The following is a 288,358-nucleotide window of genomic DNA, read 5'->3' as shown; positions in this document are numbered from 1 at the left end:
CATTCAAACAGCAGAAAATGGGACCAGAGTGATAGTACAGCAGATAAGGTGCTTGCCTTGTGTGCTGCTGACTGGGTCCAAGCCCCAGCACCCTGTATGGTCCCTTGAGCCTGGCAGGACTGAGTCCTGAGCACAGAAATGAGGGTAAGCCTGGACACTGGCAGGTGTAACCCCCAAACAAAACAAACATGCAAAAAAAAAAACAACAACAACAGAAAGAGATGCTGTTAGCTTTTTCTAAAACTAATTAAAATTTTAAGTTAGTTGTTATATGAGATTGGAGTTTCTGTTCCCATTCAAAAATTGGTTTGAATCCTTTTAAGGATGATGGGAATGTGATTCAAGTGATAGAATACATGCATTGATGCTTGGAGTATGCAAGGCCTTGAATTTGATCTTCAGCACTGCATAGCATCCCTCCCCCTTAAGCATCAGGTACAGAGTCCCATCCCAGCCCTTCTTGGAGTAGTCCTGCCGAAAGAATCCATAAAGCAGATTTAACAGTCTGATTCTCCTAACTTACCTTGATTATTTGTGCTTTATATTAATATCATGGGGTTGCCACAAAAATCACTCAACTGAACTGAAGAAACGAATTAATTAAGATTCATAACAGAGAACTAAGAGCAAATCAACCAGCAACCAGCATCCCTCATGAAAGGCAACATTTTGGGGAGCATATAAAAAATCCTTTGTTCAAGGCCCAATAAGTGTTCCCATGCCAGAGAATTAAAAACACAATTCTTTTTTTAGACTTACCATCTCCTTAAGCAAATGACATACACAGAATAGATTTTAAACCCTATTTCCATTCCAGAGAGCTTGACAACAGGAATGGTCTGCATGGGTTACTTCTTGTAGCACTGTAGCACTGTTCATCGATTTGCTTGAGCAGGCACCAATAACGGCACCATAACGTCTCCATTGTGAGACTTGTTATTACTGTTTTTGGCATATCAAATACACCATGGGTAGCTTGCTGGGCTCTGCCATGTGAGCGGGATACTCTCAGTAGCTTGCTGAGCATTCCAAGAGGGACAGAGGAATTGAACCTGAGTTGGCTGTGTGCAAGGCAAACGCCCTACCCGCTGTGCTATCGCTCCAGTCCAGGTTACTTCTTATGTTTACTGTATCTAAAATATTTAAATCAAGGATCTTTAAAATTATTTTTTCTTTAAATCTTTGTTTTAAAATTTATTGTAAAGAATAACAATAAAATACAATCATTTTTGTGGAGGCAACCTCTTTCATAATATTTGAATCTTTTAAAAAATAGTTTTCATTTTGTTTTGGTTTGAAGGCCACACACAACACTGTTCAGGGCTTTCTCCTAGCTCCATGCTCAGGAATCACTCCTGGCCATTCTGGGAACAATATTCTGTGCCAGGGATTGAACTGAAATAGGCCATGTACTAGAAAAGTGCCTAACCCTCTGCACTTGCTCTCCAGGACCTGTTTAGTTTATTTATCATGTTTTAAGATGTTGGGTTAGGTAGGACGTTCTTTTGTTATAAATGAGAGAAAACCTATTAGAACTGTCTTAAACTCTAAAGGAAATGTACTGGATCTTGTAGCCAAACACTACAAATGGTTGGCTTCAGACAAGGCCTATTTGATTGTCTAAATGGTGTCAAGGATTCAGTTTCTTTTTGTGTTACCTTCCTTTGAATTCAGATTCTTCAGAAGTGGCATCCAAGTGACTCTAGACCTTCTTATTATGGTAGTAAAATGCCTGCAACAGTCTGTAACCAATATTCTAAAGTCACAGAGTAAAAAGAAAGGAGATGTGTCTCTTTTCCTATATCTCAGATAATGGGAATTACTCAGTGTCACTGGTCTCTTTGGTTCCTACATTCAATCCTGTGCCAGGATTGGTTTTATATAAAGCCTGAATTTTACTATATTCTAGCCTCTAATTCCAGTTTTTAATTTGTAATAGTTAACCTCATGATTTTGGATTCTAGTCCCTTAAAAGTAGCAACTGTCACTTCTAAATCCCTTCCTCTATTTCAAAACACACAACAGCGAGGGTTCAATAATGGCAATGGGTAGCAAAATGTGATTATAAATCATTTAAAAATAAACTATATGAAAAAGTTTTTTAGAGACATTTGTAAAAAATAAAATTAGAATCACATAATTAGGATGATCTTCACGTCTATCCAGATCCTCTTTTCAACCTCTCGACCATATCAGAGTCCCAAAAGGTCTTCTTTCACAGACTACCTCAAATAGCCTCTTTCCTTTCCTTTCACCTCCATTTGGGCTTACCCCATGGACATCAACAGCAGGTGAAAGAGAGATTAGAGCATTTATTCCTTGGCATATTTTCCAGCCAGTCTCTGCCTTAAGAAGGTCACATCAATCAACAGCTATAGCTGAGCCTCTCTCTCAAGCTCTGGCCACCCGTTTCTTTTAGGATTCCCTGATAATTTTTGTTGGTTTTCTTTATCCCCACCCATGCCTTTGTAAATGGTCCTTTATTAAAAGCTCCTCAATTACCTTGTTCAAGTGCTTCATTTGTGTCCTGTCAGGATCCCCACAGACTCTGTAAGATAACCCAACTCAAACTGGTTTAAATAATCGGTTGAATTTATTGAATTACATTACTGCCAATATAGTTTGGCTTCACACCAGTGCAGTGACAGGAATAATGGTGTCAATGCTATTGTAAATGGAAGGGACTTTATTAACCAGATTTTGATCTAGATTTTAATCCAATTAAACATATTTGTAACGAGATGAGCTCCATTGTTTGCTCTATTTTGCTATTAAGCGTTCAAAGGCCAATGATGTAACTCAGCGATACTGTGCTTGCTGCTTTGCGTGTGTGAGTGCCTGGGAAGGAGGGAAGAGGAAAAAGAAGAGGAGGAGTGGGAAGAAGAAGAAGGAGGGGAGAGTGGGAGGAGAAAAAAAGTTGTTGACTGGCCTAGCTGTTTCTGAACCCTATCTTAGCACTCTGTAAACATTGGAGACAAACAAACAAACGAAAACTTTCAGCAGTCCAAAGTAAAAGTTGCCTTCATATGAAAATATGGAACCTAATGAGAAAATAAGCCATTGGTTCAGGATTTTATGCCTTTACAAATCATTACCATCAACTTTGCTTTTATTCCTCACAGGATAGGGCACAGTCGGAACAGAGTGCATGTTTGGTAAGTTGGCAAATGATGGAAAGTCCAAATTAGTCTTAATGTGATGCTGGAGGTGAAGCTATTTCTCTGTTTCTAAATGCCAGTTGTCTTGTTCTTATAACTAGGATATTGGAAAGACCAAGAAACACTAAGAAAGATCAAGGCCACTACAAGTAAATGATTGATAGCAACATACACCAGATTTTTTTTTTCCAGTGAAAAGACAAGCTGTGTATACAGTATTTCAAATAGCTCTATAACGTCACAGCTAAAGAACAAGATAACAAAGTCTGCTTAACAGGTTCTCTTTGTTTCAAATACTTTGTTTTTCTCGGTAACAATGAACAATCACAGCATTAAATGGAAATACTTGTGTAAGATTTAATTTAATAGGTAGCTGACCTCTGGGGAAAAAAACCTTTTATTATGTTTAAATTAGAAGGGCTAGGGACTGGAGCTATAGTACAGCGGGTAGGGCATTTGCCTTGCACACGGCCCACCTGCATTTGATTCCCAGCATCCCATTTGGTCCCCCAAGCACCACCAGGAGTAATTCCTGAGTGCGAAGCCAGGCGTAACCACTATGCATGCATTACTGGGTGTGATCCAAAAAGCAAGAAAAAAATTAGAAGGGATGGGGGGGTTAGCTTTGGATACCCAGCTTGGCCCTGTGCTCTTCTGGCAGGGGACAGACCACATGTTGTGTCAGAGGCTAAGCTGGGGTCAGCCTTGTACCAAAGCAAGTGCCTTAACCATTATACTATGTCTCTAGCTCCCTGGAAGAAATCTTAAAACATGCTTGACTCATTTATTTTTTCTCTAGGTTACCAATGACTGTGGGCTTTTCCCTCAAGTATTACCAGGCTGATAGTCTCTCTTACTTAGTATGGACAGGTAACAGGTATGATCAACAAGGAAGTCATACACTCATGAGAATTAGTACAAAGTACTTGCTCTCCAAGAGGTAGCGGGTAAGATAAGGTGAAGCCACATGAATACAGGACCGGCCAATTACCTGACAGCTGTGTTCTTGCCTAGCCATGGCTTTTAGAAACTCGAGACCCCAAGGACACTTTAATCTCCAGCTCAGAAACACCTAAGCACAGCCCACTTTCTACAGAGCTTATATAACCTGTTTTGTGGCATTTTTATATTAAAAACTTTTTCTCAAGACCTATAAGCTTGCACAGTTGAGCTGGATTTGATCTGCAAAACCCCGTAAGGTCCCTCAATCCCTGCCAGAAGTGATTTCTGAACAGAGCCAGGAGTAAGGCCTCAACACCACTGGATGCATTCCCCACCCTCATCCCTATCCCCCAAAAGCCCCAAAGTTTCCTCTCATATAAAAGGGAATGAATGCTTTTATGCAGAAGGTAGAGATTCAACAAACAATAAACTAGACCAAAATAAAACAGAATGGGAGGGAGGGAAGAAGAGACTTCCACCCATGATCATGATTAACATTTTGATTTATATTGAAAGTCCACTCTCTCTTTTCCTTATTTGGAATCTTGTTATAGTCCTTTGACAGTCTTTACACGAGGTTCATTTTATTCAGCTTTCAATATGCTCAGGACCAAACCCAGTGCCGCAGCAATAGATACCCAGTGGCGGAAAGAAGCACTTAATGTCCAGCCCATTCTCACTTGCTGCCAGAGATAAAACAGCACTACTGCACCGGCCCTCAGTCCCTTCCTGTGTCTGCCCAAGCAACATCCAGCACAAAGAATTGCAAACCATAATGCCCCAAAGTAGAGGGAGTATAGGGGAAACTGTCTGCCATAAGGAGCAGGAGCAGGGGTGGGATGGGGGGAGTGCGGGGACATTGCTGGTGGAAAATGAGCACTGCTGGAGGAATGGGTATCTGATCATTGTGTGACTGAAGCTCAAACTTGAAAGCTTTGTAACTGTATCTTGTTATCCTGGTTTCTAAGAACCCAAAGTCTTGCAAGAGGAAATCCAGCCAACATAATATTTGTTCACGCAAATGCTTTCTTCAGCTAAATTGGGAAAAGTCAAAGCGTGAAAAACAACAAAGAAAAGCAGAAAGTAATAAAACCTCCCTGCACATGTGGCATTCATTAGTTTTCTGCTGATTGTTGTCCTCTGTCTGAAGTTCCCTTCCTAGTTTCATGCCTTTGACACTTTTGTGTCTTTTCCAAATCATCCTCCTACCCCACTTCCAAGTTACATGCAGAGGAGTTCTGTTGGGAGCAGGAACTTAATTTCAGCGACAGAAGCCCTAGTAACAAGAAAATTGTAAGTAACTCAAGTGCATGGGTGGGAGAGGCAAGAATGCTGTCCGCCTGTTCCCCTCCTGGAGTTCAGTGCTGTTTGGACTCCCACTGCAGTTCCTGAGGACCTCTAAGAAATGAGATGTTTCCAACAAGAGCTGCTTACAAGGAGGTCTCCTTCCTGCCTGGTGTCTCTTCACTCTGCCTGAGCATAGGCGGTTAACAGAGCAGGGGGTGGGGAAGAGGGGGGAGGGGTGGGGTGCAGACTTGGAAATACCTGTCCCTGGATGCTGTCCTATCAAGTGCACGGAGGCTTTGGAAATCACCACCGTGCGCTTCTGCTTGTTTGGGGGTTTTATTTTTTTCCAAATTATCATTCAGAATAGATTTATTCTTTCCCAGTATGGGTGATGCATCCAATTCTTTTTTATTTCCTCTTATATTGGGCTGGTTTCCCGCTTTGCTTATAATACCACGATGCTGGTGTGAGGGGTTGCCTGTGGTCTTTGGTTCATAGAGCCCTTGCTGACCCAGCTGATCACCAAATGGGAGATGGATTTGGCACGTGGGCCCTCTTGTTCCTGCCCTGATGGGAGCGCCCGCTCTGTCTTTGCCAGGAAAGCAGCTCTCTGTCTTCACACCCAGTCACTGCCGCTGTGATCACTACTACTTCTTTTGCTTTTAATTTTCTCTTACTGTTTATTGATCGATTATTTCTTTGGGAGGAAGAGTTGAGCAATGCCCAGCAATACTCAGGAGCTGTTCCTAGCTCTGTGCTGGTTGGTGCTGAGGGACCAGGCAGTGCCAGGCTTCCCACGTGCAAAGCAAGCCTCGCCCCTTTACACTCTCCCTTGGGCCTTATTTATTTCTGCTGTGCCCGCTATAAAACCCAGCTCTCAGCATTCAAGACCATTTCTTTTGCGTTTAAATTTTAATTTTTACTGCAAGCTACCTGTGGCATATTCGGTATGCCAAGAACAGTAACAATAAGTCTCACAATGGAGACGTTACTGGTGCCTGCTTGAGCAAATCGGTGAACAAGGGATGACAGTGCTACTGTAAAGTAAAATAGTGCACATAATCACATGACTCAAGAAAGTTTACGGTAAATGCCCTTGTTTCAGTATGTTCCTTTACCCTTTAATTGCCTCCTGTGGCAAGAGAACTATGCATATATTCTTATACCCTATTTTTATGCAAATCTTGGGGATATTTTAATTATGTAATGTAACATTACATTGTTGCTTGCAGTAAGCAAATACCTGTTCCTCAACTGTTCATCCCAAAACAACTTTCTCAAATTTTTCACCAATTGCTAATTTTAATAACTGAAAAAGCAACAGTATAGTTTTAATTTTTATTATTATTATTTTTTTTTGCTTTTTTGGTCACACCTGGCGATGCACAGGGGTTACTCCTGGCTCTGCACTCAGGAGTTAATCCTGGCGGTATTCAGAGGACCTTATGGGATGCTGGGAATCGAACCCCAGTCAGTTGCATGCAAGGCAAACACCCTACCCACTGTTCTATTGCTCCAGCCCCCAAGTTTTTATTTTTAATATTTTTCAGTGTAAAGTAACAAAGATGCCTGTTGGGGCTATCTGTCGATTTTTATGCTCCGAGAGAGGAGTGAACTAGCTTCCTTTCTCAGGCCGGCTCTGGCAAGGCCTGGGCTCCTGATTTCTCCTGGTGCAAGTCCTTGAACCAATGGGCATGCAGCTCCCCTCTCACGTGATCTGTGGCTTTCTAACTGGCTTAGACATAAATCTGCACACTTCAACAGGGCCTGCAATACTCTCCCTATGACAGAGCTCTCTCCTTGGCCCCTCAGGGCATTTGCAGGGAGAGTAGCATCCACTCTAGATGAAGCCTGAGGGCCCAAGTGCTGGAGCCCGTTCCAGATGGGTATCTGAGAAACTTGAATAAACAGGGCCATCTAGCAAGAGCTGAGACCTTCAGCCCAGGACACCACCAGAAAGGCGCCTCCCACAGAGGGGAAATCTGCAGACCAAGCAACCTGGCCTTTCCTTCCACCTCCTCATCTACTGCTTATCTGTCTGCAAATTCCCAGCAGGAGTCCCGAGGACCACTGATGTAGTCTCCAAGATCACAAGGTAATAAAAAAAAAAACAAAACCATCTGGAACAGCAAACCAAAGATACCCAGAATGCCCAAAAAAATGCCAAATCCCATGATTCTTTGGAATTTGTTCTCTTTGAATTAAGAGTCTTCACTCTGCTTCTTGGGTTTTCCAGTCTCCTGGAACAAAGAGGCTAATGACTGCTTTCAGTCCCATCATCCATGCCAATACCACATGTAAAAATTTTCTGGTACAGTGGCCATCACTGCATTTGAGCTACTTAATAATTTTAATTTTTAATAGCACCCGTCTATTTATTTTTTATTTTTCCCTTTATTTAAACAATATGGTTTACAAAGTTGTTCATGATGCATTTGTTACAAACATTCAATATTCCAACACCAGTCCCATCACCTACTTCCCTCCCTACTGTCCCCGTTTCCCTACCACCACACAATCCTGCTCTTTAGCAGGCACAAAGTGATTTATTTTCTATTGTTCTTGCAACTAAATGGCTAATGGAATTACAAAAAAAATAGTTCAAAGAAAATTTTTGAAAATTGTTATATCTCACCATGGAGACATTAAGTCCTTGTCTGAGAATTTATAAGCTGTTGTTGCTAGTTGAGTCTTCTGTGTTAAAGTTTTTGTTTTCTGAACTAGTTGACTTCTATGTTACTTTCTCATCTAATTTGCTGTGTTCCTGCAGGGATGTCAATATTATCGAGCTTGGAGGTGTCACATTCTAGAAACTCCAGAATATTTAACTGGGCAATGAGCTTAGATAGTGGAGGTTGTGAGGTGTGGATGTGGCTGAGGGGTCTTCAAGAAGTGGGGGGTTGGGGAGAAGCTGCCTGCCCGCTCACTGAGAAGACCCTAGAGTTCTCAGCCTAGAGGCTGGTGTACCTGAAATTTTGGGCAGTTTGACAGCTCTACAGAGACATTGTGAGGCATTGGTAGCTGTGGTGGTGTGAGTGCAGCTGCTGGGGCTTCAGCAGGGCAGGGACCGGGTCTGCCCTTCCTAAGGAGGGTGCCCCAGAGTTCTCAACTGAGGGACTGGTGTACTCATGAACTTTTGCAGCTAGTTGATCACTTCCAAGATTTAACCATGAGTCTACTAAAGCTGGGCTGATAAATGAGCTTACATGGTGGCGGTTGTAGGCTGTGGGGAGCTACTTAATTTTATTTTTAACTTCATCATCCTATTGTAAGAATCTATCTAAAGAATATAAAATCTGATTTTAAAAGCTACATGTACAATAACTAAAATATGAGATCAACCTAGGTATACAACAATAGAAGGGTGAATTATGAAGATGTGGTATATATATATATGTAATATATATAATGGAATACTGGGCTAGAGCTATAGCACAGCAGGTAGGTTGTTTGCCTTGCACACAGCTAACCTGGGTTCGATTCCTCTGCCCTCTCGGAGAGCCTGGCAAGCTACCGAGAGCATCCCACCTGCATGGCAGAGTCTGGCAAGCTACCCGTCGCGTATTCAATATGCCAAAAACGGTAACAACAAGTCTCACAATGGAGACACTACTAGTGCCCGCTTGAGCAAATCGATGAGCAACGGGATGACAGTGATACAGTGAATGGAATACTATCAAGCTATAAGGAACAATGGCACCATACAATTCACTGCAATTTGGATGAAACTGAATGATACTATGCTCAGGGAAGTAAATCAGAAGAAGGACAAATACAGGGTAATCTCTTTTATCTGTGGTATATAGAATAACTGGATGAAAGAATGAAATTTCTTAAAGGAAGAGATGCCTCAGTCACCCTTGACCCTGAAGTATAGGAAGGAAAAGCACAGAAAAGGAAAGAAATTAAGGTGGGAAATAAGAAGAATCAGATGAAAAGTAATGGGGAATAGAAATCAAGGGCCTGGGGTTGGAGCAATAGCACAGCAGGTTGGATGTTTGTCTTGCACGCAGCCGACCCAGGTTCGATTCCCAACATCCCACATGGTCCCCCGAGCACCACCAGGAGTAATTCCTGAGTGCAAAGCCAGTAGTAACACCTGTGCATCACCGGGTGTGACCCAAAAAGAAAAATAAAAGCAAGGGCCTCAAGTATACCAATGGCATAGAAGAGTGTTACGCTATACATCTAAAACAGAGTCAATATTGAAAACATGAGATCCAAATTACAGCAGCAAAAATTTAAAATGTGCTTGTCCAAGTGTTGGGCTTGGATTGTGCATGGTGGTGGTGGCAGGAGAGAATCTGGGGATGCCAGTGGATAAATTACACTGCTGATAGAATTGGTGCTAGCATATTGAATAACTAAAACTCAACTCTGAATAGCTTTGTGAGTCACAGCACTTCAATAAAATTTTTTAAGGATATGTGCACACTTGTGTTCATTATAGTGCCATTTACAACAGTCAAGATCTGGAAACAATCCAAGTTCCCAAAAGCAGATGAGTACATAAAGAAGTTGTATCTATATATACAATGGAATACTACTCAGCTATTAAGATAGAATGAAGTCTATTGCTTGCAACATGGATAGAATTGGGGGACACAATGTAAAGTAAAAAGTCAAAAAAAGAAAAACAACGATCATCTGATCTCATTTATATGTGAGGTATAGTGAAATGAACAAGATAGATTAAACAAATTCATGCACTTAGACAGCAGAACTGAGGTTGCCAGAGTGGGGAGAAGGGAGGATAAAGAGGAAAGGGTCCAGTGAATTATACGGGGCATAGTGGTGCTCTGATAGTCTAGAGCTACAACTAACATCACTGCACTAGATACCCCTAGCTGAGCTAGGGGTAGTTGGGACTGAAATGTTATCTTTAAGGCCAGAGGTCCAAATCGATGTTTCAAAGTTCAAAGGATAATGTTCCACAGTATTCACTTCAACGTGGATAAAACTGGAAGATATGCGCAGTGAAGAAAGACAAATACAGGATAATCTCATTGGTCTGTGATATATAGAATAACGGAATTTTTAAAATGCAATTTCTTAAAGGGGTCACGTGATGCAAGATTGTGAAGGGGTTCAGAATAGGTCTCCCCAGGATGTTCAGAAATGAGCCCTCCCAACACATGCCACTCATGTATGTGAGCGAGTTCAAACTGAGATCACAGCAAGTTTTTATTCTCCCTTAGTCACCTAGAGAAATAAAAGTGAGTGTCTGTTATTAAGAGAGAGTTAGGAGTATTTCCAGAAGTCATTTTTATACCTGAATAATCTAGTCAGAGAGCAGGGTATGCACTTATTACTGAACACACTCTACCTTTCACCAAATAAATTGCCCTTTTTTTACTTGAAACTTTAGGCCCCCAGACCATTCCTTAGCTAGGGGAGCCATATGTACTTCATTTTACCTTTGTACCCTAGAATCCTCTGGTAGCCGGTTGAGGGCCCAGGAAAGCTTTTGACCCAAAGCCTGCTACTGAATGGTAAATTCAAGGGCTAGATAGTCAATAAAATAAGGACAATATTTGGGTCCCACCCTGACCATTTTCTTGTGCTTCTTTTTTCCTTTTTCTTTTTTTTTTTTTTTTTTGCTTTTTGGGTCACACACACCAAGCAAAAGACCAAAGCTCTGCATCCCTAACAGTGCCTCTCAGAAGTATGCAGGCTCAGGACACTGCTGGGGAGAGGGGAGCTTGACAGAAGGAACTGTGCTAAACCAGGTGGTGCCAAGACAAACAGAAGTGCTGAGTGACTTCCCCCTCATTTTATTTTATTTTTAAATTTTATTTTATTTTTTATAAAGTTGTTCGCGATGATTTATTACATTCAATATTCCAACATCAATCCCACCACCATTACCCTTTCCCAGCACCATTATTTCCAATTTTACCAACCACCACCCAAGCCTGCCCCAACAGTAGGCCCTAAATAACTTATTTTATATTGCTTGTTATGAATAAGTTGCTAGAAATGATCAAAAAAGATTTACTTAGAAGAAAGTGTGTGAAGATTGTTGTATCTCACCCTGGAGCCATTAAGCCCTTATATAAGAGATTACTAACATGTTGTTTCAGGTTCAGCTTTGTGTGTTAATGTTTTCTTAATCATGATTGGTTGCCTTCTAATTTACATGCCATCCAATGTGGTGTGCTAATCCTGGTATATCAGTGGTGTAGAGTTTGAGATGTCACTCCAGAAATTCTGAAATTTTGAATTGGGTAATATAGCTGGAGTTAAATTTTTAACTGGAAGGTGACTTTGGGGTCTGGAAGCATCTCTGCAGCTTATTGCTCTCTTTTAAGATTTATTTGTGAGTCTCTGGATCATGGCCAGTTAATGAGCTTATATGGCATCAGAGGCAGTTCATAGGAATGACTGCCAGACTCTCTGAAGAACAGGGAGATTGGGGAAGGTCACCCATCCCTGACTCTGTGAGAGCCTGGAGATTTTGGTCACAAAACCTTTATGCCTGAGTTTTTCAGCAGATTCATTCCTGGATGGGGCTTGTCCTGCTTACCGACACATGCTTACCATCCTGCTCAGGGATCACTCCTGGTAGGTGCTGGGGATTAAACTCAGGTCAGCCACAAACAAGGCAAGTGTCTTGCCTGCTGTACTCTCCAGTCCATTATTTGTTATTTTTCCCCCATGCCAGTGAAGTTGAATCTCCAAATATCTCCAATGTGGAGGTCATGCAGTGTATCACTGCAGCTTTCTCCTATAGATCTTTGCCAGGGACCAGTCCTGGTTAACAGTGATGAGGCAGAGACACACTGTAGATTTAAAAACAAGATAGAAATACAAGAAAAAGCATGTGACTAGCAACTAACAGGTTGGTGGACCAAAAGCCCCAGCTGTCCTTCACTTTCAATATTTATTGTTTTGATTCAAGGACCTTTACAGCAGGGCTGGAGCGATAGCACAGCGGGTAAGGCGTTTGCCTTGCATGTGGCTGACCCGGGTTTGATTCCCAGCATCCCATATGGTCCTCTGAGCACCGCCAGAGGTAATTCCTGAGTGAATGAGACAGGAGTAACCCCTGTGCATTGCCGAGTGTGACCAAGAAAGAAAGAAAGAAAGATAGGAAGGAAGGAAGGAAGGAAGGAAGGAAGGAAGGAAGGAAGGAAGGAAGGAAGGAAGGAAGGAAGGAAGGAAGGAAGGAAGGAAGGAAGGAAGGAAGGAAGAGAGGAAGGAAGGAAGGAAGGAAGGAAGGAAGGAAGGAAGGAAGGAAGGAAGGAAGGAAGGAAGGAAGGAAGGAAGGAAGGAAGGAAGGAAAAGAAAGACAGAAAGAAAGACAAAAAGACAGAAAGAAAGAGAGAAAGACAGAAAGAAAGAAAGAGAGAAAGAAAAAAGGAAAAAAAGAAAGGGAGAAAGAAAAAGAAAGACAGAAAGAAAGACAGAAAGAAAGAAAGACAGAAAGAAAGACAGAAAGAAAGAAAGAAAGAAAGAAAGAAAGAAAGAAAGAAAGAAAGAAAGAAAGAAAGAAAGAAAGAAAGAAAGAAAGAAAGAAAGAAAGAAAGAAAGAAAGAAACCTCACAGGGAGGAGAACAACATTCTTTGTTCATAGTGCCTAACTAATTTAATCTAACAATCTAATGGGGATAAAAACTATTTGCATATCGGAGGGTGTATTGGGGCAAACATCTTTGTTGTGGACTAGTCTAAAGGGATTATTCCTTGGGGGGAAAACAGTTAAGCAGTTACAGGACGCTGGTTTACAACAGCCCCTCAGAAGAGGGTTTCTTCCTTTGTTCTAGGGAAGTGTATGCTTATTTCACCATGAGATTGCACTTAACTGAATTTTGTTATTTCCAAACCCATTTTAGCTGGTGAAATAACTGGTCCCTTATTTTCTTCTTTGTTTACTTGAGTTTTTTTTTTTGGGGGGAGGCATACCCAGCAATGCTCAGGAATTACTCCTGGCTCTGCACTCAGAAATCACTACTAGCAGTGCTCATGCAGCCAAATAAGATGCTGGGGAATCAAACCCTGGGTCAGCTACATCCAAAGCAAGTGTCTTATCAGCTGTAATATCGCACCAGTCCCAGGTCTCTTATTTCCTAACCCATAAGATTTTCTGGTGTACCGTTCTTTCATTTCAGAGAAATTTGTGTTATTGAACTAGTACTTGAAGTACACAATATCCAAAAAGTTGCTAAGGCTAATGTTCAAATTGTTCCCTTCATCCCCATATGAGGTCCAGATCTGGAAGGTGATTGCCAGGTGAGCCTCTATTTTTTGTTCTTGCCATCCTTGGCTTTTCTTCCATCGTCATAGATGCTGTTTGCATAGAAAACAAATTCTAGATGGGCTAATATTATGTTGAACTGTATTTTTTTTATCTAAAATGTCTCATTTGGGAAATTTAGCATTGTTAAATTCTGTATTCCCTCCCAAATGTCTGAGGTTGAAAAAGTGGGTTTTCTCAGATGGAGGGTGGGCGGTTCTCAGATGGAGCAGGTATCCCAGCTACGCCCTCTCCAAATGAAACCCGGGAGGCCACGGACTTCCAGAAGAAAAGCACAGGTATGCAGGTTCAGGGACTAAGACTCCAGGCCACATGGCGGCAGCAGAGGAGGCCCTCCCTTCCCTCCTTCCCACCCACTTGGGGTCCCGGCTGTCACGCCCTGGAGCTGCCTCCAGACACCATCTCAGCACATCAACAGCCTTGATCCAGAGACTCCCAGATGAATCTCAAAATAGATCAGCTCCCTACAGTGATGTCTCTGGACCCCAACCACTTACAATTTTAGAATTCCAGAAGTGCATGGCCAACCTCTCATGATATTCATAATAGGCAATAGAAAATAAATTATCTAGCATCTGTCCCTGGCAGGCCGGTTTGAATAGTGATGGGAAAATTCGAAATAATGGTTGTGGGAAGGTGTAATGGTGGTGGGATTGGTGTTGAAATATTACACGTAACCAATTAATGTGAACAACCTTATGAAAATAAAATTAAAAATAAAACAAAAAATAATAAAAGAAAGAATGGATTTTCAAATGTCCTTGTTTTTATGTAAGACTATACCTAAGGGAACCTGACAGAGGAAATTATCAGCCTCTTTTCTTGCACAGAGAAGTGTTTCTTCAACTTATAAATAATCTTGTATATAATAAAAACCTTTGAATATACTGAGAACTTACTTCTCAGTATAATTTGGTCTGCTTTTTAAGTAAATTCCTTCCATTTATCAATGTTTCAGATCCAGAACCATGTCATTTACAACACTCTTTAGTCACTCCATGAACACCTATTTACTCTGAGTCAGGCACCGTACTAGACATTGAGAACATGGATAAGACATAATATCCAACTTGAAAATTTCATAGTCTGTTAGAAAGTAAAACAACAAATTACCACGTAAATTAAAATGCTAGAACTGTGATTGTACAAAATGTAAGAGCCCATGACAAGGAACAATTGTGCCTTCTGAGGAGAGAATTCAGGACAGGTTTCACAGAAGAGGTAACATGTTATCTGATTGATACAGGATAAAGTAGAAATGGGAAAATAGGAAATGTGGGCATGAAAAGGCCTGTGGTGGTATGGAGGAGGAGGAGAAGTATGGACTGACAGTGCTAAGGATAAGCAAAAAAGGGAGAAGTTGAATACAGCCAACTGGCACATAGTAGAAAAGCTGAAGTTTTTATTTTTCAGACTCCCCCAGGAGAATATGGAGAATATTAGGAGAACACAAGTGAAGAGGGGCCATCTCCCTGCCTCTCTCATGGAGACATAGGCCTGGTTCCTATATTCATCTTGAATATGAGCATTAAGAGGCAGTTGTGGCAGTGCTGGTACTAACTTATGATCCTCGCTTCCCGAGAAATGGAGCCCCACTAGCCCAGTGTTTGAATTCAGTGTTGTGACCTAAGAACTGGTCAGTGCTACAGGATTCTGGCTATCATTCAGAAAAGCCAAAAATTTGAAGTTGCTCCTCCAACTTTTTCATGATTTGGAAATACGTAACTCCCCTAATTAAATTTTTGTCTTACGAAAATGCCTAAATTAATTTCTTTTATTCTGCATTGAATTCCAAATAGAGTAAAGATAGATGAGTACCTTGTGTGTGAATGAGATCGGTACCATTAATGTTTCTGTTTAAAATGACAAAGCACTTACCATTTCAGTTTGAAAAAACAAAGTGAAGGGCCAGAGAGATAGGGCAAGTAGTAAGGCACTTGCCTTACATGTGGCTGATTCGGGTTCAATTTCCCATACCACATATGATGCCCAAGCACCACCAGGGCTGATCCCTGAGTATAAAACCAGAAACAAGCCCTGAGCACTGCCAGGTGTGGCCCATAAACAAACAAAAAAGATTTTTATATGTTTTTAGCCTTTAGCAGAGAGTCTTTTGCCCGCACGCCTGGCTGTCTTCCCCGGGGCCCCTGGGGGGGAGGGGATGGGCTCCAGCTTCCCTCCCCACCCCGAGCAGAGCTCCCAGCGGCCGAAGACCACTGAAACCTAGCCACAGCCATGCTCAAGGTCCCTCTCCACATGTTCGGACAAGCCTCATGCATGAAGGTACCGGCAGAGGAAACCAGGTGTGTGTAATCCCATCAATGGCCAATATCCAGAGACTTAAAAGCAAGCTCCCAGATGTCTTATAACCTACTTCTCCCTCTGGGAGAAACTAGCAAGCTACTGAGAGTTTCCTGCCCACTTGGGATAGCCTTGCAAGCTTCCCATGGTGTATTCATATGCTAAAGCCAGTAACAAGCTGGATCTCATTCCCCTGACCCTGAAAGAGCCTCCAATATGGCATCATTGGGAAGACCGAGTGGAGAGAGGCTTCTAAAATTCCAGGGATAGGACGAATGGAGAGGTTACTGAGCCCGCTCAAGAAATTGAAAATCAACAGGATTTCATGATTCGTGATTTGTGATTTTAGCCTTATACTAGCATCCTAAAAATTGATTGTACTTTTCAAGCAGATCATTATTGCTTGATTTTTGATGCTATGTACTCAATTATTTTATTTGTACTCTTTCTTGAGTGATAATCTGGAAAATCAATTTATTTAAAAATATTCAACCAGTGGAAATTACCACAAAGGTGTGGGGTGTAGAGGGTTGTTAAGAGAGCGGAGGGTCCATTATCACAATATTAGTTTGAAATGATCACTCTGGACAAGAACTGAGTGTTGAAAGTAGGTAAAGGGATATACATGACAACCTTTTAACATTTGTATTGCAAACCACAATGCCTAAAATGAGAGAAAGAGAAATAAGAGAGAGAGAAGAGAGAGGTGTCTGCCACAGAGACAGGTGGGAATGGGGGGTGGTTGCTGGGTGGGGGAAAACTGGGGACACAGGTGCTGGGAAATTACATTGGTGGAGGGATGGGTGTTGGAATGTAGTATGATTGAATCCCAATCATGAACAGGTCTGTAATGCTCTATCTCATGGTGATTCAATAAAATTTAAAATATATATATATACATATATATATATCAAACCAGAACTGGAAGAATGGTGCAGTAGCTCAGAGTGTCTGCCTTGTAAAGCACCACAACTAAAGGGATGCATAAACCTCAAAGAGAAGCACAATCAAGTGTGCAAGAACTGCATCCTGATGCACAACACTCGCTAAGCATCATGGCTAAAACTATGTGACCTATAGCAAGAATCACAGTCAGACATCACAGCAATATGGGAAAGGGGGGACAGGAAATAAAAATTAAATTTAAAAAGAAATATTCAAGGGCAGAAAGAAAGAACCCAAACAAGTTCAAATAAAATTAGACTTACTGTATTTGTTATAAAATATACTAAATTCATTTTTCATAGTGGTGAGAGTTTTGCCTTCCATTCCACCCTTGCCCCTTCTCTTCCTTCTACTGATGTTGTTGTGATGCCTGTGTTTGTTGTGGTGACTGAGGCTTGCTCTGGACATGGTTGCAGTCATTGCACATTTGGTGTGATACTCACTGGGGGTCATGTTCTTGAGTTGTGGGACTAAGCAATTGTTCACTCATGAGTTTCTTGGGGTGTTGCACCCCTGATCAGAGTTCTTGTCCGTCTTTTTAGTTGTGGTGCCTGCACACACTTAGATATGGTGCAGTCAGAAATTTCTTGAGGATTCTAGGATCATGCGCAGTGCACACATGCAGGATTGGGGGTTGAACTGGACACTTCATGCCTGCAATACTCAAACTTTAGTTACTGAGCTATCTCTTGGTTTCCTTTGGATACAGCTTTATGAATTTGTTAATTATATATCATAGATATTTTTTTCTTTTTTTGGGTCACACCCGGAGATGCTCAGGAGTTACTCCTGGCTCATGCACTCAGGAATTACTCCTAGTGGTGCTCAGGGGACCACATGGGATGCTGGGAATCAAACCTGGCTCGGCCGCATGCAAGGCAAATGCCCTACCCACTGTGCTATCGCTCCAGTCCCCAATAATAGATAGTTTTATAAAAGCCATACCCCAAATAACCTGGTCATTGTTTACTATACTTCTCTAAATTTTTTCCTTTCAATTTAGTCAAAAACATACAGCTATAAAGTGTATGTAGAGAAAGTCTTATTTAAAACAACTAATTGAATATCACTTTTCAGTTTGCAAAGTCTGATCTTAGTGGGAATACATTTTTCTCTACTATTTCATTCCACGTGAATAATAGCAAACCTAGAAAATTGAATTTTTCAAGTTTTCATATATTTGTCAGTTCTTTAGTGAGGAGAACCAGACTGCAGAATCTTTTGTTTACCAGAGCATAGTAATAAGTTTTTTAAAAAATTTATATTCCCATTTAAAAAAGCACAGTCTCTTGTCCCATGCCTGGCTGTCTTCACTGGGGCCCCTTGGAGGGGGCAGGCTGAGTTTTCCTCCCCACCCCGAGCAAAGCCTCGAAGCCAATGACCTCCGAAACCCAGCCACAGCCATGCTCAAGGCCCCTCTCCACATGTCTGGACGAGCCTCACGCATGAAGGAATGGGCAGAGGAACCCAGGTGTGCGGGATCCAGGGCTGAGATCTCCAAGGCTGCTCGGATCGGGACTGGGCCTCTTCCACCCAGATCCCCCATTTTCCAGTAGCTAGGCAGTCACACCCACAAAATGCCCCTGGCAATGTGTAATCCCAACATCCAGAGACTATAAAACCAAGCTCCCGGAAGCAACATCTAATAGTCTGGTTCTCCCTCTTGGAGAACCTGGCAAGCTACTGAAGTTTCCTGCCTGTACAGGAGATCCTGGCAAGCTCCCCATGGCGTATGCAAATGCCAAATACAGTAACAATGATGGGTCTCATTCCCCTGACCCTGAAGAGCCTTTAGTGAGGCATCATTTGGAAGGACAAGTAAAGAGAAGCTGCTAAAATCTCAGGGCTAGGATGAATGGAGACGTTACTGGGCCCACTCAAGCAAATCATTGATCAATGGGATGACAGTGATACAGTGATTTTTAAAAAGCAAAGAACTCAATTTCTTTATTCTATAAAACAAGAATTCTGAGTGTCAGAGGGAGAGACCAAAGTGACAGAGACCAGGACACACAAATGAACCTCGGACCCGAGCAACTTGCTACAGAGATGGCCCTGGACATTGCAATAGGCCTTTTCTGCTGGGCTACTCCAGACAGGGGCAGGTGCCCTCTAGGAGCCCGGGTGGCCGCCATTATCTGGAAGTCAGTGACAAGCTTCAGGTACGAGTGACGATGGTGGCAAATGCCAGGCCTCACGGGACAGTGGAGGAGTGGGCCTTTCCCCTTCCCCCCACCTCCCAGCCCCGATGGGACTCTGAGATGACATTATATTGTATCCATAACAAGCAGTACAAAACACATTGTCTAGCATTGCCTTTTCAGCAGGTGTGAGTGGTGGTGGGACTGCTCTCAAAATATAGAAGATAACTAAAGTAGAGAAAGAGAGTATTGTGCAAATTGTCTGCCACACAGGCAGGGGGTGGTGTGGAATGTTGGTGGGGGGGTGGATACTGGGGATTTTGGTGGTGAAAAAATGAGCACTGGTGAAGGAATGGGTGTTTGATGACTCTATGATCAAAGCTCAAACATGAAAGTTTTGTTACTGTACCTCACGGTGAATCGATAATAATAATAATAATAATAATAATAATAATAATAATAATAATAAAGTGACAGAGACCAGACAAGAAGGGAAGTGCTGCTTTGATAAAAGAAGGGGTGCTCCTCATGTGGGAAAGAGTAGTCAAATGATAAATGGGAGTTTGAAAATTCAGAAAACCATGTGAGAAGTGGCTAGGAGAAGCTCACCACCACTCGTAAAATTATAACTGGCATGCCAGAAGTATATATTTACATAAATGTTATGCATATAAAGTTATTGTTATATAGGCACAAAATGGAAACGGATCCAAATTTGACACTTAGATTGTATGTGTAAGAACTCATCGTTTTCAATATTGCATTGAACTGAAGAGCAAAGGAAAAGAGCAAGGAAGTAAAAGATGGTCTGGAATGTAAAGAGGGGAGGGTGGGAAGAAAGGTTAAGGAAACGCCTGCTATAATAGTTCAAGTATTTAATGATTTTCCCAAAGCCATTGCATTAGGGATGATAAAGAAGAGAAGGATTCCAAACATCTCAGCTGTAAACTTAATAAGATTAATGACTGATGGCAGCGCTACATGGTTGAGATACCTCCAACATATTTCTAGCATGAGAAGCTGAACAATGATGTTGTTATTAAGTTTAAAATACTTTAGAAGGGGCAGGTTTAGTAGGGAAAATAGTGACTTTAGTTGAACACTCAAGTGTAATTGTCTAAATAATGGCTGGAAATAAAAATTGTGCTGATATTTTGGAAATTAACTGCTAGTATGAGTGAGAATTCCCCAAATGCTTAGAGAAGGGGAAAATATGAACATGAAAGCATGGTAGGTGGAAATATTTAAGAAAGCAGGTTTAAGAAGTGACAGGAGGGGGAAAAAGAAGTGACAGGAGGGGGCTAGAGCAATAGCACAGCGGGGAGGACATTTGCACATGGCCGACCCAGGTTCGATTCCCAGCATCCCATACAATCCCCTGAGCACCACCAGGAATGATTCCTGAGTGCAGAGCAAGGAGTAACCCCTGTGCATCTTAACAAAACAAACAAAAAAAGAAGTGACAGGAGAACAGTAGTGGAGGGTCTTAGGCTCTCTGGTGTGATGAAGGTGCAGTAAGTTTGTCCATCAAACCCATACATGTTAATGCTATTGTAATAAAAATTGAACTTTATAAAAGCAGGAGTCAAAGAGAAATCAGAACAAAGAACATGGTATCACCAATGTCAGAGGAGAATAAGTGAATAGTGAATTCTGAGCTAGAGTGATAATATGACAATTCTTGCCTTACATGTGTCAGACCCACTTCCATCCCTGAGTATTGCTGGGTATATAATATACTAGGGCTTGGAATCAAGTTACTTGGCCTACCCACTTGAAGGAGGATTGTCTGGCGGCCCTTTGAATGACCCACCTCTGAAGAATCATTGATTTGTCAAAGACTAAGATGCCTAAATGTTGACTGAAGAGAAATGAGTAGATTTGATGACTTATTACTGAGGTAGAGGGGGCAACCAAAATGTTGTAGTCTAGGAGAAAGTCAGTAAGAATATAAGAACAATAAATTATAGTGGTTTGTCACAGAGTTTTTATTCCCGGTCATGGACCTAATCTAGCATTTTGTATGTAGTAGGTACTTGGTGTCTGCTACATGCAAGGATCTTCTCACTTTAGTCAAGAGAGCACAGCATTGGCCTTTCACATAACTAACCCGCCCAGCACCACTTACAGTCTCCCAGCACTGCTAGATGTGGTCCTGGAGCACAGAGTCAAGAGTAAGCCCCACGAACAGCCAAATATGCACCCCACCACCCACAGAAAAAAAAAAGAAAAGAAAAGGAAAGAAAAAGGAGGAGGATGTTTTCACTAATTGAACAGCTCAAAATAAACAATCCAGTGTTCTTGAAAGAAAACAGTGTAAAACAAGTGCATCTCTACTTGGGGTGGAAAGATTGAAAGGAAATAAAGACATTCCATGTCCTTTACTATGTTTTGGGCTAATTGGTAAGAATAATCTCTTTCCTAGCCCCTTCCTGACCACACGCACCCTATTTATAAATTATGGGGTAAAAGAAACTAAAGCCTTGCTGATTTTGTCCTCTGTGGGTAGAACAGAAAAGTCCTCCAAATACTTAGCTATCTTTATAAAAGATTAGGTACCAGTATGCCATAATTTATCTTAATTACATTCTAATTACTATTAGGTTATATATGGGAACTTGAAGAATTTTTTAACGTACAATAGATATCAACCTAACCTCAAGCAAAAAATAGCTATTACATATAAAGCATGATCTTAATTTGAGAAAGAGGTATGTGCACAAACACACATACAAAATTGAAATAAATATTAGAAGTATAATTAAGATGGTAACTGCTCTCGGGGTGGTAGAAATACATATTTTTTCATCCTTCGTCTTTTATTTATTTCCCCAATTTTCTACAGTTTTAAGTGCTTTAAAGTCTCCACGAAGTCATCTTTCTCTTCCAGTTACGCTAGCAACTTAAGTTGACCTTTTTTTCTCCCCATCTAGTGGGTCTAAACTAACAGAAGTGGTAATTCACTGGACTTGGAAGTTCCCACCTTTTTAGGATACACATATTTCTCTTGCTAAGCTTATTAGTTGCTCCTCTTTGGATTCCGACCCTCGGAGCCTGGAGATGCGCCCGCACCCCCGAGTTTTAAGGGGCCTCTAGAGCCCTGCACACGGCGTGGGAACGGGGGTTTGTGAGATCTCGGCTCCAGGGTCAACAAGATAAATTCTCCCTGCGCGTCCGTGGCCGGGTTTTCCCATCTTTGCAATGGGGTCATCGAATCCCAGCTATTGGGAGGCGTGGGCAGGGCCGGGCGGGAAACGTCTAGAATCCCGCAGGTCCCCGGAACCCTCTCGGGGAAGGCCCCACGACGCCCCGACGCTGCGGGGCGGGGCCCGGGAATCTGCATTTCCGCAGCTGCCCAGGTGCCTCAGGTGCTCGGTCGGCCGGAAGACGCAGCTCGCCGCCAGCCCCGCGGGTGTCGGGTCCCGCCTCTCGGCGCGTCCCGCCCGCGGCCGGCCCGGCCACGCGCGCGGTCCCCGCCCGGGCGCCGGCGCAGGTTACATAACGGGCCCCCGCCGCGCGCTCTCGCGAGGTTTCCCCGCCCCCTCCCGTCCACGTCAGAGCGAGCCGGGCTGAGCGGCCAACATGGCGGAGCGCAGGCGACACAAGAAGCGGATCCAGGTAGCCGAGCCGAGCCCCGGGGTAGGGGACTGCGGGGCCGGCGGGGCTGGCGGGGGCCGGGCCGTCCCCGCGGGGGGCCAGGCGGCTCGGGGGCTGCGTGGCGGCGAGGCCGGGAGGCGGCGGGGGGGGGGGGGCGGGCGCGGGGCGGCCGGGGCTGCGGCGGGGACGCGGCGGGGGCGGCCGGGCGGCCGGAAGGTGGAGGCGCCCACTCGGAACGCGGGGGTCCCGGTGCCGGGCGGGCGCGGGCTCTCTGCCCCCCAGGCCCCCCTGCGCCGCCGCGGAGCGGGCCCCGACTCCGGCCTCTGCGGCGGGGGCGGCCGCGCTTTGTGCCCCTCGGGCCGCCCGGGAGCGGGGCCGCCCCGGGGGCCGGGGCCGGGCAGCCCCTCGGGCCGCCCGGGAGCGGGGCCGCCCCGGGGGCCGGGGCCGGGCAGCCCCCCGCGCCGACCCCGCCAGCCCGGCGCCCCTCGCGGCCCTCCCCCCAGCTGGGACTGACTTCGCGGCCGACGGAGGCGGGCCGGGCTCGCCTTCCGGGACTCCGGGTAAATAAACACGAGCCCGGCCGGGCCGCGACGCTCTGGTCGCGCCCAGGAGTCGGTCCCGTGCCATTGTGTCATCCCCGTAACCTACTTAGCAGCCCTCCCGCCTTCGCGCGCCTGGCGTCTCCGGGCGCTCTCGGCCCTGGGACCCTGTCGTCCTCTGGCGCGGAGAGCGCTTCGGTGCCGCTCCTGGGAAACCCGGGCCTCGGCCGCCCGGCCTAGGACCCTTCACACGTCTGCGAGCATCGGGAACGTGTTGTGGTTACCGGAGCCCACGGTGGCTTTGTTTCTTACTATCTCATTGCTTACAAGTGACTTACTGTAACGTTTTAGGCCTACGTTAGAAACAAAACAAAACAAAGGCCATCACTTAATTGGCTTTCCCCCACAGGTGATTTGAGCTATGCAAAACCCAAAGTTTTTCTGAAAATTTTGAAAAACTACGAGGGGAAATTCTAAGTAGGAATGCTTAGTTAACGATACACAGCAGGGTAATAGAGACAGACGCCCCAGTGTTCAGACAGGGCAGAAAACCCGGGCGTAAGGTCATTTGGGAAGAAGTTTCAGTGATGCTATTCCCAGTCTAAGATTTAATGTTACTGACCGGGGATGGATATGTAAGCCTTTTATTTAAGAATTTTTTTTGAGAGGCTGGAGCAATAGCACAGCGGGTAGGGCGTTTGCCTTGCTCGCGGCCAACCTGGGTTCGATTCCCAACATCACATATGGTCCCCTGAGCACCGCCAGAGGTAATTCCTGAGTGCAGAGCCAGGAGTGACCCCTGTTCCTCGATGGGTGTGACCCAAAAGGAAAAAAGAAAAAGAATTTATTGAACATATGGTCCCCTCACTCAGCAGTGTCCTGGAGCTCCAGAGCCTGGGTAAGCTCTAAGCCCCTGGGCGTGATTCCACTCTCCCCCACCCCTTTAGCCTTGAAATTGTCAAATTTGTACTTAATTGTGCTCATACTTACAATGTTTTTTGATTCTTAAATACACATGTTTTTCCCCTCTTCCAACTGTTCCTTATAATTGTAAAGGTCAGCATAATTCACCTTTTGAGTTGCTGCTTTTCTTTTCATTATGATCTTAAACAGAAAGTTAGATTAAGATAGATGTACACTGTATAGTAGTTGTGATTGGGAACTAAGACTTCTGATAAATACTTCCTGTGTGTACTCCGTTTCACTAATTATTAGTTTTGTAACTTTGGACAAGTTACTTTTTGCCACAATTTCTGAATTTAAAAGGGGATGTTTACCCCCAAACAACCACAAAACAGCAATTGGGAGTTGTAGGTTTGCAAAATACAGGTGAGTCAGCCAGCCCCAACTTCTTATTAAGGTTATTAAAACAGTGCTTGGCACCAAATTCCTTCCTTTTCCTGGTTCTCAAGGATGAAGGATTTTGGATTTTTTTTTTTTTTGGCTGTAACGTGCTGAAGAAAAAAATAATTGCTGTCTATTCAGTAAATAAGCTTGTAAATTCTCTCAGGTGTAGTTATTTTTGAGTCTCAGATAAATGTGGATTTGGTAGCTTAAAAAAATCACCTTGGTGCTATTAAAAAAAGTAATTCTTATTTTCTCCATTTTCAGTGGTTTTTACATAGAATTGAATGTTGAGATTTTGGGAGTACTAGCTGGAGTACTGCAATACATTCTCAACCAAAATACATAATATCTTACTAAATTTATTTTTTAAATTATCTTAAGGAAATTTGTAGTGCCCACTCCTGGGATTCGAAACTATAATATTGGCACTACTTTAGACAAAAAAAAAAGATCAAATGTAGTGACAGGAGTTCAGAGTTTAAATTACAGAAGTTTTCTATTGTAATACTTCTGGGCAAAAAACTCTTACTATTAACCAAGTTTCCTGTTATTTGTTACTTGATGTTTCATGTTTCTGAAAGGTTTTTATGTTTAATAGATTAAATTCCCTTGAACTATAATTTGTACTTGAGGAAAATGCCTGATACAAACAAGTGCAGGATTTTTAAAAATAGCTAATTCATTTGCTTTTTTTTTTTTTTTTAGGATAGCATAATTTCAGGCTCTAGTATACCATCAAAGCTGAGAACAGGAGGACTGTTTTGTCACTGTTTTCTTTTTGAACTCCCTTTACTGGTCACTGAAAACCAAAAGTGAGCTACGTGTTCATTGACATATTGAAAAATTTTGATGATTAACATTCTCAGCTGAGAGTAATCTCAATCCAAATCAGCAAAATGTGAAAAGAAGTAATTTTAAGTTATTTATGACACAGTAATAAATAAGTTTCCAACACGGTCCAGTGAATACATGTGAATGTGTGAAGGTTAACAAGGGCCAGTTTACCAGAAAGGATGGTTTAGAATCCTGGTCTTAAGCAGTCTTTTCAGATAATAGGGTTTGTTTGGATTCTTTTCTTACAACTGACAGTTCTTAGGTGAAAAAGTGATAGCCTCATTGCCTGTATAAGTACAGTATTATACCTCAGTATTCCACTATCATCCCCACATCCCATGGTTCCTTTAGGTTTTATAGCAACAGTATTACTCCCAGTCCAATCCCCAGCACCACCTGGCCCATAGTAGTGCTGTGTATAGTCTGGTCACCCCCAAGAACCACCTTACGTGTTAAGAGCTGCCCATCTTCCCCTGAATACCTCTGGGTCCAGTCGGCACTATTGGACTCTACATTGAGGCATTAGACCCACACAGCCAGGCTATGAGAAGTGACTCTGGATCTTCGAGCACACCTAGAACGGGCTCTGTAAAATACATATTAATAGTTGTAAAACTTGTGGATCTAAACTATCACACTCATTTTCAGAGACTTGAGTCTTAAGAAAGTATCACTGTATCGCTGGCATCCTGTTGCTCATCAATTTGCTCGAGTGGGCACCAGTAACATCTTCATTGTGAGACTTGTTACTGTTTTTGGCATATCGAATACGCCAGGGGTAGCTTGCCAGGCTCTGCCGTGCGGGCGAGATACTTTTGGTAGCTTGCTGGGTTCTCCTAGAGGGGCGAGGAATCAAACCAAGGTTGGCCCCATGCAGGGCAAATGCCCTACCCGCTTTGCTACTCAAGAAAATTAAGCCCGTTTTTGACCTAATTCCTGAGTGCAGAGCTAGGAGTAACCCCTGAGCATCGCTGGGTGTGACCCTAAAACCAAAAAACAACAACAAAAAACCTTTAATCTTTAAAGTTTTTATATTAAGTGAAGATTTAATATGTTTTGGCCCTGCCAAAGAGAGATTAGGCTGGAAGTGTGGCTCAGCAGTATATAGTATTTGTCTTCCTAGTGTGTGGGTTGGGGAGCCTGGGGCAGGGAGAGGGAGGTAAGAGAAATGCAAAGAATCATTCCTTAAGTATTCAGTTTATGTGTAAACAGTTGAGATTTAGGGCATTTAAAATGCTTATGCTTGGAATTTTCATAATCTGTATCCTAGATAATTTTATTGCACTCATCTGTCTTCCTGGCAGTGAAATCCTGACAATGGGGCTATATGTTTAACAGGAAATAAAGAGGTGATTTGGAACTGTACAGTCTGACTCTGAAGAAAAGCAAAGGAACCCAGGAAACCCATTCTAAACCTGAAAGCTCCCATCAAAAACTTTATTGGAAGATATACGATAAAGTATAAAGTAAAACAGGGAGCAAGATAGGAAAAGCTATAGGTCAGATACAGAGTCCTGTAAAACTTTCTTGGCAACATGCTATGTAATTTAACAATCTAGTTTATTTATTTGTTTACTTATAATTTATTATTTCTGCATCTTGATGCAATTCTATTTGTATGTTTTTTGTTTTTTTTTTTTTTGCTTTTTGGGTCACACCCGGCGATGCACAGGGGTTACTCCTGGCTCTGCACTCAGGAATTACCCCTGGCCGTGCTCAGGGAACCATATGGGATGCTGGGATTTGAACCCGGGTCGGCCGCGTGCAAGGCAAACGCCCTACCCGCTGTGCTATCTCTCCAGCCCCCTGTATGCATTTTTGTAAGTAAATTACAGTGTTTATATAAAGGTGCAAATTCCTTTTCACCCTTTACTTTTTTTTTTGATTATTCAACTTATTTGATGAAATAATAAGCTTATTTCTGTTGAGATTCGTTTTAAATCTTCAGGAGTTGTCTTTAAGATGGCTTCCTAACTGAATTTAATTTTTTTCAAGAAGATTATCTTAAGTACTGTCCAAAATAATATTTAGTTAGAAATAGTAAGCCTTCTTTTCTTCGCCCCCTCCTTTTTTTTCCTTTTTGGGTCACACCTGGCGATGCACAGGGGTTACTCCTGGCTCTGCACTCAGAAATTACTCCTGTCGGTGCTCGGGGTCTATCATATGGGATGCTGGAGATCGAACCCAGGTCGGCAGCGTGCAAGGCAAACGCCCTACCCTCTGTGCTATCGCTCCAGCTCCCTAAGCCTTATTTTCTTGTAGTATTTTGAATATTCTAAAAGCAGAGGTTTTCACCTTTTTTTCACACCTGATGATCAGACCAGCAATTCTAAACCACTATTCCAACTAAATATGGTGTTGAATAGTTTTAAAAGTTTTCTACCAGAACAATTTATATAGTTTTTTATTTAAATTGAGTTGTGATTTTTATTATTATTGTTAAATTGTGGTTGTGAGTTGCTGCAGCCAGCATATTAGTTTTCAATTGCAAAGGTAGTAATTTAGCTTCAAAATTTATTGGTTCTGACTTCCTCATTCTGAAACATTTGACGTAGTTCAGTGAACCGTAAAGTTTTCTTCATATGAGGAATTTGATGATTTTTCTTGAAAGTGAGTGGTAACTACTCCCATTTTTGTTCAAAGGTTCTAGGAAAAGTATTAATATACTCTAAATATTTGTTAACATCAAAAGGAATAAAGAGGGTGTAGACTATAGTTCAATGTATAAACAGGAAAAGGGTAAGACTTTACTTGTTAGGCTGCAGCAGGCAAACAATGAAAATGAAGACTTTATGGCAGGATTTTTTATATAACCAACTTCTATGGTTCTGTTCTTCTGTTACTCTTCTGTTTTTTTTCTGATGTCAAAGCTCCAGCAGGTGGCACAAATTATAAAAATTTCCATTAGAAATAACCTAAACTACATACCATATATGCCTTAATATTTCCTAATTTCAACAAAGGGAAAAAAACTTTAAAAAATTTTTTTTAATATGTTGTAGAGTATATCGGATTCCCTATTGTGCAATAGAACTTTTCAATTTCTTATTCTAATGTCAGATTTTACATTTGATTCCTTTATCAGTACTGGGACATTTATGTCCAAATGTTAATGGTTTGAGAGTTAGTATGAGTGTAAGTCATGTCGATTGTCTCTCTCTCCCCCCCCCCACTGCCCCCAGAATCACTGTTCTTTCAAAAGTCTTTCTGTTACTGAAAAACTTATCAGCTGATCACATTCAGAGTGTGACATCTTTTACTTAGTCACTTTACTCATGCTTTATCATTGACTTCTAATTCCTCTACATTTGAAGCATTTCAGATATACAGATTATTCCCATTCCTGATTCAGTGTCATCCGTTACCCTATATCATGCCTTCCTGGATACCACTGTAGTCTTCTAACTAGTTTCTTGGCCTTATATAGTTCCCCCCGCCCAATTTATTCTGTTACACATCATCAAAGTAGTGTGTCACAGTATCACTCTGTCACTGTCATCCCATTGCTCATCAATTTGCTCGAGTGGGCATCAGTAATGTCTCCATTGTGAGACTTGGTGTTAACAGGTTTTTTTTTTTTTTTTGGCATATCGAATGCAACACAGGTAGCCTGCCAGGCACCACCATGAGGGCGAGATGCTCTTGGTAGCTTGCCAGGCTGTCCGAGAGAGGGGGAGGAATTGAACCTGGCTCAGCTGCATGCAAGGCAGACGCCTTGAAAAACTTAATTGTCTTTTTTGATAGTGATAGTCTCTTGAAATTTTAAATTTTTTCAACAATTTGTTGAAAAGCTGGAATTTTCCAAAGTACTTAAAAACTGTTAGTACTAGTCTACATAAACGTTTAAGCTCCTAATATTTCTTAACTTTACCCTTTTTTGGGGGGGTTGGGGGGGTGCGGTGCTCATGCCTGGTGATGCTCAGAGGTTACTTCTGGCTCTGCATTCAGGAATCACTCCTGACTGTACTCAGGGGACCATATGAGATGCTGGTGACTAAACCCAAGTCATTCGCATGTGAGGCAAACACCCTACCCACTGTACTATCGCCTTGCCTCCCTCCCTCCCTTCCTCCCTTCCTTCCTTCCACAAACATTTCACCCTGCATTGTGCAGGACTTATTTCTGTCTCTGAGCTCAGGATTCACTCCTGGCAGGACTCAGGGAACCATATGAGGTGCTGGGGATCGAATCTGGGTCAGCCATATGTAAGGGAGGCTCTAATAACTTTTCTACTGTAGCCATATTTCGTGTTTATTTCAGCTTGTATCTAAAAGTTGTTTGTCTTTCAAAATCCCCAAGAGGTTTTTTTTTTTAATAATTGCTACCATCTACATAGATAATTCTGTTCCTTTGTGTATGACTAAAATAGTTTCCTACTACTAATTAACAGTTGCTGTTTTAAATAGTTCCTAACAACCAGAAAAGTGGGTATTATACCTTTTAAAAAATTGGCATTAGTGATAACACTCAGAGATATTATGGGGTAAATAAGTATAGAGCCAGAGAGATAGCACAGGTATTGGGGCAGTTGCCTGACATCTGCCAACCCAGGTTTGATCCCTAAGTACTGTTAGGGTATCACTCATACGCTCAGAACCAGAACCTCAGACTGTGACCCAACACTGCTTCAAAACAAAAAATAGCAGTATATACTTGGGAAATTTGTTATTTAGTCTTCTTCCCTTTACTTAGCTAGTTTATTTGTTTGGGGGCCACACTGGCATTGCTCAGGGGTTCATCTGCAGTGAAGAATTATCCCTGGTGGTGCTGGGAGATCATTTGGGATCCTTGTGCAAGGCAAATTCCCAATGATGTCTGCTATTTCTCTGGTCCTTATTAATCAATTTTAATCAGTAGTAACAGGCTAATTAGATAATCTTCAAATTGACAATAGCTACATAAAATAAAGGGGAAAATGAGCATTTTATAAAATCATTTTCATAAGCCAATTACAATATTTTATTGTTTCCAACTCTGTAGTATTAACTTTTATAGCTACCACATATATATGATATTATCCCTTATAGGGCTGGAACGATAGCAGAGCAGATAGGGCGTTTGCCTTGCACGCAGCTAACGCAGGTTCAATTCCTCCACCCCTCTCGGAGAGCCTGGCAGGCTACCGAGAGTATCTCCCCCGCACAGCAAAACCTGGCAAGCTACCCGTGGCGTATTTGATATGCCAAAAACAGTAACAAGTCTCACAATGGAGACATTACTGGTGCCTGCTAGAGCAAATCGATGAGCAACGGGGTGACAGTGATACAGTGATAATACTAGATGTTGGGCTGGAGCGATAGCACAGCGGGTAGGGCATTTGCCTTGCATACAGCTGACCAGGGTTCGATTCTGCCCCTCTCGGAGACCCCGGCAAACTACTGAGAGTATCTTGCCCACACAGCAGAGCCTGGCTAGATACCCATGCCGTATTCAATATGCTGAAACAGTAAAACAAGTCTCACAATGGAGATGTTAGATGTTACTGGTGCCCGCTCGAGCAAATTGATGAGCAACAGGATAACAGTGATGCAGTGATGACAATAATACTAGATGTTAATGTGATTTTAATATCAAGATAGGACCAAGAAGGTTGCCCAAAGCACTCCACATCAGGACCCATGACCTAGAATGGACAAACAGGGTGAGAGACTGTCTGAGTTCATCATATTGACCAAGATCATCCATGGAAACTTGCAGTTCCAGAAGGCCGAATCTAAACACGACATGGGAGTCTCCCTGTGGACAGTTCCACAACGAAATTGACCACATTATATTCAATCGACGGTTTTGCCTGACCGATGTCGCTGTTGTCCCAAAATTCCAAACAGGATCAGACCACCATCTCCTTTGTGCAAAATTCTACTTCACAGAGTAGGGAGAAAGGGCTGCAAAGTTTAAGAAGAGAACTACCAGAACGACCACCAACTGGGAGCTCTTTGACACTATTGCGGCAATATGGGAAGATGACAACATCGACTAGGAATCTTATCTACTGGTTCAGCACCTCCATGATTGTGTGAGGAACGCCTTGAGAGAGAAAGCCACAAAAAGATGCCTGTCTTCGGAAACTCTTGAGCTCATTCACCGTGGCCTGGTGTGAGCCTCAGGCAATCACAAGCCAATGTCTGAGCTCACAAAGCTGTGTGGAGAAGCGATAAAGGAAGACCTCAAAGAGAGAAGAGCAGCAGTGTTGGCCAATATGGCATGAGCCAGGAAAAGTATTTGCAGGACCTGCCTGTCCTTCACCAACTATAAGACCAAGATGACTGCCCTCTGACGTCCTGATGGATCTATCACATCTTCCAGAAGGGCGATGGAAAAGGTCATCCACGACTTCTACTTGGATCTCTTTGATAGCCACGTCTACCTGCCCACATACCAAATTCTGCAGGATGAATATGTCGTTCCCAACGTTCTCCCTTCCAAAATCCGACACGCCATTTCGTCGGTAAAGAAGATACAGCACCCGGTCCAGACAATACCTGAACACCTGAAGAATCTGCCGCCAGTACTCGTCAATGCACTTGCATGGCTCTTGACACGCTATTGTCTGAATGCAAGGTTCCGTCCCAATGGAAAACCAGCAGGACTGTTCCATTGTACAAGAAGGGAGACATCCATGACAACGGCAACTATCACCCAATCTGCCTATTGTCGTCGTCTACAGGTTACTCGAGTCATCCTGAATAGGATTGGCTGAACATGACGAAGGACAACCATGCGAGCAAGCCGGGTTTCGGAAAGCAGCACAACCGACCATGTCCACACGGTGATCAAGCTCATTGAGGTTTTTCGAGAGTTCAAGATGCTGCTCTAACATTCATTGATTTAAAGAAGCCCTTTGATTCTGTTGAGACTGAAGCGGTCATTGAAGCCCTAGCCTAAAACGGGACATTCAGACTCAGTACATCAGGATCCTCCGTGAGCTGTATTACAGATTCACCACCAGGATCTCACCATTCAACAAGGAAGTGATCATCGATATAAAGAGAGGGGTTCAGCAGGATGACACCATTTCACCAAAAGTCTTAAGTGCCACCCTTGAAAATGTCATGCGACAATTGGAATAGGAAGGATTGGGAGTGAAGATAGATGGTTGGCAACTACACCACCTCCACTTCGCTGATGACATCGTTCTAATAACACTAAACATGAGCCAAACAGCATGAATGCTAGCCGACTTTGACCATATGTATGGAAAGGTCGCACTACAGCTGAATCTCACGAAGACTTGTTCGTGAGAAACAGACTAGTTCCTGACATTCCATTTGCTCTCAACAGAATGAACATCTCTGAATGCAGCAGTTATGTGTACCTAGGTCAAGAACTCAGCATGATGAGCAATCTGGCACCTGAGCTGCGCAGGAAGCAGAGAGCAGCATGGAACGCCTTCAAGAGTGTCAGAGAAGTTGTTAAGAGGACAAAGAACCTCCGGTTCTGGGCACATCTTTTGGACTCCACTTTTCTAATGTACGCCTCAGAGACCTGGGCCCTACAAAAACAGGGTAAGAATGCTATTCGAGTCTTCCAAAGAGGAATCAAAAGAGCTGTGCTTGGAATTTTACTCAAGTGAGAGAAGGAATCCGGAATTCCAACCTCCCATTGATGATCGAGAATCAGGGATGCTGTCTCATTTGCCAAGGCATCAAAAATCACATGAGCCGGACACATAATTAGATTTGGAGACAACCACTGACAAGAGCTGTTACCGACTGGATTCCATGGGACCTCAAAAGAATGCCTGGCTGCCCATCTATGAGATGGTCAGACTTTTTCGTCAAGACCCTGAACGAAAGGTTTGAGGTTCTTCGTGTTCCTGCAGTGAGCAGATACCATTGGGCTACACTAGCACGTGACAGGGGCGAATGGAGACGTTACCAGTGTCCGCTCAAGAAAATTTATGAGCAACAGGATGACAAGTGATACAAGTGAACGTGATTTTAAAAATACTGAAATATAGAATGCTTTTTACTCAAAATAGTTGGGTTAGCCCATTGGAGAGTCAGGTATGGGCCAGCAGTGACGAGACGCAGGGCCTAATGGGATAGGGTTAGAGCAGTTGCTTCTCCCCCACCCCAACAAGACCTGGAGATGCTGCCTACAGACAGCCCTGCCGCCTGCTTCCTAAGCTCCTTTATGGTCCTGATCCCAGAGACACACAGACGAATCTCGGAATCCAGTGGCTTTTGGCAGAAGTCTCTCCAGACTTAATTATTAATCACGGCTGTGCGACATCATATGCTCTTCATGATCAGCAATGGAAAACAAATTGTCTAATGTTGCCTTTTCGGCAGGTCTGAGCGTTGCGGGAAAACTCCAAGTAATAATGGTGGGTCTGGTGTTGAAATATTGAATGTAATCAAAGTAGAGAGAGAGTAATGTGGATTATTCAGGGTACATAGTTCTGGCTGCTATTGAAGACATTTATGAATCTGTTTTCTATTTAATTTGACATTTGGACACTTATTGGCAACCTCTTCATATAGATTGATTACTGCTTTATGGCTTACTAAGAGACGAGGCCAAAAGTGAGGGTAAATGGTAGCAAGTTGTTACTGTATTGGAAAAGCAACTCAATAAATGCTTTATATAGCTTAGACCATGAGGCAACAGGGATTGGTCCTATCAACTTTTATTTCAAAAGCATAAAAATTTTTTTTTAATTGTTGCATGAATGTTCGTGCAATCGGAGGTGCTGAGATAGGAACGCGGAAGAAATGCATTGATTGGAGGACTAAGGCTCGCTCTGGCTCTTAGCAAAGGCAGAGGGCCTCGTGGACCTCCTTTTATTGATCATGGTACCCCTAAAGGGCACAGCACAGTGATGTCACCAAAGGCATCAAAAAATGTTACAGGAAGAACATTGAGGCAACATTATTTCCTTGTATGAGCAGGCCAGTAATCTAGGCCTCCCGATAGAAGATGCAAAACCAAAACTGAAACCTTCCTTGGGCTAAAAGCACTTGGATTTACATCTCAAAGACAAAGCTGGGCCCTGCACCTGAAATCTACAATTTATAATATCAAAGGTCAGGCCTGACTAACACCATCTACATGTCAAAGACCAGCCAGGCTTCTGTGAGAGAAGGAAAAACTGCTCTTTTCAGTATGCTGAAATTATTTTTCTGAAGGCAGCTTGAAGGGGGAAAATGTTCAGCTTCATCCAAACCAGTCAGGACACACGAGAAGTCTCGCCCATTTTCATGGGTCCCTATGTTCCTGTCCATAGTACGGTGCAATATACATGGGCTCACCCTGATAGCTCAGTCCAGCCCCAACAAATTTTTTTTTTTTAATTCTATTCTCTTTTGGTCTGCTCCAGAGAAAGCTCTAAAGACCTAAGATTGAAGTAAAATAATGTGTAGGGGGAAAAAAAAATCTTGAAATTACACTTCAGTGTATGAACACTTCAACTAAATGATCACATTAATATTTTTACTTTGCAGGAAGTTGGTGAACCATCTAAAGAAGAGAAAGCTGTGGCCAAGTATCTTCGATTTAACTGTCCAACAAAGTCCACCAATATGATGGGTCACCGGGTTGATTATTTTATTGGTAAAATGATCAGTAAAATTATTAGTGTACATATCTTATGATAGTACCTAAAATTTAAGTTGTATAAACGTTTAAAAAGTCATTTCCAATGTGATTGAGGAAGCTGCATGAGGGATATATAGCGATTATCCTATTCTTTTATGCTTATGTTCAGTTGTTAATAACAAAAGGATGAAGGTGTTTCATAATGACTTTGTTAGGAATTTTAAAGACTTTTCAGCGTGATACTACCTCATTCACATAGTATATGTACATAAAGATAATCTTTTTGGGGACCAGAGAGATGGTACAGTGAATAGAGCATTTGCCTTGTATGTGTCTAACCCAGGTTCAATCCCCAGCACCCCATCTGGTCTCCTGAGCTGACTGATGAGTGATCCCTGAGCTCAGAATAAGGAGTAAGCCCTGAGCACCACTAGGTGTAACTCAAAAAATAAAACATAAATAAAGATAATCTTTCTGTAAAACTGGAGTAAAATTCAATATGAAACAAATTTGTTGGAACCAACTAAGGCACTGTGGTTCTTTAAATAATCCAGTCTTAACATACACAAAATCATCTATATCTCCAAAGTTTATATATGGTGATTAATACTGCCTATCTCATCAATTAAGATTGAATTGGCATTAGAAAATAAATTTTTCTCTTCTCTATTGTGTTGTGATTTTTTATTTTGACATTTATTAAAAGTTTAGAAAATACAGATAAGTTCTTTTCTTCAGATGTGATGTATTTAGCTCCTTCTGGTGAGAATAGTAGAATGTGCACTATGCTTACTCAGTGGGTTACCAAAAAAATTTTTTTGTGGGGATTCATAGATGCCAGGCACGAACCATCTTATATGGGCAAAGCATGTGCTCTCATTCAGCTTCGTCCTTAGCCCTGGATCCAGTAAAATGTGTTGACAGAAATTTCTGTTACCTTTATGTGAAGGAAGAGTTTAGGGTTATGTTACTACATTTAATTGTGATCACTTGACAAGAGTGATACTTTGTATTGTTTAGAGCACTTTTTCTATTTGTCTCACTAGAATAAATGTTTTTTAATGTAATTTAGTTCTTAGATTTATATCATAGACTTAAGTTTATGTTGAACTTGTTTTTTTCATGCCAAATACTGAAACTTGTTTTGTAAGGTAATACATGTGTATGGGGCTGGAGCGATAGCACAGCGGGTAGGGCATTTGCCTTGCACGCGTCCGACCCGGGTTCAATTCCCAGCATCCTATATGGTCTCCTGAGCACCACCAGGAGTAATTCCTGAGTAGCATGAGCCAGGACTAACCCCCGTGCCTCGATGGGTGTGACCCAAAAAGAAAAAAAAAAGATACAACATGTGTATAGATAGATATAAATCCCATGTATACTAAACTTAAAATAATACATTTCTTCTTTAGCTTCAAAAGCAGTGGATTGCCTTTTGGATTCAAAGTGGGCAAAAGCCAAGAAAGGAGAGGAAGCTTTATTTACAACAAGGGAGTCTGTGGTTGACTACTGCAACAGGTAGAGTTTATTTCTTAGTGAAGAGCAATGTTAACAATTTTAAAATATTCTCCATAGTTCTGAACTTCTTACCTACTTTTGTCATTAAATGTAGTAATATATCATAGCTCAAATATAGCTTTTATATACAACCTAATGTTTTCAGTATCTCTGGAAATATGTTTATTTGGTATTAGAGTATCATATTTTTATATCTTTTGTTTTCTATTAAGACATTTCCCAGGCTGGCCAAAGAGTCAACAGTAACAAACATTTAATAGACCCTGTAGTGAACAGAGAGTTCATTCTTACACAAGTAACTGGGTAGTCTTTCCAAAGCTTTGTCTTTTCCTAGAGGCATTTTATTTGTTTGTTTACTGCCTTTGTGCCGAGCTTTAAGCCACCCACACTTCCCTATATTTTTGGTGGTTGCTAATATCAAGGTAACTGCAGTGTCTCTCTTTGATTCCAAGTTGAAGTGTGGACAGTTTAGTAATATATTCATATTTTTTAATAGATGTTTCATCTTTGGGAAAAAATGGTGGGTGATGAACAAAAATTATTTTCCACTTGGAAAGAAGTATAATTTTTTCCCTATCTTTTGATTTACTCATTTAGTAAGATGTTTGGTAAATCTGACTTTGTTTTTAACTAAATTTGGATTTTGTGACACTAAGTTTATCTTTGGTCAGAATTTCACATTTTGGATGGTTTTATGTTTGATGGGAACATACACTTAGCATTTGCTAACATATTGTTTAATGGGATTTAAAATATTTAACCACGTTTGGCGCTGGAGCCATAGCACAGCGGGTAGGGCGTTTGCCTTGCACGCGGCCGACCCGGGTTCGAATCCCAGCATCCCGTATGGTCCCCTGAGCACTGCCAGAAGTAATTCCTGAGTGTAGAACCAGGAGTAACCCCTGTGCATCGCCGGGTGTGACCCAAAAAGCAAAAAAATAAAATAAAATATTTAACCACGTGAAATCTCTTTCATGAACTAATTAGAAACTAATAGTTTTCTAATACTGTAAAGATGTTTTATTTATTATTTTTTTTGTCGTCCAAAATTAGTGTTCCTAACTTACAGAACCAGTGCGGATTTCATTATTGGGATAGATAGTACAGGATTGCCTTTCGTGACCTACTCTTGTGCAAATCTCTAGCACCACATACAGTCTCCCCAAGGGCTTACTCCTGAGCACAGAGCTCAGGAGTAGCCTTTGAGCAATGCTGTTGTGGCCTAACGCTCCCTTCCTCCTCCCCCCAAAACAGAAAATTTCATTATTGGGCAAGGATGACTAAATAGTGATAAAGTAAATATTGCCTTTATAACTATTTGTGATTTTATAGCTTCAGAATATAAATTCCCCTACGTTGCACAAAAAGAAATTTTTTTAAAGTATGGTATAAAAAGAGATGCTATAAATGCAAGGTCACTTGCATTTGTGATAAGTGGCAGAGCTGTCATTCTCCTTGATCTTCAGAACCAACCTTTGTAACTCAGTTCTAAACTACTGCATTGTACTCTCTCATCCAACAAAGAGATATTTGTTTAGAATTCATTGCATTCAATTTAGCAAAAGAAAATCTATCAAGATGCTTAAATATTAAATCTCTGAGCCCAAATCTCTGAGGAAAGCAGCCAGCATTAGTCCACGTATCTTTGTCTTTTAAGAGCCTCAACATCTTATTATATGAAAAGTCCCTAAGACCTAATCATATGGGATTTTCTAGAGGTACTCTGTTCGTTTGCTTGTGTCCCTTGAACTGAAATAAAGAAGCATGACTATCAGTTCATATAAATTCTAATACAGCCTTGAAAGCCTCATAATAACCAACCTTCATGGTTTCCTGTCTGATCAGAGACAAAAATCACAAAGGGACACTGATGCAGTCTCATTTTCTGAAGTTGCTATGTGGGCTTGAGAAAGAAACAGAAAAGATAAAGAGGAAAGTGTAGAGAGACATACAAAACAATATTTTCTAACATGCTCTCTGCCTTTTTATGATCTGTTTTAAAGCGTAAGCTCTCCCTTCCTTAATCTAGTACTACCCTGATTCTCCATGTGACTTTGTATCTTCGACCTCTCATCCAATAAAGTCCTTTCTCACTTTCATACTTGTGCCATGCTCTCTAACGTTTCTTTGATCCTAATCTATAGCTGTCACCAAATGGTTCTCCTCCCGACTGCCTGTCAATAATACGAATATCCCGTAATGCCCATTGCTACCGTTCTCCAGGCCTGCCAGCCACATTAATCTTCGTGACCAAGTTCTACAGAATTTGTAAAGGGCTGCAGCCAGTAGTGCTAAGGGTTTATTCGTAGTTCTGCTTGTCCTCAGTGATTACTCCTGGCGGTGCTTGGGGGACCATAGGGCATGGCACAGATGAAACCTGGGTCGCCCATATGCAAGGCAAGCACCCTACTTGCTGTAATATCTTTCTTGCCCAGAATTGTTAAAGGTTTATCACACAGTTTAGTCATTAGCTGTTTTAGAATTGCCATATAAAGATTTTTTAAGTTTATTGTCAACTATGCCTGAGGAGAATCATAGGTTTTTTAAATTTTTTCTAACTTGACAGCTATTAGCAATATGTGGTCATTTAGAAGCCATTTAATATCTATTTAAAACTGCCTTTAATCCATTATTTATTCAAACAAAAAAGATAACAAATACCTATTGTATGCCAGTTTCCAGAAATAGGAAGATGACAACATGATCCCCAGAGCACAAGTTCTAGACGGTAAACAGAAGAATATAATTATATAAGAATATAATTCATAGCTAATTACAATGCACTGTTTTCCATAAGTAGCACAGAAATGAGGGAGCTTGAAGAATGGCTTCACAGAAAAATGCCTTAATCGTATTTTGAAACATAAATAGATAATTCGCAAACAAGACATTTCATTTTGGCAAATGGCACAGAACATACTGAGATATGAAAGTATGAGTAGTTCAATTGAAATGTTGGAAAGCTTTTTATGATTTGAACATATGATATAGTTAAATGGAAGGTCTGATTTTATTTTAATAGTAAATTACATTTCACTTATCAAGGTAATTGCAGTCAAGGCCAATCAAGGCCTAACAGATTGTATTTTTTACTAAATGTAATACTGTAATAGAATGATTTATGAAACTAAATGTGTGTTTCATAACTATTAAGTGAAAATCAAGACTTTACTGTAGCAATTATGATCACATAGAGCACAGATATCCCAGGTACCATGCTAAATAATCTACATGATTCTCTTTTGGAATCAACTCCTATGATATATAGAGAGAGATAAATAATTTTAAAATAAACTAAAAATAACTAATCTGGCAACACAAAGTTAGAGAGATGGTGTTTAAACCCTTCTGCCTGAACAGGAACTTTGCAACACCAGTTTGATTGGTTAATAATCTACTTGCAGGCCAGAAATAAAGTACAACGGTTAGGATACTGGCCTTGTACGACGCTGATTCAGGTTTGATTCTCTGACATCCCAGGTGGTTCCCCTGAGCACCACCTGGAGTGACTCCTGAGCACAGGGCCAGGAAAGCAATGCCAAGTGTGGCCCCCCAAAAATAAAAAGATATTTTTAAAATTAAAAAAGAAATATCTACTTTCCTTTCATGAGGTTGGAGCTATTGTACAGGAAGGATGACAGAGTAGCTGGGCCTGCAGCATCTGTGTCCTCGACTCATCTGTTTTCTTCTAAAGTTTTATGAGTTGTTTTTTTTTTTATGTTTATTAGGAACGGTTTTCTTTATATATAGCCTTGAGAAAACTTTGAAAATGATTCAGAAGAAAATCTAGATTACTGATAATATTGCCTCTGAGATACCAACACTATTTGAGAATATAGCAGGTCTTTTAGTTCTGTTTTATTTTGGTGCCATATCTTGGTGATGCTCAGGGTTTACTCCTGGCAGAGCTCTGGGGATCAAATGGAGTGTTGGAGATCAAACTTGGGTCAGCCCTGTGCAAGATACATGCCCTACGTGCTCCGCTTCCACTCTGGCCCCAAGAGTATAACACATCTGAGTAAGATTTCTTTAAATCATTGATGAGGGAAATAAAAGACCAGCCTATATGGAATGGAATGAAATGCTGTTTTCCTTACACTGTATTATCCTTAAAGTTGCCCTTTTTGTGAGGACTTTAATGTATAAGCTTCAAATATTTGTGTATGTGCATGTACTCTTAACATGGAAATCTGTCATGTGAACTGTTACGATAAAATACTTGTTTTTCAGTGAACATATAACATGTAGGGTATTTTCTATTACGCTTTAAGTGATAATGTTCCTCATAGAAAATCTGGAAAGAATCTTGTGTACAAATGTAAAATCAGAATTTTTGCGAGACATTAGGAAGTAGAATAAACATAAAAAGTTTCCTATCATACTCAAATATTCACCACAGCTCTTTACATGTCACTTTATACTCATTGTTAGGGGTTTTATTTCAGATTTTTATTCACATGTATATGCACATGGCAGGTATTGATGGTAGAATCCTTTGGTGCATTTGAGTAGCCCAGTGAATGCTAAACATAACAAATACAAGTAGGGGCCTGTAAAGTAATGCAAGGGTAAAGCTTTGGTCCCCAGCTCAGCATATTGTCTCATGAGCACTGTGGGTGTGGCCCAGAAATTTAAAAAGAAAACACTTTTGAACAAGTAGAATAGGGCGAATGAGGAGACCCAAAGTTAGTTTTATGGAGTTTTTTTTATGGGGTGGACCTATTTGTGCATCAGGAAAGTACCATACCAGACAGATGAAAACACTTGCTTGAGAGGGCACAGTGTACTCACCAAAAGTAAATAGCTGTTGGGCAGAAAGGAGAATATTGTTAACAAGTGGTATGATGTATTGGAGCAGGCACCAGTAAAGGTAGACATCTGGATAATCACGGTGAACAGTCGTAGATGGTGCCAGTGAGACCTGTCTTCAAGGTTGTGATTTGATAATCAGACATAATCAAGGCAGGAACGAAGAAAGAATAAGGAATTCTGGCACTGGAGCATAAGATTTGAAAATTTCAGATGATAAAGGTAAGGTCAATCCACTTTCATGATAGGGTTTTATAATTGGAAAGAACTACCATCAAAAATGACTTAACTTGGGGCTGGAGTGATAGCATAGCGGGTTTGCCTTGCACAAGGCCGACCTGGGTTCGATTCCAAGCATCCCATATGGTCCCCTGAGCACCACCAGAAGCAATTCCTGAGTGCATGAGCCAGGAGTAACCCTTGTGCATCACCGGGTATGACCCAAAAAATAAAAGATAATAATAATAATAATAATAATAATAGTAATAATAATAATAATAATGACTTAAATTTTGGGTCAGTTGAGCTCAACAGATAAATGAGTAAAGCAAGGATTTCATTTAGTTTAGAACCTAGTAAAGGGCCAAACAGACATCATAGAAATTGTGTATTAGAAAATAAATACTTTGGTTAGAATAATAAAAGGCAGTTAGAATGGGTTTTGGTGCTTTAAAAAATTTTTTGGTGAGGTTTGCCCGTGTGGTGCTCAGGGGCCTTTCAGCCATCCCAGTGGCACCAATGGGCATAAAGGAGAGCTACATGGGAAGGCCTGAGGGTTCTGGGGTTCCTGTGACCCCAGTGGTGCTCAGAGCCTCCGGGCCCTAGGTACCATGCAGTGCTGGAGAGCAGACCAGAGTTGATTACATGGAATATATGCCCATCTTAATCCTTGAGCTATTTCTAGGGCCCTGGGTTTATTTTAAATGAGTTATGTATAGAAATTAACATTTGCAGGAAGGCAGTGAGAGAGTGAATCCAAATGACAGATTTAAGGGTTAGGACTGGTTAATAAAGACGCAGCTGCTTGATAGAGGGAAGAATGATATCTTGAAAGGGGTAAAATAAGTGTATAGTTTCACCATAATGTACGTGTTTCAGTTTGGTATTTTGAGAGTTTTCAGTTGCAGAGTATGTAAATCTTACCTTAGCATATTTAAGTATTTGCTGTTCTATTATAGTGGCTGGCTAAATAGCAAAGAACGTGGGGGAGAAAAAAAAGTAAGAAAAAGAGCCACAGATAGGATTTAGATCAGTTAAAGCAGCTATTTGGGGGCAGGGTGTGGGTGGTTGTAGAGGCCTGCACGCCCCCCAGTGCTCAGGTTTCCTCTTGGGAGGCTAAGAGGGCTTGTGCAGTGCAGCCGGCTCTGGGCAAGGCAGGTGCCTAACCCACTGTAGCACCGCTCCAGCCCCCCACTTGCATTTTTTAATCTTAACGTTTCTTAAATTATGTTTGTTTTTACTTCTCTGTTCCTGAATTTGGAACTTAACATTAAGTAACACATCTTGATTACTCTCACTAAAACTAGAGATGGATATGTACAAACCTGTATTTCTTATACCTAAGCTGTCATTTAAAAATTAAGATTAGGTGACATCTTTTATATAATCAAAATGGTTGAATTATTTTTTTTTATTAGAGGTGGTATTATTTTTTTTGTGAAGTTCCTAGTTTTAATTTCTATTGGGACTTAACAATTCAGGCCTTTGTTCACTTTTATCAGATCATTATTTTTTAACATTTTAGTCTTTATCTGCATAATAATGGGAAATGTAATGTCACACTTTTTTTTTAAGGCTATTAAAGAAACAGTTTTTTCACCGGGCACTGAAAGTAATGAAACTGAAGTATGACAAAGACATAAAAAAAGAAAAGGAAAAAGGAAAAACTGAAAGTGGAAAAGAAGAAGATAAAAAGAACAAGAAAGAAAACCTAAAGGATGAAAAGACAAAAAAAGAAAAAGAGAAAAAAAAAGATGGTGAAAAGGAAGACTCCAAAAAGGTGATTTAAACTAAAAATTGTTGCGTGCACATGGCTACAGCTGGCATATAAACAATTATAATAACAAAAAAATCACCTAAGATTACCATATTAGTACTCTTATAAATACCATGGTTGAGAATTTTTGTCTCAAATAATGAATCATTTTTTCCTATATGGATGTCCTATTTCTTTTTAACTTGGTTATTTTTTTCTGCCTTCCATTCAACTTGGAATTTAATAGGAAGAAACTCCAGGAACTCCCAAAAAGAAAGAAACTAAGAAAAAATTCAAACTTGAACCACATGATGATCAAGTTTTTCTGGATGGAAATGAGGTGAGAATACCTAGCCTATAATTAGAAGTCCAGTTTTTCTATAGTTTCGTAGAATTATCTTTGACGCCTTAACCAAAAAAGGAAGTCATTTCAGTTTAACAGTATAATAATGAATCTACTCGATTGATTGATTGATTGGTTGGTTGGTTGGTTGATTGATTTAGGGGCTTTTTGGGTCACACCTTGCAGTGGTGCACAGGGATTACTCCTGGCTCTGCAGTCAGGAATCACTCCTGGCAGTACTCAGGATCCATATGGCATTCTGGTGATCGAACCCTGGTCAGCCAAATGCAAGGCAAATGCCCTACCCACTGTAATATTGTCCAATAAATCTACTCCTTTTAAAATACAGATTTCTCTGAATTTAGAATTATGCAGCATTTAATTAAAATTGGGTTATAGAGATAGTGCTGGTGGTAAGGCCTTGCATGCAGCAACTTTGGTTCAGATTTCCTAGCAGCATGTATGATCTCTGAGCACTGCCAGGAATGATCCTGAGCACCAGTCCAGGATTAGTCCCTGAGTACTGCCAAGTACCCTAAAACAAAATTAGTCAAAATTAGTTTCTGCTGGTATGAGTGATTTTAAAAAATCAAATAGGGAATTACAAAATAGATTTTTCTTTTTAATCAGTTATATCTGAGGGTGAATTGTATAGATACAGTAGCTTCCTGGTGGATTCTGCAGCAGTTAGGATTACTGCATAGTCCCAGATGACTGAGGGTCTTATATTTGCAGCCCAAAGAAGCAAGGGATTGAGGGATTTGTCTCCTCTTAAGAACACCTGCCAAGAAGAGGCACTTTCATTTTTTCTTGGATTCTATTGGCCTGAACCTAGCAATGAAGTGGCCGTGCCTGGCTGCAAAAAGTCTTAGGAAAAAATGTGTCTTAATTCTGGTAATATTTGCCTTCTAAAATTTGGAATTTCCCTTACTATCAGAAAAAAAGGTGGAGAGGTTATGGAAGATAGAGCTACTAGTTTCTGCCTCTTATACTAAAGGTAGTCAGGCACATTATGAGCTCATATTTTTCTATTTTTGTTTTATTCAAGGAGGTAAGTTTTGTGTCTCTTGAAGTGGAAGGTAGGCTGCTTTAAAATTCAGTCATTTAGAGTCATAAAGAGAGGGATAGACATAAAAAGATTGCACTCATCTGTGGAATATAAAGTAACAGAATGGGAGACTAACACCCAGGAATAGTAGAGATAAGTACCAGGAGGTTTACCCCATGGCTTGGAAGCCGGCCTCACATGCTGGGGGAAAAGATAGCTCAGATAGAGAAGGGAACACCAAGTAAAGGGTGTTTGGAGGACCTGCTCGGATTAGGAGATGCGTGCCGTATGTAGACTATAGACTGAGATAGCTCAGTGGGCTGGAAGAAAAAGTATGCTTTTTCTAAAGGATCTGATTTCTAGAATAAATGTGCAGAGTGGGAGAGACCTGTCTTCCACTAGTTGAGAGAGAATCAAATCAAAAAGACAAAAAGTTCTGATCAAAATATAACCAGGACATGGTACTAAAGAGAAAAAAGGACTTTTATGAATAATGCTTACGCAGAACTTAGATTGAATGAATGATGAAGTAAAATTCTCTTGTGTAAAGTAAATTAAACTTTAAAGTAGTAGTCCCCAAGTCCTGGGCAGACCCTCCATGAGGGAATACACTTTGGAATTATTGTGAAGTCATAAAATCTTTATGTTCACCTTAGCATAATCTTTTATCATGATTTTTTTGTGTTTCATCAGAGGAAAAGAACAGGGTTGCCTGATCTTTTTTTTTTTTTTTTTTTTTTTGCTTTTTGGGTCACACCCGGCGATGCACAGGGGTCATTCCTGGCTCATGCACTCAGGAATCACCCCTGGCGGTGCTCAGGGGACCATATGGGATGCTGGGATTCGAACCCGGGTCGGCCGCGTACAAGGCAAACGCCCTACCCGCTGTGCTATCACTCCAGCCCCGGTTGCCTGATCTTTTAATTGCACCTGACTCTGTTGTAATGGTGCTTTTATCCTAAACTGTACATCTGGCTGTACCTGCATTTCTTTTAGATGCAAGAAGTTTGTACAGTTAGTTGCTGTTCATTTAGGTGAGTAGTTTCCCATCATTGGTGAGATTACAGTTTGAACAAGTTCTTAAATTCATGAAAGTACATAGAAATCATTTAGCTTAAAAAAAAGTTTTTATCTAGATGAATACCAAGAGATCTGAAGAAAAGATGTTTGAAATTTGTTACCTTAGGAAATAGTTCTTATGTTAACATGTTGAATAGAACTATGGTAGAAGATCTAAAATGTACTAAGCTTATGTTTCTAATGTGACTTTAAACATTTCATCAGTGGGGTTTATTGATTCTTCTAGGTGTTTGTGTGGATTTATGACCCAGTCCACTTTAAAACATTTGTCATGGGATTAATTCTTGGTAAGTACAATCTGGAAAATTTAGAAAGGCAAGTAAAAAGCAAAGCCTACAAAGAAAAAATGATGGTGGGTATTTTTTAAAAGCATTCTTTTAATTAAGTTAGAAGGTGATAAATTGGGAAATGTTTGTAACACATTAAAAGGGAAGGGTCTATGAGATTAGCAAGTTGGTTGAAAATGATTAAGACGAATCACCCAATTTCTTGTAAAGGAATATGTAGCACTGCACTGTAGCACTGTTGTCCTGTTGTTCATTGATTTGCTTGAGCGGGCACCAATAACGTCTCCATTGTGAGATTTGTTACTATTTTTGGCATGTCATACACCACGGGTAGCTTGCCAGGCTCTGCCGTGTGGGCGGGATACTCTTGGTAGCTTGCTGGGCTCTCTGAGAGGGACAGAGGAATCCAACCCGGGTCAGCTGTGTGCAAGGTAAATGCCCTACCTGCTGTGCAATCACTCCAGTAAAGGAATATAGTGACCAATAATTAAGAATAGTGCTTGATCATGCTTAAAACACAAATTAAAGCAACTGTGAATAAGAGGATTACAAAGTTTGATAACCACCCAGTCTTAATTAAGGTCAGTTTGGCAATTTTTCTCATGTTTTAAATGTAAATACTCACCCATCTAATAATCTTGAGAAATCTGTCATAACTCATTACTACATTTCTTAATACAGAAAGTATCTGTTTGGGATTGGGCATTACTTAACAATTCTAGCCCAAGCCTTTAATCTGTCTTTAGAATGGTAATCTTTCAAATGTTAATTGTCTGTACCTGACATTTCGCACTTCAAGGAATTGGAGTTTATGTTATAATCACATTTTGTGCAAATATATTCCCATATTGGTGTTAATATATATCCATATATTTATGTATAACAAAATAAAATTTTAAACAATTCAGGTTCCTCAGAAGGAAAAATACAGTAAAACTACACATTACAACACAAGAATACCTTGTAATTTTAAAAAATGCCCTAAGATATACTGATGGAAAGAAATCTAGAACAGATTGATTTTTTTTAATCATGAAAGGAAGAATATTCTAAATTTATATAGAAAAATTAGTTTTAGTTAAGTGTAGGAATTTTTTGAAATTACAAATGAAACGTTAATTTCTGGAGACTGGATCAAGAATTGGGTGACGACTTTGATTTATATATATTTAAATTTTATTACGGATATGTATTATTAAAATTCAAGACAGAAGAAATAGGACAGAGGATAGTCTCAGAAAGAGTGTGGAAATATAAATAATAGCAGTGAAATAAAAAGACTTCATCATTATATTATAAAATCACATTCAAAATAACTTTAGAGAAGCTCACTGATGATATGTGTGATAATTGGAATGATCTATGCATGAAAAATATGATGAACAGTTATTGTAAGTCCTGATACCTTAATAGAAATGGTTAAAAATAATTAAGTATGACTATATTTAGTATAACTGTGTTATTATATATCTAATAATAAGGTCAGGTGATGAAATGACTCATCAGGCTAATGGTGGGAGGCCCAGGTTCTATCCCTGGTACTGCATGGTCCCTGAGAATTGCCTCATGGGAGCACAGTTGAGTGTGGCCCAAAAAGTAGACTTCAATTAAACCCAAGCCATTTGGCTTACAGCTGGTTATCACTTACAGTTCACTAGTTAGTCTGCTAAATATACATGTTTTTATTTCATCCTCATAACAACCTGTTAAAAATAGGAAAAATAGGAATGGTGAAGCCAAAAGCTAGTACAGGTAATACATTGCTTGCTTGCATGCATCCAGCCCAGGCCAATCCCTAGCACACCATAGGGTCCCCCAGTTCCTCCAAGAGTGATCCCTTGAGCACAGAGCCAGGAGTAAGCCCTGTGTAGTGCTGGGAGTGTCCCCTCAAAAAAAAAAAGTTGGGATGTGCATTTATATAACCTGAACCTCAGAAAAGCTACTTACAGTGGCAAATAGGTATTACAGCGATGAGAGCACCTGCCTGGTGTGCACCCTAACTAGGGTTGACCCCTGGCTCCACACGGTTCCCTGAACATTGCTGGGTGCAGCCTTGGAGGCCCCCAGCACTGGCCGGGTGGCCTGGGGGTCCCTGGCACTGGGGCCAACACAGCATTCCGTCCCCGAGCTCTTGTGCTGAACCAGGATCTGCTTGGCAGGCTGGTATCACTGTGGCCCCTCTCTGGAGCCCACTGATCACCACTGGGGAGCCCCTCCCCAAAAAGGTTATTTACATCATTTTCCTGGGTTACTTTGCTATAAATGATAGCACTTGAATTTGAATCCTGATCTTTCTTACACTGGAGACATAATAGAGTTCTAATTTCTCTGGATCGGTCTATACCCAGAAAAAACTAAGATGTTTAGATACAGAGCCTTACCACCATCTACAGTCAATTACTTCAGGGTATGTATGTCACAGGTTCACCCCAGAATCAGAATCTCCAAGGAGGGTTCCTTCTTTTTTTTTGTTTTGCTTTTTGAGTCTCACCTGCTGATGCACAGGGGTAACTTCTAGCTTTGCACTCAGGAGTTACTCCTGGTGGTGCTCAGGGGACCATATGAGATGCTGGGGATCAAACCTAGGTTGGCCGAGTGCAAGGCAAATGCCCTACCCGTGTGCTATTGCTCCAGACCCGAGGATTCCTTAAAATCGTTTTGTTGTTGTTACATTATAACCCCAGCAAGCACTACAGCCAGAGAGACAGTGCTTAGTGCCAGGGCTGGAAGCATGTGGCAGTCTTCCCTCGAGAGCACCACAGTAAAGTGCAGGCACAGCAGCCAGACGTGCAACCTCTAGTGAGCAGTGAGCACCACCACCAGGTGTGAGCACTGTGGCCAGAGGAGCACAAACCCCAGTCCTTGGAGTAACAGAAGAGAAGGGAGAGGAGGGAAACAATGAGTAAAAAGGTAGAATTTGCTTGAAAATGCAAGCAGTTGATAATTTCATGAGCTAACCCAATTGCATTTTGTGAGGTTATACCTTTTTTAAAAATTATATGTGAGATACGCTAGAAAAGTTCTACTTGAGCAATAATTAGCCTTAGGTTGAACAATTTGAAAGCTGATGATTATTTTTTACCTATTAAAAATGGCAGTACCTCACGGTGATTCACTAATAAAAATTTAAAAAGAAATTTTTTAATGGCAGTTTTGTATGTTAGTGTTTCAGTTTGATTGATGAGATACATTCACTGTTATTGCAACCAAGCCATTTGAAATGTCGTGTTATCTCTAATTTTTTTGTTTTTTGTTCCAGTAATTGCAGTAATAGCAGCTACCCTCTTCCCCCTTTGGCCAGCAGAGATGAGAGTAGGTGTTTATTACCTCAGTGTAGGTGCGGGCTGTTTTGTAGCCAGCATTCTTCTCCTTGCTATTGGTGAGTATTGTTATTAGTAAAACTTACTTCCGTAAGACAAATAACTGAGCAGTTTGTATTGCTGTCTGAAATTTTAGTAAAGCATATTAGCAAAATTAAGGTAGCCAATCATGACCTACTTTTAAATCTGGGTTGGGTCATATTGTGAAACTAACTCAAACTTGAAGTAATGTATATGTGCTTGATTAGATTTGATCTGTTGAGAAGAAAGGGGTTAATATATGTTTATTTGCAAATAGATACACTTTACAGCATATTTAAAATCTTACCAAAAGAATTTTAATATTTTGACAGTGGTTAAGCATGTATTAGACATTTAATAAAACATTTTTATAATTTCAGGCATTAAATATTCTAATTCTGTTTATTCAATAAGTGATTCTAAACAATAAATGTTTTTTAAATTTATTATTAAATCACCATGAACAATGAAGTTATTTATGATTTTCAGTGGTACAGTGTTTGAGCACCAATCCCTTCACTGATGTTCATTTTCCTCCCTCAGTATCTTTAGTTTCTCATCCCGCCCTGCGCTCCCCCCCTCCCCTCCCCGTATCTGCAGGCACTTTTCCTCTCCATCATTGTCCCTTCCAAAACTAGTGTCAAACTTCCAACTGAAGACTTATTCTCTTACTCTTCATTTCTGCCTCTGGGCATTTTTAAATCCCCTACTAAGTTTTTTATATCCCACACATGAGAGAGATCACTCTGTGTCCCTCTCCTTCTGATTAACTTTACTCAGCATGATACTTTGTAGATCTACCCACATATCAGCAAATTTCATGACTTCATCTTTTCTTATTCCATTATGTATGGGAACCATAGCTTCTTTATCCAGTCATCTTATCTTGTCAAGTGGGTTGTTTTCAGATTTGGACTATTATGAATAGTGCTGCAATGAACGTAGAGCGGATGGCTTAGCGCATTGTGCTCTTGGCCTGCTGGTATTATAGTTCTAGGAATGGAATTTCTGGATCATATGGAATATCAATTCTTGGTTTTTTGAGGAATGTCCAAGTTGTCTTCTAAAAGGGCTGGGCCAGTTGACATTCCCACCAGCACCTTTTACCCCACATCCATGCCAACATTGGTTGTTGTTGCCAGTCTCTGTGGCATGAGATAGTTCATTGTTTTGATTTGCTTTCCTTGATGATTAGTAACATAGAGCGTTCTTACATATGCTTGGCCATTTGTATTTCTTCTTTGAAGAAGTTCTGCTCATCTTTTGATGTGGCTGGGTATTTTTCTCTTGTAAAGTTCTACCAGTGCTTATATATCTTGGATATTAACCGTTTATGGAATGAGTGGTAGACAAATAATTTCTCCCAGTCTTTGAGCTGTCTTTGTATTCTGGTCATCATGTATTTTGAGGTGCAGAAGCTTTTTTTTTTTTTTTTAATTTTATTTTATCACCATGTGGAAAGTTACAAAGTTCTCAGGTTTGTGTCTCAGTTATACCGTATTCAAACACCATCCCTTCACCAGTGCCCATATTCCACCACCAAAATCCCTGATATACCCCCCGCCCCCCACCCCAACTGTATAACTGATGAATGTCACTTCATTTTCTCTTCACCTTGATTACATTCCATATTTCAACACAAAACTCACTATTGTTGTGGGAGTTATACCCCCAAACAAGATAATCCTATTAAGGAAGCATTTGATAATTAGTTTTCCATTAAAAGATTGTATGTTTTCAGGTTTTAGAAAAGGTCTAATGCGGCCGCCCGGCTCGGATGTGTCCCAGTCCCGAATCCCGGAGCTGTGTTAGTTGCTGCTCAGTGTCGCCAGGGCTCCATCTGGAGAAGGTGTTGTGGCTGCACCTCCTCCTTTCGGCTCCCCGGTGTTGTTGGACCCAATTCGGGTCCGGAGTATTTTCTGGGCCGAGTTGCTCACCAGAATGCCTGGCCGCTTCTCTGTTGATTGTGGCAAGATGGCGCCGAGGGTGGGTTGAGGGCGTGACTTCCGGCGGCCGGGACCTCTTGGAGTTCGGGCTGGCACCGCCCCACTCCAGTAGGTGCAGAAGCTTCTTAATGTTGTCTCATTTGTTCATCATTGCTTCCATTTGCTTGATTGTGTTTTATCCTTAAAGGTGCCTCTAGCTTTAGTGTCATGGAGAGTTCTTCCTATGTTTCCCTCTGTGTACCTTATGGATTCTGGTCTGATAGTGAATTCTGTTTTGATTAGACTTTGGAGCTCAGTGTTAAAAGTCTGAGTTCAGGTTTCACATGTGGCTGACAAGTTTTTCCCAGCATCACTTGACGAGATTTTCCTTGCAACACTTTGTATTTTTTGCTTCTTTATCGAAAATTAACTGACTGTATGCCTGAGGGTCTGTTCTTACTCCAGTACAACATTGTTTTAATTACTACCACTTTGTATTACAGCTCAAAGTTGGGGGCCAGAGTGACTATACCGTTAGTAGAGCACTTGCCTTGCACATGGGCACATGGTTTCAGTCCTTGGCATCCCATATGGTTCCCTGAGCACCATCAGGAGTGACTGATCCCTGAAATTAGGGCCAGGAGTAAGCCCTGATTACAGGGTGTGGTCCAAAAACAATCAATTTTTAAAAAATATTTCTGATTGAGGTCTTTCATAGTTAGAAGTAAAACTATAAATGTAGTCTAATTTTTAAAAGGAATTTGGGGGCTGAAGAGTACAGGAATTAAGGTGCTTGCCTTATTTACCCAGCACCCCATTTGATCCCCTGAGCCCACCAGGATTGTTCCCTGAACCAGAGGCAGCAGTAATCCCCTGGGCACCACTGGGTGTGGTCCCCAAACAAAACAAAAACAGGAAATTAAAAGCAAGTGAACAGTACTTGGAAAATGCATTAATACATTAGTAAACAAAATCAAAACACTTTAGTTATTTTTACTTATCAGGAAGATTTTTTTTTTATGTGCTCACTCTGAGGGTTTTACTGAATAAAGATACTTAAATGTGAATATTAGTGATGGTTTTGAATGATTTTAATGCTCCCTTATGCTTGTCTATATATTTTTCACAATAACCAAGCTATTAGGAAGAAAAGTCAGCAAATACTTTTCTTAAAATTCTAATCTTTGGAGATATTTCTATGGGCATGTCTCATTTAATTTTTTACTTTGGAAAACAAATTTTTCTTAGTTTATCTGAAACAAGTGCTTTTTAAAAATGTATGTGTACACATTTTTTAATGTATGTGTAATTCCTGGATCCATGTCAGTAAGTTGTGATTATTGTTCCTAAGAAATTCCCCTGCTTTTCCAGAGAGACAGTAATAGTTCTATATAAAAATAAAGAAATTTTTATTTAGGGCAGATAATGCCCTAATAACTAATGTGCTAAAGGACATGATTTGAGTAGGCTAATCTGAATTTATTGCACATTGTCCTGAGGCTCTATGATAAGTAGATTCCTATGTTTATAATAGATAGCTTTAAACAGTCTGCTGCAGCATGCACCCTGACCTTGGCCGTCAGAGTGTCTAGTTTGTGTCACCATCCCCAGGTCAGGAATTCATCTTACATTTTCTTTCAGCTCATCTGGGATTGGAACCTTCTTTTCTTCTGTGATATGTGAAACCTTTTCTATCTACTTGTGCTTTTTCCTTCCTCTAACTTTGTCCCCTTAATAAAATCCCCTAATGCTGCTGTATGTAACTCAGTATTTTTGTAAACAAGAAATAATATATAATACTTAATGTATATAATTTACATGTATAAATTACATAACATGATATTATGTAGAATCATTTTGGTATCTCCTTGGTCTCAATCCTCTGGAAATTTTTGGCAAAACAGAACTTCTGGTGAACAGAATTCCTGCACTTGTTTATCTTTTCTTCAAACCAGTATCCACACCTGCTTTATGTGCGGGAGGCCCGTATTCTATCCTTGGTAATATGTGCTTTCCTACCATGCCCAGGAACAACACCCACCACCCTCAAGTCCTGAGCTGAGCGTAGCCCCCAAGCTCAGCTAACTGTGGGCCCCAAACAAGAGCAGAGAACCCGTGTGTGTGAAACTTAGGGAGAAAGCTCCAAGTAGTGACACAGGCCTGCGTGTTCGGGCTCTGAGTTTGACTTCCCCACCCTCTGCTTGCCAGTAATTGTGGAAGCCCGCTACTTAATACAGTGTTTCTTCATGTTAAATATGCTGTGGATTTAAGTAAATGTTGGCTTAGATAATCTTGTGAGCTAAATCAAAAAAGAAAATATTTTGTTTTTATTTTTGTTTTTGTCTGTACCCAGTGATACTCAAGGGTCACTGCTAGCTCTGCATTCAGGGATCACTCCTGACAGAATTCAGGGGATGGAACCCATGTTGACTGTGTGCACGGCAAACACCCAACCCCCTGTACTATCTGTCCGGCCCCTTGTTTCACCATTTTTTTCTGTTAGAAAATACAGTTTGTGTTTTTATCTGTAGTCTACTTATAAATTGAATACTTCCTTTACTTTCTCTGAAGTATTATATATTGGTTAAGTGATTATTTGGTTCCACATTGGTTCAGTATTATTAATATTGCCATTTATATTGCCATCTTAATATTGCCATCTTTCTAGTTTCACTTTACATTCAAAAACAGTGTGATAGTGTCAGAAGTGGTCTAGTTTTCCGTATGGTAAGAATTTAGATTTCATTGTGCCAGTTTTGTATTTTTTTCCTTGAATTTGCTGCAGAATTTCATGTTAAGAGCTATCTTAAAAACTTGTAGAATCTACCATAGCATCATCATAATTCTATTTGAAGAAAAAAGTTTGTATCCTTATAAAAAAATTGCTCCATGGGCCAAGGACCTAGCTAACTTATAGAGCACTTGCCTTGTATGTGAGACTTTGGGTTTAGTCTCTGACAACAAAAAGTAAGATAGATTGGTTCATTCTTTAGTCAGTTGAATTTATTATTAAATCCTAATTTTAAACATTTGCCTTTTCTGTTTATAGTAGTAATGACAATTGTGTACAATCTATTGGGGTATTTTTTTGAAGATAGTAATTGTTACTTTGTAAAAGTTGTAACTATAATATTTTCCTCTCATTGATCCAAAACAAACTAACGGAAAAAATATAGATGAGCTTTTTTTTCAGGTCTCAGGTGAAAATAGTGATATAATTGTCTATAAAGGGAAAAAAAACTTGTTATAAAGACCATAACCTTCACAGCCATCATGGCATTAAAAGAAAAAAGGCATTTATCTATATATAAACAATAAGAGAAAAAAAGTATGAATACTGGGGCTTGTGATAGCTCAAAAAAATCTCAATTTTTCTTTATTTAACCAAAAGTTCAATGTATTAACTCTCAAAGATTAACTTCAAGAAATCATTAAGCAATTTGGTTTGCAGTAGCATTATGTAATTCTCAGATACTGAGAGAGAATTGATCCTTAACAGAAATTATATAATTAGCAAAATTTTGACGTAGAAAAATGTTTTCTTACTGTTCAGAATTTTTTTTTTTGCTCAGAAGACTTAATTCTTTTAGATATATCAGCCATTACACTGTAGTGCCTAGAGAATTATTCTTATTTTCATTTATTTTAAAATAAAAAATGATAAATTTTACATAGGTACCTTTATATATGATAATGATCCTATGCAAAATTATGTTTGTATTTTATCAATATGATCATTAAAAGCTTTGTAATATTTTTTTGTGGTGGAATTGCCTTAAAAAAGCAAAAGTGTCATGATTTTTTTTGTCTTTTTTTTATTACGTTTATTTGGGAAGTGTCAGACTCCCAGAGCCGAGCCTGATGATATTAGGGCCTGCTCTGTGGGCTTGACAGTCCGCCAGTGTGATGTTGCTCAGGTCTGACGGTGTCAAGCCAGAGGGGGAGAGCATGGAGTGGAGGGTCTCTGGCTTGGGACTTCTGCATTCGAAGAGCGGCTGCAGCCCAGCGAGCTGTCTTCCCCTCCCACACTCTCAGAGGTTTCTGAGGCCACCCATCATCTCTTATGCATATTTATTTCCTTATACCATGACCTCATATGTACTTAAATGTTCAAGTATCTTATTGAGCCTTAACCATAATGCATAATTTCTTAAGTATGAATTAAATCATAGTATATTTCAGTTGTGAGTAATGTGCAAATAATAATTTTACACGTTTAGTAGTATTTCCTATTGAGTCAGTGCTGGATTTAATTCACCTTGAGACATTTCCCCCACAGCTCGTTGCATTCTGTTCCTCATCATTTGGCTCATAACTGGAGGAAGGCACCACTTTTGGTTCTTACCAAACCTGACTGCTGACGTGGGCTTCATTGACTCCTTCAGGCCTCTGTACACACATGAATATAAAGGACCAAAAGCAGACTTAAAGAAAGATGAGAAATCTGAAACCAAAAAGCAGAAGTCTGACAGCGAGGAAAAGTCAGACAGTGAGAAGAAGGAGGAGGAGGAGAGCAAAGTGGGAGCAGGGAACCATGGAACAGAAGGCCCGGGTGGAGAACGGCATTCCGACACTGACAGTGACAGAAGAGAAGACGACCGGTCCCAGCACAGTAGTGGAAATGGGAATGATTTTGAGATGATCACAAAGGAGGAACTGGAACAGCAGACAGATGGGGATTGTGAAGAGGAAGAAGAAGACAATGAGGGAGAAACAATTAAATCTTCACATGAAAAGTTATAATCTGATTAATTTTGGGACTAAATAAGTGCAAGAGGTTGGATTTTCTATGTTGGCTGGTTATCATAATTACATGACATTTGTAGCATTCTTTAAATTCATTTACTGAAATATATTTGACAGCCAAGCAGATACATTGAATTTTTCATTTCATAGAAAACTGTTATGGTACAGTTTAAAGCCATCTATCAGTTTTACCCATTTGATGATTTTGCAATAAGTAGGTTTTATTCATTTTGATAGTTATCAAAGATGCACTTTCCATAGTGACATTTAGATTAATGGCATTTTGGACAGTTGTACTGTTAGAATAAACAAAAGGGATTAAAAAAAAAACCAACATTTTAGACTATGCATAGTTAGATAACCATTTCACAGTTTCTTTAAGATGAAATGCTTAAACTTGCTGTTTTGGATAGTAAAGCTTTTCTTGATTATAACATTATACCAAGAAATTTCTAAGATTCTGAGTTAGCTGGGTTCAGAAGCATTTTATGGAAATAAGCCAACTAGAATAATGCAGTAGCACTTTTAGTTTAGCTACAAATTTTCCTTTTCCAACTTAGGAAATCCAAACTGATTTGTACATCTAGTTCAGAAACAGGCGGTCATCCCCAACAGGAAAGCAATAGCATTGGCTGGAAGGCGATGACTTCTTCCCTCTTCCTTATTCCTTGTCGTAAAGTAAAAATGTATTCTGTACATAATTTACAAATAAACATTTTATTTTAATTGTTACTTATTATTTAGACATTTTCTCAACATTTAAATTTGTAAAATTAAGTCCTGTAAGGGTATGTTTTTAGAGAAATGAAAGTTTCAATAACCCACAGAACATCTGTGATCTTTCTACAGCAGCTTCAGTTTTGTGCCAACATTCCATGTATTTGAGTGAGTTGAAATGGTCCTTCTTAAGAGCAGACTTAAAGTAGCTGTTTGTATGCCTTAATGTTCATCTTGATTTATTTAAATCTCTACATTCAGAAATGGGTATTGTTTTATCAGACCAGGAAGCACTGCTATGAAAGATAATTTACTGTTCTAAAATATAAATTTAAAATAAAGAACATAAAAATAAGAACCATTGGCTCTAGTTCCTTTAACTTTGCAGTTTGATTTTATGCCTTGCATACCTTTAGTTACAGATCTTGGAGAAAAATACTGCATTTACTTATGAGCACAGATCATCATCATGTCATTCCTTGCAGTTATATTCTTTTGTTGTTTTGTTTGGAGTTATACTCTTAAAAACTAAAACGAGTATTAAATTATTTTTCAGATACAGTAAAAGCGTTTTGCTTCATAATTCATAGGTGATGTTTGTAGAGCTATATTTTGAGTTGTTTCCCATCTAAGTGTTTAAAGATGTTAAATTTGTAATTGTGAAAAGATATACTTTCTATATACTGACACATTTCATTAAACATGGCTTGTGGGGCCGGAGCGATAGACAGCTGGTAGGGCGTTTGCCTTGCACGTGGCCAACCCGGGTTCGATCCCTGGCATCCCATATGGTCCTCCCAAGCACCGCCAGGAGTAATCCCTGAGCATTGCTGGGTGTGACCCCCCCCAAAAAAAAACAAAACACGGCTTGATTACTGCTTTATAATGGTCTTATAAGTAGATGTTATACATCTATTTGATGTTATACATCTCTATTCAGCTGAAGTCAGGCATTTTAAGTTTCCTTCTAGCAAATATTAATCTAGGTGCCCAAGTATCTTCCCTCACATTTTCAGGCTTTTATTGCTTTACTAAAATGGTAAAAGTTTGTAAATTACAGCTTCTGAGCTGCTTAATCACCAGTTGGATTAGTAGATACTTTGGGATATGATAATGGCACCAAAAGTTTTCTTAAAGAAAAAGGAGAAATGAGTTCACCTTTACTACTATGATAGTACCTAGACACTCAGTTTTTATCTTAAAGCTCTGTGTGTATATGTGTGTGTGTATGTGTACATACATATATTCACATATATAGAGATATACCTAGTCTTAAAGATACTTGGCACATGGCAAGAAAGCTTTATGTTTGTGGATTCTTAGGAAATTTTGTATACTTTTTGTGAGTATTTGGGAGAATACCTGGGAGAAAATGTTTTTACCATGGTTAAAAGCAGTTCAGTGTCTTTTTAAAAATGAATTAACAGGTATTTCAAGAAAGAAGCTTAAGGCTTCCACTATCCTAGCACTTAGCAGTGCTGTCTTTGTTGGCTAGCGCATATTCTTAGGTTAGATATTGAAGGATTGTTTACATTAGTCAAGGGAATGGGGTTTTGGTAATTTTTCCCCCAAGAATAATTTTATGTGCTAACTAGAACAAAACTTGGATACTGGAGGATTTACTATGGAGTAGACTAATGATACCTAAGTATGCAGTATTGAATTAACCAGCTGTTCCACATGATAAGAATAATGCGTATGTGATTGTTCTCAAAGTCAATGTATTAGATTCTTTTTTCTCCCACTACTTAAAAAAAAAAAAAACACAACTATATGGCCTTCTAAACAACTCTAATTAAAATAGTTTAATATATTACATGTAAACTGCCGTAGTGACAGGTTTAAATGTTCATCTCTTTATGGTTTTACAGTATGAGTCAATTAGTTGCTGACTATAGAAAAATTACCCTGTGTCTTTAGTAAATTGAGTTTTCTTTTTTCAGTATTTAAAGAACCTGAACTAGCAAGTACAGCTGATGTTATTTGTTGTATTTAGCATTCACAAAGTCACTGCCTGCACAGTTGAATGAACAGAGAACCATTGCTTCTAGGAAAAACACAGAACAATTGTTCTGTGAGCTTCTAATCACGTTTTTCATCTACCAGTTAATACATAAACTTAGTATCTATTTTGTTGGCTTACTAATAATTGAACTCAGAGTTAGCACTGTAATTCATGGCCAACAAGCCTCTGACATGTCTTTTCTCTGTTAGGAATTGGACAGTTTTCTGCTGTACAATATTGTACACGATGTTTAGCGTCATTTTAAACAGTGGACTGGCCCAATAGAAAGCATAACATGAAAAACTATAGTACTAAATAGAAAAATACTTGTTTACAGTGTAAGAATGAAACAAAGCAGCAGGTCACTTTGTTCAACTTCAGATGGGAACATGAGCATTGTACAATCACTGTGTTCATACATCAGTGTGAAAGTGCATGGGAATTTCAGGTTGGGCAAATTTGTAAAACTGGAATTAACAGGTAAATATCCAGATTGTGCTTAACTACATAGGTTTAAAATACACAAATCATATATTTAATCTGTAGTAAAAGTGGCATACTGATCAGGATAGAATTTATTCAGCAACATTCCAAATACCCACTCTAAAAGTAAGTACACAGTTTTAGTTGTATCTAGTAGTTTGCTTTTACTGGGCAGTATTCCAGTTCTTTCTTCATTAATACTGAGCTGTTTACAGAATCTTATTACACATAGTCATAAATGAAAAAAATAGAATATTTACCCTCTTGGCTGGGAAAGTGGGGAGGAGGGGAGAGCTATACTGTGATTCTTGGTGGTGGAATATGTGCACAGGTGAAGGGATGGATGTTTGAGCATTGTATGACTGAGACTTGAACCTGAAAGCTTTCTAACTTTCCACATGGTGATTCAATAAAAGAATAAATTAATTAAAAAAAAAAGATTTACCCTCTTGGACTAGCAAATAGTGAAACACGTTAACTATTGAAACATGTGCTATGGTAGGGACAGACCACACGTGCCCTTCAGTTTCACTCTCAAGAACATCAGTGGGCTCCTCTGCTTACTGATTTTGGGTAGTTGTGGCCAAAAAGCATCCCAGCTGAAGATCTGTGAGCTGGTCACCATATCCAATCTCTTGACTCTTATAGAGGTACAGTCACAATTGTCAAGTACTTCTTTCAAGTGTCTCATTATTGTGGGTTATTGCGCCCTATTTTTGGCTACTAGAATTAACCTATAGTTGAAGCTACTGTGCTTCCTCTTGTGGACCCCCCCCCACCCTGACCCTACACCGACACCTTTATTTGTAATTATTCTGAGATACAGTTACAAAGTTCACAATTGGTACACCCACACCTTTGTATAGTATCTTATCAAAGTATCTTTTAAAAAAAAATGCAGGAGTACTGCTGTTCAACCATTGATTAAGCTGAAGTGGCCATGAACACACTTTTTTTTTTCATTTTTAAATTGAATATCTGAGATAGACCATTACAAAGCTATTCATAATTGGGTTTCAGTCATACAATGATCCAGCACGCATCCCTGCACCAGTGTACACTTCCCACCACCAATGCCCCCTGTTTTCCTCCCAGCATCTCCCAACACCCCACCCCACACCCCCAGCCTCCCTCTGTGGGATGCACTTTCCTCTTTTTCCTTTTGTGCGTTATGGTTTGCAATACAGGTACTTAGAGGTCATGGCGATTGTTCAGGGCATTTGGTATTTTTATCGGGACAGACTGGAGTAGCTTTTTAACTGAGTGGCAGCTTTGGGTTGTGGATGTGACTGCCAGGGCTTCTGGAAGTACAGACAGATGGGGGGGGCGGGGCGGGGGGCGCGGTGTAGCCATCCTGACCCCGAGAAAGCCTGGAGATTTCAATCACAATTTCCGGCCCCCTCCGATTTACCCCTGTCTATTCAGCCATGCGCAGGTCCAAGATTAACTGGCTTTTTTTTTTTTTTTACCTCTTTGGAGATTTATTTATGGGTTTCTCAAGCAAGGCCAGCAGTAGAGCTTACATGCTGGTGCTGGAGTTGGTTCATGGGGGTGACTCCAGTGATTCTAGGAGTATGGGGAAGTGGTGGGAGGTAGCCCACCCCAACTCCTTGAAAGCCCAGAGATTTCAGTCACAAAACCCGTATACCCGAATTTTCAGTAGATTATATCTTGGTGCGGTCCGTCCTGAGATGGTGGAGTCAGGCTGGAGGTATGGCGGAGATTTGGAACATGGGAGCAAGCTGCTACCTGTGGCTCTGCTTGGGCGTGCTCCAGGCTGACCTGCCCTGCCTCCGATTTACCCCAGGCTGTTCAGCTATGCGTGGGTCCGAGATTGTTTTTTATCTCTCGAGATTTATTTATGCATCTCTGAAATAAGGCCGATAAATGAGCTTGTATAGCTGAGCCAGAGGTGGTTTGTGGGTGTGGGTCCCACACACCTAACTTTCAGCCATTTAATTTCTTGGTAAACTTGGTTTCAAGTTGTTGAGGTTCAGCCAATTTGGGGGTATCAGGAAGCCTGAAGGCACCATCAGGCTGCTGATGCACTGATCCCACAAGTACAGATTGACCTGCTGACGGCACCCTACCCCCACTAAATATCTTTAAGAACCATCTGCTTCCTGTTGGAGCCTACACAAAAACTAACCAAGAGAATCTCTACAAACAATTATAACAGATTTACATCTTTGGGGGACTAGAGAGAGAGAGTGCTCTGGAAGGTAGGAAACTTGCCTTGCATGTAATTAACCCGGGTTCAAACCCCAGCACCACATTTGTTCCCCTTGAGCCCTGCAAGGAGTGACCCTCTGAACACAGCCGGTTGGCCCCAAACTAACAATTAGCTCATAGCTTATTTCTTTGACAGGTCTTTGACATTAGCATGATGTGTTTCTACAAAACCATATCCATAGTGAGTTTATCTTTCAGTCACTCAAAAAACATTTGCAGTGTAAATATTATGTACCATTGTGTAATCACAACATCCTATATAGAGTTAACAACAGCGTGGTACGATGTCAGGAGTGTCTCTGACATGTTTATGAATACCAGCCCATAGAGTGAGGAACAGGAGGGCTTCCAGAGAAGCATTTGGGAAATCTTGAAGAAGAACTTGGCCTGAGGAAGAATAGAAGGCCGTTGGGGATTAAAGCTCGGTGGGCAAGTTAGAAACAATTGAGTTCTGGCATGTTCCTGGAACTGAGACTAGTTCAGAAGCAGTTTTGGAGAATTGGGGATGCCACAGAGGCCCCACCGTCCTTAGTGGGGTTGGCTGCCCTGCTGGAAAGTGGTCAGGACTGTGAACTGCTTTGCAACCAGATTGTCAGCAACCAGTCGGGAGCCTGCTTGGGGCTGCTGCGGACAGTTAAATTGTGGAGGATGCGCTCAAGGCCAGGGGCTTAGCACTGCTCTGCTGTTACATCCTTCTGGCCCGGGAGGCCATGAACGGGAAGTTGCTAAACCAGGTGCTCCTGGCAATGTCCTTGTGCCATTCTCAGTACTGACTGCCCTGGCGGTTCTTAGTTCTGCCTTCTCATGTTAGCTTCACTTCTATTTTAAAAATCATTGTATTATTTTTGCCTTTTGAAAAAAATTGAATCACTGTGACATAGAGCATTACTAAACTGTTCATTGGGTTTCAGTCAAACAATTTTCTAAACACCCATCCCTCCACTAGGGCACACTTCCCAGCACCAAAGTCCCCAGTTTCCCTTCCCCACCCCAAATGTGTTCATCAGAGTTCTCCTCAGGTGTGAAGCAGTGCCTGATCCGAGTTGAGTGGGTCTGTGTCCTGCTGTAGAGCGAACCATCCAGTAAAAGACGGCAGAAGCAGAGAGAGAAGTGTTTGACAAGTCACTTAGCTTTTTCCTTCTGCCAAAGGCCATTTGTATATAACACCATTTGTGGCCATGGAAGCACAAGGACTTGTCCTGTCATGTACGTGGACCAGACCACAGAATTTTGCAGCCCATGGGCCAGTATTTCCCCATCTCCTACTCTAAAGAAACACAGACAGGTCAGGCAAGTCATGGTTTGCCGAGAATCCCTAGGAGCAACTCCCTTCCGCTTTAGTAGTACTCATTCCACTCCAGGGTGTCTGACCCCGAGGAAGAGCATGGCCCAACCCAAGCCAATCCACTGCTTCTAGCACCTTCTCAAGGGAGGACCACGTAGGCCTGGTGATGCCAATGATTACGTTGCTTCCACATGGACAAAACGTGTCTGCACATTGCGGAGGGTGTGCACTAGTGGAGGGATGGGTGATGGAAAATTGTATGACTGAAATCCAATCATGAACAGCTTTGTAATGCTGTGTCACGGTGATTCAGTTTTTTTCAAAAGGCAAAAATAATATAATAATTTTAAAAATAGAAGTAAAGCTAACATGAAAAGGCAGAACCAAGAGCCACAAGACATTAATATCATCCTTGAATTTGACCCAGCTTTGCCTAAAGCTAATTTGGACTTTTCACTTACACGAGCCAGCAAATCCAAATTTGCTTTCTCACAGATCTTTGGCACTGGGGACTGAAAGATGAATGACTTACAGAATAATAAGCATGACCAGTGTATGTAAGAAGTCCTTACTGAGGGTATTGACTCATAACTAGGAAGTGACATAACCACACTTGTATTTAAGAGTGTACCAACCATGGGGTGAGGGACGCGGTCTACAGAGAAGTATGAGGTGACTAGGCTATTGGAATAGTCATTACAATCCGAGTTTTTCTAATACTTCTTAGATTTCTATTTACTAGTCACAATTATCTCATTGTTTTGGGGTTTTTTGTTTGGTTGGCTTTTGTTTTGGGGCCACACCCAATGGTGCTCTGGTCTCCCAGCTGAAAACTCTGGGGGCACCCTCAGGAAGGGAGCAGGTGATTGCCTGCCTTGCCAAAGCCCCAGCAGTCACACCCCATAGTGGCCACCATGCCAGTGGCCCGATTCCACTACTTCTACTAATCTGTAGAGATGCCAAACTGACGAAAATTCCAGGTACACAGATGTTCAGGTTGCAAACTCTGAAACTTCTTAGAGTGGGGACAGGCAACTGCCCCCACCCCCTCACCCCATGCCCCTAGTTCCCAAAACCGCAGCAGCCACACCTAGCATGCGCCTAACTGGGACTTGATCCCAAGTACCACATGTTCCCCCAATATCAGTGTCCCTGAAGCCCTCCAGCACCATCTGGTTTACCTGGCTAATCCCCAGCAACACTTGCATTGAATCACTGGTACAGTTGACTAAGAATCTTTGGTGGCGCCCCTGGGCATTCCCCATGCCCGCCCATCCACCCCCCACTTAAAAGAATATAGAAGACCTCTGAAGATGTTCCCCCAGTCTTAAAGTTATTTACTAAATAGCAATATTGGGAATGAACATAGAATGTTGCTTTGAAAGGTTCTAATCAAGACCAAGCCACAATTATAAACCAATAGTTGGGAGTTGGGAAGATAGTATAGAAGTTAGAGCACTTGCCTTGCCTGCAGCTGATCCTCAATCCCCAGCACCCATATGGTCTCCTGAGCACCACCAGGAGTGACCTCTGAGTACAGACTCAGGAGTAAGTCCTGAGCACCATGGGTGTGCCCCCGCTGACCAAGAATAAATAAATAAAGTACTTTTCCTATAGCAGGAGAGCTAGTCTGGGAAATAAACTCAATTTTCAGCCTCAATATATATCATCTTCTTTATTTTGCCCTAAAAAACAAAGCGACCACATGACCTCTTATAGTCTAGCCCACTGATGTGTCTAAAGCAGCACACATGTGTTTGGTTTTAACATACTTGTTTGTATTCTCTGATGTACATTTTCCATCCCTCTCAGAATGTCCAGCAAGCTACTGAGAGTATCCCACTCACACGGCAGAGCCTGACAAGCTCCCCGTGATATATTCGATATCCAAATACAGAAACAATAACAGGGCTCATTCCCTTGACCCTGAAAGAGTCTCCAATCGTTGGGAAAGACGAGTAAGGAAAGGCTGCTAAAAATCTCAGTTTGGGGATGAATGGAGACGTTACTGGTGCCCACTCAAGCAACTTGATGAACCACAGGATGACAGTGATGATGATGATGATGATGATGATGATGATGATGATGATGATGATGATGATTTTTCCCTAGACAGATTGAGTAGTATGATGATCAGTGAGTGGGAAAAGGAATGAGGTCAGTACCATTTCACCCCAGTCTAGATGTAGACTGCTTTTTCAGGAGGCAATTCCAGTTTTCTGCAGCACTCAGATGGTTAGATTGTCAGAAGAATCTTGAAATTGAGGAGTTTTATCCACCATTCCTTTTTTTTCCATTCTGCTAACATTAATTGAACCTCTATTATGTGCCACAAAATGAAAATATAAACACAAGGAACCAAAGAACTCATAACCACCCGTCTCCAAGCAACTCACAGTGCAGAGAGAAGCAAGGAAATTCATAAGAACAACAGATGCAAGAAAGAGATGCTTGTATCATAAGAGCTATAATCTCTGCTGTCTTCGAATCCTCCAGGCTTGACATGGAACAAAGCAGCTGCAAGATGGACTCTTCTGTGCCACCAAGACAAAACATGATGCCTTTGGGCTTTTTTGGAAAGATGAAAAAGAGAAAGATGATGAAGGTCAAGTTGGGGAGGGGAGAGGAAAGAACTAAGGAGAGCACTTGGCCCCTGAGCAAGGACTTTATAACTGCCATTGCTCATTCACTAGGTTTCTTTTATGTTCACAGATGCCTTCCAAAGCTGGAAGTATTGCCTACCAGGAGTTCACTACCAATTGAAAAATAACCACTAACAGACTAGAAAAGAAAAACTAAAGAACAATTTCTTGACCTCTTAGTGACTTCTAGCCCAGAGCATTAACACTTGGGACAATAGCAAAGAATCATTCCCTTGATCTAAATATCTGGTGCTTGTGGTTAAAGTGAAATTTGCATAATATGAAATCCACCAGGATGCTTTTTTTTCCCTCAGAATCCTGCCTCCACCTACTATAATGTTACAAAGAGGAAGTAGCATAAGATATTGTTCTAAGTTGCAGAGAACAATTGTATCTCCTTCCTGTTAGCTGTTTATTTTTTCCTTGCTACGGCCTGTAATTACAATAAATTTTTTTCATACAAATTTATGCTGTGAACCTCAGCCTCTCCTGTAGCAACATAAGATTTCCCTGCAGTTCAAGGTAGAGAACTGTGCACTTATTGCCACTTAATGTTCCCGTGCTAGAACAGTTTAATTGGATAATTAAATGAGCTATACATGTGTATGTATGGTGCCAATTTTGTTTCACTAAACCATTCACACTTCAAAGTTTACAATATTGGGGCCAGAGAGCTAGTACAGCTGGGGAGGCACTTGCCTTGCCAGATCTAACTGGAATTCAATCCCTCATACCACATACACCTCCCTTGAGCACCTGAGCACTGAGGAGTAAGCACTGAGTACTTCCAGGTGTGGCCCCCAAGAAAAAACAAAGTTCAATATGTAGAACATCTCATTAACTTTTGTAATCACTACAGTATTTTAGGAATGTACATATGCAGGATTTTGTTTTAAGACAGACTTTAAAAATAAAGGATCACGTCCCTAAGAAAAAATACACAAGTCGTAAGTGGTAGTTGGGTGAATGCCTCCAGGTGGTTTCAGATTGCAGGGGAGCACCAGTGCCCGGCACCCATCCTCTCACAGCCACTGCCTCTTCCCCTCCTCAGCCAAGACATTTTTGACACCATGGATTTGTTTTTTAACTTTCACACATTAAATCTTTCCTCGTTGAACTTTTCAACATTGTGGAATCTGTGTTAGGAAGAACAGCGATTCATTTTCTTTGCACAGGTGAATCACACCCTGGATGGGGCTGACGACTTCACAGATGACTGTGGTGTTTCTCTATGGCTGGGACTCCAAAAACACCACATGTCCTGTTGCCTCTAACTGACACTGGATGACTGGGGAGAGCTGCTATGATCCACAGAGGGTGGATTCCTGGAAGGAAAATAATTTTCTAGAAATTATCTAGCCATTCTACCACAATCTCTATTAGAAATCTTCTGTTCCAACCTTCAGTGTCAATGCAGTAAGTGTTGTTGTTTTTTTCTTTTTTTGTGTCACACCTGGCAATGCTCAGGGGTTTCTCCTGGCTTCACACTCAGGGATCACTCCTGGCTGTGCTCAGGGGACCATATGGGAGGCTGGAAATCGAACCCGGGTCGGCTGTGTGCAAGGCAAACGCCCTACCCGCTGTGCTATCACTCCAGCCCATCAATGCAATAAGTGCTTACTGAGAATTTATATTCCGAGTGACTGGTTCAGGGAATAGAATCTCAAAAACAATTCAAATTTAAAAGAGCCATGACCTTACGACAGGTTCCCAGATACACCTAATCTCCAATAAGTTCCTGGAAGCCTTCTGTTTCACATTGAACAAACAGAAAGTACCTGAGTTTATTCTCTTCCACCTTGAATCAATTCACTGGCCCCTCACCCGCTACTCCTATGGGATGCTGTATAACTTATACTGGCCACAATTTAGGGATTAAGTGCACAAATAAATAGCATTGAAGGGAAAATATGAGTAGAGATAGTAGGAAAGCTACAACTGCTTGGGATTTTTTTAAACTAACTCAGGAAATTATACTCATTGGTGGATTTTGACATCATATTTGAGCCTTGAATGATTATGGGATCAATAGCATGGTCTGTGGAAATATCCCACGCAATGGTTATTTCTTGATAAAAGCAAACATTCAAGCATACAACAGAGACAGACAATGGAGCATTTTGTGTAAAAAAAACAAGTGATCCACTTATCTTAATCCTTCACTTTCTGTACTTTCTAATAATCTGTCCAGTTTATAGAACCTATTGAGAGTTGGTTTGGGCAGCCAATATTCTTCTGAAATTATTTAACTGAAATGTATGTGCCTCAGGGTTTTGGTCTCAAAGAACTGATTCAACTCTGGCTAGAGAAGCAGAAATGGGATTTATGGGGAAGGATATTGAGTGGGCTCCCAGGCTGGAAGGGAAGGCCATAAATGTCAGCTTCAAAACAGGAAGGAGCCAAGACATAGCGGGCAGTCTAGGGCTCAGCAGCCAGAGTAGGTGACTCAGGTCTTCACTGCCAGTGAGTCCTCCCATCGAACATGTCTGGACTAAGCTGACAGCCCAACTCTGCCCCAGAGTCAAGGTCCTGAAAGGAAGCATTGTTCTGACTCAGTGCGGCCTCTCACCAGGGAGAACTTCTTACACTAACTCAGATTTTTAATGAGAACCAGAATCTCCCAAATGGTAAGGTATGTAAATAAGTACTACTCATCCTGTTAGTTAAATCAAAAACGGTCTTTTCAGCCTTAGGTTCACTTTATCACCATCAGCCACCACTAATTAATTGCCTCACTTCTCACCTTCTTCAGCTTCTTTCTTCTTTCAGCATCTATGCCATCACTTTTCCCCAATCCTCTACTTTTGGTTACTATCTATTAGCCCCTTAAATGACAGGTTTCCCAAATGCCAAATGTTGATAGCCGTGCTATACTCTCCCTTGAGTAATTACATTGGTCTCCTTGACTCCAAGTGTAATCCTAAAGCTTTGACTCTTGCCTTATGTTTTCAATCTAATAAGATTTATAGAGCACTCACAAAGCTCAACAACAACAACAATAAAATCCAATAACCCCATGAGAAAATGAGAAGAGATAAACAGATGTTTCCTCAAAGAAGACAAATAAATGGTTTGTGGGCATATGAAAAAGTTCTCATTATCGCATTATTAGGGAAATGAAAATGGGGTATCATATCACACCAGTGAGAACGGCATATATTAAAAAAACACCTGAAAATAACCAGTGTTGGTGGGGAGTTGTGAAATAAGGAATCTTTATGCATTGTTGTAATAAATGTCCATGTAGAGGTTGAATCTCTACAGAAAGCAATATAAAGATTTTTCAAAAAAACAAGAATAGAACTCTCATATAACTCAGTGAAATCTACTTCTTGGAATCTGCTCCCAAAATACAAAAACATTAATTTGAAAAAACATATGCAAACATATGTTCATTATAGCACTTAGTACAATAGCAGAATAAAGGAACAACCCAAATGTCCAACTAACAGATGAACAAATCAAAAAGTTGTGTTGGCTATCTACAATGGAATACTATGCAGCTATAAAAATTAAATCATGCAATTTTGTTGTTTTATGAATGAAACTAAGTGAAGTCATTCAGAAGGAAAGGGATAGATACAGAATGGTCTCTTAAATATCCAGTGGCAACAGAACTAGAGAATTGGTCCACAGAACTGAGTACATATGGGAAGAGGGGTAGATGGGAAGGCCTCTGGAACATTGCTGGAGGGAAGCAGACACTTTGGTGGTAATGAATTATTGAAACCATAAGTGAATGAAATTATTATTAGCGGTATTATAAATTATAGTACTTCAAAAAACTGTCACCTTAAGTGATAATTCACCCTGGCAGAAATTCCTTCATCTTCAGTCAACAAATTCCACTCATTCTAATTTTAAAATGTCTTTCCATGGGCTGGAGCGATAGCACAGCGTGTAGGGCATTTGCCTTGTACGCGGCCAACACGGGTTCAAATCCCTGAGCACCACCTGGAGTATTTCCTCAGTGCAGAGCCAGGAGTAACCCCTGTGCATTGCCGGGTGTCACCCAAAAAGAAAAAAAAAAAACCTGTCCTTTCACTACTCATCATAGGCTTTAAGAGGTCTCTTGACTCTGTTATACTGCTTACCAGTTGCCTCAAATAATTTTAATCTTGGGCATAAATGAGAGTAGGGATATGAAGGTTGAGATGCGGTATATATGAGAATGCAATGATGATAACTAATGCAAAGATGGAGTGTGTAGGAGAGAGAGAACAGAATCCAAGATAATTCCAGGTTTCTGGCCTGAAAAACTGGATAAGCCAAAACAGTGGGTCTTTAGATAGGCATCTCGTTAGAAGGTGGGGCAGGAGAGTGCAGTCTTGGACACTATGTTTGTAACGGGGTGTCTGGGTGGCCAGCAGGTCCTCATAGTCTGGTGAAGGCTGAGAGAAAGGCCAGCACTGAGACCCTGATTCTTGGAGTCAGCAGACCAACCATGTGCAAGTAGTTCAAGTAATGAGATGAGGTGAGATTAACAAGAGGGAGCGGAGACAGAGAACAGTGAGCCAGCGTGGGCCTCTAGGGGTCCCTAGAGGCACCTTCTCTAGGCACCTTCTCCTTCTCCCTCTGTCTCACCGCTCAGAGAAAAGGAGACAAAGATGCCAATCAAGGCTGCTGGCTGGAGCCCAGGACCAGAGGCTGCAGGGCTGCCCTGCGCCGGCTGGATGGAGTGGGCTCACGAGAGCTGTTCTCTGCAGAAGCAGGGAGAGACCCAGGCAGACGTGAGCATCAGAGAGCAGGATAGCAAGTGGTGCAAAGGGAGTGGCACCTTTCAGAAGGCCTGGCGAAGGAGGGAAAGTGAGAAGGGAGGCAATGGAGTGCAAAGATAGATTTCTGATCAAGAATAGAAAACATTTGAATTTGTTCAGAGGGAGATTCAAAGCATGCGTGCACGAGAGGATAAAAAACAGGAGAGACTCTGGGCACAAGGAGAGACAGAACGTTTAACTGAAGACAGGAGGCTCCGGGAAGTGCTCTATTTTGTATTTTTCCTTCATTACTTCTATATTTCAGGGATTTTCAAGAGCACTTATCTTTTTTTCTCCTTTTTAAGTATAATATTTTTTGTTTTGTTTGAGGGGGCTGCTCAAGCAGTTTTCAAGGTGCCTGGTTATGCCTGTCCGACCCTGCTGAATGGTTCAGTGCTAACCCAGTGCCACTTGGGCCCAGCGTTTTGGGGTCCCAGGCCACTCTGGTGAGGCTTGGAGGTGGGCTGGGGAGAAGCAGATAGTATCAGGGATTGCGCTTGAATGTTAGCATCTGCAGCCATGAGTCTCTGACCCCTAAGCTACCTGCCTGGCCCTACGTTCATTTTTTTTTAAATTACATTCACATTGTTTCTGAATACAGACAAATTACCCTTCTTCCCATCTGTCTGGCTTTCCTTCCACTCCTTCCATAGTTTCTTCATGTCCAGACTCTAAGCACAAACAAGTCATTATTTACATTCACTCCATGCTCCCACGTTTGTTATGTTCAAAAGGCACAACAAGATTACTCACTATTTGGAAGCTCACTTTACATAACTTAAGAATTTGTCTTGAGAGGCTGGAGCGATAGCACAGTGGATAGGGCATTTGCCTTGCACGTGGCTGATCCGAGTTCAATTCCCAGCATCCCAGATGGTCCCCTGAGCACTGTCAGGAGTTAATTCCTGAGTGCATGACCCAGGGGTAACCCCTGTGCATTGCTGGGTGTGACCCAAACAGCCAAAAAAAAAAGTATATGTCTTGGGGTACTGGAGCAATAGCACAGCGGGGAGGACATTTCCCTTGCACATGGCTGACTGGGTTTGATCCCCAGCATCCTATAGGGTCCCCCAAGCACTGCCAGGAGTAACTCCTGAGTGCAAAGCCCTGTGCATTGCTGGGTGTGACCCAAAAAGAAAAAAAAAGAATATGTCTTGGTGAATCTTTCTATCTCATTGCCCAGCAAGCTGTGTTATTTCAAAAGCATTTTCTTAATATGCTATTGTCATAAATGCATAAAAAATTGGTTATACATGCTTCCTCATTTTATCTAGTAGAACTGCCTGACAACCATAATATTCAAACACTTTATTTTTCAGTAGAGTGGCTTTGGAGAACAATTTGCTGGAAATGTTAACCAGCTATGGTCTTTTCTACATTCCAAATCAGCTGTAAGGAGAGTAATTGGAATTTGCACAAACATCAAAGATTATTACTCCACATGAGAGTACAGGATGGTGTCACATTTCAGAATGTATGTGGGTGGGGAGAGTCGGGCACATGTGAAGAGGTCTGTAGAGTTGGAGTTAAACACCAGGAACAAGCCAACTACGGAGTAGAGAGAAGTTGCAAACAGGAACTCAGATAGGACAGCTGAGTCAGCCTGGCAGAGCTACAGAAAATGCCAGTGTCAGCTGCAGAAGAGTGAGGGGCACCTCGAGCTGCCAAATGTGTCACCTCTCACCTCCTAAATAGATAAGTTGAAGCAATTACCTTGAAATACAATAAACAGGAACATGCCGACTCTCCAGAAATGTTTGCATGGGAGATCATTTGAATTGAATTTTGAATATGTTTTAAATGACACTTTGTGACCATTTTTTCCTTTTCTGTTGCCTATTTGAGAGTCACACCCATTAGTGCATAGGGGTACTCCTAGCTCAGCACTTGAGTCACTCCTGGCAATGCTTGACGGGGCCATGTGGTGCCAAAAATGGAACCAAGTTTCCCTCATGCAAAATGTGTGGATTACCTCATTTAACTCTGTCTGCTCCCTGACCCCTGTTGTAGCTATTGTAACAATAATGCTGCCTCACAAATCACTCAGAATTCAGTGTTTTCAAAAAAAAAATAACCTGGATCTTGGATTTGGCAATGATCTGACAGATACCACACCAAAAGCACAATTCATTAGTAAATTGTTCTTTGGTTAACACTTAAAATGTTTGATCTGCAACAGATACTATTAAGAAAGGGAAGCACAGAGAAAAAAAAACTCATGAAAACATGTGTGAAGTACTTATCTGAAGTACTAAAGGTTTTATATCCAAAACGTATAGAGAACTCTTCAAATTCAATAATAAGAAAACAAATACCCATTTTAAAAAATGGAGACTATGCACACTGATGGCAAATGAGACTAAAAAGATACTTGAAATCATGTCTCTGGGAAAATGCAATTTAAAATAATTTGTACCGCCACCCACATATTAGTAGGGCTTAAACCTCAATCACTGGCAATGCCCAGTTCTGGTGAAATGTGGATCAACAGGAATCCTTACTCAGTGCTGGGAGGAATGCAAAATGAAAGAGTTACTTTGGGAGACGTTGGTTCCTTATTACAAAGCTAAAAATAAGATTCCCGTGCAATCTGGCAACCATTTCCCTAAGTATGTATCCATAGGAGTTAAAAACCTGTGCAAAAATATATAAAATGGGGTGCTGGTGCGATAGTACGGCGGCTAGGGCATTAGTTAGCCTTGCACAGGGCCAACCCAGGTTCAATTTCAGCATCCCATATGGTCCCCTGCTCACCGCCAGGGATAATTCCTGAGTGCAAAGCCAGGAGTAACCCCTGTGCATCACCGGGTGTAACCCCCTTAAAAAAAGGGAAAAAAATGTTTAAATGGGGCTGGAAAGATAGTACAATGGATAATGTGTTTACCTTGTACGTAACCGACCTGGATTTGATACCTGGCACCTAATATGGCACCCCCACCCCCGAGCCTGCCAGGAGTGATCCCTGTGAAAGAGCTAGCCCTAAGCTCAGGCAGGTGTTACCCAAGAACAAACAAAAAGTGTTAATAAAACTCTACAAATTGCCAAAATTTGGAAGGAACAAAAACATCTTTCAGTTGGTGAGTGTATAAACTGATATATTTGTATGATGGAATATAATTCAACAGTCAAAACAAATAAGCTATCAATCCATTGAAATCCAAGAAGGAAAGTTAAATGTCTTGCTATTTGAAAGAAGGCCATCTGGAACACAAAGCGTGGTAAGCTGGGGAGATCTCTGAAAATGCTGGAGAACTTGCCTTACATGCTGAACGCCCTGGGTTTGATTCTGAGCACTACATGGCTATCCCCCAAACGCTGCCAGATGTGGCCCTGGTAACACTTGGCACCACCTCTATTGCGCCTATTGTGTGAGCACCTCCTCTTACTCTCATGGACATACAATAAAATAGGAAAGAATGAAAAGAAAAACTATTTTAAAAATCAGTGGTTGTCAGAGCTTTGGGGAAAGAGGGAGAGATGGACAGATGGAAGGAGGTAGGAATAGATAGCAAGAATTTTGTGACAATAAAACTATTCTCTATAATACCACAACAGTGGATACATGGCATTATGCATTTGTACAAATTCATAGACCTGTAAGTACAAAGAGTGAACCATTAAAAATAAAAGTGAGGAGCAGGGAGATAATACAAGGGGGAGGGTCACTCAGAGGTACCAGACCCCAATTATGGCTGTAGCACCACATACCACATGCCCTCCCAAGCACCGCCAGGGACAGCTGCCCTGGAGTCCCCCAAGCACCACTGGGTGGCCCAGGTCATCCTCAGCACCAGAAGGCCACACAGCACTGCGTGCTCGGGCCCTCACATTGCACCACCATCTGGATGGCAGAGAATCACTGGCAATGGTCACTGGACCCCAATTACCACTTGCAAACCTGATGACCCTGCTCCCAACATGGTGAGAATTAAGTCTGTGTACAATTTGGTTGACTCTTAGATTTGATCCTGCACTACAGTCACATCATTGAGAGGACCAAGCAAAGAGCAGGCTCCGGTTTTCATGTATATTCCAAATTATATTTTACAACTTCCTGTGAGACTCTAATTGTTTCAAAATTAGATATTTTTGAAAAATAAATTGAGACACCCATGTTCCACTGCCACTGCTATGTAAGTTCATCTACCCACCTGCTCCTGAGACTCATCATTAAATCTCAGAAGAGATCAACTAACCGCAAAAACTTCTCACATCCCCCAGTCCCGGGCTGTGACCTCCAGGGTGACCTCCGGAGGGACCCCCACCCTGCCAAAGCCCCAGCCCCTCATCACACCAACAGCTGCCACAGTGCCTACAGCTGGATTCCACAACCTCACTGAGTTCCACAGAGATGCCAAACTGCCAAAAATTTAAGATACACCGGATTTAGCAGCTGAAAAATCTGGGCCTTCTTGGAGTAGGAGTGAGCCACCTCCCCCCACCTCCCCGTATATCTGGAAGCTTTGGCAGCCACACCCACATTCCATCACTGCTGCCATGTAAGATCACTGACCACTTAAATATTCTAGAATATTCTGGAGCCACATCTCCAAACTCTACAATACTAACCTCCCAGTAGGAGAACACCAGATTGGATGGGACTCTACCATAGAAGCTAACTAAGCTCAACTTACAAAAACATTAACATCGAACGCTCAACTAGCAACAACGGCTTAGTAAACCCTCCGACAAAAACTCAATGTTTCCATGGTGAGATACAACAATTTTCACAAGTTTTATTTTACTGAAGTACTTTTTTACCATTTCATTAGCTACTTAGTAGTAATAAACAATATAAAATAAATTATTTTGGGACTGCTACTGGGGCCGGTTGGAAGGGTGGTTGGGAAAGTGGAGACAATGGCGGGAAGAAGGTGGTGCTGATGATGGGATTGCTGTTGGAATATTGAGGGCCTGTAACTAATCCTCGTGAACAACTTTGTAAACCACAGAGTTTAATAAAATGGGGAAGAAGAAAGATAAAAATGAAAAATTAATTGAGGATTATTAGTGAGCGATTGAACAACTTTAAGTTGCCTAATTTGTGTGAACTCTGTACACCCAGAAGGTAGGAGGGGGAACTGAGAAAAATACTGGAAGAGGGGCTGGAGCAATAGCACAGCGGGTAGGGCGTTTGCCTTTCACGCGGCCGACCCGGGTTCGATTCCCAGCATCCCATATGGTCCCCCGAGCACCGCCAGGAGTAATTCCTGAGTGCATGAGCCAGGAGTAACCCCTGTGCATCGCCGGGTGTGACCCAAAAACCAAAAAAAAAAAAAATGCTGGAAGAAATAATGGCCAATGGGCTGGAGTGATAGTACAGCGGCGAGGGCATTTGCCTTGCACATGGCAGACCCAGGTTTAACCCCCAGCATTCCATATAGTCCCCTGAGCACCACCAGGAGTAATTCCTGAGTGCAGAGCCAGGAGTAATTCCTGTGCATCACCAGGTGTGACCCAAAAAACAAACGAGAGAGAGAGAGAGAGAAATTTTAATTCACACACAAAACAGAAATAATGGCCAATTCCATGTTTCATGAAAACATTTTTTTGTTTTTGAGTCACACCCAACTGCATTCAAAACTACTCCAAGAACAGTGCTCAATGATTGCTAGTAGTGCTCAGGAGCCCATGTTTGACAGGGATAAAACCAGGGCCTCTAGCCACTAATGCATATGCTTTTGCTAGAGGCCCTGGTTAGCGTTTTGAGCTTTTACTTCATCTAAAAACTTAGAGTTATAGATCCCAAAATCCCAATAAACATTTAGCAGAAGAAACAGTAAAAACAAACACTATAAGGAACATCATTTCTAAACTACTGAAAACCAGGAACAAAGAGAAACTCTTCAAAGCAGAAAAACAAAGACACACACGGAAAGAAAGATAAAGGCTAGGCCTGTTTTCTTATCAGAAAATAGAGCAAGTAATGGGGCTGGAGCGATTGCACAGCATGTAAGGCTTGACCCAGGTTCGATTTCCAGCATCCCACATGGTCCCCCAAGCACCACCAGTAGTTATTCCTGAGTGCAGAGCCAGGAGTTAACCCCTGTGCGTTGCCAGGTGTGACCCAAAAAAGCAAAAAAAGGGGGGGGCTGGAGTGATAACACAGTGAGTAGGGCGTTTGCCTTGCACATGGCCGACCCGGGTTCGATTCCCAGCATCCCATATGGTCCCCTGAGCACCGCCAGGAGTAATTCCTGAGTGCAAAGCCAGGAGTAACCCATGTGCATCGCCAGGTGTGACCCAAAAAGCAAAAAAGAAAGAAAGAAAGAAAGAAAGAAAGAAAGAAAGAAAGAAAGAAAGAAAGAAAGAAAGAAAGAAAGAAAGAAAGAAGAAGGAAGGAAGGAAGGAAGGAAGGAAGGAAGGAAGGAAGGAAGGAAGGAAGGAAGGAAGGAAGGAAGGAAGGAAGAAGAAAGAAAGAAAGAAAGAAAGAAAGAAAGAAAGAAAGAAAGAAAGAAAGAAAGAAAGAAAGAAAGAAAGAAAGAAAGAAAGAAAGAAAGAAAGAAAGAAAGAAAGAAAGAAAATAGAGCAAGTAAAAAGAGTAATGCCCTAAAAAATACTAAAATAAAACATTGCAACCTAAGTTTCTATTATCCCGGCACTGCTTATTCCCCTTGTCCTACAGAGAACTGCTAGGTGTAACCCTGAAGGTCCCCGAAGCATTGTCTGGCTGAGTACAACTTGGCCAAGCACTGAGCCATCCAACTGGGTTGACCAGTTACCCCCAAGACACTGCTGGGAGGCCCCGCCCCCACATAAACAATATAAGTGAATTGTACCTGGCACTTAGTGACATCATCATCATGACTTTTCCCATAACATACCCATCCTAATTATGAATAAATTGCAAGTTTCAACAAGAAAGAGTGTGGAGTGATCAGATTTAGGTAGCCCAGGGTGCAAAATTCTTCCTGCCTCAGTCCTCACATTGCTATGTGAGATTTTAACATTTCAAACTTGCACTGCTAAAGTATGTTACTTTGGAAGCAAAATTGCCCTGACCTTGACTTTGGGTTTACACCAGAGCCTGCCTTACAACAGCTTGATTCCTTCCCTTCCCTCACCTTCTCTTCCTGCCCTACCCTCTCTTGATTCTTCAGCTTTTCTAATTAGTCTCCAAGTCACTCAGATATTTACAATCTTAAAGCAATCAATAGCGTTCCAGTTCTCCCCATTCTCTCTAATGCCTGTCATTGATCATGTTATCATATCCATCATAACCAAGGTTGATGTCTGTTGCTTGTAGATAAAATGACTATGGACTATCACTATCACTATCATCCCATTGATCACCAATTTGCTCGAGTGGACCCAGTATCGTCTCCATTTGTCCTAGCCCTGAGATTTTAGCAGCGTTTCTTTACTCGTCCTTCCCAACGGTGCCGCATTAGATGCTCTTTCAGGGTCAGGAGAATGAGACCCAACTATGGAGAATGACAATGGACAATGACAAAATTAATTAAATCATGAAACTTCATGGAAAGTTTTCACTAATCAGGCTGTTGTAAGGCAGGCTCTGGTGTAAACTCAAAGTCAAGGTCAGGGAAATTTTGCTTCCAAATTTTGCTTTCCAATTTTGCTTTCACTATACAATTCACTTTCTTATTCACACTACTACTTTGGATTGTTTGAGCATAAGGCAGCAAGAAATTCATATTGCCTAGCATCAGAGGGAACCGGCATGTGTCATGAACTTTCCACATGCTTGAAATGGATCCTAGTGCCTGAAAAGAATAGGGCTCAGCTTCCAAGAGTCAGTACTTGCTGATCTTTACTTGAAGGTTCTCTCTGGTCCTTGAGACTGGGCATAAATTGGGTCATGAGACCCATAGGAAGAACACATCTCAGGAGCAGTTTTCAACTAATAACTATTGGTGCCAGGTAGATAAATATTCTAACTCCCTTTTCTTTCACTAGAATATTTTTGAAAGCTATTGGGGCTTTTCAAATACATTTTTGTTTATTTTTATATTTTCACTTATTGCTATGCCACTCTTTTTTTAAGTGTAAATGTTTATATATTTTAGTGGCACAATGTTACCACACCAAGTTCATAGGGCCTTTCTCTTCTGTCCCCTCCTTCCGGTAACCTTGATTCTGCTGCTAGAGTTGAATGCTTTGTTTTCCTTGGATTTTATTAGTTACCTTGCTTGGTTTCTTGTTTCTACAAGTACTGCCTGTAAAATAACCAGTATTTGCCTTTATCATTCTGACTTATTTCACTTATCATGACACCCCTTCCATTCTGTCTGTGTAGTAGTAAAAGACAAGGTTTCTTCTTTTCTTTTAGCTGAGTAGCATTCCATTGTGTATCTATATTTTTTGTCCTGTCATCTGCTGTTGGATACTTAGGTTATTTCTTGATTTTGATTAAAATGCACTGCAGTGAATCACTGTATCACTGTCATCCCGTTGTACATTGCTTTACTTGAGCGGGCACCAGTAACATCTCTATTCCTCTCAGTCATGAGATTTTATTTATTTATTTATTTATTTATTTATTTATTTTTGCTTTTTGGGTCACACCCAGCGATGCTCAGGGGTTACTCCTGGCTTTGCACTCAGGAATTACTCCTGGCAGTGCTTGGGGGACCATATGGGATGCCGGGGATCGAACCCGGGTCGGCCGCGTGCAAGGCAAACGCCCTACCCGCTGTGCTATCGCTCCGGCCCCAGTCATGAGATTTTAGCAGCCTCTCCTTACTTGTCTTTCTCAATTATTGGAGGCTCTTTCAGGGTCAGGGGAATGAGACCTATCGTTACTGTTTTTGACATATCAAATATACCACGGGTAGCTTGCCAGGCTCTGCCCATGTGGGCGGGACATTCTTGGTAGCTTGCTGGGCTATCCAAGAGGTATGTATATACTGTCATCCCGTTGATCAACGATTTGCTTGAGCGGGCCCAGTAACGTCTCCATTCATCTTAGCCCTGAGATTTTAGCAGCCTCTCTTTACTCGTTCTTCCCAACAGTGCTGCATTAAAGGGTCTTCAGGGCCAGGGGAATGAGACCCATCATTGTTACTGTATTTGGCATATGAATATACCACGGGGAGCTTGCCAGGCTCTCCCATGTGGGCAGTAAACTCTCAGTAACTTGCCAGGTTCTCCAAGAGGGAGAACTAGACTATCAGATGTAGCTTCTGTGAGTTTGGTCTAATAGTCTCTGGATGTTGGGATTACGTGGCCCTGGGGGCAGTCCTTGGGTGTGACCGCCTAGCTACTGGAAACGGGGAATCTGGGTGGAAGAGGACCAGTCCTGATCCGAGCAACCTTGGAGGTCTCAGCCCTGGGTCCCGCACACCTGGGTTCCTCTGCCAGTTCCTTCATTCGTGAGGCTTGTCCTAATGTGTGGAGAGGGGCCTTGAGCATGGCTGTGGTTGGTTCTGGAGGTCTTCAACTGCCAGGACTCTGCTTGGGATGGGAGGGGAACTCAACCCGCCCCCTCCGAGGGTCCCTTGTGAAGATAACCAGGTGCAGGGGCAAGAGACTCTGTGTCACTCTCTTCCGGGAGCTTGGTTTCATAGTCTCTGGATGTTGGCTGTTGATGGGATTACACGGCACCGGGGGCAGTTTCTCACAGATACTGTTGGCTTTTGCTTTTTTGTTTTGGCTTTTTTGGTCACACCTGACATTGCACAGGTGTTACTCCTGGCTCATGCACTCAGGAATTACTCCTGGCTATGCTCGGGGAACCATATGGAATGGTAGGAACCGAACCCTGGTCGACCGCGTGCAAAGCAAATGCCCTACCCACTCTGCTATCAATCCAGCCCCTACTGTTGGGTTTATATATATATATATATATATATATACATATATATATATATGTATATATGTATGTATAATATATATGTATATATATTTATTTATATACATGGGCTGGAGCAATAGCACAGCAGCTAGGGTGTTCGCCTTGCATGCGGCCGACCAGGGTTTGATTCCTCCGCCCCTCTCAGAGAGCCTGGCAAGCTATCGAGAGTATCCTGCCTGTATGGCAGAGCCTGGAAAGCTCTCCATGGCATATTCGATATGCCAAAAACAGTAACAAGTCTCACAATGGAGATGTTACTGGTGCCTGCTCGAGCAAATCGATGAGCAATGGGATGACAGTGATACAGTGATTTATATATATATATATATAAGTACACACATATATATGTACACATACACACATATATTATCTATATATAATATACACATTATCTGTGTATATATAAAATAATAGGTATCTACATATATACAGAGAGATCTATTATATATTTTATATCTCTGTGTATATATCTAATATACAATACATATATATTATCTACATATACACACTCTCCTCATGTTCAACGAGCCTCACACATGAAGGAACCGGCAGAGGAACACAGGTATATGGGACCTGGGGCCGAGATCTCCAAGGCTGCTCAGATTAGGACTGGGCCTCTTCCACCCAGATTCCCCATTTTCCAGTAGCTAGGCTGTCACTGCAGTGAATATAGATGTCTTTTCAAATTATTTTTGTGTGTCTTTGGATAGCTACATAGGAGAAGAATTATAGGTTCATGATAGTTTTACATTTAATTTTTGAGAAATATCCATACTATTCTCCAAAGATGAGAGAATAGTGTGGTTCTGTAGCCTACAGTGCTATAGCACTATAGCACTGTCCTTCCGTTGTTCATCGATTTGCTTGAGCGGACACCAGTAACGTCTCCATTGTGAGACTTGTTGTTACTGTTTTTGTCATATCGAATACGCCAACGGGTAGCTTGCCAGGCTCTGCCGTGTGGGTGGGATACTCTCGGTAGCTTGCCAGGCTCTCTGAGAGGGATGGAGGAATCGAACCTGGGTCAGCGTGTGCAAGACAAATGCCCTACCCGCTGTGCTATCACTCAGTTTATATTCTCACCACAGTAGATGAGGGTTTATTTTTCTCCACACCCCCAGCAGCACTTGTTTCTTTTGTGTTTTTTGTTTGTTTTTATCCCTAATTTTGTTGATCCAATGGATCATATTCCTTGATTCACAATTTTTTTTAATTCTTATTTTATTAAGGCTGGATAGTTTTTGCTGCATTAGGTCTAGTCAGGGTGATTATTGTAAGAGTTCACTGAGTACACTATCTAGCTACATGCTCTTTGAAACTAAGTTACCTCCATGCACAGATGGACTAAAGAAAATATGCATATGTATGTATATATATATATATATATAAAATCTCACCATTCAGAGTATTGCCATTTTACAGGCCAGTCTCATTCAGACTAGCTGATAAGGTCATGTCTCCCAGCACTCAATAAATCAGAATCTCAGAATCCAGGGGTTAGAAAACAGTGTAGCAGCAATTCTGGAGCTAAATGCCAGAAGCTTCCTTTCCATATTCTTTGATACTAGATTTTATCCACAAACACACTCTAAAATTGTCTAAGCAGTAGAAAATATATTTACCAGTACATAACAAAACTGAACTTGAATTCCTGAAAACTTATTTTTGATAAGCCCCAATCATCTTTTTTTTAAGGTTAATACTGTAAAAAGATCATTTATGTTCTTTCTTCTTGGGAAAATCATAAATTGTTAACATGCTTTTTTGTTATAACACAGTTTGCCTAAAGTTTCAATTAAAGTCCATGATTCACAATTTTTGAACTATCTTTGCATCCCTACAATAAATCTGAACAATGTTGTATTGTCTTTTTAGAGTGTTGTTGCATTTAGAATGTTGTTAGTATATTGTTGAGGGTTTTTCTGCTATGCTTATCAAGAAAAATGGTCTATAACTTTCATTTCTTTTCCTTTCCCAAGGATAAACCAACTTGAACATTTATTTAAAAATATTAATAGTTACTAAAATGTTATACATTTCTTTCATTGCAGTATTTATTGGTGTGAGTTTGGTATCATGTTAATGCTGTCTTCATAAAATTAGTTTTTTTTAAAAAAAAATTGAATCATAGTGAGATACACAGTTACAAAGTTCTTCATGACTGGGTTTCAGTCATAAAATGTTCCAACACCCATCCCTTCACGAATGAACATTTCCCACCACCAATGTTCCCACTTTCCCTCACACCCCTACCCCCACTTGCCTCTCTCTCTCTCCATATATATATATATACATATATACATATATGTGCATATATATATCTGCCTCCTTTTGGGCATTATGGTTTGCAATATAGATACTGAAATATTACGTATTTCCCCTTTATCTACTACTTCAATATTCAATTATTGTTCATAGTGATCATTTTATTGTCATATTGGTCCCTTCTCTATCCTAACTGCCCTCCTCCCAACACACACTTGTGGCAAGTTTCCAATCATGGACCAGTCCTCCTGGCCCATTTTTCCTGGCCTTGGATATTAGTCTTATACTATTATTTTTGTAGCCCACAACTGAGTACAGTCATTCTATATCTCTTACTTTCCTTCTGAATTATTTCAGTCAGCATGATACTCTCCATGTCCATCCATTTATAAGCAAATTTCATGACTTCATTTTTCCTAACAGCTGCGTATTCCATAGTTATACCATACATATAGATATACCATAGTTTCTTTATCCAGTTGTCTGCTCTCAGGCATATAGATGACTATATAATTAAATATATACATAGATATACAAACATTTTGTATATCATATTCATAAATTCATTCATCAATTGTTTCCAATTTGGCTATTAGTAACAATACAGCTATAACTATTCAAGATTTTGTGTAGATATTTATTTTCAATTTTCTTGGGCATGTAAACCTACGAGTAGTATTATGGGATCATATGATAATTCTATGTTTGACTTTGGTAGGGGGGTCAGTGCTCACCAATAGTGCCAGGTACAGGCTAGAAATATGGGCCTAATGGTTGGAACTTGGGATGACCCTTTTGTGCCATGAATTGAACCTGAGGTCTCAAATATGCAAGGCACTGTACTCTATCCATTTTGAGCTATTACCTCTGAGCTAGCTCAAAAAAGTTGAAGATGAACTTGTTGAGGAATTGGATACTTTTCTAAAGTCATTGCTCCAAAAATTTCCACCAGCAATGAATGAGGATATCTATTTCTCTGTCTTCCCTAATACTTGTTATTATTGTTTTATCATTGGCCATCATGGTAGGTATGAAGTGGTGTCTAATTGTGGGTCTGGTTTGTATTTCCCTATTGACTAATGATGTTGTTACAGACTGTTAATGATCCCCCCAATTCATATACTGAAACCCTCATAGAATGCTAGTTAGAGGTAAGAAATTTGGAAGGTAATTAGGTTCTGAGTGTAGATCCTATGTTAGTAATAACTTTTTAATTCTGTATCACTGTCTTTCCACTGTTCATCGATTTGCTCGAGTGGGCACCAGTAACATCTCCATTCATCCTCAAACTGAGATTTTAGCAGACTCTCCTTACTCGTCTTTCCCAATGATTGGAGGCTCTTTCAGGGTCAAGGGAATGAGACCTATTATTGTTACTATATTTGGCATATCGAATACACCACGGGGAGCTTGCCAGGCTCTGCCATGTGAGCGGGATACTCTCAGTAGCTTGCCAGGCTCTCTGAGAGGGACAGAGAATGTATATCAGAGAATACAAGCAAGTATGTTAAAACCAAACATGTGTGCTGCTTTAGTCACACCAGTGGGCTAGACTATAAGAGGTCGAGTGGCCGCGCACTTCTGGGAGCTTTGTTATATAGTCTCTGGATCTTGGCCATTGATGAGATTACATGGCAATGGGATTACAGGGGCAGTTTCTGGGTGTGACTGCTAAGCTACTGGAAAGTGGGGGATCTAGGTGGAGAAAGCCCAGTCCTGATCTGAGCAGTCTTGGAGATCTCTGCCCCGGGTCTGCATGCTGGGATTCCTCTGCAGTTCCTTCATGCGTGAGGCTCATTCCGAGTGTGTGGAGAGTGGCCTTGAGCATGGATGTGATGTTTTTGTAAAAAAAAATAGTTAGGGGAAGGCACACCTGGCAGTACTCAGGAGTTATTTCTGGTTCTGTGTTCAGGGATCACTCTTGGCAGTGCTTGGGACACCATATCAGATGCTGTCTTGGGTTGGCTGTGTGCAAGGCAAGTGCCCCACTCATTGTACTATCATTGTAGGAGAATGTCATGAAAATACAGATGTTTGTAAACTATGGAAAGGGCTACCTTCATGAACCTGACCAGGTTGGAACCCAGGTTCTGGACTTCCAGTATTCAAAAGTATGAGAAAAAAGTGCTTATATCTCCTAGTGGTATTCAGTTATAGTGCTCAAATGGACTTAAACAGATGCAGAAACTTTTTGTTTGTACTTAATTACCATGCATATATATTTTCTTTGGAGAAATATTTATCTTTTCCCATTTGAAAATTGGGCTCTCCTTTAATTGTTGAGTTGCTTCTGGCAAGATGATTTTGAGGTGCACAATTCTATATTGGCTGCAGAGTTCTCTATTTGGGATCAAGATCCATTTTGTCACTTTGGTGAATTGCTTAGTAGCATATCCTTTGTCAGTACTGTTCTTCTAGGTCAGTTTACAAGGATTGCTGTAAAAAAGTACCCAGACTGTGGGTTATAACTACATAAAGTTATTGCATCACAATGCTGAAAGTGTTGGTTCATTCTGGAGACTGTGATAGAAAATTAGCCCTAGGCCTTCAGCTTGAATCCTAGGGGCTGGCTTGCAAAATGCTCCTTGATGCTCTCACCCTTGAGTTCATATGGTTTTCTACTCATGACTGTGTCCGCATCCCAAGTTTCTGGTTTGATGATTATCAGTCCTATTGGATTAGAGTCCACCCTATCCATTTAATTTCATCTATCCTATCTTAATTGACTGATTACATTTCAGTAACCTTATTCCCCAATAAGATCATAATTTGAGGGGATTTTGGACTTCTACACATGTATTTAGAGGGGGACATAATTCCACCCAGAACAGTTTCCTGCCCCACTTTTCTGCGCCACAGTTGATGTTTTCTGAGATCACTGTCAGCTAAAGTACAGGAACTCAGATCCTTATCTCAGGGCCTACTTCCAGGGGAATCAAAGCCAAGCCAAACAAACAGGACTGAGATAGGTTTAAAGCAAATATCTCTCACGTGTTCTCTGATTTCCCCTCCCAAAGGTGGACGCACTTCCTTTCTAAAGGCACTCAGGATTGGGCCTGAAAATATTACCCAAAGAAGGGATATAATTCAGTCATTCTGGGGATGAAAGTTGTCAATGAGTCTTTTGCAGTTTATGTAGTGACATTTCCAACTCATAAAAAGAATACAAGTGAGATATGTTGACTGGAAAGAAAGATATCAAAGCTATCAAGATTGTATTGGATAATATTTAAAATTCTGGATAATTTGGGTCCAAAGCGATAGTACATAATAAGGCACTTTTCTTTCATGCAGCAGACTCAGCTTTGAGCTCTGGCATCCCAAATGGTACACCAAACCCCACCAGGAGTGATTACTGAGCACAGATCAGGACTTCTGGGTGCAACTAAAAAGCTAACAAACAAAAAAGACCTTTAAAAAAATCTGGGTATTTGGGGGCATTTACAATTCACTGCTCTCATTACTCATCGAACAGATTTCAGGTGAAGTGGTCGGTTTGGGAGACTGGCGGGGGGGCATCTTGGGTCACATCCGGCAATGCACAGTGGTTACTCCTGGTTCTTTACTAAGGAATAGGAATCACTTCCGGCGGTGCTCAGGGGACCATATGGGACGCTGGGGACAGAACCCTTGTCAGCCACGCAAGGCAAAGCCCTACCCACTATACTACTTTTCCAGTCCCTGCAAGTGAACTGGAATTAGGGATTTTCCCATACACATATCCTTCCTTTGCCCCGAAGGTTTTTTACTTCTCCACCAAGAATTCACAAATAATTCTTTTCTTCTTCTTCTTCTCCTTCTCTTTCTCCTTCTCCTTCTCCTTCTCCTTCTCCTTCTCCTTCTCCTTCCTCCTCCTCCTCCTCCTCCTCCTCCTCCTCCTCCTCCTCCTCCTCCTCCTCCTCCTCCTCCTCCTCCTCCTCCTCCTCCTTCTTCTTCTTCTTCTTCTTCTTCTTCTTCTTCTTCTTCTTCTTCTTCTTCTTCTTCTTCTTCTTCTTCTTCTTCTTCTTCTTCTTCTTCTTCTTTTTTAAATAACATAGGAGTACTGCTATTAATTCAGCCATTGATTAAGCTGATTGAATTGGGCATGAACTCCACATTACTTTTTTTATTCTATTCTGAATGTTAACTTTATTTTATTGTTTTATTATTATTTCTCCAGCTCCCTTTATTTTTTGATTCACCGTGAGATATAGCTACAAAGCTTTCATGTTTGAGCTTCAGTCATATAATCATCAAACACCCATCCCTTCACCAGTGCACATTTTCTACCACCAAAATCCCCAGTATTTCGCCCCCACCCTCATCCCCAACCCTTCCCTTGCCTGTGTGGCAGACAATTTCCCCCATTCTCTCTCTCTACTTTGGTCACATTTGATATTTCAACACCAGTCTCACCACCATGCAAACCTGCCAAAAAGGCAATGCTAGATGATTGTTTTGTATTTCTTGTTATGGATAGAATATAGTGTCCAGGAAATTCTTTGTCATTATCTTCCGGGAGCTTTAGTTTATAGTCTCTGGGTCTTGGCCATTAATGAGATTACATGGCACCAGGGGCAGTTTGTGAGTGTGACTGCCAAGCTTCTGGAAAACTGGGGAGCTGGGGGGAAGAGGCCCAGTCCTGATCCAAGTGGGCTTGGAGATCTTAGTCACGGGTTTCCACATATCTGGGTTTTCCTGCCAGTCTGCTCTCTGGTGAGGTTGATCCCATCTTGGGTCATCCAAGCAAAGAATTCACAAATTCCTATATCTTTTTAAAGTTCCAGTCAAATGTCATTTTGGCAGGGATGTGGGTGGAGTGGGAAGTGGTTGAGCAACACCCAGCTTACTCAGGGCTTACTTCTGGCCCAGGAATCATTCCTGGTGGGCTTGGGGGACCATATGGGGTGCTGGGAATTGAACCCAGGACTGTTGTGTGCAAGGCAAGTGACCTACCCTTTGTAGTATCTCTCCAGCCCCTCAAATGTCACTTCTTGTTTTAAGTTTTTCCCATTTTTCCCTATTTGATGTAGGCAGAGTAAGTCGTACAGCCTGTGTGTCAGCAGTCAGTGCAGAGGGGCTGGTGGCTGACACTCCTCATAGCTATCATACCCCTCTCTGGAACCTGAGAATGAACTGGAGAGGAACAGACAAGCACAGTGGAGAGAAGCCCAAGCTGGAGGCATCATTGGGTGCCCAGATCAAGCTCTGCCAACCCCTGTCAATCTTCGAACATTTCAATGTCAGGTGCCTTCTTGCTTCACTCAGCTTGAGTTGGTTATTGATTTTCAAAACTGACTCCACAGATCTTAGACTGAACTGGTCTGATTCTAGCCTCCCTGCCTGGGCAGGACCAGCATGTGGACAGTCCACCATGGCAGGCACCTAGAATGACATGAAACCTAACTCTTACCATGTCTCCTAGTTTTCTAAGAAGCATCATTTGGTAGTGTGTGTGTGTGTGTGTGTGTGATAACCTCAAAAACAATATTCCCTAACATTATAAACCAAGGAATTTAGGAACTAACAGTTTCCAAAGTGGTCACTGGACAAGAATTGAATCATAAAAGTAGAAAAGGGGATGTACACAATAACCTTTCAGTACCTCTAGCAAACCATAATGCCCAAAAGTAGTGGGGAAAGGGTGGAGGCAGGCTTGCCAGGGGGTGTGGGGGGGGTAAAAGGTTGGAAACTGGGGCATTGGTGATGAGAAATGTATGGTCATAAAAAAAAAGAAAGAATTAATAGTTTCACAGTAACTTTCAAACATTTCGCATTTAAGAAATGTACACTGCTGAAGGGAAGAGTGTTAAAACATTGTATGATCAAAAAAAATAGAAAAAATCAACAGTTCACAGTACCTTGTCCTCGGATAAAATGTTCACTGTAAATCTCTAGATATGAATTTTAAACTTAGAATCTAGCTTTTTGTTTGCTTTTTTAAGGGGTCACCCCATCAGTGCTCAGGCCTGACTCCTGGTTGTGTGCTCAGGGATTACTCCTGGCAAGTTTCAGGGAACTACATGCAGTGCTAGAGATTAAGCTGGGTTCAAGCCATATGCGAGTGAAGTTTCTTATCTGATGTATTATCTCTCTAGCTCCCAGAATCTAGCACTTCAGGACTGAAGGAGATTTTTTTTTTTTTGCTTTTTTGGGTCACACCTGGCAATGCACAGGGGTTACTCCTGGCTCTGCACTCAGGAATCACCCCTGGCAGTGCTCAGAGACCATATGGGATGTTGGGAATCGAACCCGGGTTGGCCGCGTGCAAGGTGAAGGAGATTTTAAAGATACGGGATCTGCCCTCCTAGTTTACAAATGAGGAAACACTGTCCTTGAGAGTTGAAATGGCTTTGCAAAGGTCAGGCTGCTAGTAATGTGGAACCAGGATAGGACACAGGTCTCTAAACTCCCATCCTGAGTGTTTTCTTTGTATTTCCACCCCCAAAGTACCTATCACAGTGCTACACATACAGTAAGTGCGCAGTTAATAAAGAAAGGCTAATGATCCAAGAGACCTGTAGCCCCGCAGAGACGCCATGCACCAGGCCACAGGATTCTTGCACTTACATTACCTGCAGTGTTGTTTTAAAGACTGGCTCAGATGTCAAGTGAAATGGTTTCTTGCAAACCAGGAATGATTACTCCAGAGTTTCTGCCAGCTAAAGCAAACATCCTGGAGGTGATTTGGATTGAGTTGGTACTGCCCCAAGCTACTGTCTTTTATTGCTGCGTATTGACACAGGAGACAGTGGCTCTGGTATGAGAGTAACTTTTCTGTCTTCTGGAATTTCTGGCATTCTGGAATGCCTTCAAGAGTGTCAAAGAAGTGGTTGAGAGAACGAAGAACCTCCGACTCTGGGCACATCTTTTTGATTCCACCATTCTTTCTGCACTAACATATGCCTCAGAGACCTGGGTCCTACGCAAACAGGATGAGAATGCTATTAGGGTATCCCAAAGAGGAATGGAAAGAGCTATGATAGGAGTATCACGTCTCACTCAAGTGAGAGAAGGAATCTGGAGTTCTGACCTCCGTCGATGGTCAAGAATCAGGGACACTGTCTCGTTTGCCAAAGCATCAAAAATCAGATGGGCCGGTCATGTAATGTGATTCAGAGACGACCGCTGTTACCAACTGGATTCCACAAGACGTCAGAAGACCTCTTGGCCACCCACCAACTAGATGGTCAGATTTCTTCATCAAATCCCTGAATGAACGATTTGAGGTTCTTCATGTGCCTGGAGCAAGCAGATATCATTGGGCTACACTAGCACACGACAGGGACAAATGGAGACATTACTGGTGCCTGCTCGAGCAAATTGAAGATCAACGAGATGACAAGTGATACAAGTGGAAGGAAAAACCCAACACAATCACTTTTACAACCTTGGGGATTCAGGTAAAGTATAAACTCGCTCCTGCCATGTCCCTTTCTTGCAGGATTTAAGTCAACCTCTCCTCTGAGAGTAGGAGCTAATATGCCTCCTGAGAAAGGCTTCTCCAAAGCACAGTGGACCCCTTAGGTCCTAACGCTTCAGAATCAGGCGAGAGTTCTGACGTGACAGGGAGCGCCATACAAAAGTTTCAGGCTTGGTTCTGAGACCCTCCTACCACCATCCCATTTCTTCATGTAGAGTTAAAATCGCAGTAATAGTGGAGATATGTGGGCAAAATGGTCTGATACAAACTCAACCAACAAAGTGACCTGGATCCCATTCCCAAATGCCTCCCCTTTTGCTTGGGGAGTCCCTGGAGTGGTCACAATGGTCTACTGTGGTCCCTAGTGTCCTCCTGTGACTTTGCAGTTTCCTACCACTCACCTACACTCTAGCCCCCTCTCTATTTTGCTCTGCTGCTGTCTTCCTTTCTTTGTCCCTGACACCTTCTTGATGCCATCCTGTCCTTGTGGAACCTTCTGCCTGATTCTATCTCCACTTACCTGCCATTTGGGACCTCCTACTCTCTGGTCCTATCACCATCAATGATTTTCGTTAAGCATGCCTCATTCCTTACAGATACGTGATGCCAGAAGCCTGCTGAAGTGTACAGGAAGTTGAGGTGATGGTAGTATCAGGGATGCACCCCGTGCTCTGAGGGCCATCTGAGTATTGCATGGCTGAACAAGGGACTCATTGTTCATCTGGAACTCCTGGAAGGTTAAGAAGTAATGGTCTATGTGTCCATCCATCCATAGTTCAGTAAACATGAGACACTGAGAAAAACATAAATGAGGTAGGCAGTTCCAAGTACTGAGGTGCTGGTAGGAAACAAACAGTGCTGCCAGGCTTTTAGATGTCTAGTTTCCAGCAAGTTGAAACAGGCAATAAACAGAAGGGCCACAGGACATAATTCTGGAGATGGTGTGTTCTTGAATGAAGAGAGCACCATAGCATGGCATCAGAGTGATGGGAGGAGGAAGCCAATATTTGGAGCAGCTGAGGGAAGTCGTCTGGTAGGGGCAGTGTTTAGGCTGAGGCGTAGCCAAGGGGAAAGAAGGGTTTACTCAAGCGAAGGTCCCGGGAAATGCTCCAGTCAGAGGCCCAGCAGTGGAGAGTCCCACAAGCAGGAGGACATTTGCCTTCTCAGCAGGAGGCCCTTCTGCAGCTCTTATTAGCCCACCCCTGGCGCGCGCGAGTGTGTGTGTGTGTGTGTGTGTGTGTGTGTGTGTGTGTGTGTGTGTGTGTGTGTGTGTGTGTGTGTAGAGTGGGGATAGGGATTGTCAGGGGCCTTGTGAGTAAGGAGTGGGAGACATCAGTGGACTTTGCAGTGGCCAGAGGGCTCTCTGTGCCAGGGACAAGGGAATCAGAGCATAGCAGAGGCCCCTGCAGCATGCATGCAGGCAGGCTGTGGTGGACAAAATGTGGGGCACATATCATGACCTCACTTTTGAAACAGTGGTTTGAGGTCCCATGTGGGGTCAAGTTATTGAATATGATGGTTCCCAAATTTTGCAAGAGGCTTCTGAACTCTCTCCAAAACCTAATTCAAAAATCAATCAAGTAAATGAGTTCAAGGTGTTTTTCTGGCAGCAATCTCTTCTACTGGCGTTTTCTCAGCTGGAGAGGGTCTCGAGTAGGTAAAAACTTAAGAAGCCCTGCGTTAGGTTACAGCGCTACAAGGGAAAGATGGCATATTCAGAGTATGCCTTTACCACCGCTGCTATTACTACTACTACTACTATTATTACTATTATTATTATTATTATCATTATTATTTTGGTAAGCTACATGGCCAGTGATTGGGAACTACTTCTGACTACCTGGAGTTGCTCCAGACAAGGCTCCAAGGACAATGTGGTACAGGGAGGGGGCGGTGTCTAACTCTGCCCTCCTGTGTGCAGAGTAAGCGCTGTCTGTGTTTGGCTTGTTGAGCTATGTCTCAGGCCCTCCAGAGTATTTTTGGGGTGAGGGGGCAGGAGTTGGGGTCACATCTGGCTGTGCCCAGAATATGTTTTAAAAGATAGCAGGAATTGTATAGTAACACATTCTAAATTCTTCCAATAGCATCTTCTAATCCTTGGTTTTAAATGGCTTCATTACTTTCCTTGAAAATAAATTAAGTAAAAATAAAATAATAATAAAAAAATTTTAAAAAAAGAAAATAAATTAAGTCTAGGTCTACTCAAACTTAGTTTCCTATAACTGTGTTACCAATCATTACTGATTCAATGGCTTCAAACAAAATGGATCTATTTCTTACTGCTCTGTTTTGGAAACACACCACGGGAAGACAGAAGGAAGCTGTCAGCCGGCCAGTTCTGGAGGAGGTAAGGGGGAGTGAACCCTTACCTTTCTGACTTCTGGGGAGCAGTTCTACTCTTCCTACACACCAACCAACACCCTCATTGCTCCAGCTTGTGTGTCCCTGCTACCTCTCTGACTTTGTCTCCTTCTGGCATGTAGAAGGAGAGTAAGCGGGACCCACTTGGATAACCCACATAATTCCTGCACTTAAGGTTTCTTGGACTGAAGTAATAGCACAGCGGGTAGGGCATTTGCCTTGCACACAGCCGACCCAGGTTCGATTCCTCTGCCCCTCTCAGAGAGCCTGGCAAACTACCGAGAGTATCCCGCCCACACATCAGAGCCCGGCAAGCCACCCGTGGCATGTTCGATATGCCAAAAACAGTAACAACAAGTCTCACAATGGAGATGTTACTGATGCCCGCTCGAGCAAATCGATGAACAACGGGAAGACAGTGCTACACAGTGCTAAGTTTCTTAATTTTTTCACATCTGCTCAGTCTTGTCACCAAATAATGAAGCATTTTCTCAGGATACTTTCCTGGAAATAAGAATATAGACACCTTGGCAGGAGCAGGCATGCTTCCTTCTGTTTCCCATCCTCTCCTTAGTTAAATGTTTCCTTGCTGCTTTATTGTCACAAGTGACTGTCTTAGTTGCACGTTACAATGTTCAGTTCCTCCCTTCATTCTTACAGTAACTATATTCCACACAGCTACTGTGCATTGGCACTGTTCCAGTTTGATAAAAAAATAACCGCAGGCCCCAGCCTTCCTTCTGGAATTTAGAGTTGGCTTTGCTGGAGACCCTTGACTGTCCATTCTAGAGCACTGGTCTCTGAGGAAACTCTAACAGCATGGCTGCCAATGCCCTTCCCACCTCCCCGTGTTGCTCTCTTTGCTTAGTTTCTACCACTGTGGTCAGGAAAACACCATCCAAGACTCAGGAAGAGGCTTTTCGAGGCTCACCAAACACAGAGAGCTAATCAACCACACGGAGTGTGGGCCAAGATCTGAGGTCCTGGTTTTCATGAAATATAGACCTGGCTGGACATAACTGGGCACTTAACCACTTACCCCGTAGGCTCACTACTGGCTAGAGCAACCCTCCTGGCTTCTCTCCCCAGCCCCCATGAGGATAAATGCAGCTTTCAGGAAAATATTTGAGCCATTTCTTGGCAAGCAGTTCCACAAACCAGTCTCAGGAAATACTCAACAAAACACTCAGTTGCCAAAGAGTTCTTATCTTTTAAAGATACATATTGAAATATTTACGGATGGGTGATCTGAAGTCTGGGATTTGCTTCTGAACAAGGGAGGAAGTGGGTGGGTATACATGAGACAAGCTTGGTGTGAGTTAATAATTGTTGAAACTGGATGATAAGAACTTGGGGCTTTGTTATACAACTCTACATTTTTTGCCTGTTAAAATTTTCCATAATCAAAGTGTTAAAGGAAAAAAAATCTCACATTTAGTCTTATGTCATTAAAACCAAGTTAATGTATTTTAGTCATCGACTACATTTTAGCTTAAGCAATTGCACATACCTAAAAAATCAACAAATATAGTCATATCAATATTTGACAAAGCAGAAATTTTCTGCATTTGCTGAAATCTCAGAAGGGGAAAGAAGTTTCTGTTAGAATATCTGATGGATATTTTTCTTACCTACTGCCCATCTTGAAACAATAATGGTCCTGTCCTCTAGGGAAACAACACATAAAACTCTGGAACATTATTCCAGTAATTGGATTCAAAAGGCTAAAGACATCATCTGGGAAAAGATAGCTTAACTTGATTAAGACATAATTGTAATTCTTTATGGTGGGGGTGATGAACTGGCTTGACTTGCTTTAGTAATTTTATACATTAATTTCCAAGCAGCACATTTGTATTAGAATCTTTTTGATTAAGAAACTAGTCTTAATCCATGGTACCAATTGGAGGAAATTTCATACCAATAAGAATAAAATAGATTCCATTTTTGTTGGAACATCTTAGCTTCCTTTTCCAGCACTCTCTAGAAGCAGAATTTTGTAGGGGAAAGATCAGAAGGCATCCAGTTGGAAAAACAGACTTGCAAGATGGAAAAAGAGCTCAATAGGCTGGGGTGTGTGAATGCAGGAGGCATGTTCAATCCCTGGTCCCTTAGCATTTTTGGGAGTGATCCCCAAGCACAGAGCTAGGAGTATGTGCCTGAGCACTACGGTTTAGCCCTAAGACAACAATAACAACAAAACCATCTCAGATTGTGATGTTACCCTCATCTAAGGTTATGGTTTTTATCACTTAAAACCAAGTACTTTAGAGACAAGGGTTGATGTAAAATAAGTAGTTTTTTTTTTTTCAGATATTACTAACCTGAGAAGATGGTGGACTTGTCTCAAAGACATCTTGTTCTCAGACAGGGCCATGAAGGTCATAAAGGGCTGGCGGAGAAAGGATAGGTCATCATGCAATGGCTCTGCTGACCTCAGTGGTTTGATAAACTCGTGGGGACACACCAACCTCTTATTTGTAAAACTTACCAAACACCACAGGACTATGTAATATCATTAGAGAATAGATGTATGTTGTTCGTTGTTTTCTTATGACCTGTGATTGACTTGGAGGTTAACACTAAACACACAGTTTATAGGAATATTTTTAACATTAAGGAAAGTCCAGATCAAGGTAGGAGAGAACAATATGAAAGTTCTGTGCAGAACAAGGACTTTCTAGATCTTACATAATTTGCTGTCTGTCTTTGAGCATTAACCTCTCAGATAGCCTCTCCAAACCTGAGGTCCCTTGCTTAGAAAGTGGACCTAATATTACAACTTTATAGTAATGCCATGAGGATTTTGGCTCAAACGTATAAATGCCTCTGACACCACAGACACTCAATAGTAATTGACTGTATTTATAACTACATTTAGGAGGGAAGATTTCCTCTGCTCCAAACTCCCAATATGAAGCTCGCATATAGTAAGAATGCAACAGCTATTTGTTGAATTAAATTAAGCTGGGCTAGAGTGATAGCATAGCAGGTAGGACATTTGCCTTGCACATGGCCGACCAGGGTTCAATTCCTGCATCCCTCTCGGAGATCCTGGCAAGCTACCGAGAGTATCCTGCCCGAACGGCAGAGCCTGTCAAGCTACCAGTGGTGGTATTCGATATGCAAAAAACAGTAACAACAATTCTCACAGAGTAGACATTACTGGTGCCCACTCGAGCAAATCAATGAACAACGGGATGCCAGTGACAGTGTAAATTAAGCTTTAAGATAGTAACTAGACTCAGAAGTGTTAGGACTATACTGGAATCTTCCCTTTCTAAGGAAGTCACCCACCTTTGTGAGAACTTCTCTACCTTGTTGCACAGGACAGGAAGTCAGGATCTACCATTCATGGCATTGCCCTCTTCTTCTCATATCAAATAAGTCTCCAAATTCTAAGGATCCCAATTCTCCATGATTGCTAGAATCTGTCTATCCCCAAAGGTTCTGTTGCTACCACGTGTTTCAGTCTTCTCTTACCAGGTCTATTGCAATGTCTGATCTCCTTGAACCTGGGCTTATGCCTCTGCAACCCTTTCACTTTAATGCTGGGACTATTTTAAATTATGAGGAAAAATTAATATCCATAAACAGATTATAACCAACTTCCATGTAGCCATTATACAGATTCAGCAGTGACCATTGAAGGCCAATTTTATTTCACATACACCAACTACTTTATCTAAGATTCTCCAATTTTCTGAAGCAAATGTCAGAAGTCATTGTTTTTCAAGAGGGTCTTGTCTTACATTCAATGGAAAATACTACTTTACATGGTGTGCCAGGACTCACGTTATCTGTTGCCTGCTGACTTCACTACTACAGGCCATATACTTTGTTCTTGTTCTCCAGACTCAGATGAATGAGCTCGAGCCCCACTACCCCCAACCTCCTGTTTTAGGATGTCTCCTTATGACTGACATCTTCAGGCTAGATTTTGTTTCAAAAAGACCAAACCTTAACTTCTTTTTCTCATCCCTTTCTTTTTGTGGGGTCGTGTTGGAGTCACACCCAGCAATGTTCAGGACTTATGGGTTTATGCTCAGGCATCACTCCTGGGAGGGTTAGGGGGACCACATGAGATGCCAGGATCAAACCCAGCTGGGCTGTGTGCAAGGCAAGTGCCCCCGCCCCCCACCCCATACTATTGATCTTGCCCCTTCCCCAGCTATTCTCTTTCCTGCATAGCTCTGCGCACATTGCCTCTGGGCTCAGTATGCCATGCCTACTCTTAATGTTCTGTGCTTCTTCAACTATATACACGGGATTTTGTCATGTAAAGTTGTCATCCCTATTAAATACAAACTCCAGGAGCACAGAACAATGCCTGTCTGGCTTCTTAGTGAGGCTTTAAGTGCAAAGTTCAAACTCACCAAACACACACCTTGTAATAGGAATTGCAAAATCATTGCTGAAGGAGACTTCTAAGAAAGGTAAACACAAAAGTCACATCCATTTTATGTTATAAATCACTTATCAATCAGATTTCAGACTTCTCTCTACCCCACAAGGATGTTGCTCATAACATTGGGTATTTAGTTATATTTCATGTGATTTAAAAACAAGGATTAAGATGGGCTTGAGAGGCAGTACAATGAGTAGGATGCTTGCCTCACACATTCAGTTACCAACATCCCATATGGTTCCCTGAGCCGGGAGTGCAGAGTCAGGAGTAACAACTGAATATCACAAAATGTGTCCAAAAACAAGTAAACAAATAATTTTTAAAAAGACTATGAGTCTCATTACACTAGACACTAGAGCTTGGAAAGATGAATAACACATGAGTTCTACCTTCAAAGACCTGCATACACTGAAAAACTAATGTCATTTTATTATTGAAAAATTGATATCTTTTATATATGAGTTTGTATACGCAAGCAGAGTATCTGTCAAGTGTCAAACAACTAAAAACAAGCATTCACTTGCTGTAAAAGCAACAGATACTATTTACATAGTCCTTGCTTGGGCTCAGTTGGGGCGAAAGCATTCTCATACATGATTTCATTAAATCTTTACAATACTTGTGTGCTGTTGCTAATTGAAGTAAGTTTTAGGGTGCATAATTATAAATTAAAATATGTATACAATTCATTAAGCTCATCTGACTTATTCAACTGACTTATCCAATTTTATTCTTCACCATATACTTGACTCCTTTTACCAGAGTACACACACACACACACACACACACACACACACACACACACACACACTTCACTTCTCCTTTCCTTTCTGGTAACCAACCACTAATTTGGTCTAACCATTTTACATTCTTTTTTGTTTATAGAGTTCATTCATTTTTGTTTGTATCTTTAAATGTCATATATGAACAGAATCATAAGGTTCAATACCATTTAAAAAACATTATTATTCTTATTTTTCATATTAGAATAACTAGCAATGCATTTTTTAAAAGGGTGTACCAAGATATAAAACCAGAGATTCTGAAACCAGAAGGAACACACTATTCTAATCTAATAAACAATGTTTGAGTACTGCTGCAAGAAAAAATAAAATAAAAGACACTGAAATTCATTGGGGCTTTCCGTGTGCTGTTTCAGGAGCTATAAAACTATATTTACATAGGAAAGTAGCAGCTGTTGAAACACCTGTGACTGATAAGACCTGGTTCCTCTGGGTCCAAATGCATTAATCATTAGATTTGAATTTGTTTCAAAACTTCACTATAAAGAGAAATAAACTAGAAATTCAAGTTGTGAAGCTTCTGCCTGCTATGCCTTTAACCTGTGTCTTCAGCCAAATAGAAAACCACATTGTTCTCTTCATTGTACACTGTCTATCTGGCCTGCTTACCTCCTACATATGGGTCTGATTAAGAGGAAATTTATTATATTTAGGAATGGACAAATTTGATAAATTACATGTGTGGCCCTTCAACCATGAGAAGATGTTTGTCCTCCTTATAGATATATGTATATATGGAACTATATGTGTATATATGGGAATATAATATTATACATATGAAAATTGGTTTTTAATTTTTTATTAAGGAAAATTCAAATCATATGCAAAAGTACACCAAATATCAACCCCCATGTCCATCATCCTGCTTCAGTGATCAACTCATAGCCAAGTTGTTTCATTTATATTGCTACCTTACCACCTTCTGCCCCCCTCATTTTGCCCTAAAACGAAGGCACTTACAAATATTTGGGATGCTCTGCTCTGTTGCTAAAAAATAGAAGGCACAATTGCAATAGAATTGACCAGCATGACTTTGTCAGCCACATTCTTGAAAAACAAGAACAAGGAAGAGGAATCAACTGTGTGGTTCTGAGCACAGTGACATGGGCAGTCAGGCATGGCTGGCCAGAGGTGACATTATCACAACGTGGGGGGGAGGGTCAGATTATGAACCAGCAATGATTATATTATAAATGATGATAACCAGGCTCTACATTTGAATCATGCCTCCTCTGCCTATTGCTCTCCTTTCGTCCCCTCCCCCCCATGTAATTTATGGGTCCATATTACATGTATCTATCCACATTTCCTTTGTTGTCTTGTCTAAGCCATTGCTTTTGGAAGCAAACTCTGTGATTTCTTTCTTTTTATTCTGTGTGTGCAGGAAAGGGGTGGGAGGGAGGGAGCTGCTGTTGATGAAACCCAGAGCTTCAGACACTTGGGGGCTCTACTCTGCTATGTTCTCAGCCTCCCCCATGCCCTATATTGTACTTAGTAAAATAAGTCAGACAGAGACCAACATTGGATGATTTCCTCACACATGATGCGTAGATAAAACAAATGGATGAACTAAATTCAAACAAATGTTAAACTGCAAGTCCAATTAGTTGTCACCAGAAAAGAAGGCTAAAGGACATGGTAAGTCAGGTTAAAAGGGAAGCGGACAATTGTAAAGTGAAGGATAGAATTGGAGTTTTGATGATGTTTGCATTATGATGCAAGGTTATTTTTATTAAAATAAGATCAAAGAAACCTATACTAGAATCCATACCTGAGAGAGTCAGGTTTGTTGGAGGGGCTGAGGGGTATGAATGGGCTGACTAGAAGTAACACAGAAAAATAGGTGGTGGGTGTGGAGCACATGGGCAAGGTTAAGGGACATAACTGTAATCATCAAAACTGTAAGTGTTAATCAACAAATAATGGGGCGTGGGGTGGGAAGGTCTTACTAAGGGATGGAGTGGTGGGTCATCAGCAGTTTGTAGTAGATGGGATGGGATAACTTCTTGACATCAATACCATAACTTGGTAACCCTACTACTTAAACTGTAATTTTAAAATTTTCTTGGCAAATAAAATTAATATGTTCACATATAAAATTAGCATTATCTGTATTTTAAATTTATTTTTACTCTGCAGAGATTTGCCAAGGATTCATTTTTTGGACTGGAGCGATATCACAGGGGGTATGGCATTTGCCTTGAACACAGCCGACCTGGGTTCGATACCTCTATCCCTCTCAGAAAGCCTGGCAAGCTACCTATGGTGTATTTGATATGCCCAAAACAGTAACAACAAGTCTCACAATGGAGACGTTACTGGTGCCTGCTCGAGCAACAGGACGACAGTGCCACATTTTTTGAAAAATATATTGCTTATTATTTTACCATTCTCATAACTCTCTAAAAATCAAATTATGCCCTATGGGAAGAAGATGATGGAAAAAATTAAAGTCACAAACTTTCTACTAAATATAAGAAGTGTTAAGAACATATAAACATTTTATCTCATTTAGTTCCAATTTTGTAGGTGACTAGGGGAGGCTCATGCAATAATAATGTTTTCCTCAGAGTATCATAAATGAGAAATTAATCTAGATCTTCTTGCTCTATTTACAAGAATTAAAGAAAAAAATCCCAGAGCAATGATGCCCTAGCAGAATCTAATCTGAGCTGTATGTGCATTTTACATGATAACAAGTAAAGAAACAGTCAATTGATTCTGATATTACATTTTATTTAGCCCAGTTTATCCAGAATGAGTTTATTCCTGTATATCAATTTATTATTGAGACAATTTATATTACTCATTTTGTACTGTCTTTGGAATGCAAAGCATATCTTAAATTGGACTATCCATATTTCAAGGATTTAATAGCCATATGTGACTCCTGGTTTTTTTTTGCATTGGAAGAGCAGCCCTAGAGAGAAGAGTTAATAATGTACTTGAAAATAATACCACTAAAAATTTCCAGTAAAAGTTGAAGTATAATAACTATCTGTAAGCTTCTCCAAGGAAATCTTCTGAACTGAACAGAGAAAAACTAACAAAAAGATTAGACAAGCCCATCTACAAACAAGGAAATTTCTGCAGCCTCTGAAACCAGGCTTCAAACAAGCAGTCCTTCAGATCTTGAGCAAGTTTACAGCGAGCAGAGTGATCCTGGAATCCTTCCAGGGGCCGCGACCTTCTACTTGGGGAAGTTGCTTGCTTTAGGAAAATTGTCCCACTGAGAAAAGAGAAAAATTAAGACAGCACAGCTCATTTGAAAAATCATTCTGAGGCAGTATTTTAATTCTGATGTTGCCAATTATGCCAGCTCACTTTGCCTATTCTCTCTAAATAATTTTTATTCTCTGGGGGTGGAGCAGGGGGAGGCCACCTGGCTGTGCTTCCTCCTGGTGCTGTGCTCGGGAATCACTCTTCGAGGGCTTGGGGGACCAAACAGAATGCTGGATATTGAATGCCCACGTGGAATGCCCACATGGAGGGCAAGAGCTCTACCCACTGTACTATCGCTCTGGTTCCCACCCCAAATAATTTTTTAGACAAAGATAGAACCAGATAGAACTTCTCATCTAGGCATGAGTCAAGGGCTGGAGAGTTAGCTTAATGGACTAACCTCCTACTTTGCTTGTTGGGAGATTCAGGTTGGATCCCTCGCACAGAATGGTGCCCCAAGCACCTCAAGGAGTGAACTTCTTTTTTTTTTTTTTTCAGAGCAATGCATTTTATTTATTTTTTAAAAGTTTTTAATTTTTATAAAATAGTTTACAATATTTGATTGCATTTAATATTCAAACACCAATCCCAGGAGTGACCGTTGAGTTCCAAGTTGGAAGTAGCTTTGAAGCACTGCCAGGTGTGGTTAAAAAATAATAATAAAATAAAAATAAATTAGTCAACTACAGAACGAATGCAACTTAAATCCAATGCATAGCACAATCTAAAAGAGACTTGTGTCCTAGAATATTTTTGAAAAATATTCACGCCCAAGGAATTTTAAAAGCACTAATGATTTTTTTGCAAAGGTGCTTCAGGAGGAGATATGAAAGATTTGAAAAGATGATGATGTCAGTTGACATGAGATAGATAATAAATGAAACATAAAACTAATCTTTCGGAAATAAAAAACACAGTACAAGCAATAAAAAAATATAGATGTACTGAAAAAATACTTGAACTAGAAAGATAACTTGAGAGGGAAATACAAAGTAGAGAGAAAAGAGGAGAAAGGATGAAAAAGGAAACGAAAGGAAAGGAAAGGCGAAGAAAGAAGAGAAGGAAAGGAAAAAGAGAAAGAGAAAGAAAAGAAAAGGCAGTACAAAAGGAAAAACCACTCAGAAAACCCACACTCTAACATTTCCTGGAAAAGTGAGTTGCCAATTCTGGTCAATCAAGAGAGAGTTGAAGACAAAGAATTAAAAAACAGGAATGAAGCGAGCACAGACCCTCTGCGCCTAAAGACTTTGACTCCAGAGATGTAACACATTGGGGCATCCAGCGCAGCATCCAATAGCGATGCATTGGGACTGCGAACTGGGCTACAACTCTGTGCTGCCGGGGGTGGATTTTTTTCCTCCCCACCCTGCCTTCCTGCACGGAAAGCGGCGGCCTGGCGGCACCCACGTGGCAGGCGCCATCTTCTGTGACTCCAAACCCACAGGTATTCGGTTTTTACTTTTGGGGCTCCCAGGAACTCATGGGAAAGGGGCGTAACCGGCAAGCCCTCGGCCCAGATAAATCCGGACCCTCTGCGCCTAAAGACTTTGAATTCAGAGACTTCTTACAGCAATGCACTGGAACTGTGAGTTGGGCTATGTAATTTCTGGCAGAATTTTCCCTGGACTTTATACAGAAATCCAAAACCGCGCGGTTGCTGCCGCGTCCGCGCGACTTAACATTTATAATTGTCAGCAATGTGAAACGGTTCCTTTTGAACAGGTCTGACTTGGGGGGGAAACTCCAAATAATAACAGTAAGTTTTTGTTAAAATATTGAAGGTTTTTAATGTAGCAGCCACCTCTCTGGACTGTGAACTAAGTAAAAGCCCCACGCTGGCCGATGCGGTGTGGCGTACACCATACTATGAGGTGCGGGAAGGAGGATGAGGGGGAAAAAGAAAAAAAAAAAGGGAAAAGGAAAAAGGAAAAAAAAAAGAGAGAGAGAGAGTTATGTACTTGTAGCAGTGGGGCTACATATCTCTTCATTTCCAGCAATGAAAAACTAATTATCAAATGTAGTAGGTCTGTCTCTCTTGGTTGGAAACTCCAACAACTATAGTGAGTTTTATGTTGAATTATGGAATGTAATCAAGGTAAAGAGAAAATGAAGTGAAATTCATTAGTTATACAGTAGGGGGTAGGGGGTGGGGGCGGGGGGTATACTGGGGTTTCTGGTGGTGGAATATGGGCACTGGTGAAGGGATGGGTGTTTGAATATTGTATAACTGACATATAAACCTGAGAACTTTGTAACTTTCCACATGGTGATTTAATAAAAAGTTAAAAAAAAAAAACAGGAACGACATTGACTTAATGGATTGTGGTGAGCAGTGAATCCATTAAATCAAACTAAGGCAAGAATTAGAATCACAGAGCAGAAAGAGATGTAGGGTAGACAGTGTCAATGTAAACGACCAATTAGGTAGTCTTGGAGGGCAAGTGAGGGTCTGGGGGCAGAGGCTCCAGGGGAGGGGCCTTCCTTGGAGCAGCCACTGAGCTACGCCTGCCATTGTTTCTGTGCAGGGCTGCAGCAGGCTCTCTTGTCTGCCTGAGGTTTACCAAAAAAAGAAAATCACTATCCTGCTCAAATTAACTAAAGAGAATTCTGATAAACTATTCAGATAAAAATTTAAAAGCACATTGTGTGCAACCAGAGAGTTGAGAATGAAGATTCACACTCACGGGAACTGGTATCACGGGATACCCAGTCACAGTAGGAATATTATTTCAGCATTTGGAAAGAGCAGTTTGACAGCACTGATTAAATTTTAAATTCAAATCCATGGGATCCAGAAACTATACTTCGAAGAAATATTTTTACATATTTAATGCACTTTTGTTTCTTCATCAAGCATTTACTGAACACTATGGTAGGTGTAGAAGATACTGCAATGAACTAAGCAAACAAAAGCCCAGAACCTTCAGAAATAAAATCCTCAGTCTTAGATTTAAGGCTTCCCTGCACCTCTCACAGCACCCCATGCCAGAGAAAACTGTGGCCAAACCACTCCCTGGCCTCTGCCCATGGACTCTGGGTACTGAGGCAGGTTGTAACATGGGGGGGGGGGGTGTGGGGGAGGTCCTTAGTCTCTTGGAGTTCACATTCTGAGGTGAAAGGGTGGAGGAAAAATTGACAGAAGGTAAATACTTGAAAGATACAGGATGAAAGGGCTGCAGAGAAAGGAGGAGGCATAGAGATAGAAGTTATGGACATTATCAAAATTTGAGATTAGTCAAGGACATCCCATGAATGAATAAAAACCTAAAAGGGGTCAAAAATTAAGACATTTGATGTGTAGAAAACAAGCATTTCTACTGCTCCCGGGGTCATTCCTTTGACCTGAGTACTTGCACGCTCCTGGGAAAGGCCTTGTGTTGCTGAGAGTCCTGGACAGCAGAGTTGCCTCTGGAGCCTGGCAGTCTAACGATGGGCCATGCCAGCTCCAGGCCTGTACTAATTATAGAATAGAGATCTGAGCCAAAAAAAAAAAATTAGTTTTAATACTGCTCAACTCAATTTCAGCATACAGGGATGTATTTGTAGTTTCAAGAAAAGAATATCTGGGACCCTTAACACAATTTCTTTTGTGAATAAAAATGGAAACCTAGATGAACTGAAGCTGCTGTTTATCATAATTTGAGGGTGGAGGTGGTCTCCCAAGTGGTACTCCATATTGAGTATGGAGGCAAGAGTTATCCATATTCTTAGCTAACCATGCTGGTGGTTCAATGTGAGGACCCGACTATGCTCACTCCTACGGGGCCAGGAGTAACTCAGGCCATCCAGAAGTTCAGCAAGGCTTGGGGGCATCCAGGCTTGCTCCCAGGGATGCTCCGGGGACTACATGATATGAGGGATCAAACTGGGGTCGAGCAAATACAAGTCCTGTTTGTTCAGCCCTGTGCTATCTCTCTGGCCTTTACAGCTTATTATTTTTGACAGTTATGAGTCAAACAAAAATATGCACCAGAACCTGTTAAACTACTATGACTGGAGTTCATGATGGGTCACTACATAATAAGTTTTTCTTTTTAAAATTTAAGTAGAGCAGATACAGTCCAGGAAATTGGGAAATCAGAACCAAGTGAATAGCAATTTTAAAATGAAACTTGAGATAAAGCTTTTGGATTCAAGGTATCTAGAATCTGAAGAGACAAACATATTTGTCTAAGGATTAAAACTTGAAAGTGGATATGTGATTCCGAGCCTGCATATTGGCTCAAAATCCATTCTCAGAGGCTAAAACTTGGTAGAACATCTTAGAGATCATTTTTAATTACTCACCGTATGCCAGGAACCATGTATTCTATTTTTTGGTAAACTGTAAATACTTAAAAAATTACAAATACCACCTCCATTAAAAAAAAACTGCAAAAAGTTACTCCAAGAAATAAAAGAAGACACGAGGAAATGGAGATGCATCCCAAACTCATGGTCTGGGAGAACTAACATTATGAAAATGGCAATACTACCCAAAGCATTATATAGATCCAGCGGGGTCCATATAAGGATATCCATGGCATTTTTCAAAGAAATAGAACAAACACTCCTGAAACTCATATGGAACAATAAACCCCCCATGAACAGCCAAAACAATCATTGGGAAAAGGAAGATGGGAGGCATCGCCTTATTCAACTTCAAGCTGTACAACTTCAAGCAGTAGTAAATAAAACAGCATAGTACTGGAAAAAAGACAAGCCCGAAGACCAAAGGAATAGAGTGAAATATCCTGACACAAACCTTCAACTACATGAGCTTGTAATCTTTGATAAAGGAGCAAGAAAAGTCTCTTCAACAGGTGGTGCTGGGAAAACTAGGCAGCTACATATAAAAATAATTAACTCAGACCTCTTTCTAACACCATATGCAAAAGTCAGATCACAATGAATTAAAGATCTCAATATCAGACCTGGATCCATAAGGTACATTAAAAAAGTGCAGGCAAAACCCTCCATGATATTGAAGCTAAAGGCATCTTCAAAGATGAAACACCACTGATCAAGTAAGTGGAAACAAAGGTAAAGAAATGAGACTACATCAAACTAAGAAGCTTCTGCACCTGAAAAGAAACAGTTACCAAAATACAGACAGAGCCCATGGAATGGGAAAAATTATTTACCCAATACCCGTCAGATAAGAGTTTAATATCAGAGTTATGTAAGACACTGGTAGAACTTTACAAGAAAAATATATCCAGGGCTGGAGAGATAGCACAGCGGGTAGGGCGTTTGCCTTGCACGCGGCCGACCCGGGTTCAAATCCCAGCATCCCATATGGTCCCCTGAGCACGGCCAGGGGTAATTCCTGAGTGCAGAGCCAGGAGTAACCCCTGTGCATCGCCAGGTGTGACCCAAAAAGAAAAAAAAAAAAAAAAGAAAAATATATCCAACCTCATCAAAAAATGGGGAGAGGAAATAAACAGAAACTTCCTCAAAGAAGAAATTCAAATGGCTAAAGGGCACATGAAAATGATCTAATCATCAGGGAGCTGCAAATCAAAATAACAATGAGATATCATCTTACACTACAGAGACTGGCACACATTCAAAAGAACAAGAGCAACCAGTGCTGTGGATGTGGGGACAAAGAGACTCCTTCATTGTTTGTGGGAATACCAACTAGATCTCATAAAACTACAAATTGAACTCCCATTTGACCTAGCAATACCGCTTCTGGGAATATACCCTGGGGGTCCAAAGACATACAGCAGAAATACCATCTGCACTCCTATGTTCACTGCAGCACTAATCACAATAGACAGAAGCAGGAAACAACCTGAATGCCTGAGAACAGACCTACAGATAAAGAAACTATGGTACATCTATGCGATGAAATAGTATGCAGCCATTAGGAAAAATTAAGTCATAAAATTTGCTCATCAATGGATAGACATGGAGAGTATCATCCTGAGTGAAATGGTGAAATGAGTCAGAAGGAGAGGGACAGATGTAGAATAACTAAATTCATTTGTGGGATATATTATATATAAATACACATACACACATGTGTATATAGATATAAATAAATAGAGAGAGAAACTAAAAACAGGGGCCAGGAGGACTGGTCAAGGATTGAAAGCTCACCTCAATTGAATATCCTGTCACATACCCCCAAATATATGGCCACTTAATCTTTGACAAAGGAGCAAGAAATTCAAAGTGGAACAAGGAAAGCCTCTTCAACAAGTGGTGCTGGGAAAACTGGATAGCTATCTGCAAAAAAATGAACTCTGACCTCTGTTTAATGCCAGGTACGAAAGTCAGATCAAAGTGGATTTAAGACCTCAATATCAGACATGAATCTATAAGGTTCATAGAAGAAAATGTAGGCAGAACTCTCCATGACATTGAAGCTAAAAGCATCTTTAAGGACAAAACAGCACTGACCATGCAAGTGGAAGCAAACATAAACAAATGGGACTACATCAAACTAAGAAGCTTCTGCACTGCAAAAGAAACAGTGACGAAAATACAGAAAGAGCTCACAGAATGGGAAAGAATATTTACCCAATACCCATCTGATAAGGGATTAATATCCAGGATCTACAAGACACTTGTAGAATTGTATAAGAAAAAAACCTCCAACCCCATCAAAAAATGGGCAGAAGAAATGAACAGAAGTTTCTTCAAAAAAGAAATACAAATGGCCCAAAGGCACATGAAAAAATGCTCCATATACCTAGTCATCAGGGAGATGCAAATCAAAACAACAATGAGATATCATCTCACACCACAGAGACTGGCACACATTCAAAAGAACAGAAGCAACCAGTGCTGGCGTGGATGTGGGGGAAAAGGGACGCTCCTTCACTGTTGGTGGGAATGCCGACTGGTCCAGCCATTCTGGAAAACAATGTGGACATTCCTTCAAAAACTAGAAATTGAGCTTCCATATGACCCAGCAATACCACTTCTGGGAATATATCCCGAGGATGCAAAAGAGCACAGTAGGAATGACATCTATACCTATATGTTTATTACAGCACTATTCACAATAGCCAAAATCTGGAAACAACTCGAGTGCCCTAAAACAGATGACTGGTTAAAGAAACTTTGGTACATCTACACAATGGAATACTATGCAGCTGTTAGGAGAGATGAAGTCAGAAAATTTGCTTATAAATGGATGCACATAGAGAGTATCATGCTAAGTGAAATGAGTCAGAAAGAGAGGGCCAGGCACAGAAGGAGTGCACTTATTTGTGGAGTATAAAATAACATAACATGAGGCTGATACCCAAGGACAGTAGACATGAGGGCCAGGAGGATTGCTCCATAGTTAGAAGCCTGCCTCATAAGCTGGGGGAGAAGGCAGCTGGAATAGAGAAGGGATCACTAAGAAAATGATGGTTGGAGAGATTCGTCGGGACAGGAGATGTGTACTGAAGGTAGATAAAGGACCAAACATGATAACCTCTCAGTGTCTGTGTTGCAAGCCATAATGCCCAAAAGGAGAGAGAGAGTATGGGGAATATTGTCTGCCATGGAGACAGGGGGAAGGTGAGAAAGGGGGGGTATACTAGGGAGATTTGTGGTGGGGAATGTGCACTGGTGGAGGGATGGGTTCTGATCATTGTGTGATTGTAACTCAAACATGAAGCTTGTAGCTGTATCTCATGATGATTCAGTTAAAAAACTTATTTTTTCTTCCTCCCTGAAGGAAGCCTGTGTTCTCTGAGGCAGCAAAGGGGAGCAGGCAGCTAGCAGTGTCTGTTCTAGGAGTATTTTCGGACAGACCCAGGAGGTTGGAGAACACCTGTCTCAGAAGTGCTCCTGAAATAAAAGATTCTGTGACTTTGGGGGTTCACTGTTGATACATTTTGTACAAGAGAGACAGAGAAATAAAATCTTGATTCTAGACGATCCTACCCACAGCTTTAATTCTTTTTTCCTAGAGCGCAGAGAATAAATATTGGAGAATAACCACCAGTTTCTGTCACAGTCTCCTACCTGCTTCTGAGATATTCCCCTTATGGAATAAAATCTGGGTAAAGGTTACTTTTTCACGTTTTTTGTCAGTCTTAGAGAAAAACCAAACAAACCCTTTCTGACTAGAAAACTCTGTGGCAGCTGCACCCATCTATGTCCCAGTCCCTGGCTGGGAGGTGAGGCTATTTCGGGCCAGGCGTCCATCTAACATCTTAGGGTGAATTACTATTATCTTTTTCTTTTTTGGGTCACATGTGGCAATGCTCAGGGGTTACTCCTGGCTTTGCAACTCAGGAATTACCCCTGGCTGTGCTCAGGGGACCATATTGGATGCTGGGAATTGAACCCGGGTTGGTCACGTGCAAGGCAAATGCCCTACCTGCTGTGCTATAGCTCTGGTCCCTTAGAGTGAAATGTTAACTTCAGAGTTTTCCCACTTCAGGTAATCAATGACCCAAAATCCAAATATACGTTTTCTTCTTGTTTCATTTTCTTCCCTTTGTTATTGATGATCAATGCTGCGATGATCAGGGTTTGCATGAACAACCCTGGCTGTGATACTCACACAGTGTGTGTGTGTGCATGTGTGTGTGTGTATGTGCATGTGTGTGTGTGTATATGTGTGATGTGATATCTGTGTGTTGGAAGATGCCAGGCCACTTCTATAAATTTTTGACCAATCAGGCTGGTGGTTCAAAGTTACTCAGGCCTTGTGGTGCTGTGGACACCAGGGTCACATCAAAAGATTCTCTTGGGGACTGGGAGGGGGGAGGAGTTACTGTGGTTCAAATGGCCTGGCACGAGGTGTGCACGCAAGCTCCTGAACTAACTCCCTGGTTGATGCACACACATTTTCCAGGTAAACTCACTGGGGGTAGTACATCAGGTTAAGGAGCTGAGACACTTGGCTATGCTGTTGCCTAACCACAGCTCTTTTAGTTGTGATGTTGGCCTATGTGCCACTGGGCATTTGAATTGCCTGAGTCTGTCCAATGACTAATGCTTATTTTTACTTCAGATTCAATTTTGTTTTCTGCTATTGAGAATGACCCACCTGTGCAAATGGGCCTCGTAAACTGCTTTGCTTTTGGAGGGGGGACTGGGGGGGCTACTAAGGCAAACTCTATTAGCTTCTTCCTCTAAATGCTGCTCTGTGGGGGAGGGGAATCAGTTGTCTTTTCATCTCCCTTGAGGTGATAATTAATTTTACAAAAAACCTGAGAAGTCTGATGTATACTGTACGGAGTTTGTATATTGTATGGAGCTTGTATATTGTATGTATATGTATGTGCTTGGGGATCCCTTTAAAGAGGAGAGGTGAGGGCGGCTGTGAACACCGGTTTGGGCAGGAGGGAGTGCAGTGGGCTGGTCACTGAGAGTTCTGGCAGCATCTGAAGACCCTACACTGCCACTTGGATGGGCCCAGAGAGAAGAATTACCTTCCAGGCCCTCTGGGGAGGGAGGCACCTCACCTATCCCATTCTGGTCCTCCTCTTCTGGAAAGGGAAGTAACAACACCTACCTACCTGCTTCCCCAAATTAGTGAGAACCCAGTTTGCTGTGTGGGCATCTGCCCGCCCCTGAGCACTACCTCCTTCGCAGACATGGGCTTTTGATGCTTTTGATGCAGAAACAAGCAATTCTGCTCACAGCCTCTTCTTGACTAGATTCCTTCACTTACCTAAATTCCTCCACCAGTGTTAAAACTGGGGGAGGGGGGCATGGATGAGGGCAGAAAAATAATACAGCAGGATAGGTACTTGCCCTGTGTGGCAGAGATGGGTTTGATCCCTGGCACTGCATAGGGTTCCTTGAGTCCCACCAGGAGTGATCCCTCAAGCACCGAGAGTCAGGGGTAAGCCCTGAGCACAGTCGAGTGTGGTCCAAAAACCAACAGAATAATTCCATGTGTGTGTGTGGGGTGTGTGTGTGTGTGTGTGGTTTGTGGTGTGTGGGGTGTGTTGTGGTGTGTTGTGGTGTGTGTTGTGGTGTGTGGTGTGGTGTGGTGTGTGGTGTGGTGTGGTATGTGTGGTGTGGTGTGTGTGGTGTGTGTGGTATGTGTGGTGTGTGGTGTGGTGTGTGTGGTATGTGGTGTGGTGTGGTGTGTGTGGTGTGTGGTGTGGTGTGTGTGGTGTGGTGTGTGTGGTGTGTGGTGCGGTGTGGTGTGTGTGGTGTGTGGTGTGTGGTGTGGTGTGTGTGGTGTGTGGTGTGGTGTGTGTGGTGTGTGGTGTGTGGTGTGGTATGTGTGGTGTGGTGTGTATGGTGTGTGGTGTGTGGGGTGTGTGTGTGTGTGTGTGTGTGTGTGTGTGGTCTGGAATCCAGCCCAGGACCTCGCACAGGCGAGGCCTGAAGTCTGCCACCGGACCACACGGTCCTGCAGCCACCCCCCCATCAGATCACCCACTCTCCTGCTTTCTGCGTGAGGCGACTTTTCCAGAGCGAAGCACCGCGGGTCCCGGTGAAGCCCGAGACCTCCAAGGCTCAGCTCATTTCTTCCCTCCTCCAGAACTTCTTCCCTGACCTCGTGGGAGTCCGGCGTGTCCAGGCCTCTCCTGGTCTCCCCTTGCAGCCTGGCCATCCTCACTGCCCCCGAGGTGTCTCAGGGGTCACTGCACGCTCTCTGGAGGTCAAGGACCCAGACCACACCCTCTCTCCGAGGCTCAGCACCAAGAAGAGGTAGAGATGGGGCGGTGCTTGTAAGTGAAAATGGCAAATTTTAGCTACCCAACAAACTTACTGCATCAGCTGAACAAATTAGCGCTGTCGGCAAAAGCCATGGCCACGGCAAGGGTACTGTGTGCAGATTTCTTTGTGTTTATTACTTGAGCTTGGTTGGCGGCCGCCCCTATCTATGCTCAGGCCTTCCTCCTGGCGCTGCGCTCAGGGGTGCTCGGGGGACCATATGGGGTGCCAGGGACCAAACCCGGGTCGGGGGCGCGCAAGGCCAGCCCAGGGTCTCCCACGTCACCAACTGGAAACGGCAAGAGGCCGAAGAGGGGGACGGCGGCTCAGGGGCTCCCCGGAACGCGCCGGCAAGTGCAATCCCGGGTGCATGTCCGGCCCCCGGGCTCTGCCAGGCGGACCCCCAAGAGCAGCCCGGAGCAGGCTCGGGGCGCGGCAGGGCGTGGCGCCTGCAGGTCCGGATGCAAACAGCAGCACGAACAGCACAGCCGCGCCGGCCGCCCCACGGCGCGCTTCCCAGTGGGAAACGCACACGTCGCGCGCTTCCCGGCGACCCGGCCTCGGGAGACAACGGCAGGCGCGAGTGTCGGCCGCGGCGCGGGGCACGAGCGTCCGTAACTCGGCGGGACCCTCGGGGTTCCCGGGGCCGGGCCGCGCCGCGCCCCGCCGGCAGTCCCGCCGCCCCGCCAGCAGGCGGCGCCCTCCCGCGCGGCGGCGGCCGGGGTCGCCCGGGGGCGCGCGCTCGGGCCGCACTTCCTGCTCGGCGCCGCCGGGCGCGTCTCGCGGGGCCCCGCTCCGAGGCCGGCAGGTGCGGGCGGACGCGGCGCTGCGGGCGGGCCCGGGCGGGGGAAGGTGGTCGCCGCGGCCGCGGGCGGAGGGGGCGTGAAGCTCAGCGCCGGCGGGTGCTCTCGGGGCCGGGCCCCTCCCCCGGCCGGGGCCGCCGCCGTCTCTCCCGGCAGGGGGGCTGGGGGGCGGCACCCCGCGACCCCGCCCGAGGGCCAGCGCGTGCCGAGGACTCAGGTGAGTGCGCGGTGCGCGGGCGGGCGGGCGCGTACGTGTGCAGGTGTGTGTGCGTGCGGGCGTGTGCAGGTGTGCAGGTGTGTATGCGTGCGGGCGTGTGTCTGCGTGCGTGTGTCTGTGTGCATGCGTGTGGGTCTGTGCGAGCGCGCGTACGTATGTGTGTGTACACTCGGGGGTGTGAGGGCAGGGGTGGAGGGTGCACCCACACACAAGTAAACCATTGATCAGAATCGTGGAGGACTGGAACTGAGCACAGGGCTGGTCAGTGAGTCCGGAGCAGATTGGATAATTGCTTTTCGTTTTTACTTTTCAAACTTTGAAAACAAGTATAAAACGTCAGGAGGCTGGAGGTAGTACAGCGGCGAAGGGGTTCACCTGGCACACGCTGGACAAGGGGCAGTCCTTGGTGCCACATGTGGCCCCCTGGGCATTGCCAGGAGGACCCCTAAATTCAGCCAGGAGTAGGCTCCGATCCCTGCAGGGTGTGGCCCCAAAATAAAAAATGAAAACGATAGGTAAATTAATTAGATGATAAAGAGCAGATGGATAATCGATGAGAGCCATTTTAGAGAAAATTTATTTTAGTTACTTGGTGGTACTTTAGGAGTGGTAGCATACTTACAGTGTTCTCCAGAGCCTTGTCGTTTTGAAAGACATAGGCAGTTTGAAATCTCGGTGGCTGATTTGCTGCAGAATAATCCGGCGTGGGGAGCTCAGCTGCTCGCAGATGGGAGGCCAGAGAGGATGGAGTGGAAGGGGGGTCATGAGGTAATGGGTGAAGTTGGATGAAGAATATTGGTATGAAATTTCTGCTTTGGTTTGGTGGTTGGTGGTGGTGGTGGTGGTGGTGGTGGTGGTGTGTGTGTGTGTGTGTTGGTGCTGGGGACCCAAGCCAGGATGTGTGTCCAGCACCCTTACACACCCTTAACATGCTTATGTGTCTGATGGTACTTGAGCCACAACCGCAGCCCTGGGCGTTTTCCTGAGAGCCAACCATCTTCGCCACCTGTGACGCTTTTTTTCCTGAGTTGGGTTTGGAAGACACCACTTTATTGTGATTCTAGATTCATGATCCAAAGCAGACACTCGCCCTGCCCTTCGTAAGTAGGGTGTGAAGGATGCTTCTTTAGACACATAAAATACCTCCCCCTGCAGTCCTGCTTTATTTGCATAAACAGCCTGTGGTGTTTGCTGAGTGGCAAAGCCGAGGGGATCAGCCTGACAGCGTGGCTGCCGAGTCAGCTTTTGTAGCCTGTGGGGTATTAGCTGGTGTGGAGGTCGAGTCCAACCAAAAAGGTTGAAAGAGCTGCTTTTTCTGAGCTGACCAAGCCTTTCCTACTTTCGTTCATCAAAAAATAGTTCACTACAACTGGTTTAGTACCTGAGGATTTGTGTAACTGCTAGAAGTATTGTATACCACCGTAAAAAGTATACGTTGTAAAAAACAAATCCAAGGTGAGTGGAGATTTACTTATTATCTGTAAAAGCTCTTACCTGCTTGTGTTCCTTATTTCTCCTTGTTTGTAAATTCTTTGTTTGCTTTAAGTATTGAATAAACATTTAGCAAAGAACTGATTCCTAAAAAAGAAAAAAAAAATTTCTTTCCCGGTTTGTGGCCACCCAGTCAGTGCTCAGTGCTTCCTCTGGCAGTGCACTGGGATCACTTCCGGTGGACTCTGTTAGACCATACAGGATGCTAGGGACCAAATCCAGGTCAGCCACATGCCCTACCCGAAGCACTATTGCTCTGGCCCCCTAAAAAATCTTTTCCTTTTCAAATGCTGCTTTGAAGGGGAGGGAAGCAGGCAGTAATATCTCTATATTTATCCCATTTGCATGTATTTTTTTCTCTGGATTTATTATATCCCTCCTTATTCTGTCTTGCTTGTTGGTAATTCAGAAAAGTAATGATAGAAGGTCCTTTTTTTTTCCCCCAGGGGGAGGGGTGGGAGTGGGGCAAGAGGAAACACCCAGAGGTGTTCAGGGGTTACTCCTGGCTCTGCACTCAGGAATTACTCCTGGTAATGCATGGGGGACCATGTAGGGGGCTGGGAGTCAAACCTGGGACAGCTGCATACAAGTCAGGTGCCATACCTACTGAACTGTCTCTCTGGCCCAAGAAGTTCTTTAAGTTCATTGGACGAGAAAGGGGAGATACACTCTTGAAAGATAAACTCACATTTTTAAGTTGTTCAGTGGAAGTAATTTTATTTACTTTTGAGTATTTTTTTATTATTAAATCACTGAGATGCACAGTTACAAAGTCATTCATGAATGGGTTTCTGTCATACAATGTGGAACTAATTTGAATGCCTATTTAATTTTAAGAAAATAATAAGTTCATGACACCTGAGAAAGTTAAAATAGTGTATGAATCTTCTTGGTTTATACTTTCTGTATGCAGGCTCACTAGAGTGAAGTCAGTCGTAAAGATGCTTTAAGCAGATTTAGTTGAGAAATCGCAAAGCATATCTCAGTTTTGTTGCAGTATATGAGGGGAAGGGAAATGAGAGAACCTGTAAAAATCCCTTTATAGTTGGAAAGTGTTGTAAATCCATGATGGTTCTTAAAAATGTCTTATGATTCAGGTTTTTTGTCTATGAATAAAAGAAATATGCAACTGTGAAGTGATTTTCTTTTCTGCCTCCTATCTTTAAGAGAAGTGCATGGAGAGAACAGTATCTCATTGGGCCTGCCAGTGACCACGCCTGGCCTCCTGTTCACCCCCCTTTGTGAGGGGGGTGGGACGGGACTCTGGGGAGTTGACTGCTAACAGCCCTCTTAAGGGTCTACCACAAGTATGGTGCCACTGCTCCTTGCTTCACGTTATTAAAGGGTGTCAACACAGCAGAAAAGCAAACGGCTGTTCTGTTGACCTAAGAGCTGAGATTTTTTAAATGTATTTGCCCTACCGCCTTCTTTTTAGCGGGGGAAAAAGGAATCACTCACCACCACCCCCCCCCCCCGGAAACATGGCTGAGAGGGAAAGGCCATCCAGCCCATCGCGCTTGTCCACAGATGTCGAGTCTGCTTTCATCTGTTCCTCTTCCTCCTTTCGGAGGCAAGCTGCCCGTGCTAGAGGATTCCCGAATATGTAAAGGATCAGAATGCTGAGATCTAAAGCTAAGACTTAACAAGTTGTTTCTTTAGATATATGGAGAGAACCTTTGACATCCATTTAGAATTCATGCTAAGTTTCACACATTTTATTTTTCACCAATCAAATGTATGCATTACTAGCTCCTTTTTTTGCAGGTAGAATTGGAGTTTAGAGATCATTCATTTGATTCAGACTTGGATTTGTTGCCTCTCAGATTTTTAATTTTCCGCTTTTGCTGTCGCACAGGGTAGAGTGCATAGCTGTACTCACGAGAATGAACTGGTTTAGAGAGTCTCTTACCACTCTCAACTGCCCTGCTTAGAAATTGGGGGCAAGACCCATAGCCACCAAGCAGAGAAGTTAGTTTATTTATTTATTTGTTTGTTTGTTTGTTTGTTTTGGGGTCACACCCAGCGACGCACAGGGGTTACTCCTGGCTCATGCACTCAGGAATCACTCCTGGCGGTGCTCAGGGAACTATATGGGATGCTGGGAATCGAAGCCGGGTCTGCCGCGTGCAAGGCAAATGCCCTACCCGCTGTGCTATTGCGCCAGCCCCAGCTTATTTAATTTTTTTTCTTCTTAAAAGTCTTTGAGTCACTGTAAATTGCAGAGTTGCTCAGCTCTTCAGGAATAGTGTTCTAATACCAGTCCCTTCACCAGTGTCCCCACACCCCCTCCTGCTCTGCACCCTGCCGCAGTGGCAGGCACTTTTTCCTTAATTTTTTTCAGGCACTGTAGTTTACAGTACTGTTACTCGTAGTGCATACCACGTTCCCTCCTTTCAGCACCAAATCCTCGTCCACTTCTATCATTGTCATCGTAGTCCCTGCCCTGACCTAGTCCCACTACCCCGGTACTGGCAAGTTTTCCACCGAGGATCAGTTCTTATGCTCTTTGTTTCTATTGCCTTTGGGCATCAGTTATTACTTTACTGTGTTCCTTTCTATCCCGCATATGAGTAGATCATTCGCTATCTGTCACTCTCCCTTGACTCATTTCACTGAGCATAATACTCTCCAGATCCGTCCATGTGTCAGTGACTTGCATGACATCATCTTCTCTTAGTAGGCATACGTAGTAAAGCTTCTTTATTCTGTCACCTGTTCTTGGGTAGGGGGTTGTTTCCAGATTTGGGCTATTATACATAGCAGTGAACAGTGAGTACAGGTGTTTTATCTGTATTGTGTTTTTGAGCCCTTGGAGTATATTCCTAATAGTGGGATTGCTGGGTTGTATGGAAGCTGAATTCCTAGTTTTCTGAGGAATGTTCATATTATCTTCCAAAAATGCTGAAGGAGTCAACATTTCCACCGGCAATAAAGAAGGGTCCTTTTCTCTCTGCATCCACGCCAGCCTGGTTGCTGTTACCATTCTCTCTGGTGTATAGTGATATCTTGTTTATTTTAATTATTTTAAAAAATTATTGAATCATTGTGAGATATATAGTTACAAAGTTGTTCACGATTGAAATTCAGTCATATGATGTTCCAACACCCATTCTTTCACCAGTGCACATTTTCTGCCACCAGTGTCCCCAGTTTCTTCCTATCCACGCCCTGCTCCCCCACCTTATAGCCTGCCTCTATGGCAGATACCTTTCTGTCTGTCTGTCTCTTCCCCCTCCTCCTTCCTTCCCTCCCTTGCGCTCTCTCTCTCTCTCTCACACACACACACACACACACACACACACACACATACACACACACATACACACACACAAACACAGAAACGTTTTCCTTTTAGGCACTTGGTTTGCAATACTGTTACTGAAAGGGTATCATACATATCCCTTTACCTCCTTTCAGCACTCCGTTTTTGTTCAGAGTGATCACTTCCAACTATCATTGTCGTGGTGATCCTTTCTCTGTTCTTCTTTGTTCTCCCTCCACCTTGTGGCAAGTTTCCTACCATGGGACTGGGCCTCCTGGCCCTTGTTTCTGCTGTCTTTGGGAATTATTCACATGCTATGTCTGGTTTTGTGTGTGTGTGTATATATACATATATATATATATATATATACACATATATAGATATGTGTGTATGTATGTGTGTAAGCTTGTTTTTAAATTTGAGCTTTGGTGGAAATACCTGAGACATGCTACCCAGAATCTAAATATTCTGCCCTTTTCATTTCTACCTTTGCTCTGCAATGCTCTACTAGAAGCTCTTGAAATCAACAGTAGTTCAAGTCATCACTGATGGGGAACATATTGAAAGAATAAAATATTTGTGTCTCTATGAAAGTCAAACAATTATGTGATCACAATCATGATCACACTCATGATCAAAAAGCATGTTGACCACAATGCTTAATTATATTATTGTAACAAGGATAACACAGCAGTAGGGCGTTTGCCTTTCACATGGCCCGCCCGGGTTCAATTCCTCCTCCCCTCTCGGAGAGCCCGGCAAGCTACCGAGAGTATCTCACCCACATGGCAGAACCTGGCAAGCTGCCCGTGACGTATTCAATATGCCAAAAAATAGTAACAAGTCTCACAATGGAGACCTTACTGGTGCCCACTCAAGCAAATTGAGCAACAGGATGGCAGTGACAGTGACAGTGATGTGTTTGTGTGTGTGTGTGTGTGTGTGTGCGCGCGCGTGCGCGTGTATAACTCAAATGAGTGCAGTCCCTCTCCCAACTTGATGATACTCTCCACATCCATCCATGTATAAGCAAATTTCATGACTTCATTTTTCCTATCAGCTGCATAGTGTTCCATTGTGTACATAGGTTGTACATAATTGTACTGTAGTTTCTTTATCCACTCATCTGTTCTCAGGCACTTGGGTTGTTTCCAAATTCTGGCTATTGAGGATAGTGCTGCAATGGCTGGAATAGAGAAGGATCACAAAGTCAATGATAATTGGAGGGATCGTTCAGGATGGGGGAAATTGTCTGCCATAAAGGAAGGGGAATGGTTGGGATGGGGGAATACTGGGGATATTGGTGGTGGAAAATGTGCTCTGGTGGAGGGATGGGTGTTCAATCATTGTATGGATGAAACTCAAACATGAAAGCTTTGTAACTGTATCTCATGGTGATTTAATTTAAAAAGTTTTTTTGAAACAACAAAAAAAATAGTGCTGTAATGAACACAGGAGTGCAGATTGCTTTTCTGCATTGTGTTTTGGGCCAGTAGCAAGGTTATATTCCCAGGAGAGGTATTGCTGGGTCATAGGGAAGCTCAATTTCTTAATTTTTTGAGGAATATCCATATTTTCCAAAACGGCTGGCATTCCCACCAGCAGTGAGTGAATGAGAATCCCTTTCTCCCCACACCCACACCAGCACTGATTGTTCTTTTTGATGTGTGCTAGTCTCTGTGGCATGAGATGATATCTCGCTGTTGTTTTGATTTGCATTTCCCTGATGATTAGTGATATAGAGCATTTTTAAATATGCCTTTTGGCATTTCTATTTATTTTTTGAGAAAGTTTCTGTTCATTGTTCTTCCCATTTTATGATGTGGTTGGATGTTTTTTCTCTTGTAAAGTTCTACCAGTGTTTGGATATTACATTTTATCTTGCATATTAATCCTCTATGGGATGAGTGATGGGCAAATGATTTTTCCCAGCCTGTGGGCTGCCTTTGTAATCTGGTCATCATTTTCTTCAAGTACAGAAGCTTCTTACTTTAATGTAATACCTTTTTTTAAAAAAAAAAATCTTTGCTCCCATTTGCTTGGTCATCCTTAAAGATATCTTTAGCTTCATTATCATGGAGAATTATTTCTGTGTGTTCCTCTATGTACCTTGAATTTTTTGTATGTCATTAGAAAGCTGTCTGAGTATTTTTTTTTCTTTTGAATGAAGCTAACCTGTTTTCCTAATACCACTTATTGAAGAGACTTTCTTTGCTCCACTTCATATTTTTTGCTCCTTCATCGAAAATTATCTGACCATATACCTGAGGTTCTGTTTCTGGATTTTCAGTTGTATTCCATTGATCTGTGACTTGAGTGATAGCACAGAGAGTAGGGTATTAGCCTTGCATGTGGCCGACCCAGGTTCAATTCCTCTGTCCCTCTCAGAGAGCCCGGCAAGCTACCAAGAGTATCCTGCTGGCACGGCAGAGCCTGGCAAGCTACCTGTGGCATATTGGATATGCCAAAAACAGTAACAACAAGTCTCACAACTGATACCCACTTGAGCAAATCAATGAACAACGGGACGACAGTGCTACAGTGCTATTCCATTGATCTGAGGGTCTGTCTTTTTTCCAGCCCCATGCTATTTTAATTACTGCTACTTTTTAGTACTGTTTGAAGTTAGGGAAAGTGTTACTCCCCATCTTCTTTTTCCTCAGGATTGCTATGGCCATGTGGGGGTGGTGGGGGGAGAAGAGTGGAGGGGAGAGGGGTGGGGAATTAGGGATGGGTAATTTTTCCGTAGGAATTTCAGGAGTGTTTGATCTATTTCCTTGAAAAATGTCATGGGAATCCTATAGAGACTATATTGAATCTCTATAATGCTTTGGGGACTGTTACCAGTTTGATGATGTTAAGCCTCCCGATCCATGAGCAGGGGATGCAACAGAGAAATGTTATCAGGCCAGCAGGTAGGGAAAAAATAAGGCAGCCCCTCTTGAAAGCAGGCCACGTTGAAAAATTTAGAAAGTCTGCCCCCAAGAATGTTTAGCAGCAGAACTGGAACAACCGATTCCTTGAGAAGATAGGCACTCCATTTCCCACTCCCTACCCCTGCCCCCTCCTCTCCATGAAGTCTCCCCGTCCTGAGGTGGCACCATTGCAGTGACACTGCTGTTTCTCTGCCAGGAAGAGTTCTGTGTGTACTTCTGTCCACAATGGGACAAGGAACTGGTGAGGCTCTAGTCTCCTCCGTCCCCAAGTGGGGAAGAACACAGACCTTTGAGGGTGCTTCTGCGCCAGAGAAATGCAAGGGGCGCCATCCTTTTCTCTCACTCTGCTGCTGCTCCCTTCCCCAGAGTATTGAAGTTGGCTCTTCTGCAGTGCAGTACAGGAGTCCTCACGTGGACACGACAGTGGAAAAAAGGTACGCCCACAACCCCAAGGCCATCGCTCTTTTCAAGTGGGAGCATGGATCTTCTATACCTGGGGGTTCCTTGTGGTGTCTGGTGGGGAGCGCCAGGAAGCTCCTTGGCACTTGTAGCAACTTTGAGCTGGATACCAGCCTCTGAGGTTCCCAGGTACTCCCGTCCCTTCTCTGTCCTGCCACTGTAGCTAATGACAATTTTGTTCCCATCTGCTGCTTGGGTCTGACCCTTCCTGAAACCTTGCAGGATTGAGGAACCCGTGTGAGAAGTTTATGTGATATAAATTCAAGGAAGGACCAGTCTCCTCATCTCGAAATTTTTCTTTGAGTCAGGCATGAAAGCCCTCACCTGTCTGTATCTCAAGTTTCACTGCTCTTTTCACTTGTTTAGATCTTTCTCTTTTTTTCTGAATTCCACATGTTCACATCTGTGCGTGTGCATGCACGTCGTGTGCAAATGTGGTAGGGTGGGGTCAGATGGGATGGTGTGGAAAGGGGAAGGGATTAGGAGGAAATATTAGCTGCTGTTTGGACTCTGACTCGAGCTGTCACTCTAGGTATCTGCATGCACGGGTGTGGCGGAAATTTGAACCAAGAAGGAAGTGAGGCATTTCCTAAATGTCAGGCCAGCTGGTTGGTTGGTCCCTTCAGGTGTGCTGTGGGCTTCGGGGCTGAGTGTGAGCCTCCAGGCATAGGTGGTCACCAGCCTACCTGGTCAGTCCCGTGGGCGGAGAGCAACCCCAGAGGAGGGAGTGATTTGGGGTGAGAACAAGAAGAGGTAGAGTGATTCTGGATTATCCCATCCTGAAAGGCACTTGGGTGCTGGGCTCTTTCATTTCTTAGCTGTGTGGCTCTGACTGTTTATGTATTTCGAGCCACTGTGCTTCAGCATATCCCCCTGTATAGACGGGAACTTACGAGGCACAGAAACCTCTAGGGTCTCTCGAACTGAAGGAAGCATCAAGGCATCAGACAGGCTAGCAAAGAGAAAATCAGCTTAGCCACACAGCATGGTGGTGACTTGTAAAGATAAATGGGGTTGAGCTGGAATACTTGCCCCGTGTCGAGGAGCCTTGGATGTCAGGGCAGAGGAGGGGGGTTCCCCAGGAGCGGGGAAGGGGTCTTCATTTTCACCCCCAGAGTAAAATGATGCTTATCAGGGAGGATATGTTCACTGACACACCACGATGGTACCCTGCACCTGTCTTCTAGGCCTGAAAGTGGGCCGCAGTGCTTGCTTCTTCAGTAGAAAAAGGGCACAGGGCTGGGAGGGGTGAGGGCGTCTTCGGAGCCCCCAGGACCTCCGCTGCCTTTCCTTCAAATAATCCACATTCCCAAGTAAGGGTCCTTGTTCCCAGGGCCCTGGGGTGCACTGAGCTCCCATACCCAGGAAACACTCATTAGGAAAAGCTCCCATGGGCAGCCAGTGGGCATCTGAGAGAAAGCTTATTTTACACTTTGGGGAGACTGGTCGCACCCACAGCAATGACACTAGGTTGTGGGGTGTGGGGACTCACGTGCCGTGAGACCTGGCACGGAGCACAGAATCTGTGAGTTTGCTGTCATTAGCATTTTTTGAATCCTGTTTCCTTTACTTTTGCCTTATTTGGGGGATTTCCCTTAATTTTATTATTTATTGACGTATTTATTTGTTTATTTTGAGCAACACTGGGTGGTGCCCAGGGCTTACTCCCGGCTCTGCACTCAGAATCACTCCTGGTAGTGCTCAGGGGACCTTATGGGGTGCTCCGCATGCAAAGCAAACACCTGACCCGCTGTACTGTCACTCCCCCCTGCCCCGCCCCTTAATCTTTAAGGGATGAAGTTATAGGTCGACACACTTTATTCCCTGGCACTCCTGCTTGGGTTTGTTTGACTTGGAGCAACACCCAGCTGTGCTCAGGGCTTCCTCCTAGCTCTGTGCTCAAGAATCACTCCTGGAACTGTGCGAGGGATCATCAAGGGTCAGAGTTGGCACATGCGCAGTGAGCGCCCTCCCCCGCTGTGCGGGCATCCCTGCCGTTTGCTGACCGAGGCCCAGGCGGGGGGCGGGGGCGGGGAGAGATGGTCGCAGGAGTAGCAGCAGCCCTGGAGCTGCCCGGGAGAGCTGGGTCCGCCCGGCGCACTGGAGGCGCGCTTTGTTCCTGCGTGGAGCCAGTTCACACGCCTCTGGGAGTGCGTGCCAGCCTCCGAGCTGGTGCCAGGGCCTGGCCGGGCGCTGTGCTGCACGCATCCTGTGCCTCGGTGGCCTGGGCGAGGCTGTGGGCGGGTTTGGGCTGGGTTCTGCGGGCTGCTCTGAGGAGTGCTAAGAGGGTTAGTCAGGTGCCCCTGGTCCTGAGCCCCGGCTGGCCAACACTGCAGCCGCTTGGCCCTCTGGGGAGGGGCCGGGTGAGGGATGCGGGGAGATCTTCTTTCTGACCTGGGACTATAATAAGATTCTGCTGAGGAATATTTGCAGAGCACTGTGGGTTTGGAAGCAGGCTAATTGAATCTTCCATCAGCAGGGCAGCGCCATCCGTCTGCATTTGTGTTTGTTGCCTTTTGCTGCTGTCAGAAGACGTACGAAACTGAATTAAGATTGAGGCCAGGAACAGGAATTCAGGGATGCGCTCGGTATTTTTCTTAATCAAAGCAGGTCACAGGAGTTTGTGCCCTGAGTGCTGTGACGCCGGGAGACGAGGGCTGAGCCTCTGATGTGGAGCTGCTCAGGGAACCCGAAACGATCCACTTTGTGCAGAGAGGTGGGCTGGAGGGGCCGCCGGCAGGTTCAGGGCGGACCTAGTGTGGGATGTGTGAATGTGTCTGAGGGCGGGGAGGCGGCAGGGAGGGGGCAGGCCCCTTTCTAAGCCCCTTGCCTTCCCCTCTTCCGGTTTGCCTTCCGTCACCTGGTGCGCCCGAGGCCCTGCTCCCGGCGCTGGCCCCCAGAATGGGTCTCTGTGCCGGCCCTTCCACCTGCTCCTCACTGTCCTTCCTCCCGCCCCACACCGGCGTCCCAGCCCTCCTGCTTGAGTGGTTCGTTCCCTTTTCTGCCTCTTGTGCTGCCTGAGGCCACACGCAGGCTCCTGTGTTGGTGCTCACGCACCCAGCTGGGGCACTCTCTGGGGCTCAGAAACTTGGTCATTGTAGCCTCACACATTCGGGTCACAGCCCTGGCTGCGGCCTCACACGTTTGCTTACCAGGCGTCACGGGCATTGGTGGTGGGGTCACACCTGGCTGCAGGGAGGCAGAGACAATCCGCCTCCTCGCAGGCCCGGGCCTCCAGACGGAAGAGCCTCGAGCACTGTACCAGCTGCACTTGGTGACTCCAGGGTCAGACTGGAGACCTCTCTCCCATTTACGTGGAGCACTTTATGCCCCGATCCATTCCTCTGTCCCTCAGCTTTATTTTTATTTTATTTCAGGGGGCCTTGGAGGCCACACTCAGTGGTACCACGGCTTACTTCTGGCTTTGTGCTCAGGGGTCACGCCTGGAGGTGCTTGGGGGGACCGTGTGTGGCGCCAAGGATTTAAACTGGGTCAGCCGCATGCAAAGCAAGTGCCATGCCCATTGTACTACATCTCCAATCTGGAAAAAAACAGAGTGCCCCCAAACAGATGACTGGTTAAAGAAACTCTGGTACATATATACAATGGAATACTATGTAGCCATCAGAAAACATGAAGTCATGAAATTTGCATATAAGTGGATCAACATGGAAAGTGTCATGCTGAGTGAAATGAGTCAGAAAGAGAGAGACAGACATAGAAAGATTGCACTCATATGTGGAATATAAAGTTGCTGAGAGGTACAAGCTTACAATGATGCAATTTCTGGCAGGTATTTCTCTGGACTTGGTTATTAAAATACAGAAATCCAAATGAAATAAAAATGAAGGGGCTGGAGGTGTAGTACAATGGGCATGGCACTTGGTGGTGGAATATGTGCACTGGTGAAGGGATGGGTGTTCGAGCATTGTATAACTGAGACTAAAACCTGAAAGCTTTGTAACTTTCCACATGGTGATTCAGTAAAAGAATACATTTTAAAAAATCATAAAAAAAGAAAGAGTATTAAATAAAAGACTTTATTTAAACACCATGGCTTCCAACGTTCTTATACAGGCTCTTGATATTCCATTACCACCAGCGTGACCTTCCTCCACTGTTGGCCCCATTTTCAGACCACCCCCCAGACTGCCCCCTTAGCAGGCACACAATAATTTATTGTGTATTGCTTGTTACAACTAAATGGCTACTGGAAGGATCAAAAAATACTTCAGTAAAAGAGAATTTATGAAAATTATTGGATCTCATTACAGCGTTTTTAAGTCCTTGTCAGAGGACTTATTAAATTATTTGCTGCTTGTTGACCCTTCTGTATTACTATTTTTGTTTGCTGAGCTCAGTTTGCTTCTGTTCCTCTCGCATCTGATTTGGTGTGCTCCTACTAGAGATTCAGTACTGAGGGATTTGGAGTTGTGGCATGGCCATGCGGGCAGAGACTGCAGGGTCTGTAGCCTGGGCCAGAGGGTTGGCAGGCGACAGCTGTGGGGGTGAGCGTGGCTGCCGGAGCTTCGGGAAGTTCACGGGGTTGGAAGGGAGGCTTCCCACCCCCACTGCGAGAAGACCCCTGAGTTCTCAGCGTGAGCATTGGAGGAGCTGAAATGTCTCTCGGCTTGGTGTCTCTGCAGAGATGGTTAGTGCAGAGGTGGAGCTGAGCTGGTTTTGGCTGCAGAGGTGGGTGTTTCAGCGAGGCGGAGGCTGGCTTGGCTCACCCCTCCCCCAAGGGTTCGAGGGTTATCAGCCTGAAGACGTGTGTCCAGGAATTTTAGCTGCCTGGCTGCCTCTCCGGGAGCTTTAGTCAGGAATTGGTAGGGCAGGGCCTGTCGGTGCGTCAGCATGGTGGCGGCTATATTTATTTCAAAAAACCATTTATGGCCTCAATATCCAAGAATCTAGAGACATTTTAACATTTATTTCCAATATTTTAATAAACTTAATATATTTTGGTTTTGTAGTCATCTGTATTAACATTTTAACAAAGTTTGTTATTCTGTGATTAAAATATAGTTGTGTTTTCCACATATTTATAAATGTCACTTGTAATAATGGCATTCTGTTTCAGGTTCTTTCTCTTATTTTTAGAAACTTAGGTACTTTTTTGTGCTAAAGATCACTTTTTGTTTAATATATCTAAACCTTTGATTATGTATTATAATCACTTGTATCACTTGTCTTCCTGTTGATCTTCGATTTGCTCGAGCGGGTGCCAGTAACGTCTCCATTTGTCCCTGTCATGTGCTAGTGTAGCTATGTATTATAATAAGAAATAAATATATTTTGTCTATCACTGGTTCCTGGTACAGAGCTACTGGTGAGAGGATTATCTTTTTATGTTTTTTTTTGTTTGTTTTTTGTTTTTGCTTTTTGGGTCACACCCAGCGATGCACAGGGTTACTCCTGGCTCTGCACTCAGGAATTACTCCTGGCGGTGCTTGGGGGACCATATGGGATTCGGGATTGAACCAAGGTTGGGTGTGTGCAAGGCAAATGCCTTTATCTTTTATAGAAGTTAGCCCTCTCAGCCTCACCTAAGTTGATGCTGATAAAGAGTCTTTGAGGGTGGGGGCCAGCCAGAAGATCAGCTATGTTATCACAGGATGGGAACTTCCGGCCCCGTCTCCCTCTCACTTCCTGAAAGTGGGGAGAAGGACTAAGCACTGAGTTCAACTCTCAGAGGCACTGATTAATCACTTATGCCTTAATCGCACTTCTCTGCAAACCAGTAAACAGAGCCAGGGCTATAGCTCAATAGTAGTTCAATACCCAGCGTTATCAGGAGTGGTCCGGGTCTCCTAAGCACCAATAAACATGGCCCTTTATCAGTTTTTAAATTTAATTTAATTTTGGCTTTTGTTCCACAACCAGTGATGCTCAGGGCTTACTCTCAGAAGGGCCTGGGGAACCATATGCGATGCCAGGGATTAAAACTGGACTGGATGCATGCAAGGCAAGCTTCCTACCCATTGCATTATCTCCCAGTCCCAATTTAAAAAAATTTAAACCAAATAGTAAACCCTCAGTTAAAAAGAAGCTAAATAGTGAATCCTGCATGTGAGGTTTGGAGAGCTTCTGGCCAGGTGTGGGGAAGATGTTGGGTCCGGAGCGGGCATTGAGGCTCATGGTCCCTTGCCATATCTAGCCTTTCCTCTTGGTTGTTCTAACACTGTCCTCTTTATCATAAACCAAAATAGTACAGAAACAGTTTCCTAGAGACCTGTGAGCCTTTAAGCAAACCATCAAGCCCAGAGGAGATGAGAATGCCCGACTCCTAGACACACGGTAGAGTGCAGGTGGTTTGAAACTCACATCGGAAGTGGGGCTAGACCCTTCACTCAGGGCTTCTGTGCCCCGAGTTATCTGGGGTGAAGGCATCTGGGTTGTCTGGTGTGGGGGGGGGGGGGTGCACGTTTTCGTGTCCTGAAGTACGGTGACTAGGGACAGGGCTTTCGCTCTCAACTACACTTCACATATGCAAGATGGATCCCAATTAAATAATGCTTCATTGTCTACTTGGACAGTGCCTTGACATTCCAATCGCAGAAGCGATGCACTGTCATTTAGGGGACTCTGGGGACAGTGGGGAATGAGTGTTGCCTCCTCTCCCCTGGCTGTAGTGGCTGCGGACGCAGTTCTCTCCCCCTCATCCAAATGGTCCTGTGCGCCCTGTGGGCCAGCAGCACAGCGCCCCTGGAGCTGGGTAGGAATTCAAGACTGAGGACCCTCCAGGCAATTATTGGGGGGCCATAGTTTACTGAATAAGTCAGGTTTAGGAAGAGCTAACCCAGGTGGTGTCCTTGCCAGCCACTGGTGGCCCGGTGTTGGTCACCTCTCGCTTACATGTACAGACACTCGCTTTCCGTCTTTACCCGGTGTTTGGACAATGCTGCATGTCCCACTGGGTTTCCCTTCGTGCTGTTCAGGGTGAGTGCATGCCCTGTTCAGGCAGTTTGGTTCGGCTGCCAGCGAGCTCTGGAGAGGCTGTGAGCGCACAGCTTTAATCTTGCTTCTTGCCGTGTACATTCTGTTGTCAACTTTCTTTTTAAAATCATTTGGTTTATTTAAAAGGTTTTATATTGTCATTTGGGTATTAGATGATAGCAGTGTTAATGTTCATAGTTTTGATGTACAATTACTGCACCTTTGCAATCCTTAATGTGCCCGAGATCCTCCATGACTGTCCTTATGTGTTTTCTTTAATGTTTCTGAAAAGCTTTTCTTCCACGGCTGCCAAGAGTAGTCCACCCTTTTACCGTCAGAATTCCTCTCACTGCCTCCCTGTTTCATAAGCATCTAAGTTGTTTTTATTCTTTTGAGCCCGGAGAATGTTCCTTAGGCTAGCATAAGCAGGCTGAAGTAGACTGTTATTGCAGTGATTATTTACTTCAGTTCTGATCATTTCTTTCTGATAGAACTCCTAGAGTGGATGTAGAAAGTCAAAAGGCATGAATAGAAGGCTGGAGCAACAGTACAGCAGGTAGGGTGTTTGCCTTGTATGTGGCCAACCAGGGTTCGATCCTTGGCATCTCATATGCCAGGGCATATGAGCATTGTCAGGAGTAATTCCTGAGTGCCGGATCAGGAGTAACCCCTGAGCATCACGAGGTGTGACCCCAAAAGCCAAAAAAAGTGTGGGGGGGAGTAGGGAGCATGCATGAACAGGGCCTAGAGAGATGGTACAGTGTGTAAGGCACCTGCATGCAGTGGGCCCAGCTGTGATCCCTAGTGTCCCATTTGGTTCCCTGAGCACCACCAGGAGTGATCCTTGAGAAAAGAGCCAGGAATAGGCCTGAGCACCACTGGATGTAGCCCCCAAACAAGCCAACTCCCCAAAACCACCGTGAACATTTAACATCACTAGGCTTGACATTTGGGAGCCTTGGTTTATCCCAGGCGCTGCAAGTACCCCACGGAGAACAGAGCCCGAGTGGCCCCTGAGCAACTAGTATGCCGTAGTTTATTATTGAAACGCTGCTTATATTCATATTGGTGTGAATAGAGATGAAGCTGCCGTCAAAGTGCTTATTTAAAAATGTTTGCATGAAAGGAGCTCTTCTAAAAGTTTTGGGGGGCTGGAGAGATAGTACAGTGGGTAGGGCGTTTGTCTTGCATGTGGCCGACCTAGGTTCGATCTATGGCATCCCATATCCCAGGTCCCCTGAGCACTGCCAGGAGTAATTCCTGAGTCCAGAGCCAGGAGTAACCCCTGAGCATCACTGGGTGTGACCAAAAAGACCAAAAAATATTTGGGGCAGGGGGCGGTTCGGGTCCGTTCCTAACAGTGCTTATCATGATGTCAGCAGGGATCACATATGGCGAGTCAGCCGTGTGCAAGGTAAGCACCTTAACTTCGACACTCTCTCTGGCCCAATTCACATTTTTAAGAGCAGTTTCATTTCCATGTGAATGCTTGTGAAACCCATCCATTGTGATTTTTGTTGTTTATTGGCCACACCAGTGATGTTCAGGGATATTCCGGGTGATGCTCAGGGGACCATGTAGGGTGCTGAGGATTGTTTATAGTTGGTGTTTTTGACTCTTCACCCAGGAATTAGTTACGGTAGTGCTCAGGGGACCCTCTGGGGTTCTGGGGGTTGAACTGGGTCAGCCATGTGCAGACAGTCCCCCTGCCAGTTGCTCTACCTCCCCTGTCCCACTGAGTCTGATTTTTATAGACTTAGACAATTACCCCTGCAATCTTGTTTTAGTATCATATCTGATTACCCCCTACTTTATTTATCTGATTTAGAGTCAGTCCCACCCCAAGCCCAGGAAGCCATTGAGTTTACCATCTCTCATCTTTTCTGAATATTTCCTATAAATGGAATTCTCGAATGTGTATTTTTTTTTTGGGGGGGGGAGCACACTTAGCGATGCTCAGGGGTTACTTGTGGCTCTGTACTCAGGAATCACTCCTGGTAGTGCTTAGGGGACTGCATGAGATGCCAGAGAGAACCTGGAAAGGCCACATGCAAGGCAAATGACCGACCAACTGTACTATCTCTCCAGCACCCATCTCTTTAAAATGCGGAATAGTCATAGCTTCTCTGTTGATTTCCTGAAGGACATCTTAGTTGCTTCAAACATTTGCAATTATGGAAAAAAACGTTGCTACAAATGCTCATGCAAGTTTTTATGTGCACAGCTTTCTTAGGAGTAAATAACCTGGGAATATGATTGATTGCTAAATCTCTTCCAAAGTGGGTGCACAATTTACATTTCCCCTGGCAGAGTTCCTGTTTCCCCGTATGGTCCTAGGTTTTGGTATCGTCATACTGTTCTTTCTATGGATGTATGTAATTTTAAATTTTTCATTGAGAGTCTGTGTTTTACAATGCTGTTAATAATGGTTTCTGATGCACATAATTATAACACAACACCCATCACCAGTGCACCCACTTACCTCCTGCAAGGACCCCAGTGCCCCTTCCTTCCAGACTTCCTCCTCTAACAACTCAGTTGTGTGGATCAGTTCTCCTGCTGCATTGCCTTTGGACATTTCTTACTACCTTTAAGCCAAATAAGAGTGATTTATTCCTTTCTTTTTTACCTCACTTAGTGATATCCTCTAGTTCCATCTGTGTTGCTGCATATTGCATGACTTTGGTTTTTTTCACAGCTGCATAGTATTCCTCAACTTCTTGATACAGCCATCCATAGTTGGGCATTTGGGTTGTTTCCATGCAGATGTATCTTTTAAATTTCTTTCTAGTAAACACTCGGAGTAATCATGGGGTATATGTTGATTGAAGGACAAGTTACTCTCCAAGGAGTTGTACCTTTTTACATTCCTACATATTTTCTAATATTTGGTATTGGTATTTTTAATTTTAGCCATTCTGATGGACATGAAATTATATGTTATTGTGGTTTTAATAAACTTTACCCTGATTACTAATGATGTTGAACGCCTTTTCACATATTATTGACTGTTTGCATGTTTTCTTATTAATTTGTTTTTGCTCTACACTTGGCATTGCTCTAGGGAACTGCCTGGTAATGTTTGGGGTACCATATAGTGCTGGGATTCAAACCCTAGACTCCTCACAATGTGTCTCTTTGAGCTATTTCCCTGACACCTACATATTTTCTTTTAAAAGTATTTTTGTTATTATATTTCTATTATTATCTTTTTTATATGTATGTTATCTTTTATCATATTGTTTTTAATATCTTTTCAAGTATTTTTCCTACTTTTGTTTCACATTGTTTATAATTTTACTATTGCTTTGTAATCACCACTTATATAATACAATCTGGGTTCAAGTTCTTTGCTAATATATGTAGCACTGCAGCACTGTTATTCCGTTATATATCAATTTGCTCGAGTGGGCACCAGTAACGTCTCCATTGTGAGACTTGTTACTGTTTTTGGCATCTCGAATACGCCACGGGGAGCTTGCCAGGCTCTGCTATGTGGGCGGGATACTCTCGGTAGCTTGCCGAGCTCTCCAAGAAGGGCAAAGGAATCGAACCCGGTTGGGTCGGCCGCTTGCAAGGCAAACACCCTACCTGTTGTGCTATTGCTCCAGTCCTACTAATATATGCTAATATATGTATTGCAAATATTTTCTTCTAGTGTTTTTTCTTTACTTTCATACATGAAAGAAAGATTTTAATTTTAATGAGTTCACTTTATCAATTTTCAGTTTTATAGTTGGTGTTTTTGTGTTTTGCCAAAGCATTCTTTACCTAGTCCAAGTTTGGAATGACAACCACCTTTGTTTTTTTTTGAATCACCATGTGGAGGGTTACATAGTTCTCAGGATTATGTCAGTTATACAATACTCAAACACCCTTCCCTTCACCAGTGCCCATCTTCCATCACCAACCCCCACCCAGTATACCTGCCGCCCCCTCCCACCTCCCCAGTCCCCACCCTTATCAGTGATAAGTTTCACTTCCTTTACGCTTTATCTTGATTACATTCTATGTTTCAACACACAACTCACTACCGTTGCTGGGGTTTCCCCCCAAAAAGAAAAAGAAAGTCCTATTGCCAAGGAAGCATTTGATAGTTCTCCATTGCTAAGAATATAGAGATATTAAGTCCCGCTGTTTGTTACATAACTTTTCTTTTTCCCCCTTGCCCCGCGCTGTTGCATGAACGTTCGTGCAATCGGAGGCGCTGAGATAGGAACGCAGAAGAAATGCATTGATTGGAGGACTAAGGCTCGCTCTGGCTCTTAGCAAAGGCAGAAGGCCTCGTGGACCTCCTTTTATTGATCATGGTACCTCTAAAGGGCGCAATACAGTGACGTCACCAAAGGCATCAAAAAATGTTACAGGGAGAACATTGAGACAATGGAAACATATTGTTTCCTTGTATGGGTAGGCCTATAGCCTCAGGAAAAGAATACAGAACTGAGAAGGAAAAGATACAAAACCGAAACTGAAACCTTCTACAGGCACCTGGATTTACATCCCAAAGATAAAGCTGGGCCTGCACCTGAAATCTACAATTTACAATATCAAAGGTCAGGCCTGGCTAACGCCATCTGCATGTCAAAGACCAGCCAGGCTTCTGTGAGAGAAGGAAAAACTGCTCTTTTCAGTATTCTGAAATTATTTTTCTGAAGGCAGCTTGAAGGGGGAAAATGTTCAGCTTCATCCAAACCAGTCAGGACACACGAGAAGTCTCGCCCATTTTCATGGGTCCCTATGTTCCTGTCCGTAGCACGGTACGGTATACATGGGCTCGCCCTGATAGCTCAGTCCAGCCCCAACACCGCGCCACAGAGTTCACGCCTGTTTAGTAATCGCCACGCTGTCTGACAAAGGGAAAAAAACGGAAAAGGATGGTTATTTCCTGTCATCAACTGGCGTGGGGCTCTAGCTTAGTTGATAGTCTAGTAGAGTGTCTGCAAGCAGTTTCTGGAACCAAAGGTCTTGCGTTGGTATGGGTTCCGGCTCGAGATTCCACCAGCGTCCCGCTGTTCCATGTACATAATTTTTCCCCTTATATCCCATTCCCACGCCACCAGGTCTGTTTGCTTAATGGACATCACACTATGGTTGACGCTACGCCTCGTTTCTTCCCGAGAAAGAAGGATATTTCTTCTCCGCCGGCGTGGGGATATTAGCTTAGTTCAGTCTAGAGAGATGGCTACCACTTTGATTGCCTTCAATATTTTAGCAAAAGACTTACTATTCTTGTATTATGTGAGGATTTAAGAGTCTTTGTTTTCATAGTTATCCAGTTGGTCTACTGGTATTATTTAAATATTTCCCTTTTCTCCATTGAACCATTGGTACTTTGGTGTTTTCCTGTAAGTCATGTGATCTCTTGGAATACAGTCCTCTATGTCCTGTCATTCTTTTTGTTCTTATACCAGTGCTTGTCATACTAGCTTTAGTTCTGCATTTATTAGTCTTGAAAACAGGGAGGCTGGAGCAATAGTACAATGGGTAGGGCATTTGCCTTGCAGATGGTCGACCTGGGTTCGATCCCCAGCATTCCATATGGTCCTCTGAGCACCACCAGGAGTAAGTCCGGAGTGCAGAGCCAGGAGTAACCCCTGAGAATCACTGGGTGTGACCCGAAAAGCCCCTCCGCAAAATGTAGATATTCCAACTTTGTTCTTTTTCAAAATTATAATTTTACTAATTTGATTACTGCAAATAATTTTATAATAATTTACTAATGGTTCTTTGTACTTCCTTATGCAGTTTAGAAGCAGCTTGCCAGTTTCTATCCCCCAAAAAAGTGCGGTTGAATTTTGATCCTTTAAAACTGTCAATCTAAGGAATAGAGACATCTTAATATTTTGTTATCCATGGACTTGGAGTATCTCGACACTTACCAGATACCTTACCTTGCTCTGTTGTTCTCTGGCCCTATAAATGATATTTTAAAGCTTCATTTTCAAATGTTTATATGTGTAGATATAATTTCAAAAATTGACCTGCAGTCTTGTTAAATTTTTTGATAGATGTCTTAGAACTTACTGTGGATGTAAATATTTCAAGTACTTTTACTTCGTCCTTTATAATCTTTATTTCCCCACAACCCTCTTTTTCTTGTAATGAATAGCTGGGATATCCTAAAGTGTTGACTGCAGGGGATCACATAGATCACAGCCTGGCTGTGTTTCTTGTTTTTAATGGTAAAGTCACTGGTCTGTCTGTCTGTCTGTCTCTCTCTCTTCTTTCTTTCTCTCTTTCTTTCTTTCTTTCTTTCTTTCTTTCTTTCTTTCTTTCTTTCTTTCTTTCTTTCTTTCTTTCTTTCTCTCTTTCTTTTCCTTTTCTTTCTTTCTTTCTCTTTTCTTTCTCTTTCTTTCTTTCTTTCTTTCTTTCTTTCTTTCTTTCTTTCTTTCTTTCTTTCTTTCTTTTTTCTTTCTTTCTTGTACTGCTATTTATTCAGCCGTTGATTATACTGATTGAATTGGGCATGAACTCCATGTTGCTTTTTTAAATTCAGAATGTTAATTTTATATTATTATTTATTATTGTTTTTTAATTACCGTGAGATACAGTTACAAAGCTTTCCTGTTTGAGTTTCAGTCACACAATGATCGATCACCCAACCCTCCACCAGTGCACATCTTCCACCACCAAGGTCCCCAGTATCCCCCCCACATCCCACCCCTCCCCCTGCCTCTGTGGCAGACAATCTCCCACATACTCTCTTTTGTATTGCTTGTTATGAATAGCATAAGATGTTGCGCAGCCACAGGAGCGGCCTTGTGCTCCTGGAATTCCAAAATTTTAGATAATTAGGGTCTGGAGAAATCTCTGCAGCGAGCTGTTCGGTTTGGAGATTCTTCTGTGTGTCTCTGGATCATGGCCATTAAGCAGCTTGAGTAGCAGACTTTGTGGGTGTGACCTCCAGGGTCCCATGGGGGGAGGGGGATGAGAGGGACCGGCCAGTTCCCTGTCCCTTGTGGCCCGGAGTTTGCCGTCACTGAACCCGCATACTGCACTTCTCATTGGGTTCTGGAAGTTGGTGGAGCCCGGAATTTTCAGGGGGCAGGTGGAGGGACGACACCTGCCCCAGTCTGAGGCACCCCCGTGAAGTTGGCCTGGCTTAAACTCCGGAGGCATCTCTGCAGCGACCTGCTCGGTTGGGAGATTCTTTTGTCTGTCTCTGGATCATTTGTTTCATTTGTTTCATCATTGTTTCCATCTTTTCCAGAGAAATAAGCCGTTTGCATATGCCCTGCAGGGCGAGCCTACTTGCCCACAGCAGCTGTGGGCCCTCACTGCACTTTTGATCCCTTTCGAGATTTACGGGTCTCTAAGATGAGGCCAATGAATGAGCTTGTATAGCTGGGCCGGAGCTGGTTTGTGGGGATGTCTCCCACATACTTAACTTTTGGCCATTTTATTTCTTGGTGAACATGTTGTTGGGGTCCGGCCAAAGGCACAGCAGCAATTTTGGGGTATCAGGAAGCCTGAAGGCACCATCAGGCTGTTGATGCCTCGCCCCACAGGTGCAGGCTGACCCGCTGGCGGCACCAAGGTCAGTCAGTCTTTCACAGTTCAGCTTAATGATCACGGTAGATTTGCCACACAGGTGCTTTGATGGAGGCAGGAAATTTGCTTCAGTTTTCACTTTGTTGAGAGATTCAGGGTTTTTTTTTTAAATTTAGTTTTATTAAGATACTATGACTTACAAAGCTGTACATAGAGTTGTTTCAGGCATCTAGTGTCCCAGCACCAACCCATCGGCAGTGTCCGTGTCCCTCCACCAGTGTCCCCAGGTTTCTTCCCACCCACCCGCCGGTCTCCTTGGCTGTCATAAAACAAATTTATTTCATATTACTTCCAGGAACAAAACTTAAAGCAATGGCAAAAGAAATTATCAAAAAATAAATCAATAAGTCAATTTGTGGTGATTGATTGCTGCATGATTTTAACCTGCGTAAATAAAAAAATTCATATCATTTAATACAATTTCATATAGTGCCTATTGTCATTTACATAGACAAGTTTTCAATTCTGGCATCTAAAATATATTGCATGAAATTTTATTTTGTTCTTGGATCTTATTGTAGTAATTATCATGTCTTCCCTATGATAAATACAACTTTTTAAAAATTTCTGTGCTAATATATTTCAACTTTTACATGAAATAAAACTTACAAATGTAAATTTTAGTAACAATAAAGAGAATTAAGAACATTTAAATGGGAAAATATGATCAGCCTATAGAAGTCCAGTGTTTGGTCTGGAAAGAGGAATAGTGATTTTATATTAGAAAGTATATTATCGGTACTGCTTACGGGTCTGCATTATTAAGCAAAAGATTGTGATAAAAATCTCTCTGGGTGTACAAAATGATCAGCACAGAACAATCAATATAAGTGAGAAAGAATACTATTCACTTCTAGCATTTGAATATTTTGACTTTATGCATAGATTATAGGTTTTTTAAAAAGTACTCTATACATATGGGCTTATTTGACACGAGTGGCATAATTCTAAAAAAAAAAAAAAGAGAAAGAAAGAAAGGAAAATAAAAGCTTTGCAAGCTCGGAAACTGCCCCTATTTGTCTACTGCTTTAAAAAGCAATGTAAAGGGGCTGGAGCGATAGTGCAGTGGGTAGGGCGTTTGCCTTGCACTCGGCCGACCAGGGTTTGATTCCCAGCATCCCATATGGTCCCCTGAGCACTGCCAGGAGTATTTCCTGAGTGCAGATCCAGGAGTAACCCCTGTGCATCGCCGGGTGTGACCCAAAAAAAGCAAAAAAAAAAAAAAAAAAAAAAAAAAGCAATGTAAAAAAAGAAAAAAGAAAAGAAAATATAGGGTCAGGAGGATAACTTAGAGGGGTCTGGAGTACATTCCTTGCGTGCAGGAGACTTGAGTTCAATCCCTAGTACCTCATGAATACTGAGTACTGAGCTCAGAGTTGCCCCCTAAACACCACTGGCTGTGGCCCCAAAATCAAAAACACAAAGTCAGGCTGAGGAGATGTTTATGTTGTATTTTCTGACTCCCAAAGGAATAGAAACAAATGGGCGAGGATTAGTAGAACAAGCTAGGTGTTCCAGGTGCAGGTGTGGGGAGCGCCTGCAGAGACTGGGAGAGCTGGCCCCGGTGGGCGGGGAGGCTGTCCCAGGTGAGGCGGTGCGGGGAAGAGGCTCTTCTCAGGTGCTGGGCTTGCTTTCTTAGCCCTGATAAAGGCAAGGTTTGGAAACCGAGCAGCTGAATATGAGCTGTGTCCTTCTCTTCATCGTCCCAGAAGCCGTGTTCAGAACCCTGAGCCTGTGTGTGAGGTCTCACAGGCTAGTGAGTACAGACTTCTGATTGGTCCTTCCCAGGTCATCATACGCTTAATGCCTTCCTTTGCTTAATACAAGACTGCCGCTGATGATAATCATTGAGCAGCAGGAAGCAGTCCCTAATTCAAACGCCCTTTGAAGACTGAGCCTCTTTTATAATTATGTTTGCTAAGCAGTCATTCAGTGAGGGTGGACATCCCCGGTGAGAGGGCAAGTGCTAGTTCCCAAACTAACATATCTTACTCTGAACAACTCCAGATTTTCAGAGTCCTTCAACTATTACTCTTTTGAGTACCTTTCCCTTATTTGTTGACTTCTTTATGCTTCCTATATATTAGTATCTTTCCTAAAGTTCCCCAGAAAATACGGAAAGGCTAGTACCAGATATGAACTTCTCTCTCCATAGTTCATAGCATTGTACTTGTATTAATTATATGATGCCACCAAATTAATTATATGTTGCTACCAGATTTTGGTGGCAATACATAATTAATGTAAGTGAAGAAATGAATAGAGAGAATTTGTTGTAGCTAAGAGAATACTGTCTCCTTGTAAGGGAAAGTAATGTGAATATGTATGTGTGTATATATATATACGTGTGTGTATATATATATATATACATACATATATACACATGTATATCCAGAATCTTTATTTAAAAGCAAAACATAGAACAGTGGGTTAAAAAAATGATAATTTTAAAGAAAATGAAGTCGTGTTTATATATTTAGTTTTTCAAGACTTAAGGATCTGGAGGAAGCAGAACATATATATCGTTACTTAAATCAACAACAACTCTTTTTCTGCTTTCTAAAATAGTCCAGTTCTGATAATATAACAGTTTGATGGCAGACTGTTTGTACAGAGACATTACTGAGAATTTAGTGCTGATATGGGGTAACTCTTTGCAGTTGCCTTTACAAAGGTCTGAATAGCACCCACCATTTTTTTTTTTTTAATGCAGGAGTACTGCTGTTTATTCAGCCATTGATTAAGCTGATTGAATTGGGCATGAACTCCACAACAGCACCCACTTTAACTTCATTACCTTAAATAATCTATGGTTAGTGGTATATTCTGAATATGTATTTGGGTTTTAGAAATACTGGATATAGAAGTCAAAAAATAACTGGATAAATGGTACTTACAAATTGGGCAGAGGAAAATGAAGGTGATCTTCTAGGAAGTTTTCATTGGAGAATTTATTTTCATATCTATTCCTGGTGGACTGGAGCGATGTGGGTAGGACACTCAGTAGCTTGCTGGGCTCTCTGAGAGGGACGAAGGAACCTGACCCAGGTCAGCTGCATGCAAGGCAAACGCCCTCCCCGCTGTGCTGTCGCTCCAGCCCCTGGCTTGACATTCTTAAATGAGGGCCCGGGATGGAGCTCAGTGGTCCAGTGCCTGCTTCACTGTCACTTCTCCAGTCAGAGACTTGAAAACCAGGGAGAGGGGGAGGGAGGCCCGCAGAGAAAATGAAAGAGAAAAAACACTAATACGTTGCCGAAAGCAGGCAGAGTGGCAAAGGATAAAGGATTATGGTGAATAAACATTTTGAAATAGAAGCAGAAACATAAGCAAGTGGGGAAGGATATAAATAAGAACCAGTTAGAATATTTGTGTGTTGAGTAGGGTGGTCCAAAATGCTGCCAAATTCAGCCCCCAGTTGTAGCAGCTCAATAGATTTCTTTCTCTGTGGGGTCCTGGGCAGGGAGCCAGGTGTCTGGGTGCTCCTGTGTGTGCAGATGCCCCACCGTGATGTCTTTCAGAGTCGCCCTGGGTGCCCAGCTGTAAAGTGGTCTCTGTGCTGGCACCTCTGGCTGGGAATCAGTCCAGCCTGGGAATATCAGCTAGGTGTTTGAGCAAAAGAAGGGTTCACAAACTTTGAGAACTACTAACCTAACTTTACTGCCAATAGATGAGTTACATTGACAGCAGGCTCGTCACCTGTAATAGAATTTGGAACATGAGAGAATAGATCTTCAACTTAGAATGGAATGCTGACTGCATTGTCATTCAAGAACGAGAGTTCAGCATTGCGTGTGGGAGAGAATTTGGCAACCCCCGGGGAAAGCATGTGAGCACTTACATGTGACCTGGCAGCCCCCTTCTGGTCCTGAGTGAGAGGAAACACTTCCACACATAATACTTTTGCGTAGGCACTCAGGAACTGTACCAGAAATAAATGAAAAAGGAAGGTAACTTGAATGGAGAGAAATCTACTTTTCTGAGTATTTCTTTTTATGTACTGTTGACTTCAGAGCAAATGAACTTTTACGTATTGCTTAAATTAAGAAAGCCAAACCACACCCAGTAATTGAATATACAAAGAGCACGCTGCTGACCCAGGTTCGATTCCCAGCATCCCATATGGTCCCCTGAGCACCGCCAGGAGTAATTCCTGAGTGCAAAGCCTGTGCATTGCCGAGTATGACCCAAAAATCAAAAAATTAAAAATTAAAAAAGAAAACTATTCGTATTAGTTCTATGTGGGGGCTGCACCTGGCTGTGCTCAGGACTTGTTCCTGACTCTGCACTCAGGGTTCACTTGTGGCAGGCCTCGTGGGAACCATATGTGGTTCTGGGGTTCAAACCGGGCTGGCTGCCTGCAAGGCAGGTGCCCGACCCAATACTTATGTCTCTCCAGCAACTTATACGAGCTCTTAGCCCATCCTAATAAAATACCAGCGCTTGGCTAAGTTAAACCATAGAAATCTGTTTTCTCGCAGTTCTGAGGCTAGCCGTCCACAGTGAAGGTCTTCAGCAGCTAGATTTCTCTGGACACCGCTCTCCTTGGCTGGGCGGTGTCAGCTCCCTGCCCACCCCGCCCCCCTCCCAGCTTCTCCTCTCTCTCATGCTCCTGAGGTCCCATCCACAGCGCTTCTTAAAAGAATGAGTCAATTTGGATGGGAGTCCATCTAAGTGACCTCTTTACATTTTAATCGCCTCGTTAGCAGCCCTCTCTCCAAGTACCGTCACAGTCTGAGATAGTGGGGTAGTTGGGACTTCACCATACAGATACTCAAAGGACCATACAGATATTCAGCCCATCTCAAAATACTGTTCTCACATACAAAATTTCTTAGTATCCTCACATTTCCAGTCAGTGTTCAGAGTTGTAATTGTCCTCTGTAATTCTTTATTTCAGTGAATTCAAAGAAGTTCTAAATATTGTCCTTAGTTGGTATATAATTCAAGCTTTATACTCTGAAGATTGTATTTCCCATTTTTAAAAGTGAAATCAAAACTTTGGTTTTCTACACTTGATTTTTTTTTTCTGTACTGGATCTAATTATGCTTTGTAAATGAATTTATATTTATCAACACACTTTTAAAAAACTTGTCAGACATGGTCCCAAGAGGAAGCCAAAGGGCCGGAGCAATACGACAGTGGGTAGGCCGACCCGGGTTCGATCCCCAGCATCCCATATGGTCCCCCCAGCACCGCCAGGAGTAATTTCTGAGTGCAGAGCCAGGAGTAACCCCTGAGCATTGCTGGGTGTGACCCAATAGGCAAAAAAAAAAAAAAAAAAGGAAGCTAAACAGAAGCACATGTTTTGCATGCAAGAGGCCTGGGTTTGGTCTTGGCACTGCCTGGTCTCCCAAGCATGACCAGGGCAGCCCCCAGACACAAAACTGAAAGCTGAGTAGCCCCTGAGCACTGCTGCTTGAGAACCTGCTCCCACCTAAGAACAGAAACACAAAAATGTGTCAGAGTTGAATAATATTTTTTCACTAAATCCAATCACTTCTTAGCCTTTTGGCTAAGATCAAGTGTAGTACTTTTTTTTTTTCAATGAATTCTCACGTATCAGGCATAGACTACACTTTAAAAAGCTAGTTTATATTAAGTTTTTTTGAGAAATAAAATTACATTATCCAAATGAGTAAATTAGTTTAATCATGGTTATCAGGGTACCTGTAAATCAACTGGCTTGCTTTTATTTGGACATTACCTTCTGGGAAGGTTCTTTTACTGACCTAATTTGCGTTATTTTCTTCATTTCCAGTATGAGTCCAGCCTTCATTGAGATTTGCTGAAGAAATTAGACCTGAAGTTGAACTTTAGTTCCATTCCTGATAAATTATTTCACAAGGAAAAGTACTAATCAACCCTCAAGCCTTTTTGCTCCGGAGGTAATATTGTGTGTTAATGATTATCATAGGGTTGGGTAAATGCACATAATTGGGACTCAGACTCGGTATATTGCTTCCCACAGGCTTTCTGCGCTGAGTGACAGCACTACCACCGAAGTGGTCCTTGTCTCAGCTCCTCATCCCATGGTTTCATACAGACAGGTGTGTGTGTGTGTGTGTGTGTGTGTGTGTGTGTGTGTGTGTGTGTGTGTGTGTGGTGTTCTGTTTCCTGTCTTCCCTTTGTGGCAGTTGTTTCAGTGATTGCAGGCAGCACGCAGTTGGTCTGGTGCTCACTGGGGAGCACGCCTCTGGGCAGACAGTGCCAGACAGTTCCCACTGGGGGATTGCACGCAGGAGCGGAGCTCAGCAGTTCTTGCCCAGGGTCATGGCAGACTCGCACACCTGCTCACTCCTGCCTCAGTGCCCACACTTCCTGAGGTGGTGCTTGCCACGGTGACAGTTCAGTTGGAGCACTTGCACCACAGACTCACACTGCTGTCCCGTGCCGGGGCCCAAGACAGGAGAGCTGCGGGATCCAGTCAGCACCAGCCTGCAGCTCTGGGGCCAGACACGGCCTGTGCTTGAGGCAGGCCCTTCCGTGGGGGGCGACTCTCCTGCAGATGGTGACGGCCAGTGTTTCCTCCGAGCGCACCGCTGAACAGCATGCTGCTCGCAGTAACGTTACGAGGTGGCGTGGCCTGTTTGTCTCTCAGACTTTCCATACGTATAGAGCGCTTTCCAGAAGTGACATGATATGTAATAGAACAACTAGAGATGAAAACTCGGCTGTCTGTCATGGAGTCAGACACAAAAAGCAGTTTGTGAAATGTGAAGCGATTGCTCACTACATTTTTTAGGAAAATGTCGTGATTTTTTTCATTTAAGAAGATGTTATTTTTGTTAACATGCGATAAGTATCCAAAAGTCCTGAAGATTCCCACTTGAGAGCTATTAATTTAAACTGCAGAGTCTGCAGAATGACCTTTCATGGGGTAAGGGTTGGGGAAGAAGCTCGGGCCACACCTGGTGGTACTCAGGGGACCATATTGGGTGCCAGAGATCAAACTGGGGTGAGCAGCATTTTATTCCCTATATTATATCTTCCCACCCAGGAAAATGTTTAAAGATCCTCACCTACCTAAGGGGTCTCTGGTGGGCATTCAATCTAAGATCTCCTTCCTTCCTTCCTTTTGCTAGAAAGAAGGAAATAAATGGTTAGTTGCTTTAATCCTGCAAACATTCAGATTCTCCTAAGCAGAGATCTAAAATCAGTTATACTAGATTCCTGTTATTAGGATGACTATTAATGATGGATATGTTTGTTCTTTTTCACACAAGGCTGATTAAAATGCCTTTTTTGCTATAGCAAAATGAAATGCCAAAAACCAGAAATAAGATCATCTAAAGGTGGAAAAACTGAAATAGAATAGGAAGATCATCAGCTAAGAAAGATCTACTAGAGAAAAGAGTAAGTATGACATATTGGCATATAGTTTAAAAAGTTAATGCAGGCTGTGGATAAGTTCCGCAGTGGTGGAGAGTTTGCGTTACATGGCTGAAGGTTTGAATCCCAGCCCTGAAAGGAAAAAAGGACAAGCAAAGAATTGGATTTTAAATTGAAAAGCAGAGATAGATTCAGTGAGAAGAAATCAAGTTTTGTTTTCCTGGAAACTAGATGGCCAGGTCACAAAGCAAGCCAAAAATTATTTTTAAAAAATTTCTACATTAAGTTTTGTATTAAACTATGTGAACTGATTCTTAAGAGTTCCAAAAAGTCATGCAGGAAAATTGCCCTATCTTTTAAATCTCCGAATCACTGCAGTGGGGGAGCAGGGGTCGAGGGAACAGGGGAGAGAAGGATGCAGCTCCACCCTGTGGTACCGTGGATTATCTGAGGCCACCCTGGGGTGCTGGAAACTTCCAAGGCTGCACCTAGTGATGCTCAGGGGACCACGTGGTGTTGGGTCAGGTGTATGCTAGACATGTGCCCTGACTGCTGGAATATCTCCCAACATCCCTCCTACCCTTACAAGATTTTTGTGTACACTATATGCACATGATATCATAAAATTAGATATTTGTTGCCCACATAATTTTGAAATCTGCATTTCACTCAGCTAAACATACTGTGGACATTTCACATGATTGTATTTTATTAAAAAAAAAAAGAGATAAATTCACAAGTTTAACAGATACAGAAAAGGCATAATGAATTGTCTTCCTCCTATCCTTGTAAACATTATTTTTAGTCGAAGTGTAATTTTTCTTTTTTTTGTCACACCAGTGACACAGGGGTTACTCCTGGCTCTGCACTCAGGAATTACTCCTGGCAGTGCTCGGGGGACCATATGGGATGCTGGGAAACAAACCGGGCCAGCCGCCTACAAAGCAAACGCCCTACCTGCTGTGCTATTGCTCCATTGTTCCAGCCCTAAAGTGTAATTTTTTAATAAACATTCCATTAGTTTCAGGTGTGTAGATACTGGTATGCTATTTATATATTGATCATAGTGATGTAAACAGTTTCATTATGAAATGACTATAGTGATTTATCCACAGTAAATCTAGTTGTACCCATATACAGTTGTAACTTTTTTTCTAGTGATATTGAGAAATATTTTTTAAATTTTTCATTAGTGAATCACCGTGAGGTACAGACTTAACAAACTTTCATGCTTGCATTTCAGTCATACAATGGTCGAATGTCCATCCCTCCACCGGTGCCCATTCTCCACCACCAGTGGTCCCAGCATCCCTCCCACCATCCCCACCCCACCCCGCCTCTGTGGCAGGGCATTCCCTTTTGCTCAAGATTGAGAAATATTTTAATGAATGCATAATAGTATATCATAAGGATTACACCCGGAATGCCAAGACGGGAGTTGGGAAGTGCAGCTTGGGGCTTGCTTTGGGCAGTTGGAGGACTATATTAAGTGTTGGAGGCTCGAACCCGGGGCTTCTGGATGCAGAGTGCTCCAGTCCGTTGAGCCTTCTTAGCCCTCTGTATATCACTTTTGTTTTGTTTTGGGCCCATCCAGCTGTGTTCAGGGTTTTCCCTTCCTGTGTGCTCAGGAATCACTCCAGAAGGGGCTTAGGAGACATACTGAGTGCAGGGGTTGAGCCTGGGTTGACTGATGCACGGCAGGACGCTCCCCGCTGCGCTCTCCCTCCAACTCCCGTGGGGCACTTTTACACACTCTCCAAATGTCCTGTCTGAGGAGGGTCACTGTTTTGATTTGGTTAGGTTTTGTATAATCCTGTGGTTGTTGAACAGTCTTGCAGAAGTAACTTTGGTCAAGTTATTTGTGTTTTTAGGAATCGTCTGATATTGTCTTTCATCATCTTTTCCCCACTTCTGAATGCATTTTCCATTGCAGTCTCCAGTCCACCTTCTGTAGTGTCACTGTGTGGTCCTGTCCTTCCTCTCTCTGGGCTCTCCCCTCCCGCACTGCCCTACCCTAAAGACCCTCTTCAGAAGGGAACTCTTTCTCTTGACTAATGCATTTTAGAAAATAATAACTTAATCTAAAACATTAGTCTAATTCTGTAGCTGGAAAAAAAAAAATAAGAAACCCCCCACCCCTTGGGGCTGGAGAGATAGCACAGCGGGTAGGGCGTTTGCCTTGCACGCGGCCTCCCCGGGTTCAAATCCCAGCATCCCATATGGTCCCCTGAGCACAGCCAGGGGTAATTCCTGAGTGCAAAGCCAGGAGTAACCCCTGTGCATCGCCAGATGTGACCCAAAAAGCAAAAAAAAAAAAAAAAAACAAACGAACCCCCCCCCCCCAAAATATCACTGTCACTGTATCACTGTTATCCTGCTGCTCATCCATCAATTTGCTCGAGTGGGCACCAGTAATGTCTCCATTGTGACTTGTTACTGTTTTTGGCATATCGAATATGCCACGGGTAGCTTGCCAGGTTCTGCCGTGCGGGCTAGATACTCTAGGTAGCTTGCTGGGCTGAGAGGGGCTGGCTCTCTGAGAGGGATAGAGGAATCGAACCCAGGTTGGCCGTGTGCAAGGTAAATGCCCTACCAGCTGTGCTATCGCTCCAGCCCACCCCCCAATTTTATATATATATGTATATATACACATACATATATATATTTTTTGAAAATAGCTATAGGATAGTGTTCCTAACAAGAACTGTAAATCTGAGATAAAAAATAGGGAATGGAGTATCTTCTGGAGTTGGAGCAGAAGAGTTAACTGTGTCAGTGATTATTCTGAGTTATATTATACTGTCAGACTGCAATTTTAAACCTGTGTTTTGGTTCTAATGGAAAAGTTTTCTCTTTTTGTAGTATTAAAACTTGTGGTTTTATTATCACTTGTAACTTCTATCTGAAATTTTGCTTATAGATCCAAGAGTTGGGGATCATTTGGTATTCAGATAAACAAGAGTAGACGCTAATTCCCCCTGATCCTAGTCTTTATTATGAAAAATATTCTTATTCATTTCAAAAATGGTTGGATTAAACTGGATTGTTAAAAATCCAGACTTGACTTGTTTTGTAAAGTTTTAAAATATAGCATCAAGGTAACATTAAGGTTTTTATTTCACTTCTCTTTGCAGGCATGAAAAATAAAGTGACAATTTTATTGTGTGCATTTCAGCAGGCCTTCTGAAATTTAACTGAAAATATGACTTTTTCTTCAGAGAACTGTTCTTTTCAATACCAGGTACTTCAGACAAATCAACCCCTTGATGGTAACTGTTTGCTTTTCTTTATTATACTTGGGAAAATATTATTAAATATCCTAACACTGGGAATGAGAAGAAAAAACAACTATCAGAATTTTATGGAATACTTTTGCATTTCTCTGGCATTCATGGACCTTTTACTCTTGGTAAACATTTCCATTATTTTCTATTCCAGGGATTTTGTTCTTTTAGGTATGAGGTTTACTAAATACCACATCTGCTTGTTTACTCAAATTATTTCTTGTACTTACGGTTTTTTGCATTACCCAGTTTTCTTCATAGCTTGTATAGATTATTACCTGAATTTCTCTAAAACCGCCAAACTTCCAGATAAGTGGCAAAAATTATTTTATATCTTTACAGTAATTTTAATTTGGATTTCTATCCTTGCTTATATTTTGGGAGATCCAACCATCTACCAAAGCCTGAAGGCACAGAATGTTACTTCTCAGTGTCCTGTCTACATCAGCGTGCAGGGCTACTGGCTTTCGTTTCTCATGGTGATGATTCTATTTATAGCTTTTGTAACCTGTTGGGCAGATGTTATCACATTGGTACAGGCTCTCAGGATCGCTTCTTATATGAATGAGACTATCCTGTATTTTCCATCTCCATCCCACTCTATTTATACTGTAAACTGTAAAAGAACACTCTTGCCCAAGTTCATTGTCTGCTTTCTTGGTACCTGGTTACCATTTGTATTTCTTCAAGTAATTATTCTTTTATTTAAAGTACAGATTCCTGCGTATATTGAGATGAATATTCCATGGTTGTTTTTTGTCAATAGTTTTCTCATTGCTACAGTTTATTGGTGTAACTGTCACAAGCTTACACTACAAGGTATTGTATTACCTATGGATCCATTTGTTAGCTGGAAATGCTGTTTCATTCCCTTTACAATCAATACTCTTGAGCAAATTGAAAAGCCTATATCAATAATAGTTTGTTAATATGTTACCCTGTTTGAACTAATTGAAACTAACAACTGTAGTTATAATTTTACAAATGGAAATGATTCAGATACATAAAGAATAAACTGAAACTTCTCATACCCCTCCTCCAGTTTTCATCAGTCTTGGGCTCTGGTATTCATTCATGTTTTTTGGGGTCACACTTAGCAGTGCTCAGGGCTTTCTCCTCCCTCTGCACTCAAGGATCACTCCTGATGGGACTTGGGGGATCATATGTGGTGTCAGATATCGAACTCGGGTCAGCCTCGTGCAAGGCACTTTGCTATCTCTCTGGACCTATTCATTTTAAAATAATTCCAAGGGAAAAAAATCATACCTGCTAAAAAAACAGGTATATTTTTAACTTAAAAATGTGCAATACCCATAAATATCTCAAAGTTTGCCTTGAGGTTTGACAATATCAAGAAACCAGTTTGCTTGACCACACGTGTAATATAGACTATATAGAAAAGACAATTTGTGACATGCTGTTGGATAATTTGAAATTTCTCAAGTTGGAAGTAATTATCAGTCCAATCAGTGCCATTATAAGAAAAAGTTGGGTACTTAAGAGGACATGGTAAACTACTACTATAACCTTTTAGGCTAGTTTTGGTTTTATTTGTGAACATGTAGCTGACAAGAGCTCAGGACTTCTATTATTCCAATTTAAAGCATCTTCTGACTTCAAATATAAAATTCCAGAAGTTTGGCCTACGACTATGGTCAGTGTCTGATAAAGGAAGATTTTGACTGTGAACTGAGCTAAAATATTAGAAACCCAAAACCACGCGGCCGCTATCATATTGCAAGGAAGAAGACTAGCTACTCTCCTCGATGGTGCAATATTTTAAATGCTGAGAGGTAACAGTGGAGTCACTGTTCTACAACAAAAGTCAGTCAAAGGGGAGTGCAGCAGGTAGGGCTCCCGTCTGTCAAGCAGGCAGCTGTGGCTGGTCCTCAGCGTCCCGTATGGTCCCCGAGTTCACCAGGAGTAATCCCTGAGCATTTTATTAGGTATGGCCCACAAACCCAAGATAAGAAAAAAAAAAATGGTGAGGAAATTTTAAAAAATATATTGCATATGATAAGTATCTCTTCACAGGTTTTTTAATTGGGAAAATTTAACTATTTCAAAACCTTATTAAAGTTCTCTAGAGAATCACTCTGTGTCCCCTAAGATTAGGAGGCAAAAAAAGAAATCAATAGATCAGCCAAATGGAAGAGGCTTTTATTTGTAAAGAAATGAACTTACAACTGGTCTACAATATATTATTGTAATATAAATAAATGATCCTGCAGGCCCACTAACCTTCCATCCAGACCCACATGAAGCAATGTTACAATATTCTATGTGAAAATGTGCAGGTAACAAAGGTGCAATTACAAGCAAGTTTAAGCAGCAGAGTATAAGGTGCTTTAACAGTTAATGTTGCCATCAACAAACATTTGAATGCTCAATTTTACTTCACTGAATACAGACACAACAAATATGAAAATCTAAGATTCATACACATGCTACTTGTTAATATGAAAGTGCTTTCTTTAAAAAAAAAATACACCAAATGGACAATCTTTTTACATAGGTCATGGTGTGCTTTTACAATGTAAAAATTAACTTCATTTTCAAGATTATACATTTTTCAGCTGAAGCTATAGACACCAATCCCAGATCGCTAATGCTAAGGAGACTAAAACTATTTCATTTCCTGAAGGAGGACGCTAATACAATACTCAGTGTAAAGAAAACAGATATCTATGTATAGCCATAACATTTGTTTTCAATAAAGATAATTTTTTTCTTTTCCTTTGATGATGCATTGTTCATTCTAGATGGTTCAACTTTTGAGGTTTTAATAATATGAAGATCCTATAATGAATAATGAAAGGAACCAAAAAGGAATAAAAAAATTTAATGTTGCCTGAAATACAAAAAAAGCTAATTTAAAAAGCAGATCACAATTTGTCTTTGTTGAATCAACAAAATATTTTTACCAAAAAGACAGAAAGCACTGACTGAGCAGAGGCTGCCCTCCCTGCTCCTGTGTCAGTGCCATTCTGCACTGCCCTTCGCTCTAGCAGCGCTGGCTCTCTCCCTGGTGGAGAGCTGTTGGGATTTACCTCGATCCATTTTGGTTTTGCATAGGAGAAACTAAAAGACCAGGAGTCTTTTGAACGCAGAGACTGGGAGACTCTATTTAAACATCTTGAAAGTTATACATCCAAAATTAACTAGCATACACATTCTGTAACTTTAAAAATTTAAGCATACAAAAAAGTATTTACATAGTAGGTATTTAAACAACATAAAATATTGAAAAGACCAGGTAAATTAAAATATTTTCAAAATAAATTTTAAACTGTACCATGGAAAATATTTTAAAATCAAACTGATTACTTGGCTACCTGTGTTTCTATTCTCACCATTAGTTAAAAATTCTAACCCAATTTGGATACTTTCCTGCTTTAAAATACACGAGATATTTTCATTTCATATCTTAATGGAGAAAGTTAGCATTAAGTAATGTTAATATGTAACAGGCTATCATTAGAAACTAAAAGACTACTCACAGAATCCCCCAGAGTAAGGACTCTGCCCGAAGAACAGTCAGTTCTTCCACTGTTTCCCTCCAAATACTGGTGGGATCAGTGTGGAGCTGTTCTGTGTTTGCCATTTCTATGTTTGAAAGAAGAAGCCTTCTCAGTATGTAAAACATGTGCTTTCTAAAATGTAGATATTTATAGTAATAAAATTTATTTTCTGTAATATTTTCCACTTTAAAAATAATAAAGCTGTTTAGAGACCCCCTAGAAAGTTACTGCACAGCCAACCTTGGGGGAAGCCACTGTGGTTCAGCTTCTGTCTCTGACACACAGGCCGAGCTGCAGCAGCGTGTCTGGAACAGATGAGCTGTGACAAGAATTCTAATTCTAAGGTCTCAAAGCAGCCTCAAAGGTACCTTTAATCTTGAGGCAACCTATGCAATTACATGGTCGATGTTTATGTAAAATGTGTTATAGGAGTCATATGATATATGTGATATTAATTCAGACCTTAGCTGTCATCTAGTGTGATCCTTTACCCAAAGCAAAAAAAAAAAATCCCTAGTTCCAATTTCATGTCTAGTACATCAAATAGAAACAATTACATCCACAAGTGTTTAAGCTACAATCAAGATTTGGAAAGATTCTGTTTACTTATTACTAGTTTTTAAAGACATATTCACCAAACACTGAATGTACACTGTGAATGTTGAGTGATTTGCTATATAGATGAACAAAGACACGAATGACAATTTTCATGTGTTCAAATGTTCCATAGGGTAAATAACAAGAAACACTTAGAAAACTGCCCTCATTTGCTCATCTGTATGAATTTTCTACCTTAGAACAAAAAAGATTACCTTCTATCCAAAGCTCATAAGTATAAAATGAAGCACTGAAAAGAAAAAGATTACACAAATAATAAAATCAGATTATTCAGCGTAGGATTATTGATTTAGAGCTGAGAGGTACCTTGAAGGAAGATTTAAACCAGAGGTTCCTAAATTTAGTTGGTCTACTGCCCACTTTTCAGAAAAAGGAGGGAAAAAAATTATTCTGCTCCTCTTAGAAATTCACCATGTTTAAGCAAACAAAGTGTCCCCCAGTTGTACCTGAGGCTACTATCATCTCCATCATTTCAGTATCCTGGGAGTGGGAGCTAGGGTGGAAGGGGTTGTATCCTACGCTGGGAAGTCTCATTTTAACCATAATTGTTTTGGTTCCAGTAGCCTTCATACCGGAATGAATCAAGAACAAAGCTAAGTAATTGTCTTCAGTGTCACCTTCAGCTAATTAAGCAACAGGAAGCCCCGATCTGACTAGGGTTTTATCCTTATCCTATTTATTCAGATATTGTGTTCATCCTTTATTTTATTACTTTCTGAAACAAAAAGACTCTTTGGAGGGAGATGGGAGGATTTGGGGCCACATCCTTGTGCTCAGGGATCATTCCTGGTGGAGCTCAGATGAATATATGATGTGCCAGGGATAAAACCTGAGTTGGTTGCTTGCAAGGCAAGGGTCTTACCCCCCTATATTATCTTTCCACTCCCCAAAGAATTTTTTTAAGGACTATTACATTTAACCCAAGTATTCTCAAACAAAGATTAAGCATTGAACACTCTGGGTTTACTTGAGGCACCACTAAAAAGTTCCTTCTAAAATAGGTTCTTGCCTATTTCACTACCATCCATAATCTCTTAGAAACAACTTTTTTCACAGCCATCAACTAAAGCTCCACAAAACCTGGATCTAACACTGAAAAAGATTCACTAATGTGTAACTTTTAAGCCAACAAATGATGGCTATTATCAATCCTTAAAATTACGGTAGTCAATTTATGGAAGTGGTATAAAATATACTATTCTTTCATTTAGAACTGTGCAGTGAAAACATTAACTGTTTTCAATTTATACTGATTTCTTTTTCCCCAAATTAAATTCCATACATTACAATACTCTCTTTTAGGCATACACTTTAAAAGACCCTTTGCAGAGGCATCAGAATTCATACTGATGCCAACAATATCATCTGAGCAACCCTACTTTTTAAAGGCCGTAGAAAAAAATTTTTTCCCTAATGTGCTCTAATATCTTAGATTAAAAAGTATCATTTTTAAACAAAATTAAATATTCATGAGCTATATATAAATTTTTCCCTATAAGGGGAAAAAAACATTCATGAAAAACATTTCCTAAAAAGGTCTGCAGACACAGAATTTCTATGTATTTTGGGAGGTTTTGGGTGTCACGCCAGTGGTTGTAGGGGCTACTTTTAGCTCTGTGTTGCCAGGGATCAAACTGTTGGCAAAAGACAAAGTGTCTTAACTGTTAAACATGAAATTTAAAAATGTATATTCCTGCATTTGGCCAAAATTGGAAGAGTTTTCCTCAGAGAACTTGGGCTTCAGATATGAAAGGTGGTGTGCAGTGAGCTCTTAAATGTGTACCTACAGGAAGTTCAGGAAGAGCCGCATGTTCTGCTGTAGAATATACTGGTAATTATATTTTTATTAGTACTTTATTTCTATTTCCACCAAAAGATTTCTCACAGTATTATTTTAAAATCAGATTAAATAAACTCTAACAGTATGTCAAGTTAATTTTTAAAATTGGGGCCAGAATGAAAGTACAGCGCTTGCTTTGCATGCAAACAGCCTGGCTTGGATCCCCAGCACCCATCTGTTCCTCTGAACCCTGTGAGGAATGATCCTGAGCACAGACCCCCGGGTAAGCCCTAGACACTACTGGGTGTGGCCCAAAATAATTAGGAAACTTCCAAAGAAGATAACAGAATTATACTTTTTATCAAATAGATGGCTTGTATAGTTACGAAGCAAACTATCTTCATATATTGATACGAATTTCTAATCCCAAAGACTTTTTAGAAAGATGTTAACGTTTTTAGTAAGAGTACATATTTACTTTTTCTAATACTGTACTTGTGCTTATCTACACTGAATCACAATCTTTAATTGAAGAAAATAAAATTCTCTAACACAGTAATAAAATATCAGTATTGATGAATGTGGATTAAATTAGTCATTTCATGATCCACACTACTGTGAACAGAGGTAGGCTTGTGTTTGCTGAAACCCACACTAATAAAGGGAACCTGTAGTTCTCAAACTAACAATTAAAATACTGTCTGAAAAAATGCCTTTCTTTAAGACAATCTATAAGACTGATTCAACTGTGGTACTTAAAAATGGATGCTCTCTCCTCTTCAATTCGGATAATTACACAATTAAGCTGTGTTAGTGGACATCAGACGTAGGGCCTCACATCTAAGACTCTACCACTGAGCTACACCCCCAATCTCATAAGGACTTGAATTTTCAGCAAGCACTCTTCAATTACCATGCAGCTGTTCAAGTCAAAATTCACTACCTTCTGCATCACAGGAACCTAAGATCTGTGCTCCTAAGGGTGGGATCACCGGATAAAGAGAATGAATAAATTAGATTACATATATATTTTTGACCTAGTAAATATCATGATGTCTTCATTATTTTAATTGGGATCCAAATTACAATTCATTATTTTGAAGGTCACATATATGCTGCTATTTGGTCTCAGTAAACTCCTGTCCTTTTGAGTGTGGGATGTTTCATCACCCGTTCTTCCTCCTAGAAAACTTTCCTCCAGGCCCATCTATTTATGCACAGAATGCGCAGGGAATACACTAAACAGTGTCCAAATATGGACGGTTTCCACAGCCCAAAGATTTTACTAAAACATAATTTTCGGGTAACAGAAAGTGCTGCTCTAGTGGGAATCCTAAAATCAACCTCACTACCAAATCTTCTAAGGATTTCAGAAGCAAAGGCTTCTAAAGAACAAGTGTTCGTGCAGTTTCCTTGGGCCTGGATGGGGCTTTCAGGACAAAGGGTGAGGAGCTTTCCTGCCAACAGTTTGTGAGTGCTCACTGCCAGCTGTATGCACATACAACCAGGACTGTCCTGGTTCAAAATATATCTTTAAGGGGCTAGAGAGATAGTACAGTGGGTAAGGCCAGCCTGGGTTTGGTGTTCCCTGGGTCCCCAAGCCTATCAGGAATAACCCCTGAGCAGTCAAATGTGGCTCAAAATCAAAAACAAGAAAGGAAAAGAAACAAAATATATCTTTAAGCAGTTTTATCAGATGTCCAGCCAAGTATTTCATGTTTCATGTACTCTCAATATGGCTATTAGGACAGCATCATTACATACAATATATATGAGACTATTCTTTCCAAAACTCTTTACGCATGTGTAAACAACCTAGACTGAACAAATATATTGCTTCCCTACCTTACTTGTGTTGTGGTGATACCAAAACCCTACAAATACAAATAATAGAACTTCATGACATTTAATTGAACAAGTCAGTGAGACTGGACATATGACAGATTTCCACCTAAGACTGGTTCTTGAATATGTGTCTGACTTTAATATCACACGATATATGAAAATCAGTATGTCAAAAATTATTCAAAGGCATAGTTACAACAACATTTATTTCATATAGTTCTAAATGCAACAATATACCAAGGAACAAAACAATGTGCTACCTATAAGGAAAAAAAATCGTTTCTATATAAAACTAGGTATGAGTCAAATTCAAAAGTGCAGAACTATATTCAGTGTTGAAGAGAAATATGCCAAGTAGCAGGTCTCTTAGCTGTCCCTCTCCCATTTTCCATTTCTTCACCAATAGTTCTTTCTTCCCATTCTATCTTCAGTACTAGAACTTTAAAAAAAAAAAAAAACCATGTGGAGGATGCTACAGCCAAGGGAAAGTGCCATCATGGAAAGAGTTCTATGCCACTGAGAAGTGAAGGGTCTTGGCCCGCAGTCCACTTTCCATATAGACTCTCTCGGAGCTGCATGGCTGTGTCAGACACACACTTGCACAAAGCTTAAGAAAATCTGTATCATATCAAAAATTTATATAAATCAGCTTTTTTTTTCTACTTTCTTTGGAACACATGACTTAAAGCATATAAAACTTCAAATATATAGGGCTTTTCGTTCCTTAAAGGAAAAAGAGTGAGTCTGTATAAAGAAATAAGAAAAAACAAAAGCCAGAAGATCCATCTGTGTCCCCTATCTGCTTGTCACTCTCCTCTCAGCCAAAACCCTGAAACAGCTGGCAACTCAACAGAGAGTAAGAAGTGCATGTCCTCCTCCCTGGAGTCACACTGATGCTTAGGAGGGAGACAACCAGAGCCATGGTCTTTGTCCACTAAAGTTAGCTGACACTTTAAATCGTATAGAAAGAAAGAAATGGCTGCATTAATAAGAACTACCAGTTCAAAGTAAGCGATCCCTTTCTAAAGAAAACAATTCAGGGCCGGGAAGATAGCTCTGAAGGCTGGAACTTGTGCTTTGCAGGCAGAGTGTCCAAGTCTCATCCTTGGGCCAAGAGGAGCCAAGGTAGCCCCAAAACCAAACAGAAAACAGTTTCTTGAGGGGAAAAAAAATAAGCCTATTTTCTGAGTATGATTTGAATAGGGACAACAGAAATTCTGAACTATTCTTATGATTATAGCATTCAAAATTATAAGGTGCTCTCAAATAGAATCCCGTTTTTGTAAGCTCTTTTGGACTCTCAACACAGCGCGAGGCACAGGGCTTTCAGTGAGTTCCTGATGACTGACACTAGGGAAGGAGGACAGTAAAAGGAGATTCCTAATAGTAAGAGGCTAATACCTGAAAGGAAGCGGCTAATATAGTTATGAGAGGTAACAATCATTGCTAGGGGAGGCGATCTTCAACAATGAATTTATTATCAATTGTCTGTGGATCATCCATGACAATTTTAACTCCAGGAAAGATTCTCCTTAGTTTCTCTGACCCCTGTCAAATGGACTATCTCCTCCTAAAGCTCAGCCTGAATCTGTGTTTTGAAATTGCAAAATAAGAGAGAAGTCAAGCACATAACAAATATGACAAATAACTACTGATAAATGAGAACGGAGTCTAGAGTACCTAACCTTTCTTGACATTTGACCATTTAAAAACATGGTATAAAGAAATATGTAACGAAGAGTACAAACTATTGTAGGTCTGGAATATGAGCCTTACACTATATTACACCTTCTAATCCTACATATAACTATTAGTAAACATCTTTTTTTAAAACCGTTACTACACAAAGGAACCCCACATAGCATACATTCAAACAAGAGGCATCTAAAGATTAAAAAAATTACCCGCTGTATTTTTGTATAAAAATAATCAACATTTTCTAATGTACACAAAGCCAAAAGATAAATATCTGTGATGTCTCTAGAGACATCTTTAGTCTTCTACTAGCTCAACACAATCTTTTTTGGAAAGAGCAGTGACAGTGATTGAAACCCACCGGCCCTTCCTAATGAGTTGGACTTCTGCCAAAACACTCATGTATGTTCCTTCAATCATTTAAACATCTCAAGTGTAATAAAGATAAGATTAAAGTACATGTCTGCTGTCCAGGGCTCTCACAAATGATTCTGTTTTAGTGTCTTAAGTCTATAGAACACTAGCTGTTCAATGAAAGATTCTACTTGAAATTGTGTTTTTCTTCCTTAAAACACATAGAGAAAATTAGATCTGGTCACCCAAGAGCTACCACTTGGTATAAGTGCTTTGCAAGAAACATTCAAGGGTTTAATCAAGAAAAGCAACGCACATTCTAACTAAACCTGGCATGTTTAATATCTGAAATAATCTAGAGAGCAATGACATATCTAACATATCTGCTGAAACTATCTGCTAGCCAGCACTGATTCAAACTATAATCAGATGCCCTCACCAGAGCAGTGGAACACAGATATGGAAGATAACATGAATCAGTACCTTCTGAGAATCATTACTTGAACCTGCGACCTTTTATTATATGCCAATTTAACAGACTTTTAGTCTTTCTAATATATCCAAAACTAAGGAAAAACTTCAGCAAAACATTAATGCTATCTGAAATACTTCAATATAATATTCTTATGTCCCTTTAAAAAAATACCCTTTTGGTGAAATACTGAAACACTGATCACTCCTACATCTAGGTCATAACCTTGGCACTGCTGACATATGGGCCTGACATCTCTGCTTCTCTTGAGGACTGTAGGATATTTAGCAATACCAAATGAATTCTTCACTCAAATTTGGAACAGAAACCAAGTGTTCTAAGTCACAGATAGTGTTATTTATGCAAGAATGCAAACCTTTTTTCACAAAGCAACTAACAGAGAAGTTTCTCTAAAGCACACAATGATACCTCGTTTTATACAATTCCAATCACCGGACTCCAAATGATATCTCTCATAACAACCTATAGAAAATTTACAGGGTAGAAAAATGTATACGAAAACCGAATCAAAAGAGGAAAATGTAAATCATCAAATTACTTTTTTAAAAGGATTTTTTATATTAATGATAAACATCACCCTTTAAAAAATTATCTAGTATAACACATTTCTTTGAAAAATATCATGGCCCTCTGTAACAAGTCTTTCAATGTTGTGTGCAACCTGTAAAATTAATTTCACCAATGTTGGTAAATTATGAAAATGCATGAATATGTTGAAGAAATGTCAGCTTTTGAGACGTAGATCCCACTGTGCTTGGCTATCCACCAAAGTAAGTGTAATTTTAAAGGCCAGCTTCAGCCTTTTACCTTACACATTACATTTGTGTGAGAAGAGTAAAACTGCTGATATCACAAGACTTTGTGATTCTGTTAAGATTCCTTCAGAGAGTTGATGCGTGCACAGATCTTTAGGGCTGGGCCTAGCTTTATATTCATTGCACTCATAAGATGGTCTTCTTTTAGCAAGAGAAGGGCCTGTCCATCAATCTCCTGTGCTCTGAACTCATCTGCAATATCCTGGCAGCCTGGAATTTGATCAAAGGAAGGAAGTTAGGCTTAATATACAATAATTAGATGTTTCCCCTGACAGTCATAGTAATGCTCTCACTGGTTCTGAGTATCTGCAATATAGGCGAGAAATAAATGAAATTTATATAGGCTTGGAAAATAAGAAAATATCTTGGCATTCTGATTTCAAATAAGAATTTGAAATCCAGATAAAGCAATTTAGATGGGATTGTTGTTCTAAAAATACCATGGAAGTAATTAGTAAGAAACAGGTAAAATGTATAGTGATCAATCTCGAATAACACATCTTCACCAAGGAAAAAAAAACCAACAACAACAATACTGTCATCATCTAACAGACTTGGATAAACTAGTAATTAATCTAAGTATGAAATACTTAATGAATTTATCTATGTAATATATCGTTTACATATAAGTACAGAGAAATAAAAGATAACATTATGCCACCTAAATAACAATTTACATTTTCTGAAGTACCAGAGGATTGATTTCATTATCATTCGTACCGATCTTACTTAATGACCTTCAATTGCCAAGCAGATTTTAAACAGCTTTATTTTTCATTCAGGATAGAATCAATTCATTAAGATTATGGTATAATTCTACTATAATTCTGAACTATATTACAGTGCTTGAAAATAGCTCAACTTAGAAGAGACAGTAAAATTTAAAAAATGAATTTAAGAATTAAAAACAGCAAAGTTTTAATATTTTATTCAAATTAGCATTCTAAAGGAAAATAAAAAGACAATGAAAATGGAAATGCTAGAACTTACCTGTGGATTCCACCATGAGGAATGACTACGCTTTCTATTGTAAATGTATCGTTTATAGGAGATAACAGTGCATCCTTACAACCCAGCCCAAAGCACTCTAAGTACTAAGTACATCTTCCCTGAGTAAGTGAGGGACTGAATGAAGCAAGCAGTAAACAAGAATGCAGTCCACCAGAGCACAGCTGTGTGTGAAAGTAATGCAGACATTCTTTGCTGATTGTACCCTTTCCATTTCCTACACAGCATCCAGATTCTCAGGATTTCTGCTTATTACTTTATCATATTTTAAGTCTGCATTTCTAAAATACCCTACACAAAATTTTTATGGTTTGCTCATTTATCACATAAGAGAAACTATGTAGTAAAAGTGAGATTACTCACCGTAGACAAGCCCCTTTTCTTTTCCCAGAGGTAGCTCTCAACAAAACTGGGCACACAAAACTGACTAATCTTGCAACTAGTTGTGACTTCATCCTTCTCTTTATGAAAGAACTAATATTCTTCTCTCTTCAGTCTTACTTATAAGAACATAGGAAAGAAACGAAGAGAGAGAGAGAAAGGGCAGAACTTAACTAAAATTCAGAAAAACAAGAGCAATGAGAAGTTACGGGACGGTAAGAGCTACATTTGGAAATGGAAAAAGGAATTCTTCGTGAGGAAACTCTAGCCTGTTCTTGATGCTCTGTGTAAAGAGACCCCTCTTCAGATATTTTTAAATGTATTAATAAGAAAGAACAGCATCCCTGGATTTTAGTCACAACTTCCTTTAAGCCAACCACAAAGAGAAAAGTAGTGAAGAACATATCATTGTATAGAAACTGAAGCAGAAGGGCCTGAGAGGAGAAGCAGGAGGATATATGCTCCCAGAAACTCGTTAGAGAAATAAGAACTTTTAAAAAACTTGTACTATTTGAGGTAGAGTTTTTTAAGTTTTTATCAGACTCTAGTTCTGTAAAATGCACCTCAAATACATGTACAAATCTCTACCAACTGCAGCTCCCAGCTGGCTCAGCGGGATAACCTGCAGTTATCAGGGCAAGCCTGGACCTCTGCACTCAGTCACGGGTTCCAGCTGGACTCACAAATAGCCCGATCACTTTTCTACCTAAGTCCAAAACAAAAGACACTCTGCATAAAAAATGGCCTCACGAAGATATAACCAGCCACTCAGTACTGGAGAGTAAGTATTCAGAAAACAGTACATAATTGTGTTTTTAGACAATCCCTACTAACAGAAACAAAATATATTACTGATTCACAGACAGGGAATAGGTGGATATTTGCAAAAGACACTAGAATTAAGGAAGATAACTGCAGTTAAATGAAAACCTTAAAAGTTTTTTTTTTAATTTAAAAAATTTATTCTGGTGAAAAGAGGGGGAGAGCGTTTGGGACTACACGCTCTTTATTCCTGGCTCTGCTCTCAGAGACCAATCCCAGTTGGGGGGAGGGTGGTGTCATATGGGATACTGGGTGTCAAACCCGGGTTGACCACGTGCAAGGCAAGCACCCTACCTGCTATACTATCACTTTGGCTCCTGAAAAAAAAAAAAAAAACCTGTCAATGTACAAAAAATTAGAAGAAAATTTTCCATTCTGGTCATCACCTGAGAACTGGTGTCTGGGTGTACTGCCTGTAAGTTCAAAATATGATCACAACAGAATGGCTTGTTCAAGGATGGCATGATACAAAGAGAAGAGAAACCCACAGGAGTAGATGCAGGTACCCTATAAAAGAGGGTACCCTTCTTGAAAGGAAAAAAAGTACAAGAGATGATATGATTTACAAGATTCCCCATTCTATGAGAAAAGTGTGGCAGTAGACTACTCCTGAGAAGAAGGGATGGGGGCGGGGGGAGATGGGAGAGGGGGGAAGTCCAGCATTAGCTACAATGACTCAAGAGTAAGTTTACCCAGGCTAGAGGAACATAAAGAAATGAAGACAAAAGGTATTTTCTGGCATGAGATTTGTCTTAAGCTATTCAGAAGAAAACTCTGAGAAAGAAGATATAACAGCTTAAACAAACAAGTCTGATATTTAGCCTGTCAAAGTACTTTGGAAATAGATCACATTTAACCTTTGTAAGAAAAACAGGGCATATTAAGGGACTTTTAAAGCAGTACCAAACAATTCTAAATTATAAAGCTGTCTCTTTTTAATATGAAGTGCGCTCCAAAAAAGGGTCATAAAATCAAGTGTCTGAATCAACTCAGAGAAGCTTCTCAAATTATAAGCAGAAAAACAAAATAAAAAACTAAAACAAAGATCTTCCCACCTTCAACAGAGAAGAGGCCAGGCAGTCTGGTGAGCAACGCGGCCGGAGAAATGCTCTGGACCCGAATCCGGGCCAACAACACCAGGGATCCAGACGGAGGAGGTACAGCTGGCACACCTTCTCCGGATGGAGCCCTGGCGACACTGAGAAGCAACTAACACGGCTCCGGGTTGCGGGACTGGAACACATCTGAGCCGCGCAGCCGCTGACGCAGCCGCGCAACCTTTTCTAAAAACTGAAAACATACAATCTTTTAATGACAAACCAATTATCAAATGCTTCCTTAGTAGGGCTGTCTTCCTTGGGGGGAAACTCCAACAACAATAGTGAGTTTTGTTTTGCAATATGGAATGTAATCAAGGTAGAGAGAAAATGAAGTGAAATTCATCAGTTATACAGTTGGGGGGGGCTGTGGCGGGGGGTATACTGGGGATTTTGGTGGTGGAATAGGGGCACTGGTGAAGGGATGGTGTTTGAATATTGTATAACTGAGACATAAACCTGAAAACTTTGTAATTTTCCACATGGTGATATAATAAAAATTTTAAAAATTTAAAAAAAAAAAACTAAAACAAAAACCCTTCAAAGCAAAAATGCAACTGAGTTTCTAATCAAGAAGTCTAGAGAAGCTTCATGGCGGATGGCTCGGGGGGGGCGGGGGGGAGCAGAGTGAGCCCCTGAAAAAGCAGGAAAGCAGGCCAAGTGACAAAGGGACACCAGTGTCTGCTGTGGTTTGACTCCACTCCTCAGGCAGTCACCAACCCCCCACTCCCCTGAGAGAGAAAGGGTTCTTCTGTGATCTAGAGGAATCTGAAGCCTCACTCTCATCCCTCGCGCCCATCTGAAAGACAGAGGCTGCTTCTGAAGGGAAGAGAATCAAAGTTCTCTAAAGACCTTTCTCTTAAGGTCCTTCAAGTGTTAATTCTTAGGATGATTAAACTGCTGCCACCAAGATGTGATCCCAGGGGCACCACATGTGTGCGGCCTCTCTGCAGCTGCACGAACGTGAATCCAGACGCCAGCTAAATTTTTCGGCATGGGCAGCTCCTTGCAGAATGTCTCCAGACTGAGAACTAAGCCGCGGCCCCATGCCCGCCCAAGAGGGGAAAGGTATTTCTCTCTCTCGCCTCTTCCTTGCCGGGGGTGAAGGGCGTGGTGACTGCCATATTATGACGACCACAGATGGGGTTTACAAGCTTGCAAGGATCCAATACCTGGAAGAAATCTCCCTGGACTTAGTTGCTAAAGTACAGAAATCCAAAACCGCGCGACCTCATATCCCTTCACAACAGGTCTGACTCTAGTGGGGTACTCCTAACAATAATAGTGAGGTTTGTGTTGAAATATTGAATGTAACCTAAGTAAATAGAAAGTGAAGTGAAATTTATCAGTTACAAGGCAGGGGGGTGGGGTGGGGGGGTGGTTGGGATGGGAGGTGTACGGATTTTTTTTTTTTTGGTGGTGGGATATAGGCACGGGTGAGGGGATGGTTGTTTCAGCATTGTATAACTGAGACTTAAGTCTGAAAGCATTGTAATTTTCCACATGGTGATTCAATTTAAAAATAAAAATTTAAAAAAATTAGAGGAAAAAAAAAGATGATTAAACTGGTCTAAATGCTGAAATTTATCTTTTTTTTTTTAAATTTCTGAATCACACCTAGTGGTGCTCAGGGGGTTACTTAAGGCTCTGCACTCAGGATTTACTCCTGGTAGTGCTCGAGGGACAATATGGGATGTCAGGGATTGAACCTCGGTCAGCCACATGCAAGGCAAACGCCCTACCCACTGTACTATCATCCAGCCCATGAAATTTCTTATATTAAAACCACAACCAGTGAGGACATATCACGTTCTAACATACCAATTTTAAAGCAGATTCTAAACCTACATGGTTAGCAGAGAATCCACACTATAAATTTTCTTGGGTACATATTTAAATATCTTCCCATAAAAAATGAAGTCCTCCTTATATAATTTCATCTTTCTTTAAAAGTGACCATACACATTTTTTTTAAAAGGAAAGAAAAAACCACCTTACCATCTCTAAAATCAAGCTTGGAGGGGAGGGAGGAAAGATTTCATAATTTCTATACAAAATGTAACGCGGCTTACATTTTTGTTAAAAAAGAAAGTTTTCTAAATTTTCTCCACTCACACTGAACACCTATTATGTGTTTGCTTCTGGGGCTGTGGTCACCTTCATAGAACGATTAATTAAAACAGTAATTGGATTAATTTTTAGTTGTCTATAGACAAGCTCAAAAGGGTGTATTTAATTTTGGAAAGCAAAAGAAGTGATAAAAAGCCCAAATATAATATAAAAAAGCAACTTGGTTTTTAACGTTAAAAACCCAAAGTGAATGGTAAGGTTGCTAATTAAAAAATGAATTGTGCGAACCCAATGAGAAGCCGAGGTCTGCAGGCGCACAGTGGCAAACGCCAGGCCCCATGGGATGGGGAGGAGCTGATCCTTCTCCCGATGGGACTCTGAGATGATGCCCGAGAACTGCCCCGGCTACTCATTAAGCTCCTAAATGGCCATGATCCAGAGACACACGCACATCGTGTGTCTTGCTGCAGCTTGCTGCAGATATATCTCCAGATCCTAATTATTGAAATTTTAGAATTCCAGGAGGACATTACATGCTATTCATAACAAGCAATACAAAACAAATTGTCTAGCATTGCCTTTCTGGCAGGTTTGAGTGGTGGTGGGAAAATTCCAAATAATAATGGTAGGACTGGTGTCAAAATATTCAGTGTAATCAAAGTAGAGAGAGTATTATGGAATTGTCTGCCACACAGGCAGGGGAGGGGTTGGGATAGGGGGTGGGGGGCTTACTGGGGATTTTTGGTGGTAGAAAATATATACTGGTGAAGAAATGGTATTTGATCACTGTATGACTGAAACTCAAACATGAAAGCTTTGTAAATGTACCTCATGGTGATTCAGTTAAAATTTTTTTTAAATAAATAAAAAATCATATTCACACATGTTAACTATGTGGTATCCTCAGAAGCAAAATAGCAGCCATTTTTAGTAGCTAGCTCACTGGAAGAAGTGGAAAAGTAAAAGATTATTGCTGTATTAAAAAGATAAAGAACATCAAGATTTAAAGCTGATGGAAAGAATACAAAATAAAAGCAGACAATTAAGAATGGGTTCTTCAATATTGGAATGGAATATCATGGCAGGATTTTGGCTGTCTATTTAAAAACTAAAATTTCAGTAATGTTTCTTGATGCTTACTAATTGCAAAGAATCAAAGGACCCAGCTTCTTTTAAAAGAACCAACTTGATTTTTTTTTGAAGAAGAAAGTAAAAATTTAGAAGTCTACAAGGTCTTGATTAGCTTTCAAAAAGTAAAGAAAAAAATCAGTGTCTCTTATTTCATTCTTGCAAAGTTAAATTAGGAAATAAGAAGGAAATGGAATAGGAAAGTGGAAGCACAGAAAGGAAAAAGTGTCCGACTAATCTCTCTACTGACCTCGCAAGAGAAATCAGACTGAGAAGAGAGCACCTATAATATCTCCACTGGCTGAGGTCACAGCGGAAGCAGAATTAGTCAGTTTTTATCGACTTGGGGGGGGGCTATGAGTAAATGCCAGATGTTCTGGAAGAATACGGGAGAGGAGACAGATCACATTTCCACAGCAAATGCCAATTAATATAGAAACCGACTTCTTTAGCCCTTCTGTGCAGCATGTCTGGATGGATCCAACATCATTCCGTGTGTGAATGTACAGGAAAACAGGAAGGCCACCGTGGTGAGTGACGTACCCGGCAAAGAATGAATGAAGGCCCACACGTCATCCACGGTCCAGACAGCCGGCTCTGTCTGTGCAGCCGGCAGCAGGTCGGCGCTCTCGGGCACTTTCCTGACCCGCACGTCCCGGAGCTCCCGCTCTCGCTCCCGCTCACTCTGCCTGCGCAGCCGCGTGGTCATGGCAGACGGCACGGAATCCTCATGAGAAGCCAAGTCTTCTTCTGCAGATGGATAAGTAATTGGAAGCTGGAAAATGTAGTACAAGTAAAATACAGCACTGCACTTGGCTCTGCGTGTCTGAAAGGGGAATGGTACAGTGAAGTGGGCTTTCTACAGACCTGCCTGAGGAGATGCTCTCTCGCCGCCCCCTCAGCGCCACTGGCACGGCGGCCACGGTGCCCGAGGCTTGCATTATCAGGCTTACGATTCCAGCGACTAAGTGCAAATTTTTTTGAACAACTAACATTGTACCTAAGAGATTCAAGTAAGAAAAATAATTAAATTATATACAGGACACTCCATTTAGTATTTATTATGACTTTAAAGTGCAGTTGTGAATCAGTAAGTGCTGTACACGATTTGCTTATGCTATTAGTTAAAAAAAAACAAAACCCACTTCTATGTATAACATAACTTAGCTCTGCAATATAACACTGGACACCTATAAAAAGGTATTGTTTTCTCCCAGTTACACTGTAATGTGGAGAAAATTTTCTGCAAAATACAGAAAAAAATGAACTTCATAAGAACAAGGTTCCAGAAGGAAAAGAAATTACGCATTAACTAGGTACATATTTATTCAAGTTTATATTTATGAATTTTAATATAGTAGAGAGGGGAAATATTAAACAGGTAGTAAAGATTCAAATATTACTGAAACTGAAGCGTGTCAATATAAAGCTAGATTTAAAAGTTACATGTCTTATTAGTCAAGAAACTGTATGATTTTTCTTAACCATCTAAAAATTAAAAACACTGAGCCCAGGAGACATATAAAATAGGCTACAGGAAGAACAAGGTGTAGACATAGTTTATCAACTGCTTATCTAGAAATTAAAATGAAAATAAATAGCCTAAGAAACAAATTTCTGAAAGTTGCAGAAAGGCTAAAAAAATATGAGCAATTCCTCTTTTTTATACATATAAATCTGCTATTGTAATTTCTTATTTTCTTCAAGAAATAAGATTGTTCATAAAAATGACATTAATTTTTACTGTTCTAGATCCAGTATACAGACAACATTAATTTTCCTGATGCATGTTTTTTTTTTAATACCAGTAAGGCATATTAAGAAAATGAAAAAGCTATTTCTCTTAAAAAGTTATAAAATTTTTAAAAGCTGTTCTGTTGGTCACTTAATTTTACCCTAAACAGTTCATCAGGCTCTTGTGTTCATTATGCCTCTGTGGGCTTGGCTCTAGAGGTTTCTGGTTTCCACTTACGAAAATTGTCGTAAGAAATGAAACTAACTTTACCCTTGCTTTCAGTACCCAGACATTTAGTTCCCCAAAACAGATAGGCAAATAAGCAACAGAAATTCTTTCTTATGTTCTCTCTCCCTGCTCTGTCATCTGCATTTTCTTATGACAGGATCCTAATTTTCTAAAGATGTTTATCTCACAGGTAATGTAACAATTCAGTAATCATCTCTGGGAGAAGAGTGATGGCAAAGTTAAATATCCTGAAATATTTCAGTATCTCTAAATAGTAGCTCCACAGCACTGTCGTCCCATTGTTCATAGATTTGCTCGAGCGGGCACCAGTAATGTCTCCACTGTAATACTTGTTACTGTTTTTGGCATATCGAATACACCACGGGGAGCTTGCCAGGCTCTGCCGTGAGGGCAGGATACTCTCGGTAGCTTGCCGGGCTTTCCAAGAGGGACGGAGGAATCAAATCCAGGTCAGCCGCGTGCATGAAGACATAATTTTTTCTGAGATTATATGTGTGTGTGGATACTTAAGAGCTTTTAATCACAGAATCACAAAGCCCACTAGTCCTTCTCATAGTATGTGGAAATTGATAAACTCCCCACATGAAACCATGAGTTCCATAATCTGATTCAGACTATCAGTGAGAGTCTCTGAGGCCAGAGTAACATAATGGTCTAAGTGCTTTGCGTGTGGGAGACCCAAATCTGACCCTCTGCACCTCATGGAGTACTCACAGACTGACACCAGAAACCAAGAAGTCTAATTGTGAGGAAAATAATTTTCTTATTTAACTCAAATTTTTACTAAGTATATTTCAGTGCCATCATACTACATTAATGTTTAAGCAAGAAATTCCACAGATGTCTCAATCAAGCCTTGAATGACTGGACACAAAGGACAGCTTTTCTGAGCAGAGAAGAAACTTCAAAGTAGCACTTGTGCAGCCTTTCACCTTCAGGGATAAATACCTAGATCCAGATTTATCAGTACTGAAGATTTTAACATTGTTATTTATTTATTTTGGAATTTTTGGTCACTCTCAGTGGCTCTGGGGGTACTTCTGGTTTTGTGCCCAGGGGTCATTCCCAGTGGTGCTTGGGGGACCATTGTGATACCAGGGACTGAACCCAAGCCTCCACATGAAAAGCATGCACCATGCACTCTAACCCACTCAACTCCCTCTCACCACAAAAGACTTTTTTTTTAAATGTAAACTAAAGACATGATCAATGAAAATAAACTTTTTTGTGTTTGCTTGTTTGGGCCACACTCAGCTGTGCTCAGAGATTACTCCTGGCTTTGTACTCATGGATCATTGTAGGTAGGCTCAGAGTTAAGTGACCATATGTGTACTGGGGATCAAATGAAAGTTGGCTGTGTGCAGGGCAAGCACCCTTCCCACTGTACTATTTCTCTGGCCCAAAACATTTATTAGTAGTACTACTTAGCTATAATATTAATGAAAAGCTAGTTTTTGAAATATCATATATACTTTTTGGTATGGCAATGTAATAATTATCCATAATGCAATGATTACTATAGCTGTCCTAAAGTGTAATAAACAGGGTAAAGTTAAAACAAGAGAAAACTTTTTTTTTTCCTTTTTTGGGTCACACCTGGCGTTACTCCTGACTCTGCACTCAGGAATTACTCCTGGCCGTGCTCAGGGGACCATCTGGGATGCTGGGAATCGAACCTGGGTCCGCCACATGCAAGGCAAATGTCCTACCCATTGTGCCATCGCTTCAGCCCCGAAAAAATATTTTAAAGCAGAGTAAATCCCTGCATTTCAATACTGATAAAACAATTTGACAAATAAATAGTTTTGATACATGAAAAATTAATGGTCTATTTCTAAGAGGGATTGTTTCAAGCATATTCTTAACTACTAATAGACTCCTAGTTCAATATAAGATTAACTGCAAAACTCATTACATATATAATTTTCACAGAGCAAAATTTATCAGTTAAGTACCAAAGTAGCTATAGGTAATATCTACTGATATTATTTCTCTATGACATATAGGATAGGTTTGATTATATTGGTAAGTTGTACTAGCTTTTTGGTTTTACTGCAGTGTAAGTATAGGGAATTTACAGAATAAAGATACCTTTTGGCACATGACATAGTACAGAATCGTTTTGACCGAAGAAATTCATTAGCATATCCCATCTTTCCACAAAATTCACATTTGAGCAATTCACTGTCCATCTCTTCTAATGTCTCTAAAGGAAGGAAACAAGGGGGAAGAATTCAAAAATGTAACAGTAGTACATTTTTTTAAAGCCACTACTTTGGCTGGATGCACCTAATTTACATTTTCCAGGAAAATTAAAACAATGGCCCTTTTACTTTTCATTCTATGGCCACTTTACCAGAGGGCAAAGGTTTCTATACCCAACAAAAATTGTATGGTGTTTCTACATACATAAATATTATTCAAGGTTCATTTTGCTGAGAATCCAATTCTAAAATGAGCAAATAACTTGAGGTATGCACTGTAAGACAAACAAAGGCGAATAAGCCAGTACCCTCCAGGAAGAATCCTTTCCAAGCACACTGAGGACAGGAGAAGTACAGCAGAGAGGGCGATTGCCAGGCAGCTAGCCTGGGTTCGATCCCTGGCGTCCCAGATGGTCTCCCAAGCACTGCCAGAAATAAATTCCTGAGTGCAGAGCCAGGAGTGACTCCTGAGATCTACCAGGTATGCCCCCCCTCAAAAAACAAAGTATACTGTAGAGGATATAAATTGTGCTGAAGATATTCAGCAGAGAACACTTAATTCTAACAGGAAGAATGAAGATGACTACAAAGAGAAGGTAAATTTGTATGTGTTTTATTTGATTTTATTTACTTATTTTTTTTACTGTAAAGGGATTTGACTGATAGAAAAAAAAAATGTTGGAAAATTTCCAAATACTTGAAACCAAAACATAGGTCTAAATAAAATTCGGGTCAAAGAAGAAATCAAAACAGATTATGAAGGACTTTGAAATGTCTAAAATAACGTATCAAAAACTCTAAGACACCACTAAAACAGTACTCAGCAGGAAAGTTACTTAACACCTTGTATGGTCTCAAATCAGTCAACTGAGGAAACAATCTGAGCTTCTATTCTACGAAACTAGAAAAAGAAGAGCAAAATAAATGGGAAAACAGGGAGGAAGAGGAGGAGAGAGGGTCGGAGGGAGGGAGGGGGAAAAGAGTGAGCTAATGTGTCTTATTTTAGGGGAAAATATAAAATAATACACTCTAATGGGTACAGTTGAATGTATGAAGATATCTAGAGATCTTATTAAAAAGTCCTAAACTTTTCATTCATCTTTAAGAAAGAAAACAAAACCATAGCTGAAATAAGAATGTCTTCACTCCACCTCTATAGTCACAGCCTTCAAGTCATGGTACAGGACCCAAAGAAGCATCTTCCCTAAACCCTTCAGTCCTGAGTAGCAGTCACTGTAAGCGAGCAACTAGTCCTCAGGAGAAATCAGTTTCTCAAAGGTAAACCGAGGTTTCTAAAGGTTTCTAATCGCTTGTGTGCCCTGGGGAGCAGGCATTCTAAATGACAGTTCTGGGTGGGGAAAGTTCAGGAGGCGGGGGTTTAATCCCTGTACCACATGGTCCCAGACATCACAGGCGGTGACCCCTGGCCCAGGACTGTCCCCCAGCGCTTGCCACATGCGCCCTCAGTCCCCCTGAAAAGAGACAGAACAGTTCCACTGTTTCCCACTTAAGAACCAAGAGAACTGAGATCCGTGAGAAAGGACCAGGAATATAGCTCTGTGGGAAAGCACATCCCTGGCATGCACATGACCTGTCCCTCTGCCAAAACTAATGAATATTAAATAAAAACTCTCATGATTTTTTTTTTCTTTTTTGACTTCTGGGCTATAGCCAGCATTGCCCAGGGGTATAGATGGAATAACTCGTGATGGTGCTCAGGAGTCTATGGGGGTACCACGGGTCAAACCTGGAGCTGTAACATACAATACATGCCATCTCCCCAGTCCCCAACACTGTTAAATCCCTCTTCTTTTTCCTTTTCTCCATGGGGTGTAGAAGTGAGTTATGCCCTGTGGTGCTTAGGGCCTACTCTAGGCGATGTTTGGGGGACATTCCTAGCAGTGCTTGGATTACCATAAAATGCAGGGATTAGGTCCAGGGCCTCCCCAGTGCAAAGCATGTCTTCGGGCACTGAACTATCCTCCAGCCATGTTAAGTGTTATTCACTTAACAAGATTTATGCAGGTGAACAAAGGGACTCTGGAAAATAAATATGAACTTATCTAAACCAAGCAAGTTCAGGTACTTATATTATCAACTACTATTGCTCGTAAAGCAGATGAGATGGTACTAACACAAGAGAAAGCAGCAAAAACTACCTATTTTAAGGGCGGGGCCTGGGGCTTAGTGGTAGAGCACTGCATGAGACCTTGGTTCAAATCCCACCACTACAGAGCACCACCAGGTGTGGCCCCAGAACAAAAATAATAAACCACACTGTGAAACAGCAGCTGACATTCCATAGCATGCCCAAATAAGACTGCCACAACTAGTCAAAAATTGAAAATGTTTAAAAGAAATTCTCAAAGCTACTTCTTTAACAAAAATCATCTAATGGTAATAGTCTTTAAAACAAAGTAAAATAAAAACTAATCCTTCCAATGCTGTGGCCCAACAATCCGCAGCTGAGACCTGAGATCATTCTTCCTTAGACCTAACCTACCTTGCAACCCTGTGCCCAAGGCAGCAGCTCTCACACCACCACCACCACCCACTCGCCTCAGCGTCCTTCCTCCTCAACCTGTGCCGTTTCCACACTAAACTGAAAACCTTTCAAAGGTTTTTTACTGGTGCCCACTCGAGCAAATCGATGAACAACGGGATGTCAGTGATACAGTGATACAGCAGGGCTGGAGAGATAATACAGTGCCTAAGGTGTTTGCCTGAGCACAGAGCCAGGAGTAAGCCCTGAGCACAGCCGGGTGTGGCCCAAATAAACAAACAATATAAGAACAATCAGAAATGTTTTTGCTGGTGAAAGAGGTGAGTTCTCAAGGAGGTCTAGTCTAAAACAGTCTTTTCCAAAGTGTCTGATAATGCCCTTGGAGGGCACTAAACCAATCCCAGTAGTTGCAGGAGATGCTTCTGGTGTAACTAGAAGAGGCTCCATGTTTGCTCATTAAAGAAAACAGACTTGCAAAGCGATGTAGCTAGACCATTTTTTATTCGTAAAATGGGAACAAAGTCAGCAGAGAGGGCGAGTAAAGGTGCTTGCCCTGCAGACAGTGCGCTCCAGTTCAATCAGTACCTGGAACATGGTCTCCTAAACAGAGCTAGGAGTAGACCCTGAAAAAGCCCTAAATAAAATTACAGTTTCTGGGGACCAGGAAGATAGCTCAAAGGGCTAGATCACTTGCCTTGCATTCTGAGGCCCCAGGTTTGGTCCCCGTCACTTCATGTCCCCAGTACCACCCCAGGGCCCTCTAAGCACTCCATGGCAGACACTCCCCACCAAACCAAAACCAACTTCTGCATAGGGCCAATTTTTGACCAATGGCAGGTGACTAGAAATGCTTTCAAATTCCGGGTGGCACTCTTTCTCCAATCTCATTGATTAGAAAACAGTTATGACTGAGAGCCAGGAGGATTGGCTCATGGTTGGAAGCTTGCCACAAGTGGAGGGAAGAGGGCAGTTAGAATGGAGAAGGGACCACTATGACAATGATAGTTGGAAATGATCATTCTAGACAAGAAATGAGTGCTGAAAGTAGGTAAAGGAGTATACATGATATACAGTACCTGTATTGCAAACCATAATGCTCAAAAGGAGAGAGGGGGAGAGAGAAGGAGGGAAGGAGGGAGGGAGAAAGGGAGAGAGGGAGAGAGACTTAGAGACTGCCATATAGGCAGACTGGGGAAAGCAGGTGGAAGGAGGGAAACTGGGGACACTGGTGGTGGAAAATATACACTGGTGAAGGGATGGTTGTTGGAATACTGTATGACCAAAACCCAATCATGAACAATTTTGTAACTGTGTGTCCCATGTTAATTATAAAACAAAATTAAAAACATGATCTTGAAAATGACTGTGTATCCCATGGATGACAAGAACATAAGACACTGGGGACCTATCAGAACCAGGAGGCCCAAAATGCTTACCTTTGGGTTATGAAAAGAAAATAAAACTTTTATCTTGTTTATTGAGATATTATTCTGGGTCTTTAAAGGAGTGGCTGAATATATGTTGTAACTTAAGTGCCCAAATTTTGTTTCTTAGTTTGATTTAGGCCACAGTTGTACTCAGGGCTTCATACTGGCTCTGCAACCAAAGATCACGCATGGCAGTGCTGGTGGACCAGAATGGGTGCCCAGGATTAAACCCAGGCAGCTGCCTGTGAGGCAAGCCCTACCCACTGTACTGTCTCCCCAGCCCAATAGTCAGTATTTTTGTGTAGGGGTTACTTTTATATTTTCCTTAAGACTGGAGGGTGAAATGATCAACATGATGATTTGCCAGAGAAGATGTAAGAAAAAACAGACATAAGAAGACAGAAGAACAAGAATCTGGCACTGAGAGAAAATACAGTAGGCAGGATGCATGCCAGGCCTGCCCAACCAACTCCTGGCACCACATGGTCCCCTGAGCACTGCCAGGATGGTGTGGGATCCCCCGAACAGCAGGCCAGAGCGGCGTCAGGCCTCAGGTCCCTGCACTGACTGAGAATCGCCAGTGGGGCTTCGCAAGTAGAAGATGAGTCTATTTTGATCAATTTCAATCTATCGATTGAATATTCTGCTTACAGAACCAGTCAAATGGAAACATGGTTTATTCTTTTAAAAAGAGAATAATCCTTACATTAAGTGTCATATATTGAATGAAGTATATGTATATAGTACTAAAACCAGAGCAACTAAATCAGTGAGGTTTCCATGTCACCCTGAATAACTTTTCATACAGAGTCACAGAAATCCCGAGTTAGGAAACTGCCCGGGTGGGCTCAGGCTCTAGCCTGCACAGGAGGCTGCTGAGTCCTGCACAGGTGACCCCCAGGCACTGCTGGGTAAGCTCTGAGGGCAGCACTGTGGAGCCCAGGGGTGGCCATCACGGAGCCCAGTGTGGCCAGCTGAGTTTGCCAGGAGTGGACCCCAAGCTTCTCAGCACTGCTGGGGAGCTCCCCCAAGAGAAGGAAACCGCCTTGGTAAACCATCGAGAAAGTCTTTCGAATGTTGGCACATTTTATTGTATGCAACTATATCTTCATTATCAAGCAGATCAATTATCTGGAGTGTGGGGGGATTCTAGGGGTCAAACCCAGGGTCTCAAACAAGCAAGTACTCTACCACTAAGCTCCATCCCAGCAAATTTATCACAATTAAACTTCCCTCTTTCCTCCTCTGTATCTTGTCCTATCAAACTGCTCTTTGCCTTGTCTTCCATTAATTCTCTCCTCCTTCTCCCTACCTGAGGTAGGAATTAGAGGGCAAACCCCTAATTCACCCTACATGATCAGCAGTTTCCAAAACTATTCTTGCCCATGGCACCTGCCTAAAGACCTTCACTAATCACCCTCTGCACAGAATGGCTCTTTCTCCTTGTCCGCTATCCCAGACTCTAGCACATGGCTGCTTCTCGATACAGAGGACAGCCTCTGCTCTCCACCGCCTCCTACTGAAGCTATCCAGCACTGGAAAATCCACTACTCAAGGCGCTCTAACTAGGAAGAGTCTTCCGTTCATTTATTTACTTTGGGCTTTACGTCACTCAGAAGTGCTTAGGGCTTATTCCTGGCTCTACACTCAGGGATCATTCCTGGTGGTGCTTGGGGGACCATATGGGATGCTGGGGGTCGAACCCTGCCAATTCTACTATCTCTCCAGCATTCTTCCTATTTATTATCCTAAATTTCTGCTTTTTTACCTAAGACTCAGGTCAGATTTCACTTCTACGGAGCACATGCCAAACTGACATCAGTCCATTTTACACACCCTAACTCTCTATATTAAAACTTACATTTGTTGTTCATTAATTGTCTTTCTGTGATGGAGATCCCCAGTTCCTATTAAATCGAAAGCTCTTTAGAGGATGGAGAGAATTCAGGGGCCAAAGTGATAGTACAGTGTGTAAAGCCTTGCAAACAGTCAGCCCAGGCTCAATCTCAGGCATTCCATATGGTCCCCAGAGCATGGCCCGGAGTAATTCCTGAGTGAAGAGTCAGGAGTCACCCCTGAGCATCGCCAGATGTGGCCCCAAAACAAAACAAAATGAACCAAAACCAAAAAGAAGAGAGAGAATTCAAAGGAAATGTCAGGTGTGATCCCCGGAACCGTGAGTAGTCCCCGGCACGGAGCCGGAGTAGCCACTGAGCACACCTCTCAGAAACAAGACAGAAACAGGCTCCTCTCGGCCGGATCCACTTAGCACACCTGAAGGCCTTTCGGACCACAAAGCACAAGGATCATAACATATGCTGAGGATCTTCTAGGCCACAAGGGGGCATACTATATGTGCTTTCCAGCCTACAATTTCCAATTACTCACTGCTTGTAGACACGGGAGGGAACCCCTACATCTGGGGAGAGAGGGGCTTCCTGAGCAGTGTCCAGAGACTGAGGGTCACTCCTGGCTACACTCCACCCAGCTTCATGGGCCTGACGATTCAATACTTGGGGCCAACAGTGCTGGAGACTGGGCCACTAGGGGTCACCCTGGCGTGGTGGGTGCTAGGGGCCACACTGCACTGGAGCACAGCCCCCAACCTCACACATAGCAGGGATGCCCATGGCCGCCAGCCCATGAGCTATCTTTTCCCTGTCCTTAAAGTACTGGTCTCAAGTAAAGCAAAATCTTTACTACTCTTCACCTGAAACAAAAACTTTGCTCAAACTAAAAATCATTCATGATTAAAGTAAGTTTTCCAAGAGCAAATAAAATTACATGGGTAATAAAATGCATACATTGTTTGGATCTCAATTAAACACAGTAACTATAAAAGTACATTTTTAAACAACTGGAATAATCTTAATATTTAAATCCTGGAATCAGATGATGCCAAAAGTTATTAGCACTAACATATTTCTTTACAATTGTATATTTTAAGTGTACTTTTTTTAGAGATGCAAATTGTTTGTTTGTTAAGTCAGAGGAAGGAATACCTGGGAGATACAGTATAGGGGGTAAGGCGCATGCAAAGACTTTTGTAAGTGGTGCTTTCTGTACTAGATTTCGGTGTGGTTGGGAGGCACACCTGGTGGTGCTCAGGGTTTCCTCTTGGCTCTCTGCTCAGGGCTCACTCCTGAACACTGCCAAGTGTGGCACAAAAATAAAACAAACAAAAAAAGACAGAAAGCTGGTTGTTTTGATGCTAAATTTTTTAAATTATTCCAATATTGGAACTTTTACCATCTTTAGTCCTTCAAAAGTCTGGCACTATGCAAATTAACACCAATCTTGTATTTTAGTTACTTGTATTTATTTGGCCACTAGTCATCTGGTTAGCTTTCCCATATTTCAGTCAAATTATGTACTTTGTGAGAATGAAAGTGAGTACTTCCAGATGTTAGTCTGTGTAGAATAAAAATCCACATTCCCTTCCAAACAATCTACATACCTTCAGCAATCATGTCTTCTATCTCTGTGTCAGATGAATTATCCGCGTGCTTTGTATTATTCTGCAGTTCTGGCTGAACACAAACAGAATTTATCACCTGATTATCCAAAAGAGGCCTTTTTTTAACAGGCTGTTCTGTTAGCAAAGATGAACGAGTCACCTGGAAAAGAGAGAATAAAATAAAACAGCCTTAAAAGACTGCAGAAATAACTGTTAAAAAGACCTTTGTAAGCGAAATAGATCTGTGTTAATTTCCCTGTGTAGTGGACTAGACCTTCAGTAAATGATTTTTGGTAAAAGGTCAGGCAATTTCTATTTTCAGGTCATTAGTAGCATGGCTACTTCAAAGGCTATCAAATGGAACCTAGTCTACTACTTTAGGTAAGTAATTTTTGAAAGTAGCATTACATCCTTTGTCTGGGAGGAAATTTTCACACAGCCTCTAACAAAGGACTATATTCAAGACAACCACAACAACAAAAATGAAGCCATTAGAAAAATCAGAAGATCTGAACAGGAAATTCACCACGAAGACATAAAGATGGCTAAAAGACACATGAAAAAACTTAACTCATCACTGGTTATTTGGGATATACAATTCAAATAAATGAGATATTTCCTTATTAGTGAGAATCGCCTATATTAAAAAGGCCAGGAAAAGCAAGTGCTGTTGAGGGTTTGTGAACTTGTTCAAAAAGTCCAAATTTAATATACACATAGTTCACTAAAAACAAAGGCAGCTGAGTTGGCAATCAACTCAAAATCACAATGCAAAAATCTTCCCTACCCATGAACTTGAAAAATTAAATGATTCAAAGTCTTTAAGAAAAATCAGTTTGCTTTTCCTGCCTTTGACTTTTGGCTTTTATTTTCAGTGTCTTCACTTTTTCCCACCATCTGTCACTAATGTGACGACTAGAACACTCTGGGCTGTGGATCTCACTGCAGGCCACAGGCCTGGTTGTGGGTCTGGACACTGTGTTGAGGTGCACTAGAAATGACACTCTTTTGCTGCTGACTTGTTGTAGTCCTGGGGATAACTGTGCTGGTGTTTCCAGGCTCTCGCTCCTTATCTGGAGTGCAGGGAGTAAGAGCATCACCTCACACCTGCAAGACAGGCTCTCCACCACTGAGTAACTTCCCTGGGCCGAGCTGGGATTTATTTTCTAAGGAAAATGTTCATCTCTAAATATTAGCATGTAAATTATAAACGTGTAGTCTCAAAAGATTATTAGTGAGATGGATAATGTCTCCACTTAAAGGTGGATATAAAAGCATTTTTAAAAATCTGATTGAAGGCTGACAGACAATAGTGAGAAAAATCTATTTGCTAATTATAAACTATCAACCAGGTCATTTCAGAAGAATCAGGTTACTGAAAAGTTACTTTCTTTCTGTGCCCAAGTTAAAGTTCACAAAGTAGCACATTATATAAGAAACCCCATAAAATCAAAGTCAGGTGTCATTTCATACACCATAAAAAGAATGTGAGGGCGGGGTCGGAACAATAGCACAGCAGGTTGGGCGTTTGCCTTGCAAGAGGCCGACCCGGGTTCAATCCCCGGCATCCCATATGGTCCCCCAAGCACCGCCAGGAGTAATTCCTAAGTGCAGAGCCAGGAATTACCCCTGAGCATCGATGGGTGTGACCCAAAAAGGAAAGAAAAAAAAAATCTGAGGGCTAAGAATGTGGCTCAAATAGCAGAGCACGATGCCCTCACACAGGAGCCCCGGCATCACAACCTGCTGTGCATTACCAGGAAAGGCCCAGAGGCAGGCCATTCCCTCTTCTTCCCTCAATTTTCTTAATGAACATTTGTTTTTGTTTTTAGGGGGTCACAGCCAGCGATGCTCAGGGGTTACTCCTGGCTCTGCACTCAGGAATCACTACTCCTGACGGTGCTCGGGGGACCATATGGCATGCCAGGGATTGAACTCGGGTTGGCTACGTACAAGGCAAGCACCCTACCGGCTGTGCTATCTCTCTGGCTCCCAATGAACATTTTTTAAGATGAGAGGAAAAAAAAAATTGGGGGCTGGAGTGAAAAGCCAAAAAAAAAAAAAAAAAAGATTATTTCAATGGAGTAAACTTCCAATTATCTTTCTCTAAAATTATAAAATCAATTCTCATATCCTGAAATTTTCCTTCTGAACAGATACATCTAAAGAACTAACAAAAAAAAAAAAAAAAAGAACTAACAAAATTCTATAAATATATTTGGAGATATATATGTATACAAAGGATATAAGCCTAGACAAAACTTGGCAGCTGTTCTGAGGCTGGAGCACTAGGACAGTCGTAGGGTCTCTGCCTCACACACTGCAAACCTGGATCCCACCTGGCAGGCCCACAGGAGGAATCCCTGAGTGCGGCCAGAAGTCAGCCCTGACTGCCTCCAGGTGTGGCCCAAATGCAACAATAACAGAAAAGGGCAAGTTTTAAAATTATAAGCTCATTTGAAAATAATCTTTTACATTCTTTTCAAATGCTATGTAAATATTTTAAAAACACAAAATATATTTTGTTACTTACAGGAAATGGCTCTAATCCCTCCTGAATCACAAAGCCTTCAATAACATGGGTCAAAATCTGGGGCTTAACAATAGCCTGTGGAGGTTTGTTTTCTATACTGGGAATTGTACTGGACATAGAAGGATTATTACTCCTCGTGGTAGCGGCTGGAAGTAAGAGTGGAGGCGGAGGAATAGAGACGTGCGAAGGGTCTGATGGAGATTTAATTACTGAAGCACTGACTGATACCACAGCAGGTAATTCCACTTGCTCTGGGGGGGAAAAACAAACAACATGTATTGGTAATCTTAGCATTGTACACCCAAGCAGATATGAAAGAGAATTCAAAAATAAGCATTAGTAACAGTAATGAATAATGTCTAGTGCTTTCAAAAACCACTCTAGAGAGATAGCTCCAACAGTCTGAGCTGCAACAGGGGAGACCTGGGTTCCATTCCCTGGCAGTCATGGTCCTCCGATCACCACTCCCCCAGGCAGCCAATAAAAGATTGGACACTAAGGACCAAAATGTTGCTCATGGTTAGAATACATGCTAAAATGGGCGAGACTGTGGGCGTGCTCCCTCCCTAGCACGGAAGGAAGGAAGGAAGGAAGGAAGGAAGGAAGGAAGGAAGGAAGGAAGGAAGGAAGGAAGGAAGGAAGGAAGGAAGGAAGGAAGGAAGGAAGGAAGGAAGGAAGGAAGGAAGGAAGGAAGGAAGGAAGGAAGGAAGGAAGGAATGATTTTTAACAGATTTTCTTTAATCTATCTCGAGGTATTATTAAAATTTTTAATTAGTGGGTCCCAAAAAAAGTGCTCATGAAGCCCCACCAGTAACTATCGTCCAACCAAGTCAGTTCAAGGCTCAAGAGTGTAATGCTAGGGGCTGGAGTGCTAGTACATGGGATACAACACCTGTCTTGGCAGTGACCAGGTTCAATCTCTGGCATCCCATATGGTCCCCCAAGCACCACCAAGGGTGATTGCTGAATAAAGAGCCAGGAATAAACTCAGCATCGTCAGGTGTGGCCCCCAAACAAAACAAAAGAATGCAACGCTGCTGACTCTGCAGTCCCGGGATCACCCCCTCCTCCAGTGATGCTGAGGGCTCCAGCACCACACCCGTGCTGCCCCCATGGTGCCTGAGGAACATAGGGTGCTGGAAACTCACCCCGAGTCAGGTGCATCATCCTCCAAGCAGCCCAACTGCTGTACTGTCTCCTAGTACCTTGAAGTATAATTTTATTTTATTAAATTTTATTAAAGAAACCCGGAGGTGCTTAGGACTTATTCCTGGCTCTGCACTCAGTAATCATTCCTGGTGGGGAGGAGGGAACCATCTGTGCTGTCAGGGATCAAGCCCAGGTTGGTCGTAAGGTGAGCACCATACAACTATCGCTCTGGCCGGTTGAGCTACTAAAGTAAATAAACTAAGGCAACAATGTTAAGCTTGTCTTAAATATTTCAAGCACCTGTATTTATTAAACTATTTTTGTTTTATTTATTTATTTTTGCTTTTTGGGTCACACCCAGCGATGCACAGGGGTCACTCCTGGCTCTGCACTCAGGAATTACCCCTGGCAGTACTCAGGGGCTCATATGGGATGCTGGGAATCGAACCCAGGTCAGCCTCGTGCAAGGCAAACGCCCTACCCGCTGTGCTATCACTCCAGCCCCATTTTTATTTTTGAGCTCACAACTTGCAGTGCTTGGGGGGGCCACTGCAGTGCCAGGGGCTGAACCAGGGCTGTTCCTATCAGTTATGTGCCCTAGTCCAGTGGGCTATCTCCCCAGAGAGTGACTGAACAGTGTTTTCTTTCTTCCTCTCCTTTTCTGGACAGTACCTGGAACTGAACTCAGGGCTTCACACAACCAAGGAAGATGCTCTACCATGGACCTCCTCCCCATCTGGAAAAACTTTCTATTTTTCAGGAGGGAAAACACTGGAATAAACTGACTTGCCCATGTGATATTTTCAGAGATTCATTGATAGTATAGGAATAAAAACTGAAAAGAATAGGTTAGAGAAGGGGAAGGGTCCCTTTGCAGCCGGTATGTCAATAGTATCTCACTGCAGTTTGTTTCAGGCGAAGTCATTAGTTCTTCTCCACTGAAAATACTTGTGAGAGCATGAGACACTCAGGAAAGCAGAACACTTACAGTGAAGGCTGTGCCAAGATTAGTATGGGGTCAGCAACTTTTCTACAGAGGACCATATGGCCTGTTGCAACTACTTATGTTTGCCACAGCAGCACAAAAGTTGTAACAGATAATATTTAAATAAACATGATTGTGTGTTCACAATCCTTGGTGGACAACAAAATCTGAATTTTACATATTTCTCCCATGACATAAAATGTCATGCTCTTTGATCTTTTTGTCAACCATTAAGTAATGTATGGGAGCCACAGAGATAGTAAAGGGGTTAAAGCATACATCTTGCATACACCGATGCCATTTTAATTGCTAATGTGGACCCTGAACATCACCAAGTATAGCCTAAAGGTCTCCTACTACCATGGTGGGGTGTAGCGGAGAAGGGAGGTGTCAGTGGTAGCTGGGCCTAGCATTGAACCATGCAGCCCAACTGGCAGAGAATCACCAGGAGTGATACCTGTGGGGCTGGAGCGACAGCACAGAGGGTAGGGCATTTGCCTTGCACGAGGCCGACCCAGGCTCAATTCCCAGCATCCCATATGGTTCCCTGAGCACCGCCAGGAGTAATTCCTGAGTGCAAAGCCAGGAGTAACCCCCTATGCACCACCGGGTGTGACCCAAAAGGAAAAAAAGAAAAACAAAAACAAGTGGTACCTTTGCACCTGTGCTCCCTACACTCACTGAGCACATCTTGAATAAAGCTCAATTTTTTCCTAGTTCATGGACAAAACAGGACAAATTTAAATTATCAGCTATAATTTGCCAAACCCTAATCTAAATAATCGAAATTAATCTAAATAAAATAACTGTATTTTTTCAGAATAAATATCATTTTATTCAACTTAACATAATCTTTTCTTATGCCCATGTTATAATGAAACTGAATAAAATGAAATTATCTGAGATGTTCTGTACTTCAGAAAAAAAAACTTTCAAAAATGTATGAAAAATACATGACAGATATCTATATCTATCAATATAATAAGCTACCTTGTACTCAATAAGATTTGGATGGCTACTATGATCATTAAAATCCTTGAAGTTAGAGTAGTTCTTTTAGACTAGGATTGATATTATTTTTATAATTTTTTATTTAATTAAAGAACTTTACAAAGTTGTTGAAAGCTGAGTTTGAGACATATAATATTCCCACATCAATCCCACCACCAGTGTTGCTTCCTTCCAGTGTCCCCTTCCTCTGTCCCCTCATCAGCCCACCTCCCTTCCCACCATCACCTGGACAGGCACATTACAAAGCTCTGCTGCTGAAGCTTACTTACATCTCATGGTTTTTAGTACGGTTGAGTCTGTGTTTGTAAAAATACACCTGACATAAAATCTGTGTTCTGAGATTTGTTGTTGTTTGTTTGGGCTACACCCAGCAGTGCTGTGGGACCACTCCTGGTGGCGCTGAGGGTACCAGATGGGGGTGATGGGGAGGGGAGAAGAGGGAGGGGAGAAGGATTGGCTGTGCTCAAGGCCAGCTCCCAGCCCCACTGTACCATCACTCCAGCCCCTAGAATCTTTTCTTTAGTAAAATACAGCCACTTCAGTATTATGAGAAGCATACAGTAGATTTATTCGAAGTCATAAGTAGCATGAAAACAATAGGAATCTGAAAGCTTACACTCAAGAATTTTTTTAATTGATACCTCTAGGAAGAACTAGTGGGGCTTGTACTGCCTGAGAAAGAACACTCTCAAAAGCGTCTAATCACTCTAAATCACTACCAGTTTTAAGGAATGTCAGCTAAGACTGATCATGCTTTGTGATTTTTTTTGGAAAGCATAACTGAAATCTTTTCAAAGAACTCTGATTTATTAAAATGTTTAAGCTAGAAATACCCTGAGACTTAAGAATCTGAATAGGTCTATGAAATAGGCCTACGAAACACAACTGATTTTTGCTTATGTCTTTTTTGTTTTTGTTCTGGGACCACACCCAGTACACTTTTCATTCCCGGTGGGGCTGCCGGGATGGAACCCAGGTAGGTGCTATGCAAGGCAAGCCCCAAACCTACTGTGCATTCTCACTGGCCCAAATACAACGAGGGGTGGGGGGGAGAGAAAGGAGACAGAGAGACAGAGACAGAGAGAAGGAGAGAGAGAGTGACGGACGGAGGGAGAGGGAGAGAGATATGAGAGAGAGAGAGAGAGAGAGAGAGCGAGAGAGAGAGAGAGAGAGAGAGAGAGAGAGAGAGAGAGAGAGAGAGAGAGAGAGGGAGAGAGGGAGAGGGAGAGGGAGAGGGGAGACAAAGAAGATTGGGAGAGAGAAGAGAGGGATAGGGAGAAAGGAGAGAGGAGAGAAGAGAGAGAAAGAGAGGAGAAAGGAGAGAGAAAGGAGAAAGAGAAGAGAAGAGAGAGAGAGACTGTGTGCCTGTCATAAAGGCAGACTGGGGTGGGGGTGGAGGAGGGAAACTGGGAACACAGGTGGTGGGAAATGTTGAACAGACAGGTGTTAGAACACTGTATGATCGAAACACAATCATGAACAACTTTGTAATTAAGTATCTCATGGTGGTTTAATAATAAAAAAAATTTAAAAATTAAAAAAATAAATAAAAGAACCACATTGGTGAAAGCCACTAACTAATGCTCAAAGCATGTTTCTTATTTGGCTAGCTCCTAAATTATTTAATTGCTCCTCACTGGAAAAAAGTTACTGAATTCTGTTTTGGTGTAATTACCTAACAAATTCACTTAATGCCATAGCTAATGATAAAATTAATTTTTCCATTACTAAAACAAGCATGTGCAATAGGAAGTTCCCCATTTGGACATGTCCTCACCTAGCAAAGGGTGCTCTGAGGTCAGGTCTTCCCTGCCCACAGCAACGGCCGCAGGGGACAGCGTGGGAGGGGGCGGGGTCCTGTCCATGCGCGCGCACTCCTCAGGCTCCTCGGCCATTTCTTCTTCACACACATCTTCTACTTGGTAAACCTGCAATAACAACCCACACTATCTTCAAGGATTCGTAATTTTTTAAGTTATAAATATTTTAAATTTTAAAATAAGGTAAAATGATTATTTGATAAGTTGAAAGGAAAACTTAGTAAATATAAATAGTTCACTGAGCTTGTTCATACTCCCTGACGGCAATCTACTGGAAGCAAGTAGTACCTAGGGTTCAGGTCATCCAGTTTCTACAAAAAGGTGCTTAACTCGTATAGGACACGTTGGATTTTGAGAATTATTTTAATGTCTTGCTGTTAATACACTCAAGTAACTGTCTTAGGAATTCACTATTATTTCTGTTTACTTCTAATTATCATAAATCAAAATAAATACTAGGGCCAAAAAGATGGCTCCCAGGGCAACAGCACATAGACAAAGCACAGCACTACATAACCCCCCAGCACCTCCTGGAGTACCAAGCCAAGAGTAACTCCCAAGCACCTCCGAGGGAGGCCCCAACTGCACACAGCCCGCCCCTAGCACTCCCCCCGCCACCTACACATACACCAAAATGTCTTCATTTAAAGTTTAAAACATGGGGGGGAGGGGGGAGGTATACTGTGATTCTTGGTGGGGGAATATGTGCACTGGTGAAGAGGGATGGGTGTTCAAGCATTGTATAACTGAGACTTAAACCTGAAAGCTTTCTAACTTTCCACATGGTGATTCAATAAAAGAATAAATTTTAAAAAAAATTAAAACAATTTAGAGGCTGCGAGTGTGGCTCTATGGAGAGCACTGGCCCTGCAATGGGAGGACCTGGGCTTGATTCTTGGCACCTCAGGGTCCAGTGACACCACCAGGAGTGATTCCTACACAGGGACCAGGAGCAACTCCTGAGCACAGCAGGTGTGATTCAAAAACAAACAAAAAAATAAAAAAATGAAAAAAGTTGGAAACAATTTAAACACTGATCTCCGGTGTTTCCTGATGACGACAGAAAAGGCAGGCCAGCCGAGTACGCTGGTTTGCACACACAGCCCCTCTGTGTGGTCGGAAATGCCCTCCGTCGGCCCCTTCCTCAGAGCCATCTGCACACTCCTCCCAAGCCCCTGGGAGGAATCCTTCGTGTCTTCTCCTTCCACGCTCCTCTGCATACTCTGCTGCCTACTAATCACAGCCTTCACTGCACAGGGCCCTGCGGGGCTGTCTCGCTGCCGCCTTCCTAAAGCTGTAATTCACTCATCTGTGTCCCCTGCATCTGGCACATTGTTAAGAGCTCAGTAAGATCTGAATAAACCACTTTCTACATTTTCCTAGCTATCAGACAAAAGATAGAATTTATTTGATAAGAATTTAATTCTTAAGCTAAAATCTAATTCTAAAGGAGAACATTGTTAATACAAAAAACCTATGAAAGAAAAATTGAAAAAAAGATTCAAAGACACAAACATAAAGGCTGGATAGATAGCTCAAAAGACTGCTTACTTTACATGAAAGAGGCCTGGGTTCAACCCCCAGTACACAGTCTCCCCCAAGCACCACTGGACCGGAGTTCCAGTCACAGGGCTGGAAGCATCCTCGAACACCAAATAAATATCTGTGTGGGGGGAGGGGGGAAATAGCTCAAAGGGTTGAGGCAATTCTTTGCATGGGAGGTAGTGCTTATTGAATTCCCCGCACCGTATGACCCCTGAGCACTTCGTAAGGAGTATCCCCGAGTATTACCAGATATGATACAAAACAATGAAAAACAGTTAATAAAATACGTGAAAGAACTGGTTGTTTAGAGGTTTAAAAATCAAAATTTTTTGAATTTTTGGGGTGACTCCCAGAGATACTCAGGTGTTCCTCGTGGCTCTCAGAGGACCACACAGGATGCCAGGGATTGAACTCAGATCAGGAATGTGCAAGGCAAACACTCTACCCTCGGCAGTATCTCTCCAGCTCCTGAGGTTTCTATAATTTTATTGTTAAACTTTGGGGAGGTGAACCATACCCAGCCATGCTGTGGGCTACTCCTTTTAGATGCCAGGAATCCAAGAGCTTTCCAGATGCCCTGGGATGTGTTCTAACACTAGGTCACAGCCAAAGCACAAACACACCCGAAGCAAGCGGACCTTGGGGTTTTGTGCTGTTTCGGTTCTTGGGGGAGGCCGGCAATCCCACAGGCACTCCCAGTGGGACTGGGGCACCAGGTGGTGCCAGAGATCTCACAGGCCTCCTGGGCACAGAGCATGCCTTCACCCCACTGAGCTCTCTCTCCAGCCCTGGAAAGTATTTCTTCTGGGGTACATTGGGGGTGGCGGGCAGCAGGCGGTGCCTCTCAAGCACTCTCCTGGCAATTCTCAGCCCAACAGAATAGCAGTTCATTGAGACTGCAGAGGCAGTGCCTGAGACTACCTAGTCATTCCAGTGGGGCTGGGAGGAGAGGTCTCCAGGCTGCATCCAGAGAGGCTCAAGACCCCCTGCAGTGTTGTCCATACAGCCAGAACCATGCCAGCATGCAAACACTCTCACTGTCTCTCTGGTGTAAGGAATCCAGAGTTCCACTACGGAAACGAGTCTGCTTTAAAAGAGACTTTTAAACACTCATTTAATGAAAATTGCTGAATAGGCAAGAGGTCAAAGAAACATCAATGAATTTAAACATCATAGAATTGGTGTCAGACAAAATGGTCTCTTTCTTCTCAAGAAAACTGTGATCTGGGGCCAGAGAGAAAGATCAAGTATCTAGAGTTCATCTCTTACATGCTGGAGGCCCAAGTTCACCAAGTCCTGAACACTGCAGAAGTGCCCCGCTGCATGACCACATGTGACCGCCAAACCAAAAGCTATATAAAACACATGACTAAGCACGGGAAAGCCACATCCTCAGTCTAGATCAGGATCTTCTCTTCAAAACTCTCTTGAACACTCTGGTAAGCACTTTAATATTAATGCTGTCACAAATCTTCAAACACCTATTAGAGTGCCTTTCAAGGAATCAAAGTTTTATTATAAAGTTCTTATCTAAAAAAATTTAAAGTTCTTAAAGGACAAAAGAGGCAATTCTCAATCTAGTGAAAAACACTATAAAATAGATTTGTTCTTCATAGTTTTAACTAGACATAGTCTATTCCATATGTCCCATATAAGGGCAAAATAAGTCTCTGATAAAAGCAAGCAAAAGATACATCATAAGCATCTGGCACCATAAGCATTAAAATTAAGCATTAAAATTAAACATCTTTGTGTAACAACTAAAATATTCAATACAAGGAAAATGTGGAGATTCTGTTCTTAAGATCATTATGAATCTGCACATTACAATTTGTTTAGCTCCGACTCTGACATTCTCCAACTAGCAATGACCATCAAACTTACCTCAGTAAGGAAACACAAGCCCGTCTCCCCTTCCTATGTAAACTTAGGAGCATTTATTACTGCTAAATTATCTACTCTCACAACATCTTAACTAATCACACCCAAATGTCAATTAAAAAAAAAAAGTTCATTTACAAATGTCACTGTCATCCTGTTGCTCATCGATTTGTTCGAGCAGTCACCAGTAATGTCTCTCATTGAGAGACTTACTGTTACTGTTTTTGGCATATCCAATACGCACAGGTAGCTTGCCAGGCTCTGCCTCGCGGGTTGATACTCTCGGTAGCTTGCTGGGCTCTTAGAGAGGGGCGGTATCATTTAAAAAACAGACTGATTTTGTTTTGAGCATTCACCCGTATTTTTGAAACTTCCTAACTCTTAAGAAGTACATATATCTACTTTTAGTTACATGTATTTGTTTAAATACATTTAAATATCTAAATAAGTAAAACTACATTGTGAAATTAATTTTGACTTTTTGACTGGTTGGCTAGTTTTTGGGCCACATCGGGTAGCATTCAGTGCCACGCCTAGCGCTGTATTTGGGGTCACTCTCAGTGGTCCTTGGCGGAAGCATGCAACACCGAGATCATGGGCTGACTTCCTGCAGCCCAATAAGCAATCTCTGCCCCTGTACTTTTATTCAAAAAACATTTTTAGGGGTATGAGAGGTAGTACAGGGATTAATTGGCTTGCTATATGCCCCACACCCCAAGCACCAGCAGGAGCAATTCCTGAGCAAAAAAAGTGAGGAATTCCTGAGGAATAAGCCTAAGCACTGCTGGGTATGGCTCACAAACAAACAAACAAAACCCCTTTTAATCAAAAGCAGTAAGTATACATATACATAGCAATTTAATAAACAGGTTATAGTACTATAAAAAGGTAAAACAATAACTTGGAAACCTTAGGAAGGTTCAAAAGATAAGGGTGAATTCTCAAAATAAAAACAGTATGACTATTTTTTTCAGGAAAAAAAATTAAAACTTCAAAAATAATGTAACATAACAATTATGTTGGTTTTGGGTCCACAAAAAAGCAATTATCAGAGCTACTCCCAGTGATGCTCCACGATCCATATGGTGCTGCTCATCAAACCTGGGCCTTCTGCTCTCCAGACTAACATTAAAAAAAAGTTTTGAAAGTTTAAAGAGATGGCCAGAAGGAACAAAATAAGAAAAAAATTTTAGCTGTGTTATTATACTGATATTCTGATCTCATGTCTGTTTCTCTAACAAAAATTAAAATATATGAAAGAAATTTTACTTACTAAAATCCAAGTTAATAAACTATAAACTGACAATATTCATTAAAGTTTTAACTTTTTGAAGATATACTTCACTTCAAAGGCTGTGTTTATTTTAGCCATAGAATACATTATCAACTCTTCCAAAATCCACTAAATATAGACGGGCCGAAGCAATAGTTCAGCGGTAGGGCACTTGACATGCACATGGCCACGTATGGTAACCCAAGCCCTGCTGGGGGTGATCCCTGGGTGCAGAGCCAGGACTAAGCCCTGAGCACTGCTGGGTGTGACTCCCCCTCTCAAAAATAAATAAATAAAAAGGAAATTCAGTGATATGAATTAGTGAATGACAAATTTATTTCTCCATTCTTATTTCTGGAATGACAAAATCAAAAAAATCAAGAGTTTGTTAGGGCTAGAGAGACGGTACAGGCCTTGGATTCAGCCAACACCAGCTGACCCCCAGGACCACACAGTGTCTGAACACCCCAACACCACCAAGTGTGGCCCAATCCTTCCCCACCCCTCAAAAAGAAGAATACAAATTTGCATCCTCAGGATCAAAATATTTCCAATTCAGGACTGATTCTGATTTTCTGAGCTAATGGTTACTACTCTTTCAGATCCAAAAGAAACTCTTCAATGATGGAGCCAGAGAATACAGCAGGCAGGTCTTTTGTCTTGCATGCTGTCAACCTGGGCTGGATCCCTGACACCCCATATGGTCTCCCAAGTACCACTTCTTCAGTGAAGCTTAAAATACCTTTGGGAAAAATATTTTCCTCAGGTGTAAATTATAAAAATTCATCATTCTGAATAAGTTTTTGGAGACTTTACAGCAATTTTTATTGTAAATTATTTTATAAATTTAAAAAGTGTTTGGGCTGGAGGAGTAGCACAGTGGGTAGGGCGTTTGCCTTGCACGTGGCCGACCCAGGTTTGATTCCCAGTATCCCATATGGTCCCCTGAGCACCGCCAGGAGGTAATTCCTGAGTGCAAAAGCTAGGAGTAACCCCTCTGCATCGCAGGGTATAACCCAAAAAGGGAAAAAACATTTTTTTTAAAGTGTAAATTTTAAAAAGTTTAAAGGCAAATGCTTTTCTTTGTCGTAGGGAGGGGGGTGCGGGAGGTGGGAGTCAACCACTTAGCTGTACTCAAAGTTCACTCCTGACAGGGCTCAGGAGACATAGGGGTTCCTGAAGATTGAACCTAGGTCAACATTACAGTAGGAAAATGCCCTACATACCACACTATCTCTTCAACCCCAGAAAAACATATTTCAAGATAAATTTATCTTCCAGGCAATATATAATAATATAAATATATACTGCCTGGAATATATATACATAGTTCACTTTTAGAGGTTAATTCTCAAAAAATTCACCACAATCAAAATGATTTAAAATACTGTCTTCGATTTGGAATTTTTTAACACTCAATATTAATTCACATAATAAGATTTTTTTCATCTTTTACTGAGAAATATTTGAGGTATATTTATATAAAATTTCCTTTGTAGAAATTTTAAAATTAGAAGGTTAAAAATCCTAAAAGATGGTCTCAGGTTATTTTTTTTTTTTTTTGCAAAGTAGATTCTTTCACAAAATTTTACTTGAAAAATATAATTTTACCCAAAAATTATATCATATGAACATGCATCTACTTTGAAACAAAAGTCCCTAAAGGTCCAGGACTTCAGAATTCTTACAACCATAATTTAAGAACATAACAAGCCAACAGAAGGGATCTATGAAGGATAATCACCTTAAGAGAAAAAACTTTGTGCAGATGACACTGGTTCAAATGCATTCCCTTGGGGAAAAAAAATCAACTCTGTAAAGATAGCAGATGGATTTGTTTAAATAGTAATAAAATTAACAAGGGACTTAATAACTATCACAAATTATCATGCATGCAACCACACTACAAACACACGGTCCTTTGGGTTTGTTTTTGTTTGTGTTTTTGCCCATACAGCATGTTTGTCAGAATTCACAAGCATTTAGAGCTAGGGACATAACATAATGTGGGAGAAATAGTTTCAGTTTCAGTTCAGCAAGAAAGTCAAAGAGCTTCCAAGGGCTTACCACTGGTGGATCAACAGGTGCTGGTGGTTGGACTTGGAGGTTTACCGCCACAGTCTGTGGAGGAGGAAGAGTCTGAAATGGCAACTGGACCAAAGCTTCAGCAGCTGGAAGCTCCTCTTCTGACACCAAAGCATTCTGCACCAAAACCTGACCCTGGGACAGAATTTCAGGCTGCACTTGTAAAGACTGCATAGACTGCAAGGGCAGCGGTGGAATCTGAGCTGGAGGAGAGGCTGACATATGTGGAGGCGTTGCGATTGGGATTGGAGAGGACTGCAGAGCGGAGTACTGCTGGTGTGACGTTGGAGACACAATCTGCTGACCTGGGGACACTAAGGCAGACTGTTGGACTGGGCCAATGTGTACAACAGGAGAAGCTGGAAGTGGAAGATGGGACGGAAGAGTGAGCTGTGCTGTAGGTGGTACCTGGTTAGCAGTGGACTGCTGCAAACTTGGCCCTGACTGGAGAGTTGGTGATACCAGAGAGTGTGGCTGAATAAGTGCTTGCGGGTGAATAATTATAGTCGGAGACTGACTTGGGGAATGAGGTGGTGGAGGAGATACTACTACAGATTGCTGTGCTGACTGCGACTGGGTTGGGGACAGTGTTAAAGGAGGTGGGTGGCTCTGAATTGGTGAGCAGTGCTGTGACTGGGCGTTACTGGAAGCTGCGGGAAGGCCATGGTTTGAGAGTGGGATGCAGTGCTGGGATGAAGGTGGGTCTTGAATTGGATTTTGAAGTGTGATTGGCTGAATTTGCTGTTGCTGCTGTTGTAGTATCAGCTGATGATGGGAAACCTTGGGAGGTGTCGAATGAAGAGGAATCTGCTGATGTTTTATTAGAGGATGAGGCTGAATTGGAGGATATGAAGCTGTGAGAGAGAAAAAATAACAATCAGTATATATTTTTAAAATATTGGAAGTTTTTTAATAAATCTACTAGGGGAAAGTTTTCACATTAAAAGATCATGATTATCAGAAAGCTACAACTCTGAGATAGGAATGACTTGAAAATATAATGACATGGATAGGGAGAATAAATATTGTCAAAATGGCAATACTCCCAAAAGCATTATACAGATTTAACGCGATCCCTATAAGGATACCCATGGCATTCTTCAAAGAAACGGATCAAGCAATCCTGAAATTTATATGGAACAATAAATGCCCACGAATAGCTAAAACAATTCTTGGGAAAAAGATGATGGGAGGCATCACCCTCCCCAACCTTAAACTCTACTACAAAGCGGTAACAATTAAAACAGCATGGTACTGAAACAAAGGCAGAGCTGCAGACCAATGGAACAGGGTGGAATATCCCCACACACAACCTCAAATGTATGATCATCTAATCTTTGATAAAGGAGCAAGAGATATGATGTAGAGCAAGGAAAGCCTCTTTAACAAATGGGGCTGGCACAACTGGACAACCACATGCAAAAAAATGGGCTTAGAACTCGACCTGACACCATGCACAAAAGTCAGATCAAAATGGATTAAAGACCTCAACATCAGACCACAAACCATAAGGTACATTGAAGACAAGGTCGGCAAAACCCTCCACGATATTGAAGATAAAGGTATCTTCAAAGATGACACGGAACTAAGCAATCTAGTAAAAACAGAGATCAACAAATGGGACTACATTAAACTAAAAATCTTCTGCACCGCAAAAGATACAGTGACCAGAATACAAAGACTATCTACAGAATGGGAAAGGATATTTACACAATACCCATCAGATAAGGGGTTAATATCAATGGTATATAAAGCACTGGTTGAACTCTACAAGAAGAAAACATCCAACCCCATCAAAAAATGGGGCGAAGAAATGAACAGAAACTTTACCAAGAGATACGAATGGCCAAAAGGCACATGAAAAAGGGCTCTACATCACTAATCATCAGAGAGATGCAGATCAAAACAACCACGAGATACCACCTCACACCAAAGAGACTAGCACACATCCAAAAAAACAAAAGCAACTGCTGTTGGAGAGGATGTGGGGAGAAAGGGACCCTTCTACACTGCTGGTGGGAATGCCGGCTAGTTCAGCCCTTTTGGAAAACAATATGGACGATTCTCAAAAAACTAGAGGTTGAGCTCCCATTTGACCCAGCAATACCACTGCTGGGAATATATCCCAGAAAAGCCAAAAAGTATAGTTGAAGTGACATATGCACTTATATGTTCACCGCAGCACTGTTTACAATAGCCAGAATCTGGAAAAAACCCGAGTGCCCTAGAACAGATGACTGGTTGAAGAAACTCTGGTACATCTATACAATGGAATACTATGCAGCTGTTAGAAAAAATGAGGTCATGACGTTTGCATATAAGTGGATCAGCATGGAAAGTATCATGCTAAGTGAAATGAGTCAGAAAGAGAGAGACAGACATAGAAAGATTGCACTCATCTGTGGAATATAGAATAATAGACTATAAGACTAATGCCCAAGAATAGTAGAAATAAGTACCAGGAGGTTGTCTCCATGGCTTGGAGGCTGGTCTCTCATTCTGGGTAACTCTGGGAAGGGACCACCAAGTAAAATGTGGTCGGAGGTCATGTGGGGGAAGGGTGATTCGGGCGGAATACAGACTAGAGACTGAACACAATGGCCACTCAACACCTTTATTGCAAACCACAACAACTAATCAGAGAGAGAGAACAAAAGGGAATACCCTGCCATAGTGGCAGGGTGGGGTGGGGGGAGACGGGACTGGGGAGGGTGGGAGGGATGTTGGGTTTACTGGTGGTGGAGAATGGGCACTGGTGAAGGGATGGGTTATCGAACTTTGTATGGGGGAAACATGAGCACAAAAATGTATAAATCTGTAACTGTACCCTCACGATGACTCTCTAATTAAAAATAAACTAATAAAAAATATTTTTAATTTAAAAAAAAGAAAATATAATGACAAACAACTTTGCTTTAGAGATTAAAATTTGATAAAATAAGTTGGACGATGGTTTAAAAAAATAAATGTAAAACTAATACAACTCATTCAGAATCTCAACAACTATACATGATTTATTCTTATTAAATTTTACTGCTCACCAAAATATTCACACTGACTCAACCATATTTTGGGAGGGACATGGGTTGGTTGGGGTCACATCTAGCTGTGCTCAGGAGTAACCCCTGGCATTGCTCAAGGGACCATATGTAGTGCCAGGGATGGAACCAGGGTCAGGGCTGCCAGCATGTAAGGCAAACTTTAACGCCTCTATTATCTCCCCAACCCAGCCTAAGAAGTTTATTTACCTGAATGCCTTCTTTGGAGAGAAGAGGAAAAAATATTGAATAAACATAATACAAATACTTCAAAGTTACAAAAAAGTTTTATCAAAATTCATAAAAATAAAGGTCTCATTCTTTCTATGGTTAAATATTCTTCCAACGCTTCCCAAATAAGTTTCTAAATCTGAGACAAATGAATATTGGTATTATTGGACACAGTAAGAGGAAAAGGTTTTATATAAAAAGTTAATTCAGTTAAGACGCATAAGTGAATTCTATAGTTATTAAATTATCACTGTAAAGATGAAAATTAAATTTCAGGTGTTAATTCAAATCTAGGAGAATATTAGCTTTGTGCAAATGCTAAAGAATAACACACCAAGAAACCCCTTTGTCTACATGAAAAACCTTATTTAACTCTTCTTCCTCATAGACCCAACAAAAGAATTTTTTAAAAAATCCTAATTTGTGTCATATATTATATGTTATAAAAATAGAAGAGTCCTATAATAGTTTTCCCCACAAAGGAGGAGCCCCTCACAACAGGGACAGTATAAGAGTCAGCATACAGAATTGTAAGTATGCCACAATTTTAAGTTTCCTCATCAATAGGTCTCTTCTGTAAAATGAAATATCTTTATGCAGGAGAGCCTAATGAAATCTTCTCTCAATAAGAACAGAAACTGGCTTCACTAGATATAAACTAAAATGATTACTATAAATATACTGTCAAACATTACACATTAAAAACAGTGTAAAGGGGCCAGAGAGATAGTGTAGTGGGTAAGGTGCTTGCATGCAAGCAGCTGACACAGGTTCAATTCTTGGGACTATATGGTCCCTCAAGCCCCACCAGGAGTGATTCCTGAGCATAAGTGCCAGAGGTAAGCCCCAAGCATCACTGGGTGTGGCCCTCAAACAGAAAAAAAAATTGACTTGAAGACAGAGCAAAATTTTACTTAATAGCAGAATGTTAAAATAAAGACAGAGAGGATCAAAGAGTAGGTTTAAAGCATTTGCCTTGCATGTGGCCAACTACAGTTCCCTGGCATCATATATGGTGCACCAGGAGTGGCCACTGAGAACTGGGGGCTATAGCCCCTAACACCCCCCAGATCAGATCATAAAACTGGGCCAGGGAGCGCATTTAGAGGATGAGTGCATAAGTTCTGCATGCTAGACACTACCCAGATTTATCTGTGACACCACATATTGACAAGAGCAGTAGCGGGAGTGAAGCTTAGCACCATGCCAGGCTGAGTAAGTACCGAAGCATGGCTGCATGTGCCCTAACCCCAAGTTAATAAACAACACCATTAACCTCCTAGGACATACACAAAAACCTTTGAGCATCCATACTGCAAACTATAATGCCCAGAGAGAGAGTCAGCCATAGAGGTGGGAGGAGGGGAAGGGAGGGGCAGGGGAGGCAGGAGGGAAACTGGTGGTGGGAAATGTACACTGGTGAAGGGATGGGTGTTGAAACATTGTATGACTGAAATCCAATCATAAACAACTTTGTAACTGTGTATCTCACTGATTCAACTAAGAAAGGTGGAGGGGGGAGCAATAGTACAGCAGGTAGGACATTTGCCTTGCACATGGCAGACCCAAATTCTACCCCGGCATCTCATATGATCCCCTGAGCACTGTCAGGAGTGATTCCTGAGTGCAGAACCGGGAGTAACCCCTGACCATAGCCAGATGTGGCCCCCCAAAAACAGAAAAAACAAAAAAACCCACAACTTACTCCAAGACCTGGTGAACTCAGAGATGGTTATCAGAGAGCGGGGAGAGGAGGCATAGTATGTGGTAGAATAGTAAAAAGCATAGACAAATTGAGATATAAGGCTAAATCCCTAGTAAATGAAAAAGTTAAGAAAAACAGTTTAATGCACATAAGATCTGAATTTGGAACTGCAATTGTTCTGAAATGTAATGAAATATTGTGAACTACTTTATAAAATAAAAAAATTTTATATATATATAAAAAAAAAAAAAAAGCTTACTATCTTGGAGCCAAAGAGATAGTACAGTGGGTAGGTGCTTGGCTTGCACAGAGTCTACCCAGATTCGGTCCCTGGTACCCCAAATGGTCCCCCATACTTGGCAGAAGGGATCCCTAAATACAGAGCCAGAAGTAAGCCCTGACTGAGCACTGTCAGGTGTGACCCCAAACCAAACCAAAAGTTTTCTAACTTGCAGAAAAGCTAAGATCAATAAGTCTATAAATAGCTATTAAAACATACCATTAAAATTTTATAGAAATTCAGAATAAGAGGTTTCTCGGGGCTGGAGCAATAGCACAGCGGGTAGGGCGTTTGCCTTCCACTCAGCCGACCCGGGTTTAATTCCCAGCATCCATACAGTCCCCTGAGCACTGCCAGGGGTAATTCCTGGGTGCAGAGCCAGGGGTAATTCCTGGTTGCAGAGCCAGGAGTAATCCCTGTGCATTGCTGGGTATGACCCAAAAAGCAAGCAATAAATAAATAAAAGTATGATGGAGGGGCTGGGGCAGTAACAGCAGGTACAGCATTTGCCTTGCATGTGGCCGACATGGGTTCGATTCCCAGTATCCCATATGGTCCCCTGAGCACCCCCAGGAGTAATTCTTGAGTGCAAAGTCAGTAGTAACCCTGTGCATCGCCAGGTGTGACCCAAAAAGCAAAAATAAAATAAAATAAAATTTAAAAAGAGGTTTCTCACTAGGAGGATCAAATACTAGCTAGGAGAGAACAGGAAAACAGAAGTAAGTTTTGGCAAATCAAATGTCTAATGTGCACTGCAGTGACAGTACAGTGGGCAGGGCCCTGGCCTTGCTGGCCACCCAGGTTCAATCCTTGGCACCACCGATGGTGCCCCAAGACCACAAGGAAGTATCCCTGAGACCATCAAGTGTGGGGAAGGAGGGAAGGATAGATGGAAAGATGCAAGGATGGAAGGAAGGAAAGGAGGGAGGGAGAAGGGAAGGGAGGGGGCCTAAGTATTTTCTTTAAGAAACACTGCCAACCCTGGTTTAATTCCCAAAGCATTTGGTCCCCTGAGCACTTCTATGAGTGATCGCTGAGCACCAACCGGTGTGACTCCCACTCCAAAAATATACCCAAATATATACATATATATTAAAAATGAAGACTTCAGTGGTATAAAATACAGAATAGAAAGATGTTAGATCAAAGGAGCTATTGTTTAAAAAAAATTTTTTTAAATAAAACAAAGTATTTTACCCAATACATGATAATATACTTTCAACTAAAAATTAGTTTTATTGGTATAAAAAATGGTTTTACTGGACGTCAAAATACCGCATGGCCGCCCACCTACAAGATGGTCAGACTTCTTCGTCAAAACCCTGAACGAACAGTTTGAGGCTCTTTCTGTTCATGGAATGAGCAGATAGCATTGGGATACACTAGCACGCGACAGGGACGAATGGAGATATTACTGGCGCCCACTCGAGCAAATCAAAGATCAACGGGATGACAAGTGATACAAGTGATTGGTATAAAAAGATATTTATTTTTAAATGCAGATTATTAAAATTAGACGAGACCTAATATACTTGAGAAGCAAAAAAAGAATCCAGTATGAGGGAGACAAAGAAGACTACGTTGACTTAGGAGCAGGAAAAAAAAAAGATCCCACCAATTCCTGATAAGAAGTGAAGAATATTCAGGCTGGAGCGATAGCATAGTGGGTAGGGCATTTGCCTTGCACGCGGCTGACCCGGGTTCTATTCCCAGCATCCTACATGGTCCATGGTCCCCTGAGCACCGCCAGGAGTAATTCCTGAGTGCGGAGCCAGGAATAACCCCTGTGCATCACCGGGTGTGACCCAAAAAGGGGAAAAAAAAAAAAGAAGTGAAGAATATTCAACAATGTAAAATCCTGAGATAAATAAAAGTAAGGAAAGCAAGAAAAACAGTGAGGAAAATGGGGTCCTGTCACTTGGGGTGGCCACTACATTTTCAGCATAACAACCATGAAGAAGGCTGTCTGCAGAAAGCAGGACAAACATGGATTCAAAACCATGATGAAAATGCAAATGGCCTGATGGATTCCTTGGTATTTCGTCTTAGAGATGCAAAGACGGGGAAAAGCAACATAGTAAGAAAAACAATTAGACATAATGCTTATTTTTAGACACTGATCAATTCGTCCCACTAACGATAATTTTAAACAAACAAAACCCATTTCCCTTTGCTCAAGGGGCTGAAGCATCCGCTCTGCACGTGGGCACCCTCGGCTGCTCCTGCAGGACCCAGAGTGGCCCTGCCCTGTGCCCGGCCCCCAGTGCTGTTAGTTGTAGCCCATAAAAAAAAAAAAGACATAACATATGTTATTTTGTATTTTTAAAATTTTTAAAATTATGTTCCACCAAACTAAATTAAGTGAATTATAAACATGTTTATTAAGCTAAAGGGTTTCAACTCTGTCATGGGAGACCCACACATATGACGTTCATCAAATGTCAACTAACAAAAAGTCATTTCATTTCAAATGTGTTTTCATTGTTGGCTTTTTGGGGCAATACCATATTATGGGATTTTTTTGTTTGTTTGTTTATGAACTACACATTTTAAAACTTTCAAAAGTATCATTCTTGTTCAAGCAATGATATTTTTTCCTTTCTGCTGTGAAAGTTAAGAAAAGGAATAATGCAACTGTTTTCAACCAAAGTTTTGTCCCACCTGGTGCTATCAACTGGTGAATGCTGGAAGTCCTGGTGACAGCTGTGCTTCTGGATTCCAGGCTGGGGCTTTCTCCTTTCTTACTACTTTCCGGAGAAGAATCACGTTGGCTGATTTTGGAACTGGTCACTGTTGTTTTATTATGACAAATTGTCAATGACTGAGTTTGATTAGTGCTTTTTGGTGGACCATTCTGTGAGCTAGATAATACACCGAGCTTCTGGCTGCGTAAAGTTAAATTCTGAACCTAAGAATCACATAAAAAATAAGGACAAAACAGGTGGCATTAATTCGTGTGGTAATAGTAACCATTTTAACAATAGTAAGAGCATACATATAATATGCTTTTCTACATAAAGCTCCAAGCACTTGAAATAATTTACTAATCCTGAAGGAAAGATTAAGCTAAGTAAACCAATCTAAATATTAAATAGATTTTTTTTTTAAATGAAGGAAAAGAATCACTAAGAACTAAAGGACTGAGGGGCTAGTACAGAGGCTGGAGTCCATGCTCTGCATGCAAGAAACTTGGGTTCGATTCCTGGCACAACAAGCTTTCCTCAGTACTGGTAGAAGTGACCCCCTAGCCAGGAATATTTCCAACCAGGTGTGGGCCAAAAAACAAACAAACAACAAAAATTTTATGCAGATTAAATGAAAACGATGGGACCAGGAAGATAGCTCAGGGGTCAGTACATGCTTACACGCACCGAGCCGAGTCACTACAGAACTGCAAAGTTTCCCCACCTTCTCCCATCCCAGTTGCCAGATGGACACACTCAGTGGTGCACTGCTGGGTCCTCACACTGCTCCATCACCAGGCCCTTGCACTGACTGGGCCAAGCACCAGGAGCGCCAACAGGGCCATCTGAGCACTGCTTGGAGGACAAAAGCCTTTCCCCCACCCCCGCCACCAAAAAGAACTGAAAACAAAATATACACATACATATCAGCACATATACATATCAAATGAATTATGAATATGAGATAATTACCCTGCAACATTACTGTATTTTTATCTTTCCAGAAGAAAGACAGTTGAAAAGAGGGAGGAAGAGGGGCATTACAGGTAAAGGGGGAAACTTGAGCTAAGCTACAGAGTGACTTACATGTGCCAGGTCTGCCAAATACTTAAGGTGACAAGTCCCTATAAAAGTTATGAGAAGTTACTACAAATAAGGAGTAGATGTGGGTATGATACTGCTGTGTTATAGAGCAGCAATATTTCTGTTATCACAGAGGGGCAAATAAAAGTTACCAGCTGTATAGAGACTGCAAGGAAACACTTAATCTTACAAGAAGACTGATCCCTCAATTTACCAATCCTAATGTGATCATTACAGAAAGCATATTCTCCTGTTCAGAGAAACAGGACCGCAAATAAGGCTAGTAAGGTCTTGCACATAGCCAGCCCAGATTCCATCCCCAGCACCCCCCCCACAGCCAATGTTAAAATGTGGCTACAGTCTCTAGTCTTTGCTTAAACATTTGCAATGTATTTCAAACATGTAAAATATCCTAAAGTATATTATAAAGTTATTTTAGCTGTTCATCGAAAGATCACATTTTGAGTTGGAGTGTTAATATAGAAGGTAGGGTGCTTGCTGTGTTCGCAGCTGGCCCACGTGTGATCCCCAGCACCACATATGATTCCCCCAAACAGCAGGAGCGATTGCTAAACACAGTAAATCAACAACAAAAAAAGATCAGATAATAGATTTCCTTTTACTTTGAGGAGAGTACATTCTTTCTAAGATAAAAACTAGCAAAGCATTCCAGTATCTAACTTTCATTTCATCTGATTTCTCTGATGATTGATTTCTCTTATGGAAACTTTCTGACTTTTGAAAACAGTACAGGTTTCATATGAAGTATATCTAGTAATTTCATACCTTACATTTCTATTACAGATTCCCAAATACTCTCACATAAATTATTTAATTTGAATCTAACAAATACTGGGTGAATTACCACAGCATCCCTTCTCAGCAGATGAGAAGGCCAAGGTTTAATGACGCGTTGTTGCACAGTACTCCCTGGTATTGTACATAGTAAAACTTCTGATTCGTAGTCCATATCCTGGCTGTTGCGCCAAGTGCTACAATGAAAACAGGTGTGTACATATCCTTGAGTACTAATACTTTTGTATTTTGAAAGTATGTGCCATGAAATAGTATTGCTGGGTTGAATGCGAGTTCTATTTGTTTTGGGGGGTTTTGGTTTTTAGGCATCAGCCAGCAATGCTCAGGACTTACTCCTGGCTCTGCACTCAGAGATCTTTCCTGGCAGAGCTGGAAGAATCATATGGGATGACAAGGATTGGACCAGGTCAGCTACATGCAAGGCAAGCATCATACCCCCTATGCTATTTCTCTGACTCCTAGTCTTACTTTTTTTGAGAAGTCTCCATACTGCTTTAATGAAGTGTGTTGAACCAGAGGACATCCATGGATGCTGAACCAAAGGACATTCCCACCATTAGTAAATGATGGTTCTTCTCTCACAACATCTCACCAACACTGATTGGTGAAGCTCTGATATACATACACAGTAAATACTACTCAGCTAGAACGAAAGATGAAATCATGCAATTCACCACTACATGGATAGAACTAGAGAATGGTATCATGTTGAATGAAATTGAAAGGAGACACAGATACAGACTAATCTATCTCATTTCTTGGATATAAAGGTCCATACTAAGGGAGCATCAAATGATCAAAGCTGACGGAAATAGAGAGTTGGTCTACAGAACTAAAGGCTCAGTTCTGTAGACCAACTCTCTATTTCCGATTCAGGGAAAAGGGGATTACATGAGTAATCAGGGAAAAGTTGGTTACATTAGTCACTGAGGAAGGAAGCAGCACTCAGTACTAGTGAATCTGATACTGGGTAATGCATACATGACATTATTAACAATATTATAAATCAAAGTACATCAATAAAAACAGGGGAAACCTTACAGCAACAGAACATTGCTGGAAATAAAACATATGTTCTAGCTTTTAAATCCAAATAGCTATTTTCTTTACCTTAATCCAAATATCATTTCCTTACCTTCATTATTTATTTATTTATTTATTTATTTTTAAATTTTTTCTATTAACATTAGTCCTATGATTCCTTTCTGAAAATCAGGTTAGGGCAGGAAGAGGGGGCACAGTAGAAAGAAAGCAGTATTTAAAATAGTAAAAGTGAGAGTGAAATTTTTTTAAGGTAGAATGCTATAATTCTTTTTTATGAAGGCACTGTAATTTACAAACTTACTCATAGCTGAGTTTCATTCAGGTGTAATGTTCCAGCACCTATCTAATGTTCCCGCCACCAGTGCCAACTTCTCTCCAGCCCCAGACTCCCATCCCACCTTCCAGCTGACTCCCTGAGAGGAATAGTTTTTAGTTCTATTGTAGTTTGTATATCCTTATTTCATTGTTGCTGCTGGTTCTGTGGTTTAGAGATGTAAATACCCCACTGATATGCCCAGAACTCCTGTCATCTCTCTCAAATCCATTCCTTCCCAGTCCTTCTCCTTCCTACACTCTAGGGTCAAGGATGATCTACGTATTCCCTCCCCCCGCCATTACTCCCGTGCATTCCCTTGTCCTATTTTCCTACGTACCATAGATCGATGAGATCTTCTGACTTCACATTACATCCTGTAGTTCCACCCAAGTTGCAGTGAACTGCATGGCTTCATTGTTCCTTGCGGCTGATAGTATTCTACTGTGTGTATATATAACAGACTTTCACAATCCACTCATGCCACTGGTCTCTTGGATTAATCCCATAGCCTAGTTACTGTGCTAAGTGCCTCAGCAAATAATTGTGTGCATATACTGTTTTGAATAGTGTTTTAGTGTCCCGGGGTTAGATAACCACAAGGGGGATTGCTTGGTCATATGGCAGTTCAAGTTTTACTTTTCTGAGAAATTTCCATACTAATTTTCACAGAGGGTGAAACCAGAAAACATTCTCAAAAGCACTGTTTGAGAGTTCCTTTTTCTTTTTTACTATAGTCAAATATTTATTTAAAATTCATATGCCAACTTAGCCTTTCCCACCACATCATCACCAATACAGATTGTTCCTGGATTTTTTGATATGTACCATTCTCACTGGTACAAAATGACATGTCACTGTCTTTTTAAATTGGATTTCCCAGATAAGTGACGATGAGCACTTTTTCATGTGTTTATCCAGCCCTTTGTCTTCCTCAGAGATCACTGTATCACTGTCATCCTGTAGTTCATTGATTTGCTCAAGTGGGCACCAGTAACGTCTCTATTCATCCTAACCCTGAGATTTTAGCAGTCTCTCTTTACTCATCCCTCTCAACGGTGCCACATTGGAGGCTCTTTCAGAGTCAGGGGAATGAGACCCATCATTGTTACTGTTTTTGGCATATCGAACACGCCAAGGGGAGCTTGCCAGGCTCTGCTGTATGGGCAGGATACTCTCAGTAGCTTGCTGGGTTCTCCAAGAGGGAGAACTAGAGAATAAGAGGTCATGCGGCTGCATTTGCTTTGTTTTACAGTCTCTGGATCTTGGCCATTGATGGGATTACATGGCACCGGGGTCATTTTGTATCTTAGTTTTAGGCTGTGTTTCTTTTGCCATGCAGAAAACTCTTTAACTTGATGCACTCACATTTATTTGTTTTTTATTCTGTTGTCTGTCATTGAAGTCATGTCATGAAAACATCTTGGAGATCCAAAATTTGGAACATTATGCCTAGAGTTCTTCGATGTATTTTGTGGATTCTAGCCTGATCTCAAGGTTTTTGTTTGACTCTGAACTGACTTTTGTTTAAGGTGTGGAAACCCCTTACTGAAGACTCAGCTTCAATTTTTTGCATGTAGTTATCCAGTTTTTCCAGCACCATTTGAAGAGGATCTTTCTTCCATTTCATTTACCTGGCTCCTTTTTCAAAAATTAATTGATCACAATTCTGGGGGGTATTCTAATCCACTGGTCACAGAGTCTGACCTTATTCCAACACCATGCTGTTTTCATCAATATAAGTTTTAGTATAGTTTCTAGGTAGTCAATGAAATATGGCCAGTTCCTTATTTTTCATATAACTTTAACTATCTGAGGTGTTTTATGATTCCATATAAATTTTATTATTGACTGTCCTAAGCCTTTAAAAAATATCATTTGAAAAAAAATTATCATTTGAATTTGGATAGGAATTTTATTGAATCTATATAATAATTTAGGCAGCCTGGTCATTTTTACAAGATTGAATTTTCTAATTCATGAACATAAAAATTTTTCCATTTCCTGAGATCGTCTTCTCTTAAGTGACTTATAGTTTTCACAGTACAGATCTCTTACATATTTTGTTGATTCCTAGGCACTAAATGTTTTTCTAACAATACTTTGAATGAAAAAGACTCTGATATCTTACTTATTTTTTGCATTTAGATATGTAACTTTTTTTGCACTAAATTTGTAGTCAGCTACTACACTGTTCTGCTTCATTGTTTCTAGGAATTTTTCAGTGGACTCTCTAGATTCTTCTATATATATATACTATCATTGATCTAGAATGAGATAATTTTTTCTTTTCCAATTTGGATTCCTCTTTTATTTTTAATTTTCCTGCTTAATAGACATAGCTAAGTCTTCTATATTTTACTGCCTGAAACTGGAGGTAGTGGACACCATTGCCAAGAGGGATGTCCACATGGTCCAAGAGGGAACACTTTCAGTTTTTCACCATTGAGAATAACAATGCCTGTGGGTTTGTTATAGATGGTCAATACCATCTTAAGGAAGGATCCTTCCATACCTATTTTGCAGAGAGTTTGTATCATGAGTGGATGTTGGATCTTGTGGAAAATTTACTCTGTGTTGGTTGATATGATCATATGATTTTTATCTTTCCTTTTAACGTAATTGAAATGCATACTGAATCATCTTTATATCAATAAATTCAAAGAAAAATTGAATCAGGGTATGAAAGAATCCATACAAATGGAATAGAAGACGCTAAATAACACAACTGCAAGCCACAGCAATAAATTTCTGAATACAGAGGACAGTTATCAGCAAACTTGAAAACAAAATATAAGCCAGCAACAATAATGAAGTGGCAAAAGAAAAGTAAAAGAATGGAAGAGAATATAAGATTGTTTTTGGTGGCGTTTTTGGTTTGTTTGAGAGCTACACCCAGGCAGTTCTCAGGTATTCCTGTTCTGTGCTCAGGAAGCTCGAGAAACCCTGGGGCTTGGGGTACTGGGGACTGAAGACCGGTCAGCCACACTCAAGGTAAGTGCCCTACCCACAGTACTTATCTCTCCCGTCCAAGAATGTGCGATTCTTAATGGATAACAGCAAAAGTAATAATCTCAAAATAATAGGAATACCAGAAGAAGAGGAAAAAGGGAAGGAGCAAATGATGAAAGAAATAGTAACTGAGGATTTCCCCAGTCTCTGGAGGGGGCTTTCCGCAGAGATATGAGGCCCAAAGAATAACAAACAAAACAGACTCAAACTGAAAAACACCAAAACAAATAGCAATCAAAATGGTAAAAAAACAATGAAAGAGACTATTTAAAGCATCAAGAGTGAATAAAAACCTCACATACAAGGGATATATCATAAGAATCACAATATATCTCCCATACAACACAAAAGTGACATGACATATTCAAAAACTTTCAGACTAGATTTCAGTATCCTGCAAAGCTATCATTTTAGGGGACTGGAGAGATAGTACAGTGGGTAGGGTCTTGCATGTGGCCAGCCCGAGCTCAATCTCTGGCATCCCATATGGTCCCCTGAGCACCTCCAAAAGTAATTCCTGAGTATAAAACCAGGAGTAACCCCTGAGCATTGCCAGTTGTGACACACCCCTGCCTACAAAATAAGTCAAAGCTGTCATTAGATTTGAGAGAAAAATAACAACTTCAAACAAACAAGAGCTAGCAACACTTGTTACAACTAAACTAATTCTGCAAGAATTACTGAAAATCCACAATAAAAAGCAACAAACCAACAGCAAAAATAACACCACCACCACCACAGATAGAAACACGGCGTTTTATATCAGTAATTTCTCTCCATGAAAACAGACTGAATACTCCTATTAAAAGCCATATAGTGCCTGGATGGAGCAGAAGACAAAATTTATCTAAAAGACACCAAAATTCAAAGAATAAACACAGGTAAAGAGTGAAAGGACAGAAAACAAGTATGGAAGCCAACTGTAGACAATAACAAAAGATAGAGGTGGGGGGAGGAAGGGAGGGAAGGAGAGAGAAAGAGAAAAGAAAAGAAAATAGCTGACATATTTTTAACCATACTTAAACCAAATTAAAATGCATTCAGTCTAAAGGAAGTAATTAGAAACAGGGATGGACACTACTTACCAGGAAAGGGAACCACAGACCAAGAAGTACCAAGTCTTACCAACACACATGCACCAAATAAAAATGCAGCAACGTTTATAAAGCTTCTACTCAAAAATCTGTCACTGTCATCCCGTTGCTCATCGATTTGCTCGACCGGGCACCAGTAACATCTCCTTTGTGAGACTTGTTACTGTTTTTGGCATATCCAATAAGGCCCGGGTAGCTTGCCAGGCTCTGGCGTGCCGGCTAGATACTCTCGGTAGCTTGCCAGGCACTCAAAAATCTAGAGAAACAAATTGACGGAAACGCAATTAAGACTTCAATACTCTGTTTCACTATTAGACAAATCAACCAGACAGAATATTGGTAAAGATACAAAAAAGCCCTACACGAGGAGTTAGAAGAACTCAATTAATAAACATATGCACTAGCCTCAATGCCCAAAAAACTGAATACACATTCTTCTCTAGTGCACACAGAATATTCTCCATGATATACTAGGACATAATGCAAACATACATAAATTTATGAATATAGAAATCATACCAAGCTTTTTTTCAGACTGCAGTGCCAAGAAAGTAGAAATTAACTACGAAAAAAAAGATGAATGAAAACTCCAATACCTAAAAGCTGGACAAAACATTGCTAAATAACTGGATCAAAGAGGAAATCAAGGAAGAAATACAAGAATTCCTTGAAATTAATGTGAATAAAGAAACTATCAGAATGAGATTTAAAAAAAAAAAAAAGCTGTACGAAGGGGATAATTTAAAGCAGTACAGGCCTACCTTAAAGCTCAAATCAACAACCTAAACACACACCTCAAAAATCTGAAGGAACAACAAATCAATCCAAAAAATTCTAAAAGGAAGCAAAATGGGGCCAGAGACATAGTACAGCAGGTAGTGCACTTGTCTTGCACCACATGGCCGAGCTGGATTCACTCCCCAGCACCACATACAGTCCCGCAAGTACCTCCAGGACTGAGCCCTGAGTGCAGAGTCAGGAGCTGAGTTCTGAGCACTACTAGGGGTGGCCCCCAAATAAAATAAAAATAGAAGGAAGAAAAACTGAAATACACTCTAAAGAGTCAATGAAACCACATACTAGTTCTTCAAAAGAGTAAATGAGAGACAGCAGAGAAACCTTTAGCTAGGGTCATGAGGAAAAAAAGAGAAAACACCCAAATAAATTAGATCAGACAAAAGACAATAATTACAACAGACCACTCAGAAATACAAGATATGAGGTTACTAGGAGCAACTTTATGCTGTTAAACTGGAGAACATACATGAATAAATTTTTAGAATCATGTAATCTTCCAAAACAAAGAGAAAATAGAAAACCAAAACATGCATATCACAAGCAAAAAATGAAATAAAATAAACAGTAATTAACAAAAACCCCTGTCCTAATAGACTCACTGGTGAGTTCGACCAAACCTACAGAAAAGAAGTGTTGTATTACAATTCATTCTTTGAGCTCTTCAAAAATATTAAATAAAAAGAAATTCTTCCTAACAGAATGTTATGATGCTAACATTATACTAATAGACAAGGCAGATAGAAACACTACTAGAAAATAAAATTTCAGTCGAATCCCTCTGATGAAACACTGACACAAGTATCTGCAACAAAATCTAAGCAAACTGATCCAACACCACATCAAAAAAAAATTCTGCACCACAATCAAGTGGGGTTCATCCCAGGAATGCTGGGATAGCTCAAGAAAAACTGTAAATAGATCTCAGGACAGGGCGATACTGACATGCTCTCCACCGAGATGCGACCCAGGTGGCCACATGTTTGTGTGGCCACTCTGCGGCTGATCGACCACAATCCGGAGGCCAGCTAGACTACTTTTGGTACCAGCAGCTGCTTGCAGAGATGTCTCTAAGCTGTGAACTAAGCCATAGCCCCACGCCGGCCAAGGAGGGGAAAGGTCTTTCTCGGCTCTTTCCCTTTTCAGGGAAAGACAGCGTGGCATCCGTCATTTTATAAGGACCATTAAGGCGGTCTGAACTTGGAGGCAAGGGAAGGAAAAAAAAAAAGAGATATGAACTTGCAACAGTGGGACGCAGGCATGATCTCAGGACGGGGCAATACCGGCGTGCTCTCTGCCAAGATGCAACCTGGGTAGCCACACATTTATGTGGCCTCTCTGTGGCTGATCAACCACAACCTGGAGGCCAGCTAGACTACTTTTGGTACCAGCAGCTGCTTGCAGAGATGTCTCTAGACTGTGAACTAAGCCATAGCCCCATGCTGCCCCAGGAAGGGAAATGATGCAATTTCTAACAAAAATCTCCCTGGACTTAAGTTATTAAAATACTAAAATACAGAAATCCCAAACTGTGTGGCCACAATAGCGGAGTCTTGCACCACATGGCTTTTTTTAAACAGTTCCATGGTTCTGATGACTTCATCTCTCTTCATTCTCAGCAATGAAAAACTAATTAGCAAATGCTTCCTTTTCAGCAGGGCTGTTTTTTGGGGGTAAAGCTCCAACAACAATAGTGAGTTTTGTGTTGAAATATGGAATGTAATCAAGGTAAAGAGAAAGTGAAGTGAAATTTATCGGGGGTGGGGAGGTGGGGGGTGGGAGGTATACTGGGGTTTTTGGTGGTGGAATATGTGCACTGGTGAAGGGACAGGTGTTCGAGCATTGTAAAACTGAGACATAAGCCTGAAAGCTTTGTAACTTTCCACAGGGTGATTCAATAAAAAAAGAAAGGAAAAAAAAGAAAGATAAACTGTAAATAAATTTTAATAATAAGGAATAATTAACTGTTGTCTGAACTTCTCTAACTTAAACAGTATTAAAATGAAACATAAGGGTCAGAGAAATCAAGAGGTAAAGCACTTGCTTTGCATGTGGCCAATCCTGGTTCTGTCCCTGGCACTTCAAGAAATCTTTTCCCAGTCTGGGACATGCCTCTTGCTTTTTGTAACAATGCCTTTTGAAAAACAAATTTAATTCTGATTAAATCCAATTTGCCATTCATCTAAACTAATGCTTTTTATTCCCTATCTAAGAAAGCTTTATCTATCAGACCTTTAAAGATAATTCTGGTTTGTTTTTATTTGGGCTATTATTTTTTGGTTGTCATTCTACTCCTAGTTTACTTTTCTAAATGGTGTGAGGAGAATATTAAGATTCATTTTTTCCACAGTACCAAGGTAATATTTTAATCAAATTAATTTTAAACTTAAAACCCATTTTGATTAAATTATAGGATTATTTGCAAAGATGCCTATATACAAAATATATCTAAATCTCACGAGAAATAATTTGGCCATATAATAAAGCTTAAAATATAATGTTGTTAGCAAAACCTCACTAACGTCAATCATTTAGTGGCATTATAAACTCTACAGAATAACACTAAAAAATCTTGAGGTTCTCACTGATTTTACTAACTGCATATCTGAAATGCAAGACAAAGAGCACTGAAACCATCAGTAACTTAGACACCAAGGTATGTTTATATTAATCTGAAAATCCAGACTCAAATAACACATCATGAAGCTAGACAAGCTCACCTGAGTAGCTGTAGACTGACAGGAAGATGACGGTGACGACGAGACAACAGGAATGTCAGACTGTACAGCAGCCACAGTGGTAGCGGGTGTGAAAATCAGCTGTACAGACAGAAAAACCAAAAATATACCCTAAGACAAAAGAACATGTCTCACACACAATGTATAGCAGGCAAGAAAGACTGAAATTTATGACAGAAAGATGATGCAGTCTGCTTCCTAAGCAAAAGGTTTTGCATAACAAAGAGAAATTTCTGATAACTCAAAAAAATCATAAACTTTTTTTTAAACAGTCCATGGTTCTGATGACTAGAAAAATAAATCAGTGCTCAAAAAATGAAAGTGCATTTTGGTAATATGAAATCCTCATACCAAATTTTGCTGTAAATAAGCTATTATACTTAAACTTTCCCCAGTTCAAAACGCTGTGGCAGGATTCCTAAAATGTAAGTTAAATGGATAGTTACTAATATGTATATCATGGTTATTAATCTTGATGCAAATTAAATGTCAGTGAGAAACATAAAAAAGAACACCAAAAAAGTCTTTCCAGTCCTTCACCACAAAGGATAACTATACTATATACCTTACCATATTTCACTCAAATACATAAATACACAAAAATACACAAATCTACAGTACAAACCTAGGTTACTCTTGAGTGTGAAACTATTTGTAAAGAGTCCTTCTAAATGAAAATGCCACAACAGGTCACAGTTCAACACCAAGACAGCCTACTGAAAACAAATTTCACATCTACCCCCGCACCACCCCCCCAAAAAAGGAAATTGACATACTTTATTTACTTATTACCACCACCTCTTTTCAAATGTGTTTAAACATCAAAATAGAAGTTCATTAAGAAAGCAATGCAGACAGATTATCTAATAGTATTAATATACAATCCACACAGAGGTTATCTAATCCAACTTAATTATGGCAATTGGTTTAAAGAATGTGTAAATACTCTACTTCTAGATTATAACAAGAGTTATTTTTCAAAAATCATTTGGTTAAAGTTAAATGACCAATTAGGGATCTTTTAAACATCAGCTCTTAAGTATACTGATTTAAGTGGATAAAATAACAAAGTATAACTTTCACAAAAAAAGTAATTTTCAATACAAGTAACAACAGTATTAAATGTAAAGTGATGTTCCATTTTATGTGAGCAATATGAAACTGTCAGTTCAGGTCAAATGGCAAAATAACAAACATTTCAAACGGTCCAGCCTAATCTGGAAGCATGTTATTAAAATTTAGGGAGGCGGGGGAAGGGAAGAGTACAGCAAGCAGGGCTTTGCCTCGCATGCAGCTGACCAGGTTTGATCCCTGGTATCCCATATGGTCCCCTGAGCATGCCAGGAGTAATCCCTGAGCATCACCGGATGTGGCCCCGAAACAAAAAAAAAACAAAACCCGATCTTATGTGGAAGAAGGACGATCCAAAAATATGACAATCTTTACTGAATTTTATTTTTAAATGAACAGTGGGTCATATTAATTCTTTTTATTTAGAAATACGATGGCAAACTTTAGAGATTTCAGTGGATAGAGAACCAGGATATATTTTGTTGTCAAATGAAAAACAATATATACATATGTATACACACATATGCATATACATAAACACATGATCCAGCATGAAGGTCAAAAATGTTCTTATCTAATTTCCGATACAAATATTAAAGTTCACAATTAAATTAAGAAATCAGAAGGTGGGCCGGAGTGATAGCACAGCAGGTAGGGCGTTTGCCTTGCACGCGGCAGACCCGGGTTCGATCCCCGTCATCCCATATGGTCCCCAAAGCACCGCCAGGAGTAATTCCTGAGTGAAAAGCCAGGAGTAACCCCTGTGCATCACTGGGTGTGACCCAAAAAGAAAAAAAATAGAAATCAGAAGGTATTCAAATCAGAATAGCCAAATTAACCTTGCTGAATTAACAAAGGACCAAAAGAAGTGTAAGAACTCAAATTACCAAGCTCAAAGTGAGATGAAGAAAACCAAAACTAGGCTCATCTGTGTAATTACCAGACTTCAGAAGATACCTCAATACAAATTATAAACTCCAAAGTTAACAACCTAGCTTTTAATTTCTTACTATGTCATTCATTCTAAGATGTCAAAGATACACAATGTTGTTTTATGTGGGACCCTCTGGGTTAATTAACTTATTACTGTCTCAATACGAAAAAGATTTCCATTAAAAAAGTCATGGTTTAACTCTTAGCTACCTGCACAATATAAAACACTTTATAATCACTAAACCAATTATAGCTACTAAACACCCACAATCAAAAATAACATCTCAATTTTACAGATGCTAAACATGAAATTTTAAACCAATTAAATTTTATATTAAAAAAAGAATCCTTTCTGTGTTACAGAATATTGGGTCCCCAATGTTGCTAAATTACTATTTAATAATCCAAGAAGGACTGTCAATTAAAAGTAAATTTTTCATGTCAATGTCTAGAGACTTACAAACATAGATATAAAAAAATAAAAAGCACTTCTTATTTTTTAAATGCCTTTTAGTGCATTAAAGAAACATTTCATCTCTTTGTAACTCAAGCACTAGAAAAACTTAGAAGCTTCTATCTTACCATTTGAGCTCGGAGATACATTTGCGCTTGGCTTGCTGTCAGGGTTGGGGAGGTACTCCCTAGTAACATAGTCTGCTGGGTAATACTGCCGCTGGTAGAACTGGAAGTCTGGGAACGACTTATTAACTGTGCGGGTGTAGGAGAAGTGGAGAGGTTGATCTAAGGAAGAAAACACATTATGTCATAGACCTCCAATTCTTGCTTCCATGTCAATAAGTTGTACCACTCTGCAGTCAGATAAGCAATAATGGCATAAATAGCTGCTAAAGAACCTAAAAAGAAAAGACACCATTTGGGACAGACCCTTCTGCATATACGTAAACAAGAGCATCTGCTTAGGAAGACAATTTCTAAGGATAACAACATCATGATTCAATAATATCCCAGTATCAGGCCAAAGCAATAGCACAGTGAGGAGGGCACCTGCTTGCACACAGCCAACCTGGGTTCAATTCTCAGCACCCCGGGCAGTCTCCTGAGTCTGCCAGGAGTGATTCCTGAGCACAGAGTCAGGAGTAAACCCTGAGCACTGCTGAATGTGACGCCCCCCCCCCCAAAAAAAAATATATATATCAGTGTTTTGTGTATGTGTGTGTGAGAAAAAGAAAGAAAGAGAGAGAGAGAGTGTGTGTGTGTGTGAGAGAGAGAGAGAGACAGAGGGAGAAGATAGTTTTATTGAAACTTCCTTAGATGCAAAGGGGGAGAAAGAAAGGTAGTAAGTGTTCACCTGAGTGGAAAAAGCAAAGAGACATAGAGACAATCAAACAAAATACAAAGTTCTCTTTTTTTGGCTGGTAGGGAGGGGATGGAGGGTGGGCCATATCTGCGATGCTCAGGGGTTACTCCTGGCTCTGGCACTCAGGAGTCACTCCTAATGGTGCTTGGGAGGCTGTATGTGATGTCAGAGAGAGACCGGGTCAGGGAGTGCAAGACAAATGCCCTCCCTGCTATACTATGGCTCTGGCCCAAGATCCCTGTTTTCAAGGCTTGAAGAGCAAATCTGACCCCTGTATCTTAAAATGCTATTTCCACTTTCTTCAAAAGAGAGGGCTAATTAATGTCCATTATTTTAGTATCTCATGCAAGAAAGCATTCCAATAAAGTTTAAATTATTTTGTCATATTGTCCTCTCCGAGGGACTTAAGACATAAACAAAAAAACTAAAATGCAGATAATTCACTCACATGTATAAAACACACACTGACAAAATTAGCATAACATTCTACCACAAAGTCTCTTGGAAAATGAAACACAATTCTGCCTGTCAAGTAGATGGGAAAGTCTTGAATACTAGTCACAGGATCAACACTACTTTAAAATTTAAAGGTGAGCCCAGAGGCCGAGTCCAGCCCTGCCCGAGCCCTAGCAGCCGTTCCCACACTCCAGACACGCTGCCAAACAACTAGGCCAGATTCTCCTCACAGCTCAACTCAGAGGACATGCCAAACTGGAGAAACTCCCAGTACACTGGTCTTCAGCCTGAAAATTCTGGAGACTTCTAGCAATGGGAAAAGGAAGCTTCCCCCACCGTGTCCCCATACTGCCAATGGCCCTGCAGCCATGCCCATAGGCCACAGCTTCTACCATGTAAATGGCCAGGCTTCATAGCTTCACAACTAATCTCAGAAGAGACACGGAGCCAAGTCAAGAAACTCCCAGGTACACTGGTCTTTGGCGAAACACTCTGGGGCCTCCTCGGGCCCATGGAACTGTGAATCACCCTGGTCTACAACTCGAGAAGGCCTGGCACGCACAGCACCTCCAAACCCCACAATACTGACAGCCCAGCAGAAGCACAGCAAATCAGACTAAAGTAGCATATAAATCGACTAAGACTCCAGGCCACATGGCGGCAGCAGAGATGGCTGGCCCTTCCGGGCTCCCCGCCTTCCTGGGGTCCTGGCTGTCACGCCCACAAACTGTCTCCAGATGTCATCTCAGCTCTTCAATGGCCTTGATGCAGAGACTCCCAAATGAATCTTCAAATGGATTAGCTCCCTACAGAGCTGTCTCTGGACCCCAACCATTCACAATTTTAGAATTCCAGAAGCACACAGTCATTTTTGCAGTCGCCTGACTTCTAATGATATTCATAATAAGCAACAGAAAATAAATTATCTAGCATCTGCCCCTGGCAGGCAGGCGTGAATGGTGGGGGGAAATCAGAAATAATGGTGATGGGATTGGTGTTGAAATATTGAATGTAATCAATGTAAACAACCTTACGAAAATAAAATTTAAAAAAATATAAAGTAGCATGTAAATCCACCAAGCTCAATAACTGAAAACAATTAACACAGACGTCTCAACTAGCAACAAACAGCTCAGAAAATCCTCAATAACTTTAATAACACCATTGTTGGGACATAACAATTTTCATAAATTTTATTTTATTTGAACTTTTTTTTATAATTCAATTTATTATTTTATTGTCACCAACAATATGAAATAAACCACTCTGTGCCTGTCAAGGGAACAGGTCTAAGAAGTGAGTGTGAAACTGGGGACAACTGTAGAGGGAAGACACACTGGTGGAGGGATTGGTGCTAGAACACTGAATGCCCAAAAATAACTACATTATGAACAACTCTGCAAACCACAGTGTTTAAGTTTTTAAATAAAACAGCTAGCGCGCGCTCTCTCTCTCTCTCTCTCTCTCTCTCTCTCTCTCTTCCCCCGCCCCCACATCCCTCCATAACCTCTGAAAGTATCTGCATTTGCCTTGAATATGAGGTCCTCTGTTTGAAACCTGGCACCACACTACAGAGAGGACAGACAGAGGGGAGGGGAGTGGGCAGGGAGGGGAAAAGGAGGAGAGAGAGAGGAGAAGGAAGAGAGAGGAGAGTAAGTGAGAGAGGGAGGGAGGCTGCTAACTGGATAGATCTATGAAAGTAAACTGGGTTAAACAGACAATGGAACATTTTACCAATTTCATACCACGTTAACATATTATACCTGAGCAGTGCCGGGTGTGGCCCTCCAAACTTGTTTTAGTTTTGTTAATTTTTAAACCTTACTTTGAATCAAGATCCTGAAAAGGGTTGCTCAAAATGTGCAAAGGGAGCTGGAAAAGTGCCACCCATATTTTCTGAGAAGAGACAGGGGGGCTTTGTCATCCACTGTTTTTGATAGGGCAGAAAAACATACAAGATTATGCTGCAACCTGGCTTAATGTCTGGCATATAATACTGACACCCCACTAGCAACAATCACCAGACCCCCCTCTGACAAATTTAGTGAATTCTCAATCTTATGTACCATCTTTTTTCTGACCCATTCCCAAAATGTTCATGCCTTTTCCTCAACATGTCTCTTCTTTAGTTCATAAGGTATCATATCAACTCACACAGTGTCAAACAATTCAAACCTGATAACTCTCAATCCTTGACAATAAATCCTTATTCTGAGCTCCAGATCATATCTTCCTTGATATTCAAACACCAACTTATTTGACTGCTTCCTAAGTCAGCAAATGGTGGACTTCCTAAGTCACTCTTCAAATGACCACTTACTTCCTGATCTCCTTCAACACCCTCCCCCCCCCCCCCCACACACACACACACATCCTTTATTTTCATTTCAATCACTTAGTCTGAGAGTAAACTAGGTCAGGCCCTTCCAGCAGATTACTTGAGCAGTTACAAATCTTCCTTGCCTAAAATCTTGTTAAGATAATCACAATAATTTGCATCAGTGGTCAAAACCTTGGCCAACAACAAGAAGTTTTCATGTATCGATCAAGACTTCCCTATGACCCCACTTTAACACACATGTAAGGATTCCACTCCCTTATAATCAATCTACGCAGTTAAGTGAGGTATAAACGATGCGTGGTATTCTGCCCAACTTGATGTGCAACAACTAATAATCTGACATATGCTACAGGAGCAAACAGTCAAAACAGAGAAGCCTGAGTGAGCACAGTGGGTAGGGCGCTGGACTTGTACGTGGCAACCTGGGTTCAATTCTCAGCACCACTGGTCTCCTGAGCCCGCCCAGAGTAATCCCTGAACACAGAGCCAGGAATAAGCCCTGAAAACCACTGAGTGTGCCCCCCACGAACCCCCTCCCACAAAAAAAAAAAAAAGCAAAAAATACCACAGGAAATGGAGAAGAAATGGAGTACTTCTGAGGACTGGTGGGGTAACCTCAACTCCATGAAGGTAATGCACTGGAACACTAAAAATCTGGACACTGGCGCTGAGGGGATAGTACAATTGGTATGGCGTTTGCCTTGTATGTGCCCAACCTAGGTTTGATCCCAGCAACCTTTGTGGTCCCCTATGCTTCACCAGGAGTGATCCCTGAGCACAGAACCAGGAGTAAGCCCTGAGCACTGCCAGGTGTTTGCCCCAAAACAACAATAACAACAACAAAATTTGAATACTAGTAGAAATTGGGACATGAATCTTACTACTGATTTCCTGCAGAGCTAAGAACCTGTTTCAAAGTCTGAAGACAGCTCTTTGCCAGCTCCAGACCCAACAGGACCACAGCCCTTCCAGCTCCACCTTCCAACCTGAGAAACACACCACTGAATCAACCCACCAGTCTCATGGCTTACCCTCTATTAAAAAAAAAAAAAAAAAACAGAAAAAAAGAAGATGTAAGAAACCGTACCACAAATGCAGGCCCTAAGACACGGACAGTAGGCTGGGCTAAGCAAGCTTAAGGGAAAGCACAGGCTTCAACTGGAACATCCTGCTAGGAGAAAGCATCAGCCTGTGGGAAACATCTTACTAGGGATCGCACAGACTCAGACTCAGAGAGGAGCAACCAAGACAGCGTGGCAGGGAGAGTCCTGCAAGCAGAGCAGAGCATTCCCATGGCGCCCACGGTCTCAAGGTCAGCGCTTAGCTCCCCTAGACCCTCCCATGCCCAGAGCTACCAACAGTTCCCTTTGTTCTAGTACCAATTCATTATGAAAGGTGTGTACTGAGTAGAGGAAAGAGGGACATGGAGGCTGTACTTACTAAAGAGGCCCAGGAGCTCTCTGCTCAGGAGTGTGGCGAAAACTGGCCATCTGAACAGACTGCAAGTCTGTCTCATTCTGTGCAGCTAATCCTGAGGAAGGAGGTCGAAGGTGCCAATCCGACCAGCTGTATGGTAGTTATCTACCACAGAATCTTGTCTTCTACTTGCCAGATAATTTTCCCTGATTTTATTAAAATTACTTACTAACTTAAAATCTCTTAAATCTTTTAAAATGTCAAAGATCATCTACTCAAACTCCATCTATACCCTTCACACTGCACAACTGTCACCTTCCATATATTTCTAGCTCCCACATGCAAAGCATGCCCTCTAGCCTTTGGGACATCTTCCCAATCCCACTCAAGTGTCTACTTCTATCTCACCCTTCCAAAGCATCATCTAGGAGGCCCATTTGCCATTCACCTTCATACAGTCTACGTCCATAAAAATGCCATTATCAGTTAACTTTAATGTCATATTATTTTAAGGATTATGTCCTAGTTTGAACATAATACATGAGCCCACCATAAGGAGCAAGAGGGAAAAAAAAATTTTGAAATAGTTTCTAAAAATTGAAAATGCAGATCATAACTATTCAAGTCCATTTTAAATGTGCTACATAATAATTAATTAGTAAGTCTTCCACCAAATCAGTATTTTCTAAAATACTCTACATATAGAAATTTCAGGTAGTCTTGCCCCAAAGACTCAATTACTTAGCAGGATAAAACTGGATTTGGGTTTTCTGACTCGTATTTTGGTATTCAGGATTCTTTCCAATCCCTGAAAAGTTCCCAAATCGGGGTCACTCTAAAATAAGAATGGCTTGGCACTTTCTCGGTGAACAAAAAGGAAGGTAAGGAGCTGAAGTGATAGTACAGCAGACAGGATGCATACCTTGCACACAGTAAACTTGGATGCAATCCCTGGCACTCTATATGGTCCCCTGAGTTCTACAAGTGACCCTGAGTGCAGAGCCAGGAGTAAGCCCTGAGTACTGCTGGCTATGACCCAAAAATTAGGGGGGGGGGGGAAGGAAAAGTAAAGAGAGGGCAAGAAGGATTCTAGGATAAATAAATGGGACTATCTCAAACTAAGAAGCTTCTGCACCTCAAGAGAAACAGTGACCCAAGTACAAAGACAATCTACAGAATGGGAAAGGATATTTACGCAGTACCCATCTGATAAAGGGTTGATATCAAGGATATACAATGCACTGGTTGAACTCCACAAGAAGAAAACTGCCAACCCGATCAAAAAATGGGGTGATGAAATGAACAGAAATTTTCCCAAAGAAGAAATCCGAATGGCTCAGAGGCACATGAGAAAATGTTCAACATCACTAATCATCAGGGAGATGCAGATCAAAACAACAATGAGATATCATCTCACACCACAGAGACTGGCCCACATCCCAAAAAACAAAAACAACTGGTGTTGGCGTGGATGTGGGGAGAAAGGGACTCTTCTTCACTGCTGGTGGGAATGCCGACAGGTTCAGCCCTTTTGGAAAACAATATGGACAATTCTCAAAAAATTAGAAATTGAGCTTCCATTTGACCCAGCAATACCACTCTTGGGAATATATCCCGGAGAGGCAAAAAGGTATAGTAGAGATGGCATCTGCATTTCTATGTTCATTGCAGCACTGTTTACAATAGCCAGAATCTGGAAAAAACCAGAGTGCCCCAAAACAGATGACTGGTTAAAGAAACTCTGGTACATATACACAATGGAATAATACTATGTAGCTGTCAGAAAACATGAAGTCATGAAATTTGCATATAAATGGATCAACATGGAAAGTATCATGTTGAGTGAAATGAGTCAGAAAGAAAGAGACAGACATAGAAAGATTGCACTCATATGTGGAATATAATATAACTGAGAAGTGCAAGTTTGCAGTGATACAATTTCTGGCAGATATTTCTCTGGACTTAGTTACTAAAATACTAAAATACAGAAACCCAAAACCGTGAGGCCACTAGGTGCGGTCACTCGACCTCATACCTCTTCATTCTCAGCAATGGAAAACAAATTGTCAAATGCTTCCTTTTCAGCAGGTCTGACTTTAGGGGGGAGACTCTCCAAACAATAATAGTGAGTTTTGTTGAAATATTGAATGCAATCAAAGTGAAAGTAAAGTGAAATTTATCAGTTACACAGGCAAGGGGGGGCTAGGAGTGGTGGGGGGACTAGGGGTGTGGGGGGACGGGGTGGAGCTATATTGTGATTCTTGGTGGTGGAATATGTGCACTGGTGAAGGGATGGGTGTTCGAGCATTGTATAACTGAGACTTAAACCTGAAAACTTTGTAACTTTCCACATGGTGACTCAATAAAAAAATTTAAAAAAATAAAATTAAAATAAAAAATAAAAAAAGGACTCTAGTAAGATATACTACACATTCTTCAAGCAAAAGAGTAAGATTTTGTTTTCTTGATTTGGAATACTTTTTTTTTTTAAATTGAGTCACCAAGATATGCAGTTACAAAGCTGTTCATGATCAGTCATACAATGATCCAACACCAGTGACCAGTGTCCAATTCCCACCACCAATGACCCCAGTTTCCCTCCCTCCTCTGTCTCCCTCCCTCCGTCCTTCTCTCTCTCCCTCCCTCCGTCCTTCTCTCTCTCTCTCTCTCTCTCATACTGAGAGGTAATCATGTTTCTTTTTTTTATTATTATTTTTTTATTTTATTTTTATAAAGTTGTTTCTTTACCTATTCCCAGCACGCAGTTCCTATCCAGAGTGATGATTTCCAAGTATCTTTGTCACAGTGGTACCTTCTCTGTTCCAACTGCCTTCTCTTCCAGCACTTGAGGCAGGCTTGCAACCATGAACTAATCCACTTTGCCCTCGTTTCTACTGTCCTTGGGTATTAGTCTCATATCATGTTTTTTTTAAACTCCACAAATGAGTGCTATCATTCCATCTCTGTACTTCTCCAGCTGACTCATTTCGTTCAACATGATACTGTCCATGTCCATCCATTTATAAGCGAATTTCATGAATTCCTTTTTCCTAACTGCTGCATATTATTCCATGGTGTAGATGTGCCATAGTTTCTTTACCCAGTCATTTTGTTTGTAAGCATTCAGGTTGTTCCCAGATTCTGGCTATTGTGAATTGTGCTGTGGTAAACATAAAAGTGCAGATGGCATTTCTGCAGTGTGTTTTTGGGCCCCCAGCATATATTTCCAGAAGTGGTATTGAGGGATCATATGGAAGCTCAATTTCTACATTAAACTCAGAAGCTTCTACACCTCAAAAGAAACAGTGACCGGGGCTGGAGAGATAGCACAGCGGGTAGGGCGTTTGCCTTGCACGCGGCCGACCCGGGTTCAAATCCCAGCATCCCATATGGCCCCCTGAGCACGGCCAGGGGTAATTCCTGAGTGCAGAGCCAGGAGTAACCCCTGTGCATCGCCAGGTGTGACCCAAAAAGCAAAAAAAAAAAAAAAAGAAACAGTGACCAAGATAGTCCACAGATTGGAAAAAAATATTTACCCAATACCCATGTGATAAGGGGCTAATATCCAAGATACATAAGGCATTGGTAGAATTTACAAGAAAAAAAATACAACCCCACCAAAAAATGGGGAGATGAACAGAAACTTCCTCAAAGAAGAAATACAAACGGCCAACATGAAAAAATGCTCTTCATCACTAATCATTGGGGAGATGCAAATCAAAACCACAATGAGATATCATCTCACACCACAGAGACTGGCCCACATTCAAAAGCTGGCGCGGATGTGGGAGACAGGGACTCTCCTTCATTGTTGGTGGGAATGCTAAGGCCCAACCTTTCTAGAGAACAATATGGACATTCCTCAAAAAGCTAGAAATTGAGCATAAGACTTTTTTTTTTTATTAGTTTATTTTTAATTAGAGAGTCATCGTGAGGGTACAGTTACAGATCCATACATCTTTGTGTTCATGCTTCCCCCATACAAAGTTCAATAACCCATCCCTTCACCAGTGCCCATTCTCCACCACCCGTAAACCCAACATCCCTCCCCCCCTCCCCAGTCCCGTCTCCCCCCACCCCACCCTGCCACTATGGCAGGGAATTCCCTTCTGTTCTCTCTCTCTGATTAGGTGTTGTGGTTTGCAATAGAGGTGTTGAGTGGCCATTGTGTTCAGTCTCTAGTCTGTATTCCGCCCGCCTCACCCTTCCCCCACATGACCTCCAACCACATTTTACTTGGTGGTCCCTACTTGAAGGAATGTTCAGGACCTGGGGGCCACTCCCAGGCTTAGCAATGCAGGCCAGACTGCTCAGGGGCCACCAAGGCTCCACCTGGTAGAGCTTTCCACTTCATGCTTTGCACAGGAAGGAGGCATGTGGCAGCAAGGGTCCAATTCAAGGTCCTGCACAAGCTGACATGTGTCCTACCAATTACTTGAGCTAAACCCGACTCCTTAATAAAATTCCTTTAGGGCAGCCAGAGAGAAAGTAGGTAGGGTACTTTCCTTGCAAGCTGCAAACCTGGGTTCAATCCCTGGCATCCCACTGGTCTCCCAAGCCCATCAGGACTGATGCCTAAGCACAGAGCCAGTAGTAAGGCAAAAGCCCTGAGCATAGCTGGTGTGACCCAAATTTTTTTTAATTTTGAAACATTAAAATTTAAAAAGCTAGCATCCAAGGTTCGGTGCTCAGGGGGTCACAATATTCAAACCCAGAGTAGATATAGGCAGAAAATGTGGTACAGTACTTCTATCTTATCAATCTTCTCATCAATCTAATAAAAAAAAATTTTAAAAACTGACATAAACACCAGATTATGCAGCTCAGTAACAAAGCACATGCTTCTCATAGAAAAGGCCCTGCAGGGCTGGGACAATAGCACAGTGGGTAGGGCGTTTGCCTTGCATACGGCCAACCCGGGTTCGAGTCCCAACATCCCATATGGTCCCCTGAGCACCGCCAGGAGTAATTCCTGAGTGCAGAGCCAAGAGTAACCCCTGTGCATCGCTGGGTGTGACCTAAAAAGGAAAAAAAAAAAGAAAAAACAAAAGGCCCTGGGTATGATCTTTGACAAAATAAAAAAAAAAAAGTAGCTGAAGTGCCTGAGTGTGTTTTAGGAAGCAGAAAACAGTGTACAAGTAAAACGTTGTTCTTTTTCTTTAAAAAAAAAAAATAAATAAAGGAAGTAAAAATGAACTAATGAACTAGCACAGTAACTTCCTAACCACCTATATTCTAATTTTAAATTGTGGAATCAAATAATATATGTCATGAGTTCTATACAGTAACACTAGGTGTGTCAATTAATGAATACTCCCCTGAGGAAATAATGCTCAGTAACCATCTCTGGAAAGAGTCCATCTCCACAGCTGGTCTGACCGAGTAAGCCACCATCAGCTTCCTCTCCATTCCACAACTGGTAAGGCTCTGCTCTATCCTCTGTGTTTCTCTGCTGAGCTGACCCCCCATGCCCTTGATTGTACCCATTAATATGGCTGTCAATTCAATCCCAACACTCCAATTCCCTGTCACTAAAGCCCCAGACAGTATGCCCGTCAGACCCCAGGGTCCCCACTGAACCAAGGAGCTACTCTTGAAGCCCTAACAACAGAAGCTCCCTCCCCACTGGTACCAATCCCAGGAGTTACCAGACAAAAACCAAGTCAGCCAAGAAAAGCTACTCACACCCCCCCACCCCAACACTTCCTGGTGCTCCCAAAATGAGGTTATAAAAAGGTTGCGATCCAGTACTCAATAGAGACAGAACTCCACTGAGAGCCACTGTAGCCAATGGACTGATTAGAATTATACACCAGTTTGTGTAATGATGTGGTCGAGAGCATGGCCTGCATGCATGAGACCTGAGTCTGATCCCCACAATCACCCGACATCTGGTAAAGCCAGATATGATGCCAGTGTACCCAGATCTGATTCCTGGTACAAATATGATTCCCAGCACTGCAACAAAGAGTGTGACCACAAGTATCTCCACAAGTGAGAGCCCCACTTCCTGACCTTACAACAAAAAATTTCAGTACATATACAGAGACATAGTACACAGATCAATAAAGAACGGTATGAGCAATGATAAATTCAAGCCAGAATTAAACAATACCTATATGAACATTTAATATTTATGTGAACATTTAATATCTATATGAACGTTTAATATCTATGTGAACATTTGATATCTATGTGAATATTCAATATCTATGTTCATATAATATCTATATGAATGTTGAGAAAAAAATGTGTAACATTAGTACACTTACATAATGACATGTCTGTATGCATGCAAATGTGGTATATGAAAAATAGGTTGAGAACAATGACTTCAGTGTATTTGTACACAATAATGTATACTCATGAGATAATATATATGATTTATTTGAAGTAGATATACACATACACACATCTGGAAAAATAGTCAAAACACATTAATGGTGAATAATACCAGCAGGGATAAAACTGGGGGTGCTTGGTATTTTCTTTTCCAAAGATTTCATCTTTCCTGTGTAAGCATTAATGTTAGACCTAGACAGGAAATGCAACATTCCTTTTTTCTGCAATACTTGCCCTATAGGAACATTTTTATGACTTTACAGAATGTGTAAGTATTCTTCCCTCATAATGAGTGAAAATGTGTATAAAAGTAACTCAAATATCTAGAGGTATAAAATACTGTACAGAAGTCAGGGATGCAGCTCAATAATATAGCACAACTGAGGCCTTGGTTAATACCACTATCACAGGGTGAGAAAAAAACAACTATACAGAAACTCCAAAGTAATAGTATCTACCCAGGAAGGACTTCCATTTTGAGACTGCACATTCATAAAAAAAATTAAATGAATTCAAATCTATCCTATTATAGAAAACCATTATTTCTGCTTTCTGCAATAGAGGCTAAACAGGAAAAGAAAAAAAAATCCTGCAAAACAACTGCACACTCTCTCAATTGCTCTAAGGTTTCGAAAAAGTTGCAGGATTCATGGGATGGCTCAGGAGCTTAGAGTTTCTCCCTTGTAAGCCTCTGGCCAAAAGTTGGGCCCTTCCAACACAAGCTCTAAGTCCCTATGCTCTGCTCTCTAATCCTAGTGGCTTTGCTGATTTGTGATTCCTGGCACCACAAGCAATTTCTACTCACACTAAGCATCCTATCAAAAAAGGGGCACAAGCCCCTAGCAAGTACCACAATTAAAAACAGAGGTTCAGGGGGGCTGGAGAGATAGCACAGTGGGTAGGGCGTTTGCCTTGCACGCAGCCGACCCGGGTTCAAATCCCAGCATCCCATATGGTCCCCTGAGCACAGCCAGGGGTAATTCCTGAGTGCAGAGCCAGGAGTAACCCCTGCGCATCGCCAGGTGTGACCCAAAAAGCCAAAAAAAAAAAAAAAAAAAAACAGAGGTTCAAGGTAACGGCCAGCAAGTTCAACTCCTGGTGGGCACTATCAGAATTTGCACAAGCACCACAATACACAGGAGTGTGGGAGCTAGAATGATGGCTCAGCTGGCTTGATTCCATGCTCTGAATGCAGGAGACTAGGGTCCAAATATCCTCAGGAATGACCCCCCCACCCCCAAGCTGCGCTACTGTGAACAGCACAAGCTACTGCCAGATGTGGTTTAAAAAAAAAAAAAAAAAGGAGTGTGGCCCCAGCTAGCACCAAGGCCAAGTGTGCAAATTCCCCAGTTAAGTGTGAATGCACATGGCCGACTCCCAGTCACTAAAGCAATAAGGGAAACAAGAGGGGAGCACAGAGGAGGAAAGAAAATAGAGCACAAAACTTGCAAGGCTGAAATCATTAACAAACTGGAAATAATTTTCAAAGCATAAAAAATACAGAATATGCTTAATAATTTGTTTTTTAAAAGTTTGTTCAACACACACATATTTCTTTCTGTTACATATGTCCATAATATGCAGGTAAAAATCTGGAGAGGGGGGCTGGAGCAATAGCACAGCGGGTAGGGCGTTTGCCTTGCATGCAGCCGACCCGGATTCGATCCCCAGCATCCCATATGGTCCCCTGAGCACCGCCAGGAGTAATTCCTGAGTGCAGAGCCAGGAGTAACCCCTGCGCATTGCCGGGTGTGACCCAAAAAAGAAAAAAAAAATCTGGAGAGGCCAGAGAGAGAACTGAAAGGGCTGAGCACATCTCTGAATGTGTGAGGCCCAGGATCAGTCCCTGGCACCACATGCCCCCCTGAACACCACCCCCACCAGGAGAGAACCTCAAACACAGAGCCAGGAATAGCCCTGAACACCGCCACATGTGGCCCAAACCACCCGTTCAAAGGGAAAAAGCAAATTATCTAGAAGAATACTAACAACCTGAGGAGATAGAGAATGAAAGAGAAAGGAGACCTAAAAATAACTTAATACCTTCTTACTTTTGGGGGGGGAGAAGAGGTACCACTGAAATGTTTTATTAAAACTGCTCATGACAATACAAATATTCAAGCTACCATTTAATTTTAGACTAGTATTAACTTTGGAAATAGGTTTGTAAATTCAATCATATAATTTTTTTTTCTTTTTGTGTCACACCTGGCGATGCACAAGGGTTACTCCTGGCTCTGCACTCAGGAATCACCCCTGGCGGTGCTCAGGGGACCACTTGGGATGCTGGGACTCAAACCCGGGTCAGCCGCATGCAAGGCAAACGCACTACCCGCTGTGCTATCGCTCCAGCCCCTAAAATTATATTTTTTAAAGGTCCCTGAAAACCCCGTAAGTTTTAAGCAGTACAATACCTTTAAACTGATAATACATTAGGTCATAGTGTACAACATGAGGACATAGCAAAAGAACACTGAGAGTGAGTGGTTATAAGCAACAATATTCTCCCAGATAAATTCTAAGATTCATCTGCTATGACTCATCTGCTTAAGCATTCCACCGCTGTGCTGGGCTACCCCAGCAGAGGCCCCAAGGTGAAGGCCAAAAATCAAGGGTGGTCCAAAAGAAAGGTGTTTGGAGAACAGGGACAGCCCAGCTGAGTTTGGTGACCACCAGAGCTACACCAAGAGGTACTGGGAGTGGCCAGGCAATGTCAGGGATTTTAACTTGAAGAACTGTTCATGGGTCAATCCACAAAAGATTCAGTCACACCCTAATTCTTTCTCTCACCTAGAACAGACATCAAGACCTGGAAAAGAGCGCTCAGCTCTAAAGAGCTGCTGGGGGAAAGGCAGGCTTCTAGAACAGGTACTGGTACTGTAAACTGAAACAACTCCTTGTTCTGAATTGGATGCTCACCAGCATAGTGACCAGCTCCCAATCTGTACACCTTCAGTCCTAAACCTTCAAGGGACATCCTTCCCTTCTGTCACCCACCTCACTCCTACCACCACCACCACCAACCTGCTATCCCCGTATGCAAATACAGAAATTCTAATCAGCCTTACCACTGAGGAGAAAGGCCTACTGGGGGCAGAACTACATTCAGAGCAGAGGAAGAAACCCACCTTGAGTAAGCACCACAATCATTCATTCAAATATAATCAAAAAGCCAAGCATTTCAAGAAAGAACTATCTTATAAGAGAAAAAATTAGTAACATACAAGAGAAAAGACCAAAACTGTTGCTTAGGAAAATAAATGATTCAGTAAACAGAAGGATATGTTCTTTTAATTTGGGGAGGGGAGAGGTGTCTATCAAATGCTCAGGTGGTCCAGGGGCAACTCCTAGATATACCTGGTGCTGTTTAGGCCCAGGAGTGATGGAGGCCACCAGGGCCACCCACATGATGCCAACATACACTCAGCCTCCTAAGCTCTCTCCCCAGTCCTAAGAACAGTACTTGGAAAAATATCTAAGTATCATAACAGAGATCTAAAGTACATTATTTATAACAGAGAAAACGAGATGCCGCCAAAAAAAAAAAAAAATAAGAAGATGCTGGTAGAAAGTAAAAATACCAGCCCCTTGGATGTGGGTCAGTGGTAGGCAGCTGAGTTTCATGCATGAGGTCATGAGTTCATTCATTGCACCACTCAACCTCGAAAAGTACCCAAATCATGCCTACAAACCATCTCCACCTCCATGCAAGTTCATCTACCAGCCTTGCTTCCGAGACTCCTAAATAAATCTTGAAAGAGATCAACTAGAGGCAAAATTTCTCCAGCACCTGGCTGAGTCCACCTGGCTGAGACACCCGGGGCGTCCCAGAGCCAGTGTCCTTCCAAACAGAGCCCAGGCATCTGCTCACTCCCACAGTACAAAGTCACTGCCATGCCTCATGCCCCATCAGTCTCAGGACCACGTCTCACAGAGGAACTAACTGCCAATAACTCAGGTATGGGACAGGTCCCAGTGACTGAAATCTCCAGGTTTTCTCAGAGTAAGGATGGGATGGCTACCTCCCCACCATCTCCCTGTACTTCCAGAAGCACCAACAGTTACATCCACACCCCAAAGTCGCTGCCCAGTTGAAAACTTAACTCCAGCTGTACTGCCCAGTTACAAATTCTGGATTTCCTGGAGTGACATCTCCAAACTCTACACACTGATAATCCAGTAGTAACATGCCAACCAGGCTAGATGGGATGCAATGGGGAAGCCAACCAATCTCAACTAACAAAAATATTAACACAGAAGGCTTAACTTGTAACAACATCTTAGTAATCCCTTACACAGGACTTAACATCTCCATAGTGAGATACAACAATTTATACTAATTTTCTGAGGAATTTTTTTTTTTTTTTTTTTTTTTTTTTTGCTATTTGGGTCACACCCGGCAATGCACAGGGGTTACTCCTGGCTCATGCACTCAGGAATCACTCCTGGCGTTGTTCAGGGGACCATATGGGATGCTGGGAATCGAACCCGGGTCGACCGCATGCAAGGCAAACGCCCCACCCGCTGTGCTATCGCTCCAGCCCCTGAGGAAATATTTTTTGACCTTTCCATTAGTAATTTATTGGGAACAAGCAATATAAAATAAATTTTTGTGGGCCTGTTACTGAAGCAGGATTGAGGGGTGGTTGGGAAAATTGGAGACAACTGTGGATTGGATGATAGTGGTGGGGGGACTGGTGAAAGAATACTGAATACCTATAATTAATCATCATGATCAACTTTGTAAACCACAATGTTTAAATAAAGTGTAGGGGTAAAAAAATTCTACATATGTAGGCCTTACCTATTTTATGTAAACTCCAAAATATACTAGCACAGAATTAATGAAAGCAGACATGATTATTACCATAATGAGATCCAAGTATAAAATAAAATTTCATGCAATATGTTTTAAATTCCAGAGTTGAAAATTTACTTATGTAAATGAGACTAGATATTTTTTGTATCGTATTAAATGGTTTTAATTTCCTGCATTACCATAGGTAACTACAGCAATCACAAAATGGCTTTTACTGATTTATTTTCTGATCATTCAACCTGGCATTTCTTTAAATTTTGTTGGAGCAAGCAATATAAAATAAATTTGTTATTTGACTAAGGGGGCAGGCTGGGTTTGGGAGGGAAACCCTGGCCATTGGGAAAAGAAAGATCACACTGGTGATGTTGGAAACTAAATGCCTAAAACAACTTTATTATGAACAACTTCGTAAATCATTGTGTCTTAACAAAAATCTTTAAAAAGAGAGAGAGAGAAAAAAAAAGAGAGAGAGAGAATAGTCCTCAAGAACAAGCTAGGTGCCACCTTGAGCAAACCATAACCAAGTGTGCAACCCCAACACTGAACAACAAAACTATAAAGTTCTTTTATAAAAAAAATTTTTAGAAGAAAATCAAGAGGACCTGGCTAAAGGCACTTGCTTTCCACACAACCAAGTCCAGCTCATCCAGCACCACCAAGGATCCCTACCAAGCACAGAGCTAGGAAAAGACTCTGCATGTGGCCTTAAACCATCACCAGCCTCCTACCCCCACCTCCCACCAAAAAAAACTAAGAAAAATTATTTTAAATAAGAATGTATATACAATAAGTATGGAGAGGCTGGGGCTGGTGTGATAGCACAGCGGGTAAGGCATTTGCCTTGCACGCAGCTGACCGGGTTCTATCCCTAGCATCCCATACGGTCCCCTGAGCACCACCAGGAGTAATTCCTGAGTGCAGAGACAGGAGTAACCCCTATGCATCACTGGGTGTAACCCAAAAAAGCCAAAAAAAAAAAAAGAAAAAAGTATGGAGAGGAAATTTTCAGGCTTAATATGGATTCAGTTTGTCTTCCCTTCATAAGTAATTAGAAGGTATTATAAAAATAAATTAAAGGTATTATAAAAGTAAAATAAAAACCTCTTATACACAGTGTACTTTGACTATTTACAAGTCCAAACCCTGAACTATATTCCAAGACCTATGTCCACTTTGGATCTTAGGCCCCAGACCCCAGGCCCAGCACCAAGAAGGTACTCAATAATGAAGGACTAGCAGATTAACCCATGAGGATGGGAGACTACCAGAATTCTGCTCATTAACCATGCCCTGAAGAAAACCTAACCTCTGCAGTTGCAGAATCATTAATTTATTAGGAGTCTTCTTTTCTGCAAACACTACCTATGTAGGGTTTGGTTTTGTTTGGGACCCAAAATCCCATACAAATGACAACTGTGTTACCACTGAGCTATATCCCCACCAAACATTATTTATTTTCCCATTTAAAAAATTTTTAATTTGGGGGCTCGAGTCATAGCACAGAGGGTAGAGCATTTGCCTTGCACACAGCCGAACTGGGTACAATTCCCAGCATCCCATATGGTCCCCTGAGCACCACCAGGAATGATTCCTGAGTACTACATGAGCCAGGAGTAACTCCTCTGCAATGCTGGGTGTAACTCAAAAAGAAAAAAAAAAGAATTTATTTTTTGGGGGGAAGGGGGGAGGCAAATCAAGTGCTCAGGGCTTACTCCTCACTCTGTACTCAGGAATTGCTCCTGGCAGGGTTCATCCATGAGGTGCCAATTGAAGATCCTGGGGGTCAGCCTCATGGGAGATGCAAGGCAATGACCTACCACTGTGCTATCTCTCCAGCAACAATACTTAAGACCCATATCAGGAGCCAGAGTGATAACACAGCGGCTAGGGCATTTGCCTTGCACATGGCTGACCCACATGCAATTCCTGGCATCCCATATGGTCCCCCAAGCTCCGCATGGAGTAATTCCTCAGTGTGGAGCCAGGAGTAACCCCTGAGCACTGCTGGGTGTGACCCAAAAAGGAAAAAAAAAAAAAGACCCACATGTCACTACCATTGCCATGTATGCTCCTACCCTGGCCCAGACACTCAAATCAATCTCAAAAGACATCAACTAGCCTCAAAAATGTCTCAGATACCCAGTCCCGGCTGGGGCAATCTCAGGAGGAGGGCAGACCATGTTCCTATTCTACCAAAGTCCCAAATCACCTACCCCAATAGCTGCCACCATGCCTCGAGCCAGACTGCTCAGATAAATATTCTGGAGTTTTTTGAGTGTGAGGCCACAAACCATCATCTCCAAACTCTACCATACTAACTTACCAGTAAGAGCACACCAGATTGGGTGAGAATGTAAGGTAGAAGCCAACTAATCCTGACTAATAAAAACATTAACACAGAAGATTTAACTTGCAACAGCTACTCAGTAAACCCTCAGACAAGGTCTTAATGTCTCCATGATGAGATACAACAATTTTAACAAATTGCAATCATTCCATTAGTCATTTAGTGGTAACAAGCAATATAAAATAAATTACTGTGGGCCTGCTATGGGTGCAGGCTTTGAGGGGTGCTTGCGAAACTGGAGACAATGCAGCGGTGGAGAGAAAGTGATGGGTGGTGATAGTAGGACTGGTGCTGGAATATCCAATGCCTGTAACAAATCATCATGACCAACTTTGTAAACCACAGTGGTGCTTTGTAAGTCGTGGTGCCTAAATAAATGTTTTTTTTTTAAAAAAAAATCTCATCACCAGCATCCAGGGAAACCAGGGAGATAACAAGAAGGGGTGGCGCAATACCTTACACTCACGAGGTCCCCAAGGTTTAATCCTTGGCACTGTATGACCCCCATCCCCCAGCATCACCAGGCTAAAGCACCAACAACGCCCGAGCATCAAACTGTCACCTGGCAGGGACACCTATTGAAAAAAAAGAATAAGAAACCCTGGCCCAATCTAAGATACCCGTATGTATGCATCCAAACCAGTTCTCAGGAGATGGCCAGAAGGGCTGAACAAATGTTTTGCATGTAGGAACCCTAGGTTTGATTCCCAGCATTTCGTGGTCCTCTGAGTTCAGCCAAAGGAACCTCAGAGCATGAAACCAAGAATGGCCCCTGAGCAAGTCTGGGTGTAGCCCAAAAGCAAAACAGAAGTTCTAAACCATTTGTTCTCAAACTTTAAAAAAAAAAAAAAATTTGGTTTCAAGGCCATACCTGGCATACTCCTGGCTCTGCACTCAGGGATCACTCCTGGAGATGGGGAGATGGGGGGGAACAGAACAGGGACAGGACACATATAGGATACTGGGGATCAAAGCCAGGTTGTGCAAGGCAAACACCCAACCGCTGTATTATCACCCCAGCCCCTTCTCAAACTTTTTAAATACAACCATTTCATCAAATTTAATCATTCTCATAGTCAAACAGATCACAGAAGGCACAGAATTCCATTTATCTTAGTCTACTTGAGTTCCCATAATAAAATACCAGAGTCTAAAGAATATAAAATAACAGAAATTCATCTCTCACAATTCTATATTAGGAAGTTCAAGATCAAGGTACCTGCTGCTTCAATTTCTGATGAGAGCACTTGTGCTCAACTGCAGATGGCTGGCTACCTTTTCACTAAGTTCTCTCATGGGGCAAAGTCGGGAGGAGAAAGAGAAAGAGAAGGAAGGAGGGGGAGAGAAAGAAAGAGAAAGACAGATGTGGTGTCTCTAATTTTATTTCGGCTTTGCTTGAGTCTACACTGTCCTGGAGGAACATATGCAGTGCTGGGTATCAAATCCAGGTCAGCTGCGTACAAGGAAGGAGTCTTACCTGCAATACCAGCTCCAATTCCACTCAATCTGGGCACCACATTCAGACCTCACTTTAAACTAAATTACCTCTTGAAATGTCCTATTTCTAATACAGTCACTGAAGTTAGGGCTTCAGCACAGGAATTCTGGGAAGTCAGTGCATAGCCCAGAATCTCTTCCTTGATCTAGACCTTTGATCTGAATGAAAGGACTCACACTGTAGTATAACACTGCTTTGTGCTTCCCCCTCTGCTACAAAGAGTTTAGGTTTTGGGGGTGATACCCATCACAGTGCTCCTGAAGCACTTCTATTCGTCTGTGTTTATTGATATGTAGCTCTCAACATTCTAGGACAACACTGGTATGTCCTGTTTCCCTTGCCACAGGGAGCTCAGGCTTATCACAGTGCTCCTGAGGCACTTCCATTCTACTGTGTTTATCTATAACCTCTTCTCTGTGCTCGCTTCCCCAACCAGCCTATCACCTTTTTCCCCTAATCAGACTCTGTTAACTTGTAAGGTCAGATTCTTCAGGAATCTATGATTTATATTTGTGAATAAAATATTGCTTTTCTCCTTCTCTTGTGTCCTTTTGCATAGTTTACTTTAAAGCTATGTCCTTTTTGTATAGACACAGGAAGACAGTTAATATTATGTTTTTGTAACCTGGGAGTTAATTGACTCCGAATAATATCCCCTCCCAGGTATCTGCTTTCTCGACTTAAACCTTAGTTGCCCTTAGTCCCTAGCACCCCAAAAGCAGGGTCCTGAAGAGGGACTGGATGGACCAGGGCAAGCTGTGAGCTACCCTGGCATTGAAATGGGCCACCATACTTAACTATAAGAGCTTGATCATGGACAAACGCTGTCATGATCCAAAAAGTAATGATGAGATTAGGGCCCTGCTAGGGATAGGAAAGACTAATCTGGCCTGAGCACTGTAGTCTGAGATCAGAGATGGCCCCAGAAGAGCAATTCTATAAGTTTAATGTATCTCTTACTGTGTCCATACAAAATGATTAATATTATGAATGTTTATGTTTGTTGGACTAAGGAGAGGAGAAACACACCCATATTTGCCCTTAGGCCAGTCTTGCTGGATAAGAATCTGTCTGGAAGTAGCTTCCCTGAGGGAAGGACCTTATATCTACTGATTGTATGATGACACCTATGAGTAATTATTAACCCAACCCCATGTGAAGGGGATTTAACTAGGCGGGAAGAGTGGGCACGGGAAGGAAGAAGCAGGAGGAGAATCAGAAGTGAATGGAGATGAGATAGGAATAAACTGAAGTTGAGAGCAACCAGCCTGACACTAGTTCCTTTGCCTGCCCATCGCCATCGGCCTCCCCGAGGCGGGGGAAGTGGCGTAAGACTACCAAGCACAGGCAGCGGAGAGAGAGAGCCACCGCATGATGACCCCTTTGTATTTATTTAGTAACTACACACACACTATACAATGACAACTCAATATTAAATAACAAGAAAACTGGCAGGAGAGGGCAGGAAGACAGTTCCAAGGGATAGTGTACTTGCTCTGCCAGGTTCTATTCCTGGCACCACATGGTCCCCTAAGCACTCAAGTGATCATCAAGCACAGAGCTGCACCCAAGCACCAATGCAAACACCCTTGCCCCAACCAACAACAACAACAACAAAAAAGGCCAGAGAGAGTGCGCTCAATATGCTAGAAAGCCAGGGTCCAGAACCACATGAACCCCTAAGCACTACCAACAACAACCCAGGCATGAAGCCAGACACAATTCTTGAGCACTACCAGGTATGACTCAAAACCCCCAACCACCACAAAAAGAAAAGGAAAACTTGAGGACAAGATGAAATGATTTCAGCTGACTTGTGCCACCAGTCAGACAGAACTCAGGGTCCTCATTCTCCCCTACTATGCCTCCCTTTCTTGCATGATACTCCACAAGTGGCAGTGAAGTCTTCATATACTTTTTGACTTGAATTTTCAATTCAATGAGATACACAGACCTAATCACTAATTACAAGACTTCCCATATGAACTCCACCATATATTCCCAGTATTTACTCAACATATACAGGTGAGCATCTAATAAACATCACAAATATTCTTCCCCCTTCCCGCCCCTTGGGGGTCATTGTTTCTGTGAGGACCAGAGGCTGCACACTTAGTTCTGCTTGCTAAGGGCACACATAAGGCTGCAGTGCCCACACACTTTTAGTTGTGCTGATTGTAGTACACCAAAGATCATTCTTGGTGGTGGTCAAGGAACCAGTGAGGATTGAACTGGGGTCAGTTATGTTCAAGACAAGCACCTTAGCCCATGTACTATCTCTCCAGCCCTGGCATTCTAATTTTTTTAAATTAGTTCACAAGTGTTATCAATCCTTTCCCTAAATACAATATTCTAACTAAAGACATAATCCGATTATCAATCACCATAATGTTTAGGGTTAGATTAAGTTTTTCATTTTCTTTAGTCTAATATTTTTAAATCATAAGTAACTTCTTTTAAAGTAGTATCATTCACATTTCAGGATTTTTCCATGTCAAAAAAAATGTTTAATTTAAAAGTTAAAAAATAATAAATAAAAGTTAAAATTCCCAGTTAACGTGAGGGGCTAGGAAGATAGCACGAAGAGCTGGTGTGCATGCTCTGCCCATGCTTGGTCCGAAGTCTTCTCCTCAGCACCGCATGGTCCCCAATACTGCTGGGTGTAGCCCAGCCACTCCAGCACCATGGGGACCGAGGACTGTATCACTGGGCCTGAGCACTGAACTATGAGCCCCACATATCCGAGGTGGCCCTCAAGACCTCTAAACAACTTTTGGGAGCCCCCATCCCCCCAAAAAGTGAGATTGATAGTAGAAAAATAACTCTTAGCGCTATAGTTTACCATACATAGCATAAACTTAACAAGCAAAAAATATGAGTTCAATCCATCTTCAATTCCTTAGCAAACTAGAAAACTATTCCACTGATGTCAATTTTACAAAGTATTACCATCCCATATTAGGAAAAAAAGAGTAAAAAGGATGTATTGGGTTAACTCAAAGTTTCTCAACTCAGATAAAAAGAGTGCAAGGATGGGGCTGGAGTGATGGCATAGCAGGAAGGGTGCTTGCCTTGCACGCAGCCAAGGCCAAGACTCCGTATGATTCCCCAGCCTACCAGAAGTGAGCCCTGAGCCTAGATCCAGAAGCTATCCCTAAGCACCTCCAGGTATGGCCCCAAAATCAAACAAACAAAAACACATACATATGGCCCAAAGAAAATTCTGTAGTGCCCTCGGAAATGTTTAGCCATCATACTTAGAAGGAGGAGAGTCATGAGCCTACCAGTATCCAGTGTGGAAAGCCTAAGGATGCTACTAAACATCTTATAACGAACAGGACATTTCCTTCCCCCCACATCAAAGAATTGTTGATATACTGTATATATCAACAGCCCAAATACTGAGACAACCAACGAAATTTGAGTAAGAATTATATTTTCTCAATATTAAATTTCCTGAAATTGTCAAAGGAGCTAAGTCAAAGGTCTGGAGTATATGCTTCCCAGGTAGAAGCCCCGGGTTCAATCCCCAGCACTCCACAGACCCTCAAGCACTGCCCAGAGTGGTCACCCTCAAGCAGAAAACAATTTCCCAAATTAGATTATTTTCATTAAGTGTCATAATACTAAATTCCTAGGAAATACAAGAAATCTATTTAAAAGTAAAAGAGAATGTCAACTTATCCACAAATGGTTCAAAAATGTAACACATATATATGTAGAGAGAAAGAATGAATGATATGCCTGCTTCAGTCAGCTTACTCAGTGACTGAATAAATAGCAGTACTCCTACATCAAAAAAACAAAAAAGAATGAACAATAAAACAATGAGCCAAAATGATTCAGAATTTAAAATAAACAGATGGGGGGGTGCTGAGGATCAAATGCAGGGCCTCATATATGCAAGGTAATTGAGCTACTGCTGAGCTACTACATCAATTCTTCACTTTTGCTTTTTGGATTCAGGGGTTACTTTCAGCTTGATGTTCAAAGGTTTTTTTTCTAGAGATGATGCTAAGGAGAAAGAAATCAACCCCACAGATCTTTGCATGCAAAACATGTACTCCAGCCAACTCCCTTATCCCATTTTTTTTCTTTTTGGATCAGACCTGGCAATGCTCAGGTGCTCCGGGGTCACTCCTGGCTCTGCACTTCAGGAATTACTCCTGGCAGTGCTCAGGGGACCATATGGGAAGCCAGGGATCGACCCAGATTGGCCACATGCAAGGCAAATGCCCTACCCACTCCAGTTCCCCAGTCCCTATTCTTCCAAAAGAAATTATATCCCAAAAAACTGAACAAGTAGTCCCTCACTCTACATTTCTTTAATCTAAGAAACTCTGCACCAACTGCTGTATATATGAAGAAAGAGAAAATCGTCTGTTCTTTACTATTTTCTCAAAATAAAATTAAAATAAATGAAAAGGATGCTAGAATAAATCAAATAGGCATAAGTTAAAAAATGTCATTTCTAAAATATAAAATTCGTAGCAAAAGCCGGAAACTTTTAGATGTCTATACAAAACAGGACATTTTTACAGTACTTGGGTGGTCTAATACCACTACATTATACAATTCAGGTTTTCGATATACAGTGAAAACTGGAATCTTTTGAAGCACATACAACCTGAATACAATCAAAAGGAAAATATATGTAAGCAATAAAAAAATCATTTGGGGCTGGAGCAATAGCACAGTGGGTAGGGTGTTTGCCTTGCAAACGGCCGACCCGGGTTCAATTCCTAGCATCCCATATGGTCCCCTGAGTACCGCCAGGGGTGATTCCTGAGTGCAGAGCCAGGAGTAACCCCTGTGCATCGCCGGGTATGACCCAAAAAAACAAAAATAAATAAGAAAATAAAATTTTAAAAATCATTTTAAGGTTCACATCTGCATAATCTTAACACTAGCTCTGAATTCTTAAATCTACTTGGAAATCTTATTCTAGGCACTATTACTTAAATAACATTCAACAAATAAAACAGCTTTGTAAATATTACTTTACTTTTGCCAAACAATAATTAAAATTTTTAGTTAAAATATAATTAATTTTTAAAAATTTAAACGAGGAAAAATATATTGAGGGCACTTACAGATGTCTGAGACATACTTGACTGCTGTGTGACACTTCCTGTAGGAGATGTAGGTGGTCTTCCACTGGTCAAACTTGCCTAAAATAATAAGATCTTTATGATAGGTATTCAAATACCTCAAGTTAAGATCTTTCTGATATCAGAATATGACAAAATCAAAATAAAAGTCAAAAAGCTCATGTACGCACCTCCAAAGAGTCAAAAATTTTAGCCAAACATATTAAGACACAAAGAAAATGCTGAGTGGTAAAAACAGAGGTCACAAAGGATAATCTCAATGTAATAGCTACCCTCACTAATTTCACTAAGGTCTCTGTCTTTCAAATGGAATCACAAGTCCGAAATTATGAAAAATGAAACTGCAACCACATCGAGTATCTAATGTGGATTGTAGTTCCTAATCTGGATCATGAATTAAGACATTTCTTAAAAATAACACGTACCTGAGTCAGGGACACAGCTCAGTAGTAGAGCACTTGCCTTGAATATATGAGACCCTGAGTTCAACCCCCAGCACCTCAAAAGAGAATATTAAAATTACACTACACCAAGAGTAAGCAAAAGTTGGAATGTGTTGATAACTGAATCAAGCCTTTTTCTGGATCAGTCAACATAGATCTTACATATAGCATTATGTAGAAAACAGTAATGGAACTTTTAATTTTTTTAAAAATTTTGTTCAATGTTTTAAAAACAAACATTTGGGACTGTGGAAATAACTCAAAGGTCTAAGCACATGCTTTTATGCAGAAGACCCAGGTTTGAACCACAAGTACTACATACAGGCCCCCAAGTACTACCAAGTGCGGCCCAAAAGACTTTTTTTTAATTTTTTATTAAAAAATAATAAGCATCAAATTTTAAAATTGTCCTAGTATTAGCAAGAATAATATTCTAATTTTAGAAAGGTAACCATACACATTTTTATGCATGATAGTTCTTGAAGGGCACAAAATCAGCTGTGCCAATGGCAACCACTAAAGAATGGAGAGCAGTGACGGGGATAAAAAAGAAACACTTCTGCTTTTCCTCTCAAGGCAGCTCCATATTGTCATATTATGTTTTAATGAGTGCAAATTACATTACAGAAAAGTTTCCTTGTGAAATACAACTCTGAGTATTCACTGTTGTACTTAGAACTTTATATCTAAGACCATACCACCGGCACAGCATTTCTGCTATATACACATAGATAGATAGATAGATAGATAGATAGATAGATAGATAGATAGATAGATAGATAGATAATTTCTTAAGCAGTGGATTAAAAATTAACAACAGAGAGTTGGGGACCTAGCTCAGTGCTGGAGTGTTTGCCTTATATGTATGAGGTCCTGGGGTTTGATCTCTGGTACCCAAAAAAAAAAAAAAGTAATGCTAAATTTTTTCAAACTAGCAACAGAGGAGAGTATAAAACATACCCAGTAACTTCTATCTGAAAGTCTATTATATTTCCTGAAGGTAATCATAGCACATACAATAACTCAGAAATTATTTCTGTAGTTCTCTGAAGACAAAACTCCCCAGCTGACTGCGGTCTCACCTGGACAGCAGCGAGGCTCTGGAGCTGCGAGCTGCTCAGATGCTGCTGCTGGAGGGCCGCCGTGTGCAGCATCAGGTGCTGCTGCTGAGCCGCGTACATCTGCTGCAGGTACTGCGCAGCTGAGCTGGGGGGGCGATGCAAGGCCTGTTGGATTACCTGCGGCAAGCCAATCGAACCAAAGTCAAGTCACAATGACAGTCTTAAGATTAACCACAAAATAAACTTTGTTATAAAGAGTTGGTTGGAAATTTCACTACTTAAGGGCCAAAGCAGGAGCGCAGCCAGTAGGGCATTTAGCTTGCACAAGTCCGACCCAGGTTCAATCTCCAGCATCCCCTACAGTCCCCAAGCATCTCCAGGAGTAATTCCTGAGTGCAGAGCTAGGAGTAACCCCTGAGCATCACCGTGTGCAACCGGGGGAAAAAAAAAACAGAACAAAAAAAAAATTGCGCTACTTTTTTGTTTTGTTTTGGGTCCACACCTGGTGGTGCTATGGGCTTACTCCTGGCTCTGTATTGAGGGATCGTATGTGGCAGGAGCTAAATAGTGATCTTTATGGAAGATGCACAGAGGACAAGGTGCTTGCCTTGTATGCAGCAGACCCTGGTTAATTCCCATCATTACTTACGATCCCCTAAGTGCCATCAGAGATCTCCTGAGCAGAGTCAAGAACAACCCTTGAGCGCGATTAGGTATAGCCCAAACACTCCCCAAGAAGAATGGGGGAGAGGGATGTTTTTACCTTCTTATTTGTATTTTTGTTGAAAGAGCTGAAAACTCTTACAGACTGCCTGTTAGGTTGGAGGGATAGTATATTGGGTAGGGCATTTTCATTGCATGCAGATACCCTGGTTCAATCCCCAGCATCCCATTTGGTCCCTCAGCACTTCCAGGAGTGATCCCTGAGTGCAGTCAGGAGTAAGCCCGGAGCATTGCTGGTATGACCCAAACAGCAAATGAATATATGATGGCCAATTAATCTCACAAAATTATAAAGCTATTTCCTAATGTTTAAAATCCTACAGTAATCTCACAAAATTATAACGCTATTTCCTAATGTTTAAAATCCTACAGTTTGAGGGTCTAAGGATATCCTGAACCAAAACTCCATGAGTAGCCATATCCAAACTTTAGGGAAGCATGTTTATTGTTTCTTACTTTCATAAATTTAGAGTTCATCTCTTCAACTATAGACTGATATCCATCTCGGGGTGGGAGGGAACACACCTGGCAATGCTCAGGGGCTACTCCTAGCTCTGCATTCAAGAACCACTCCTGGCAGTGCTGGAAGGACTATATGGGATGCCAGGGATTGAACCCAGGTCAGCCACATGTACACGTACCCTACTCACTGTACTATCTTTCCAACCCTCCTGCTACACATTTCTACCAAAAATATCATTGTAGTATTTTTGACCTATAATTGCTGGGGATTACAGACTAGCACTAAGTGATTCAAAATTACAATGTCTTTTGGGGTAAGTGAATCTAAATAGGGTTTTCTAACTCCATAAAAAAAAAAAAACCCTAAAATAAATTACAATTATTTAAGATAGTTTTGTCCGTGTAGAATTTTTTTTCCATTGTCAGCATAATCCCTCCTTTCCCTCCCCTCTCTTTTCTTTCCCTTCCTTCCTCCCTTCCTCTTGGTTACATACAATAGCACTTTTTTGCTCATTCTTCATGAGTCATCCTTGGTAGTGCTCAAAGGGCATTGTAGTGTGGTGAATCGAACACAAGTCTCCTGAAAGAAAAGCATCTGATCTAGCCTTTTGAGCTATCACACCTGGCGGGGCACAGTCTTTCATTCCACTTGGTATATACCCACAAGACCGTTTAAGCATAAGTGAAAGATACATCACACTGTTGTGTTGCTCTGAAGTGCTGCTTCTAAAGCTTTTTCTGACTATGGCCTACTTCCGACCTTGTTTCCTTCCTGAGACTCCCTCTGTCCTACCAGCTGGTTCCCGAATCTCATGCCTACCCTCCCTCATTTATATGATTTTTACCTGTTGCACCCTTGGATTATCTTGGAGTACGAGTGGGTGGGCCCCTAACTGAGGAACACTGCTCTCAGGGATGAGAAAAGTGAAAATTCACAGAACTGATAAAGGACACTGGCAGGTATTAAACAACTACTTACTTCAACAATATTAATTGCATTTTAGAGAAAGCAATTTATGATATCTTTATGATATCTTGAGTGAACTAAACTTACTGCTTTGAGTGAAATAAACATCTATATACCTCCAGTAACATTTGATTTTTTCATAAACACATTCAGCTTAGGTAAATGCCTGAGAACAAAATGACATTAAAATTTCAAGGGCCTAGGCATTCTGGTGAGCAACGCGGCCCGGAAAATGCTCCAGACCCGAATTGGGGCCAACAACACCGGGGAGCCGGAAGGAGGAGGTGCAGCCACAACACCTTCTCCAGATGGAGCCCTGGCGACACTGAGCAGCAACTAACACAGCTCCGGGATTCGGGACTGGGACACATCCGAGCCGCGTGGCCGTATTAGACCTTTTCTAAAATCTGAAAACATACAATCTTTTAATGGAAAACTAATTATCAAATGCTTCCTTAATAGGGTTATCTTGTTTGGGGGTATAACTCCCACAACAATAGTGAGTTCTGTGTTGATATATGGAACATAATCAAGGTGAAGAGAAAATGAAGTGAAATTCATCAGTTATACAGTTGGGGTGGGGGGTAGGGGGTATACCGGGGATTTTGGTGGTGGAATATGGGCACTGGTGAAGGGATGGTGTTTGAATACGGTATAACTGAGACATAAACCTGAGAACTTTGTAACTTTCCACATGGTGATAAAATAAAATTAAAAAAAAAAAATTTCAAGGGCCAGATCTTAGCACACCAACAGCCCTAGTCCAGAGACACAGCAGCGTCCCAAAGGCAGCACAGCACCAGAGATCCCTCCGGGCACCATACCGAGCCAATCTCCTGGCGGAGCACGCCAGATGGAGCAGGTGCAGTCTCCCCAACTACTCTAGATGGAATCCCAAAGACCAAGAGCTTCCACAACATGGCCCAGGCATGCGCGTTACAGGACTAATCTCCAGGCTGCATGGCGGCAGAGGTGCTGAGCTGTCCCTCCCCAGCTCCCCGCCTGTCCCAAGGCCTGGCTGTTACACCCAAAAGCTTCCTCCAGGCACCATCTTAGCACACCAACAGCCCCAGTCCAGAGATCCCAACTGAATCCCCAAATGGATTAGTGCCCTACAGAGATGTCTCTGGAACCCAGCCATTTACAGTGTACGATCCCAGAAGGGCATGGCCACTTTGCAGCTGTGCAGGCGCTCATGATATTCAAAATGAGCAATGGAAAATAATCTAGCATCTGCCCCTGGCAGGCAGGCAGGCTTGAATGGTGGTGGGAAAATTTGGGCATAACACTGCACTGACGATTGCACTGTCATCTCATTGTTCAACAATTTGCTCGAGTGGGCACCAGTAACATCTCCATTGTGAGACTTATTGTTACTGTTTTGGCATATCAAATACGCCACAGGTAGCTTGCCAGGCTCTACCACTCGGGTGAGATACTCTCAGGAGCTTGTCGGGCTCTCCGAGAGGAATCAAACCTGCATCGGTCTCATGCAAGGCAAACGCCCTACCCGCTCGCTATGCTATCACTCCAGTCCTGGACAAAACATAACGCCAAAAAAGTAGAGAGTATTGGGGAAATTGTCTGCCACAGTGGCATGGTGAGGACTGGGATGGAAGAAAGTGTGCACTGGTGGAGGATAGGTGTTCAATCACTGCATGGCTGAAACTCAAACATGAAAGCTCTGTAACTGTATTTCATGGTGATTCAATAAAATTTTAAAAAATAAGTAAATAAAATTTCAGGGGTCAGAATGATAACACAGAGTAGCTGACCTGGGTTCAATCCCTGGTATCCCATATGGTCCCCTGAGCACCACCAACAGTAATTCCTGAGCACTGCCAAGTATGGCCCAAAACCAAAAACAAATTAATTTAAAAATTAAAAACATAATAAACTTTCTGGGGCTGGAGAAATAGTACAGCGGGTAGGGCGTTTGCCTTGCAAGCGGCTGACCCGGGTTCAATTCCCAGTATCCTATATGGTCCTCTGAGCACCTCCAGGGGTGATTCCTGAGTGCAGAACCAGGAGTAACCCCTGTGCATTGGGAAGCTGTGACCCATAAAGCAAATAAAAATAAATAAATAAAAATATAATAAACTTTCATATCATCTGTATGGGCAAAAATGTATATATTTATTCTTTCCTACATCACTTGTTTCAGAGAAAGCTGCAGAACATTTAAAACATTCTGTGGGGCAGGAGAGATGATACAGCAGGTAAGGCACGTGCCTTGCATGCAGACAAACTGTTCAATTCCCACCACATATGTGCCCCAAGTCCAGTCAAGAGTGATTACTAAGCACAGACCCACGAATAGCTCTGAGTACTACCAGGTGTGGCCCAACAGCCAAAATGAAAGAAAAAAAGAAAAAGAAAAACACAGTTTAAATTTCCTTTTTAAATGTTTTCAAGGGTGTCAGACCCAGCTACTCCCAACTTGGTGCTCAGGGGTCACTCCAGGATATGTTCTCTGGAGTCCACACATTGCCAGGGATAGAACCTGGACCTCTTGCATGCAATATATATGCTCCAGCCCTTTAAGATATCTACCCCGTTCTGCAGTTTCACAGAGGGGCTAAAGTGAGAGGAGAGCGTTGTCAAAGCACAGAGCCTACCTGGGCTGGGTCCCTGCCATCCCTTATAACCCTCTGAGCCACACCAGGAGTGATCCCATATCTAGAGCCAGAAGTAAGCCTGGAGCACCACCAGGTGTGGCCCCCAAAACAAAAAACAGCTTTGGTTTTTCTTTTTTCTTTTTCTTTTTTTGCAAAACTGAGGCTCCCACTATTCTGAGTCCAATAAATTCAAAATTCTGAACTATAAGACAAGCAAATAGGGGCTGGAGCAATAGCACAGTGGGTAAGGCGTTTGCCTTGCACGCGGCCAACTCAAGTTTGATTCCCAGCATCCCATATGGTCCCCTGAGCACTGCCAGGAGTAATTCCTGAGTATACAACCAGAAGTAACCCCTGTGCATCACCAGGTGTGACCCAAAAAGAAAAAAAAAAAAAAAAAGACAGGCAAATAGCCATTATACTGAGATAATCTAAAAAAGAAAAAAAAAATGGAGTGGGGGCCAGAGCAATAGTATAGTGGTAGGGTGCTTGCCTTGCACATGGCCAACCTGGGTTTAATCCTCAGCCTCCCATATGTCCCCCAAACCTGCCAGGTTTGTCCCTGAACACAGAGACAAGAATAAGCCCTGAGCAGCACCACTGTGTCCCCTCCTCCGGCCCCCCAAAAATGGAATAAAAAGAGTACTATATTATGAACAGGTAATGTTATATTCAGGGTAAAAGGCAGTTATAGGGATTCAAATGAGACAAAGTAGGATAAGGAAAAAATAAGGACTCTGGGTAATTAAGAGCACAACTCTAAAATAAGATAACCTGCCATGTGAGCCTAGGAAAGTTATTCAGTCTACTTATATGCAAATATAAATAGACTGAATAACTTTTTACACAACTTTTAATACACAACTTTTCTCATATATAAAATGAAGATACTAAATAATATCTATTACATACAGGCGTGGTGAAAAATGAGAAATTAATCCGCAAAAAGCATTTATTCAGTGCTTGGCACAACAGTAATTGTTAAATAAATATTCACTATTACCATTTATTGAGTGTATAGAATATATCGTACACAGTCCTGATGCTTCTTTTAATTTTCATAATAACTAATGAAGTAATTCATCCTCTTTAAGTTAATGAACTAATGAAGCAATAACTAATGAAGTAGTTTAATCCTCTCTAAATTTCCTATCATTCAAGGATGTTATGCCTTTCAACCAAGGCTACATTGCCAATAATGATAAAAAAAACAAAAAAAATTAAATGAAATTCAAACAAAGAGTATATCAGGTTGCAATGCCATGCCCTTTTATGCAATACTATATTGTATCAACTTTTTTTTATTGTAGAGGTACTTCATTTTCTCAATTAAGAGAAGAGCTGCATGGGGAGATCACTCAAAGAACTAAAGTACATGCTTTGGAGGCAGGAGGCCCAGGTTCAATCCTAGAATCACATGGTCCCCAAATACCAAAGCTAGAAGTAGCCCCCAAGCACTGCCAGTTTTGACACACCCACACCACAGCAAACCTTTCTTTAGTTAATTATCCCCTTCATTCAAAGAGTTTGACAATGGATCCAACTGCTTTAGACTCTGAACACTCATCCGGATTTTAATTAATCTCTTTAAAATTCTACAAATCCAAATAGAACTGAATCTCTATTCTGGGCTCAAATGTAAAATAATCCAGAAAAGTCTAGTTATTCTAAATGTATGACAGGGGACACTGTAGTAGCCTCAAAAGTATTTTCACTGGTAATTTTCCTGACATGTCATTTTACAAGCCTTATGCTAATAAATATTAGTCCTCTCAATATAAAGATTAACAAATAACTTTGTTGATTCTTTCAAACACCAACAATTCTGACTGTACTCATGATGTAAATCATTAGATGGAACTATTGCTGTAATAATACATTCACTGGACTAATACCATCCTAAATCTTAGCCTACCCACCACTGTAACTGCAATACCTGTACAGCATGTCGGTCCGAGCCACTGTAGACAGAGATCTGTGGCTGCTGCATTCGAGAGGAGGAAGTGGTAATGGTGGTGGTGGTGGTACTACTGGTTGTTGTCGACACAGAAGATGTTCCAGGGTTTGGTTCAGTATCCATAGCTGTACTGTGGTCCTTAAATCTGGCAGATAACACAAAGGGTTTGAATGAAAATGCTCTAACTTGGGGCTGGAGTGATAGCACAGCGGGTAGGGCATTTGCCTTGCACAGCCAACCCGGGTTCGATTCCCAGCATCCCATGTGGTCCTCTGAGCACCACCAGGAGTAATTCCTGAGTGCAGAGCCAGGAATAACCCCTGTGCATCACCAGGTGTGACCCAAAAAAAAAAAAAAAAAACCAACAACAACAAAACCTCTATCTTATGGACTTTAAAGAACAGCTATTGTATTCCAAAGAAAAAATCATCAGTATTCTAAATTTCTAAGAAAATTCTCACAATATATAGGAAATACACACTCACTGGAAGCACGAGGGAAAATATTTCACAAATACATACCACTTTTAATAGTCAATATATACTAAATTTCTATTCAAATGATTTAATAAATCTAACACATAAAACGACCTAAAATTTGTCCTCTTATTATTAAAAAAAAAGATGAGGGTTTTAAAACCACCATAAAGGGGCCAGAGAGTTTGTCCTGTGGGTAGGATGCTTGCTTTGCATGCAGCCAGCCTGGGTTCAATCCCAAACCCACTAGAAATGATTCCTGAGTGCAGAACTAGGAATAACCCCTGAGCACTGCTGGGCGTAGGGAAAGAAAAGAAAAACAACAGGAGAAATGAGAATTCTAAACTGCCAAGGAAATGTTAAAAAGCAACAAACATAAAAAAAAAAGCAACAAACATCATAATATTTGAGGATGTATCTCAGCACGTGATGTGGCTCATGTGTGAGGCCTTGGATTTAATCTCTACTACTATAAAAAACAATAGCACATCGGGTAGAGCGTTTGCCTTCCTCCCCCCTTCTCGGAGAGCCCTGCAAGCTACCGAGAGTATCCCGCCCACAGGGCAGAGCCTGCCAAGCTACCCATGGTGTATGTGATATGCCAAAAACAGTAACAAGTTTCACAATGGAGACCTCACTGGTGCCCGCTCAAGCAAATCGATGAACAAAGGGATGACAGTGCTATTATAAAAAACAAAACTGAAACAAGATAAAATATTTCTTTTGCTTATATAGCAATTACAAATTAAAGTCAATCTTGCAACAGTGATTCAACAAAAAAAAACACAAAATAAAGCGAATCTTGGTAGCAGAGTTGTGCAGTGGAAGCATGCTGGGCCCAGAAAGCCAATCTTTATACATCAAAATAGGATCCCTAAGGACTTATATTAACTTACTTTTTATTTACTGTATATATTTTGCGTAGAGAAGTTCTTAAGATTGGAGACAGTTCAGAGTATTTAAGCACACACTTTGAGCAATCCCTGAGACAATGAGTAGCTCCTAAGCACTGCCAAAGGTGGGCCAAAAATTAAATAAGTAACCTCAGAAACTAAGTTTATATTTAAAAAAAAAAATTATCAACACTCTGGCTTTTTCCCTAGTCATCAACAATATCCTAAACTTCATCTAATAATGATTATACTCATAAATAAATTACTCTGAGAAAAAAAGAGAAAGATAAAATCTTTTTTTGGGGGGACTGGGAGTGGTGGTGGCCACACCTAGCTGTGTTCAGAGGTTACTCGTGGCTCTGTGCTCCGGAATTACTCCTGGTGGTGCTCAGGGGTACCATATGGGATGCCAGGGACTGACCCTGGGTCAGCTCTGTACCAGGCAAATGCCCTATCACTCCAACCCCCCAAAATCTTTCTTTTTTCCGTCATAAGAATATCTCCATGAAACCTATGGTCTCTGGATGGAAAGACAGCTCAACATGCAGAGGACCAACCCAGCATGGTCCCCTAAAGCACTGCCAGGAGGACCCCAAAGCACAGAACCAGGAGAAGCCCCTGAGTACTAATGGGTATGGCCCTAAACCAAAAGTAATGAAACTAAACTAAAACCCAGGGTCTCCACATGCAAAGCATGCTCTCTTCCACTGGGTCCCAGCCATCTCCAATTCTGAACACTGCATAATTATGTCATTCTCCTCATGGACATTTTTTCACTAGACTTTGATTATTTTTCCCTCCAATATGAAATCACTGCAGTTGTGTGACATTCCACTAGACAACTGTATTTGAATAAATTTAAACAACACTTTTTCTTTACTCCGGGAGTTGGGGGGCCCAATCCCAGTCAGGAGGCTTTCTCCAGACAGGATTCCACCCAGGCAATGGCAGGTACAACCACTTGTGACATATCCCAGCCCAACAAGATTCTTTAAAGCCAACTCTAAGGACTTCCGTGTTCTGGGAAACCAGAACTAGAGTTCCTCTGTGTGAGGTCTGAAATGCACAGTGCAGAAAGGCACACTTGAGGAATATACTGGTTTTTTTCTGCTTTTGCCCTTCTTTTCTTCATGCAAACAAAACCTGGCCCACCTCACATGAGCTGCGACAAGAGTGTAACAAGAACACTTTCCTTCTTCACACGAAACAAAGGAATGTGGTGCTGATCCTCTTTGCATACCCTATTCCCATATGGTGTCCTTTAATGTACAAACTTTCTTTGTTCTTTGTATCACTTAATGAAAATAGTATTTATACTTCTTCCAGGAACCAAATGAAAAAAAAAAAAGAGAGAGAGAGAGCAACCTGAGTAAAAGTGAAAGGAAAACGGAGAAAGCTGACCCTTCGCTCACTAACTTTTCTGATTAATGAGTGACTCGTGCATCTTTATGAATCTGATTGTTGTTAATTGTTCTCCAACTGCCTTCCTATCACCAAATCACGCCCCGTCCTGTCGGGCAGCACCTCTACAGGTGCAGGGGTCCACAGGGGGGCTGGGAACCTCCCCGCCGCCTGTGGCAACACTTGCGACCCACTTACTGCCAAACGCCAGTACAGACGCCGCCGCCTGGAGGGTGGGATTCCGCTCGCCGGGCCTCGGACAGCCCCTACGGGAAGCGGGTCGGGGACCGAAACTGCTCCGAGAATCCGAGCGCCGCGGACGCGTGGCAGGGGCCGCACCGCTGCATTACACTCCGAGACCTGGCACAAAAGAACGATTTTGGGAACTGAGCTGCCGGGCCGAGTCTGCAGCCCGCGGGGCCTCGCCGGGACGCCCCCGCCAGCGCGGCGAACCGAGCCCCCCAGCACCCGCCCCGGGCGCGGGCGCTCCGGGGCGGCCCCGCGGCGCCGGCGAGCGCGGCGGGGGCCGGCGTCCCCTCGCGGGGGGTTCCCGGCCCGGGCAGCCCCGCGGGCCCGCGTCGGGGAAGCCGGGAGGGGCCGCCCCGGGCTCGGCGCCTCCGCCCGGGCGCGGGGCGGGCGAGGGGGCGCGGAGCAGGCCCCGTGGGGCCCGCCGCCCGGCCCAGGCTCCGCGACCTGCCCGCGGCGCCCCCCTGCAGGGCCGACAGCGCCGGCGGCGCCCCGCGACACCCAGCTCCGCGACGACCCCCGGGGCTGACCCCCGGCGCGGCGCCCGCGGACGCCGCTCCCGCCGGGAAGTAACTGCACCTTCCACGCGCGGCCCCCGCCCCCGCCCCGCCACCCGCGCCGCGGCCTCCTCCGCGACCCAGAAGTCGCGGGGTCACCCTCTCCCGGCGCTGCCCGCCCGAGAGCCCCGAGAGCTGTCCCGGGGGGGACGTGTCGCTGCCCCTCCTCGCCCCCCGGCTCCGACATCAGTCACCAGCAAGTCACTCACTCCGCTTCCGCCATCTTCTCTCCTCCATCACTAACGCAGGCTGCGCATGCGCCCCCGCGGCGGCCTGAGGGGCGGGGTCGGCGCGGCCGGAGCCCCCGAGGTCACGTGAGGTCCTAGAGCCTCCGGCTCGCGGGCGGTGCTGCTGACCAGCTCTCCCCAATTGGGATCCAGGATGCTGGGGTCGGCCCAGGGCCTCCTTCCCCTTGGGGAGGGCGTGTGTAGCCGAGACGTGCAGTGTTCTGCCTAGACCGTTACACGGTGAACTTGAATTCCATGTAAATATACTAAAGTTTAGACAAACGCAAGAGTGCGATCAGGGAAAATGCCACGAGTATTGACTGAGGCCGCAAAGGGAAGTGAAATGCCAGGGCTTGTTATCTAGACCCCCTTGGGGTTGGGGTGTCCGAATGAGCAATTCTTCTCAGCGATCCCTCTTGGGCTCAAAGGGTTTGGGGAAGTCTTTGGGGTGGACAATGAAGGAATCGTCGGATTCTTACACTAACTACAACTACCCTACACACTGCCCTACAACTGCCACTCTCAATTCTTAATTTACTTAATTTACTTAAATTACTTAATTTATCTTAATTTACTGAGTTAAGATTGCAAACTCGAATGCCACGGGGAACAAGCAGGAATAGTCAGTTTGCTGATAAGAACTGCTATGTAAATGAAAACTTCCTCTGAAGCAGGACAAGACAAACATACAAAGGTGAGTAAAGCAGGTTTCTTTCTACCGAGAAGCGTTACCCTGGAGAGCAGACTAGCCTTGATGGAAGTTCATGTGGTATAAGGTGTTATGGAATGATAGCGGAGAAACTGACTGAAAACAAAACTAACTCCTAGAATCGGTGAAAACTAAGGTAGTTACTGGAGGGAGAGACAAGAAATGAGAGAAATGAATAGAAGAGGGAGGGGAATGAGGGGTAGCACTGGAATTTGGGGATGGAAATGGTGACAGTTACACAGAGAGATGTGAAGGTAAATCCCAGACATCCATGACATTGTAAAATAATGATAAATTGGTGAGAAAAAAATTAAGTGTTCTGATGCAGAACTATTAAACATGTTTTTATTGCCCTTCACCTCACCGCTCCTCCAAAGCATACTGGCCACAAAGGCTGTGTTCTTTTTTGCATGTTTTTGTTCATTTGGCAGGGGGGTCCTTTGCATCAATGCTCAGGGTTTACACCTGGCTCTGCCCTGGAGAGGCTCAGGGGCCATATGAAGTGCTGGGGACCAAACCCACAAGCACCCCTGCCCTTTATACTATCTTTGCAGTCCACTTTTTGGATTTTTTTTTAAGCAAGAACCACATTTTTATGCTAAATGTCACCTCCCATTCATTGCTGGCGTGGACATCGTAGTTCTGATTGTGATGAGGTGACCCATAGTTAGCAGGAAATTGTGGGGAGGAGAGCTGCTAAAGGATAGCTGGGAAGCAGGACAAGACACTCCAAGGAGGTAGGGACAAGATGCCCAGAGAAAACACGAGTCCAGCCTCGGTAGCTATCACACATTGCTCTCTTCAGCTGCCAAGTAGAAAATTCTTTGACTGTCCAAGGCTGACCTCAAGGATCTGGCTCCTATACTGTAGTTGTGCTTGCTTGCTTTAGCTAATGAAAAAGTCAATTGAGGTAGCCAAGCAGAATGTGATAAGAAATGTTTCAAACTTTGCCTGGACTTAGGTTCTAGACCCTTGCTCTTGGGTTCCACAGCCCCTGCAGACAAATAAAGGCTCTTCAATTCAGCAAATGAGCGTTTGCGACTTCTTGGATAATCTCTCGGAGCATAACACGATGACCAGGAGTTGTCCACATTCCTGGCTATGGTGCTTGTGCATTCAGCTGGGAGGTGTGGAGGGAGCCAGGTGGAAAGCCACTGACCGGGTTGTGAGATACAGCTGTTTTTATTACTTTCATTGCGGTGGTTGCTTGCTCCTGCTTGCTGGATCTCACGTCCTTATTTGAGCCACACAAGTCATGATTATGGTACTCACTGGTGCCTGCTGTCATACCCAGGCCTGTGCTCACCCAAGGTCATACTTCCTGATCCTGGTTGGTGCTCATGGGGGAGATAGGGTGGCACCTCTTTTTGCCAGGCTTATACACACCTGTCTGTGGTGCAGCCAGAAATCTTTACAGGTGTCAGGGACCACAGACTCCAGTCCCGTCAGGCTCCAGTAGCGGAATCACACCAAGGTTTGAACTTCACAAGTTGTGAACATCACAAGGCTTGAACTTGTGACCACACATACTTTCGAGATAGGCACTCCAAGCCCCTGCGCTATTCCTCCAGGCCCGTTAGGCATTTCGTGAGAAAGCAGATGTTAACTAATTTTACAAACTCAGTAATTAAGTATTGATATAAGTTCATCCCTGTAATCCCACCAACAGCCAACATCCAGATACTTAAAACCAAGCTTCCGGAAGAGAAAGTCACAGAGAGTCTCTTGCTCCCATGCCTGGCTGTCTTCCCCGGGACCCCTCAGAGGGGGTTGGCTCCAGCTTCGCTCCCCACCCCGAGCAGAGCTCCCTCAGTCAAAGACCTCTGGAGCCTTAGCCACAGCCATGCTCAAGGCCCCAATCCACACATTCCGACGAGCCTCACGCAGAGGAACCCAAGTGTGTGGGACCCAGGGCTGAGACTTCCAAGCCTGCTCAGATCAGGACTGGGACTCTTCGGCCCAGATTTCCCATTTTCCAGTAGCTAGGCAGTCACACCCAGGGACTGCCCCCAGTGCCGTGTACTCCCAACAATGGCCAACATCCAGAGACTATAGAACCAAGCTCCCGGAAAAGATCTTATAGCCTACTTCTCCCTCTGGGAGAGCCTGGCAAGCTACCGAGAGTTTCCTGCCCACATGAGAGAGCCTCACAAACTCCCCATGGTGTATTCATATGCCAAAACCAGTAACAAGCCGGGTCTCATTCCCCTGACCCTGAAAGAGCCTCCAATGCGGCATCGTTGGGAAGGACGAGCAAAGAGAGGCTTCTAAAATCTCAGGGCTAGGACGAATGGATATGTTTCTGAGACCACTCGAGAAATTCAATGATCAACGGGATGATGATGATGATGATGATGATGATGATGATGATGATGATAAGTCCATCCTAAAGTGCAATATGGACTAATGGAAAGTATTGTCTTAGAAATTCTTTTTTTGTTTGTTTTGTTTTGTTTTGTTTTGGGGTCACACCCGGCAATGCACAGGGGTTACTCCTGGCTCTGCACTCAGGAATTACTCCTGGCAGTGCTCAGGGGACCATATGGGATGCTAGGAATCGAACTTGGGTCAGCCTCGTGCAAGGCAAATGCCCTACCCGCTGTGCTATTGCTCCAGCCCAGAAATTCTTTGTTATAGAGGCTGAGAGATAGATAACACACCCAATAGAACATCAGAACATCACTCAGGTTTGATCCTGGATATCCCAGGGAGTCCCATCCCCAAGCACCACAGCAGTGATTCCTGAGGGCAGAACCAAGAATAACCCCAGACTATTGCTGGATATGACCCAAAGACTACAAAAATAAAATAAATGTTTTAGATCCTGTGATCCATAAATTTCCAAAGGGAGAAAGGGGAACATTTCCTATATTTTCTAAATTTTCCCTTTACTTTTTTCACTCTTCTGATTACGTTGTATCTTCACAGTATTTTCCAATCTGAGAACAGTGCCCTTCTTACTACTCATAGGAGAATTCACTGAGAAAGTCCCTTATGAAAAGTCCCTACTTACAAATGAAATATTAGTGCTTTTTCTTTCTTTCCTGACATGTCATTGCCATTCAACTCTCAAGAACCAACTGTTCATTTAGTGTTGCTAAAATTTTTATTTAAGAAAAGCAAAAGTGAAGACAGCATAGTCCTAAGCCTGAAGATGAAAATGCATCACTCAAAGGGATATTTGGAATAAATAGTAAAAGATTTCTCTTTCCAATTCTCTTCCCATTGAACATCTAAGATCTATATTGTAACCTTAGGCAGAGGAGATAGCTGAAAGGATTGGCGCAGATATTTTGCATGTGAGAAATCCAGGTTTGTCCTCAGCATCACCAGGAGCAGTCCGTGAGCAATCAGTCAGGAGCCCCTGAACACCATGGAAGACAGCTCTCAAACAAACCCCAAAAGGTCAGCCCTTGGGAGCTAGAATACAGCTCAGCAGCAGAACACCGGCCTTGCCTATATAAGGCCCTAAATGCAATCTGCAGTATCACAAATAAATAAACAAATAAACCCAAACATGTAAGGTAAATTGGACTGGCATTGCTTTTTTAGAAATGGAGTGTTGGGGTTGGCCACACTGGACAGTGCTGAGAGGAGGTCTTAGCTCTGTGCTCAAGGTCAGCTCCCTGCAGTGTCCGAGAGACCCATGTGATGCAGTGACTCAAACCAGATCAGTCACATGCAAGGCAAATGCCTTGACATCAGTACTATCTTTCTGGTCCTAAAAATATTTTAAAACTCAGTGTTTAGTATGACAATAGTTGACTCCCTTATAGCCGTTTACTAGGTGCAAAGGATTTCTGTGAATGTATTTGATCTTCATAACTCTGTCATAGAGTTAATCATCATTCCCATTCACCTAAGTTTGGTGTCAAAACAAGTTCTTCATTTGCCTAGAGTTGCTCCATAAATGTTATTTGTATACCTAACGTTCAATAGATTTCTGTTGTTCTTCTTTGGCAGTGCCAGGAATGGAACCCAGGGCCTCATATATGCAAGGCAAATGCTGTCACTCTGTGCCACATTCCTAGTCCCTAGCTCAATAGTTTTTAAATGTTGAGAGAATGGAAGCTAGAATATTTGAAGAGATAAGGCATAAAAATTCTAACATATACTGTACATTGGAAAAAATACAAACTATAGAACTTTCTCTTCCCTAAATATAATATTCCAAAACTAATCACTTGGTTGTTGAAACAGGCTAGGTCATGGAACCGGCAACGTGGTGCTGATCCTCTCTGGATGCAACGTTATGCCCAAACAGGCATCATGAGGAACCTTGGTGATGCACAGCCATGCTTTGGGTGGGCCACACTGGACAGTGTTCCACCAAAGAATCAAAGTGATAGCCACCCTGGGCAAGAGGAAATTGAACAACAATCAAAAAAAAAATCAAACCTTTTGTGAAAGCTTGTAACTACGAACATCTCAGACCCACAAAGTACCCCGTGGTTATGTCCTTGAACAAAATTGTTATTGGCAAAGATGGCTTCAGAGAGCTGTTTTGGAGAGGGCCAGAGTATACCTGATGCTCAGGGCTTGCTCTTGTCTCTGTGCTATAGGATCACAGAAAGATCCTGGAAGGGCTCAGGGAACATTATGTGGTGCCAGGGTTCCATCCTATGTCAGCCAAGTGCCAGGCAAGCATCTTACAAGCTGTACTATCTCTTCAGTCCCCATGACCCTACTCTTAAACACAAGACTCTTTTTTCCCCTTTTTTAAATTAAACACAAGACTCTTGAGAGACACAGTCTACAGAACAGGTGGTTCTTCAAGAAGTTGCAATTGTAGATGTTTTGTCTCTGTGTAAATTAGACAAAGAGAAGGGGCAGTAAAGATAGCTTACAGGGCTGGAGTGCATGCTTTGCATGTAAGAGACTCAGGTACGGTCCCCAGCACTGCCAGAAACAACCCCTAAGCACTGCCAGCTGTGACCCAAATGCCACCTCCCCCCAACGCAAAGAGAACAAAACTCATATTAAACAGAAGCAAATCATATTAAAACTGAAAAGACAATGGTGTCTCCAATTATTTTTACCTCTCACCTACTCTTACTATATCAATATGTTTTAGATGTCTACTTTTCATTCTGTCTTCCCTTGTTCATCTGAGGTATGGGCGCACCACACAGCCTTCTGATCTCTCCAGATTCTGAGTAGCAGAAACAGGGTGTAATCAAGCTGGGCAGAACTTTCGGCACCGTGTGGCCTATGATGAGGAAGAATCAGTTATATGAACTCTGATCTCCTCTGCCCCCAGCCTAGAAGGTTTTGTTTTGTTTCATACCATGTAGCTACACAATAGACATGTTAATATGCTATAATTTTTCAGTTTTATTGATTTTCTTTTACACAATGCAGAGGATCAAACACAGGTCCTCACTTTACCACCAAGCCATATCCCAGTTCCTTTATTGGCTATTATGCTAGCGTCTGCTTAGTCGTTTGTCATTTTATAAAATGTATGAATGTGGCCAGAGAGAGAGAGTAAAATGGGTCAGATGTTTGCTTTGCATATGGCTGACCTGGGTTCACCCCCGCATCTTATACGATGCCCTGAGCACTGCCAGAAAAAATTCCTGAATGACAGAAGTCACCCCTGAACATCACCAGGTGTGGCCTAAAAACAAAACAAACTTATGTAACATTTAAATTTGACAAAGTAGGACGAGCAATAGCACAGTAGGTCGGGTGATTGCCTTGAGGGCAATTTACTCAGGTTCGATCCTTGGCATCCCACATGGTTCCCCGGGCACCACCAGGAGTGATTCCTGAGTGTAGAGCCAATAATAACCCCTTAGCACCGCTGAGTGTGGCCAAAAAACAAACAAAAAAAGATAAACGAGGCTGGAGAGACCGTGCAAAGGGTTGGAATACTTGCTTTGCATGCAGAAGGCCCTGGTTCCATCCCAGGCACCACAGAACCTCTGAGCACAGCCAGGTGTGATCCCTGAACACCAAGCATGAAGTAAACCCTAAGCTCCCTCAGGTGTAACCCAAAACCAAACAGAAAACTAAATCATAACTTCAGTTCTGGCCATTTTCCATGAATTAATTCAATGCATTAGAGATTATGAACCTTCATATTTATTTACTACTCCTATCAACTTACAGGTTATAAGCATTGGTTTTATTTGCTGCTATCATCCTTGTTTTTAAAATTTAAGTACTCATGGGTTAGAGAGATACTACAGCAGAGGGGAGTTTGCTTTCACACAGCTGACCCAGGTTCAATCCTTTGCACTTCATTTGGGTTGCCCGAGCCCTGCTAAGAGTGATCCCTGAGCACTGAGACAGCTGTAAGCCCTGAACACTGCTGTATGTGGCCCAAATATTTTTTAAAAGAGGAAAAAATGTAAGTGCACAATAAATATCAATAAAACAAATTGAGTTTCTTAGTTACCATAAAATCATTATTGACGATAGCAGTTAGGAAAGAAAAAGATATTAAGGGCATTCATATAGGAATGGAGAAGTCAAGCTCTCACTATTTGCAGATGACATGATACTATACTTAGAGAACCTGAAAGTCACCACCAAAAATCTTCTAAAAACTATAGATTTGTATTGAAGAGTTGCAGGCTACAAAATCAATACCCCAAAGTCCCTGGCTTTCCTATATGCAAATAATAAAAGAGAAGAAAGTGATATTAGAAAAACAATCCCATTCACAATTGTGCTGCAGGAAATCTAATACCTCAGAATCGCTTTGAACTAAGGAGGTAGGGGCTGGAACGATAGCACAGTGGGTAGGTTATTTGCCTTGCACGCAGCTGACCTGGGTTCAATTCCCAGCACCCCATATGGTTTCCCAAGCACCACCAGAAGTAACTCCTGAGCGCATGAGCCAGGAGTAACCCCTATGCAACACCAGTGTGACCCAAAAAGCAAAAAAAAAAAAAAAAAAGAAACTAAGGAGGTAAAGGACCTGTACAAAGAAAACTACAAAAGCTACAAAACTTCAAGAAATAAAAGAGGAGACAAGGAAATGAAAACTCCCCTGCTCATGGATTGTGACAATTAACATTGTCAAAATGGCAGTACTTCCCAAAGCATTATACAGATTCTATGAGGTCCGTATAAAGATACCCATGACATTTTTCAAAGAAATATATCAAACACTCCTGAAATTCATATGGAACAATAAATCCCCACGAATAGCTAAAGCAATCCTTGGGGGAAAGAAGATGGGAGACATCACCTTCTCCAACTTCAAGCTGTCCTACAAAGTGGTCGTAATTAAAACAGCATGGTATTAGAGTAAAGACATACCTGCAGGCCAATTGGATAGAGTTGAACATTCTGGCATCGACCCTCAAATATATGATCACCTAACCTTTGATAAAAGAGCAAGAAATATGAAGTGGAATGGAGCAAGAAAAGCCTCTTCAACGAATGGTGCTGGGAAAACTGGACAGCTACATGCAAAGAAATGAACTCTGACCTTTATCTAACACCATGTACAAAAGTTAGATCAAAATGGATTTAAGAGGGGTTGGAGCAATAGTACAGCAGGAAGGGCACTTACCTTGCACGTGAACAACCCAGGTTTGATCCCCGGCATCCTATATGGTTCCCTGAGCACTACCAGGAGTAACCCCTTAGCATCGCCAGATGTGACCCAAAAAGTAAAAAAATAAATAAATAAGGATTAAAGACCTAAACATCAGACCTGAATACATAAGGTATGTGGAAGAAAACATAGGGAAAATCCTCCATGACATTGAAGCTAAAAGCATCTTCAAAGAAGAAACACCATTGACCTAGCAAATGGAAGCAGAGAATAATAAATAGAACTACATTAAACTTATAAGCTTCTTGGGAGCCGGAGCGATAGCACAACAGGTAGGGTGTTTGCCTTGCACGCGGCCGACCCGAGTTCAATCCCCGGCATCCCATATGGTCCCCCAAGCACCGCCAGGAGTAATTCCTGAGTGCAAAGCCAGGAGTAACCCCTGAGCATCGCTGGGTGTGACCCAAAAAGCAAAAAAAAAAAAAAAAAAAAGTTAAAAAAATAAAAATAAATAAACTTATAAGCTTCTTCACCTCAAAAGAAACAGTGACCAAGGTACAAAGACAGCCCATAAATCTATTCACCCAATACCCATCCAATAAGGGCATACTGGTAGAACTTCACAAGCAAAAAACATCCATCCCCATTTAAAAAATGGGGAGATGAAATTAACAGAAACTTCCCTGAAGAAAAAATTCAAATGGCCAAAAGGCACATGAAAGCACTCTACATCACTAATTATTAGGGAGATGCGAATCAAAACAACAATGAGATCTCATCTCACGCCACAGAGACTGGCACACATCCAAATGAACAAGACCAACCAGTGCTGGCATGGATGCAGGGAGAAAGGGACCCTCATTCATTGCTGGTAAAAATGCCGGCTGGCCCTATCTTTTTTGGAAAACAATATGGACACTCCCCAAAAAACTAGAAATTGAGCTCCCATTTGACCCAGCAATACCATTTCTGGGGATATACTCTGAGGTCCAAAAATAGCAGAACACCTGCACTTCTATGTTCATGAAAGCACTATTTACAGTAGCCAGAATCTGGAAACAACCTTAGTGCTCAAGAACAGACAACTGGATAAAGAAATTATGGTACATCTACACAATGGAATATTACACAGCTGTTAGGAAAAATGAGGTCATGAAATTTGCTTATAAATTGATGGACTTGGAGATGATCATGCTGAGTGAAATGAGTCAGAAGGAGCATGGCATATATAGAATGACTGCATTAATTTTGGGGATAAAAAAAGTATGAAACTAATATCCAAGGCCTGAGAAAATGGGCCAGGAGGACTGGTTAAGAGAAGGGTCCATTATGACATTAGTTGGAAATGAACACTCTGAACAAGAACTGAGTGTTGAAAGTAGTACATGATACCCTTTCAGCATCTATATTGTAAATCATAATAATGCCTATAATTAGAGAGAGAGAGAGAGAGAGAGAGAGAGAGAGAGAGAGAGGAGAGGGGGAGAGGTGCCTGCCATAGAGAAAGGCAGGAGTGAGGGGGTGGTTGGGGGTGTGAAATGGAAACTGGGATACTGGTGCTGATAAATTACACTGATGGAGGGATGGGTGCTGGAACATTGTCTGACTGAAACCCAATCATGAATAGCTTTGTAATGCTCTATGTCACAGTGATTCAATAAAATTTAAAAAAAAATCATTGTTGAAGTTAATTAAAAAAATAAAATAATGTACCATAAAGGTAAAACATAGAAAATGTTCATTTACCTTTGCTGTCATTATTTTCATTTTTGCTGCATATTATTATCTTTATAGTGAAGGAAACAAGGAGGCAAGTCTGGAAGCTAGGAGGGAACCTGGTGGAGGGAAGTCGACACTGGTGGTAGTATTGGTGTCAGACACTGTTTGCCTGAAATTCTATTATGAATAACTTTATAAATTAAGGTGTCTGACAATAATAAGTTAAAAATAAAATAAAGGAAAGAAAGCAAGGGCTGCTTGTATACTTCCCTTGCCTATGAAGGCTCTAGGTTCAATACTGGCGAAGAAGAAAGAGGAGGAAGAGGAGGAGAGGAAAGGGGAGGAGGAGGAGGAGAGGGAAGGGGAGGCGAAGGGGAAAGCAAGCAATCTTCCTATTCCAGTTCCAGAGATTACCATTTTAAATAGTCTTTTAAAATATTTATAATTTATTTTCTCTTTTATTTTATTTATTTTAGTTCTTTCCCTTTCCTCTGTTGCCATTGTGTGATGATGAGGGATCACATGCATGCTTGTTTGTGGTGCTTTCAAGTTGTTACATGCCTTTCATTACTGAGGTTGCATATGTGCTGGCCAGGGGTTGTCCATTTTAGTTGCTTGCTAAAACACATTTTTCAGGGGATTGCACTCCTGGGTATGGTGCTTACATCGTATTTTTAGTCACAATGCTCACTAAGGTTACAGCTGTTCGCTGTGATTCTAGTACACACCTGGCTGCAGACCAACTGGATATCAGGATCTCAACTAACAGAGCTGCAGGGATGGTGCCTAGAATATGCAGGAGGCGCCAGAGATTGAACTGACCATTTACAAGCTATATAGTTTTCAACTGTGAGGAAATTCTTACTTTTGATTTGATTTTGGGTTTCGAATTTTGGACCACACCTAGTAATGACCACCTGTTACTTCAGGCTCAGTGCTCCAGGATCTCTTATGGAGGTGCTCAGGGAACCAGATGTGGGGGCGAGACTCGAAACTGTGTCTGATGCATGAGCCTTACTGCGCCCCCACGCTGTATTATCTCAAAAGTGATCCCTTGAACACAGACCTAAGAGTAAGCTCTGAGCAACACCAGGCATGCCCTTCCATAGGCATGGCCCTCTACCAGCCAAGAGAAGGAAAAAGGAACAATACAATGCTTGTCTCGGTTTGTGCCTGGGGTTTGTTTAAAGCAGGTATGATAAGATAACAACTGCCTTTGAGAGAGAGTATATTATTTACTTTTCCCAGGAGAAGGGAGTATGCCACACCATGCAGGGTCACATAGGGAAATACATCTTGGTACAGAAGTTGCAAAGGAGAAAGAGAATGATCCAGAGCCTTTATTGTGGTTTTAGCAAGAAAATAGGGGAAAAAAAACAGGCAAGACAGTATAAAATAATAAAAAAAAAAAGCTTGGCAAATTTAGGACTGAATAGTTTGTTAAGCAGCCACTCGTCTGAGCCCAGCCGCTGACTGAGACATACAGAAACAGAACAGATGTTTAAGGTTTTATTCGCACACCAAAACACACACATACAAGGGTCTCGGTGCTGAGGGCACTCGTACAAGGGATTCAGAGCTGAGGGTTCACAAGCCTAAGAGACTTGGAACCCCAAGCACCTCACAGAGAGCTTTTTAAGCCCCATTGCCTCCTGCCTGCGAGCCTGGGTCCATGCCTGCATGTACGAATGCCCGCTGCCAGGTGCATCCTCAGGCCTTGAGTAAGCAAGTGGAGGATACAGAAGCAGAACAGCGCTTAACACATCTTGCTAATTTCCTTTAATCATGCTTGCTCTCTGTGGGCAGATGGCTGGGCACTCGCGTCCAGGCCCTTGGGGTTTGCCATGTTTCTCTTACTAGGTTGTAAACTGATGCCCCTAAGGCGCAAAATGGAGTCTGGCTTTCCAAAATGGAGTTGATGCGGACCTTTCATGAGTCAAACTTGCATATTCTGGAATATAAAAATAGTCTCTAGTTGTCTGGAACCTGGCCCGGGAGGAATTTAGGGCAGGGGCAAGTAAACTTGGTGTGAGGTTGGTCTTGGAAATCAGGAGCTAGACTCGTTGGTTTGCATATGAAAGGTACATTTACAGGGGAAACTTTTCCCAGAATTACCTAACTCGGGTCTGGAGGGAAAGCGCAGTGAATAGGGCATTGCCAGAGTACCCTGGGTGTCCCTTATGGTCCCTAGAGCACGACCAGGAGTGCAGAGCGCAGAGCCAGAAACAACCCCTGAGAACTGCCAGGTCTGCTCCCCCCACCCCCCAAAAACCAAAAAAAGCTAACTCCGGGTTAGCCTCTGGCAGTGTACATATACACTATTTACTTAAAGATAGCTTACTACGAAACACAACCAGGATTTTCGTTTGTCCGTTTTTGGTTTGGGGAACACACCTAGTAGTGCTCAGAGATAACTGTGCTCAGGAGGGAACCGTGGTGGTGCCTGAGAACCGTGTGTGGTGCTGGAATCTAACCAGGACAGGCTGCATGCGAAGTCATGTCTCCTCTCCGCTTTCTTTGGCTCCTTTGTTACTAATTTTTATTAATTGGGGGCTGGGGGCTGGAGAGATAGCACAGCTGGCAAGGCTGTATTAGCCTTGCATGTAGTTGACCTGGGCTCAACTCCCAGCATTTCATATGGTTCTTCTAGTCACTAGCAGTAATTCCTGAGTACAGAGCCAGGAGTAACCCCTGAGCACTGCTGGGTATGGCCCCCAAGCCCCAAAATAAATATTTTTGTCTTGTTTTGTTTGGGGACTGCCTCTGGCTGTATACAGGGCTTACTCTTGACTGTGTTCAGGCTTCACTCCTGGAGGTACTCTGGGAACCATATATGGCTTCGGGGATCAAACTCTAGGCAAATGCCTTAACCCTGATACTGTCTCTTTGGCCCGTTGCTATTTTTTAATGATAGGTACACTTATTAGTATTAGAATATTAATATAACATCATCTATAACTTCCTGCATGGCAGAGCCTGGCAAGCTACCTGTGGTATATTCAATATGCCAAAAACAGTAACAACAAGTGTCACAGTGGAGACGTTACTGGTGCCCGCTCGAGCAAATGGATGAACAATGGGAGGACAGTGCTACAGTGCTACACGGTAATTTTTTTTTCTTTTTGGATCACACCTGGCGATGCACAGGGATTACTCCTGGCTCTGCACTCAGGTATTACCCCTGGGACCATATGGGATGCTGGGATTCGAACTCGGGTTGGCCGCGTGCAAGGCAAACGCCCTAACCGCTGTGCTATCGCTCCAGCCCCAACACGATAATTTTTTTAAAAAAGGAGAGAAGTCATGTTTTGTTACTGCATCAGGGGCAAATTTTCATGCACTAGGTAGTATGGGCAGTCAGAACTCAGAATGATTAGGACCTTTTAGTTTGGATGAGGTGATCAAGTTTATTCAGTGTAACTGGGAAGCCCCACCATCTCTGAGAGCAGAACGGCCACACACTGGTGCCATCTGTGTCTGCGTATCTTCCAAGCACAACAGTTAAGTTTCTTTGTGAATTTGTAAGCCAGCATGGGTTGGTCAATAGGTCAGTAATACATTAATATATGCCTTTTTTCTTATCCTAGGCTAATGAGGATTCTAAGACCTCATCCATACTTCATCAGGAGAATTAGCATTGACCAATGATATCTGTAGAAGATGTTCCTGGCGTGGTGTTTGAGGGTCAGTCCTGGAGGTGCTTGTGGGACCATGTGATACAGGGGATCAAATGTGGGGCCTCAGCATGCAAGACATGTGCTCCAATCCTTTCAAGCTATCTCTCTGCACCTACAATCACATTTAAATTAATTGACTTTGCTAGGTTAGGTAGCACAGCGGGTAGGGCATTTGCCTTGCACATGGCTGACCTGGGTTCGATTTCTCCATCCCTCTCAGAGAGCCTGGCAAGCTACCTAGAGTATCCCGCCTGCACAGCAGAGCCTGCCAAGCTAACATGGCGTATTCTATATGCCAAAAAACACCAACAGCAAGTCTCACAATGAAGACGTTGTTGGTGCCTGCTCGAGCAAATTGATGAACGATGGGACGACAGTGCTACGAAAGTGCTTCAGTGCTAGGTTAGGTAGACAGCTCAATGAGCTGAGTCCACGCTTTGCAACTAGAGGGCCAGTCTTGATCTCTAGCTCTGAATAGTTCCCTGAGTTCTAGAGCAAGCCTTGAGCACAGAGCCAGGAGAAGTCCTGAACAATAACAGTAGTGTTTGCCTTGAGTGTGTGATGGTCTTGGTTCCATCCAGCACTGCACAAGAATAAAATAAAGCAGAAAATAAAAACAAATAAATGTGATTATTTTGAGGTATTTTGTACCTGCAACACACTACATATAATATGTTCAAAGTTTACCTTTACTATGATACACATCAGGGACATTTTTTAAGAGTAAGAATACAAGTCTTTTGTTGTTGTAATTGCAGAAATGTCCAAGGGCAAGGCTAGAGAGGGAAACATTAAAAATTGACTCAGGAAAAGAATAATTTGGTGTCTGTTTATATAATGAAATTTTGGCTTTAAATGATATTTTCCATCAGTGAATTTTGAAGCTCTCTGTAGTGTTTATTTTCATAACATTTTGAAGTCAGGTAAAAGTCATCATTTATTCTCTGAAAAGGAAATAAATACACTGCAAGTTATGAAACCTGCTTGAGTCAAAATTTGAACCAAGGCTTTCAATTCTGCCATAAAGTGCTCATGCTGGGGAATGCACTGTACCTCTAATTAGCATCTGCTTTGGTTGGAATAATTGAGGGTTTGGTTTCAACAAAATCCTTTCTGGAGCAAGCAATTAAAATAGAGAAAATCTGAGACCAGAGAGATAGTAAAGGGATTGTGTTTCACACATCTGACAGCAGTTTGATCCCCTGAACCTTATATATTCCCCCTAGCACGGACACAGGTGAAACCTGAGTATAGACAGAGCCAGGAGCAAGCCCTAAGCACTGTCTTATGTAGTACTCTCTTAAAAAAAAGGGGGGGGGATGAACCGAGAGCCGCGGCACGAGAAGCAGAGCCTCCGCGCCTATTGACTGTGATCCTGAGGTCTCCTAACCCATTTTGGCACCAGAGCGGATGCTTGCAGCCATCCATTTTGACTGTGAACTGAGCTAAAATATTAGAAACCCAAAACCGCGCGGCTGCAATAGCGGCCGCGCGGACTCAAAGTCTTCACTCTTACCAATGAAGAGAAATTATTAGATGATGCCTATTCGGCAGGCCTGATTGTTGGGGAAAATTTCCAATCAATAATAGTGAGTTCTGTATGGAAATATGAAATGTACTCAATATATAGAGAGAATAATGGGAATATCATTAGCTACTTAAATGGGGGGTGGGGTGGGAGGGGGGTGTATTGGGGTTCTTGGTGGTGGAACGGGTGCACTGGTGAAGGGATGGTGGTTTAATCAGTATTTGACTGTGACTTGAACCTGAAAGCTTTGTATTTTTTTCTTGTTTTCATGGTGGTTCAATAAAATATTTCTTTAAGAAAAAATAAATAAATAAATAAATAAAAATAAAAAGGGGGGGCACTGGAGCAATAGCACAGTGGGTAGGGCATTTGCCTTGCATGAGGCTAACCCAGGTTCGATTCCCAGCATCCCATATGGTCCCTTGAGCATTGCCAGGGGTACTTCCTGAGTGCAGAGCCAGGAGTAATCCTTGTGCATCACCGGGTGTGACCCAAAAAGCAAAAAATAAATTAATTAATTTTAAAAAATTTTAAAAAGGGGCTGGAGCGATAGCACAGCAGGTAGGGCATTTGCCTTGTATGCGGCCGACCCGCGTTCAAATCTCAGCATCCCATATGGTCCCCTGAGCAGAGCCAGGAGTAACCCTTGTACATCGCCAGGTGTGACCCAAAAAGAAAAAAAAAAAAAAAGCAAAACAAGACAACATTTTAAAAAAAGCTAGATAGAAAAGTTGTCATTAAATAATACTTAGCAATTCATTATCAGCCTCTAGCATTGGCTCGCACTTCACGGTGCCAAGAACCTTTGTCCTTGGCCTCTGAGTTCTCAGATGTACCATTCTTTGCTAGCCTGTGCCACCACCTCTCCTGAAAACATGAGCTGAATTACGACTAAATCACAAAACTAAATCCAGTTCCCTCCTTGGCTGACAGAATGTGCTTTCTTTTCTCACTCTTAACACCGTCCTCAGCATCCAAATGCATCTATACTGAGATTTTAATGAGTTTCTCACCATCAGACACAATCTCAGCCTTTTTATTGCTTGTGCTCTTTCTGGGTTGTTTGTTTTGTATTGTTTTGGGGACACACCTGGCGATGCTCAGGGGTTACTCTGGGTTCTGCATTCAGGAATTAGTCCTGGTGATGCTCAGGGAACCATACGGGGCCAAAATTAAATTCAGTTCGGCCAAGAGCAAGGCAAATGCTTTACCCACTGTACCATAATTCTGGTCCCCTTCACTGCTCAGTTTTTGCCTTCAACATTAATTCGAGCAAAAATAACAGTGAGAAAAGATGAAAGGCCAGGGATATGCTTCAGTGTAAAGTGTATGACTTGCATGAAAAAAAGGAAACCTGGGCTCAATTCCAGCAACACACACACACACACACACACACACACACACACACACAATGAGGTTACAAGGAGAAAGAGAACTCTTATTCATTAGTGAGTTTGTTATATGCAGTAAAACATCTACTTTGCACAGCAAGCCCATGCAACAAATATATTATCCTCCATTTGCTGATCCGGATTCTCACCCTAATGGGTTCAGTGACCAGTCAGAGCCAGCAGCTAGTGAACTAACTTGACAGACAAAGGCCAATGACCAAATTCATGGTGTGCCTGATTCTTTATTTCCCGCATTATTTTTCAGATTCTGCTGTTTTGTGTTTGTTTGGCCTGCACAGCTAATGGAGTTGGTCTGACCTCACATTCTCTGTTTACCCTTCTCTATCAGGACTTGTAGCACTGTCTGTAGCACTGTCTTCCCGTTGTTCATTGATTTGCTCAAGCAGGCACCAGTAACGTCTTCATTGTGAGACTCGTTACTGTTTTTACCGTCATTTATTTATTTACTTATTTATAGATTTTGGGATCACACCCGGTGGTACTCAGAGCATACTTCTAGCTCTGCACTCAGAGATCACTCTCAGCAGGGCTTGGGGGACCATACAGGATGCTGGGGATCAAACCTGGGTGAGCCGTGTGCTAGGTAAGGGCCCTACCTGCTGTCCTATCACTGTGGCTCCTAGTTATTTATTTTTATAGGGGTCATCACTCTGGCACTAGTGGGGATAGGGCTGGACCTGAACTTGGCCTAGAGGTGAGGCCTGATGTTTAGCTCAGATCTGTGGTGTTGCGCTCAGCTGTGTTCAAGGGCCAGACAGTGCTAGGGCTGAACTGCAGGTAGAGCATATGAGATGCATGTGCTCTACCATTTGCGCTATCTCCTGAGCCCCAACAAGTTATTTGTTTTAATTGAGATCTAATTCACATAATATAAAATTTACCCTTTAAAAGTGAACAACACAGGTACTGGAAAGATGTCAACAGACTAGAGTATGTGCTTCACATGCAGGGGTCAGTTTGGTTCCCCACAGCTGTTCACAGCCCCCTGAGTACCTACAGGTGCTACTCCCGAGCACCAAACACCACAAACAACAAGCAGACATCTCAGGTTTTAGTAAAATGAATCCTTACTCAACATCGTTGCACAAGTTCTAGGAAATTTCTACTTTAAGCAAAACTATGTATAATGGAACCAATTTTACTATCAGCTAATTAATAGAAACAAAACTTAAGTTCCTAAGTTTCCAACTTAACAAAACTTACATTCAGTGATAGTTCTCTGATGATATTTCTCAGCTATCATTAAACTTGCAGATTATGACCTAAAACAGTGACTGAAGAGATTATAAAGCAAGGAGTGTGCTTGCCTTGCACATGGAGGACCTGATTCTCTCCTGCATATGATCCCCTGAGCCCTAACAAGAGCTCAGAGCCAGGGGTAAGTCCTGGGCACAGCTGGATGGGGTCCCCAAACTAACTGAAGACCTAAAATACTTAAATATTCACCCCACACACACACACTTCCCTTCTCTTTTGCAGTTTTAGTGGTTGTGATGTCAGGGCAATGCACATTGGTTTGGCTGGGGGCGGGGGTTGCACACAGGAGCAGTATGTGCAGATCACGCGTACTGAACACAACTGGAGGCGGCGCTCACTAGAGTCACTGTGCTGCTCACACACCTACCTTAAGGTAGGTTGGTTGCTTGATTGGTTTTTGTGGGGTTTTGCCCTTTGCTTTTTTTTGGCAGGAGGGATGTTGTTGGGTTCAGTTTTGGCTTTTGGTTGTGTACTAGATCCAGCAGTGCTCAGGGGTTGCTCCAGTACTGATCTGAAATAATGCAGCGCTGGGACGCAAACCCAAGGCTCTCCTGCTGAGCCACCACCCAGACACTTCCTCTTCCTCCCTTTTATTTTCTTCCTTTCTTCCTTCCTTCCTTCCTTCCTTCCTTCCTTCCTTCCTTCCTTCCTTCCTTCCTTCCTTCCTTCCTTCCTTCCTTCCTTCCTTCCTTCCTTTCTTTCTTTACTTCTTTCTTTCTTCTTTTTGGGTCACACCTAGCGATGCACAGGGGTTACTCCTGGCTCTGCATTCAGGAATCACTCCTGGCGGTGCTCAGAGGACCATATAGGACGCTGGGAATCAAACCCTGGTTGGCCACATGCAAGGCAAATGCCCTACCCACTCACTCCAGCCCCTCCCTTTTATTTTCATTTCAACAAAGTTCAACTTAGTTTTTTTTTCTCTTTGTGTGTGTATGTGTGTGTGTGTGTGTGTGTGTTTTAGTGTCAGTAAGAATCCATTGTCTAACCTATGTTTCACAAGATTTACTACTATATTTGCTCCTAAGTACTTTTTAATTTTAGCTCTTACATTTAGATCTTTGATCCACTTTGAGCTAATTTTTTTGAGGGAAGGGGCATATCTGATGGTGCTGAGGACCACTCTTATTGTTCTGAGGGGAGCATAGAGGATTTGAGCACATAACTATATGTTTGCAATGCAGATTTTTTTAAATTTTTAAACTTTACTTTCATAAAGTTTTTTGCAGTAATTGTTTGCATTCAACATTTCAACACCAATTCCACCACCATTATACCTTTCCATCACCATTATTTCGAATTTTACCACCACCATCCAAGCCTGTCCCAATAGGCATATGCAGTCACTGTCATCCCATTGCTCGTTGATTTGCTCGAGCGGGCACCAGTAACGTCTCTATTGTGAAACTTCTTGTACTGTTTTTGGCATATCGAATACGCCGTGGGTAGCTTGCCAGGCTCTGCCATGTGGGCGGGATACTCTTGGTAGCTTGCCAGGCTCTCCGAGAGGGGCAGAGGAATTGAACCTGGGTTGGCTGCATGCAAGGCAAACGCCCTACCTGCTGTTCTATCACTCCAGCCCAGGCAGATGCTAAATAATTTATTTTGTATTGCTTATTATGAACAGTATGAGATATAGTGTGGCCGTGAAAGCATCCCCACACTCCTGGAATTCTAAAATTTTTTAAATATTTGGGGTCCGGAGGCATCTCTGCAGCATTCTGGTCTTTTCTGAGATTCATTGTGAGTCTCTGAAGCATGGCCGTTGATGTGCTTAAATGGTGCCCAGAGGCAGTTCTTGGGTGTGACTTCCAGGAAGGGTCAGGAGATGGGGGGAGGTTGCCTGTCCTCGACTCTGTGAAGCTTTGACTTTTCAGTCACTAGTCCCCCATACCTGGATTTTTTCAACAGATTCATTCTCATGTGTGGGGGTCTCGGGACAAGCCAGTGAAGCTCAGCTGTGAGCATGGCAGCAATTGGGTTCTGGAGCTTTGCAGCTACTGGCGTTCTTTTGGGGCAGGTGGAGGTACACAACTGTCCTTTTCCGAGGTGACTAGTGAAATAGCCAGGTGTGGGGTGGGGAGACATCTCTGAAGTGTTGCAATGCAGTTGTTCTAAATTCTGACATCTAAGTTCCAGTTAAAATTATCTTGGAGTGCCGGGAAGAATGTACAGTGGCTAGGGCATTTGCCTTGCTTATAGTCGACCATCCCATGTGGTCCCTGAAGCACCACCAGGAGTAATTCCCAAGTGCAGAGTCAGGAGTAGAGTAATTCCCAAGTGCAGAGGCAGGAGTAAGCCCTGGGCATCACCAGATGTGACAAACAAACAAACAAAAAAAAAAAACTAAACTAAACAAACAAACCAAAAAACTTATCTCACCTCCTCCTGAAACTATTTTCTGAGAGGGAAGTAAGGGACCCAGAATGTCTGTGCCAAGGTTAAAACTGACTTTCCTTTTCTATGAAGCACAATTCCTCACTCCACCCTAAACACACTGGTCCCTACATAATGGGGTGGCAGAGATCATCTCTGACATCACGAAGAACAAGTGTGTCCAGGGGTACTTTGTTGGCAGCCGCGTGGGTTCTGTAGGTACTTGCAGCTGAGCTGGCTTTGCCAGTCCTGATACATCCAGGCATCTTCCCAAGGACTGGTGGCTGAGTTGGGTTGAGCAGAGATGGAACTTTCTATCTCCAAGCTACCTCCCTGCTCCCCATTATATGGAGGCACCAGCAACATAGTGTTTCAGCTTTTTCTTTGCATATTGGTATCCAGTTGCTCAAGTATAATTTGTTGAAAAGAAATGGAGCTGGAAAGGCAGCTGAAAGCTCTGAGCAAAAGCGTTGAGTGCAGGAACCCAGGGTTCAGTCCCTTGCACCACATGTTCTTCCAAGCACCACGGGGAGGAACCCTCAAACAGAGCTGAAAGTAGCCCCTAAGGCCTACAGGATGTGGCTCCGAAACAAACCAAATCAAAATTTAAAAACCCGAAAAGTAGAAAAAGAAAGAACAAAAATAAAACTATTTCCTCCACTCAACTATACTGGCCCTTAAAACTTGTTTTTTGTATACATCGCTTCTAACGAGAATTCCTTGAAGCAAAGTTCTTTGTTTCCTACTGCCACCTGGACTGGGACTAGGCATACTCAGTGCATGAAAAATTGAATGAAAATTCCAAATGTCAACCAAAAACATAAAGTGTTGTATATTTTGCTAAATACCGGGGGGGAAATTATGAAATTCAGAGTCTATGACATTTTTCTAGCTAAAAGTTTTGGGTTTTTCTTTTCTTTCCTTTTGGTTTTGGGTTTGGGGGCATACCTGGCTGTGCTCAGGCCTGACTCTGCACACAGGGATAACTTGTGGTGGGCTCAGGGGGTCATATTGGGTGTCAGGGAAGGAACCCAGGTCAAATGTGGCAAGGTGAGTGCCCTATCCACTGTATTATCATTCTGGCACCGTAGTGGTTTTTGGGAGGTGGGGTCGGGGATGAGGAGGGGCTCTAGAATTGGACCGTTTTTGAATTGTCTCGAGTCCTGAGATTGCCAGTAAGGAAAAGCAAACCCTGAAAAGCTGAAGCAGTCTGTGACCCAGCTCGAGTAAATTTGCCAGCAGCCTCATGTATCTTTGAAATTATTTTCTAGTACAAGTGAACAAAGGAGTTTTTCAGTTAGTCCTTGATAAAGCCCTTTTTTTTTTCTGTTAGTCCTTGATAAAGTCCATTCCCGTCTGAAGACAAATGCTTATTTTTCATACCACAGCTATCTCTTGAGATAACTGCTATCAAAGATTTTTTAAAATTCCTCCACTCTAGCACTACAAAATTATTCTTTCCCTGAATTTCTATAATTTTGGCTTTTCCACAAAATTAACAACTTGTTTTGTGCTACCCTTTACTTTGAATTATTTTATCATCTAAAATTAGCATATATTTATATGTAGCCTTTCTCTATAGACAACTCCTGTTACACTCAGGGGCAACAGTCTTAACCTTATTTTCTGAAGAACAATCTTGTACCAAGGCCATGTAGAAAATGTTCCTTGAGGGGCTGGAGCGATAGCACAGCAGGTAGGGCGTTTGCCTTGCACGCGGCTGACCCAGGTTCGATTCCCAGCATCCCATATGGTCTCCCGAGCACCGCCAGGAGTGATTCCTGAGTGTAGAGCCAGGAGTAACCCCTGTGCATCACCGGATGTGACCCAAAAAGGAAAAAAAAAAAAGAAAAAGAACATGTTCCTTGATACTATTTATGTATTTAATAATTCATTTTTAGGGACTGGAGCAATAGTACAGAGAGTGAGTAGAGCCCTTACCTTGCAGACTCCTAAGCCGTTTCTATCCCCAGCTTACCATATGGTACCACCAGGAGTAACACCTGAGTACAACCTGTAGCCCCCAATGCTCCTCTATCCCCCACCAAATGCAACTGTTTCTTTATGCTATATTTAAAGTTTTAAAATTCTATTGAAAATATTAAAAGATCGGCAGACTTCCCTCTCCCCCCAGCCCTGCCAAAGAACTGAGAAAATTGTTTTCTGAATTTTCTTTTTCTCTTCTTCTTTCTTTCTTTTTTTCTTTTTTTTTTTTTTGTTTTCTGCTTGTTCGTTTGTTTTGGGTCACACCCGTGATGCTCAGGGTTTACTCATGGCTCTGCACTCAGCAATTATTCCTGGCGGTGCTGGCGGATAGAACCCATGTTGACCACATGCAAGGAAAACGCCCTATCCAATATACTATGTCTCCGGCCCCTGTTGTCTAAATTTTCAAGGCAACTAAGTTGTAGGTTTTTGGTCTTTGGGGTTTTCTTTGGAGGTGGGAGGGGTGCTGTTTAATTTTGGTTTTGATTTTGGAGCCACACTCTGCAGTGCTCAGGGCCTACTAGGGCTCTGAGTTCAGTGATCACACCTGGTGAGCTTCAGAGACCATATGGGATGCTTAGCAGTGAACCTGGCTCAGCAGCATGGAAATGTCCTACCCACAGTACTATCCCTTAGATCACTGAGTTACAATTTGTAAGGTACTGAGAAATTAAACAAAGACCATGTTTCCCTGTGGAACAATCTAATGTTTCCCTGTGGAACAATCTAGGCTCAAACAGCACAGTCTTACAAAAGATACCAAGAATCTTTGGAACTATTTTACTGAATATAATATAAAATTAAGACTGAATATGGAACTGGAGAGACAGCTCAAAGGGCTGAGATCATATTTTGCGCACAGAGGAACTAATTTGATCCATAACACCTCCTGTCTTCCTGGGCATTGCCAGGAGTGACGTCTAAGAGAGTCTCTTGCCCGTGTGCCTGGCTGTCTTCCCCGGGGCCCCTCGGAGGGGATGGGCTCCAGCTTCCCTCCCTGCCCCAAGCAGAGCTCTGGCGGCCGTAGACCTCCGGAACCTAGCCACAGCCATGCTCAAGGCCCCTCTCCACACATTCGGATGAGCCACATGCATGAAGGTACTGGCAGGGGAACCCAGGTGTGTGGGATCCAGCCTGTTCGGATCAGGACTGGGACTCTTCCGCCCAGATTTCCCATTTCTTAGTAGCTAGGCAGTCACACCCAGGGACTGCCCCTGGCGTCGTGTAATCCCACCAATGGCCAACATCCAGAGAATATAAAACCAAGCTTCTGGAAGCGCCTACTTCTTATAGCCTACTTGCTCCTGTGGGAGAAACTGGCAAGCTACCGAGAGTTTCCTGCCCACATGGGAGAGCCTCACAAACTCCCCAGGCTGTATTCATATGCCAAAACCAGTAACAATGATGGGTCTCATTCCCCTGACCCTGAAAGAGCCTCCAATGCGGCATCATTGGGAAGGACGAGTAAAGAGAGGCTTCTAAAATCCCAGGGCTAGGACGAATGGAAACGTTACTGAGACCGCTTGAGAAATTCAATGATCAATGGGATGATGATGATGATGGTGGTGATGATGATGATGATGATGATGATGATGATGATGATGATGATGGCGTCTAAGCATAGAACTGGTACTAACCCCAGAGGACCACCAAGTATGGCCCAGCACCCTCTCAAAAAAAAAAAAAGGCTAAGTAACTTACTGAATGAGGGAAAATGATTATGTCAGGACATGACACTATTATACATCTATGAAAATACAGCCAGTCTGCTAATATTGATGAGAATTAGGTGAGGGGTAAAGTGATTCTCCAAGAGTAATGATTACACACAGCATCTTAGTATGTAATTAGATCATGAACAATAAATAAATAAATAAAGGATAGGGCCAAAGAGATAACACAGCAGGTAGGGCTCTTGCATTGCATGTGTCTGACCAGGTTTGATCCCGAGCATCCCACATAGCCCCCCAAGCACCACCAAGTGTAATTCCTGAGTGCAGAGCCAGGAGTTAACCTTGAGCATTGCTGGGTGTGGCTCCCAAACCAATAAATAAATAAACAATTGGGGGAAAAGCCAAGCATTTAGTGAAATTAATTTTTTCCCCTCTGTGCCCCAAACCACTTGATTCCTGTTTCAATTTTATACTATTTTATAGGGGCCAGATTTATGGCTCAATAGTGAGGTGAGTGACTTGCACAGATGAGACTGCATTTGATTCCTGGCACTGCCAAAAAAGAAAAAAAAACAGACAAAAAATTAAATAAATTATGCTAATGAATTTAAAACAGTGAGACATGGTGAAAATCAATATCCTCTCTCTTTCCTCGACTTCATTCACAAACGAGGGTGTTTGTCTAGATTCATTTCCCCCAGGCTACAATCAGTGCACCAACCCATCAGCATCCGGAGAGGACACATTTGGAATGCAGTGTTTGTGACACAGCCTAGATGCTATAGGTCAGAATCCTCATTTCAACAAAATCCCTATCTCTTTCTATGCATATAAGATCTGAGAGGACTTAAACTCGATAAAGTAACCTAGCTATTAGTAAATTCTCCCATCACATAATCCAACTATAACATACCAATTAAAATGAGTTCTTTCCTTGGCAGCTGTATTTGACTTGAATAGGTAATTGCTCAGCAAGCTGAACTAACTTTTCAGGTCACAGCTATAATAAGGGAAGCAAAATAAAGACTCGCTCTACTTGTTTGGTATGGTACCTTCCTTCCTATCACATTAAGACCAATTTTAATACTTAAGTGGATATAAAGTAATATTAAATTATTTAAACATAAAATCATTGAATCACTTGTATCTTCACTTGTCCCGTTGATCTTTGATTTGCTCAAGCACGCACCAGTAACATTTCCATTTGTCCCTGTCGAGTGCTAGTGCAGCCCAATGATATCTGCTTGCTCCAGGAACAGAAAGAGCCTCAAATCGTTCATTCAGGGATTTGACAAAAAAAAAAAATCTGACCATCTAGTTGGTGGGCGACCACAAGGTCTTCTGACATCCTGTGGAATCCAGTCGGTAACAGCTCTAGTCCAGCGGTCGTCTCTGAATCGCATTACATGACCGGCCCATCTGATTTTTGATGCTTTGGCAAAAGAGACAGCGTCCCTGATTCTTGACTGTCAACTGAGATCAGAACTCTGGATTCCTTCTCTCACTTGAGTGAGACGTGATACTCCTAGCATAGTTCTTTTGATTCCCCTTTGGGATACCAGAATAGCATTCTCATCCTGTTTGCGTAGGGCCCAGGTCTCTGAGGCATATGTTAATTCAGGAAGAACAGTGGAATCGAAAAGATGTGCCCGGAGTCGGAGGTTCTTCATTCTCTTAACCACTTCTTCGACGCTCTTGAAGGCATTCCACGCTGCTCTCTTCCTCCTGTGCAGTTCTGGCACCAAGTTGTTCCTCATGTTGATTTCTCGACCCAGGTACACATAGCTGCTGCATTCAGGGATGTTTGTTCCATTGAGAGAAAAAAAGACACACCATAAGACACTTAATACCCATTATTTCCACACCATATTTGATAGGTTTGAATTTGGTGTGAACCATGGTAACAACTCTAGGGGTGATTGGAGGCTGCCCTAAAAGCCTCTGTCCCTCTCGGAGAGCCAGGCAAGCTACTGAGAGTATCCTGCCCACACGGCAGATCCTAGCAAGCTACCTGTGGCGTATTCGATATGCCAACAACAGTAACAACAGTTAGCCTCATTCACCTGTCACCGAAAAAGCCCCCAATACGGCACCGTTAAGAAAGAAAATCATTGAATAGTAGTGAAAATCCACAGTTTTTAGGTGCCAAAAGTTACTTAAAAGGAGCTGGCCATGGAGATGGCTCAAAGGGCTAGAACGTACATCTCTGCATATTGTAGACCTGGGTTTGATACCCAGCACCACACAGTCCCCTAATATAGCCAGGAGTTACCTCTGAGAACAGATCTGGGAGTAGCCTCCAACTACTAACAAGTGTGCCCTCCTCTCCAATAAGGGAACACAGTATAGCATTTTCTAAAAATGCATACATATTTGCACTACCCTTATAGTACAGCAAATATACTTCTGGGTATTAAGACCCAAGGTGAAGCATATGTAAACTGGCACAATATTTTGCAATAGAGACTGTAATCAATATACAAGCAAAGTGTGGAGCATGTGTACAAAAAAGAGTAAAATTGAATTCGGTACCTAGCATCTTAGGGACAAGAAATGAGTATGCAGATGGTTCCCTGAGGATTTGATTAACCAGGGGTGTTGAGCACTGAGTTAAGGTATTTCAAACTAAGCAAGAGGGGGTTTTATGTATAAAATAATCGTAAGTGTTGTTGGCATAAATTGTTGAGCTTCTTTTTCTGAGATAATCAAGAAACATTTGAGATTAATGTTTAAATCATTTTACATAAGGAGTTCCTCTTTTTGTTTTTGATTTGGGGCCACACCTGGCAATGCTCAGGGCTTACTCCTGGCTCTATGGCTGAGGAATTATCCCTGATGGTGCTTGGGGGATGATACAGGAAGCTGGGGATTAGACCCAGGTCAGCCGTGTACAAAACAAGCACCCTACTTACCTGCTGCACTATCACTCCGTTTTAGTTGTTGAAACTTTTTTTTTCTGCTTTAATTTGGTCTGAGGCCACACCTACTGTGCTCAGAGGCTATTCCTGGCTCCTTGCATGGGGCAGGGGATCACTCCTGGTGGTGCTCAGGAAACCATGGGGTGCCAAGAGTCCAGCTAGGGCCTCATACATGCAAGGCAAGTGCTCTACTGCTGAGCTAATCCTGTAAACTGTTCTAAACTTTAAATGGAATCATTCAGCTTTATTTTCATTAACTTTCTTGTGGTTGTAGCTTTGGAATCACATCCAGAGGTTCTTGGAAGCTATTTTTCCCTTGGGGTGGCTCCTGGTGCTTACATCTGGCTGGGTGCTTGGAGTCACTCCGGGAGAGGTTTGGGGGACCATGTGGTGCTATGGACTGAACCCTGGTCTTCCACATGCAAAGCATGTTCTACAACTCTTTGAGTTGTCTCCCTAGTCCATGAAAATATCTTTTTTTTAATAATTTATTTAATTTTTCTGTTGGTTTTGAGACCCCAGTGATGTGATGCTCAGGAGCTACTACCAACTTGGTGCTTGGTGTGGGTCAGGGTATCATGTGGGAGTGGGGAGTGAGCCAGAACTCCTGCACGCAAAGCATGTGCTCCAGCTCATATAGCTATCTCATCTGCCCAAGAAATTATGCACACACACACATCTCTATATACATGGGATTTGGTGTGAAGGAGGTTGAGGTTGCACCCATAAGTGCTCAGGGACTATACCTGGCTCTGTGCTCAGGAATGGTGTGCTAAGATATCTGTATATGATGCCAGGGATTCAAACTGGGGTAATAAGGATGCAAGGAAAGTTAGCCTCTGTTCTATTTCTTAACCCTTGTTCTATTTCTCTGAAAAAACAATTAGACTTTAGATAGCACAGTGGGTAGGGTCTTGCACATAGCAAAACTTGCACATGATTCCCCGGTATCATGTATGGTCAGGAGTGATTCCTAGAATTAGGGATAATGCCTGAACATCTTTGGGTGTGTCCCCAAGAACTAAAAATTTTTAGAAATTAATATTTTAAAGGCAAATCAGATTAAAACTGAAATTGCTATTTGTCATTGTCTATGGACTGAAGCTATAGCACAGCGGGTAGGGTGTTTGCCTTGCACTCGGCCAACCCATGTTTGATTCCTCTATCCGGGATTCGATTCCTCTGTCCCTCTCGGAGAGCCTGGCAAGCTACCAAGAGTATCCTGCCCTCACGGTAGAGCCTGGTAAGCTACCCATAGCACATTTGATATGCCAAAAACAAGTCTCACAATGGAGACATTACTGGTGCCCACTTGTGTAAATCAATGAATAATGAGATAATAGTGCTACAGTCATTGTCTGTAGTATATAAGTGAGATTGTGGGATCGTTCTCAAGAAACAACTCTAGGACTGATGGGGCTGGAGCAATAACACAGTGGGTAGAGCGTTTGCCTTGCACGCCGACCCGGGTTCGATTCCCAGCATCCCATATCGTCCCTTGAGCACTGCCAGGAATTATTCCAAAGTGAGTGAGTGCAAAGCCAGGAGTAACCTCTGAGCATCGCCGGGTATGACTCAAAAAGAAAAATAAATGCACCAACTCTAGGACTGAAAAATACTATAACAGGTAAAGCAATTGCCTTGCGTGGGTCTGGGTTTGATCTCTGGCACCACGTATGATAACCTGAGCCCTGCCAGGTGTAATCTCTGAGCACATAGCCAGAAGTAAGCCCTGAGTATCACTGGTGTGACCCAAAAGCAAACAAAAAGAAACAAGCTTATGACTGGAGTGATAGGACCACCAAAAGCTAACATGGGAGGTACGATGGGGGTATCATGGGACAGTGAGAAAGGAGGATACAGGAGACTAGAGAGGGAAAAGGAAAGTCAAGGGCATCCAAGAATGATTCAATACTTCAACATATACGCTCCATCCCTTTGCGTTAAATAACAGAACAGAAAGGAAACACTGCTGGTCTTCAGGAGGGATTCCTGCGCAAAGAAACCAGGATAAGTCCTTAGTACAGCCAGGTGTCGTCTGAAAACAAAAAATAAAAATAAGGAAAGGGGGAAAGAAAGACAGACAAAGACAGGAAGAGAGAAAGGAAGAGAGAGAGAGAGGAAGAGAGGGAAGGAGGGAGGGAGGGAGGGAGGAAGGGAGAAAGAGATTGAAAAAAGAGAGAAAGAGAGAGAGAGATAGTCTGGACTCCAATAATCAGTTTTCATTATACTTCTGCTCTTGAAGATTAAAATAATGAGATATTGAGACAGGATACACAGAATTTGCATCTGATATATTTGGTGGGCATCTCCCCAGTAGAGCTCAGGGGACCACTGCCAGTGATACTCCACTGTACCACCAGGATCACTCTTGGAAGTTCTCTGGGATCACTTGGGCTGTACCTGGAGGTGCTCAGGGCCTGTGCAGTGCCAGGGATGGAACAAGGTGCCTGGCGACTGCCTGACATATACTCCAGCCCTGTGACTCCTGTTCATTCTCTTATCCATTGTTCTTCAAGCAGTTATTTGCTTATATATGAGGATTTGAGCACATCCAATAGTATCTGGGGGTGATTCCTAGTGTGATACTTGAAGGTCATTCGTGGTGACCGTATGGTGCCAGGGTCTGAACCAGCGAGCGCTGCAGCCCTTTGCGTTATTTCTCCAGACCGAAGCAATTATTTCTTTGTTTCACATAGGATCAGTTATTCTGATTGATGCTCACAAAATGAAAGAATGTTGGCTAAAGATATTTTAAATCCCTTAGAGTCTGTATACTTTGAGGTATTAATTTTCTTTTATTAAAGTTATTGCAGTGAGCCACAAGCAAGCTTAATTTAGCCTGATGCCTACTGTTTCACCCCACTGGTCATTAGTTCCTCCAAGTGATCAGGAGTTTGAACATCCTACTCTCCTCTAAATGATATTATCACGTGCTCGGTCAGCACTGGAGAATTCGAGGTGGAGGATGAAGCTGAGGGGATTAAGAAGCCTGACTTCAAATACCACAGAGAGAAAACAGGCTGTAGGGGGTTGTTTACTGTGTCTACTCCTGAATTTTCATTTAGTAATGTTTAATTCTCAAGATCAAATCTAGGAGATGACACAAAGAACTTGGGAAATAAATGTTCCTCTATGACTCTGGTCTCCAGACACACTGGTGACCTAATTAAGGCTGTATGTTTGTTCTAATTTTGATCTTTTCTGCCCTTTTTTGGGTGGGAGGTGGAGATCACCCACGGGTACTCAGAGGATTATATAGTGTTAGGATTAAACCCAAGCTTCTTGCCCAAAAAGTGTGTATTCAGTCTGCTGATCTATCTTTCTGCACCCTCCCTTTCTTTCTAATACAATTGTTTTATTGTTTTTTAATTTGTTTTATTTGGGGCCAGATCCAGAGGTGTTCAAGCCTTACTCCTGGCTCTGTGCTCAGGGATCACCCCTGGCCATGCTTGGAAACCATATGGAGTGTCGGGGATCCAACCTGGGTTGGGCATGTGCAAGGCAAATGCCCTACCCACTCTCCTACCCCTACTTTTTCAACTAGGGGATCCTCCAGCCACAATTGGCCAGTCAGAGGGGCCCTGAATGTTTGGTGCTCAGGGCAACTGGTCCCAAGGGGAGATCAGGATCACATTTCACAATACTGGATGGTGGGGCTGTAAAGTATTTACACAGGACCTCCCACATGCTAAACACAGACTCTGCCACTGGAGCTATCTCCTAGCCCTTGATTATTTTCTTATTAAAGCAGCCCAATTTGAGTAAAGGAAGTCCTAAGTTTCCTAAAGATGTAATTAATATGATACCAGCTTTCTTTTCAACTCCTTTACAGAGTCCTGTCTTCTTCTTCTTCTTCTTCTTCTTCTTCTTCTTCTTCTTCTTCTTCTTCTTCTTCTTCTTCTTCTTCTTCTTCTTCTTCTTCTTCTTCTTCTTCTTCTTCTTCTTCTTCTTCTTCTTCTTCTTCTTCTTCTTCTTCTTCTTCTTCTTCTTCTTCTTCTTCTTCTTCTTCTTCTTCTTCTTCTTCTTCTTCTTCTTTGTTTTTTTTTGGGTCACACCTGGTGATGCACAGAGGTTACTCCGGTTACTCCTGGCTCATGCAATCAGGAATTACTCCTAGCGGTTCTCCAGGGACCATATGGGATGCTGGGATTCGAACCTGGGTCAGCTGCATGCAAGGCAAATGCCCTACCCGATCCTACCCTATGTGCTATTGCTCCAGCCCCTGTTTTCTTCATTTAAAAAAATTTATTAAATCATCCCGTTTCTCATCAATTTGCTCAAGCGGGCACCAGTAATGTCTCCATCGTGAGACTTATTGTTACTGTTTTTGGCATATTGAATACGCCATGGGAGCAACAGGATGACAGTGACAGTGACAGTGATTTTATTGAATCACCATGAGATTGAGATGCAGCCATACAGTGATCGAACACCCATCCCTCCACCAGAGCACATTTTCCACCACGAATGTCCCCAGTATTCCCTCCCTCCCCATTCTAGTCCTCACCCTACCTCTAAGGCAGACAAATTTCTCAATACTCTCTCTCTCTACTTTTTTTTTAATTGAATCACTGTGAGAACAGTTACAAAGCTTTCAAGTTTAAGTCTCAGTCATACAATGATCAAACACCCATCCCTTCACCAGTGCACATTTTCCACCACTAAGAACCCCAGTATACCCCCATCTTATCCCTCCCCCTGCCTATGTGGCAGATGTTTTCCACTTTACTCTCTCTCTACTTTGATTACATTCAATATTTGGGCAAAAGACCCACCATTATTATTTGGAATTTTCCCCAACAACCAGAACTGCTGAAAAGGCATCATGAGATAATTTGTTTTGTATTGCTAATTATGAAGAGCATATGATGTCTTCATATGATTTTGGATTTCTGATATTTTAGTAATAAGTCTGCAGCTGTTTGTGGGTGGCAACTCAGGGCCTCATTGGGGCAGGGAGAAGGGCCAGTTCCACCCTTCCAATCCCTTGAGGCCCTGTGTGTCTCGTCACCGCAGTCACTTACCTAGCTGTCCAATAGTCTCTGAAAGACGACGGCCACAGAGCCACCAGCGGGGAAGTGAAGGGAAGGCAGAAGAGACAAACACCTTTCTCCACAGGGGTGGCATGGCGCCGTAGTGTAATGCTCAGTCCAGATGCATTTCTGCCAAAAGTCACTGGGTTCTGAGATTGGTTTGTGTGCCTCTGGGACCATAGCTGTTTAGGAGCCAAAGGAGTCGTTCATGGGCAGGAACTCAGGGCCTTGTTGGGACGGGGAGAAGGGCCGGTTCCACTCCCCATCCTGTGTGTGTCTCTCTCTCCTTTTGGGCATTATGTTTTGCCTGAATTTTCCCACCACCATTCAAGCCTACCTGCCAGGGGCAGATGCTAGATAATTTATTTTCCATTGCTCATTTTGAGTATCATGAGAGCTTGTGCAGCTGCAAAAGCAGCCGCACACTTCTGGAATTCTAGATTGTCAATGGTTGGGTTCCAGAGTCATCTCTGTAGGGCACTAATTCATTTTGGGAGTCTCTGGATCAGGGTTGTTAGTGGGCTAGGATGGCAGCCAGAGACAGATTGTGGGCATGACAGCCAGGCTGGCAAACGGGTGGGGAGCTGGGGAGGGACAGCCCGGCACCTTTGCCACCATGCAGCCTGGAGATTCAGTCCTGGAACCCGCATACCTTGGCCTTGCTTGTGGAAGCTCTTGGTCACCGGGATTCCATCTGGAGTAGGCCAGGAGAGCACGCCTGCTCCATCTGGGGTGCCCCGGTGAGATTGGCTCTGTATAGGCCCGGGGAGATCTCTGGCACTCTGGTGACCTCTGGGACTTGCTGCTGTGTCTCTCAGTCCTGTTTTCTTTAAATATATGGCTCAATGGTTTTCAGCATTTTGTTACTAAAAATAACATATCTGTGCTTCGATTATCCTACATGCATACCAATTGTACCTTATACCTATTTTTCTTTTCTTTACTTTTTTTTTTTTGGCTTTTTGGGTCACACCCGGTGATGCACAGAAGTTACTCTTGGCTCTGCAGTCAGTAATTACTTCTGGCGGTGCTCAGGAGACCATATGGGATGCTGGGAATCAAACCCGGGTCGGCTGTGTGCAAGGCAAATGCCCAGCCTGCTGTACTATAGTTTCAGCTCCTATAACTACTTTTCATTCCCTCTCTGGGGTTACCAAATTTTGAGGTGGGTCAGAATTGCTTTGGTGAGTGCAACAGTACTTCGGGTTAAGTTCAAGGTCTTAGTGTTGCCTGGGTGCTCTTTAAGCCACTGAGTCATCATCCAGGCCCTTTTTCTGCCAGGGATCCCAAATAACAGAGTGAGCAAGACTGCCTCAGTGCTTGTGGAAGGCACCAGATTTGAACAAATACCATTGGCCTGTATTTTACCACATCCAGTAGTGCTTAGAGACTTACTTATGGCTCTTATGGGATCACTCGAGGCAGGGCTTAAGGGACCATATGGATGTCCAGGGATGGAACCATGGTCAGTTGAATGCAAGGCAGGAGTCCTGCTTGCTATACTACTTTTATGGCCCCACAAAGCAAATACATTTTAGCCACTGAGCCATCTTCTGGGTCCTAATATTTTTTAATCAATTTATCAAGTTATTTATTTATATTTTCTATAGGGAACACCTTTGTAATAGCCTTCTGCCCTATAGCAGGTAGGCATCCAATTCAGCATCTCACCCAGTTTAGGTATGTGCTCGACTTCTTGAGCTACTGCCCAACTTTTTAGACCTATTTTAAAAGAACAAAGTTGACTTTACTTATTTATTTATCTATTTATTTATTTATTTTCTGGCCACACCCAGTAAACTTTTCAAGGAAACTTTTTTTTTTTTTCCCCAAAGATCCAACCTGTGCTTTCAGCATTTAAAGCATGTGCTCATTGAGCTATCTCTTCAGCTTGGCACCATACTGACTTTAGAAATTAGTGTTGATGGGGCCGGAGTGATAGTAGAGTGGATAGGGCATTTGCCTTGTACACAACCAACCCAGGTTCAATCTCCAGCATCCCATAGGATCCCCCCAGCACCACCAAAGTAATTCCTGAGAGCAGGGCCAGGAGTAACCCCTGAGCATCACTGAGTGTGACCAAAAAGCAAATAAATTAAATAAAATAATGAATAAATAATAAAAATTAATGTTAGGGACCATTGAGCATTACTCCAGAGCATTGCTGGGTGTGACCCAAAAAAGACCCCCCCAAAAAAAAACAAAAGAAGAAAGGGTCCCTGCATATGCTTTCCATCTGGGGGAGCAGGGACTCTGTCCCTAGCAATATACCAGTGGTAGATACTGAGTCCTGCTGGGTATGGCAAAAAAAAAAAAAGGAACAGAATAATTTTGTTTGAAATTTTATTTTAACCCCATGATTGAGAATTTTTCATAGTAGAGTTGTTTCAGGTATTCAGTGAGCAAGCACCAATCACAACACTGGTGTGACATTCTCTCCACCAGTGTCCCCATATTCCTGTATGCCCCCAATCTGCCACCTTAGCAGGCATCAAAGTCACTGTCAACAGAATAACATTTTGTTTGTTTATTTTTGGACCATAAAGAAAGGACATCTTTCAGTGTTGTTCTAACCATCAGGCTTTGGCTCAACTGGGAATCATTTTCAGTGCCAGGCAGGGGTCAGAGTCAGCAGACTACAGGACTTAAGGAGCAAAGGTGCCTGGATCAAGTTTGGCACACGTGACAGCACCAGAGATTGAACTCAAGACCTCATGTTTGTAATGCAGGTGTTCTAAACCACTGAGCTATTCCCCAGTCCCTGAATTAATTTTTTGTAGATGGTGTGAGATTATTAACCAGTTTCATTCTTTTGCATTGTGTAACCAGTTTTCCTAGCACTGTTCTTGAAAAGACTTTCTTCATTTTGTGTTATTGGCCGTGTTGTCATAAATTAGTTGCCTATACATTCAGAGCTGGAGCGATAGCATAGTGTGCAGGGCGGTTGCCTTGCACTTGGCAGACCGGGTTCAGTTCCTCCGCCCCTCTCAGGGAGCCTGGCAAGCTACCGAGAGTATCTCGCCCTCACAGCAGAGCCTGGCATGTTACCTGTGGCGTATTCAGTATGCCAAAAACAGTAACAAGAAGTCTCACAATGGAGATGTTACTGGTGCCGCTCGAGCAAATCAATCAGCAACAAGATGACAGTGATACAGTGACAGTGAATGTTAGGGACCAGAGAGATAGTACAGTGGGTAGGACGCTTGCCCTGCACAGGGCCCACCTGGGTTTGATCCCTGTCATCTCATATAGTGCCCTGAGCACCTTCAGAAATAACTCCTGAGTGCTGAGTTAGAAATAAACTCTGATCAGTGGTGAGTATGACTCAAAAACAAAATAAAAATTAAAAAATTAATGTTGGAGTGCCAGGGCAACAGCTCAAAGGGCTGGAGCACATGTGTGGGCATATGTGGGAAAACCCTGGATTCAATCTTTTAGCATCTACAGGTGTGTGTCGCCAACATATTGCTGGATATGTTCCCAATTAAAAAAAATTTTTTTAAATAAACCAAATGTAAAAATTAATATTTGAGTCAGAACGGTAGTACAATGGGTAGGGCACTTGCTTTGCACATGACTAACCCAAGTTTGATTCCTGGCACCACATATAGTTCTCCCAGCCCCACTAGGACTAATCCCTGAGCATAGAGCCAGGAGTAATCCCTGAGTATCTATGGATGTAGCCAACAAACAAACAAACAAGTTAATCACAGGAGTCATAGGCAAAGTGAATGCTTCACCTTTCTGAGTCTCTGGGTTCCGGCCCCAGCACTAAAAAATAAGTTTCATCAACTAATATCAGAGCACTTCTAGAATAGGAGATTAGAGGAGTTCCTTATATATGTTCCCCTCCAAAACTGCCATGGCTGTTGAAAATTATAGCAAAAATTACTTGGAAGGACAGGTGAGATAGTGTAGTGGGTAAGGTTCCTGCCTTGCGTACAGCTGACTCAGGTTTGGTCGCCAGCATCCTATATCCCTTAAACCGTCAGGACTGATTCCTGAGTGCAGCCAGTAGTAACTCCTGAGCATCATCAGGTGTGGTCCCAAACCCAAAAATAAATAAATAACTTGGAGGGACTAGGGAGAGAGTACAACAGATAGGATGCTCATTTTACACAAACAAACCAACGTGGATTCAATTCCCAGCATCTCATAAAGTCACCAGCACTACCAAGAATGATTCCTGAGTGCAGAGCCAGTAACAACCCCTGAACATTGCCAAGTGTTGACCAAAATGGTCACCAAAACCAAGCAACAACAAAACTTGGATCAGACAGTAAAGTAATTTATGACTCAGGGTTTTGTCAAAAGACACAGGAAAGAGGCCACTGCCATAGTCCAGCGGGGAGGGCACTTGCCTTGCATCTGGTGGCCCAGCTTTGATCTCTGGCATCCCATATGGTCCCCCAAGCACCGCCAGGAGTAATTTCTGAGTGCAGAGCCAGGATTAACCCCTGAGTATTGCCAGATGTGCCCCAAAAAACAAACAAACAAAATTAATAACACACACACATACACAAACCACGGGAGGGGCTGGAATGATAGCACAGTGGGTAGGGCGTTTGCCTTCCACATGGCCAACCCAGGTTTGATTCCCAGCATCCAATATGGTCCCCTGAGCACTTCCAGGAGTAATTCCTGAGTGCAGAGCCAGGAGTAACCCCTGTGCATCACCAGGTGTGACCCAAAAAGTCAAAAACAAAAACCAATAACCAAAAAACACAGGAGAAGACGGAGATAGCACAAAGGGCTGGAACGCTCTGCATGCAGGAGACCTAGGGGTTCTATCCCTGGCACCACCAAAAGTAACTCCCCCTCCAGCACCATCAGATGTTGTTTTCCCCTCTCCTGAATAAGATAAAGTAAATAAGAATTTTTTTTTTCGTTTTGGGTCACACCTGTTGATGCACGGGTTACTCCTGGCTCATGCACTCAGAAATTACCCCTGGCAGTGCTCAGGGGAGCATATGGGATGCTGGGAATCGAACCGGGGGGGGGGGGGGGGGCTGCGTGCAAGGCAAACGCCCTACCTGCTGTGCTATCACTCCAGCCCTCAAGAATTCTTAAAAAAAAAAAAAAAAAACCTTGCTGGGGAGCTAGCTCAGTGGGAGAGCACTTGTTTTACCTGAGGCACCACAAAACCAACAAAAACCATTTAAAACTTATCTGCACAGAACAGAATGCCAGAGAGAGAGAAAAGAGCGAATTGCTCAGTTTACTGAACACTCTTCCATGAGCCCGAAGGAGCAGCCCTGAGTCAGAAAGAGTCCTCTCATCAGAACACAACCAGGACCAGGCCTTGATCTTGAATTTTGCAGACTCCACATCTGTGAGAAATAAAGTTCAGTTGTTCTGAAGTTCCCAAACATATTTGGCTTACTACCCTCTTTTCAGGAAAAAAATGAATCATTAAACAACCCTCTGGAAATTGACACCCGGTGATGCTGGGGTGGGGGTGGGGAGTGTTACTCCTGGCTCTGCACCCAGAAATTATGCCTGGCGGTGCTCGGGGACCATGTGGGATGTTGGAGATTGAATCGGGGTTGGTGGCATACCAGGCAACACGCTGCTCAGTAATCCCGCCTGGCCATGCTCAAGGTACTGTATGTGGTTCAAGGATAGAAACAGAACATCAACAAAAGTAGCCCCAGGGGCATTGCTGATGTGGCAAAATAATAATAATAATAATAATAAAATAAAATAGACAAGTGGGAATATGCCAAACTAAACAGTTGTGCACTGGGAAAGAAACGACTCTAATAACAGACACCCTCCTGACCTGGAGAAAGGGATTTCTGCAAAAGGCATTTCTGGAAAAGGGATCAATGATCTAAAAAGCATTCACAAAACAAACACCTTTGGCTAGGTATTGGAGCTGAAGAGAAATTTTCTCAAAGAAAACTTGGCTACAAGGCACATGAAAAAGTACTATTGACCAATTACCATCAGAAAAATGCAAATTGAAACAATAAAATATTTTCACACCCGTGAGAATGGAATACATCAAACAAACCAGAGACAACCAGTGGGTGTAAAAAGAACACTAAGCGGCCGTAGATGATCATGTTGTGAAGTCCAGCTCTGTACAAACATTATGGTTGGGCTGAGCTAGTACTTGACCTGGGTTCAATTCTCAGCTTCCTAAATGTTCCCCAGAGCCTGCCAGGAGTGATCTTTCAGAGCAGAGCCAGGAGTCAGTCCTGAGCATAGGTAGGTGTGGCAAATGAAGAGGTGGGGGAGAGAGGAGAGAGAGAGGGGGGGGGGGAGAGAGAGGGAGGGGGAGAGAGAGGGAGAGGGAGAGAGAGAGAGAGAGGGAGAGGGAGGGAGGAAGGGATGGAGGGAGGGAGGGAGAGAGAGCGAGAGAGGGAGAGAGAGGGAGAGAGAGATGAGACAGAGGGACAGGGAGAGGGAGAGAGGGAGAGGGAGAGAGAGAGGGAGAGGGAGAGGGAGAGGGAGGGAGGAAGGGAAGGAGGGAGGGAGGGAGGGAGAGAGGGAGAGAGAGAGAGAGGGAGAGAGAGGGAGAGAGACAAGACGGAGGGACAGGGAGAGAGAGAGAGGGAGAGAGAGAGAGGGAGAGAGAGAGAGAGAGATCCTGTCCCAAAGCACTTTTGGGGGCTGGAGCGATAGTACAGCGAGTGAGCACTGCCAGGCGTAATTCCTGAGTGCAGGGCCGGAGTGACCCCTGAGCATCACCAGGTGTGACCCAAAAAGCAAAAACAGGGGCCAGAGTGATAGCACAGCGGGTAGGGCATTTGCCTTGCACGCGGCCGACCCGGGTTCGATCCCCGGCATCTCATATGGTCCCCTGAGCACCGCCAGGAGTAATTCCTGAGTGCAAAGCCAGGAGTAACCCCTGAGCATCGCTGGGTGTGACCCAAAAAGCAAAACAAACAAACAAACAAAAAAAAACAAAAAACCAAAAAGCAAAAACAAACAAACAAAAAACCAGAGTACTTTTGGATGAGAGAGAGAGAGAGAGAGAGAGAGAGAGAAAGAGAAAGAGAAAGAGAGAGAGAGAGAACGCTAAACAGTAAACAGTATGGAAACTTCTAAAAAAATTAATATTTAGACAGTCAATGACACAGAGATTCCACTTGGCATTTACCCCAAGAGCTCAAAAACCTTAATTTGATAAGATAATTGCACTCCTATGTGTACTGCAGCATTTATTTACAATATTTAAGACCTGGAAACAATCCTAACTCAGAAGATGAATGGATAAAGAAGTCGTGGAATAAACACACACCAGAACATTGTTTAGCTACGGGAAAAAGAAAAAGTCTTGCAATTGCAATTCCCATAATTTGGGTGGAGCTGGAGGGTGTTATGCTGAGTGAAGTGAGTCAAAGAAGGAAGGATGTATACCAAGTGATTTTATCCATGTGTGAGAATAAAGAAACACAGTTTGGGAATAAACAACAGCCAATGACAACAGACCTTGAGAGTCAGTCAGTCTATAGAACTGAGCTCTCTCTCTCTCTCTCTCTCTCTCTCTCTCTCTCTCTCTCTCTCTCTCTCTCTGTGCGTGTGTGCGCACGTGTGTGTGCGCGCGCACGTGTGTGTATGCGCGTGTGTGTGTGTGTGTGTATGTGTGTTGTTGATGTAAGTGGTGGATTTAGAGAAAATGGTGGAGGTATGTTGACACTCTGGTGGTGGATGTGGTGCAGAAATATTGTATGCTTAAATCATTAATTTTTGGTTGTTTTGGGACCATTCCCAGCAGTGCTTAAGGTTACTCCTGGCTCTGTGCTCAAGGATCACTCCTGGCAGGCTCAAAGGATTATGTGTGCTGGGTATCAAACCTGGGTCAGCCAATTACAAGGTAAATCTCCTATACTATCCACTGTACTATCTTTCCAGCTCTAAAATTAGTCTTCCCCCCCTTTGTTTGTGTTTTGTATTTGTTTGTTTTGGAAGGGTCATGCATAGTGGTGTTCACAAGTTACTTCTGGCTCTGCACTAAGGAATCACTCCTGACGCTGCTCAGGGGACTATTTGGGATGCTGGGAGTTGAACCCTGGTTAGCTGTGTGGAGGCAAGCCCCTGACCTGCAGTAGAAACTCCCTGCCTCACACGCAACCACCAATCTTTTCAACAAATGTTTCTGGAACAATTGGATATCTGCATGCAAAGGTATTAATTTGGGTCATTCACCATTACATACAAAAATTCAAGAGTTTAGGGGGCTGGAGCGATAGCACAGCGGGTAGGGCGTTTGCCTTGCACTCGGCCGACCCAGGCTCGATTCCCAGCATCCCATATGGTCCCCCGAGCACCGCCAGGAGTAATTCCTGAGTGCAGAACCAGGAGTAACCCCTGAGCATCGCTGGGTGTGACCCAAAAAGCCAAAAAAAAAAAATTCAAGAGTTTAAATGTAAAACTCCAGCACCTTGTGTTCCCCTTTTAATGAAGTGATAAAATAGGAAAATTATGATGAACAAAAATATATTAGTAGTTGCCAGTGTCTAAGGGGAGTGGGGAGTTGCTGCTAACCTATATATTTTTTTTCAGAGAGGATGAGAATATTCTGGACTAAGTAGTGATGAGCTTGTGACAATACGGAAAACTGTCAAATTAAACACTTTAAATGAATGAACTATGCGTTATGTGAATAATATCTTAATAGTACTGTTAAACATTTAAGGTGATATTTTCCCTGATAATCACAATTAAAAGCTTTCATATCTTAGAAAAACAAATATTTATTTAAACAGTGGGATTGCTGCCATTTATGGATATTTATAGATTCTTTTATATATATATTTTTTCTGGCCGGGAACATATATGGCAGTGCCCCGAGCACATTCCTGGTTCTGTGCTCAGGGATCATGACCCATCATGTTCTGGGGACAAGCACCTTACCCCTTGTACTATCTCTGTGGTTCTATTTACAGATTCTTGTCGGTGACAAAGTAAGCAACAAGCTTTCTCTAAAAACAACTGTTACTTTCAAGTATGGCATATTTTTCTTTTGTTTTTGTTTCTGTTCTATACCTGTGGGCTCAGAGGCTTCTCCTGGATCCATGCTGAGGCATGGGTCACTCGCTTTAACGCTCAGGGGAACCGGCCAGGACTGGGCGGGAGTGAGGCAAGGCACATGCTTGGCACGTGGCTGACCCAGATTCTATCCCTGGCATCCCACGGATCCCCCAGCACCACAGGAGGAATTTCTGAGTGCAGAGCCAGCATCACTGTGCTTCCCCACTGCCTCCCCACTGGACATGCACAAAAATCCCCCCTCTGGGCTTCCTGCACTTCCTGCAACCAGTTGAGCCCCCCCTGCTGAACCGAAATTCGAAAACTACAAAG

The 288,358-nt window shown here is 42.1% G+C and overlaps 3 protein-coding genes and 1 pseudogene across 8 annotated transcripts; 3 read left to right on the top strand and 1 right to left on the bottom strand.

Annotated features, from left to right (window-relative positions):
- The first annotated feature begins 22,502 nt into the window (after positions 1–22,502).
- On the top strand, positions 22,503–57,035 carry SEC62 (SEC62 homolog, preprotein translocation factor). 2 transcript variants are annotated; one of them, XM_055126859.1, is made up of 8 exons: positions 22,503–22,649; positions 34,795–34,903; positions 36,301–36,406; positions 43,010–43,214; positions 43,438–43,530; positions 45,888–45,948; positions 49,208–49,327; positions 55,494–57,035. In XM_055126859.1, exons 1-8 carry the CDS (start codon positions 22,614–22,616, stop codon positions 55,955–55,957), a joined length of 1,194 nt encoding a protein of 397 aa, XP_054982834.1. In that variant the 5' UTR covers positions 22,503–22,613; the 3' UTR covers positions 55,958–57,035. The 2 variants fall into 2 exon arrangements, with proteins under 2 accessions (XP_054982834.1, XP_054982833.1); XM_055126858.1 differs by having other exon boundaries at positions 22,599–22,670.
- A 54,689-nt stretch (positions 57,036–111,724) lies between these two features.
- Positions 111,725–146,272, top strand: GPR160 (G protein-coupled receptor 160). 4 transcript variants are annotated; one of them, XM_055125718.1, is made up of 5 exons: positions 111,725–111,990; positions 140,388–140,514; positions 140,598–140,676; positions 141,881–141,982; positions 145,093–146,272. In XM_055125718.1, exon 5 carries the CDS (start codon positions 145,161–145,163, stop codon positions 146,169–146,171), a length of 1,011 nt encoding a protein of 336 aa, XP_054981693.1. In that variant the 5' UTR covers positions 111,725–111,990; positions 140,388–140,514; positions 140,598–140,676; positions 141,881–141,982; positions 145,093–145,160; the 3' UTR covers positions 146,172–146,272. The 4 variants fall into 4 exon arrangements, with proteins under 4 accessions (XP_054981693.1, XP_054981692.1, XP_054981695.1 ...); XM_055125717.1 differs by having other exon boundaries at positions 141,853–141,982; XM_055125720.1 differs by lacking the exon at positions 140,598–140,676.
- Positions 140,122–140,208, top strand: LOC129402708 (U2 spliceosomal RNA; annotated as a pseudogene).
- Positions 146,273–147,381: 1,109 nt separating the features above from the next.
- Positions 147,382–247,278, bottom strand: PHC3 (polyhomeotic homolog 3). Of its 2 annotated transcripts, XM_055125715.1 has the most exons (16): positions 247,225–247,278; positions 246,411–246,572; positions 243,422–243,587; positions 236,737–236,892; positions 235,194–235,271; positions 210,146–210,304; positions 207,542–207,640; positions 196,642–196,888; positions 188,709–189,580; positions 181,900–182,050; positions 176,978–177,228; positions 174,445–174,604; positions 166,945–167,059; positions 163,737–163,869; positions 163,413–163,644; positions 147,382–156,573 (listed from the first exon to the last, which is right to left on the bottom strand). In XM_055125715.1, the coding sequence occupies exons 3-16, from the start codon at positions 243,563–243,565 to the stop codon at positions 156,419–156,421; spliced, it is 2,952 nt and encodes a 983-aa protein (XP_054981690.1). In that variant the 5' UTR covers positions 243,566–243,587; positions 246,411–246,572; positions 247,225–247,278; the 3' UTR covers positions 147,382–156,418. The 2 variants fall into 2 exon arrangements, with proteins under 2 accessions (XP_054981690.1, XP_054981691.1); XM_055125716.1 differs by lacking the exon at positions 207,542–207,640.
- Between the last annotated feature and the right edge of the window lie 41,080 nt (positions 247,279–288,358).

The sequence above is a fragment of the Sorex araneus genome, chromosome 2, assembly GCF_027595985.1.
Source record: "Sorex araneus isolate mSorAra2 chromosome 2, mSorAra2.pri, whole genome shotgun sequence".
Lineage (NCBI taxonomy): Eukaryota > Metazoa > Chordata > Mammalia > Eulipotyphla > Soricidae > Sorex > Sorex araneus.
This window is presented reverse-complemented; position numbering and strand designations above follow the sequence as displayed.

Bases quoted from the DNA above. Each gene is read 5' to 3' on its own strand.
- SEC62 (XM_055126858.1), top strand. From the start codon at position 22,614: ATGGCGGAGCGCAGGCGACACAAGAAGCGGATCCAGGTAGCCGAGCCG. The intron at 22,671-34,794 runs GTAGGGGACTGC...TTTACTTTGCAG, and splicing joins TAGCCGAGCCGAGCCCCGGG to GAAGTTGGTGAACCATCTAA. The intron at 45,949-49,207 runs GTAAGTACAATC...TTTTTGTTCCAG, and splicing joins TGTCATGGGATTAATTCTTG to TAATTGCAGTAATAGCAGCT.
- GPR160 (XM_055125720.1), top strand. From the start codon at position 145,161: ATGACTTTTTCTTCAGAGAACTGTTCTTTTCAATACCAGGTACTTCAG.
- PHC3 (XM_055125715.1), bottom strand. From the start codon at position 243,565: ATGGATACTGAACCAAACCCTGGAACATCTTCTGTGTCGACAACAACC. The intron at 236,893-243,421 runs GTATTGCAGTTA...GGCTTGCCGCAG, and splicing joins CGGACCGACATGCTGTACAG to GTAATCCAACAGGCCTTGCA. The intron at 156,574-163,412 runs GTACGTCACTCA...ATCAAATTCCAG, and splicing joins CTTCATTCATTCTTTGCCGG to GCTGCCAGGATATTGCAGAT.